We start from the raw sequence: 288,358 nt of genomic DNA, 5'->3' as shown, positions 1-288,358 counted from the left end.
CGATGTTTCCACCAAGTCGCTGTGTATGTCTTTGGTAGTCATTTTTTTCAAGCAGAGGTATTTGATGACAGCTCTGAGCTCGTTTTTTTCCATTTTGATGTTCACTCCTCGGCAGTTCATATTCAAATGAATGTAGCTCCCGGGAATCGTGGTCTATTTAAGTAATTTTTTTTTTCCTGGACTAGTGGGTACCTAAGAGAGAAGAAAACATTTTATTTTAATTTCTGTGTGCAATAGAAATAACCGATTATCATTACTTTTGGATCGCCCCTCGTATGCACCACTTCTGTATTTATCACCCACTCCTGGTTTTGGCTTACAAATACTGACGTAAAATACTGACCAAATACTGATAGTGTGACGGCAGCCTGAGTCTTAGGATATAGGTTTGCAATGCACACAGGATATATATATATATATGTATATATATATATATATATATACATACGGTATATATATATATATATATATATATATATATATATATATATATCGGTAAATACCAATCACGTGCAAAGGAATGATAATTGCATTTAAAAATAACAGTTGCGTGCTGCTACGCTGATTAACTATGGTGATTCCAGAGAAAAAAAAAAGACCTAGAGCAGCAAAATATTGATTGTCATAGAGCAGGCAAATTGGCACACATGGAGGTAAAATATAATAATAACTGAATTATTAAATTAAATATAAAATCAATTGTTTTTGTACTTCATCCCATTATGAAACATTGCATTTATTTTCAAAATCCAAAATGTCTCCGTTAGGCTATGTGCACACGTTGCGGTATAGGCTTAGGAATTTCTGGTGCGGATTCTGCCTCTCCTAGCAGAAAACGCACCTGCGGATTTGTTGCGTTTTTTGTGCGGTTCCGCAGCGTTTTTTTGTGCGCTTTTGCTGCGGTTTTCTTGCGGATTTGCTGCGTTTTTACCCCTGCAGTTTTCTATAATAGAATGGGTACAAAAACGCTGCAGATTCACAAAAAAGAAGTGACATGCTACTTCTTTTAAACCGCAGCGTTTCCGCAGCTGATTTTCCGCAGAGTGTGCACAGCATTTTTTTTTCTCATTGATTTACATTGTACTGTAAATCAATTGCGGATATGCAGAGTTTCTGCACCTCAAAAAACGCTGCGGATCAGCAGAGAATCCGCAACGTGTGCACATACCCAAAGTGCCAGATGTTTTTTTCCAATTACCCCAGATGGATGGACACAGAATCTTCTCTATACTATAGATTTTAAAATGTGATAAATGTAGATAAAATTCCCAGAGTGGTGTAATTACCAAAATGTGCTCTTCGGGCACTTAGGGGCACTGTATATGGAGTCCGCAAACTATTCTAAGAAAATCTGTTCTTCAAGAGACAAATAGCACTCCTTCCCCCCAGAGTCACGCCATGTGGCTAAGGCTACTTTCACACTAGTCCGTCGGTACGGGCCGTCGCAAAACGTCGGCCCGACGTACCGACGGACAGTGTGATTGATTAGCACAATATGGGCAGCGGATGCAGTTTTACAACACATCCGTTGCCCCATTGTAATGTCCGGGGAGGAGGGGGCGGAGTTCCGGCCGCACATGCGCGGTCTGAAATGGCGGACTCGACGCACAAAAAAAGTTACATGTAACTTTTTTTGTGCTGACGGTGCGCCAAAACACGACGCATCCGTCGCACGACAGATGCGACGTGTGGCCATACGTCGCTATGCGCCGGTAATACAAGTGTATGGAGAAAAACGCATCCTGTGAGCACATTTGCAGGATGCGTTTTTTCACCAAAATGACGCATTGCGACGTCCGTCACATGACGCTAGTGTGAAAGTAGCCTAAGTAGTACTGTACAGTCAGGCTATGTGCTCTATCTCCTCAGTGTCCGCCTTTGGCCCATGGCGCTGTTTCGTGCATGCGCGCTGGGCCACGGGCAGACATCTTGGGACAGGGGGACTTTACTTCATGGAACTTACTACGCAGGTGCCGGTGTGCTGGGCTTTGGTCTGGGCGTCTCCTGATGTGCTGGGCCCGCCTGGTCTGCACTGCGCGCGCGCCGGTTTGGCGCGTGCGCACTTGCGTCCGTGTGGGCGCATCGCTGTAGGAACCCCCGCACTGCGCAGCCGCCGGCGTCCTTGGCTACTTCCGGCCATTTGACATATGTGGATTCTCCGTACACCCCCTGTCTCCAGCTGACGCTACTCTGCTTATCATTATTAAGGTATTTAACCACGTGGCATGAACACTAGCGCTACTGCCCCTGAAGAAGCCAGTTTACTGGCGACACGCGTTGGGCGTTTGTGCCCGGTGCTACCCCCTATTATTGTTGTCTTCTATTTGTCCTGTCATTATTTCCAGGAGTGCTGCCTTGGAAGCCTGATTCACTCTATCAGGTAGTATAGGACGTTTTATCTTGTCCAGCCATCCTCTATAGGGGTCCTTGTTACTGGGGTATTGTTGTTTCTTCAGCAGACCCCTTGTATATGGACTCACCAGGTAGCTTACACATATATAGGGGGGCACTGTGGTTTGACCTTATTTTGGGTCTTGTACTCATTGTTTTGTACTTTATAGTGCAATTTTAATTGTTTTTAACTTTTTTTGTAGTGTTTGTGTGTGGTTTAATAAAATTGTTATATTTTGTTATAATTTTCATGGTGATCCCTTCTTTTTTGCATGCTACCCTTTTCTCTTGTTCGTTGTACTATGTTTCTGTAGCATGCTTTAGGTGATCCCTGGCGGTGGTGCCTGCCTACACTTTGTTGTTTATACTCTATGGGAGGTGGAGCCGCATATTCATCACTGTAATGAGCGGTACCACGTGACCGCTCACACAGGACAGGCTGCCGGCGCTGAGAGGAAGCATAGCGGGAGCTGGGTGAGTATTTCTCTGCAAGTGGGCAGGCGCACGGGGGGTGGGAGGCGGGAGGTGACCCCAAACTTTATTTTTAACAAAAAAAAAATAAAAAAAACTTAATTTTTCATTCCTTCTCTCCAGCGAACGCTGCTGGGAAGAAGGAGTGAATGCCGGCTTCAGCACCAAAAGCAGGGGACAGCGCTTAACTGTAGCGCTGTTTCTCCTGCGGCGGTACGTGCACACGGAGGAGAGTGCACACTGTTCTCCGTGTGCACGTGTGCGGGATGTTTTGCGGACTGTGCTGCCGGAGAAACACGGACATGTCTCCGAGTTTTGCACACGGACACACGGTCCGTGAAAACACGCTGACATGTGCAGAGACACATTTATTTTGATGTGTCTACGTGAGTCAGTGTCTCCGGTACGTGAGGAAACTGTCACCACACGTACCAGAGCGACTGACGTGTGAAACTGGCCTAAGGGCTCCTTTCCACTTGCGAGATAAACGTCCGTGTCTCGCATGTGAAATCCAAGCTGTGGCGCCGACACTCCAGAGCGGAGAGTGCGGCTGCATAGCAACACATGGAGCCGCACGCTCCGCTCCCAAGTGCCGGCGCTAGAGCTTGGTTTTCACATGCGAGACTCGGACGTTTATCTCGCAAGTGGAAAGGAGCCCTTAGATGAATTAATTGAGAGGTACCATATAATGTGTAAAATTGTGTCACTTTGGGAAGGTTATGCTGTTTTGGCACCTCAGGGGCTCTTCCACTGGGCCATGACACCGACATACCATAACTGCAAAACCTGCACTACAATATGGCGCTCCTTCGATTATGAGCTTTCCACTGTGCCTGAAAAGTATTTCCAAAAGTAGTTACTGATTACATGTAGGGTATAGGCACACTCAGGAGAAATTGCACAACAAAATGTGAGGTCCATTTCTTTTTATTAACCCTTTGAAATTGAAAACTTGGGGTTAAAACACCATTTTAGTTGTAAAAATATAATATTTATTTCTTCAATGAAAGCAGTATAAAATTATGTGAGGCACATATGAGGTAAACATGCTTACTGCACCCCTAAGTGAATTTATTGGGGGGGGTGTAGTTTTTAAAATGGGGTAACTTATGGAAAGGAACTTCTGGCACCTTAGGGGCACTGCCATCGTGACATGGAATCCTCAAACCACTGCAGCAAAATCTGAACACCAATATAGCGCTTCTTCCCTTCTGAGCTTTGCACTGAAACTCAAAAGTAGTTTTCAACCACATATGGGGTGTTGGCATACTCAGGAGAAATTCCATAACAAATTGTACTGTTCATTTTCTCCTATTATGCCCTTTTGAAAATTAAAAACTCGTGAACAAAGCAACATTATAGTGGAAACAATGATAGTTTTCCATTTACTTAGTTCAATGTTATAACATTCTGTGAATCACATGAGGGTTAAAAATGCTCTCTACACCCTAGATAAATTCCTTGAGAGGTGTGGTTTCCAAAATAGGGTCACTTGTGGGGGTTTCTCCTGTTTTGGCATGTCAGGGGCTCTTGAAATGCGACATGGCATCTGCAATCTTTTATAGCCAAAATTGCACTCCAGAATTCAATTGCCTTAAAACATGCTCTCATTATTCTGGCATTTGGCAAATATTAATAATAATGGTAATCCTAACTGACCTAAAATGTCAAAGGTTTATTCTGATTTCATGTCAGATATTGAGAAAAACATGCATATTTGTCTTTTTCTATAGTGTATATAAACTTCTGGTTTCAACTAATACAAACAAGATACAGCTGACCGCACCTCCAGGACGCCAGCTAGCAGGCACACCGGACCCGACAAGCAAGGATTGCAGCCGAACAGACAAGACTTCGGGTGCTGATGCCGAGAAAGTCCAACATACAGGAATCCAAGGGAAAAAGAACCGGCAGCACTCACCAGTCTTGATGGCAGTTAATACTTTATTGGTGCATATTCTTCACGGCTCGGGGGTGTATATATACAAAGAAGTGTGCAGGTAAAACGATGGCCGCTTCGCGCTACTCGAGCGCTTCAACAGGTCTGTGAGGGAACGGACATGACGCTGGGGAGAAATACCTGCCGAGGCAGGTCCTCACCCTGCCCCGTGCCGCCCACTCACGGCGTGAACAAATATATAGCACATATAAACAATTTAAAAACAAATGAAGGAAAGACCTTAGTGCTTATTATAACAAGATGAACTATAATTAACATTATAAATATAATAGCAGTAATAATGATACTACTAGATCCAAGTCCTCACAATCCTAGTGGACCTGAATGCATAATGAATGTCATCAGGTCTCTACCACTTCTGAAGCACTACAAACAAACAAATGTTGTACATGAAGCAGGCTGCGAGGTATCAGCAAACTTGTAATAATAAGAGTACTAGAACTATCATAAGGGCAATAGAGAACGTTTTTTCATATATCACCAAAATTTCAAAACCTACTAAGCATATTTCCAACCCAAAATAGACTTGCAAAACATAATATGAACTTATTGAATGCTCTGGCTCAATATAATGGATATGTCTACGGGAACAAATAAGGGTCATAACACGGAGAAATATACGTGGCTATCAAACTGTACTTCTGAAGGCACCGCAGCTTACTCCTTTATATATGTTGTTAGATTAAATCTACAAAATAAATAATCTATAGGAAAATGGACATGTCTAATTTCTCATTTAGACCTAAAGGACCCATTGCTCCCGTCTTCATTATCCACCTGGCCTCCTTTCTTAAAAGTTGGTTATGGAGATCCCCCCTCTCTCAGGTTTTGACACCCTTTCTATGCCAGCAAAGGACAAAACACTAGGGTTGCCTTCATGGGCTTCCCGGATGTGATTTATGAGTCTAGTTTTATGACCTGGTGGTTAGGAGCACCCGGAATGACCTGATAGTTAAACCACATACAGGACAAACTCTGGGATGTGGGAACTCTGCTGACCGCAAGCCCTAATCCTATCACACACACTAGAAATAGCCGTGGAGCGCTCCTGACCAGACCTAGGTGCCTCGTCACAGCCTAAGGGCTATCTAGCCCTAGAGAAGGAAAATAAAGCCTACCTTGCCTCAGAGAAATTCCCCAAAGGTAAAGGAAGCCCCCCACATATATTGACTGTGAGTAAAGATGAAAGTCACAAACGCAGAAATGAAACAGGTTACAGCAAAGGGAGGCCAGACTAACTAAATAGACAGAGGATAGGAAAGGTAACTTTGCGATCAGCACAAAAACCTACAACAGACCACGCAGAGTGTGCAAAAAAGACCTCCGCACCGACTCACGGTGCGGAAGGGGCCACTCTGCATCCCAGAGCTTCCAGCTAACAAGACAAAATCATGATAACCAGCTGGACAAGAAAACAGTGAACAAATAATGACTATCAGGAACTTAGCTTCTGCAGGAGAAGGCAGGTCACCAGAGAGATCCAGGAGAGAACTGAACAAATGCAAAAACAATGACAGCTGGCATGGAGTAACGATCTGAGAGGAGTTAAATAGAACAGCCAACCAAAGGATAAACCACGTCACCTGTGTAAGGAACCTCAGAAGCCGCAGCTTCACTCATAGCCACCAGAGGGAGCCCATAGACGGAACTCGCCGAAGTACCATTCACGACCACAGGAGGGAGCTTGACAACAGAATTCACAACAGTACCCCCCCTTGAGGAGGGGTCACCGAACCCTCACCAGAGCCCCCAGGCCGACCAGGATGAACCAAATGAAAGGCACGAACAAGATCGGCAGCATGAACATCAGAGGCAAAAACCCAGGAATTATCTTCCTGACCATAACCCTTCCACTTGACCAGGTACTGGAGTTTCCGTCTCGAAACACGAGAATACAAAATCTTCTCCACCACATACTCCAACTCCCCCTCGACCAACACCGGGGCAGGAGGATCAACGGAGGTAACCATAGGCGCCACGTATCTCCACAACAACGACCTATGGAACACATTATGGATGGCAAAAGAAGCTGGAAGGTCCAAACGAAATGACACAGGATTAAGAACTTCAGAAATCTTATATGGCCCAATGAAACGAGGCTTAAACTTAGGAGAGGAAACCTTCATAGGAACGTGACGAGATGACAACCAAACCAAATCCCCAACACGAAGTCGGGGACCAACACAACGCCGGCGGTTAGCGAAACGTTGAGCCTTCTCCTGGGACAATGTCAAATTGTCCACCACATGAATCCAAATCTGCTGCAACCTGTCCACCACCGCATCCACACCAGGACAGTCCGAAGGCTCAACCTGCCCTGAAGAGAAACGAGGATGGAAACCAGAATTACAGAAAAAAGGAGAAACTAAAGTAGCCGAGCTGCCCCGATTATTAAGTGCGAACTCAGCTAAAGGCAAGAAGGACACCCAATCATCCTGATCAGCAGAAACAAAGCATCTCAGATATGTCTCCAAAGTCTGATTAGTTCGTTCGGTTTGGCCATTAGTCTGAGGATGGAAAGCCGAAGAAAAAGACAAATCAATGCCCATCTTAGCGCAAAAGGACCGCCAAAACCTCGAAACAAACTGGGAACCCCTCTCCGAGACGATGTTCTCTGGAATGCCATGCAAACGAACCACATGCTGGAAAAACAATGGCACCAAATCAGAGGAGGAAGGCAATTTAGGTAAGGGAACCAAATGGACCATCTTAGAGAAGCGATCACAAACCACCCAAATGACCGACATCCTTTGAGAAACAGGGAGATCAGAAATAAAATCCATGGAAATATGCGTCCAGGGCCTCTTCGGGATCGGCAAGGGCAAAAGCAACCCACTGGCACGAGAACAGCAGGGCTTAGCCCGAGCACAAGTCCCACAGGACTGCACAAAAGAACGCACATCCCGTGACAAAGAAGGCCACCAAAAGGATCTATCCCCCAATCTCTGGTACCAAAGATTCCAGGATGACCAGCCAACACTGAACAATGAATCTCAGAGATAACTCTACTAGTCCATCTATCAGGGACAAACAGTTTCTCCGTAGGACAACGGTCAGGTCTATCAGCCTGAAACTTTTGCAGCACACGCCGCAAATCAGGGGAAATGGCAGACAAAATTACCCCTTCTTTAAGAATACCCGCCGGCTCCGGAACACCCGGAGAGTCAGGCACAAAACTCCTTGACAGGGCGTCAGCCTTCACATTCTTAGATCCCGGAAGGTATGAAACCACAAAATCAAAACGGGAGAAAAAGAGCGACCATCGAGCCTGTCTAGGATTCAACCGTTTGGCAGACTCGAGATAAGTTAAATTCTTGTGATCAGTCAAGACCACCACGCGATGTTTAGCTCCTTCAAGCCAATGTCGCCACTCCTCGAATGCCCACTTCATGGCCAACAACTCCCGATTGCCCACATCATAATTGCGCTCAGCAGGCGAGAATTTTCTAGAAAAGAAGGCACAGGGTTTCATCACCGAGCCATCAGAACTTCTTTGCGACAACACAGCCCCTGCTCCAATTTCAGAAGCATCAACCTCAACCTGAAAAGGGAGCGAAACATCTGGCTGGCACAACACAGGGGCAGAAGCAAAACGTCGCTTCAACTCCTGAAAAGCCTCTACAGCCGCAGAGGACCAATTGACCACATCAGCACCTTTCTTGGTCAAATCAGTCAACGGTTTAGCAATACTGGAAAAATTAGCGATGAAGCGACGATAAAAATTAGCAACGCCCAGAAACTTCTGCAAGCTCTTCACAGATGTCGACTGAGTCCAATCGTAAATGGCCTGAACTTTAACAGGGTCCATCTCGATAGTAGAAGGGGAAAAAAATGAAACCCAAAAATGAAACCTTCTGAACTCCAAAGAGACACTTTGACCCCTTCACAAACAAGGAATTCGTACGAAGGACCTGGAACACCATTATGACCTGCTTCACATGAGACTCCCAATCATCCGAAAAGACCAAAATGTCATCCAAATATACAATCATGAATCTATCCAGGTACTCTCTGAACATGTCATGCATAAAGGACTGAAACACAGATGGAGCATTAGAAAGCCCGAATGGCATAACCAGGTACTCAAAATGGCCCTCGGGCGTATTAAATGCCGTTTTCCATTCATCACCCTGTTTAATTCGCACAAGATTATACGCAGCACGCAGATCTATCTTGGTGAACCAACTAGCCCCCTTAATCCGAGCAAATAAATCAGACAGCAGCGGCAAAGGATACTGAAATTTGACTGTGATCTTATTAAGAAGGCGGTAATCAATACAAGGTCTCAAAGAACCATCCTTCTTGGCCACAAAAAAGAACCCTGCTCCCAATGGTGACGACGACGGACGAATATGACCCTTCTCCAAGGATTCCTTTATATAACTCCGCATAGCGGCGTGCTCTGGCACAGATAAATTAAACAGACGGCCCTTAGGAAACTTACTACCAGGAATCAAATTAATAGCACAGTCGCAATCCCTATGAGGAGGTAGGGCACCGGATTTGGGCTCTTCAAATACATCCCGGTAATCTGATAAAAACTCAGGGACTTCAGAAGGAGTGGAAGGCGAAATTGACAGCAATGGAACATCACCATGTACCCCCTGACAACCCCAGCTGGACACAGACATAGATTTCCAATCCAACACTGGATTATGGATCTGTAGCCATGGCAACCCCAAAACGACCACATCATGCAGATTATGCAAGACCAAAAAGCGAATATCCTCCTGATGTGCAGGAGCCGTGCACATGGTCAATTGAGTCCAGTACTGAGGCTTATTCTTGGCCAAAGGCGTAGCATCAATTCCTCTCAATGGAATAGGATACTGCAAGGGCTCCAAGAAAAAACCACAGCGCCTGGCAAACTCCAAGTCCATCAAATTCAGGGCAGCGCCTGAATCCACAAATGCCATTACAGAAAAGGACGACAGAGAGCAAATCAGAGTAACGGACAAAAGAAATTTAGACTGTACCGTACCAATGGTGGCAGACCTAGCGAACCGCTTAGTGCACTTAGGACAATCGGAGATAGCATGAGTGGATTCACCACAGTAAAAACACAGCCCATTCCGACGTCTGTGTTCCTGCCGTTCAGCTCTGGTCAAAGTCCTATCACACTGCATAGGCTCAGGCCTATGCTCAGAGAACACCGCCAGATGGTGCACAGCTTTGCGCTCACGCATGCGCCGATCGATCTGAATGGCCAAAGACATAGACTCATTCAGACCAGCAGGTGTGGGAAATCCCACCATGACATCCTTAAGGGCTTCAGAAAGACCCTTTCTGAAAATTGCCGCCAGGGCACATTCATTCCACTGAGTAAGCACAGACCACTTTCTAAACCTCTGACAGTACACCTCCGCTTCATCCTGACCCTGACACAAAGCCAGCAAGATTTTCTCTGCCTGATCCACTGAATTTGGTTCATCACAAAGCAATCCAAGCGCCAGAAAAAACGCATCAACATCACGCAATGCCGGATCTCCTGGCGCAAGGGAAAATGTCCAGTCTTGAGGGTCACCACATAACAAAGAAATAATGATTTTTACTTGTTGAGCGGGGTCACCAGAGGAGCGGGGTTTCAAAGCTAGAAACAGTTTACAATTATTTTTGAAATTCAAGAACCTAGATCTATCCCCAGAAAATAAGTCAGGAATAGGAATTCTAGGCTCTAACATAGGATTCTGAACCACAAAATCTTGAATGTTTTGTACTCTTGCAGTGAGATGATCCACACAAGAGGACAAACCTTGAATGTCTATAACTACACCTGTGTCCTGAACCACCCAAAGGTCTAGGGGAAAAGAAAGACAAAACACAGTGAAAAGAAAAAAAAATGGTCTCAGAAGTTCTCTTATCCCTCTATTGAGATGCATTAATACTTTGGGCCAGCTGTACTGTTATGACCTGGTGGTTAGGAGCACCCAGAATGACCTGATAGTTAAACCACATACAGGACGAACTCTGGGATGTGGGAACTCTGCTGACCGCAAGCCCTAATCCTATCACACACACTAGAAATAGCCGTGGAGCGCTCCTGACCAGACCTAGGCGCCTCGTCACAGCCTAAGGGCTATCTAGCCCTAGAGAAGGAAAATAAAGCCTACCTTGCCTCAGAGAAATTCCCCAAAGGTAAAGGAAGCCCCCCACATATATTGACTGTGAGTAAAGATGAAAGTCACAAACGCAGAAATGAAACAGGTTACAGCAAAGGGAGGCCAGACTAACTAAATAGACAGAGGATAGGAAAGGTAACTTTGCGATCAGCACAAAAACCTACAAAAGACCACGCAGAGTGTGCAAAAAAGACCTCCGCACCGACTCACGGTGCGGAAGGGGCCACTCTGCATCCCAGAGCTTCCAGCTAGCAAGACAAAATCATGATAACCAGCTGGACAAGAAAACAGTGAACAAATAATGACTATCAGGAACTTAGCTTCTGCAGGAGAAGGCAGGTCACCAGAGAGATCCAGGAGCGAACTGAACAAATGCAAAAACATTGACAGCTGGCATGGAGTAACGATCTGATAGGAGCTAAATAGAACAGCCAACCAAAGGATAAACCACGTCACCTGTGTAAGGAACCTCAGAAGCCGCAGCTTCACTCATAGCCACCAGAGGGAGCCCATAGACGGAACTCGCTGAAGTACCATTCACGACCACAGGAGGGAGCTTGACAACAGAATTCACAACAGTCTAGGGACTCCTTTCCCTGATGTAATAGATTTAAAATGTTCCCTAAAACATATATAGAGAGACCGGATGGTTTTGCCGATGTAAAAACATCCACATGGACAAAAAAGCACGTATACGACATAATCTGTTTTGCAAGATATAAACTGAGTGACCTGGTGGGTAATCGGGCCCATCTTTAGGGTCTGTTGCGTTATATGATATTTACAATATGGACAATGTCCGCAGCGGTAATTGCCTTTTGGGATACTTTTTTGTAGCCAGTTGTCCGTTCTCTCTTGTGTGATTCGATTACGTACTAGTAAGTCTCTAATCGTTGTGCTCCGCCTATTAGAGATTAGGGGGCTCTTGGCTACTATGCTAGCTGGATCCTTGCCTTTTTCTAGCACATGCCAGTTCTTCCTAATGGCCGCTCGAATGTGTTGGTCCATGGGGCCGTACTGGAAACAGAATGTAAATTTTTTGTCTGTTTTGTCTCGTACTGCGTGACAATTTGTACTGCCTCTTTCATTTAATCTACAAACCGCATCTTGCCAGACTTTATAAGGGTAACCTCTGTTTATGAGTCTCTGGCCTAATTCACCTGCTTGTACCTCAAAACCCTTCTGGGTATTATTGGCTCTTCGAGTTCTTAAGAGTTGGCTGTATGGGAGTGAATGTTTTGTATGGACGGGATGGTAGCTGTCATAATGCAACACTGCGTTCGTAGCCACTGGTTTGCGATATAAAGAGGTGCATATTTCCCCTTCCTCTATATTCAAAGACACGTCTAGAAAATTGAGTTGGGATCCCCCAAAAGATGAGGTAAAAGACATACCCATGGTGTTTTGATTGAGATGGCTGATAAAATCTGCAAAGTTTTTTTCCGATCCATCCCAAACAAAGAACAGGTCATCAACATATCTGAGATATAGTTTGATGTGTTTTAGGAACGGATTTTTAGCCGAATAAATGTACTTTTCCTCAAAGTGCCCCAAGTAAAGGTTAGCGAATGTACATGCTGCCGGAGTCCCCATCGCTGTACCTGCAATCTGGATATACGAGGAATCTAGAAAAGTAAACGTGTTATGTGTGAGGATAAATTTTAAACTGTCACAAACAAAGTTGATGAAATCGGGATCCCTATCGGTGGTACTCAAAATTTGCCTAACGGAACCTACTCCTTGCTCCTGTGGAATTCGTGTATACAGATTTACCACGTCTGCCGAAGCCAATTTGAATTCTGGTTGCCAACTAAATTGATTTATGTAAGCAAGAAATGAGTTGGTATCTTTGACATATGAAGGAATGCTGGGTAGTAAAGGCCGTAACAATCAATCAATATATTTGGATAATGGTAAGATTAGATGGGGCTTGTTTGTATATGAGTGCTTCTATGTCTTTGATTACTAATGTCTCAAAGAGATCAATGGCATTACCTGGAGAAGTGGGGGCATATATTTAGATGGTACACCTCCCATAAAAGGAATTGAGGGTTGCGATGAATGTGTGTTTATACTACATTCTTCTTCTGTGATGTCTAATAATGACATAGCCTCCTCCCGCCAATCAGCCAATGTATCTAAATCTGCTCCCGCCATAAAGCCTAAGGGACCTACAGTACAGGGTTGATCCCCTTCTAATACATGTTGTGTAGTTTGATTATTGCAAAACGATTTATATAAATTAATTTTCCTTATGGACTTAACCCCTTCATGACCCAGCCTATTTTGACCTTAAAAACCTTGCCGTTTTTTGCAATTCTGACCAGTGTCCCTTTATGAGGTAATAACTCAGGAACGCTTCAATGGATCCTAGCGGTTCTGAGATTGTTTTTTCGTGACATATTGGGCTTCATGTTAGTGGTAAATTTAGGTCAATAAATTCTGCGTTTATTTGTGATAAAAACGGAAATTTGGTGAAAATTTTGAAAATTTCGCAATTTTCATATTTTGAATTTTTATTCTGTTAAACCAGAGAGTTATGTGACACAAAATAGTTAATAAATAACATTTCCCACATGTCTACTTTACATCAGCACAATTTTGGAAACAAAATTTTTTTTTGCTAGGAAGTTATAAGGGTTAAAATTTGACCAGCGATTTCTCATTTTTACAACAAAATTTACAAAACCATTTTTTTGAGGGACCACCTCACATTTGAAGTCAGTTTGAGGGGTCTATATGGCTGAAATACCCAAAAGTGACACCATTCTAAAAACTGCACCCCTCAAGATGCACAAAACCACATTCAAGAAGTTTATTAACTCTTCAGGTGCTTCACAGCAGCAGAAGCAACATGGAGGGAAAAAATGAACATTTAACCTTTTAGTCACAAAAATGAAATTGAAATTTTTTTATTTTCCCAATGGTAAAAGGAGAAACTGAACAACGAAAGTTGTTGTCCAATTTGTCCTGAGTACACAGATACCTCATATGTGGGGGTAAACCACTGTTTGGGCGCACGGCAGGGCTTGGAAGGGAAGGAGCGCCATTTGACTTTTTGAATGAAAAATTGGCTGCACTCTTTAGCGGACACCATGTCACGTTTGGAGAGACCCTGTGTGCCTAAACATTGGAGCTCCCCCACAAGTGACCCCATTTTGGAAACTAGACGCCCTAAGGAACTTATCTAGATGCATAGTGAGCCCTTTAAACCCCCAGGTGCTTCACAAATTGATCCGTAAAAATGAAAAAGTACTTTTTTTTCACAAAAAAATTATTTTAGCCTCAATTTTATCATTTTCACATGGACAACAGGATAAAATGGATCCTAAAATTTGTTGGGCAATTTCTCCTGAGTACATCGATACCTCACATGTGGGGGTAAACCACTGTTTGAGCACATGGTAAGGCTCGGAAGGGAAGGAGCGCCATTTGACTTTTTGAATGAAAAATTATCTCCATCGTTAGCGGACACCATGTCGCGTTTGGAGAGACCCTGTGTGCCTAAACATTGAAGCTCCCCCACAAGTGACCCCATTTTGGAAACAGGACCCCCCAAGGAACTTATCTAGATGCCTAGTGAGCCCTTTAAACCCCCAGGTGCTTCACAAATTGATCCGTAAAAATGAAAAAGTACTTTTTTTTCACAAAAAATTTCTTTTCGCCTCAATTTTTTCATTTTCACATGGGCAATAGGATAAAATGGATCCTAAAATTTGTTGAGCAATTTCTCCCGAGTACGCCGATACCTCATATGTGGGGGTAAACCACTGTTTGGGCACACGGCAGGGCTCGGAAGGGAAGGCGCGCCTTTTGACTTTTTGAATGGAAAATTAGCTCCAAATGTTAGCGGACACCATGTCGCGTTTGGAGAGCCCCTGTGTGCCTAAACATTGGAGCTCCCCCACAAGTGACCCCATTTTGGAAACTAGACCCCCCAAAGAACTTATCTAGATGCATACTGAGCACTTTAAACCCCTAGGTGCTTCACAGAAGTTTATAATGCAGAGCCATGAAAATCAAAAAATTTTTTCTTTTCTCAAAAATGATTTTTTAGCCTGGAATTTCCTATTTTGCCAATGGTAATAGGAGAAATAGGACCACAAATGTTGTTGTCCAGTTTGTCCTGAGTACGCAGATACCCCATATGTGGGGGTAAACCACTGTTTGGGCGCACGGCAGGGCTCAGAAGGGAAGGCACGCCATTTGGCTTTTTAAATGGAAAATTAGCTCCAATCATTAGCGGACACCATGTCGCGTTTAGAGAGCTCCTGTGTGCCTAAACATTGGAGATCCCCCACAAATGACCCCATTTTGGAAACTAGACCCCCAAACGAACTAATCTAGATGTGTGGTGAGCACTTTGAACCCTCAAGTGCTTCACAGAAGTTTATAACGCAGAGCCATGAAAATAAAAAAAAAAAATTATTTTCTCAAAAATGATTTTTTAGCCCGCAATTTTTTATTTTCCCAAGGGTAACAGGAGAAATTTGACCGCAAAAGTTGTTGTCCAGTTTCTCCTGAGTACGCTGATACCCCATATGTGGGGGTAAACCACTGTTTAGGCACATGCTGGGGCTCGGAAGTGAAGTAGTGACGTTTTGAAATGCAGACTTTGATGGAATGCTCTGCTGGCGTCACGTTGCGTTTGCAGAGCCCCTGATGTGGCTACACAGTAGAAACCCCCCACAAGTGACCCCATTTTGGAAACTAGACCCCCCAAGGAACTTATCTAGATGTGAGGTGAGCACTTTGAACCCCCAAGTGCTTCACAGAAGTTTATAACGCAGAGCCGTGAAAATAATAAATACGTTTTCTTTCCTCAAAAATAATATTTTAACCCAGAATTTTTTATTTTCCCAAGGGTTACAGGAGATATTGGACCACAAAAGTTGTTGTCCAGTTTCTCCTGAGTAAGCTGATACCCCATGTGTGGGGGTAAACCACTGTTTGGGCACACGTCGGGGCTCAGAAGGGAAGTAGTGACTTTTTAAATGCAGACTTTGATGGAATGGTCTGCGGGCGCCACGTTGCGTTTGCAGAGCCCCTGGTGTGCCTAAACAGTAGAAACCCCCCACAAGTGACCCCATTTTGGAAACTAGACCACCCAAGGAACTTATCTAGATATGAGGTGAGCACTTTGAACCCCCAAGTGCTTCACAGACGTTTACAACGCAGAGCCGTGAAAATAAAAAATCATTTTTCTTTCCTCAAAAATGATGTTTTAGCAAGCAATTTTTTATTTTCTCAAGGGTAACAGGAGAAATTGGACCCCAATAATTGTTGCACAGTTTGTCCTGAGTATGCTGGTAACCCATATGTGGAGGTAAACCACTGTTTGGGCGCACGTCGGGGCTTGGAAGTGAGGGAGCACCATTTGACCTTTTGAATACAAGATTGGCTGGAATCAATGGTGGCGCCATGTTGCGTTTGGAGACCCCCTGATGTGCCTAAACAGTGGAAACCCCTCAATTCTAACTCCAACACACCCCTAACCCTTATCCCAACTGTAGCCGTAACCCTAATCACAACCCTAACCCCAACACACCCCTAACCACAACCCTAACCCCAACACACCCCTAACCCTAACCACAACCCTAATTCCAACCCTAACCCTAAGGCTATGTGCCAACGTTGCAGATTCGTATGAGATTTTTCAGCACCATTTTTGAAAAATCCGCGGGTAAAAGGCACTGCGTTTTACCTGCGGATTTACCGCGGATTGCCAGTGTTTTTTGTGCGGATTTCACCTGCGGATTCCTATTGAGGAACAGGTGTAAAACGCTGCGGAATCCGCACAAAGAATTGACATGCTGCGGAAAATACAACGCAGCGTTTCCGCGTGGTATTTTCCGCACCATGGGCACAGCGGATTTGGTTTTCCATATGTTTACATGGTACTGTAAACCTGATGGAACTCTGCCGCGGATCCGCAGCGGCCAATCCGCTGCGGATCCGCAGCCAAATCCGCACCGTGTGCACATAGCCTAATTCTAAAGGTATGTGCACACGCTGCGGAAAACGCTGCGGATCCGCATTAGTTTCCCATGAGTTTACAGTTCAATGTAAACCTATGGGAAACAAAAATCGCTGTACACATGCTGCAGAAAAACTGCACGGAAACGCAGCAGTTTACATTCCGCAGCATGTCACTTCTTTGTGCGGATTCCGCAGCGGTTTTACAACTGCTCCAATAGAAAATCGCAGTTGTAAAACCGCAGTGAAATGCGCAGAAAAGCCGCGGTAAATCTGCGATAAATCCACAGCGGTTTAGCACTGCGGATTTATCAAATCCTCTGCGGAAAAATCCGCAGAGGACCAGAATACATGTGCACATTCCTAACCCTAACCCTACCCCTAACCCTAACCCTACCCCTAACCCTACCCCTAACCCTACCCCTAACCCTAACCCTACCCCTAACCCTACCCCTAACCCTAACCCTACCCCTAACCCTACCCCTAACCCTAACCCTACCCCTAACCCTAGTTCTTACCCCAACATTAGTGGAACATGTTAACCCTTTCACCCGATCTGCAGGGACGCGATCTTTCTGTGACACAGCATATGCGTCACAGGTCGGATTGGCACCGACTTTCATGACGCATACGCTGTGTCACAGGTCGGGAAGGGGTTAAACATATCGATCTTAAACTCTGTAAGATCAAAGTCAGCAGGAACACAGAAATTTAAACCTTTTGCTAGCAATGATAAATGTGCGGTATTTAATGATCATTCACGACCACAGGAGGGAGTTCGACAACAGAATTCACAACAGACAACGGCCTCAGGGGGTTCGGTGGAGAGACTAACAAATGACGCCACCGCAGAAACAGCATTCCCTTTAGAAGAAGGATACGCAGAGAAGGGAAGAGACAACAATTTCGGACGAAGTCGCAAAAGGAAAAGCATTTGGTGGAGACAGGGCCGTTAGAGGAACTATCAGACGACCATGTCATTAATCTAACTAACCATTCATTAAATACCGCACATTTATCATTGCTAGCAAAGGGTTTAAATTTCTGTGTTCCTGCTGACTTTGATCTTACAGAGTTTAAGATCGATATGTTTAAGTCCATAAGGAAAATTCATTTATATAAATCGTTTTGCAATAATCAAACTACACAACATGTATTAGAAGGGGATCAACCCTGTACTGTAGGTCCCTTAGGCTTTATGGCGAGAGCAGATTTAGATACATTGGCTGATTGGCGGGAGGAGGCTATGTCATTATTAGACATCACAGAAGAAGAATGTAGTATAAACACACATTCATCGCAACCCTCAATTCCTTTTATGGGAGGTGTGCCATCTAAATATATGCCCCCCACTTCTCCAGGTAATGCCATTGATCTCTTTGAGACATTAGTAATCAAAGACATAGAAGCACTCATATACAAACAAGCCCCATCTAATCTTACATCTATAGAAAAGAAAGCACTTGGAGAATTAGTGGGGTGGAAAGACACAATAATACGCCCCGCAGACAAAGGAGGTAAAGTTGTACTTCTACCAAGAGAAATGTATATCCGTGAGGCTGTCCAACAGCTAGCAGATACTAGCACATACCTAAAACTGCAGAGTGACCCCACTAATAAACATAAGGGCGAATTGAGAACATTATTAAGACGAGCCGTCGAAATGAAGGTTATTACACAAAAGAAGGCGGAAAAATTACTGCCGGAGTTCCCCATCAAACCGCACTGGTACCATGTCCCGAAGGTACATAAGGATAGAGAAAATCCAACGGGACGCCCCATTGTGTCGGGGGTAAGATCCCTCACTGAACCATTATCCAAATATATTGATTGATTGTTACAGCCTTTACTACCCAGCATTCCTTCATATGTCAAAGATACCAACTCATTTCTTACTTACATAAATCAATTTAGTTGGCAACCAGAATTCAAATTGGCTTCGGCAGACGTGGTAAATCTGTATACACGAATTCCACAGGAGCAAGGAGTAGGGTCAGTTAGGCAAATTTTGAGTACCACCGATAGGGATCCCGATTTCATCAACTTTGTTTGTGACAGTTTAAAATTTATCCTCACACATAACACGTTTACTTTTCTAGATTCCTGGTATATCCAGATTGCAGGTACAGCGATGGGGACTCCGGCAGCATGTACATTCGCTAACCTTTACTTGGGGCACTTTGAGGAAAGGTACATTTATTCGGCTAAAAATCCGTTCCTAAAACACATCAAACTATATCTCAGATATGTTGATGACCTGTTCTTTGTTTGGGATGGATCGGAAAAAAACTTTGCAGATTTTATCAGCCATCTCAATCAAAACACCATGGGTATGTCTTTTACCTCATCTTTTGGGGGATCCCAACTCAATTTTCTAGACGTGTCTTTGAATATAGAGGAAGGGGAAATATGCACCTCTTTATATCGCAAACCAGTGGCTACGAACGCAGTGTTGCATTATGACAGCTACCATCCCGTCCATACAAAACATTCACTCCCATACAGCCAACTCTTAAGAACTCGAAGAGCCAATAATACCCAGAAGGGTTTTGAGGTACAAGCAGGTGAATTAGGCCAGAGACTCATAAACAGAGGTTACCCTTATAAAGTCTGGCAAGATGCGGTTTGTAGATTAAATGAAAGAGGCAGTACAAATTGTCACGCAGTACGAGACAAAACAGACAAAAAATTTACATTCTGTTTCCAGTACGGCCCCATGGACCAACACATTCGAGCGGCCATTAGGAAGAACTGGCATGTGCTAGAGAAAGACAAGGATCTAGCTAGCATAGTAGCCAAGGGCCCCCTAATCTCTAATAGGCAGAGCACAATGATTAGAGACTTACTAGTACGTAATCGAATCACATAAGAGAGAACGGACAACTGGCTACAAAAAAGTATCCCAAAAGGCAATTACCGCTACGGACATTGTCCATATTGTAAATCTCATATAACGCAACAGACCCTAAAGATGGGCCCGATTACCCACCAGGTCACTCAGTTTATATCTTGCAAAACAGATTATGTCGTGTACGTGCTTTTTTGTCCATGTGGATGTTTTTACATCGGCAAAACCATCCGGTCCCTCTATATACGTTTTAGGGAACATTTTAAATCTATTACATCAGGGAAAGGAGTCCCTAGACTCATAAATCACATCCGGGAAGCCCATGAAGGCAGCCCTAGTGTTTTGTCCTTTGCTGGCATAGAAAGGGTGTCAAAACATGAGAGTGGGGGGGATCTCCATAACCAACTTTTAAGAAAGGAGGCCAGGTGGATAATGAAGACGGGAGCAATGGGTCCTTTAGGTCTAAATGAGAAATTAGACATGTCCATTTTCCTGTAGATTATTTATTTTGTAGATTTAATCTAACAACATATATAAAGGAGTAAGCTGCGGTGCCTTCAGAAGTACAGTTTGATAGGCACGTATATTTCTCCGTGTTATGACCCTTATTTGTTCCCGTAGACATATCCATTAATAAGCCAGAGCATTCAATAAGTTCATATTATGTTTTGCAAGTCTATTTTGGGTTGGAAATATGCTTAGTAGGTTTTGAAATTTTGGTGATATATGAAAAAACGTTCTCTATTGCCCTTATGATAGTTCTAGTACCCTTATTATTACAAGTTTGCTGATACCTCGCAGCCTGCTTCATGTACAACATTTGTTCGTTTGTAGTGCTTCAGAAGTGGTAGAGACCTGATGACATTCATTATGCATTCAGGTCCACTAGGATTGTGAGGACTTGGATCTAGTAGTATAATTATTACTGCTATTATATTTATAATGTTAATTATAGTTCATCTTGTTATAATAAGCACTAAGGTCTTTCCTTCATTTGTTTTTAAATTGTTTTTATGTGTTATATATTTGTTCACGCCGTGAGTGGGCGGCACGGGGCGGGGTGAGGACCTGCCTCGGCAGGTATTTCTCCCCAGCGTCATGTCCGTTCCCTCACAGACCTGTTGAAGCGCTCTAGTAGCGCGAAACGGCCGTCGTTTTACCTGCACACTTCTTTGTATATATGCACCCCCGAGCCGTGAAGAATATGCACCAATAAAGTATTACCTGCCATCAAGACTGGTGAGTGCTACCGGTTCTTTTTCCCTTGGATTTCTGGTTTCAACTGCATATCATAATAATAATACATTTTACTGTATATATATAGAGCCAACATGCAGTGCCGGTTTTAGACAAAGTGGGGCCCTGGGCAAAAGTTTAAAGTGGAGCCCCAAATGCTCACATATTGCACCATAACATAGAAACATTTCTGTTGTATTTACATGCGCTGAGTTCAGGCTATTAAACGAGCGTGATCGACACTATTGGAGTCGTTCAACGCTTGTTTTCCGGCCTCTTTACTCCAGCTGAGGAAGAATGATGTGCACAGATAGTCTTCGATACAGTATAATGCAGGTCCCATATAGTACATATAGTATAATGCACTGACCATGGTCTTTGATAGAGTATACTGCAGCCCCCCATAGAGTATAATGCAGCCCTACTCACAGACTATAATGCTGTCGCACACTCACATAATGTAGACCCCTCACAGAGCATAATGCAGACCCCCTCAGAGTATAATGTAGCCCCCTCAGGGTATTATGCAGCCCATTCAGAGTATAATGCAGCCCCCTCAGAGTATAATACAGCCCCCTAATAAAGTGTAATGCAACCCCCCTCAGAGTATAATGCAGTCCCCCTCAGAGTATAATGCAGCCCTACTCACAGAGTATAATGCAGCCCCACACACACAGTATAATGTAGCCCCCTCATAGAGCATAATTCTGACCTCCTCAGAGTATAGTGCAGCCCCCTCAGAGTATAATGCAGCTTGTTCAGAGTATAATGCAGCCCCCTCAGAGCATAATGCAACCCTCTCATACAGCATAATGCAACCCCCCTCATAGAGTATAATGCAGCCCCTCTCAGAGTATAATGCAGCCCCCCTCAGAGTATAGTGCAGCCCACAACACACACAGTATAATGCACCCCCCATAGTATAATGTAGCCCCCTCAGAATAAAATGCAGCTCCCCCACACACAGTATTATTCACCCCCCCACAAACACACACATACAGTATAGTGCAGCTCCCACTCACACTATAGTGCAGCCTTCTCACACACATTTTAATGCAGCCCCCCACACACACTATAGTGCAGCCTCCCCACACACACAGTATAATGCAGCCCCATACACACAGTATAATGCAGTCCCCCACACACAGTATAATGCAGTCCCCCATAAAACAGTATAGTGCAGCCCCCACACACAGTATAATGCAGCCCCCACAAACACAGTCCCCCACTTACAGTATAGTGTGCACACACACATGATTTAATGTAGACACACACAATACTTACCTCTCCTCCTTGTTCACCTAAGGCTCTGGCTTCTGCAGAGTTTTTCATCAGCTCCACTGCTGGCACATGCTGAGTCAGAGGCAGAGGGGGAGTGATGGGAGAGGGAGTGTCATCTGATGCTTTCTACTCATCACTTTTTTCAACTGTATCGGCATCTAAGATGCCGATAAATTGAATGCGTGATGTGGGGGTGAGTGGTCCTATTACTCACGGGTCCTATAGCAGGCACATGTTATGCCACTATTAGCGGCATGCCACTGGCTGGGAGCCCCTGGAGGAGTCGGAGCCCTAGGCAGCTGCCTGGTCTGCCTGCCCCTAACGCCGGCCCTGCCAACATGTACTGTAGCATTTTAGAATTTATCAGGGACATGTACAGACAATAAAGACATTACAAAGTAACACATAGTTCAACAGCTACAGAAGGACTGGGGTCCCTGCTCATATGGTTACAATCTATAAGGAAATAGTGTCACGCACAGTGTGGGAAGACTACGTGCAACACGATGGGATGAGGGGAAGGGAGCCCAACACTAGAGAGGGGGGGAGTGGGGACCTTAGGCAGATCTAAAGTTACCCTGTCTGCCCTAAACATCCCTATATAGGTTCTGCACCTATCGCTGAGCAGGAACCTAATTCCTGCTTGACTCTGCCAATAAGCCCTGTTAGGGAAGGATGCAGTGCACAGTAGTCAGTCCCTACTACAACTAAAGGCAGCTGTGATAGACAAACAAGGGGAACACTTATCTTCAGTAGACTCAGAGGTAACACAGACGTCCTCCAACACTACCAAAGAGGAAGATATCCGACTGCTATAGCTCCAAGCCTCAAAAGAGGAAAATGGAAATATCACCAGCGATTCCCAGAAGCAGACAGGAAGTATATAAATACCCAGTCCAGGAGTGTCAATTAGAGCCGGGGGGAGGTTGCCACTGGGTCCTAGAGTGAGAAGGACTAGGAAGGCATCTGCAAAGCCCTTCTGCAGTCAGGTGCTGTGCGACTGTCTGCAGCCTCTGACACAACCGTGAGAAATAGGGAGACACAATAGGTAAAAAGTGTCATTTATGGTTCGGCCGTCATTATAATAAATAGATAACAAAAGACTGACTGGCACTTCCAAGCTAATGTCAACAGGTGCAAATGTGGCACCTCAGGAGTTCAGGTACCACAGAGGTGCTGCCTTCGTCTCGGGGAGGGTAGAGCCATGCCTGGAGACAAGTGGGATCCCTTTGGCAGGTAATCTTACACACATTGGATCATTCTGAGATCCACAATGAACTTCTGGAGTGAGTTTGCTGCACTGAAATTAAAGGGGCCGAATAATATTGCACGTCCCACTTTTCAGTTTTGGAATTTCCACAAAAATTTAAAATAACCAATAAATTTCATTCAACTTCACAATTGTGTTCCACTTGTTGTTGATTCTTCACTAAAAATTACATTTTGTATCTTTATGTTTGAAGCATGATATTTGGGAAAAGGTTGAAAAGTTCCAGGGAGCCGAAAACTTTCGCAAGGCACTGTATAAGAAGCGAACCATGAATACAGGCTCGGACTGGCCCACCGGAGAACCGGAGGATTCTCCGGTGGGCCCAGGCACTGACACCTGCTGTGTGGGCCCCCACTGCTCCAGGGCCCCCCCCCCCCGCCTCCCTCCCACCCTCCCTCCTTGAAGACGATACTCACCCTGCTCCAGCGATGGATGGTCTCGGCGTCTGCAGCTCAGCTCCTCCTGAATTAGCGGTAACGTGGTACCACTCATTAAGGTCATGAATATGCGCATATTCATGACCTTAATTAGCGGTATCACATGACCGCTCAAGCAGGAAGAAGGTGCTGCGCCGGAAATCGGGACAGAGCCTGGAGCCATGTCGATGCGGCCGCGTGGTGTATGGGGCCAGGACAGGTGAGTCTGAGGGATGGGTCAGGTCAGGCGAATATGAGGGACGGGGCGGGGCATCCTCCAGTGCAGCGCTGATAGCAGCAGGAGACCTCCTGTGCTGTGGAGAGAGGCTGAGGAGCGGCGCAATGGTGGGGGCTCTGTACACAGGAGTACTCCATGGGGCTGATCTGAGGGTTGTGGGGGCACAGATAAGCGACGTTCCTACATGGGGGCTGTACAGAGAGCAGGGTGACTTTTGAATGTGGGGGAGGGGGTGCTGTCACATGGGGGTCTGTGGGGAAGGAGGGGGTGCTGTCACATCGGGATCTTTGGGGAAGGAGGGGGTGCTGTCACGTGGGGGTCTGTGGGGAAGGAGGGGGTGCTGTCACGTGGGGGTCTGTGGGGAAGGAGGGGGTGCTGTCACATGGGGGTCTGTGGGGAAGGAGGGGGTGCTGTCACGTGGGGGTCTGCGGGGAAGGAGGGGGTGCTGTCACACACATGGGGGGTCTGTGGGGAAGGAGGGGGTGCTGTCACACACATGGGGGGTCTATGGGGAAGGAAAGGAAGCTGTCACACACATGGGGGGTCTGAAGGAGGACATAAGCCGGCGCGCCATGCAAGATGGGAGCGGGGGGTGGAGAGATAAGCCATGCATACAGGGGGGATAAGATCCATGCATACACGGGGGGAAATACGAGCCATGCATTCAGGGGGGGAATATGAGCCAAGCATAGAGGGGGGAATATGAGCCAAGCATAGAGGGGGGAATATGAGCCATGCATTCAGGGGGGGGGGGGGGGAATATGAGCCATGCATACAGGAGGGGGAATATGAGCCATGCATACAGGAGGGGGGGTGTCATTATACAGTAATGAGCATCATGTGGGATCATTATACAGTATGGAGAACTGTGTGTGGCCATTATACAGTATTGAGCATCATGTGTGGCCATTATACAGTATTGAGCATCATGTGTGGCCATTATACAGTATTGAGCATCATGTGTGGCCATTATACTGTATTGAGCATCATGTGTGGCCATTATACAGTATTGAGCATCATGTGTGGCCATTATACAGTATTGAGCATCATGTGGGGCCATTATACAGTATTGAGCATCATGTGGGGCCATTATACAGTATTGAGCATCATGTGTGGCCAATGGACATTATACATTATGGAGCATGATGTGTGGCCATTATACAGTATGAGCATCATGTGTGGCCATTATACAGTATGGAGCATCATGTGTGTGGCAATTATACAGTATTGAGCATCATGTGTGGCTATTATGTGTGGCCATATTTTTTTTTGTTTATAATTATTGTATATAAAACAGTGTGATCAGCAGTGCTAAATGGCTGTGGTTGGGATGTGGATATGGGTGTGACTAGTGAAATGGGTGTGGTCAGAGGCGTGGCCTAAAATTTGCCACGGCACACTACGTGCGCCGCAAACTTTATACCTCCTTCCCTTCTTCAAAAGTTGGGACGTATGGTACCGCATTTGCCAGATCACAGCAAGTGCCGCAAACCCATAGGGAATGAATGAGGCCGAATGCAGTGTTGCTGTAAGTGATCCGGTACGCGGCAGATGCAGAAAAACTGCCGGATCTGCTGCAAAAGGCGACTTTCACATCAGCGATTCTTGCCAAAGTCTATGCCGATAGTGTCATACTCACCAAAGGGGGAGGCAGCACTAAAAGTTCCTAGGGCAGCAGAAACTCTAAATACGGCCCTTAGGGGCTACATTATATTCTGTGGGGGGACTGCATTATACTCAGGGTACTACATTATATTATGGGGGGCTACATCATACTATATGAGGGGCTACAGTATACTCTATGGGGGGGGCTGCATTATATTCTGTGGTGGAACTGCATTCTCTCAGGGGACTACATTACATTCTGTGGTGGGTTGCATTATACTATATGAGGGGAGCTGCATTATAACCTATGGGGGTGCTACATTATATTCTATGGTGGGGACTGTGTCATACCTGAAGGGGTTGCATTATATTTTGTGGGGTGCTGCATTATATTCTATGAGAGGGGACCGCATTATATTTTATGAGGGGGCTACATTATATTCTGTGAGGGGGCTACCACAACCCTTGCTACATTATTAAGACGTGAACTACCTTATATTATACCCTGATATTAGCGCTTTTTACCGCACAATTGGTGGTCTTGTATCTATTTCTATGTAGCTACATAGTGGGCCCCAAGAATGATTTTCTCTGGTGGGCCCAAGGTGCTCCAGTCCGACGCTGCATGAATACATTAAAAATTTGTATTTATTAGAAAAATAAAACAAATACATAAAAGGCTACTTATCCATAATTGATGTAAACATACCCCAAGGGGAGCAACAACAGACCACAATAAGCAAAATAATGTTAGAGCAAATTCAAACAGCACCTATAATATCTGCTCTTTAGAAGTCACATATATAGTGTGGTATAATTGTACAATTTGATTCTCAAGAAAAATTACCAGTAAACACAATGTACCTTATGTGCTCAAAGCATCAATAACAGTCCAACTAGTACACCTATATCTATCTCAAATCAATTTACATGTGACTTCTTGTTACTGATATGCGTCAGGTTATACAGGCCTCATAGCCTATTACACAGTGACAACATACATCACAAATATAAATGCTGTTACTTACATTAAAGTGAGTAAAAATAGTGCTCGTGGTTTGGTGGTGACCCCCTACGACCCGACGCACGTTTCGCCCTTCTGCTTCTTCCAGGGGCATAGTGGATCTTAACTTAATAATTAACAAACTACCGTATATTGATTCAAAGATTTAAATAAATTACAGCTTCCCCCACACACAGTATAGTGCAGCTCCCCCGACACACAGCATAGTGCAGCTCCCCCCACACACAGTATAGTGCTGCTCCCCCCCACACACAGTATACTGCAGCTCCCCCCACACAGTATAGTGCATTTCCCCACACACACAATATAGAGCAGCTCCCCAACACACAATATAGTGCAGATCCCCCACAAACAGTATAGTGCATTTCCCCACACACAGTATAGTGCAGCTCCCCCCAACACACAGTATAGTGCAGCTCCCCCCCACACACAGTATGGTGCAGCTCCCCCAACACCCATTATAGTGCAGCTCTCTCAATACACAGTATAGTGCAGGCGCAGCTCCAGGCTCTGCTCATCGGCTCATCTGCTCCACTGCTGGTACAGCAGCGTGGCGCACGATGAAGTGACGTCTTCGCACGCCCGCTGAATCACAAGCACAGGGGGAGTGATGGGAGAGGGAGCATCTGACGCTCTCTCCTCCATCACTGCTTTCAACTGTATCATCGTCTATGATGCCGATAAGTTGAATGAACGATGGGGGGCTGGCGTCAGGCCACAAAGCATAGATTGCACACAGGATAAAAGGAAATGAGCGGCACATCCGTCCAACAATATGTAAAAATTATTTCATGTTTTATTCAAAATTCAAGAAAAACATGGAATCCAAAAATTATGTATGAAACCTGACACGTTTCTGATTGTAATAAGAGGTGGGTCTGCTGGCTCTTTCTGTAGCTTTCAATGGTACAGTAGGTGTCAGTATGATGTGTTGTGGTATTGGTTTACACAGTAGGGGTGATACACTATATGAATCTTGTATCCCATTGTTGGAAGAGGAGATTTCGGGGGAGTATAGAATGAGATCTTGTGAGTATCGGAGGTTGTGTGTAGATAATTTTCTTTAGATGAGGTCACAGATGTGTCCTAAAATAATGTTTGGAAATTAGTCAAATCTTAATGTTTTTTGTCAATCTTGATTGTTTACTAACAGAACACAGTCCAACCTCACAGAGAGGGAGACCACCGGGTCTGAATCCGAAGCTGTCATCGATCCTGTGGGTCTTGAAGAAAATGTTGCAGGACCATCTTCGCAATCTTCAACCTCCATCATTCCGGGAACATCAGCTTCTGCATCACAAGGCAGAGCAGCCAGTGTAGAAGATGATGCCCCACCTCCATCATCAGCACCACATGATCCTGGAATCCAGGATGACCAAGCACAGAGCAGCTGTCCGACTGGCCCACAGGTGTCCTCCCCACAGCCAGTTGTCCCTTTATTACAGAAAGGGCGCCGAAGGAGAGAGGTGCAAGCTACAAGGAGGGATGTGGATGCTGGCGTCCTCAATTATTTGGCCAGGGCAGCCACGGATGATGGAGAGGAGGTATTTGCACGCAGCCTTGCCTGTTACATTCGTCCCCTTCCCCATGAGGTGAGGCTACGTGTGAGAGGGTGCTTTCAAATCCTGATTGATCTATGCACCCCTCCAAATAACCCCTATGAGGTTTTTGAATTTCTGGAGAGAAGGCAGCTTTCACAAAATAATCTCTTGCGCCTTCAATTTCCTCAACAGGTGCAGAATCAATCAGGATTTGAAACACCTACTCCACGTATGCCTACACCTCAACCCCTCCCACCCCAAAATGTGCAAATGCCAGCACTGCGCCAAATGGCAGCCTACAACCCCCATTCCCAATATGGCCACTTTTCCAGACCCAGTGATGTAGGCTGGTCCCAACCTGGGTTTGGACAACATGGCCATTTTGGGGTGGGGTATGACTACAGGCAATATCTCCGTCAGCAGGATGGGCAGAGGCAATTAAATTCTGGCCAACAATCAAATGACCAATATGGGCAAGGCATGTATTCGGCTCTGCAAGCCACATCATCGTCACAGGGTGAATGCCAATTGGCCCAACAAAGGCCCCTGAACACGACCCTAAGCTGCCGCCATCTCCCCCGCTAACTTACAGGGATCTTTAATGGTTTATTAAATTTTGGGATTGTGAATATATGTTCCGCTAAACAATGTATTTGGGTATTTTGTAGTTTATGTACACTTTGTTATGTGTTGCTTTTATAACAAAAACCCAAAAAGAAAACAAAAATGTTTGTAAGTTTGCAAAAAGCAAAATACCGTATATACTTGAGTATAAGCTGACCCGAGTATAAGCCGACCCCCCTAATTTTGCCACAAAAAACTGGGAAAACTTATTGACTCGAGTATAAGCCTAGGGTAGGAAATGCAGCAGCTACCGGTGAATTTCAAAAATAAAAATAGATACCAATAAAAGTAAAATTATATATATAATGCTCTGCACCATACATTATTGCCCCATAGATGTGCCATAGAAAGCTGTGCCCCATATAGAATGCTCTGCACCGTTCATTATTGCCCCATAGATGTGCCATAGAAAGCTGTGCCCCATATAGAATGCTCTGCACCGTTCATTATTGCCCCATAGATGTGCCATAGATAGCTGTGCCCCACATAGATTGCTCTGCACCGTTCATTATTGCCCCATAGATGTGCCATAGATAGCTGTGCCCCATATAGATTGCTCTGCACCGTTCATTATTGCCCCATAGATGTGCCATAGAAAGCTGTGCCATTGCTGCTGCTGCAATAAAAAAAAAATTACATACTCACCTCTTGCTGCCTGCAGCTCCTCAGCGTCCCATCTCTGTTGTGAATTCTGTGGCTGAATTCACTCCTGTGGTCACAAGTGGTACTGCAGCTTCTGAGCTTCCTCCCTCAGGTGTTCTGGTGAGCTCGTTAACTGCTTCATTACTTAACTCCGCCTGATGCTGCTATCCTTGCTCCTTGTCAATGTTTCAGTGTTGGATCTGAGCTTCTCCTGATTGTTCCTGTGACCTGCTGCTCTGTATAGCTAGTGCCTTTTGCTTTTTGTTGCTTTTTTTCTGTCCAGCTTGTCTTTTGTTTTGCTGGAAGCTCTGAGACGCAAAGTGTGTACCGCCGTGCCGTTAGTTCGGCACGGTGGGGTTTTTTTTGCCCCCTTTGCGTGGTTTTGCTTTAGGGTTTTTTGTAGACTGCAAAGTTCGCTTTACTGTCCTCGCTCTGTCCTAGAATATCGGGCCCCACTTTGCTGAATCTATTTCATCCCTACGTTTTGTCTTTTCATCTTACTCACAGTCATTATATGTGGGGGGCTGCCTTTTCCTTTGGGGAACTTCTCTGGGGCAAGTCAGGCCTATTTTTCTATCTTCAGGCTAGCTAGTTTCTTAGGCTGTGCCGAGTTGCCTAGGTAGTTGTTAGGCGCAATCCACAGCCGCTTTTAGTTGTGTTTAGGATAGGATCAGGTGTGCAGTCTACAGAGTTTCCACGTCTCAGAGCTCGTTCTTGTATTTTTGGGTATTTGTCAGATCACTGTGTGCGCTCTGATCGCTAAGCACACTGTGTTTCTGGATTGCCTTCATAACACCTGTCATTAGCAAACATAACAGTACAAGGAGCCCAACTAATGATTCTCAATAGAGGGAAAGAAAAAGTTCTGACATCATTTTTTTTTTTTTTTTTTTTTCTGCTCTGTGTACACTTTTTTTTTTCCCCTAGACATTTGGGTGATTCTGGACACAGGTGTGGACATGGATATTCAGGGTCTGTGCTCTTCAATGGATAATCTCGTTATAAATGTACAAAAAATTCAAGATACTATTGATCAGAAATCTATGTTAGAACCAAGAATTCCTATTCCTGATTTGTTTTTTGGAGATAGAACTAAGTTTCTAAGTTTCAAAAATAATTGTAAGCTATGTCTGGCCTTGAAAGCTCATTCTTCTGGTAATCCTATTCAACAGGTTTTGATTATTATTTCTTTTTTGCGCGGCGACCCTCAAGACTGGGCATTTTCTCTTGCGCCAGGAGACCCTGCATTGAGTAGTGTCGATGCGTTTTTCCTGGCGCTCGGATTGCTGTACGATGAGCCTAATTCAGTGGATCAGGCTGAGAAAAATTTGCTGGCTTTGTGCCAGGGTCAGGATGATATAGAAGTATATTGTCAGAAATTTAGGAAATGGTCAGTACTCACTCAGTGGAATGAATCTGCGCTGGCAGCTTTGTTCAGAAAGGGTCTCTCTGAGGCTCTTAAGGATGTCATGGTGGGATTTCCTATGCCTGCTGGTTTGAATGAGTCTTTGTCTTTGGCCATTCAGATCGGTCGACGCTTGCGCGAGCGTAAATCTGTGCACCATTTGGCGGTACTGCCTGAGGTTAAACCTGAGCCTATGCAGTGCGATAGGACTATGACTAGAGTTGAACGGCAGGAATACAGACGTCTGAATGGTCTGTGTTTCTACTGTGGTGATTCCACTCATGCTATTTCTGATTGTCCTAAGCGCACTAAGCGGTCCGCTATGTCTGCCGTCATTGGTACTGTACAGTCCAAATTCCTTCTGTCCATTACCTTGATATGCTCTTTGTCGTCGTTTTCTGTCATGGCGTTTGTGGATTCGGGCGCTGCCCTGAATCTGATGGATTTGGATTATGCTAAACGTTGTGGGTTTTTCTTGGAGCCTTTGCGGTGTCCTATTCCATTGAGAGGAATTGATGCTACACCTTTGGCCAAGAATAAACCTCAATACTGGGCCCAGCTGACCATGTGCATGGCTCCTGCACATCAGGAAGTTATTCGCTTTCTGGTGTTGCATAATCTGCATGATGTGGTCGTGTTGGGGTTGCCATGGCTACAAACCCATAATCCAGTATTGGATTGGAATTCCATGTCGGTATCCAGCTGGGGTTGTCAGGGGGTACATGGTGATGTTCCATTTTTGTCGATTTCGTCATCCACCCCTTCTGAGGTCCCAGAGTTCTTGTCTGATTATCAGGATGCATTTGAAGAGCCCAAGTCCGATGCTCTACCTCCGCATAGGGATTGTGATAGTGCTATCAATTTGATTCCTGGTAGTAAATTCCCTAAAGGTCGATTATTTAATTTATCCGTGCCCGAACACGCCGCTATGCGCAGTTATGTGAAGGAATCCCTGGAGAAGGGACATATTCGCCCATTGTCATCACCACTGGGAGCAGGGTTCTTCTTTGTAGCCAAGAAGGATGGTTCGCTGAGACCGTGTATTGATTACCGCCTTCTTAATAAGATCACTGTTAAATTTCAGTATCCCTTGCCATTGTTATCTGACTTGTTTGCTCGGATTAAGGGGGCTAGTTGGTTCACTAAGATAGATCTTCGTGGTGCGTATAATCTGGTGAGAATCAGGCAAGGAGATGAATGGAAAACTGCATTCAATACGCCCGAGGGTCATTTTGAGTATCTAGTGATGCCGTTCGGACTTGCCAATGCTCCATCTGTGTTTCAGTCTTTTATGCATGACATTTTCCGTGAGTATCTGGATAAATTCCTGATTGTTTACTTGGATGACATTTTGATCTTCTCAGATGATTGGGAGTCTCATGTGAAGCAGGTCAGAATGGTTTTTCAGGTCCTGCGTGCTAACTCTTTGTTTGTGAAGGGATCAAAGTGTCTCTTCGGTGTGCAGAAAGTTTCATTTTTAGGGTTCATCTTTACCCCTTCTACTATCGAGATGGATCCAGTTAAGGTCCAAGCCATCCAGGATTGGATTCAGCCGACATCTCTGAAAAGTCTGCAAAAGTTCCTGGGCTTTGCTAATTTTTATCGTCGCTTCATCTGTAATTTTTCTAGCATTGCCAAACCATTGACCGATTTGACCAAGAAGGGTGCTGATTTGGTTAATTGGTCTTCTGCTGCTGTGGAAGCTTTTCAGGAGTTGAAGCGTCGTTTTTGTTCTGCCCCTGTGTTGTGTCAGCCAGATGTTTCTCTTCCGTTCCAGGTCGAGGTTGATGCTTCTGAGATTGGAGCAGGGGCGGTTTTGTCACAGAGAGGTTCTGATTGCTCAGTGATGAAACCATGTGCTTTCTTTTCCAGGAAGTTTTCGCCCGCTGAGCGTAATTATGATGTGGGCAATCGAGAGTTGCTGGCCATGAAGTGGGCATTCGAGGAGTGGCATCATTGGCTTGAAGGAGCTAAGCATCGCGTGGTGGTATTGACTGATCATAAGAACTTGACTTATCTCGAGTCTGCCAAGCGCTTGAATCCTAGACAGGCCCGTTGGTCGTTATTTTTTGCCCGCTTCGACTTTGTGATTTCGTACCTTCCGGGCTCTAAAAATGTGAAGGCGGATGCTCTGTCTAGGAGTTTTGTGCCCGACTCTCCGGGTTTATCTGAGACAGCGGGTATCCTCAAGGAAGGAGTCATTGTGTCTGCCATCTCCCCTGATTTGCGGCGGGTGCTGCAAAAATTTCAGGCGAATAAACCTGATCGTTGTCCAGCAGAGAAACTGTTCGTCCCTGATAGGTGGACTAATAAACTTATCTCTGAACTTCATTGTTCGGTGTTGGCTGGTCATCCTGGAATCTTTGGTACCAGAGAGTTAGTGGCTAGATCCTTCTGGTGGCCATCTCTGTCACGGGATGTACGTACTTTTGTGCAGTCCTGTGGGATTTGTGCTAGGGCTAAGCCCTGCTGTTCTCGTGCCAGTGGGTTGCTTTTGCCCTTGCCGGTCCCAAAGAGGCCTTGGACACATATTTCGATGGATTTCATTTCTGACCTTCCCGTTTCTCAAAAGATGTCAGTCATTTGGGTGGTCTGTGATCGCTTTTCTAAAATGGTCCATCTGGTGCCCTTGGCTAAATTGCCTTCCTCCTCTGATTTGGTACCTTTGTTCTTTCAGCATGTGGTTCGGTTGCATGGCATTCCTGAGAATATTGTTTCTGACAGAGGTTCCCAGTTTGTTTCAAGGTTTTGGCGAGCCTTTTGTGGTAGGATGGGCATTGACCTATCCTTTTCCTCGGCTTTCCATCCTCAGACTAATGGCCAGACCGAACGAACCAATCAGACCTTGGAAACATATCTGAGATGTTTTGTTTCTGCAGACCAGGATGATTGGGTGTCCTTTTTGCCGTTGGCTGAGTTCGCCCTTAATAATCGGGCCAGCTCGGCTACCTTGGTTTCTCCATTTTTTTGCAATTCTGGGTTCCATCCTCGTTTCTCTTCAGGACAGGTTGAGTCTTCGGACTGTCCTGGTGTGGATTCTGTGGTGGATAGGTTGCAGCAGATCTGGACTCAGGTAGTGGACAATTTGATCTTGTCCCAGGAGAAAGCTCAACTTTTCGCTAATCGCAGACGCCGTGTGGGTCCCCGACTTCGTGTTGGGGATCTGGTTTGGTTATCTTCTCGTCATATTCCTATGAAGGTTTCCTCTCCTAAATTTAAACCTCGTTTTATTGGTCCGTATAGGATTTCTGAGGTTCTCAATCCTGTGTCTTTTCGTTTGACCCTCCCAGACTCCTTTTCCATACATAATGTATTCCATAGGTCGTTGTTGCGGAGATACGTGGCACCTATGGTTCCATCTGTTGAGCCTCCTGCCCCGGTTTTGGTGGAGGGGGAATTGGAGTATATTGTGGAGAAGATTTTGGATTCTCGTGTTTCTAGACGGAAACTCCAGTATCTGGTTAAATGGAAGGGTTATGCTCAGGAAGATATTTCCTGGGTTTTTGCCTCTGATGTTCATGCTTCCGATCTTGTTCGTGCCTTTCATGCGGCTCATCCTGGTCGGCCTGGGGGCTCTGGTGAGGGTTCGGTGACCCCTCCTCAAGGGGGGGGGTACTGTTGTGAATTCTGTGGCTGAATCCAACAGATGCAAAACCAAAAAATGGCCATATGGGAGTGAGCCACCTGTTGTAGAGGCCTTAAATAGGATTGATGATGGTGATTTAAATCAATTGCAGCCTCCAAAACCGTTAAATGTCCATTTTGTCAGGTTGCGTAAAAAATACTCATTACGGTGGGCATACGGATTACATACGCAACATTACATGTGGATCGCCCCCAGACACAGGGCCACGCGTTCTCGGTACCGGGCCTCTCTGCTTCGGTTCTGAGGCTGTCACGGTGGCTAGACCTGGTTCGCGACCCTGCTAAGGGGCGTCCAATAAAGGTGGTGCAGTCTGTCAGGGGTTCGTGACGCCACCTGTGGTGTTCAGTCAGGGTGACCGACGCTGCTGTGGGGTCCGCTGGGGTGATGGAATGGCAGCTGGATGGTATACCTTCCCACAGGTGAAGTATGTCCCCAGGGCTTCCCAGTAAGGTAGATGGTGATGGTGTGAGGTGCAGGCAATAACGAGGACACAGGGTTGCAGTCTCTTTACCTCTTTACTGTAGACTTCAGGATCCTCAATCCAGAGCACGTTTAACAGGGCTATCAGAGACCGGCCGGTCCGCTGGGCACTTCCAGAGTCTCCTTCGCAGACGGAAATCGTTGCCTACCACTAGCGCCTGTGTGTTGTAGTCCTACCCTGCTGAGCATTCGGAATTTTCCTCACAACTGCTGATCTCGTTCGTCGTTCTCTACAGCTCTCTCTCTTTCTTTAGTTCCAGATGTTGCTAGTTTCTCGTCCCCCAGTATGTTTTGGCTAGGACGCACCCATATGACGGGAAGGCCTGGAGGTCTTCCGGGACCCTAGAGACGCCCCTCTCCCACTGTTGCCCCATATGTCTTCTTAGGAAATTTAAGGTAGACAGCCAACCTATAATTAACTGTCCTGCGGAGTTTGAAGTAAGGCCTAGAGGCAGTTACTCCCGCGGTGTTCCGGCCACCGGCTACACGCCTCAGTAGGATGTTGCCTTAGTCTCACGGCACAACTCCTACTGGTTCTCCTTTGTGCTTGATCTCGTTTACACTGTTCCACAATATCCTTCCCTTCGTGTCTCTTTCTTAGGATACCGCCGCAAGGTAGTGCAGGCGCGGTTCCGTTACATTCTGTTCTGTTCGCTAGGCACCTGCCAGGTTCCCACGCCTGACAGGGACCCCCCTGTGTCTTCTCCCTGCAACACCCCCTGCCCTGGGATGTTGCCCGAATCCAACCCAGTCAGCTTCTGACTAACTTCCTCCCCAACCCCTAGTTTTACCAGTGTGAGGAGTGGCCCAATAAATAAAGCCTTTTTCTCCCTCTAGTGGCCGGAGTGTGAAGTGTAATGTGTTCTGGTGATACCTGGTCAGGAGAATTCCTTCAGTGCCATCAGACGTACCATCACTCCCCTTAGTGGCAGAGCGTCATACTGCAACGACCAGATCTCTGGGGCGCTGCACTCCCCCCCAGTTAAATCCAGTACTCCTGGACTGGGAAGAACAACAATACATAGCAGCAAAAGACATACAAAATTTTTGAAATGCTAAAACAAGTAAATAAAACAATGCTTCCCTTTATGGGAGGTGAGGACACTTGAACGTTACAAACAAAATTAAATATTTTTAAATAACAGGTTGACTATAAATAACTCTCAGTACCCAGCCAGGCATTCTACCAAGTGCAAACTTTGAACAATAATTTAACTTTTTCCTTTAAGGGCGTATAAGCTGAACCCACTAAAGGCCTACTATAAAATACTATATAAATAACTCAACTTTTCTTTCCGTTCTAACTTCCCCAATGCAGGACCGCCTAGCTCCTTGCCTGGGCCTACTGTCATTGTGCCGACCATCTTTCAACAGTTCTCAGGAGGACTCTCTCTCTAACCCCTACGGGTTCACTTTCAAGCTTTCCTGTCCTCAGTCTCTATCAACATTATCAAACTTTCTAAATTTCAACATTATTAACGTTTCAACTTTTATTAAAGCAATCATGTAACCATTCCCTTTAAGAGGGACCCAAGTCTCTAGGAGATCTCTCTCTGCAAGTCCACTGAAAGCAAGACCTTCTGCGTCATGTCCAGAAGCATTATCTTCGCAAAGTCTTCTTTCGCTTGTAAAACCAGTAGGGAGCACCTTTAAGAAGGTGCAAACTATATACACAAACAGTTTTGAATCATTCACTGTTCATGATCCGGCAGTCTTTGGAAACAATGATGAACTTGTGCAAAAATAGAAAAAGAACTATAAACAATAGGGATCCCGTGTAAACAAAGGGACCCCTTTAAGAAATAACCCTGGTCGGGTTTAAAACAGCAGCAAAAAGCAGGAAACAATTAACTATATACATCTTCGGGCCTTCGAGGTTTAGTTCTATAATAGGTTGCAAGGCATCCATTGGTAACGAACACTCCCCGACCATGGAAGCCCTGGTTCCGTGTTCTCGCCTGATGCGGTGTCGGTGTTGTGGGTTCGTCTCTCAGGTGCGGCCAGGTCACCCGGTGTCTGGATCCGAATGTCAGTTTTGGTGGCAAGTTCAGTAGCGGCGATAATGCACACTGTAGTGATAGGGGTGGAGTTCGTCAAATCAGGGTTAGTTGTAGTCAGGACAGCAAGCGGCGCCATTACCAGCTCGCATCGGTAGACATTTCGAGCGCACCACCCTTGCGCACTCCGATGGCGGGTGTACGTCACCTGGTCCCCTCTGTGTAGCAGCTGTCCGTTGCCTCTATCGCGGCGCAGGGCCTTCACATTGTAGCTAGCAAAGAAGATTTCCGTCGGTAGCCCCGGTTCCTGTATATAGCCCCAACCTCGCTTCGGGTGAAAGGCCAGCACAGTTCCCCGCTTTACCGGACTCCCTTTACTGCGTTCTGTCTTTGGTCCTTGTACTTTCGATGGGTCACTTTGTTCTGTCTCTTTTCGGTCTTTCCAGTGTAAAATTAGACATTGCTTATATTGTTCCCAAGTAAGCGCAGCGATGCTGAGGCCCTCCTGTCTATTCCTGTCTGGCCCCATCCTTGGGGTGTCCCATTGGAAGATCACCCCCTCTGAGCTGACATCCAGCGGTATCCCCATAGTCGTCGGTAGCGGAGGCACCAGCTTCTCCATGGTGCCGGGGGCTATAACCACCAGCTCAGGAGCAGGGAGTCGGTCGCTGTCAGGACGGGGAACAGTCACGGGAGCCGGATCGATCAGGAGGGCAGGGGCATTTTCCATACCTCCGTCTGATGTGGTTCCACCGATGCCGATCGGTTCCATTGATGAGGATGCTGGAGTCGGCTGCAGGTCGGACCGCGGTTCTCCCGGTGCGACCCTCAGTGACGGCTCCGATCTCCATTGCTTCACATCGGCTGGCTCCACGCTCGGGATAGGCGGACCCGGCTCCTCTGCCCGTGGCTCCAAGAAGCCCGAGTCCTCCAGCCGCGGCAGACTCGAGTCCGGATCCTCCTCCGGCTGACGGGGACAGGCCAGGATCACTCCTTCGTCATTCGGGCACCCGCTGGTCGTCATCCCCACTCCGGGATCTGCGATGGCACTCACACGCTGCTCCTCCATTTTCTGGGGGTGGAGCTCCTTCTTGTCTTGGTTCCCGCCGTCTCAAATCAGGGGGCGGTTCTCCTCTGCTTAGGGGTAGATCGTCCTCCCGCAACAATAATCGGAGGGGGCGGTGTTATGACCTGGTGGTAAGGACAATAATGGACCTAGTGGGTAAGAGCACACGGAATGACCTGATAGTTACTAATAATATAGGACGAGCTCTGAGACGTGGGAACTCTGCTGACCGCAATCCCTAATCCTATCACACACACTAGAAATAGCCGTGGATTGCTCCTAACGCTCCCTATGCAACTCGACACAGCCTAAAAAACTAGCTAGCCCTAGAGATAGAAAAATAAAGCCTACCTTGCCTCAGAGAAATTCCCCAAAGGAAAAGGCAGCCCCCCACATATAATGACTGTGAGTAAAGATGAAAATTACAAACACAGAGATGAAATAGATTTAGCACAGTGATGCCCGACTTACTGAACAGACAGAGGATAGGAAAGGTAACTTTGCGGTCAGCACAAAAACCTACAAAAAGACCACGCAGAGGGCGCAAAAAGACCCTCCGCACCGACTCACGGTGCGGAGGCGCTCCCTCTGCGTCCCAGAGCTTCCAGCAAGCAAGACAAAAATCAAAATAGCAAGCTGGACAGAAAAATAGCAAACCAGAGAAAAACAAGCAGTAACTTAGCTTCAGCTGGGAAGACAGGTCACAAGAACGATCCAGGAGAGAGCTAGACCAATACTGGAACATTGACAGGTGGCATAGAGCAATGATCTAAGTGGAGTTAAATAGAGCAGCCAGCTAACGAATTAACCTCGTCACCTGTAGAAGGAAACTCAGAAGCCGCAGCTCCACTCACAACCACCAGAGGAAGCCCATGGACAGAACCAGCCGAAGTACCATTCATGACCACAGGAGGGAGCTTGACAACAGAATTCACAACAGGGCGGTCAGCACTTCTGGTGCCACTTTGGTAGTCTCCTCCCATGGCACACCCTCCTTCTTCCCCTGCACTCCTCGTGGCACGGCAATGGTGGCAGTTTTGGCGGGAATCTCGCGGCAGATAGCAATACACAGTCTTTCCAATAAATCACAGTCCAACACGTTTCAATCACAGTTCCAAGGCACACATGACCTGCTTCTCAGGCTTTAGTAGGATCCTGTTCGTGACGCCAAGTTGGATCGCTCCCAGACACAGGGCCACGCGTTCTCGGTACCAGGCCTCTCTGCTTCGGTTCTGAGGCTGTCACAGTGGCTAGACCCGGTCCGCGACCCTGCTAAGGGGCATCCAATAAAGGTGGTGCAGTCTGTCAGGGGTTCATGACGCCACCTGTGGTGTTCAGTCATGGTGACCGACGCTGCTGTGGGGTCCGCTGGGGTGATGGAATGGCAGCTGGATGGTATACCTTCCCACAGGTGAAGTATGTCCCCAGGGCTTCCCAGTAAGGTAGATGGTGATGGTGTGAGGTGCAGGCAATAACGAGGACACAAGGTTGCAGTCTCTTTACCTCTTTACTGTAGACTTCAGGATCCTCAATCCAGAGCACGTTTAACAGGGCTATCAGAGACCGGCCGGTCCGATGGGCACTTCCAGAGTCTCCTTCGCAGATGGAAATCGTTGCCTACCACTGGCGCCGGTGTGTTGTAGTCCTACCCGGCTGAGCATTCGGAATAGTCTACACAACTGCTGTTCTCGTTCGTCGTTCTCTACAGCTCTCTCTCTTTCTTTAGTTCCAGATGTTGCTAGTTTCTCGTCCCCCAGTATGTTTTGGCTAGGATGCACCCGTATGACGGGAAGGCCTGGAGGTCTTCCAGGACCCTAGAGACGCCCCTCTCCCACTGTTGCCCCCTATGTCTTCTTAGGAAATTTAAGGTAGACAGCCAACCTATAATTAACTGTCCTGCAGAGTTTGAAGTAAGGCCTAGAGTCAGTTACTCCCACGGTGTTCCGGCCACCGGCTACGCGCCTCAGTAGGATGTTGCCTCGGTCTCACGGCACGACTCCTACTGGCTCTCCTTTGTGCTTGATCTTGTTTACACTGTTCCACAATATCCTTCCCTTCGTGTCTCTTTCTTAGGATACCGCCGCAAGGTAGTGCAGGCGCGGTTCCGTTACATTCTGTTCTGTTCGCTAGGCACCTGCCAGGTTCCCACGCCTGACAGGGACCCCCCTGTCTTCTCCCTGCAACACCCCCTGCCACGGGATGTTGCCGAATCCAACCCAGTCAGCTTCTGACTAACTACCTCCCCAACCCCTAGTTTTACCAGTGTGAGGAGTGGCCCAATAAATAAAGCCTTTTTCTCCCCCTAGTGGCCGGAGTGTGAAGTGTAATGTGTTCTGGTGATACCTGGTCAGGAGAATTCCTTAAGTGCCATCAGACGTACCATCACTCCCCTTAGTGGCAGAGCGTCATACTGCAACGACCAGATCTCTGGGGCGCTGCACTTGCGCAAAATACGCGACCACACCTTACCTACGGATCACATACGGATAACCATTTTTGGAATTTTGTGGCATATTACGACCGTAAAATACGGACCGTATTTTTATACGCTGAGTGTGACGCCGGCCTAATAGACACAGATACTGTACAAAAATTTATTATATACAGTACAGTTGCTTATAAAGATACTGCAATATTCTGATGAATCCCCCCAAAATTGTAACTATCATAGACTAAGCTGCATCTTGTAAACTGAAATAGATATATCATTTTCTGAAAAAAATATTAAAAAAATACAGAGATATGTAATATATATCACATTTTTTAAGGTTTTCTGCCAAATGTGTGCTGTAAAAATGCCACAAAAATGCAACTTTAAGGCTATGTGCACACACTGCGGATTTTGACGCGGATCCACAGTGTATTTGGACAAGCATTGTTAGTCAATGGGAAATTGAGAATTGTTGTGCACATACTGCAGAAAAAACGCACGGATTTGCAGTGTTTCACTTTCCGCAGCATGTCAATTCTTTTTGTGGATCTGCAGCGTTTCTGAAACCATTGACTTCCATTGTGCCAGGCAAATCCGCAGCAAAACCACAGGTTTAAAAAAGATCTGCGGAGTTGCCTGCGAGAAGCACTGCAGAACGGGAGGAAGAAGAGTGTGTGGGCGGAGACTGTGTGTGTGCGGAGAAGATGTGCGTGTCTGTGTGCGGGTGTTTGTGTCTGTGGGGCTGTGTGTGTGTGCAGGGCTATGTGTGTGTGCAGGGATGTGTGTGTGTGTCTGTCTGCAGGCAGGCATCATCTGATGAGACTACTAGTCCCATCCGGCTATGCCTGCTACAGTGACGGCTAGCCGGATTATGGGAAAGTAGTAGTCCCATCGTTCGGCTACTGTGTTCAAGTGTAAAAAAAAAAAATCACATGTACACATATAAACATACAGTACATACAACATACAGTACATACGCACCAATCACTTAGTCCCCGAAGCCCTCGATCACCTGTAAAAATAAATAAAAATAATACATCAACAGTATACTCCCTGGTCCGATGTAAACCATTTAATAACGAGTGTCCCACGACGATCTCCCATGGAGAGCTGTCACATGCGACCGCTCTCCTGGTGATCCAGTGATACACTGACAGGAGGCAATCTGCTGTGAATTCTGCTCCTGGGCTCCCTCCGGTGGTTGTAAGTGGCACTTTTGTGAGTTCTGCTCTTGGACTCCCTCTTGTGGTTTCAAGTGGTATGGCTGCTCCTTGGAGTTAGCTGTATTCAGCTGCCTCCACTTATCGTCTCCTCTCTTGCCTATTTAAGCCTGGCTGTTCCTTCAGCTAGTGCCACTTGTAAATGGTTCCTGGTTGGATTCACATCTCTTTGGAGTTCCCTGTTATCCTGACCAGTTCAGCAAAGCTAAGTTTTTGCTTACTTTTTCTGTCCATAGTTTGTGGACTTATCCATTCTGTGCTTTCTTTGTTTGTCCAGCATTTTCAGTTTGAATTATTTTCTGTCTTGCTGGAAGCTCTGGGAAGCAGAGTTACCCTCCACACCTTTAGTCAGGTGTGGAGATTTTTTGTTTACTCTGCGTGGATTTTTGTAGTGTTTTATACTGACCGCACAGTGTTCCATCCTGTCCTATCTATCAAGCTAGACTGGCCTCCTGTGCTCATCCTGATTTCATTCTGTGTATGTCTTTTTCCTCTCCACTCACAGTCATTATTTGTGGGGGGCTAATCTATCCTTTGGGGATTTTCTCTGAGGCAAGATAGTTTTCCTGCTTCTGTCTTCAGGGGTAGTTAGCTCTTAGGCTGTGACGAGATGCCTAGGGAGAGTTAGGAGCATTCCACGGCTACTTCTAGTGTTGTGTTGAGCTTAGGGTCTGCGGTCAGTACAGTTACCACTTCCCTCAGAGCTCGTTCCATGTTGCTCCTAGACCACCGCATCATAACAGTACAAGTGGCCAAAAATGAATTAATTGCATCTCAAAAGAAGGAAAAGAAAGTTCTGAACCATTTTTTTTTCTGTGCTCTAGTTTGTCTTTTTTTTTTTCCTCTTGATATCTGGGTGGTTCAGGATATATGCTTTGGCATGGATGTTCAAGGTTTGTTTTCTCGTGTGGATCAACTTGCTGCAAGAGTACAGAGCATCAGGACTATGTTGTCCAGACTCCGGCTTTAGAGCCTAGAATTCCTACTCCTGATTTGTTTTTTGGGGACAGATCCAAGTTTTTGAACTTTAAAAATAACTGCAGATTGTTTATTGCTTTGAAACCCCGTTCTTCTGGTGATCCCATTCAACAGGTAAAAATCATCATATCCTTGCTGCGGGGTGATCCTCAAGACTGGGCTTTTTCTCTTGAAGCAGGGAATCCGGCATTATTGAATGTTGATGCATTTTTTTCAAGCGCTCGGATTATTGTACGACGAACCTAATTCTGTGGATCATGCAGAAAAAACCCTGTTAGCCCTGTATCAAGGTCAGGAAGAGGCAGAGTTATACTGCCAGAAATTTAGAAAATGGTCTGTGCTCACTAAATGGAATGAAGAGGCTCTGGCTGCTATTTTCAGAAAGGGTCTTTCTGAAGCCCTTAAAGATGTTATGGTGGGCTTTCCTACGCCTGCCGGTTTGAGCAAATCTATGTCTCTAGCCATTCAGATCGATCGGCGTCTGCGCGAGCGCAAAGCTGTGCACCATATGGCAGTATCCTCTGAGCAAAGTCCTGAGCCTATGCAATGTGATAGGATTTTGACTAGAATAGAACGGCAGGAATTCAGACGTCAGAATAGGCTGTGTTTCTACTGTGGTGATTCTGCTCATGTTATCTCTGATTGCCCTAAGCGTACTAAGAGAGTCGCTAGGTCTGTTACCATTAGTACTATACAGCCTAAATTTCTCTTATCTGTAACCCTGATTTGCTCATTGTCGTCCTTTTCTGTCATGGCATTTGTGGATTCAGGCGCTGCCCTGAACTTAATGGACTTAGAATTCGCCAGGCGCTGTGGTTTTTCCTTACAGCCTTTGCAAAGCCCTATTCCCTTGAGGGGTATTGATGCTACACCCCTGGCCAAGAATAAACCTCAGTACTGGACACAGATGACTATGTACATGGCTCCAGCACATCAGGAAGATTGCCGTTTTCTGGTGTTGCATAACCTGCATGATGTTGTTGTACTAGGTTTCCCATGGTTACAGGAACATAATCCGGTGCTGGATTGGAAAACTATGTCGGTGACTAGTTGGGGTTGTCAAGGGGTACATAGTGACGTTCCTTTGATGTCAATTTCCTCTTCCCCCTCTCCTGAGGTTCCTGAGTTTTTGTCAGATTTCCTGGATGTATTTGATGAGCCCAAGTCCAGTTCCCTTCCTCCACACAGGGACTGTGATTGTGCTATTAACTTGATTCCTGGTTGCAAGTTCCCTAAGGGCCGACTTTTCAATCTGTCTGTGCCGGAGCATGCCGCCATGCGGAGTTATGTTAAGGAGTCTTTGGAGAAGGGGCATATTCGGCCCTCTTCGTCACCATTGGGAGCGGGATTCTTTTTTGTTGCTAAGAAGGATGGCTCCTTGAGACCCTGTATTGATTATCGTCTTCTTAATAAAATCACGGTCAAATTCCAATACCCCTTGCCCTTGCTTACGGATTTGTTTGCTCAGATTAAGGGAGCTAGGTGGTTTACTAAGATTGACCTCCGAGGGGCATATAATCTTGTTCGTATTAAACAGGGTGACGAATGGAAAACTGCATTTAATACGCCTGAAAGCCATTTTGAATATCTTGTGATGCCATTTGGGCTTTCTAATGCTCCATCTGTGTTCCAGTCTTTCATGCATGATATTTTCCGCAATTATCTTGATAAATTCATGGTCGTATATTTGGATGATATTTTGATTTTTTCCGATGATTGGGAGTCTCATGTGAAGCAGGTCAGGATGGTGTTCCAGATCCTTCGTGATAATGCTTTATTTGTGAAGGGGTCTAAGTGCCTATTCGGAGTTCAGAAGGTCTCTTTTTTGGGTTTTATTTTTTCTCCCTCGTCTATAGAAATGGATCCTGTTAAGGTCCAAGCTATTCATGACTGGATCAAACCCACATCTGTGAAGGGCCTTCAAAAATTTTGGGGCTTTGCTAATTTTTATCGCCGTTTCATTGCCAACTTTTCCAGTGTGGTTAAGCCCCTTACTGATTTGACGAAGAAAGGTGCTGATGTAACAAATTGGTCCTCAGAGGCTGTTGAGGCCTTTCAGGAGCTTAAACGCCGATTTACTTCTGCCCCTGTGTTGCATCAGCCGGATGTTTCTCTTCCTTTTCAGGTTGAGGTCGATGCTTCTGAGATTGGGGCAGGGGCTGTTTTGTCTCAGAGGGAATCTGATGGTTCTTTGATGAAACCGTGTGCTTTTTTTTCCAGAAAGTTTTCACCTGCGGAACGCAATTATGATGTCGGCAATCGGGAGTTGTTGGCTATGAAGTGGGCGTTTGAGGAGTGGTGACATTGGCTTGAGGGTGCTAAACACCGCGTTGTAGGTCCTGACCGATCATAAGAATCTGATTTACCTCGAGTCGGCCAAGCGGCTGAATCCTAGACAGGCTCGATGGTCCCTGTTTTTCTCCCGTTTTGATTTTGTGGTCTCGTATCTTCCGGGATCTAAGAATGTTAAGTGTTATGGCTGGCAATCAGGCAACACAGCGTGCAGTAATCAGCGCACATACAGAGATCTGGCAATAACCCAAAACAATAGGACGAGCTCTGAGACGTGGAATCTCTGTAGACTGCAGTACCTGATCTATCCTCACACAACTGGAAGCAGCAGTGGTTTCGCCTATCAACTACCTATGCAACTCGGCACTGCCTGAGGAGCTGACTAGCCTGAAGATAGAAATACAAGCCTGACTTACCTCAGAGAAATACCCCAAAGGAATAGGCAGCCCCCCACATATAATGACTGTTAGCAAGATGAAAAGACAAACGTAGGAATGAAATAGATTCAGCAAAGTGAGGCCCGATATTCTAGACAGAGCGAGGATAGCAAAGAGAACTATGCAGTCTACAAAAAACCCTAAAACGAAAACCACGCAAAGGGGCAAAAAGACCCACCGTGCCGAACTAACAGCACGGCGGTGCACCCCTATGCTTCTCAGAGCTTCCAGCAAAAGATAATAACAAGCTGGACAGAAAAAACAGAAAACAAACTAGAAGCACTTATCTAGCAGAGCAGCAGGCCCAAGGAAAGATGCAGTAGCTCAGATCCAACACTGGAACATTGACAAGGAGCAAGGAAGACAGACTCAGGTGGAGCTAAATAGCAAGGCAGCCAACGAGCTCACCAAAACACCTGAGGGAGGAAGCCCAGAGACTGCAATACCACTTGTGACCACAGAAGTGAACTCAGCCACAGAATTCACAACAGTACCCCCCCCTTGAGGAGGGGTCACCGAACCCTCACCAGAACCCCCAGGCCGACCAGGATGAGCCACATGAAAGGCACGAACAAGATCTGGGGCATGGACATCAGAGGCAAAAACCCAGGAATTATCTTCCTGCGCATAACCCTTCCATTTGACCAGATACTGGAGTTTCCGTCTAGAGACACGAGAATCCAAAATCTTCTCCACAATATACTCCAATTCCCCCTCCACCAAAACAGGGGCAGGAGGCTCCACAGATGGAACCATAGGTGCCACGTATCTCCTCAACAACGACCTATGGAATACATTATGTATGGAAAAGGAGTCTGGGAGGGTCAGACGAAAAGACACCGGATTGAGAATCTCAGAAATCCTATACGGACCAATAAAACGAGGTTTAAATTTAGGAGAGGAAACCTTCATAGGTATATGACGAGAAGATAACCAAACCAGATCCCCAACACGAAGTCGGGGTCCCACACGGCGTCTGCGATTAGCGAAAAGCTGAGCCTTCTCCTGGGACAAGGTCAAATTGTCCACTACCTGAGTCCAGATCTGCTGCAACCTGTCCACCACATAATCCACACCAGGACAGTCCGAAGACTCAACCTGTCCTGAAGAGAAACGAGGATGGAACCCAGAATTGCAGAAAAATGGAGAGACCAAGGTAGCCGAGCTGGCCCGATTATTAAGGGCGAACTCAGCCAACGGCAAAAATGACACCCAATCATCCTGGTCAGCGGAAACAAAACATCTCAGATATGTTTCCAAGGTCTGATTGGTTCGTTCGGTCTGGCCATTAGTCTGAGGATGGAAGGCCGAGGAAAAAGATAGGTCAATGCCCATCCTACCACAAAAGGCTCGCCAGAACCTCGAGACAAACTGGGAACCTCTGTCAGAAACAATATTCTCAGGAATGCCATGTAAACGAACCACATGCTGGAAGAACAAAGGCACCAAATCAGAGGAGGAAGGCAATTTAACCAAGGGCACCAGATGGACCATTTTAGAAAAGCGATCACAGACCACCCAAATGACAGACATCTTTTGAGAAACGGGAAGGTCAGAAATGAAATCCATCGAAATATGTGTCCAAGGCCTCTTCGGGACCGGCAAGGGCAAAAGCAACCCACTGGCACGTGAACAGCAGGGCTTAGCCCTAGCACAAATTCCACAGGACTGCACAAAAGCACGCACATCCCGTGACAGAGATGGCCACCAGAAGGATCTAGCAACCAACTCCCTGGTACCAAAGATTCCTGGATGACCGGCCAGCACCGAACAATGAAGTTCAGAGATAACTTTACTAGTCCACCTATCAGGGACGAACAGTTTCTCGGCCGGACAACGATCAGGTTTATTAGCCTGAAATTTCTGCATCACTCTCCGCAAATCAGGGGAGATGGCAGACACAATGACTCCTTCCTTGAGGATACTCGCCGGCTCAGATAACCCCGGAGAGTCGGGCACAAAACTCCTAGACAGAGCATCCGCCTTCACATTTTTAGAGCCCGGAAGGTATGAAATCACAAAATCAAAACGAGCAAAAAATAACGACCAACGGGCCTGTCTAGGATTCAAGCGCTTGGCAGACTCAAGATAAGTAAGGTTCTTATGATCAGTCAAAACCACCACGCGATGCTTAGCACCCTCAAGCCAATGACGCCACTCTTCGAATGCCCACTTCATGGCCAGCAACTCTCGGTTGCCCACATCATAATTACGCTCAGCAGCAGAAAATTTCCTGGAAAAGAAAGCACATGGTTTGAACACTGAGCAACCAGAACCTCTCTGTGACAAAACCGCCCCTGCACCAATCTCAGAAGCATCAACCTCGACCTGGAACGGAAGAGAAACATCAGGTTGACACAACACAGGGGCACAGCAAAAACGACGCTTCAACTCCTGAAAAGCTTCCACGGCAGCAGAAGACCAATTAACCAAATCAGCACCCTTCTTGGTCAAATCGGTCAATGGTCTGGCAATGCTAGAAAAATTACAGATGAAGCGACGATAAAAATTAGCAAAGCCCAGGAATTTCTGCAAACTTTTTAGAGATGTCGGCTGAGTCCAATCCTGGATGGCCTGAACCTTAACCGGATCCATCTCAATGGTAGAAGGGGAAAAGATGAACCCCAAAAATGAAACTTTCTGCACACCGAAGAGACACTTTGATCCCTTCACAAACAAGGAATTAGCACGCAGTACCTGGAAAACCATTCTGACTTGCTTCACATGAGACTCCCAATCATCTGAGAAGATCAAAATGTCATCCAAGTAAACAATCAAGAATTTATCCAGATACTCACGGAAAATGTCATGCATAAAAGACTGAAAAACAGATGGAGCATTGGCAAGTCCGAACGGCATCACCAGATACTCAAAATGACCCTCGGGCGTATTAAATGCCGTTTTCCATTCATCTCCCTGCCTGATTCTCACCAGATTATACGCACCACGAAGATCAATCTTAGTAAACCAACTAGCCCCCTTAATCCGAGCAAACAAGTCAGAAATCAATGGCAAGGGATACTGAAACTTAACAGTGATCTTATTAAGAAGGCGGTAATCAATACACGGTCTTAGCGAACCATCCTTCTTGGCTACAAAAAAGAACCCTGCTCCCAATGGTGACGACGATGGGCGAATATGTCCCTTCTCCAGGGACTCCTTCACATAACTGCGCATAGCGGTGTGTTCAGGTACGGACAAATTAAATAAACGACCCTTAGGGAATTTACTACCAGGAATCAAATCGATAGCACAATCACAATTCCTATGCGGAGGAAGGGCATCAGACTTGGACTCTTCAAATACATCCTGAAAGTCCGACAAGAACTCTGGGATGTCAGAAGGAATGGATGACGAAATAGACAAAAATGGAACATCACCATGTACTCCCTGACAACCCCAGCTGGTTACCGACATAGAGTTCCAATCCAATACTGGATTATGGGTTTGTAGCCATGGCAACCCCAACACGACCACATCATGCAAATTATGCAGTACCAAAAAGCGAATAACTTCCTGATGTGCAGGAGCCATGCACATGGTCAGCTGGGCCCAGTACTGAGGCTTATTCTTGGCCAGAGGTGTAGCATCAATTCCTCTCAACGGAATAGGACACCGCAAAGGCTCCAAGAAAAATCCACAACGTTTAGCATAATCCAAATCCATCAGATTCAGGGCAGCGCCTGAATCCACAAACGCCATGACAGAATATGATGACAAAGAGCACATTAAGGTAATGGACAAAAGGAATTTGGACTGTACAGTACCAATAACGGCAGAGCTATCGAACCGCCTAGTGCGTTTAGGACAATTAGAAATAGCATGAGTAGAATCACCACAATAGAAACACAGTCTGTTCAGACGTCTGTGTTCGTGCCGTTCTACTTTAGTCATAGTCCTGTCGCACTGCATAGGCTCAGGCTTACTCTCAGACAATACCGCCAGATGGTGCACAGATTTACGCTCGCGCAAGCGACGACCGATCTGAATGGCCAAGGACATAGACTCATTCAAACCAGCAGGCATAGGAAATCCCACCATTACATCCTTAAGAGCTTCAGAGAGACCCTTTCTGAACAAAGCCGCTAGTGCAGATTCATTCCACAGAGTGAGTACTGACCATTTTCTAAATTTCTGACAATATACTTCTACATCATCCTGACCCTGGCATAAAGCCAGCAGATTTTTCTCAGCTTGATCCACTGAATTAGGCTCATCGTAAAGCAATCCCAGCGCCTGGAAAAATGCATCAACATTACTCAATGCAGAATCTCCTGGTGCAAGAGAAAACGCCCAGTCCTGTGGGTCGCCGCGCAAAAAAGAAATAATAATCAAAACCTGTTGAATAGGATTACCAGAAGAATGAGGTTTCAAGGCCAAAAATAGCTTACAATTATTTCTGAAGCTCAGGAACTTAGTTCTGTCACCAAAAAACAAATCAGGAATCGGAATTCTTGGTTCTAGCATCGATTTCTGTTCAATAGTATCTTGAATCTTTTGTACATTTACAACGAGATTATCCATTGAGGAGCACAGAGCCTGAATATCCATGTCCACAGCTGTGTCCTGAAGCACTCTAATGTCTAGGGGAAAAAAAAGACTGAAGACAGAGCTAAGAAAAAAAAATGATGTCAGGATTTCTTTTTTCCCTCTATTGGGAATCATTGGTGTGTCTCCTTGTACTGTTATGGCTGGCAATCAGGCAACACAGCGTGCAGTAATCAGCGCACATACAGAGATCTGGCAATAACCCAAAACAATAGGACGAGCTCTGAGACGTGGAATCTCTGTAGAGTGCAGTACCTGATCTATCCTCACACAACTGGAAGCAGCAGTGGATTGCGCCTATCAACTACCTATGCAACTCGGCACTGCCTGAGGAGCTGACTAGCCTGAAGATAGAAATACAAGCCTGACTTACCTCAGAGAAATACCCCAAAGGAATAGGCAGCCCCCCACATATAATGACTGTTAGCAAGATGAAAAGACAAACGTAGGAATGAAATAGATTCAGCAAAGTGAGGCCCGATATTCTAGACAGAGCGAGGATAGCAAAGAGAACTATGCAGTCTACAAAAAACCCTAAAACGAAAACCACGCAAAGGGGCAAAAAGACCCACCGTGCCGAACTAACAGCACGGCGGTGCACCCCTTTGCTTCTCAGAGCTTCCAGCAAAAGATAATAACAAGCTGGACAGAAAAAACAGAAAACAAACTAGAAGCACTTATCTAGCAGAGCAGCAGGCCCAAGGAAAGATGCAGTAGCTCAGATCCAACACTGGAACATTGACAAGGAGCAAGGAAGACAGACTCAGGTGGAGCTAAATAGCAAGGCAGCCAACGAGCTCACCAAAACACCTGAGGGAGGAAGCCCAGAGACTGCAATACCACTTGTGACCACAGAAGTGAACTCAGCCACAGAATTCACAACAGTTAAGGCTGCAGCAGATTTGGACTCATGTGGTGGACAATTTGACGTTTTCTCAGGAAAGGGCTCAATGTTTTGCTAACCGCCATCGGTGTGTTGGTCCCCGGCTTTGTGTGTGGGATTTGGTTTGGTTGTCTTCTCGTCATGTTCCTATGAAGGTTTCCTCCCCTAAGTTTAAGCCTCGGTTTATTGGTCCTTATAAAATTTCTGAAATTATCAATCTGGTGTCTTTTCGTTTGGCTCTTCCAGCCTCTTTTGCCATTCATAATGTTTTCCATAGATCTTTGTTACGGAGATATGTGGTGCCCGTTGTTCCCTCGGTTGACCCTCCTGCCCCGGTGTTGGTTGAGGGGGAGTTGGAATATGAGGTTGAGAAGATTTTGGATTCTCGTTTTTCGAGGCGGAGGCTTCAGTATCTTGTCAAGTGGAAGGGGTATGGCCAGGAGGATAATTCTTGGGTTGTTGCCTCCGATGTCCATGCCACCGATTTGGTTTGTGCTTTTCATTTGGCTCGTCCTGATCGGCCTGGGGGCTCTGGTGAGGGTTCGGTGACCCCGCCTCAAGGGGGGGGTACTGTTGTGAATTCTGCTCCTGGGCTCCCTCCGGTGGTTGTAAGTGGCACTTTTGTGAGTTCTGCTCTTGGGCTCCCTCTTGTGGTTTCAAGTGGTATGGCTGCTCCTTGGAGTTAGCTGTATTCAGCTGCCTCCACTTATCGTCTCCTCTCTCGCCTATTTAAGCCTGGCTGTTCCTTCAGCTAGTGCCACTTGTAAATGGTTCCTGGTTGGATTCACATCTCTTTGGAGTTCCCTGTTATCCTGACCAGTTCAGCAAAGCTAAGTTTTTGCTTACTTTTTCTGTCCATAGTTTGTGGACTTATCCATTCTGTGCTTTCTTTGTTTGTCCAGCATTTTCAGTTTGAATTATTTTCTGTCTTGCTGGAAGCTCTGGGAAGCAGAGTTACCCTCCACACCTTTAGTGAGGTGTGGAGATTTTTTGTTTACTCTGCGTGGATTTTTGTAGTGTTTTATACTGACCGCACAGTGTTCCATCCTGTCCTATCTATCAAGCTAGACTGGCCTCCTGTGCTCATCCTGATTTCATTCTGTGTATGTCTTTTTCCTCTCCACTCACAGTCATTATTTGTGGGGGGCTAATCTATCCTTTGGGGATTTTCTCTGAGGCAAGATAGTTTTCCTACTTCTGTCTTCAGGGGTAGTTAGCTCTTAGGCTGTGACGAGATGCCTAGGGAGAGTTAGGAGCATTCCACGGCTGCTTCTAGTGTTGTGTTGAGCTTAGGGTCTGCGGTCAGTACAGTTATCACTTCCCTCAGAGCTCGTTCCATGTTGCTCCTAGACCACCACATCATAACAGCAATCCTCCGTACTGTATCCCTCCGCCGCTGTGAATGCAGAGTTCATACTGTCACTTCCGGCACCATTGCATGGAAAAATTCTCATGCAGCAGTGCCGTAAATTGAGAGCCCATTGAACCCTCAGTGATAACACTGCAGGAGCCATTGTCTCCTTTCAGTGTGTCACTGGAGGCCTACAGAGCTGTCACATCGCCTGATGTGACTGCTCTATAGGGGAGATCATCATGGGACACTCATTATTAAGTGGACTGCGTCGGACCAGAGAGTATTTGTGTTGGTTTATAATTTTTTCTTTTTTTTGCAGGAGATTGAGGGCGTCGCATGGATTGGCAGAGCAATAAAGATGACAATACTTGGTTTTGTTTTATTTCATTAAAATACTTTATTCTGGCTGTGTCTTTATTTAACCCTTTCACAACTATAAGATTAGTAATGGATAGGTATCTTATTGACGCCTCTCCATTACTAAGCCAGCATGATGTCACCTTACTATTCAAAGGTAGCATCAACCCCCAACTATTATCCCATATGCCACCACTACAGTGGGAAGAGAGAGGCTAAGTGCCAGAATTGGCCCATCTTAGAGATGCGCCTTTCTGGGGTGGCTGTGACCTGGTGTTTGTAGCTGGGGGGTGCAATATCCATGGCCCCTTCCTAGGCTATGAATATCAGCCCGCAGCTGTCTGCATAGCCTTTTTTGGCTATTAATTATAGGGGGACCCCACGTCATTTTTTGGGGGAGGATTCCCCTATTTTAATAGCCAGTAAAGGTTAAATATACAGCTGCTGGCTGAGATTCATAGCCTGGGAAGATCCATGTGTATTAACCCCTTCCCAGGCAATAAACATCGGCCCCCAGTCGCTGGCTTTCCCTCTTTTTTTCAATTTTTTTAAATTGAACAGATATTGCGTTTAAGGCTGGGGTCACACTTGCGAGAAACTCGCACGAGCCTCGCACCTCAATACCCGGCATTGGCGCCGGCATTTGGGACCGGAGTGTAAGGCTGCATGTATTTCTATGCAGCTGTCCCGAGTGCCGGCGGCAGTGCCAGGTATTGAGGTGCGAGACTCGTGTGACTTTTTCGCAAGTGTGATCCCGGCCTAACGCAGATTTTGTGTGTGTGTGTTTATTTAACTCTTTATGTACCATTTTATTATGTTTATTACTAAACATCGGGCTTGGTATTATCTATCCATCTATTTATATATAGGTAGATATATCTATAGATAGATAGATGATAGATCTATAGATAGATAAATAGATCTATAGATAGATCGATCTATCTATCTATAGATCGATCTATCTATAGATCTATAATCTATCTATAGATTTATCTATCTATCTATAGATCTATCATCTATCTATCCCATATCTATCTATCTATCTATCTATCTATCTATCTATCTATAGATCTATCATCTATCTATCGATCAATCTATTTATCGATCATCTATCTATCTTCTCCCGAATATCACCCATCCTCTAGAATTCAGTGCCCCAACACATCCGGTTATCCACTACTTTTGGATCCCTCAAAAGAAACCTGAAAACCCACCTCTTCAAGGACGCTTACAGCCTGTAAAGACCACACGGCCACCTCAATACCATTGGAGCTACTGCAACCCTCGACCTACTGTCTCCTTCGCCATAATCCTGTAGAATGTAAGCCCGCAAGGGCAGGGTCCTCTTCCCTCTCTACCAGTCTGTCATTGTTAGTTTTGTTTACTGTAAGTGATATTTGTATTTTGATGTAACCCCTTCTCATGTAAATAAATAATAATAATAATAATAATCTATCATCTATCTATTTATCTATCTATCCATCTATCATCTATCTATCTGTGTGTAAACATTTTTGCTCAATGGAGTATGTAAATGAAGAGGTTGGACAAGAAATTACATCACAATTTTTTTTTTAGTTGTTGTTAAATAAGAGATCTTTATTTAGCTTGCAAAAAAACGCATACAAATCCGCATGAAAAAACCGCATCAAAAACACGAGGATTTTTACCTGCGTTTTCTGCACCAAGAGGTGCAGAATCTGCGCAGAAAATTCCACAGGCAAGTCTGCAAATCTGCAATGTGTGCATATACCTGAATAGTTGTAACTTTTTATTTTTTTGTTGAAGGATCTATGTAAGAGCCTTTTTTATACCATTTTTTGTATGTGATTTTTTAAACACTTTTTATTCTATGTTTTTTTTGTGTCAGAACAGCAAATTATAGCAGAATGTCAGGCTCAATCATTTATCATTAGTACTTGCTCTTTGACAATCTACAATCTGGTTTCAGCCCCCATCACTCAAGTGAGACAGCCCTGACCAAAATCACTAATGAGCTACTTACAGCCAAAGCTAACGGAGAATACTCTGTACTCCTCCTTCTAGACCTGTCCTCTGCTTTTGACACAGTTGACCACTGCCTCCTACTACAGATCCTCTCCTCCTTTGGCATCAAAGACCTCACCCTATCCTGGATCTCCTCATACCTTTCCAACCGCACATTCAGCGTCTCCCACTCCCACACTACCTCATCCCACCCTCTCTCTGTTGGAGTCCCCCAAGGCTCTGTTCTAGGACCCCTACTCTTCTCAATCTAAACACTTGCCCTGGGACAACTCATAAAGTCCCATGGATTCCAGTACCACCTTTATGCTGATGACACTCAGATCTACCTTTCTGGCCCAGACGTCACCTTTCTGCTGTCCAGAACCCCGGAGTGTCTATCAGCCATATCCTCCTTCTTCTCCTCTCGCTTCCTCAAACTCAATGCGGACAAATCTGAACTCATCATCTTACTCTATCTCATAGATCTTCCATACCTGACCTATCTATCGCAATTAACAACATCACTCTTCTGCCTCGGAGTAACCCTTGACTCTGCCCTGTCCTTCAAACTGCACATCCAAGCTCTTTCCACCTCCTGTCGCCTCCAGCTCAAAAATATCTCCAGAATGAATCCTTTCCTCAACCGTCAATCTACTAAAATGCTTTTGCATGCCCTCATCATCTCCCGCCTTGACTACTGCAACATCCTTTTCTGTTGCCTACCTGCTAACACCCTTGCACCTCTCCAGTCCATTCTTAACTCTGCTGCTCGACTAAGGGTATGTTTCCACATTCAACATTGCATCAGGATTTGATCAGGATTTGATGCAGGTAAAATCTGCACCAAATCTGCACCTGAGGTCACTGGCAGGTCACCTGCATTTTCCTGCGTTTTTTGACCCATTATTGACACTTTTTCATGCGTTTTTGATGTGTTTATCATGCTTTTTTTCATGCGGATTTGTGTGTGTGTTTGTAAGCTCAATAAAGATATACAAAAAAAGGGTGATGTCATTTCTTGTCCAACCTCTTCATTTACATACTCCATTGAAGAATAATATTTACACACACAGACAGATAGATGATAGATAACAGATAGATCGATAGATAGATGATAGATATGGGATAGATAGATAATAGATAGATAATAGATAGATCTATCTATCGTATCTATCTATCGTATCTATCGTATCTATCGTATCTATTATCTATCTATAAATATATCTATCGATAGATATATCTATAGATAGCTAGATAGATATATCAATAGATAAATAATAGAAAGATAAATAGAAAGATGATAGATAGATAATAATAGATAGATACGATAGATAGATAATACCAAGCCCAATGTTTAGTATATCTATGTATTTATAGATATATCTATCTATAAATATATCTATAGATCGATTATCAATCTATCTATATAATCATCTAAGGGGTACTTCTGTCTGTTTGTCTGTCTGTCTTTCTGTCTGTAACGGAAATACCGGCCGCGAGCAATCAGCGACAGGCTAAGACTGGCCGCGAATTGGCCCCTCCCTACTCTCCCCCAGTCAGTGCCCCCTCCCTACTCCCTTCCAGTCAGCGCCAGTGTGTCGCCCCATCCCGGACCAACTTTTTACTATTGATGCTGGCTATGCAGCATCAATAGTAAAAAGATATAATGTTAAAAATAATTAAAAAAATAAAAAATCATGCTATTCTGACCTTCCGTTGCCTCCGCAGCTTTCTCGCTCCTCCCGATGCTCTTGGCAGCTTCCGTTCCCAGAGATGCATTGTGAAATTACCCAGAAGACTTAGCGGTCTCGCAAGGCTGCTAAGTCATCTGGGTAATTTCGCAATGCATCTCTGGGAACGGAAGCTGCCGGCCGCATCGCGAGGAGCGGTACAGCTTCGGTGGACGACGGAAGGTGAGTACCGTATTTTCCGGCGTATAAGACGACTGGGCGTATAAGACGACCCCCCAACTTTTCCAGTTAAAATATAAAATCTTAAAAATCGGGGGTCTTCTTATACGCCGTATGTCATCTTATACGGCCGGTGACTAATGTGCCTTTTTTTTGGGGGGGAGTGGTCCCGATGACGGAGGGGGCGTCTCACAGGGAAGTGTGAGTATGCCCCATTACCTCATATTGTAGCTGCAGCGTCAGCGTGGGGTGCTGGGGAGCGGCGGCGGCTGCTCCTTTGTGCCGCGTGGGTGCTGTGGGGCGGCGGTTCCTTTTGGTACAGCGCCGGGGCTCTGTGCTGTGGGGCGGCAGCAGCGGCGTATCTTCAGGGAGAGTCAGTCGGGGCTCCTCCGGCATCTCCCGAAATCCCGGAGGCGCCGGCAGCTCCATTGCTGCGATGCGGTGGCCTCCGGGAAAATGGCCGCTGGGGGCGGCGCAGGCTCAGATTCAGATCTCGTCTCCCGAGATCTCGGGACAAGATCTGAATCTGAGCCTGCGCCGCCCCCAGCGGCCATTTTCCCGGAGGCCACCGCATCACAGCAAAGGAGCTGCCGGCGCCTCCGGGATTTCGGGAGATGCCGGAGGAGCCCCGACTGACTCTCCCTGAAGATACGCCGCCGCTGCCGCCCCCGCTGCCGCCCCACAGCACAGAGCCCCGGCGCTGTACCAAAAGGAACCGCCGCCCCACAGCACCCACGCGGCACAAAGGAGCAGCCGCCGCCGCTCCCCAGCACCCCACGCTGACGCTGCAGCTACAATATGAGGTAATGGGGCATACTCACACTTCCCTGTGAGACGCCCCCTCCGTCATCGGGACCACTCACCCCCCACCCACCATAGATACCCGGCGTATAAGACGACCCCCGACTTTTAAGAAGATTTTCAGGGGTTAAAAAGTCGTCTTATACGCCGGAAAATACGGTATATAACTATTTTTTATTTTAATTATTTTTTTTCACACGGATATGGTGCCCACACTACTGTATACTATGTGGGCTGTGTTATATACTACGTGGGCTGTGCTATACACTACGTGGGCTGTGTTATATACTACGTGGGCTGTGTTATATACTACGTGGCTGCTATATATTACGTGGCTGCTATATACTACGTGGCTGTGCTATGTACTGTGTGGGCTGTGTTATATACTATGTGGGCTGTGTTATATACTACATTGCTGTGCTATATACTACGTGGCTGTGCTATGTACTACGTGGCTGCTATATACTACGTGGCTGTGCTATCTACTGCGTGGGCTGTGCTATATACTATGTGGCTGTGTTATATACTATGTGGGCTGTGCTATATACTATATCACTGTGCTATATACTATGTGGCTGTGCTATATACTACGTGGCTGCTATATACTATGTGGCTGTGCTATCTACTGCGTGGGCTGTGCTATCTACTGCGTGGGCTGTGCTATATACTACGTGGGCTGTGCTCTATACTACATCGCTGTGCTATATACTACGTGGCTGTGCTGTATACTGTGTGGGCTGTGCTATATACTGCGTGGGCTGTTATATACATCGCTGTGCTATATACTACGTGGCTGTGCTATATACTACGTGGGCTGTGTTATATACTGCATCGCTGTGCTATATACTACGCGGCCGGCCGCGACCAATCAGCGATATTGATGCGGAATTTAATCCCCACTCACAACACGACATACATACATACATATTCTAGAATACCCGATACATTAGAATCGGGCCACCGTCTAGTAGATATGTAATAGCAAGGCCGATGTTTATTAATGAACGTTTAATTTAAAAAAAGGGGAAAAAATGGTGTGGGCTCCCGCGCAATTTTCTGCACCAGAGGGGGAAAGCCGACGGCCGGGGGCCAATATTTGTAGCCTGGGAAGGGGGTAATACCCATGGCCCCTCTCTAGGCTATGAATATCAGCCCGCAGCTGTCTGCGTAGCCTTTACTGGCTATTAAATTAAGGGGACCCCCCAAAAACTTACATGGGGTCCCCTTATAATTTATAGCTAGATAGGCTACGCAGACAGCTGCGCGCTGATATTCATAGCCTAGAGAGGGGCCATGGTTATTGCCCCCCCCAGCTACAAATACCAGCCCCCAGCCACCCCAGAAATGGCGCATCTGTAAGATGTAGGAATACATTGCTGAAGGATACCTTCTGTCATTGTATTCCCGGAGCCCCTGGAGAGCAGTTGCATCAGCTGATGTGGCTGCTCTCCACGGGAGATCATCGTGGGACACTCGTTTTAATTGGATATCTGCGGACTCAGGGAGTATAGTGTTTGTTTATTATTTTAATATTTTTTGCAGGTGACAATGGCTTCAGGGATCAAGGTGACAAGGTGATGGTGAGTATGTACTCTATACTTAATGTACTGTATGTCTATATGTATGTAGTGTATGTATGTGTTGTATGGTGCATGTTGTATGGTGCATGTTGTATGGTGCATGTCGCATGGTGCATGTCATATGTTGTATCTCGCATGTTGCATGTCGCATGGTGCATGTTGTATGTCGCATGGTGCATGCTGTATGTTGCATGTCGCATGGTGCATGCTGTATGTCGCATGGTATATGTTGTATGTCGCATGGTGCTTGACACATGGTGCATGTTGTATGTCGTATGTCGCATGGTGCATGTCGTATGTCGCATGGTGCAGGTTGTATGTCGCATGGTGCAGGTCGTATGTCGCATGGTGCAGGTCGTCTGTCGCATGTATGTATGGTGTATGTTGTATGGTTGTCACGCTCACGCCCTGACTGGTGGGCGTGAGCTCGGGGGGTTTGTGGCCCCACTGTGCCACAAACCAGACTACCCTGGAAGGGGCATGACTATGACAGCTGCCTGGGTTTTCACTGGAGCCTCTGATGGTGAGGTCAGGCTTGTGCAGCAGGCAGCTGCCAGGTGCTATTCCAGGGTGGTGTCTGGCTGTGGCTGCTGATCCCACTTGGAGAACAGGAACACTAGGACAGGTGCGGGCATCAGGCAGGACTGGCAGAAGAGCACGGCTGAAACTCAGACGAGTAGGCTGGCACGGCTGAGACACAGGACTGGCAGAGACACGGCAGAGAACACAGGGCTGGCAGGCACGACAGAACACAGGGCTGGCAGGAACACAGGTCTGGCAGGGACGGCAGGAACACAGAACTGGTTGGTGTGGTGTATGAAGGAACAGGTAGGGACCTGTTCACATAGGAGGTGCAGGTATGGATATGTAGTATGAAGAAACAGGTAGGGACCTGTTAACACTGGAGATGCAGGTACAGAAACAAGCCAGAAGGAAAGGAGAATGAAGGAACAGGTTGGGACCTGTTCACACAGGAGATGCAGGTACAGAAACAAGCCAGAAGGAAAGGAGAATGAAGCAACAGGTTGGGACCTGTTCACACAGGAAGAGAAGTGCAAGGCTGCAGATAGGAGTGGAAGAGCAGCAGGAGATAGCGTAGCAAGAAAAGCTAAGCAGAGCAGAACCACAAGGAATATGGAGAGGAGCTACAGCAAGAGATTTCTGCAGCGGCAAAGCAGAGCAGAACCGCAAGGAATGCGGAGAGGAGCTGAAGCAAGAGATTACTGCAGCAGCAAACCAGAGCAAAGTAGAACGGAGCAGAACCGCAGATGTGCGTAGCAGAGGCAAAGCTACAAAGGTACAGAGCAGGCAGAGCCGCAAGAGTGTGGAGCATAAGCAGACTGAGAACACAAGGAAAAACACAGCAGGGAAGAAAGCCACAGACAAAGAGACATAGATAAGAATAAGTTAAGACAAGGTAAAGGAACAAGACAAGGGACAAGAACAAAGACACAGGGACCAGGATATTCTGCCTCCCGGAGGGCGTACAACAAGATCAAGGCAAGAACACAGCAAAAGACCACTAGAGAGGGAGTAACACAGAGCAAGGCCTGACAAACTTAGAAGCTAAACACAAACTGAGCTAACACATTGCACAGGCCCAGTCCACTGAGTGGAGCAGCACTAAATACTGGAGGCCTCTTGGTAATTGGTCAGGGACAGATTAGACAGGTGCACCTGATTCCTATAAGAACCAGAGAGTTCAGGCGCCGCCCCCCTATACACACAGCCAGGAAGCATGCAGAGGGCAGAGGCACAGAATATGGAGCTGGCAAGAAATAGAAACCGCATCATGACCTGGAGCAGTGGGTAAGATAATGTGAGATGAGAGGCCATGCCGTGGTGCCAGCAGAGTTGCTACAATGGTGTATGTTGTGTGTATGTTGTGTGCACACAGTCTAGATGAGTCCAGCTGTGCTACATCTGGATGCCTGACACCCAGTTGTAGCAGAGCCTGTAGATGATCGCCGGAGATAATTCTCCAGCGATCACCTACACTACAGCGTTCTCACAATCAGCTGATCAACTGTTTGTGAGAACCAGACTAGTGACCGGAGATAACTCCCGGTCACGTGCACGGCAGTTCTCGAGATAAGATAAGTTATCGCGAGAACTGCAGTGGACAAGGGACTTCCGGTGGCGTGACAGGTGAGCTGGCAGACATGTGTAGCAAGCTGCATTTACGCAGTTACTACGCATTTGACCAATCATTAGATGCGGTTTTACCGCATCTAATGATTGTCTATGGTAAATTTACGGCACGGCAACGGAGCGTCGCCGCATTGTAAACAGACATGCTGCGTTCTGAAAAGACGCGCCGCATGTCCGTTTACGTGGGTCTGCCACCTGCATATTTTACCGCACTATTATTATTATTTATTGTTATAGCGCCATTTATTTCATGGCGCTTTACGTGTGAGGAGGGGTATACATAATAAAAACAAGTACAATAATCTTAAACAATACAATTTTCATGAAATCCCCTCCACTATTCTGTAACATCTGGACGCTGCGTGTTTGACGCTGCGGCTCTACACAGCGTTTCCTGAATGTGGAAACATACCCTAATTCATCTCTCTCCTCGCTACTCCTCCACTTACCCTCTCTGCAAATCTCTTCACTGGCTCCCATTCCCTCAGCGTATCCAGCTCAAATTACTAATACTGACCTACAAAGCCATCCGTAACCAGTCTTCTCCATATATCTCTGAACTAATCTCCCGATATAGTAACATAGTAACATAGTTAGTAAGGCCGAAAAAAGACATTAGTCCATCCACTAACATTTGGACATCTTCCCTCATGTAATGTCCGGTCCTCCCAAGACCTCCTTCTCTCCTCCACACTTATTCGCTCCTCACCAAACCGCCTCCAAGACTTCTCCAGAATATCCCCCATCCTCTGGAATTCTTTGCCCCCACACATCCGACTATCAACCACATTCGGATCCTTCAGATGGAACCTGAAAACCCACCTCTTCAAGAAAGCCTATAGCCTGCACTGACCCTGCTGCCTCCTCACCCCTACTGAAGCTACCGCCTCACCAACACCGGAGCTCCTGCAACCCTCAACCTATTGTCTCCATCCCCACGATCTTGTAGAATGTAAGCCCGCAAGGGCAGGGTCGTCACCCCTCCGTAGCAGTGTGTAATTGTTAGTTTGCTTACTGTAAGTGATATCTGTAATTTTTATTTAAACCATAAATTTTTATTGAAGTTTGCATATATGATACAGGAAAAGAAGAAACTTTAGTATTATCATATAGTACATTGCATCATGTAACCCCTTCTCATGTACAGCACCATGGAATCAATGGTGCTATATCTAATATATAAAGCTGAATGTGTGTGTATGTATGTATGTGTGTATGTCCGGGATTGGCATCGGCACCGTCGCAGCTACAGCCACAAAATTTTGCACCTTCACACGTCTGGACCCCGAGAGCGTCATAGGCTATGTTGTGAGGCGAAATTTTAACCCCGCGTGTTCCTATTCCCCAAACAATTTTGCCCCTATCTACATAATGGGGAAAAAGTGAAAGGAAAAGTGTTGGAGGCAAATTGACAGCTGCCAGATGTGAACAAGGGGGACTTAAAGAATGAGAGCGATGGTGCCAAAGAGTATATACCGTACAGTTGCTAAGGTGTGGCCCCAACATGGGATACTCACCATACATGGGGATATGAACACACACACAAAATGCGCCACACACTACCACGTGCTTGAACACATATACCACCCTCAGCACACATTTCACCACACATACACCAACCTCGCCACATAAAAGTCGAAACACAAAAGTCGCCACTCAAAACTCGCCATGTGCAAACTTCGTCACATGCAAAACTCGCCACATGCAAAACTAGGCTCACGCAAAACTCGACACACGTGCAAAACTCACCTCATGGAAAACTCGCCACATGCAAAATTTGCACACGTGGAAAAATTGCCACATGCACAAAAGTTGCAACACATGCAAAAGTTGCCTCACACAAAACTTGCACATACTCAAAACACACCACACATAAAACTCGCCACGCGCAAAACTCGCCATGCCCAAAACTTGCTGCACACAACTTGCTACACTAACCTGTCACATGCAACTCGACACACAAAAAGTTGCTACACGCATGTCGCCACACAAAACTCATCTCACAAAAGTCGCTACATGCATGTCGCCACACGCAACTCAACACACACAACTTGACACATGAAACTCGCCCTAAAAACAAACAAGTCTGGTATTATCCTCCAAAAATAAAAATCTGATTAATAAGCAGACAAACTACAAGAGCAACAAATGTACCATATAGGAAATATGGCAGCTGTCAGTCACATTACCTGTCTATTATGTGTATGTGTGAGCTAATATATACTGCCGGGGGGGGGAGCTTCCTGTTGGCTGGAGATTTATCAGGCTGCCAATAGCAACCAATCACAGCTCAGCTTCTATTTTGCTACAGTTAATTAATCTGAGCTCTGATTGGTTAATATAGGCACCAAAGGACATTCTCAGTATAACATAGCTTGTACTATATACAGGAGGAGATGACATACAGGTACATACTATATATAGGGGAGATGACACACAGGTATATACTATATACAGGGGAGATGACATACAGGTATATAGCATATACAGGGGAGATGACATAGAGGTATATACTATATACAGGGGAGATGACACACAGGTATATACTATATACAGGGGAGATGACATAGAGGTATATATTATATACAGGGGAGATGACATACAGGTATATACTATATACACGGGAGATGACATACAGGTATATACTATATACAGGGGAGATGACATACAGGTATATACTATATACAGGAGATTATATACAGGTATATACTATATACAGGGGAGATGACATACAGGTATATACTATATACAGGGGAAATGACAGGTATATACTATATACACGGGAGATGACATACAGGTATATACTATATACAGGAGAGATGACATACAGGTATATACTATATACACGGGAGATGACATACAGGTATATATATATACAGGGGAGATGACATACAGGTTTTTACTATATACAGGGGAGATGACATACAGGTATAATATGAGGGGAAAATGTGAGGTGTGAGGTGAAAATGAAGAGGTGTGAGATGAAAATGAGAGGAGTGAGGGGAAATAATGGAGTGATTGGAAAATGACAGGGGTTAGGGGGAAAATGAGAGGCATGAGGGGGAAAATGAGAGGAGTGAGGGGACAATGAGAGGTGTGAGGGGAAAATGAGAGGTGTGAGGGGGGACAATAAGAAAAGTGAGGGGGAAATGAGGTGTGAGGGGAAAATGAGACATGTGAGGGGGAAAATGAGAGAAGTGAGGTTTTATAACTAACTACAGTTAGTTACTATGCCCGGGCAACGTTGGGCTCTTCAGCTACTAAATAAATAATAATAATAATTAGTATAGCAAATATGTGAGAATTTTATAAACACAAATTTTATTGGTAACACTGGTCTACAACAAAAAAAAATTTCTGGCATGGAATTTAAGAACAGTTTTAGACTAATTTGAGGGTGCCGAATTCAAATCTGATCTTATAATTTCTCTATCACATCACGTTTTTGCGCTTCAGGTATATAGCCGATTTTCAAGAATTCCATGATAAATATAAGTAATGTATGAAAAATGCCGGTTTATACGGTTCACTAAGGTAAATTTAGTTTTCATTTAGACTCCCAATAAATGTGAGAATATCTTTGTTTTCGTTGAACATGCATAATTCCCACTTGTTATGATAATACCCTTGTTTTCTGTGCTTCTGGACAGTAGAGCTACAGCAGAGCATTGGATGAAAACTGAATGGCCTCAGCGACAGAGTTTGGCATCTGGCGATAAGAATGTCATCCATGATCCTCTATGGATAGGAAGAATATTGTCTTTCCTTCCTTACACATAAAACTTGGATTGATGAAGCAGTTCATCAAAGCTCTCAATCACAGTGGAGAATGCTTTAACTATATATGTTCAACTTTTCCTGGTCTTAGTGAAGAGAAGAAAAAGGCTGGAATATTTTATGGACCTCAAATAAGAACACTTATGAGAGACCCAAATTTTATCATATCAATGAATGAGACAGAAGAAAGAGCTTGGAATGCATTTTGTAATGTGGTGCTGAATTTTCTAGGGAATAAGAAAGCAGACAACTATGAAGAGATTGTGGAAGAGCTACTAATGAGTCTGTGAAATCTTGGATATAGAATGAGTATCAAGATTCACTATTTACACAGCCACTTGGTCTTTTTCCAGAGAACCTTGGGGATGTGAGCGAGGAACAAGGGGAGAGTTTTCATCAGGACATTAAAACAATGGAAGAACGGTATCAAGGCCGGTGGGACTCACATATGATGGCTGACTATTGCTGGAGCTTGATGAGAGACAACCCAAAAGCTGTACATCACAGATCAGCCAAGAAAAGAAAGTTCAAATAACTGCCATTTGTCATTCATGTGTGCAATATACAGTATATGTGTTTTTATATTTTGTAGTTTAATTCTGTAAGTATATTTGATTTGCTGTACATAGACTTTGTAATCTTTGTTATTCCTTGATTAAAAATATACAATGTAGTATCAAAAATCATGTGTTTTTATCATAAAACATTAGATAGGAGTAATTTTCATAAAAAAAATTGAAAATCTCGAAATCCTGATGTGATAGCCAAAAGCGGAGTTCATATTCGTAATCAGCAGCCAAAATTGACTCAAAATATGTTTTAAAACCCTTTTTCCAGAAAAATTGCGTTGACCAGTGTAAAGCAGTCATCAAAGCAAAAGGTGGCTACTTTGAAGAACCTAGAATATTAGACATATTTTTAGTTGTTTCACACTTTTTTGTTAAGTATATAATTCCACATGTGTTAATTCATAGTTTTGATGCCTTCAGTGTGAATTTACAATTTTCATAGTCACGAAAATACTGAAAAATATTTAAATGAGAAGGTGTGTCCAAACTTTTGGTCTGTACTGTACCTTCGTGGGCGGAGCCGGCCAAAAAGAGCACAAAGAAGGATAAACGGGTGCCGCGCTGCCAGAAGAATGCCGGAAGTGAAGGCGCCGTACAGCAGGGCCGGAAGTGAGGACTCCGCAAAGTGCTGGACGGAGGACCAGGAACCGCTGCAGACTGCGCACCGGAGGAACCACTACAGACTCCAGAGGAGAGACGCCGGCTTCTACCAGGTTAGCAAGGGGGAAAAGCCATGTCTGACCCGGGAGGAGGATTGGCGGCGGTTGCAGCCGCAGGGCCCATAGTACACCCAGGCCCCGCAGCGGACGCGCACACAGGCCCAGTGATGCCCCAGGCCCCGCGGGGATGCAGCCGCAGGCCCCATACCGCTACCATGTTCTGCAATGCCCACAGCTCCAACAAGCCACTGGACCCTGCCGCAGCTACGGCGCCCATCATGCCTCTGTCCATGCCATATATTTCTGGAGCAGCTTGGCTTCCACAGTATTCTGGAGAGTTCCATACATTAAGTGACTTTAAGGAATGGCTCTGCAGCCAATTTGAAGTCTATCCCCTGACAGAGCATCAAAAAGTTAACATCTTAACTGGCCAACTGATTGGCGCGGCCCTAAGAGAGGTAAAATCCTGGCCAGATGTGGAAAAAAGGACTGTGCAGCAGATCTTTGCTAAACTCAAAATCACCTTTGACACCCGCACCGCTGCAGAGATAAAAATGAAGTTCTTCGGGTGTAAGCAAAGAACACAGGATAGCATACGGGACTATGTCCTTAATCTGCGAGAGGCACTACAGGCCATAAAACAGGTTGATCTTAACAGCGTACAGGACGGGGATAAACTTTTAAAGGAGCAATTCATTGAGGGACTCCTGTCCAGCACCTACAGGACTCAGCTACGCATCCTGGTCTTGCAAAACCCTGACCTGGACTTTGCGCAATTTGAAGAAAGGGCCATCCGAGTGCTGCACGAACCTCAGCCCAGCCGTACAGTGGCCATTAAGTGTCCAGCCGTCACATACCACCAGGAGGTGGCATCATATCCTCAGGTCCCCGTTGAGGCCGACGCACAGACCCTGGATGATGATCCTTCCACAGGGCTTTGTCAACAGGTGCAGGAGCTGACTAAACGCGTAGCTGGACTAGCCAGGACCGTGCAGTCCTTACAGGAAATCACAAAGGTGAAGATCAAGCTGGCTTCCAGACCGGAGGACGTCCCCTGGCGATGACAGAAGAGGATCCCGCCAACTAGAGGAAGAGACGACGACTGCTATCATCCAGATGGACGACCCATCTGCCGCCGCTGCAACCAGGCAGGACATATTGCAAGGTACTGTCATTTAAACGAGTGACCCCTGGGGCAGAAGGCCAACCTCAAGGAGTAGGACAACCAGGCCCACAAAACTGGTGAGCAAAGTACATTGGAGGACGACCTGTCCTTCTCATTGTGATCGACGGCATCCCGATGAACGCTTTGTTGGACACATGCTCTCAGGTTACAACTATGCCTTACATTCTTTATAAACGTTATTGGTCTGACACAGACATATCCCATGGCCCAGATAGTGATTTAACCCCTTCCCGACCTTTGACGCCACGTAGGCATCATGAAAGTCGGTGCCAATCCGACCTGTGACGCATATGTGGCGTCATGGAAAGATCGCGTCCCTGCAGATCGGGTGAAAGGGTTAACTCCAATTTCACCCGATCTGCAGGGACAGGGGGAGTGTTACTTTAGTCCAGGGGGGGTGGCTTCACCCCCCGTGGCTACGATCGCTCTGATTGGCTGTTGAAAGTGAAACTGCCAATCAGAGCGATTTGTAATATTTCACCTAAAAAACTGGTGAAATATTACAATCCAGCCATGGCCGATGCTGCAATATCATCGGCCATGGCTGGAAACACTGACCTGCCCCCCCCCCCCCCCCACTGATCTCTCCCCCAGTCCTCAGTCCGGTATTCCGCTCCCCTCCGTCGCCCTGTCTGCTCCCCTGTCCTCCTGCCGCCCCCCTGTGCTCCGAAGCCACCCCCCGTCCTCCAATCCACCACCCATGCTAATATCTCCCCCCCTTATACTTACCGGGCCTCCCGGTGTCTGTCCGTCTTCTCCCTTAGGGTTAGGGTTGGAATTAGAGTTAGGGTTGGAATTAGGGCTAGGGTTGGAAATAGGGTTAAGATTAGGCTTGTGGTTAGGGTTATGGATAGGGTTAGGGGTGTGTTGGGGTTAAAGTTGTGGTTAGGGTTGGGATTAGGGTTAGGGTTGGGATTAGGGTTAGGATTAGGGTTAGGGTTGGGATTAGGGTTACGGGTGTGTTGGGGTTAGGGTTGTGGTTAGGGGTGTGTTGGGGTTAGGGTTGTGATTAGGGTTATGGCTACAGTTGGGATAAGGGTTAGGGGTGTGTTGGGGTTAGTGTTGAAGTTAGAATTGAGGGGTTTCCACTGTTTAGGCACATCAGGGGTCTCCAAACGCAACATGGCGCCACCATTGATTCCAGCCAATCTTGCGTTCAAATGGTGCTCCCTCCCTTCCGAGCCCCGCCGTACGCCCAAACAGTGGTTTACCCCCACATATGGGGTACCAGCGTACTCAGGACAAACTGGGCAACAACTATTGGGGTCCAATTTCTCCTGTTACCCTTGCAAAAATAAAAAAATTGCTTGCTAAAACATCTTTTTTGATGAAAGAAAAACGATTTTTTATTTTCACGGCTCTGCGTTGTAAACGTCTGTGAAGCACTTGGGGGTTCAAAGTGCTCACCACATATCTAGATAAGTTCCTTGGGGGGGTCTAGTTTCCAAAATGGGGTCACTTGTGGGGGGTTCTACTGTTTAGGCACATCAGGGGCTCTGCAAATACAACGTGACGCCCGCAGACCATTCCATCAAAGTCTGCATTTCAAAACGTCACTACTTCCCTTCCGAGCCCTGACGTGCGCCCAAACAGTGGTTTACCCCCACATATGGGGTATCAGCGTACTCATGACAAACTGGGCAACAAATATTGGGGTCCAACTTCTCTTGTTACCCTTTTGAAAATAAAAAATTGCTTGCTAAAACATCTTTTTTGAGGAAAGAAAAATGATTTTTTATTTTCACGGCTCTGCGTTGTAAACTTCTGTGAAGCACTTGGGGGTTCAAAGTGCTCACCTCATATCTAGATAAGTTCCTTGGGGGGTCTAGTTTCCAAAATGTGGTCACTTGTGGGGGTTTCTACTGTTTAGGCACATCAGGGGCTCTGCAAACGCAACGTGACGCCCGCAGACCATTCCATCAAAGTCTGCATTTCAAAAGTCACTACTTCCCTTCTGAGCCTTGACGTGTGTCCAAACAGTGGTCCCCCCCCACATATGGGGCATCAGCATACTCAGGACAAACTGGACAACAACTTTTGGGGTCCAATTTCTCCTGTTACTCTTGTGAAAATAAAAAATTGCAAGCTAAAAAATAATTTTTGAGGAAAGAAAAATGATTTTTTATTTTCACGGCTCTGCGTTATAAACTTCTGTGAAGCACTTGGGGGTTTAAAGTGGTCACCGCACATCTAGATTAGTTCCATTCGAGGTCTAGTTTCCAAAATGGGGTCACATGTGGGGGAGCTCCAATGTTTAGGCACATAGGGCCTCTCCAAACGCGACATGGTGTCTGCTAACGATTGGAGCTAATTTTTCATTCAAAAAGTCAAATGGCACTCCTTCCCTTCCGAGCCCTGCCGTGTGCCCAAACAGTGGTTTACCCCCACATGTGAGGTATCAGTGTACTCGTGAGAAATTGCCCAATAAATTTTAGGATCCATTTTATCCTGTTGCCCATGTGGAAATGAACAAATTGAGGCTATATTAAATTTTTTGTGAAAATAAAGTACTTTTTCATTTTTTCGGATCAATTTGTGAAGCACCTGGGGGTTCAAAGTGCTCACTATGCATCTAGATAAGCTCCTTGGGGGGGTCTAGTTTCCAAAATGGGGTCACTTGTGGGGAAGCTCCAATGTTTAGGCACACAGGGGCTCTCCAAACGCAGCATGGTGTCCCCTAAAGATTGGAGCCAATTTTTCATTGAAAAAGTCAAATGGCGCTCCTTTCCTTCAGAGCCCTGTCGTGCGCCCAGACAGTGGTTCCCCCCAAATATGAGGTATCGGCGTACTCAGGACAAATTGTACAATAACGTTTGGGGTCCAGTTTCTCTTTTTACCCTTGGGAAAATAAAAAAATTGTTGCTAAAACATCATTTTTGTGACTAAAAAGTTAAATGTTAATTTTTTCTTTCCATGATGCTTCTGCTGCTGTGAAGTACCTGAAGGGTTAATAAACTTCTTGAATGTGGTTTTGAGTACCTTGAAGGGTGCAGTTTTTAGAATGGTGTCACTTTTGGGTATTTTCAGCCATACAGACCCCTCACACTGACTTCAAATGTGAGGTTGTCCCTAAAAAAAATGGTTTTGTAAATTTCGTTGTAAAAACGAGAAATCGCTGGTCAAATTTTAACCCTTATAACTTCCTAGCAAAAAAAAAAAATTTTTTCCAAAATTGTGCTGATGTAAATTAGACATGTGGGAAATGTTATTTATTAACTATTTTGTGTCACATAACTCTCTGGTTTAACAGAATAAAAATTCAAAATTTGAAAATTGCGAAATTTTCAAAATTTTAGCCAAATTTCGATTTTTTTCACAAATAAACGCAAAAATTATTGACCTAAATTTACCACTATCATGAAGCCCAATATGTCACGAAAAAACAGTCTCAGAACAGTTAGGATCCGTTGAAGCGTTCCCGAATTATTACCTCATAAAGGGACACTGGTCAGAATTGCAAAAAACGGCCAGGTCATTAAGGTCAAAATAGGCTGGGTCATGAAGGGGTTAACAATAGTAGCCAGTTATGGTCAGCCTTTGCCACAGGTGGGGTACAAGGAAGTCACCATTAAGGTGGGGCGGGTAGAATTAAAGGCCCAAGGAATGGTGATTGTTGATATTGACCGACGTGAATGTAACCCTATGATGACCATTGGTACTAATGTTATTAAAAATTGTCTTGCCGAGGTTATTGTCTTGTTACAACAGGTAGCTGAAACTGCTGGTTCCAGTGAGCATAGAGTCCTGCAAAAAGAAATCAGAGCCCTGTGCAGAGACAACAGGTAGAACTGTCTGGTGGAGAAATTGGACATGTCACAGTGAGTGATCCAATCCCCATTGCAATACCCCCCTGGAGTGAAATGTTAATATGGTGTCGGGCAGCAATAGGCCTTAGAGGTAAACCTGTGTATTCAGATAGTAGGCCCACGATCCTGACAGCCAGAGGGGTGGTTGAAGTCCGCAAGGGGAGGGTACCAGTACGTATACTTGACTGTGGAGACAAAGAGGTTCACTTAACCAGATATGCCACACTTGCCAAACTGTTTACTGTTGATAATAATTCAATACAGGCTACAGAACCCTTGGTCCCGTCCAACCAGGCGGATGACAATGGTGTCAGAAATTACACGTGGGCACTGACTCTACCCCATCACACCAAAAACAAGGGGCTTACCGGATGGTCCATGAGTATGAGCGGGTATTCAGCAAACACCCACTAGATTTTGGGCAGGTAAAAGGGGTTCAACATCATATCCCCACGGGAAGTCATCCACCCATTAAGGAGAGGTACTGGCCTGTACCTCCAGCTCATTACCAGTGTGTCAAAAGTATGTTGCAAGACATGAAGGAGGCTGGGGTAATCCGAGATAGTTGTAGCCCCTGGGCAGCTCCATTAGTCCTCGTCAGGAAAAAGGACGGCACCATAAGAATGTGTGTTGATTATAAACAGATAAACCGCATCACACATAAGGATGCATACCCGTTGCCCAGAATAGAAGAGTCATTAGCTGCTTTAAAATCTACTTTTCCACCATGGATCTCACCAGTGAGTACTGGCAAGTTCCCGAAGCAGAGGCGGATAAGGAGAAGAAGGCCTTCACAACACCAGTGGGCCTCTCTGAATTCAATTACTTGCCGTTTGGACTGTGCAATGCCCCAGGAACGTTCCAGAGGATGATGGAGTGCTGTCTCGGGTTCAAGAATTGTAAACCGTCTTGTTGTACCTGGACGATGTCATCATATTCTCCAAGACTTATGAGGACCACCTGAAGCACCTGGCCAAAGTGGTTGAAGCTGTGTCTAACTTTGGCCTGAAGGTGAAACCATCTAAATGTCACCCGTTGAAACCCAAAGTGCAGTAACTGGGCCATGTGTTAATCTCTAAAGGAGTGGCACCAGACCCTGACAAGGTCACTGTGATCAGAGACTGGCAGAAGCCCAGTAACATCCATTAAGTCCGACAGTTCCTCGGGTTGGTAGGCTACTACAGAAGATTTGTTAAAGACTTCACAAGATAGCTGCACCACTGCAAGACCTGTTAGTGGGCCAATCTAAGAAAACCAAGGGTAAGAATGCCCCATTTGACTGGAACGAGAGGCTGGAGGGATCCTTCACTCGGTTGAAGTTGGCTCTCACAGGAGATGAGGTACTGGCCTACCCAGAATATGACCGTTTGTGCTGTACACGGATGCCAGCAACGTGGGATTGGGAGCAGTACTGTCCCAGATACAGAAAGGCAAAGAAAGGGTAATTGCTTACGCCAGCAGGAAGCTTCGTCCCACGGAAATGAACCCCGAAAATTACAGTTCCTTTAAGCTGGAGTTCTTCCCCATCATCTGGGCGGTAACAGAGAGGTTCAAGCACTACCTGGCCTCAGCAAGATTCACAGTTTACACGGACAACAATCCGCTGACTCACCTGGAGACGGCAAAACTAGGTGCCTTGGAGCAGCGATGGATGGCCAGGTTGTTCAACTATGAATTCATCATCAAGTACCGTGGAGGGCACAAGAATGCCAATGCCGATGCGCTGTCCAGGATGCCCAACTTACCAGAGGTGGGAGAAAGAGGAAGAAGCTTCGCCCCTGCAGGAGAGAGTAGGTACCAGACAGAGAAGCAGGAAGGAATATGGAGGACGAGATGGCGTGTGGCCTGGACTCAGAGCGTGGGGTGGAAGCCAAGAACTCCCCTAGCCACCAGGATGGGCGCTGCAGCAAGCCGTCACCAGAAGTCCCCAAGTTCCTACAAGCGGAGGTGGAAGAGTTGAGCGACCAACTCCTGTGGATGCAGCTGAGTGCTGAGACCAAATAGAAGGCGGCGCTGGGAGTGAAACTGCAGGAGCAGCGTCCTATCCGGCAGCCCCTGATGTCAGCGGAGGAGACCTGCACCGGAGACACCGCAGCGGCAGGTAAGAAGACCTACCCTGCCCCAGTTGCCGAGGAACTCCTAGTGGGCCCACTAGCTGCACCACCACGTTATGGATCCGGATGGATTCAGATGCTAGGGGAATAGGACCAGGCCACGAGTATGGAAAGCCATATGAGAGCCCCGATCCAGCCCAACAGTATGCTAGGCGAAATATACGCCAAAAAGACTGTATACCGCTGGGTGAACACTGGGAAAGATCTGATTGGGTTCCCCGGGACAGAAAGGAAAGAAGGAGAGGTTATGAAGTTCCTTTGCTGGGAGGAGTATCAGCAGCAGCTTGCTTATAAATGGAAGAAGAAAGACAAGGAATACCAGGCTGGGCTCATAGCGTTTGATAAAAGGGATCTGTGCGCTAAGGCTCAGGCCCGTAAGGACAAACAAACATACCAGGCCCCGCTGAGGCAGGGCACTGTAGTGGCCTTCAAGCTGAAAAGAGGCTGGGGATTCATCAAATAGCCAGGCCTGTATGCTGACGTGTTCATTAACAGGAGAGATATGAAGTCTCACTTCAGAGAAGAACACCTAGACAGGGACCTGTATCCAGGGGACACTGTAACATTCACACGGCATTTTGGTGATAAGGGATGGTATGCCTTAAGTGTGAGAAAACTCAAAGACTCTACTTCTAATTTAAAAGGTACCAGATCTAAAACACCAGCAGCGCCACCTAGTGCCAAAATGGTCACCACTACTACTCCTACTGTGACACCAGCTCCTAAAGCCATTACCAAGACAACAGTGTGTACCATAACAACGATTGAAACTGCAGTGGCAACAGCACCTGTAATTACAAACCCCTATTGCAGGACATGACTGTATACGAATACAAGACACATGATGTCTACCTGTCACCAGGCGTAACCTTGACTTATGATCCTCCCAGTCCAGAAGTACTGGATATAATGGGGGGGGAATGTGGCACCGCAGGAGTTTGGGTACCACAGTAGTGCTGTCTTCCTCTCCGGAGGGTAGTGCTATGCCTGGAAAAAAGAGGGATCTCTTTGGCAGGTAAGTCACACACACAACACCTTCTGAATCCAGGCCAGGAGAGGGGGCTCAAAACCCAGATTTAGGGCAGCTTCCCTGGATAAAGATCCTGGTTTGGAGGAGGAGCTGGATCAGTTCGGTCTGGATCAGACAGTCTGGAGAGAAGACAGGAAAGGAGCAGAGGAGAGATTTCAGGGCTCAAGGAGGCTACAAGTGGGCCTCTGAGGAGCCAAAGTGCAGAGACCGAGTACCGAGAGCCCAAGGCTAGAGTGGAACTGTAGGACACCTAGCAGAACCGGAGGGCACAGAACTACTTGTGTACTGCCCAAATTAAGCCTGTGATGTAGCAGCACCCTGGAGCCTGGAGTCACCGTGCAGAGACCCCAAAAGGAATGGCTCAAGCTGCCTACCATACAGGTACCTGTCCCAGGACAGGGGAAGGAACCAGGACCTTGTTAGGACATTACAGACAGCAAGGGACTATAGCAGGCACATAATGGAAGGCTTCCAACCTGACCTGCCAAGGGGATTCCATTTGTTTCGGGGCTGCCTGGACTCCTAATAAACCTGTTACCAATAACCTGGACTGTGGCCTGCCTACTACAGTAAACGAGGTAAAGACTTTACAACTTGTGTCCTTTACTCATTGACTGGCAAACACCATCATCACCATACACTCTAGGACCCCTGGGGACCCCACTTCACCTGTGGGAAGCATCACCATTATTGCTGCAACAATATCCCCCAGAGGACACCTTTAAAGCAGCGTCGGTCCCCCTATTGACCGAACACCACAGGTGGCGTCACAACAGACTTATTCACAATTCCCCTTTAAAAGACTGTTCCCCTTTTACAGTGAGTCCCAGGGCCACGGACCAGGTCACAGCCACCGTGACATCCCCTTTAAAGCGACCAGACCCAGTGCTGATTACCCTGCTCTGGTGGGCGACTCACTACCACCATCATATTTTATTGTTGGTATAATGCTCTTTCTTTGAAATGCTGTGTTACTTCTACTCCAGAAATAATGGGACATACACCTTCCAAAAAGTTCAACTTTTGTCTCGTCAGTCCAGAGAGTATTCTCCCAATAGTCTTGGGGATCATCATGTTTTCTGGCATAACTGAGATGAGCTTTTATGTTCTTATTGCTCAGTAGCGGTTTTAGTCTTGGAACTCTGCCATGCAGGCCCTTTTTTGCCCAGTCTCTTTCTTGTGGTGGAGTAATGAACATTGACCTTAACTGAGGCAAGTGAGGCCTGCAGTTCTTCAGATGTTGTTGTGGGGTCTTTCGTGAGCTCTTGGATAGGTCATCGCTGTGCTTTTGGGGTAATTTCAGTTGGCCCGCCACCCCTGGGAAGGATCACCACTGTTCCCTGTTTTCACCATTTGTGGATAATGGCTCTCACTGTGGTTTGCTACAGTCACAAAGCTTGAGAAATGGATTTATAACCTTTTCCAGACTCATACATGTCAATTATTTTGTTTCTCATTTGTTCCTGAATTTCTTTGGATTGCGTCTTGATGTCAAGTTTATGTGGAGTTTTGGTCTACTTGACTTTGTTAGGCAGGTACTATTTATGTGATTTCTTGATTGAGAACAGGTATGGCAGTAATCAGACCTGGGTGTGGGTAGGGAAACTGAAATCAGCTTCTCAAAGATGAGATATGCCACAGTTAATTTATGTTTTAATGGGGGTTGGGGGGACAATAACTTTTTCACACACAGCCCTATAAGTTTTGATTTCTTTTTTCCTTCATAATAAAGACCGTCATTTAAAAACTGCATTTTGTGTTTACTTCTGTTATCTTTATCTAATATTTAACCCCTTTCTGACATCAGACGTACTATTCCGTCCATGTGACCCAGGCCAATCTGACCATGGACGGAATAGTACGTCTCAGCGATCGGCCACGATCACGTGGGGGATCGCGGCCAATCGCCGCCGGGTGACAGCTGATTCTGACAGCTGGCAACTGGTACTAGGTGCCAGGAGCATTCACAGACCACTCCCGGCAATTTAACCCCTGAGATGCTGCGATCGAACAGGGGCTGACAGCCCCTCTGCCTTTACATCGGAGACCCCGTGGCGTGATGCGGGGTCCCGATCGCTGCCATGGTAACCCGATGTCGTCATGATGACATCCGGGTTACCAGAGCTAAGAAACTTCCTGGTCATGTGCAGTGCATTATCTGGATGTCTCTCAGTGTCAGTGCACTGAGTGCAGCGCTGACAGCTTTATAGTAACATAGTAACATAGTTATTATTAAAGTTGAAGGAAGACTTTAAGTCCATCTAGTTCAACCCATAGCCTAACCTAACATGCCCTAACATGTTGATCCAGAGGAAGGCAAAAAAAAACCATGTGGCAAATAGTAAGCTCCACTTTGGGGAAAAAAATTCCTTCCCGACTCCACATACGGCAATCAGACTAGTTCCCTGGATCAACGCCCTATCAAGGAATCTAGTATATATACCCTGCAACATTATACTTTTCAAGAAAGGTATACAAGCCCTTCTTAAATTTAAGTAATGAATCACTCATTACAACATCATACGGCAGAGAGTTCCATAGTCTCACTGCTCTTACAGTAAAGAACTCGCGTCTGTTATTATGCTTAAACCTTCTTTCCTCCAGACGTTGAGGATGCCCCCTTGTCCTTGTCTCAGGTCTATGATTAAAAAGATCATCAGAAAGGTCTTTGTACTGTCCCCTCATATATTTATACATCAACATAAGATCACCCCCTAGCCTTCATTTTTCCAAACTAAATAGCCCCAAGTGTAATAACCTATCTTGGTATTGCAGACCCCCCAGTCCTCTAATAACCTTTGTCGCTTTTCTCTGCACCCGCTCCAGTTCAGTTGTGTCTTTTTTATACACCGAAGACCAGAACTGTACACAGTATTCTAAGTGTGGTCGAACTAGTGACTTGTATAGAGGTAAAATTATGTTTTCCTTATGAGCATCTATGCCTCTTTTAATGCATTCCATTATTTTATTTGCCTTTGTAGCAGCTGCCTGACACTGGCCACTAAATGCGAGTTTGTCATCCACCCATACTCCCAGGTCTTTTTCATTGACGGTTTTGCCCAGAGTTTTAGAATTAAGCAGATAGTTATACATCTTATTACTTCTACCCAAGTGCATGACCTTACATTTATCCCCATTAAAGCTCATTTGCCATTTATCAGCCCAAGCTTCTAGTTTACATAAATCATCCTGTAATATAAAATTGTCCTCCTCTGTATTGATTACCCTGCAGAGTTTAGTGTCATCTGCAAATATTGAAATTCCACTCTGTATGCCCCCTACAAGATCATTAATAAATATGTTAAAAAGAAGAGGGCCCAATATTGACCCCTGTGGTACCCCACTGCTAACCGTGACCCAGTCTGAGTGTGCTCCATTAATAACCACCCTTTGTTTCCTATCCCTGAGCCATCTCTTAACCCACTTACACATATTTTCCCCTGTCCCCATTATTCTCATTTTATGTATCAACCTTTTGTGTGGCACTGTATCAAAAGCTTTTGAAAAGTCCATATACACTACGTCCACTGGGTTCCCTTGGTCCAGTCCGGAACTTACCTCTTCATAGAAATTGATCAGATTTATCTGCTTCATCTGCATGCTATAGAAGCGATCAGCCTGCAAAAAATGATTGTCCTGTAGTGGGACAAAGTGTAAAAGAAAGAATGAAGTAAAACATTTTTTTTTAAATAATTGTAAAAATATATTTTTTAAAATAAAAAATATTAATAAAAAAATCAATATTTATTCTATCACTAAATAAATATTTGAATGAAAAAAAAATCTAAACAATAAAAGTCCACATATTTGGCATCTGTAATGACCCGACTTATAAAACCGTCCCACTAGTTAACCCCTTTAGGGAACACCGTAAAACAAACAAAAAAAAAGCAAGGCAAAAAACAATGCTTTATCATCATACCGCCGTCGTTCTGTCCCATGCCGTAATCCATATCTGGGAGATACTCAGTTTTCAACCCGGACGGTGCTAAGATGCGACCGTTCCGTCTGAAAACCACTGGTGAATGAGCTGTTTACTGAATACTTATGACCATGTGATATTTCAGTTTTTCTTTTTTAGTAAATTAACAAAGAAAAATTTAAAGGGGTCTGAATACTTTCCATACCCACTGTATGTATTTTTTTCCATTTACGTTTGTCTTGACATTTTTACTTGCAAAACATTTTTTCATTCTTTTCTCATACTTTAACTTTTATTTTTACACATTTTTAGGAACTTTATTTTACCTTTTTTTTTAACTTAGTCCCAAAATTGGACATCAACTTTTCCTTGTCTGATCGCTAATCTAACACTCTGCAATGCTTTTACATTGCTAGGCATTAGAGCTCTAAATACGACACAGACAGGAGGCGTGGTAGGTCCTGTTCAAGGTATGACCTTACAGGCCGCTATACCTGGGTGACTAGGCGGCCATTTTTCAGCCTGATATCACAATGGAGACCGTTGGCATGACATGATAGCCATCGTGTTGTGACAATCGGAGCAGAGAGGAAGACCACTCTCTCTACTAGGAAGATCAATGTCACTATTCACAAAGGCATCAGAGGGGTTAAAAGGGGCAGCTATGATATATAGCCCACACCCTTTGATAATTTAGCCAGCGTGACCGTCGCACCATACAATGACAGCGGTTTGTGGGAATACACTTGAATTTCAGCAAGGGGTTAAATACTTATAAATGTTGTTCATGAGAATTCAAAATGACCATTTGTTTTATAGTTTTGCTATGTTTATATGAATATTCTTGGAATTGCAGTGTAGGGCATGGATATCTTGTTGTGGCTACATCAAATAACCAGAGATTCTGTTTTCACCCATTTTAGCAAGTTATCAATCTCGTAGCTTTAGTTACATGTGTTCTTTCCCTATGCTATATTTCCCTTTGTGAAAAAAGAGAACAGGCGTATACATATTGGAAAAAAGCTTCCATATTTATTATGTACTCATATACTGTCAGTTGTTACAGCACTCCTTCCTTTCACATCATTGCATAGTTACAGTTTAGCATTGGTTAACAAAAAAGCAAGAAGAAAATACTGTTTTTGTTTCATTTAATTACTAAAATAGTTATATAAACAGATGTATATAAACTAATCGCTATGTAAGATTTTATTAATTTTGAGGACAATTATTTAATACACATCAATATAAAATATTTGAAAGAATACTTGGAATGACCCAGTAAGGGTCAATATAAGGCATAACGTTGGAATAACAGTACAGCATAAGTCACATCTCAGCAAAACATACAGAGTGCAAGGGATAGTAAATAAGGCTATTACAACTTACACCTAAAATCTATAATCATAGCGCTTTGGAAATATAGCAAGTAAATAAACATCATGTTAAAGGGATACTGTCAGCAGTATTTCACCGCCAAATTATTTATTTGTGTATGTAGCTCTTTCTCAGTCAAGTCCAGCAACACCTTTACATAAGTAGTCTGAGTCCCTTCCTCCGCTACAGAGTAATCCGCATTTGAATTCATATGTAAAAGAGGCTAAAGAGTTATTTGTAGATTTAAAGCCTCTGTCACTCCAAATCTATTCTCTGCCCACAGCCGCCTCCTCCTGCTTGACTTCAGCCTCTATGTTGTGTGACTTCAGGCAAAAAAAGCCATCAGTCAAGTGAGAGGAGGCAGCACTGGGGGCAAATAGAGCTGGAGTGACAGGGGCTACAGATCTAGTATAGCTCTTTATACTCATTTGCATATCACTTTGAATGCCGATTTATCAGTAAAAAAAAGGACTGCCCACGTAAAGGTTATTGCTGGACTTGTTTTTAAGTCATTTACGGTTGAGTAATCATTTAGAATTGCCCGAAGCTGTTGGTTTCTAGTAGAACCAGTCAACAATTTAGCGAGAAACACACCCTAACAGCTTACTCAAGATCTCCTAATACAATGCTCACTGCACTGTTTTCTGGGAGAGTTGTTACATTCACTTATTATACCTGCTGTAAACATAACACCTTATAGAATGCAAATCAAATTAAATAAATTTTGGGGGATGTCAGGTCAACATCCTACAAAATTGTATATGCAGCTCTGGATGAGAATGTACAAAGCCAGTATAATGAAAGTAGTATAATGTATTTACAAAATTACTTACAAGTTGAATTAAGAAGCATAATGTAGAATATTATCGAAAAAAATATATACCTTTTAGGGAATAAAATTAAGATTTCCTTTTATATTATTTTAGAGAAATATAAACCACCAATGTTCCAAATGAAATTTTTCATATTATGTAAAATCTGTTGTTTTTTTAAATTTTATTTTACCTGCATTCCCTACTAGTTGAACGTAGTAATTATTCCAGCATTGTAATAGAGGCCTCGTAATTGACCAATCCAAAAGTAATTCAAACTTTAATTTTATTATCATCACTATGGCAATTTATTTTGTTGAGATATTACAATATGAATACAACATAACTCCCTCATAAGTACTTAAAAATCTATTAAAGGTCTTTTAGCAGCAATCAGTAAATTTAATTTTCTGTTAGTAAAATCACAGAATAAAAATACAATATAGTTTACAGAAAAAATATATAGTTTGGCAAAAAAGTAGGCCTATGTTTCCAGAGAACTTTTTAGAACTTTGTGGAGCTTCAGCCAGAAAAATGTTACAATGAATATCCACTCTTGAACAACATTTTAGTTATTTTAATCTAGTTATCCAGTGAAAACAAGTTATTACATAAGTGAAAATTTATTGATCAGTGGGAGGCCAATCATTGGGATCTACACTGATTGGCAGAACAAGTATTTTTTGTCTGCAATGGGGCACTTCAATAATCGTTAGAATGGAGCAACATTGTGCACGCCCAACCGCCTCTCCATTCATTCTCTATAGGCATGTCAGATAAAAGAGGCCATCTTTGTGCTCAACTTTAATTTCTACAATTGTTTTGATAAATTAATCTGAATTCAAAATCCCTTGAAAAGACAGAATACTGGGCTATAAGATGACATGGTGTTAATGTGCGGGCTTTTATTTGCAATTTGTGAAGGTATTCTCTTGAAACATAGACCTGTTTTTTTGCCAAATGAAATATTATGTTCTATAAGTGAAATTGTGATATAAGTGATATTGACTATACCAGATGGTTTTGATATTAAAAAAAAAGCAGAACAATAATATAAGCCAAATTCACACAGTCTATCTTGACTTGATTACAGATTGATATTGCTTTATTTAGATTTAATAGAAAATGTCAACTTTGTATAGGTGGGCTAACATGGAAGACATCAAACGTTATACAGCTCTGGCAAAAATTAAGAGACCACCACATCAAAACCCTGTCATGGGCAGCCCAATCTCCAGACTTGAACACCAGTGAAAACATCTGGAATATAATCAAGAGGATGATGGATAGTCACAATCCATCAAACAAAGAACTGCTTAAATTTTTGCACCAGGAGCAGTGTGAAAGACTGGTGGAAAGCATGCCAAGATGCATGAAAGCTGTGATTAAAAATCATGGTTATTCCACAAAGTATTGATTTCTGAACTCTTCCCGAGTTAAAACATTAGTATTGGTGTTTCTAAATGATTATGAACTTGTTTTCTTTGTATTATTTGAGGTCTGAAAGCACTGGGGTTTTTTTTTTTTTTTTATTTTGACTTCTCCTTTTCAGAAATAATAATACAAAATTTATTGCTTGGAACTTCGGAGACATGTTGTTAGAAGTTTATAGAATAAATGAACAATTTACATTGTACTAAAAAATATACCTATAAAGAGAAAAATCAGACAAACTGAACATTTTGCCGTTGTCTCTTAATTTTTGCCAGAGCTTAATAGACTATATCAGTTTAGTTTCACCCAAAATTAATAAAGAGTAGTCAATTTATAAAACCTTTAAAAACAGCTGGTGTATTGTAAAATAACAAGATTAGTCCTTCTCATTTCTCCTCTCCCCAGAGAGCAAGAGCTGACCAACCTGGCACAATGACAGTCTTTGTCTACATGAGGATGACACATGTCTGAAGATGACATGTGACGCCAGAATTGGCCTCAGAGGTTCTGTGTTGTACTACTGGCCATGGTGACAACGGAAATTTCCAAATACATTCTTAGAATTAAAATTGCTCCCTTTAGATATACAATAAATTGCAATGCAGCAATCAAAGCTGCTAAATATCACACATCTCACCATTCAAAGGCACAATATGAAGGAGAGTTATCAAAATAAATAGAAGGATAAAGAAGAGCTGTTGCCCATGCCAAACAATCACATCTTATTTTCACAAGTTTTTAGAAAATTAAATTAAAAATCTGATTAGTCAATATTGGGAAACCCCGTTCTTCTTTCTGATAAAGCTTCTTAAATATGGCTACACATATTGCCAACTAAAATAAACTGGGATATCCAGAACTAATCTGGATAGAATCCCAAACTAAGCTGAGTACTTTGAAACAAAGTCCTGGTCCAGCTGTAAAAGACTTACACAATTGTTTCAAAGATACATGGCAGTAATAGTCACTTGTTACCATATACTCAACTGCATCTATTTATGTCTTTGGAAGGCTCATGATAAGTAAGACTGGTTTCACACTTCCTACACTTACAGTCCAAGCATGGATCGTGAAGAATCGACCGGTAGGGGGTCTCCTGACCTGGTGACTGGTCCAAACATTGTCAAACTTTGACTGTGAATGTTGCAAGTGTGAAACCAGTATAAATATGTAAAATGTCTGGACTAATTTTGCACATATACTATGACAACACTGAAGGCACTGTATGTCAAGAATGCATGCCCCCACAGGGTTACCTGGATTGTTTTGGAACAATTTCGTTACTAGTAATTTGTAACTTGAGAGCATATAATATATATGAATTCCTTTTACTGATTTATTCTCCACTCCAGCTACAATCCTGCTGTTACGCATGTAATACAGTATTTGATGAAATATGACACTTTTCTTTCCTCTTGGATCCAATTTGAATTTGAGAAAAAAAACAACATAGACATTTACAGGTTCCTTCCATGTTACAGCTCTGTATAACAGAACTGGTATTAAGGGTACGCTCACACTTGCGTAGAAATTGGAAGAGTGCAATAGAATGAAAAAAAACGGATTGCACTTTGACCAATGTTATTCAATGAGGCAGTGCAGATGTGTGTATTTTTTCTAGGCAAAAATCACAGCATGCTGCGATTTCACTCTAAAATCGTATAGCGTGAGAACAAAATCACTTGCCATACAAACCATCAGCATGGCATCCGATTTTTACAGATACATTGCAATGTTGTGGCATAGGAAACTCGAATGGTCCTGTAAAAGATTAATAGCTGCCGAGTTAAAAACGGATTGCATACAGACGGCACACAGATGACAAGTAAGAAAAAAAAGTCTCACTCTCCTGGATGAGAATGGGACCGAATACTTATACGCAAGTGTGAGCGAGCCCTAAGCTGCAATATCGCCATAAGCAATCACTAGTAATCTGAAATGTATTTGTATGTCCATTTCTTATTCTACCAGAATGAGCTGCGCAAGTAATGAAAAACTGTTTTCCCTACCTGTATGAAATTGTGCATGAAACTCATAAGTTGCTGTGTACAAAGCCAGCCGTGTTTACGGAAAGGACTATAGACAAGACAACTTGGTGATGTACATCCCTTCCACTAGATTAGGGAAATAATTGTATTTTTACTATTATTTTGGGTCTTCTACCCAGTCTAAAAAACTATTGAAATTCAAGGTCTGATTCAATAATGAAGCTGCCTGCACAGAAGTCATCATGACTCCCCTTGGTTCCAGTGCTTCAAGGGCTCTGCTAGGTGTCTGAAGGCATTGGATTACCTCTAATACTGACCATTAAGCCCCCATACACATTAGACGGCTGATGGTTCATTCGATTGTTTGGCCGGCAGCGATGTCTACTGTCTCACTCATAACACAGTAGTGCTCACTCAGTCGATCACTCGTGTTCTCTATGGAAGAGCAACAGTCAGACATGACTGGCAGCGGCTTATTTCAGGGAGAACAAAAGAATTGGCACTCTGAAATAGGACATGCCAGATCCTTAACTCCTCTGACAGTCATCAGTCCAAGAATTTCAAAGGCACATCCTTTTGGCCAGGGTAGAGATAGAAGACTCTAGCAGAATCTCTCTCATAGAGAGCATAATAATGCGCGGCCGAGGCTAATGTTACTGTATATAGGGGAGACCAGGGCCAGCTTAACAGTCAGTGTCCCTGTATACTTACCACCACACGACATGGACAGACTGGCATCATCTTCTCGAAAAAAGGCATCAAATATGAAGTTCTTTCAATGTATGTAAATAATTAGAAATTAAACAAATTGATACACCAAGTATCTTAAGAAATTATAAAACTTTTCTTTATGCAATTAATGTACTGTACTTTATCAACTACTACTGAAATACCCCTTTAGCTTTGCATACACTTCGTATTCACGAGCAACAGCTCATTTAGTAACCAGGAGCAGACAGCTAGTCAATGGAGGTTTTGTAAGCCAGTTATTAAAAGTACTGGTGGCGCTGGATGACATTTAGGGAGTTATATATTTATTCACACTCTATTTATATCTGGTACTTGGCTGCAAATTATATCTACCATCAGGGAGGGGTGTACATTGATTTTATGCTACATGCTTAGTAATACCTGTAATAATGATCCTGTTTTACATATAATGTTGATGAGCTGTTGTAAACCTCTTTAAAGGGACTCTGTCACCTGAATTTGGAGGGAACAATCTTCAGCCATAGGGGCGGGGTTTTCGGGTGTTTGATTCACCCTTTGCTTACCCGCTGGCTGCATGCTGGCTGCAATATTGGATTGAAGTTCATTCTCTGTCCTCCGTAGTACATGCCTGCGCAAGGCAAGATGCAAAGGGTGAATCAAACACCCGAAAACCCCGCCCCTATGGCTGAAGATTGTTCCCTCCAAATTCAAGTGACAGAGTCCCTTTAAAACCAAATATATGATTCTTGATAATACAGAGAAACGTTCATAATGCACTTCTGCATAATAATAGTAACAAATATATACTGAAATCAATCTAAACTCAAGTGTATCTAAATTTGTTACAAGTGGAGATAAGGCAAACATGGATTGGTATAGTTTATTAGCTATGTTACCCTGTGGCACACTTCTTCCAGCTATTATTTCTGATTTATATTCCCTGTATTATGTAATTGTATAACATCAAATAAGCTAAAGATAATGAAATATAAAAAGATAAGCTGATCAAGTTGTTACCTATAATAAATCTTTGGCATATATATTCCTTTCAAGTTACCACTAAAGGAATACTGCAAGCAAATCATGTTAAAGAGTCTATTTTATTTATTTTTTACTGTGGGGCTAAGAACTAACAAACTAAATTCTACCCACTGACAGCTCCTGCTGGTGATTCTGCTGCTTCACATAAACAGAGCAGCTCTTCTCTTCCGGGCTGCTCTTTAAACAAAAAACATGACTGTCGGCGTCATGCTAATTGACAGCTGGCTTCCCGCAGTTAGGCAGCGGGGACCTAGCTGCCAATGAGTATGACATTGTCAGTCATGCACGGGCAACAGAGCAGAGCGAAAGAAAAGTGACGTGGCATCAGCGCAAACCGCAGAATCGCTGGCAAGAGTTGTTTGTGATCGCTCTGAGCTGGCAGAGAACGGCGGCAGGCAGCACAGGCTGATAGTTAGCAACTACTTCTGTCTGTTAATTCTTAGGTCCATAGTAAAAAATAAAATAGTCCCAGATAATCCATTTAAGACAAGTGCATGGCCTGAGGTAGTGTTCAGGACACAGGTATTCAATAACTGCCAAAGAGAGAAATACGCTTATTTTCAGCCACCGCAGGCCCTACATTCGGCATACTAAAATGTATAAGTTTGGTCTGCATTGTATCTTTATCTTAATCCAGCCTTTGCATTATGATATATTGCATTCCTGAAGTAAACAGCAATGGTTCAAACATTGTTATCAAAACAGATGCCATACTCATAAGGCATGAAGCATCCTTATACCTGGACAGCATGGACATCTGCAAAATCTTTGGTTCATTCAAGGAGTTACTAACGGGTGGTTACCAGTAAAGAATGACATAATAAAGTGCATAAAGTGTATGCGTAAAGTGCAAACACCGAGTTGCACATTGGTAACACAGAATATATATATATATATATATATATATACACTGTTATATGAAAAAGTTTGGGCACTCCTATTAATCTTAAGCTTAATGTTTTATAGAAATTGTTTTTTTTTTTGCAACAGCTATTTCAGTATCATATATCTAATAACTGTTGGACACAGTAATGTTTCTGCCTTGAAATGAGGTTTATTGCACTAACAGAAAATGTGCAATCTGCATTCAAACAAAATTTGACAGGTGCATAAGTATGGGCACCTCACCAGAAAAGTGACATTAATATTTAGTAGATCCTCCTTTTGCAAAAATAACAGCCTCTAGTCGCTTCCTGTAGCTTTTAATGAGTTCCTGAATCCAGGATGAAGGTATTTTTACAAAACAATTCCAGTTCAGTTAAGTTTGATGGTCGCCGAGCATGGACAGTCCTCTTCAAATGATCCCACAGATGTTCAATGATATTGAGGTCAGGGGAGTGGGATGGCCATTGCAGAACAGTGTAATTGTTCCTCTGCATGAATGCTTGAGTAGATTTGGAGTGGTGTTTTGGATCAGTGTCTTGCTGAAAGATCCATCCCCTGCGTAACTTCAACTTTGTCACTGATTCATGAACATTATTGTCAAGAATCTGCTGATACTGAGAGGAATCCATGCGTCCCTCAACTTTAACAAGATTCCTGGTGCCGGCATTGGCCACACAGCCCCAAAGCATGATGGAACCTCCACCAAATTTTACTGTGGGTAGCAAGTGTTTTTCTTGGAATGCTGTGTTTTTTGGCCGCCATGCATAACGCCTTTTTGTATGACCAAACAACTCAATCTTGGTTTCATCAGTCCACAGGACCTTCTTCCAAAAAAGAAATTGGCTTCTCCAAATGTGCTTTTGCATACCTCAGCCGACTCTGTTTGTGGCGTGCTTGCAGAAACGGCTTCTTTCGCATCACTCTCCCATACAGCTTCTCCTTGTGCAAAGTGCGTTGTATAGTTGACCGATGCACAGTGACACCATCTGCAGCAAGTTGATGCTGCAGCTCTCTGGAGGTGGTCTGAGGATTGTCCTTGACTGATCTCACCATTCTTCTTCTCTGCCTTTCTGATGTTTTTCTTGGCCTGCCACTTCTGGCCTTAACAAGAACTGTACCTGTGTTCTACCATTTCCTTACTATGTTCCTCACAGTGGAAATTGACAGGTTAAATCTCTGAGACAGCTTTTTGTTTCCTTCCCCTGAACAACTCTGTTGAATAATAATCTTTGTTTTCAGATCATTAGACAGTTGTTTTGAGGAGCCCATGATGCCACTCTTCAGAGGAGATTCAAACAGGAGAACAACTTGCAAGTGGCCACTTTAAGTAGCTTTTCTCATGATTGCATACACCTGGATATGAAATTCAAAGCTCAATGAGGTTAGAAAACCAAAAAAAGTGCTTTAGTAAGTCAGTAAAAAGTAGGTAGGAGTATTTAAAACAAGAAAATGATAAGGGTGCCAATACTTACCGTATTTTTCGCTTTGTAAGACGCTCCGGATTATAAGACGCACCCCAAATTTTGAGGAGAAAAATAGGAAAAAACTTTTTTAAATAAATTGGGGGGCTTCTTATAATCCATGCGTCTTATTGCTTACCAGGGGTTGTGGCTGGGTCCCAGGGTCGTTGCTGGAGGCAGGAGTGGAGCATTGCTGCAGGCTGGGATGAGGGGGTCTGCAGGGGGGATCCTGTGCTGCAGGGGGGCTCCTGTGCTGCAGGGGGCTCCTGTGCTGCAGGGGGGCTCCTGTGCTGTAGGCTGGGATGAGGGGGTCTGCAGGGGGGCTCCGGTGCTGCAGGGGGGCTCCGGTGCTACAGGGGGGCTCCAGTGCTGGAGGACTGTCTCCGATGCTGCAGGGCTGTCTCCGGTGTTGTGGGGGGCTCTGCCGACATTTTGTGAAAGGCCAGAGCCCCTGGCAGTTCGTCCATGCTTTCCTGTGCGGTGGACTTCGTAAAAATGGACGCCGGGAGACGGCGCATGCACAGATGGAGATCTTGGGACCAAGATCTCGAGAGATGAGATCTCAGCCCTGAAATCTCATCTCCTGAAATTCCGGCGGCCATGTTCCCGGAGTCAGTCATACAGGAAAGCGAGGACGAACTGCCGTGGGGCTCTGGTCTTTCACAAAATGTCGCCAGACCCCCCCGCAGCTCCGGAGCCTCCAGCATCACCCGGGGCAGCAGCGGACAACCACGGCAGTGGTGGTGGAGAACCGTGGCAGCGGTGGCGGGCGGCAGCGGACAACTGCGGCGGCGGACACCCCCTCATTCCAGCCTGTAACGGTAAGCGGTATATCCGCTTTGTTAGGCATGTCCCACACGTCCAGATAATTCCGGTACCGGAAAAATCAGTACCGGAATTATCCGTGTCCGTGTGTCCGTGTGCTCACGTGGCACATCAATGTGGCACACTTGCGGCATCCGTGTGCCGACTGGGTACCACACGCACCGTGCAGGAGACAGCGCTACAGTTAAGTGCTGTCCCCTGCATCTGGTGCTGAAGCCGCCATTCATTTCTTCTCTCCAGCAGCGTTCGCTGGAGAAAAGATATGAAAAATCTTTTTTTTTTTTGTTTAAAAGAAAGATCCCTGTCCCCAACCCCCTTCCACCCCCTGTGCGCCCCCTCCCCCCCCCCGCTGTTAATAAAATACTTACCCGTCTCCCTCGCTGCTTCCTCTCCTCACCGCAGCTTCTCCTGTATGAGCGGTCACGTGGTACCGCTCATTACAGTGATGAATATGCGGCTCCACCCCTATGGGAGGTGGAGCCGCATATTCATCACTGTAATGGGTGGCACCACGTCACCGCTCATACAGGAGAAGCTGCGGCGAGGAGAGGAAGCAGCGAGGGAGCCGGGTAAGTATTTTATTAACAGCGGGGGGGCGCACGGGGGTGGGAGGGGGTTGGGGACAGGGATCTTTTTTTAAACACCAAAAAAAAAAAAAAAGATTTTTCATATCTTCTCTCTAGCGAACGCTGCTGGAGAGAAAAAATGAATGGCGGCTTCAGCACCACGCTGGGGGGACAGCGCTTACTGTAGCGCTGTCTCCTGCACGGCACACGGACTGCACACGGACAGCATCTGTGTGCGGTACGTGTTTTACACGGACCCATTGACTTTAATGGGTCCGTGTAATACGTGCGCTCTCACGAACACTGACATGTCTCCGTGTTTTTCAAACGGACACACGGTCCGTGAAAACACGCTGACATGTGCAGAGACACATTGATTTTAATGTGTCTACGTGAGTCAGTGTCTCCGGTACGTGAGGAAACTGTCACCTCACGTACCGGAGCCACTGACGTGTGAAACCGGCCTAAGACGCACCCCCATTTCCCCCACAAATTTGGGGGAAATAAAGTGCGTCTTACAAAGCAGAAAATACGGTATGCACCTGTCAAATTTTGTTTGAATGCAGATTGCACATTTTCTGTTAGTACAATAAACCTCATTTCAAGGAAGAAACATTACTGTGTCCAACAGTTATTAGATATATGAAACTGAAATAGCTGTTGCAAAAAAAACAATTTTTATAAAACATTAAGCTTAAGATTAATAGGGGTGTCCAAACTTTTTCATATAACTGTATATATATGTAAAAATGGACAAAAATACTACAAATGCAATGGTCATCCTACAAGTCATCACAAATATTATGCATCATTCAAGAATGAGAGACATTTTCAAGCACAAAGATGCGTCAGACTCTTGCTACTTACCGGAATGTATAGTTAAAGGAGTAGTCAGAATAAAACAAGCAACCATCTATCTGCAGGATAGTGATACCTTGTTGATAGGTGGGGGTCCGACCACTGGAACCCCAAAAGATCAGAAGAACAGAGACCTCTTATCCTTATTACAATTGAAGCTGCAGTGTGCATGCTTAACTGCTGTTCAATTCAATTTCCATGGGACTGCCGAGTGCTGTGCTTGGGTTTTTCCAGCAGCCCCATATAGAGAATGTATGGCGTGGCATTTGAGCGTCTGTCTTGCTGAACCTATTTGTAACAGCCAAAAAAAGTTCCCCATCGGGGATAAAAAGTCCCCATTCTGCCAGTCGGTGCACATCCCAGCAATGGGACTCCCAATGATCAGCAAGTTATCATGTATACTGCGGATAGGTGATGACTTATTTTAACATGGACAACCACCTTTAAAATATGCAATTCATCTTGTATAATTACTGGTCTTTTGGGGTGAAGAATGCAATTTGCTAATTTCTTCCTGTGCATCTCTTGGAGGTACCAATGTAGTTGGTGTTAGGAGTTTCCTGTTCCAGACCCTCCTTCCCGGGAAATAATAAGCAAGTGGGGTTTCCTCCAGAAGAATGAAAACTGTCTCTCTAACGCTACATATACAGGTCCTTCTCAAAAAATTAGCATATAGTGTTAAATTTCATTATTTACCATAATGTAATGATTACAATTAAACTTTCATATATTATAGATTCATTATCCACCAACTGAAATTTGTCAGGTCTTTTATTGTTTTAATACTGATGATTTTGGCATACAACTCCTGATAACCCAAAAAACCTGTCTCAATAAATTAGCATATTTCATCCATCCAATCAAATAAAAGTGTTTTTTAATAACAAACAAAAAAAACAACAAATAATAATGTTCAGTTATGCACTCAATACTTGGTCGGGAATCCTTTGGCAGAAATGACTGCTTCAATGCGGCGTGGCATGGAGGCAATCAGCCTGTGACACTGCTGAGATGTTATGGAGGCCCAGGATGCTTCAATAGCGGCCTTAAGCTCATCCAGAGTGTTGGGTCTTGCGTCTCTCAACTTTCTCTTCACAATATCCCACAGATTCTCTATGGGGTTCAGGTCAGGAGAGTTGGCAGGCCAATTGAGCACAGTAATACCATGGTCAGTAAACCATTTACCAGTGGTTTTGGCACTGTGAGCAGGTGCCAGGTCGTGCTGAAAATTGAAATCTTCATCTCCATAAAGCATTTCAGCCGATGGAAGCATGAAGTGCTCCAAAATCTCCTGATAGCTAGCTGCATTGACCCTGCCCTTGATGAAACACAGTGGACCAACACCAGCAGCTGACATGGCACCCCACACCATCACTGACTGTGGGTACTTGACACTGGACTTCAGGCATTTTGGCATTTCCTTCTCCCCAGTCTTCCTCCAGACTCTGGCACCTTGATTTCCGAATGACATGCAAAATTTGCTTTCATCAGAAAAAAGTACTTGGGACCACTTAGCAACAGTCCAGTGCTGCTTCTCTGTAGCTCAAAAGTGGCTTTACCTGGGGAATGCGGCACCTGTAGCCCATTTCCTGCACACGCCTGTGCACGGTGGCTCTGGATGTTTCCACACCAGACTCAGTCCACTGCTTCCTCAGGTTCCCCAAGGTCTGGAATCGGTCCTTCTCCACAATCTTCCTCAGGGTCCGGTCTCCTCTTCTCGTTGTACAGCGTTTTCTGCCACATTGTTTCCTTCCAACAGACTTACCATTGAGGTGCCTTGATACAGCACTCTGGGAACAGCCTATTTGTTGAGAAATTTCTTTCTGGGTCTTACCCTCTTTCTTGAGGGTGTCAATGATGGCCTTCTTGACATCTGTCAGGTCGCTAGTCTTACTCATGATGGGGGTTATGAGTAATGAACCAGGCAGGGAGTTTATAAAAGCCTCAGGTATCTTTTGCATGTGTTTAGAGTTAATTAGTTGATTCAGAAGATTAGGGTAATAGGTCGTTTAGAGAACCTTTTCTTGATATGCTAATTTATTGAGACAGGTTTTTTGGGTTATCAGGAGTTGTATGCCAAAATCATCAGTATTAAAACAATAAAAGACCTGACAAATTTCAGTTGGTGGATAATGAATCTATAATATATGAAAGTTTAATTGTAATCATTACATTATGGTAAATAATGAAATTTAACACTATATGCTAATTTTTTGAGAAGGACCTGTATACAACTAACCTTTCAGTCATTCAACAACTCTAAAGAACCTAGAAACACTGCACACTGACTCATAGGGTACCTACAAGACGTGGACCCTGTGAAACTTTTTGCTCAACTCTGGTCCCTACACTGACAAGAAGTAAGAACTCTGTAGCCACTGTCTAGGGGTTGGTGTATCTGGTTTGGCAGATATCTTGAGTCTTGTTGCAAGGTTCTTACCAATTCAGACACTGTCTAGTACACAGTAGCTACCTATAGGTGGCACTAGAGAGGCATTTGTCTTCTGGAGTAGATCAAAACAAAGTTGAGATAGCCAATCTGTAGAAATACATTTTTCTGTTTGTCTGAACAACATAAAAGCAAAAAGATTCACTATTCCTATGCACAAAAAATGTGTGTAGTATATTGCAAACTTAAAAATAAAAACTAATTTCAAGGAAAATTACGACCCCTTAACAAGAAGAATTGTCACAGTAAAAAAAAATATGTGAACACAGCTCAGTTCAGTATACTGATTGGGGACATGTTTGCTTGCATGTTTATCAGTGATAATTTTAGGATATTTCTAAATCCTGAACAATTATGACCCTGCAGCAGAAATGTATGAATACCCAGTAATGATTGGAAAAAAAACTAACTCTAGTAGGTCGTAAAATAAAATGCATTGAAATTGATACTGTGAAGGCTTCAAGTGCTATCACTCCAGATCAGGACACTTTTGTGAATAGGATTCTAGTAAATAAAGTCACTAAAGACTGAATGTCAGTAAAGCAGGCGCTAGAGAACAAAACCCTGCATTGCTGTAAAGCTAGATCTGGAGATGTATTACTATTTTTCTGTCATTCATAATTCTTCTCAATAGTCCTAGCATGATACCCACGCATGGGCACTGATTTTCAATAGGTAAGAATAAAGAATTCTGACATGGAAGGCTTAGTCAAATATGCAAGTGACCACCCTTGTATGGTCATACAACTTTGGTTTTGTAGCACCAGTTACAAAATTCAGTCACTATTATTCAAAAGTCCTGTAAAACTTGTTTTTGTAAAATAATGGAAATTATATAACAGAGACATCTTCCTTTTTATAATCCTCAGCTGTGCCGAGTGTCAAGGCACTGGTGACGTCATCCATAATTTTCTCCCCAGACTCTTTAGCCAATGCTTTTTCCTTCTTCTTTAAAGTCCTTTCATGAACCCAAGGGATAAGACATAGGATAACTCCACCAAGGATAGGGGGGACACCCGCCAAATAAAATGCTACATCATAAGACCCAAGACTGTCGCGCAAAAAACCTGCAGAAGACAGTAAATTGTCAGTCAACCAACATCAAATGTAGCTTCATAAATGTCTATAACCATACAGCTATAAATGGGATGAGGAATTTTTGGTAACAGCAGACAAGTGATAGCACCTTCCTCTAAAAATCCCTAACTATAGGTTTATATTTACCGTATATACTCGAGTATAAGCCGACCCGAGTATAAGCCGACCCCCTAATTTTGCAACAAAAAACTGGGAAAACTAACTGACTCGAGTATAAGCCTAGGGTGGAAAATGAAGCAGCTACGGGTAAATGTTAACAATAAAAATAGATACCAATAAAAGTAAAAATCAATTGAGGCATCAGTAGGTTAAGTGTTTTTGAATATCCATATTGGATCAAGAGCCCCATATAATGTTCCATACAGTTCATTATGGCCCCATAAGATGCTCCATATACAAATATGCCCCATATAATGCTCCATGCAGTTCTGTATGGCCCCATAAAATGCCCCATATAATGCTACATTCAGTTCTTTATAGCCCCATAAGATGCTCCATACAAAATATGCCCCATATAATGCTCCATGCAGTTCTTTATGGCCCCATAGATGCCCCATATAATGCTCCATGCAGTTCTTTATGGCCCCATAGATGCTCCATATAATTCTCCATGCAGTTATGGCCCCATAAGGATAGGGGGGACACCCGCCAAATAAAATGCTACATCATAAGACCCAAGACTGTCGCGCAAAAAACCTGCAGAAGACAGTAAATTGTCAGTCAACCAACATCAAATGTAGCTTCATAAACGTCTATAACCATACAGCCGTTATACTGTATGTCAACCGTTGCATAGACGTTCTTCTACGGAGATGTTTATTGACATACTTGGGCAACATTAACAGTGTACATACAACCACTATCATTAAGTTTACTCAAAAATTAACTCAATGCAAAGCAATTATTTAGTAGTAGAGTAATATATGACAAAACATTCACATTTACCTGCAATAGGAGGCCCAACGGTCATAGGAATGGACATAAATCCTAGCAAAAATCCAATGGCTTGAGATACATTCTCCGGACCAACAAGCTCAAATGCAATGGGAGCCATAATGCATATGAAGCAGCCATCAAACAGGCCCATGAAAAGACAGACAGCAATCAATCCTCCAAAATTGTAGCACAGCGGAATCATCATAGACATCAATCCAATGCAAAAAAAAGATACCGCCTGCAGGAAAAAAATCCAAATAAGTTACTGCTGGACATTAATGACTCTATTCACAGCATCCGACATAAAGACGATTGGTAAATGTGCAAAACCTGACATTTTGTGTTTCAGGATGTTCTAAAACTATAACTGCATAAAATTATTTTTTTCTCCCCACTAGATATTTTGAGATTAGAATTAACATATTTTGCTGAATTTTCCCCCAAAATTTTATTTCAGTTGAAGAAATTTGGAGAGAGAGACCAAATCAGGACTGAGGGTTTTAATATTGCACTCATTCAGTCACAAATGGAATGAGCAGGGCAATCTGACCTTCTATCCCTACACTTTAAACGCATAAAATGGCACTTCTTGGTCAGCCTGCATCTTCTATACAGGATGTGAAGGCCCCTCTAAGTGGCAGCACTGGACCATGTGATATGATATATTGTAGCCATCAAAGGGGCAAAATGTGGACTCTGCTTTCTAGGGCATTTGCACAAAGAATTAATATTTTTAGTGGGAGATTTCGCTATCTAGAGGGCAATAAGGAGGCATTATTATTATGTAAAGGGCACAGTTGTGGGTATTACTATGTGGGGCAGTAAGAGGAGCACTGTTTTTGTATCTCACAGCAGGTGCAGTAATATGGACACACACATCAGCAGTGGCTCAGTACTGGGGTATCAGTAGGATGAGGCATTAGTGCAGGCTGGAAATAGATCGGGATAGGGATGGAAATGTGAGAAGTTAAATATGGCTTTGTTGTAATCTCTCCAGATGAGTTGTGGCTGGAACAAGTTGTCGTGTAGGTCTGGGCCATATGGAAAAGATGGGAAAAAATGAATGATTCCATCAGAAAAAATGTCAGCTGTATGTTACTATACATAACTGTATTGTAATCACTTGTATGTTCTGCATGACTGGTATCTAGCACTATATGTCACCATATGGCGACATTCTATCAGTGTAGAGATTTATTTTCAGTAACAGCATAGTCATGTGCTGAGGTTCCCCTATACCCACGATTAGGGTGCATCATCATAGCTTCTTAAAGTCGGTGGTTGTGCAAGTCAACCTGAGCCATTCTTGGAAATGGCCAGATCTATGAACTCTATGGAATCATCAGAATCAGTGAAAGTGAACCCCAATCCCCATGGGTTCTTATTCAACTTGTCCACAAACACTTGGGCTTCATCCTTTGCCCCCATCCAACTGAAAAAAGATCATCTGTAAATCTCTTGTAAAACAGGATGTGGCCCATGGGCAGGAAGGACTGCCCAATGAATAAGGACTTAAATTGCTCCATGACTAGATTGGTATAAAAAAAATTAGAATACATATTGGGCAAATCCCTAGATCAGTTTCAGAGATTGATAAACAGGGAGTCCTTTTGGATTTTTAAACTCGCAACACTAACCCCTGAGGGTCTTAATGAAACTATTGAATATACACTGTAGAGTTAGGGTTAATCTGTAAAAATATAACCTCTGTTTTGGATTACGGGGTTAATTGGAGTATTGTCAATGGGATTCTACTATATACTCCTCCTTAATCCCCCCATTCTAAGGTAAGGATCAATATGAATAATCCATCCCTGTACATACAGTACTGATGTAATTCTACATATGTACATATAAGTAGAGATGTGGGTTTATTTAGGTGTAATTTTTTAGTTGTAATTTTTGGCTATAAATGGGATGAGGAATTTTTGGTAACAGCAGACAAGTGATAGCACCTTCCTCTAAAAATCCCTAACTATAGGTTTATATTTACCGTATATACTCGAGTATAAGCCGACCCGAGTATAAGCCGACCCCCCTAATTTTGCAACAAAAAACTGGGAAAACTAACTGACTCGAGTATAAGCCTAGGGTGGAAAATGAAGCAGCTACGGGTAAATGTTAACAATAAAAATAGATACCAATAAAAGTAAAAATCAATTGAGGCATCAGTAGGTTAAGTGTTTTTGAATATCCATATTGGATCAAGAGCCCCATATAATGTTCCATACAGTTCATTATGGCCCCATAAGATGCTCCATATACAAATATGCCCCATATAATGCTCCATGCAGTTCTTTATGGCCCCATAAAATGCCCCATATAATGCTACATTCAGTTCTTTATGGCCCCATAAGATGCTCCATACAAAATATGCCCCATATAATGCTCCATGCAGTTCTTTATGGCCCCATAAAATGCCCCATTTTATGCTACATTCAGTTCTTTATGGCCCCATAGATGCCCCATATAATGCTCCATGCAGTTCTTTATGGCCCCATAGATGCTCCATATAATTCTCCATGCAGTTATGGCCCCATATAATGCTCCATGCAGTTATGGCCCTATAGATACCCCATATAATGCTCCATGCAGTTATGGCCCCATATAATGCTCCATGCAGTTATGGCCCCATAGATGCCCCATATAATGCTCTATGCAGTTATGGCCCCATATAATGCTCCATGCAGTTATGGCCCCATATAATGCTCCATGCAGTTATGGCCCCATAGATGCCCCATATAATGCTCTATGCAGTTATGGCCCCATATAATGCTCCATGCAGTTATGGCCCCATATAATGCTCCATGCAGTTATGGCCCTATAGATACCCCATACAATGCTCCATGCAGTTATGGCCCCATATAATGCTCCATGCAGTTATGGCCCCATATAATGCTCCATGCAGTTATGGCCCCATACAATGCTCCATGCAGTTATGGCCCCATATAATGCTCCATGCAGTTATGGCCCCATATAATGCTCTATGCAGTTATGGCCCCATATAATGCTCCATGCAGTTATGGCCCCATATAATGTTCCATGCAGTTATGGCCCTATAGATACCCCATACAATGCTCCATGCAGTTATGGCCCCATATAATGCTCCATGCAGTCATGGCCCCATATAATGCTCCATGCAGTTATGGCCCCATATAATGCTCCATGCAGTTATGGCCCCATAGATGCCCCATAGACGCTCCATGCAGTTCTTGCCATGCATTGTGCCACATGTAATGCTGCTGCTGCACTAAAAAAAAAAAAAAATGACATACTCACCTCTCGTCGCTGCTCCTCAGCGTCCCGTCTCTCTGCAGTGACTGTTCAGGCAGAGGGCAGCGCGCACACTAATACGTCATCGCGCCCTCTGACCTGAACAGTCATAGCAAGAGGACGGGAAGACGGAGCGGCGCCCGGCGGGTGGAACACGGACAGGTGAATATGACATACTTACCTGCTCCCGGCGCTCCTGACGCAGACCCTGCATGTCCCACGGTCTTCGGGAGCGACAGCTTCTTCCTGTAGTGAGCGGTCACATGGTACCGCTCATTACAGTAATGAATATGCGGCTCCACCCTTATGGGAGTGGAGTCCATATTCATAACTTTAATGAGCGGTACCAGTGACCGCTGAACAGGGGAAGAAGCTGCAGGCGCCCGAAGACCGTGGGACATGCAGGGACCGTGTCAGGAGCGCTGGGAGCAGGTGAGTATTTGACAGGCGTCACTCCCCCTCACCCGCTGACCCCCCCGCCTTCCATGAATCGAGCATAAGCCGAGAGGGGCAATTTCAGCCCATTTTTTTGGGCTGAAAATCTCGGCTTATACTCGAGTATATACGGTAATTTAATTATGAGGTATTTTGAATGTCATTCAACAAGTGAGTTGTACTCATAGCTACTTATGAGCTTGGGGTGCAATGTTGTTAGCGATTTTTATGGTATAATTTTGTTTTGTTTGTAAATAAATGAACATTAGATGAATTATATATTATATATTTTTGTACATGAATTTTGCATGCTTTTTAATATGTATGTAATTGTGACGTCATTACCGGACGGCATAAAGGTCATATGCATTTTAGTGTATGTATGTGCCCGAGGAAGAGGACAGACGGTTCTTTTTACGTGTAGCCAGTAAGCAGCTTTCAGTACCTGAATCTGGTTTGCCGTTGTGTTCTTCCTGTGCAGGGCATGGATGATACCGCTTTTTGTTCCAATTTTGAAATAGTTAGGACACCTCATCTAAAGATTTTTACAATGTAGACATACACTAAGGGTATGCTAACACTGCCGTATAAGGACGATTATACTAATGACACTCGGATCAAACTCTGTCAGAGTTTGATCCGAGTGTCAACTGAGTGTGCTCTGATTGTCTCACCTGAGAGAATCGTGTCACAGGTGTGGAGAAGATGGAGAACTAAATTTCTCCATCTTCTCCATTGACTGTATGCAAGTAGATCGGACATAGACCTGTATGTGTGCATGTGATCAGAATATTGGAGCCACATGCAGCATGCTGCGATTGTTTTCTCATACAGTACCGAGATCTGCTCTGCCCCATAGTATAACATTGGGCCGAGTGCTATCTGATAAAACATCGGCGAGCACTCAGTCATGTTACACGGCAGTGTGAGCTAGGCCTAAGACAGAGTTTATGCCAGAATACTAGTGTAAAGTACCTTAACAAGTTGCAGTAATAATTCCAGAAATTTATTCCTGATGCAACAGATGCTCCTATTTCTTTAAGTGGCGTATGTCTCTTAATGTATTAGGTGCATTGCACCTTCATTAACCTCTTCACCCCAAAACCTTCCTGACCAGGACAATTTTTTCAATTCTGACCAGAGTCACTTTATGATGTAGTAACTCAACATATCCCAGTGAGATTGCTTTTCCTTATCATGTTGTACTTAATTGAAAGTGGTAAATTTTGGTCAATATGATTTGCTCTTATTTATGAAAATATCAAAAATTTGAAGAAAAATTGTAAATTTATAAATTTTCAACCTTTTTATGCCCAGATAGTTATAACAAATAGTTAATAAATAACATTTCCCACATGTCTACTTTACTTCAGCATCATTTTTTAAACTATTTTTGTTGTTGAATTTATATAGAGGTAACATAGTAACATAGTAACATAGTTAGTAAGGCCGAAAAAAGACATTTGTCCATCCAGTTCAGCCTATATTCCATCATAATAAATCCCCAGATTTACGTCCTTTTACAGAACCTAATAATTGTATGATACAATATTGTTCTGCTCCAGGTAGACATCCAGGCCTCTCTTGAACCCCTCGACTGAGTTCGCCATCACCACCTCCTCAGGCAAACAATTCCAGATTCTCACTGCTCTAACAGTAAAGAATCCTCTTCTATGTTGGTGGAAAAACCTTCTCTCCTCCAGACGCAAAGAATGCCCCCTTGTGCCCGTCACCTTCCTTGGTATAAACAAATCCTCAGCGAGATATTTGTATTGTCCCCTTATATACTTATACATGGTTATTAGATCGCCCCTCAGTCGTCTATTTTCTAGACTAAATAATCCTAATTTTGCTAATCTATCTAGGTATTGTAGTTCTCCCATCCCCTTTATTAATTTTGTTGGCCTCCTTTGTACTCTCTCTAGTTCCATTATATCCTTCCTGAGCACCGGTGCCCAAAACTGGACACAGTACTCCATGTGCGGTCTAACTAGGGATTTGTACAGAGGCAGTATAATGCTCTCATCATGTGTATCCAGACCTCTTTTAATGCACCCCATGATCCTGTTTGCCTTGGCAGCTGCTGCCTGGCACTGGCTGCTCCAGGTAAGTTTATCATTAACTAGGATCCCCAAGTCCTTCTCCCTGTCAGATTTACCCAGTGGTTTCCCGTTAAGTGTGTAATGGTGATACTGATTCCTTCTTCCCATGTGTATAACCTTACATTTATCATTGTTAAACCTCATCTGCCACCTTTCAGCCCAAGTTTCCAACCTATCCAGATCCATCTGTAGCAGAATACTATCTTCTCTTGTATTAACTGCTTTACATAGTTTTATATCATCTGCAAATATCGATATTTTACTGTGTAAACCTTCTACCAGATCATTAATGAATATGTTGAAGAGAATAGGTCCCAATACTGACCCCTGCGGTACCCCACTGGTCACAGCAACCCAGTTAGAGACTATACCATTTATAACCACCCTCTGCTTTCTATCACTAAGCCAGTTACTAACCCATTTACACACATTTTCCCCCAGACCAAGCATTCTCATTTTGTGTACCAACCTCTTGTGCGGCACGGTATCAAACGCTTTGGAAAAATCGAGATATACCACGTCCAATGACTCACCGTTGTCCAGCCTATAGCTTACCTCTTCATAAAAACTGATTAGATTGGTTTGACAGGAGCGATTTCTCATAAACCCATGCTGATATGGAGTTACACAGTTATTCTCATTGAGATAATCCAGAATAACATCCTTCAGAAACCCTTCAAATATTTTACCAACAATAGAGGTTAGACTTACTGGCCTATAATTTCCAGGTTCACTTTTAGAGCCCTTTTTGAATATTGGCACCACATTTGCTATGCGCCAGTCCTGCGGAACAGACCCCGTCGCTATAGAGTCCCTAAAAATAAGAAATAATGGTTTATCTATTACATTACTTAGTTCTCTTAGTACTCGTGGGTGTATGCCATCCGGACCCGGAGATTTATCCATTTTGATCTTATTTAGCCGGTTTTGCACCTCTTCTTGGGTTAGATTGGTGACCCTTAATATAGGGTTTTCATTTTTTCTTGGGATTTCACCTAGCATTTCATTTTCCACCGTGAATACCGTGGAGAAGAAGGTGTTTAATATGTTAGCTTTTTCCTCGTCATCTACAACCATTCTTTCCTCACTATTTTTTAAGGGGCCTACATTTTCAGTTTTTATTCTTTTACTATTGATATAGTTGAAGAACAGTTTGGGATTAGTTTTACTCTCCTTAGCAATGTGCTTCTCTGTTTCCTTTTTGGCAGCTTTAATTAGTTTTTTAGATAAAGTATTTTTCTCCCTATAGTTTTTTAGAGCTTCAATGGTGACATCCTGCTTTAGTAGTGCAAATGCTTTCTTTTTACTGTTAATTGCCTGTCTTACTTCTTTGTTTAGCCATATTGGGTTTTTGCTATTTCTAGTCCTTTTATTCCCACAAGGTATAAACCGCTTACAGTGCCTATTTAGGATGTTCTTAAACATTTTCCATTTAATATCTGTATTCTTATTTCTGAGGATATTGTCCCAGTCTACCAGATTAAGGGCATCTCTAAGCTGGTCAAACTTTGCTTTCCTAAAGTTCAGTGTTTTTGTGACTCCCTGACAAGTCCCCCTAGTGAAAGACAGGTGAAACTGTACAATATTGTGGTCGCTATTTCCTAGATGCCCGACCACCTGCAGATTTGTTATTCTGTCAGGTCTATTAGATAGTATTAGGTCTAAAAGTGCTGCTCCTCTGGTTGGATTCTGCACCAATTGTGAAAGATAATTTTTCTTGGTTATTAGCAGAAACCTGTTGCCTTTATGGGTTTCACAGGTTTCTGTTTCCCAGTTAATATCCGGGTAGTTAAAGTCCCCCATAACCAGGACCTCATTATGGGTTGCAGCTTCATCTATCTGCTTTAGAAGTAGACTTTCCATGATTTCTGTTATATTTGGGGGTTTGTAACAGACCCCAATGAGAATTTTGTTACCATTTTTCCCTCCATGAATTTCGACCCATATGGACTCGACATCCTCATTCCCTTCGCTAATATCCTCCCTTAAAGTGGACTTTAGACAAGACTTTACATAGAGACAAACCCCTCCTCTTCTCCGATTTTTACGATCCTTTCTAAACAGACTGTAACCCTGTAAGTTAACTGCCCAGTCATAGCTTTCATCTAACCATGTCTCGGTTATTCCCACTATGTCAAAGTTACCTGTAGATATTTCTGCTTCTAGTTCTTCCATCTTGTTTGTCAGACTTCTGGCGTTTGCGAGCATGCAGTTTAGAGGATTTTGTTTTGTTTCAATCTCCTCGCTGTGGATTGTTTTAGAAATGTTCTTACCTCCCTTCTGAGTATGTTTTCCTGGGTCTTCTTTGTTCGAGTCTAATGTTTTTCTTCCCGTCCCCTCTTCTTCTAGTTTAACGCCCTCCTGATGAGTGTAGCAAGTCTTCTGGCGAATGTGTGTTTCCCAGGTTTGTTGAGGTGTAGTCAGTCTCTGGCGAGGAGTCCATCGTACAAGTAATTCACACCGTGGTCCAGGAATCCGAATCCTTGTTGTCTGCACCATCGTCTTAGCCAGTTGTTCGCATCAAGGATCCTGTTCCATCTCCTGGTGCCATGCCCGTCTACTGGAAGGATAGAAGAAAAAACTACCTGTGCATCCAGTTCCTTTACTTTCTTCCCCAACTCTTCAAAGTCCTTGCAGATTGTCGGTAGGTCCTTCCTTGCCGTGTCATTGGTGCCAACATGTATCAGAAGAAATGGGTGGACGTCCTTGGAGCTGAAGAGCTTTGGTATCCTATCGGTCACATCCTTGATCATCGCACCTGGAAGGCAGCATACTTCTCTTGCGGTTATGTCCGGTCTGCAGATGGCTGCTTCTGTGCCTCTCAGTAGTGAGTCTCCCACCACCACCACTCTTCGTTGCTTCTTGGCTGTACTTTTTGCTGTCACTTGTTGCTGTGTGCCCTTTACTTTTTTGCTTGCTGGTATTGATTCATCCTTAGGTGTGCCATCTTCATCCTCTACAAAGATTTGATATCGGTTCTTCAGTTGTGTGGTTGGTGATTTCTCCATGGTCTTCTTGCTTCTTTTGGTCACATGCTTCCACTCATCTGCTTTTGGAGGTTCTCTGACACTTTTTTCACCTTCTGTGACCAGTAGAGATGCTTCTGTTCTGTCTAGGAAGTCTTCATTCTCTTTGATGAGTTTCAATGTTGCTATTCTTTCTTCCAGACCCCGCACCTTTTCTTCTAAAAGGGCCACTAGTCTACACTTCTGACAGGTGAAATTGGATTCTTCTTCTGGTCGATCTGTGAACATGTAGCACATGCTGCAGCTCACCATGTAGGTTGTCACATCTGCCATGTTGCTCCTAGATCCTGCTGACTTGCTGTGTGTTTTCCTTCTTGTGTAATCTACTCAGCCAAGCTTTCTTGCAATAATGTCCTACAGGCAAAAATTCGTACGCGAGTACGGCGCGCGGTTTAGAGGTGTGTTGAGCATCTTGAACCCTCAGGTGCTTCAAAGAATTTTATAACATTGAGTTGTGAAAATGAACAAATACATTTTTACAACAAAAATGTTGCTGTCAGGTGCTACGTCTAAATCACATTAATCAGACATTTACATGTAAACCCTGGTGTAATGCTCCGCATAGAGCGCAGGATAAATGTGAGCCATGCCTTACTGCGATCTTTGGAAGACAAAATGAACAAATCAACAAATGCCGTTCAATCGAGTGGAATAAGGGTGGTTTCACACTTGCGTTTTTGTCTGCAGCGTTTTTTGCACACAAAAACGCATGCTTTTTTTTCCCTATATTTAACATTGAAAACGCATGCGTTTTTTGTTGTACGCGTTTGGTCGCGTTTTGACACGCATGCGTTTTTTTGCTGCATGCGTTCTTTTTCAGAAATGCAACTTGTAGTATTTTTAAGAGGCGTTTTTTGGACACATAAAAACGCATGCGTTTTCATGCGGTTTTTTTTGTGTCAAAAAATACATTGGAGTCAATGGAAACGCATGCGTTTTTAAGCACATGCGTTTGTTTGCTTTAAAAACGCATGCGTTTTTATTAAAAACAACAGAAAACACACTGATATGCCACCCCCCACCATAAAGGTGATAAAGGGACCCTATCCCTAACCCTAACCCTAAAGGGATCCTAACCCTAACCCTAAAGGGATCCTAACCCTAACCCTAAAGGGATCCTAACCCTAACCCTACCCCTAACCCTAAAGGGATCCTAACCCTAACCCTACCCCTAACCCTAAAGGGATCCTAACCCTAACCCTACCCCTAACCCTACCCCTTACCCTAAAGGGATCTTAACCCTACCCCTAACCCTAATCCCTTTAGGGTTAGGATCCCTTTAGGCTTAGGGTTAGGGGTAGGGTTAGGATCCCTTTAGGGTTAGGGTTAGGGTTATGATCCCTACCCCTAACCCTAACTATTTCTGTTTATAGTGGGTTTTTTACTTTATTTTGATGATTGGCAGCTGTCACACATTTCTCAGCATGCGTTTAAAAAACGCAAACGCATGAAAAAACGCATGTAAACGCGTCAAAACGCTGCGTTTTTTTCACCACATGCAAAAACGCATGCGTAAAAAAACCGCAGCGTTTGCACGCGTTTACATGCGTTTTTTCACCATGCGTTTTTTTTTAAATGCATGCTTTTTGAAACGCAAGTGTGAAACCAGCCTAAATGATACGCAATATTATTTTATTATTATATTATTTTTTGGGTTGGTGCGGTTACAGCTATACCAGATTTATATTGTTTTCTTGTGTTTGGCTACTATCACACACTAACAAACGCTTATTTTCCTAAAAAAAAGTCTTGACATTGCCATGTATTGCCGACAGTCATTTGATGGCTTGTTTTTTGCGGGACAAGGTGACGTTTTTATTGGTACCATTTTCGGACACATAAAATTGTTGATCATTTTCTATGACAATTTTTGGGAGGCAGGATGAACAAAAAACAGTTATTTTTTATGCCATTTTATGCCATTCGCCGTGTGGTAAAAGTGTTGACAGCTTTTCTTCGGGTCAGTACGATTACAGAGATATCACATTTATATCTTTTTTTTTATGTTTTGCTGCTTTTACACGATAAAAACGATTTTATACAACAAATAATTGTTTTTGAATCGCTATATTCTGAGAGATATAGCTTTTTTATTTCTCTGCTGATGGATCTGTATGGCAGCTTGTTTTTTGCAGGACAAGATGATGTTTTCTGTGATACCACTTTTATTTCCATTCAACGTTTTGATTGCGTTTTACTCCTCTGTTTGTTTGGCCTTATGATGAAAAAGCATCGTTTTTGCCACATTTCTATTTAATGTTTTTACAGTGTTCACTGAAGGGATTAACTAATCTGACAGTTTTATAGATCAGATTGTTCTGGAAGCAACAATAACACATATGTGTACTTTTTTTGTTTATTTTTACACAAATATTAAAATATAAATATAAAAATTGTTTGTGTTTTGTTTTACAATGGTGGTGGATATATTTTTGTTTTGACTGGACAACGTTATCCCTTATACGGGTTGTCCAGGATATTTATTGTATTCACCCTGACTTCTATCATGCACAATCCTAACATTGTGTTATGTACTGTTTTGACTGTTCTCAGTCTCCGTGCTCGTCATATGACCACACCATATGCAATTTGTATGGAATTGATTACATGCTAATTGCTTTCTCATCTGCTTCCCTAAATAGTTTTAATCGCAATGATTAAGAATCGCAAGGTTTGAAACGTGTATACTACTATATACCTACCCATAGGTGGCTTGTGACATTTATGCCGATTGTATCAAAAATGTTTTTTTTTAATGAATTATGAATAAAAAATAATTTTCATGGATATCATGGAGCTGGAAATTCCTTTATGATCGATTGGTTTTCCCATCTCATTTCTAACCCTGTATCTATGTAGTTAACTTGGTTTTGTGCTCGTATTTGTGTACACAGCCTGGTTCTGTTCTTATATCTATGTGGTAAGCTTGGTTCAGCTCCCGTATCTATATAGTAAACTTAGTTCTGTTCCCGTGTCAATATATTAAGCTTTGCACTGTTCCCATATCTATGCATTAACCTGGTTCTATTCCTGTATCTAGTGTAAGGATTTCGTACTCACTTTGGTGCGGAATGAGGAAAACAGGAGGTGTGCTTCTTTATAAAAGTCGGTGTGGGTTAATTTCCTTCATAAACCCAGCAGTAATAACAAACTGTAAACGGCCCCTTCAGAGCAGGCAAAACACAAAACTGTCTTTAGCCGGGGCTCTCTGCTCCCTCAGGCCTGTGGACACACAGGCTGGGCAATGTCCAGCATACAGGCTTGGTCTGGAGCCACACACACAGGAGGCCTTCTAAATCCCAAGACACAGACCATGTGCCAAACAATAACCTCCATTATGTAGGCTGTAACCACAACCAGAGGTGAGGTATATGGGTACCAGACCAGCTCATCTCTCATAGCTACCCGCAACCAAGACTCAGGTGCACCAAACAACATCCTAGTGCTTACGTGCACTCTAGTGCACTAGAGAAAAATACTCCCTGTGACACATACCTCCCATTGATTATGCGGCCATTACCCTCCTTACACTATGCACCAGCCTTTGCTAAGTGTTGATGCCTATTACCTCTGGTGCAGTGGCCAGCGATAAGTAGGCTAAAGTTGGACTGTCGCAAGATGTGGGTTAGGGCATTGTGATTACGGATAGGCTAAGCTAAAATTTTCCAACCCAGCCCCTCAGCTTACACATATCAACAAATCCAATATAGAATTACAGGAAATAAACTTATTTATGGCACTTTAATGATCAAGTCAAATCCTGGGTCAAAATCCCATCAAGATGCCTTGGGAGAATATTAGAAGGGAAATTTGAGACAATTTATTGGTGTTTAAAAACATTTTTTTTACATGGGTTGTCTTTGCTTCTCTAGATGACTGTATAGTTGCAAATACATCTCCAACAGCTGTAGTAAAAACATGATGTACGATCATAGGGCCTTATTCCTGTCACTGTCTTGCAATGGGATCAGCCACAGACGGCTGCAGATTTGGTGCAGCAGACACAACTTGTTGTAAAACATGTTAACAAGGCAGTTCCATGGAATATTGATTCTGTCATGCTACCATACTATATAGGAAAGCTACCACTTGTACATGGAGGTAAAATAAGTAGATATTGAGATATTATTTGTGTAGTTCTACAGTATTAGTTTTGTATTACCTGTAAATAGACTTTCTTGACACCTGGAATGTAATCAGCAACTCTGCCACAAATAAGCCTTCCAACCCCAGATGTAACACCAATACATAGCAACAAAACCTCTTCCCGAACGTCAGCTCCCAGACGCTCCTTAACATGATTCATCTGGTGATTGAAAAGAGTAATAAATGTAAAATTCTAAAAATGCTTAAACGTTCTTTATGTCCTGTGCAACCAAAATGTTTACTACAGTTAAAAAAACAAGCAATCATTTGATTACCATAAAATCATGCATTTCCAAATTTTATTTGTTACATAAAATCATGTCTTTCTAAATTGTGTTTGTTACTTGGGAAGACCTGGAGAACTTAGTGAAGGAATATGGGATCAGCCAGGCTGGGACACATCCATCTGGTATTGCAGCTGGAAAAGCTCCCTTATATAGTCCACAGAGGGTAGCGCTGGGTGCAGTGGTCACAGCGAAACACATTGATCTGTGTGGCCCTGTACTGGGTAGATGGAGGTCCTCAGCTTAACCTCTTGGACTGCAGTAATGTTGCTCACAAATGATGTGCCGCCGTCCGCAACTGGAATATTTGTGTCTCTGCCATGTAATGCAGATGAAGATTTCAAGTGTTTTACCTACTACCTATTGTACATAGGTGCAAGAGCAAGAAAACAACAGTTTATTTTTTATACTAATGACTGGCTCGTTCTTCACGACAACAAAGGGTCCCATCTTGCTCCAAGTTGCGGCAGCATGCAGTCTCAGAGTAAGGCCGGGGTCACACTTGCGAGTGTGATGCGAGAAACTTGCATCAATACCCGGCACTCGGACTGGAACGTAAATAGAAATACATGCAACCGCAGACTCCGATTCGAGTGCCGGCGGCAGTGCCGAGTATTGTTGCGCGAGACTCGCATCACACTCGCAAGTGTGACCCCAGCCTAAAAGCAATTCAGGCAAATACATGTGCACACACCCGGGGACACGTGTATAGGGTGTATTAGATGTTTAGGGACACAGAAGTAACCATAGGCCAGTGTCATCCTTACAAAATTCCCTTTAAGATCCCAGTCATGAGTCACCTTGTAATCAGTTTATTGTTTTTAAACCCTTCTAAGAAAACCTATATGTCCAAAATGTACAATGTAAATGTCCTAAGACCACCACCTGTGAAGACTGGTCAGAAGTGCACAGCTGAGGAGGCAGAAATTCTATTGAATCCGTGGTATGTATGCAATCTGGCAGGAGATGTGACCTTCTGCCTCCTGAACTGTGAACTACTGACTAAGAGATATACAAAAATTACCAAATTTTAGTTACCTTATAATTGTACCATGATCATGTATATTTGGTCCAGAGAAGAGTAAAAACGAATCCCTGATTTAATTGCCAATTGTCTTTAATTGTCCCTGGCTTTAATGTGTTCCATACAAGTGGTTAAACATAAAGCTATTTTATAAGCCATCACTTACCAAATGAACATAAGGCACAAAATAGCCGAAAAGTGCTGCTGGAATCCCAAATGCCCATATGCAATAACTCTTGATTTTGAAGATGGAGAAGTTAAAGGCCTTTTTACCCCTCTTGCTGTTCCTAGGCAATAGTGGCTTATAGGTGAATCCAGCCAAAAATAGTATAAACAGGAAGACACATAAGACACGCAGGGTATTGTAAAGTCGTATGGCATTAAGCAAATATTTGAGAAGAAAAGGCAGTGACACAGTAAATAAGCTGCTGCCTGCGGTGACAATACCATTAACTAGGCCCAAGCGTTTCTTAAAGTAGTGTCCCAAGATTACCAGGGAAGGTTGGTAAGCAAATGAGCAGCCACAGGCAAATAAAATTCCATATGTAAAATAAAGAGGCTCCAAGCTCCTACAGAAAAATAAAAACAAGTACGATTAATAAAAACCTAGGGAGAAAATATTTAACATATCATTTTACATAGACAATAAAAAATGAGCCATTAGTGGTCTTTTAGGAAGCCAAGCCTCAACAAAATTTGGTTACCTAATTCACCCAGATGGATGAAAATACAAAAGCAGCAGGCGCTATTTAAATGTCAATTGCTATCAGCGGCATGTAAATGGTTAAAAAGCAGCAATTGTTGCTAGCTCCGGGTGCTGCTGTGAGTGGCTGGTGCTGGCAATATAACACAGCCGGCACCTGTCTGGTATGGTGCAGGCTCCGTTCCTCAGGCCGTTCCATACATCTACACTTGATATAGGAGGTATAGTACATCCTATGTCAGGAAGGGGTAAACCCAGGGGTCTAAGTATAGTGGCTGCAGGGGTTGTAATTGAACCTGGGCCCTGGAGTAAAGAGGGGCCAAAAGGTCCTTAAGGCTCAAATGAGAGATTAATGCTTTTAAAGACCCATGGTAAACGGGTCCTCTGTTGTAGATTTTACTCTGAGGCCCACAAGCTGCAAGTTATGCCACCATGTGTGAAGGTGTCCTTTATATGTAAATTATAGGACCTCAATTGTAGTATCACTGGGTCTTCTGGCCCAACAGAATGAATTACAGCTAGACAGTTAAGTGCTTTTATATTTTTAAGGCTTGTAAAGACCAATGTAGCATTACAATTGTCAATATGTCATTGCGCGACCTTTGCTATTGCATTTACGCTAGATTTTAATCTTAAATTGTTGCAAAATTTAGAGCGCAAAATTTAGAGGACAAAATTTGGGCAACTTTTAAAACAGAAATGCATTAAAATAAGTGGTTAAATTTTACAAGATTTGACTCCTTTAATTTTTTTTACTTAAATGCACGTGTTGTAAGTTTTTGACACATCTTCATAAAAAGACAATTAAAATCTGGCTCTTAAATATTGGTGCAAAATAACCTAGTTAAAATTGGTGCATAGATAACTTTCTAAAAAATGCAAATGAAGGCCCCAATTCATCAAACATTTTTTTGCTACAATCCTGATGTAAAACTGTTTGAAATGTTATGACATTTTTACATAACTCGCAGCTCCAGAAAGTAGGTAGAGCTTAATTGAGAGGGGATTGGCCACACAAGAATTCATCATACTTCATCATAATCATAATTATTACAGCAGAACTGTACTCCAGTCTCTATCTGGAGCACATTTCTTTAGGTGGTGAACAACAGCTGAAAGAAGCACTAGATTCATTAGATGGCTCACTTCTGAATTTGGCACATCGTATTCCAGCAGACCCTTCATTTATTCTTGCTACATATGGTTCTTTTTTTTCCATTTTAGAAAAAAACTTTAGAAATGTTTCACTTTCATATTATAGTACTGAGATGGTAGTGACAAAGGTCTTCAGATGGGAACCCATTGGTGCCCCACAATTGTGGCTTTGTGCATGATGGGAGCTGGTGCATGTGAGCACTGGAGTGCATTCCATTTACAAGCTGCTGTCGGAGATTGACAGCAGCATTCAATGCGTGAGCCCTATTTTATTATGTTACAACCTGGGTTTAAATATTTTGTATAATTTGTGTGTGATGTATCAGCACTAAATAGTCTAAGTTGGTGAAGCAAATTGAGAAAAATAAAGGCATAATTTAAATTGATGCAACCAAATAATAAAAAATTTAATTGTGTATATGTATTCACCTCCTTTGCTATGAAGCCCCTAAAATGTCCTAGTGCAAGCAATTATCTTCATAAGTCACATGCTTAGTAAAAGAAAGTCCACCTGTGTGGAATCTAAGTGTCACATGTTTCAGTATATACACATTTTTTCTGAAAAGCCACAGAGGCTGCAACACCATTAAGCAAGAGGCACCACTAACCAAACAACACCATGAAGACTAATGAGATCTCCAAAAATGTCAGGGACAAAGCTGTTGAGAAGTACAAGTCAGGGTTGGGTTATAAAAAAGTTTCCAGGCTCTGATGATTCCCCCAGAGCACAGTTCGTTATCATCAAATGGAAAGAACATGGTATCACTACAAACCTGCCAAGAGAGGGCCACCCACGAAAACTCCCAGCTTGGTCAAGGAGGGCATTAATCCGAGAGGTAGCACAGAGACCAAAGGACTGAAAGAGCTGCAGAGTTCTCAAGCAGAGACTGGAGTATCTGTCCATACAACCACAATAAGCTGTACACTAAATAAGGGTGGCCTTTACAGAAAAGTGGCTAGAAAAAAGCTTTTTACTTACACAAAAAAATTGTAAGACTTGTTTTGAGCTTATCAAAAGACATGGGGGAGACACCATAAATGTATGGAGGAAGGTACTGTGATCAGTTGAGAGCAAAACTTTACTTTTTGGTGACCAAGGTAAACCCTATATCTGGGGTCAAACCAACACAGCTCATCACCTCAAGAACACTATCCCCAAAGTGAAATATGGTGGTGGCAGCATCATGCTGTGGGGATGTTTTTCAGCAGCAGGGACAAGGAAAATGGTCCAAGTCGATGGGAAGATGGATGGTGCAAAATACAGGGATATACTTGAGCAAAACCTGTTTTCAGTTTATCAGTGATTTGAGATTGGGACAGAGGTTCACCTTCCAACAAGACAATGACCCAAAGCATACTGCTAAAGTAACTTTTGAGTGTGTATAATGGGAAACATGCAAATGTTTTGTAGTGGCTTAAGTCAAAGCCCAGACCTTAATCCAATTGAGAATCTGTGGTCAGACTTGAACATTGCACTTCACCAGAGGAAACCATCTAACTTGAAGGACCTGGAGCAGTTTTGCCTTGAGGAATGGGCAAAAATCCCAGTGGCAAGATGTGTAATCACAGAGACTTATCCAAAGTGACTTGCAGCTGTAATTGTAACACCCCAGGTAACCGGCTGTTACAGTGATGTTGCCTTCCTTTCGGGGAGGGTAATGTCATGCATGGAGGCAAGGTAAGCACCTACATGCAACACATTCTGAATCCAGGCCAGAAGGGGAAGCTCTGAACCCAAATTCAGGGGAGCTTCACCCAGATATATGTGTTCTGGTCTGGAGGAGGAGTCAGACAGTTGTTCAGAGACAGTGGAAGAGAGAGGAGAGAGAGCAGAGAGTGGGGCCATGCAGCCATGTGTGAGCTGCAGCTTCAGGAAAGGAAGATAACCTGAAGGGTTGGAATGTAGTGAGCATCTGAGGAAAAGAGCACAGGCGAAGGAAAGGGCTTTGAGGGGAACTGTGACCGGGCACCCTCTGAGCCGAAGCACAGAAACCGGGCACTGGGAGCCTGAGGTTGTATTGAATTCTAGGTCGCACTGCAGAACCGGAGGGCAAAGGACTTTATGTCATTTGCCCGCATCCACACCTGAAGGTGCAGCAGTACACGAAGAGCCTGGGTCATGATAAAGACCCTATAAAAAGGCACATTCAAGCACAAGCAGGAAGGCTTACAGACCTCACTTGGGAGAGGGAGCCACCATTGCTTCCAGGCCGGTCGGACCATATCACCACCTGTTGCTGGTACCCTGGACTGTGGCCTGATTCAACCAGTAAGCCAGGTAAGGACGTTACAACCTTGTGTCCTCCATTTATTTGCTGGCATCCACCACACCATCATGTCCAGCACACCGGGAGCCCTAGGGACCCAGCTTCACCTGTGGGAAGTGATACCATCTTGCTACCGTACCATCACCCTCAGAGGACCCCTTTAAGTAGCGTCGGTCACTCCTGACCGAGTACCACATGTGCCATCATGAACTTTTATTGCTTTACAATTCCCTTTAAAAAATATCCCTTTTACTTGGGCGCCCAGGGCTACGGACTGGGTCGCCGCCACCGTGACCACCCCTTTATCAACAACCGGAACCGGTACCAAGTACCCCTAGGCCCTGGTGGCATAATTGCAGCAAAAGGAGGCTCTACAATGTACTGACTTTAGGGGGTAAAAGTCGGTAAATAGTTATGCACACTGAAGTTTTTGGTTATTTTGTCCTATTTGCTGTTTGCTTCACACACAAAAATAAAACTAAATGTTCATATTTATGGGCATGTTCTTTACATGAACTGATGCAGATCCTCAAAAAAGCAGTGAAATTCCAGGTTATGAGGTAGCAAAACATGAAAAATTCCAAGGGGGTGAATACTTTGGTAAGCAACTGTATGGTATGTGATTTTGCATTCTAGGGTTCATAAGGATTAACATTAAAGGAGTTGTTATCTACTACTCGGACAACCCTTTCTCAAGCTATATGTTTACCACAAGTAAAATATTGACAGAGTGCCAACGCTGGCTCTCACAGGGCTCACGTGACATTGTTATGTGGCAAATCACTTCACTGTCCCCTTTTTTGCACATAACTGAATTCTGGAGGAAGTCAGAGCTGCGGATGCTCCCTCACTTCCTGTGGATGTCTGACTAATCCGGAGGAGGGGATAGTGCAGTGGTCGCTTGTTGGCTGAAGAGATCGCGTGACATAACAATGTCACTTAAGCCCCAGGAGAGCCAAAACCAATACAGTTGGAATGGCACCGGAGTGGAGTATAGTGTAGGTGATATTATTTTACTTGGGGCAAACATAGTGATTGAGAAGGGGTTGTCTGAGTAGTGGACAACCCCTTTAATTTATTTTAATTTTGATCAGACTTGTTTTCTTTTCGGAATAATTAAGTACATTTATATTTTAACCACCTCTTCAGCATGAGATATGTATGGGTTCGTTCAGTTGCATACTGTAATATGTACTGGCATATACCAAAATATGTATAAATACCAATATATACCTGTTAAAAAGAATACAGTTTAGGTTTACAGGGTACAAAAATTCTTACATCCTGTACATTGTATTGAAGGCTGTGGCTCACTGTTGAGGTATTGATCCTTCACAACCTAGGTTAAAGGTACCTTCACACATAACGATATCGTTAACGATATCGTTGCTTTTTGTGACGTAGCAACGATATCGTTAAGGAAATCGTTCTATGTGACAGCGACCAACGATCAGGCCCCTGCTGGGAGATCGTTGGTCGCTGAACAAAGTCCAGAACTTTATTTCGTCGCTGGATCTCCCGTGGACATCGCTTGATCGGCGTGTGTGACACCGATCCAGCGATGTCTTCACTGGTAACCAGGGTAAACATTGGGTTACTAAGCGCAGGGCCGCGCTTAGTAACCCGATGTTTACCCTGGTTACCAGCGTAAAAGTAAAAAAAAAACAAACACTACTACTTACCTACCGCTGTCTGTCCCCGGCGCTGTGCTTCTCTGCACTCCTCCTGTACTGGCTGTGAGCGTCGGTCAGCCGGAAAGCAGAGCGGTGACGTCACCGCTCTGCTTTCCGGCCGCTGTGCTCACAGCCAGTGCAGGAGGAGTGCAGAGAAGCACAGCGCCGGGGACAGACAGCGGTAGGTAAGTATGTAGTGTTTGTTTTTTTTACTTTTACGCTGGTAACCAGGGTAAACATCGGGTTACTAAGCGCGGCCCTGCACTTAGTAACCCGATGTTTACCCTGGTTACCGGCATCGTTGGTCGCTGGAGAGCGGTCTGTGTGACAGCTCTCCAGCGACCAAACAGCGACGCTGCAGCGATCCGGATCGTTGTCGGTATCGCTGCAGCGTCGCTTAATGTGAAGGGGCCTTAAGAGTTTGAGTTCCAGTGGTAACATGCTTAGTCTGAGAAGTAATTACATTATTTTTTTGTATCTTTAGTTTCAACGCTTGTGTGTTATGCCCTGCCTAACACATATCATTGCTACATTTCTCAACTCCTCTACCAATACTTACATATCCTTCTTGTGAAATTGAAACCACAATTGAATTTTGTAACATAGTAACATAGTTATTAAGGTTGAAGGAAGACTTTAAGTCCATCTAGTTCAGGGGTGTCAAACTGCATTCCTCGAGGGCCGCAAACAGGTCGTTTTCAGGATTTCCTTGTATTGTGCAGGTGATAATTTAATCACCTGCACAGAATTATTCCAGCACCTTGTGTAATGCAAAGGAAATCTTGAAAACACGCATGGTCTGAGGCCCTCGAGGAATGCAGTTTGACACCCCTGATCTAGTTCAACCCAGACGTAGAGGATGCCCACTTGTCCCTGTCACAGGTCTATGATTAAAAAGATCATCAGAAAGGTCTTTGTACTGTCCCCTCATATATTTATACATTAAAATAAGATCACCCCTTAGCCTTCGTTTTTCCAAACTAAATAGCCCCAAGTGTAATAATAACCTATCTTGGTATTGCAGACCCCCCAGTCCACTAATAACCTTGGTCGCTCTTCTCTGCACCCGCTCTAGTTCAGCTATGTCTTTCTTATACACCGGAGACCAGAACTGTGCACACAGGGCCGGCTCCAGGTTTTCGAGGGCCCGGGCGAAAGAGTCTCAGTGGGCCCCCCCCTTTAACACATACCCCGATTTATGATGCACAGATACGGCAGAGAAATGTATAGTACAATGCCAGATTTCACTTCTTACATGAGTGACAGCTATTGTAAATTCTGCAGTGTATATATACAGGACAGGAGGAGTGGTACTGTGCGGTGTATATATACAGGAGGAAAGGTGCTGTGCAGTGTATATATACAGGAGAGGTGCTGAGCAGTGTATATATACAGGAGGAAAGGTGCTGTACAGTGTATATATACAGGGGGAGAGGTGATGTGCAGTGTATATATACAGGGGGAGAGGTGCTGTGCAGTGTATATATACAGGAGAGCTGCTGTGCAGTGTATATATACAGGGGGAGAGCTGCTGTGCAGTGTATATATACAGAAGGAGAGCTGCTGTGCAGTGTATATATACAGGGGGAGAGGTGCTGTGCAGTGTATATATACAGGGGGAGAGGTGCTGTGCAGTGTATATATACAGGGGGAGAGGTGCTGTGCAGTGTATATATACAGGAGAGGTGCTGTGCAGTGTATATATACAGGGGGAGAGGTGCTGTGCAGTGTATATATACAGGGGAGAGGTGCTGTGCAGTGTATATATACAGGGGGAGAGGTGCTGTGCAGTGTATATATACAGGGGGAGAGGTGCTGTGCAGTGTATATATACAGGGGGAGAGCAGCTGTGCAGTGTATATATACAGGGGGAGAGGTGCTGTGCAGTGTATATATACAGCGGGAGAGGTGCTGTGCAGTGTATATATACAGGAGAGGTGCTGTGCAGTGTATATATACAGGGGGAGAGCTGCTGTGCAGTGTATATATACAGGAGAGGTGCTGTGCAGTGTATATATACAGGTGGAGAGCTGCTGTGCAGTGTATATATACAGGGGGAGAGGTGCTGTGCAGTGTATTTATACAGGGGGAGAGGTGCTGTGCAGTGTATATATACAGGAGGAGTGGTACTGTGCAGTGTATATATACAGGAGGAGTGGTACTGTGCAGTGTATATATACAGGAGGAGCGGTACTGTGCAGTGTATATATACAGGAGGAGTGGTACTGTGCAGTGTATATATACAGGGGGAGAGGTGCTGTGCAGTGTATATATACAGGAGAGGTGCTGTGCAGTGTCGTGAGCAGGGCGTTGTTGTATCAGAAAATCTTTTCTGTTTTGAGTTTTTCTATGAAACAAAGGCTTTTCTACATAAACAACGTTGTTTGGTTTTGCGGCCCCAACAGATCTGTGCTACAAAGTAACAGGCGGCTCGGGCATTAATGAGGGACCTGATGCTGAATCCTTTCCACAAACCCTAATGACCCAATTAGTGCCCCGTCATTAGAAGCTCATTAAACGCCTCCCTGTCCCGAGCAGTCATGTACAGTATGGGGGGATCCTGCAGCCCACCCCCTGACTGCTCCATACCATACACTGCCCTCTGTCGCGCTCACTATTATCCTGTGCCTTTCTCCTTCATCGTTACCCCATGTTACACTTGTCACCCACCACTACAGAGTAGCAGGGCAGCCAATGTCACCCCGTCCCGGATCCTAATGGCAGCAGGAAATGTCTGCTCCTCTATTGGGTTGGAACCTGATTTAATCAAGGAATAATGTGGATTTGTTGCCGGTGGCTGCAGGGGAAGGGTTAAGTGATGCCATGTCCGTGGTGGGAGCAGTGGCAGCTGCTGGGACCTGGACAGACACAACCAATGTTGCTGTGACTGCACAGTGTGATGTGGAGGAGAGAAGCTGAGACTCTGGAGCAGAAATCACCCACATGCCAGCACTGGGCAGAGTCCCTCCAGTCTCCAGCCTGGGGCCACGGGGCCCCAACATACAGCCCACAGCTCAGTTTTATCCATGGCAGCAGCTCCCCTTCCTCCTGGCATCTGGTTAACCCCATTTATGTGGGTCGGATTGTTATCTTTAAGGTTTAGCAATAACCTTCATACAGATGGGAAGGGGTTAAGCTTCTTCCTACCCCACTGGTGCAGGTTCAGTGTGGCATGCATGTATTCTGGGGTTCTGGGTGAGCTGGGCAGCTGCAGGTTGCAGGCTGCACCCCACCAGCTGCTCCTCCAGACATCACCCACATTTTTAGGCAGCGGAGACAGACAGCAGCAGACTGAGCCACAAGTCCATCTGCAACCACTGCTGGATACCTTTGCACTCACTCAGGCACTGGTAGGAATCTGCCTGATAAGTTCAGCTCAGCACTTCAGCCAGCCAGGGGCGGAGATCAGGAGAACGTGCTCTCTCCGCCCACAAACAATGTCACACTGGCTGCCTTCTCTTAACCCCTATGTGTGCCTGCCTGGCTGCACTGACTGAGTGAGAACATGTTTGTGTCAGAGCTGGCACATAGGGGTTAAGAGAACGCAGCCAGCAGTGACTTTGTGGGCGGAGAGAGCATGTTCTCCTGCTCCGCTCTCCCAGCTGTATCTATGACAGCGTGAGTGGGCCCCCCTCTCTCCCCAGGGCCCCGGCATTTGCCCAGGTGCGCCGGGTGCTGACGCCGGCCCTGTGTGCACAGTATTCTAAGTGTGGTCGAACTAGTGACTTGTATAGAGGTAAAATTATGTTCTCCTCATGAGCATCTATGCTTCTTTTAATGCATCCCATTATTTTATTTGCCTTTGTAGCAGCTGCCTGACACTGGCCACTGAACATGAGTTTGTCATCCACCCATACACCCAGGTCTTTTTCATTTGACGGTTTTGCCCAGAGTTTTAGAATTAAACGCATAGTTATACATCTTATTACTTCTACCCAATTGCATGACCTTACATTTATCCCCATTAAAGCTCATTTGCCATTCATCAGCCCATTTTGGATGCTTTAGAGGTAACAGTAGTGTTTACAAAGCTGCTTGAGTCATTAGATTAAAATAATGTAAAAGCCCTGTTCCTCTTGCTCTGTAAATTGCACCCCTGAAGCCATATGCTACCTGTAACGGGTGTCCAATCGGCCTGTATAAATGATTGGTGGTAGCAGCTGGTTCCTTTTTTTTGTTATTGTGGAGTTGGCAGTGACTTACCAGGGTATATATATTCCATGAGCTGGAATTGGAGGTGTATATACCATACGCTCACTGTGAGTTTCCAATAACTGGCCTAGTAGTGGAAGCAGCCTCGTCCATCCCTCGTCAGTCAATTGCGTAATTGATCTGACGATTGGATTCAGTGGAGTTGTGTCCCCTGACAAACTGGCAGCAGCTATGAGATCTTTGTGATTTCTCTGGTCTCTGACAAAGTGGTAACAGTGACCCCCCAGTTGCTATCTTTGACACTATATGAATACCCGCCAACAAACAATTTATCCTGAAAGACACATTAACAAATTATGCAAATAATCTTTTGACTAGTTGATGGGGCGATTGTTTCATAGTTACATAGTTACATACTTACGTAGGTTGAATTAAGACCTAGGTCCATCAGGTTCAACCTTTCTTCACCAATTGTACATTTCGTCACTATTTTAACTTTACCCGCAATGTTATCTAAATCAAGGAAATCATTCAGCCCTTTTTTAAAAACTGTTATAGTGTCTGCCATTACTACCTCCTGTGGTAGGGCATTCCACTGTCTGACTGCTCTAACTGTAAAGAACCCTTTACTATTTAGCTGTCGGAATCGCATTTCTTCCACCCGCATTGAGTGCCCCCTAGTTTTCAGTACAGTCTTTGCAAGGAATAAGTCATGCTCCAGTCCTTTGTACTAGTCACACATATATTTATACATATAAATGAGATCTCTTCTGAGACGTCTTTTTTCAACGCTAAACAAGCCTATCTTTTCAAACCTCTCCTCATGAGAGGCCTTCCATCTCTTGTAATAATCTAGTTGCCGCCTTTGAACTGACACCAATTTCTGAATGTCCTTATTAAAATGTGGAGCCCAAAACTGGATCCCATATTCTAGATGTGACCTCACCAGTGATTTATAAATGGGTAATAATACGGTGGGAAAGATTGGGAGAGATTTTATCTCTCTTTATACATCCTAAAATCTTGTTTGCTTTCGCGGCTGCTGCTTGACATTGAGTACTGCTGCTCAGCTTACTTGTAACCAGAATACCCAAGTACTTTTCCTTTTCTGTAGACCCAAGTATGGTTCCATTTAATGTATATGCAGCAATATGATTACTCCTTCCTAGGTACATTACTTTACTTTTATCTACATTAAATCTCATTTGCCAAGTGTTTACCCATTCTGTCATCTTATTCAGATTGTTTTGCAATATTGTAATGTCAAGGTCAGATTTTAATATCCTACATAGTTTGGTGTCATCAGCAAAGACAGGCACTTTGCTCTCAATCCCATCCACGAGGTCATTAATAAAGAGGTTAAAAGACTAGTCGTCGAATTCAGCATGTTATCATGCCTTTGTGGGCATATAATATGAATTGCAAGCACCAGCATCTTGTGAATTCACCAGACTTTCATTCCTACACGTCATTGTGCCTCTGAAGTTCGGGTGTACGCTTCCCAGCTTCAGAGGCGCACTGTGTACAAATGGTGGTGGGCTGGAGGACACAGAGGACCTGTCAGGTTCCATTTAACCCCTTCATGACCCAGCCTATTTTGACCTTAAAGACCTTGCCGTTTTTTGCAATTCTGACCAGTGTCCCTTTATGAGGTAATAACTCAGGAACGCTTCAACGGATCCTAGCGGTTCTGAGATTGTTTTTTCGTGACATATTGGGCTTCATGTTAGTGGTAAATTTAGGTCAATAAATTCTGCGTTTATTTGTGATAAAAACGGAAATTTGGCGAAAATTTTGAAAATTTCGCAATTTTCACATTTTTAATTTTTATTCTGTTAAACCAGAGAGATATGTGACACAAAATAGTTAATAAATAACATTTCCCACATGTTTACTTTACATCAGCACAATTTTGGAAACAAAATTTTTTTTTGTTAGGAAGTTATAAGGGTTAAAATTTGACCAGCGATTTGTCATTTTTACAACGAAATTTACAAAACCATTTTTTTTAGGGACCACCTCACATTTGAAGTCAGTTTGAGGGGTCTATATGGCTGAAAATACCCAAAAGTGACACCATTCTAAAAACTGCACCCCTCAAGGTACTCAAAACCACATTCAAGAAGTTTATTAACCCTTCAGGTGCTTCACAGCAGCAGAAGCAACATGGAAGGAAAAAATGAACATTTAACTTTTTAGTCACAAAAATTATCTTTTAGCAACAATTTTTTTATTTTCCCAATGGTAAAAGGAGAAACTGAACCACGAAAGTTGTTGTCCAATTTGTCCTGAGTACGCTGATACCTCATATGTGGGGGTAAACCACTGTTTGGGCGCACGGCAGGGCTTGGAAGGGAAGGAGCGCCATTTGACTTTTTGAATAAAAAATTGGCTCCACTCTTTAGCGGACACCATGTCACGTTTGGAGAGCCCCCGTGTGCCTAAAAATTGGAGCTCCCCCACAAGTGACCCCATTTTGGAAACTAGACGCCCCAAGGAATTTATCTAGATGCATAGTGAGCACTTTGAACCCCCAGGTGCTTCACAAATTAATCCGTAAAAATGAAAAAGTACTTTTTTTTCACAAAAGAATTCTTTTAGCCTCAATTTTTTCATTTTCACATGGGCAACAGGATAAAATGGATCCTAAAATGTGTTGGGCAATTTCTCCTGAGTACACCAATACCTCACATGTGGGGGTAAACCACTGTTTGGGCACATGGTAAGGCTCGGAAGGGAAGGAGCGCCATTTGACTTTTTGAATGAAAAATTATTTCCATCGTTAGCGGACACCATGTCGCGTTTGGAGAGCTCCTGTGTGCCTAAACATTGGCGCTCCCCCACAAGTGACCCCATTTTGGAAACTAGACCCCCCAAGGAACTTATTTAGATGCCTAGTGAGCACTTTAAACCCTCAGGTGCTTCACAAATTGATCTGTAAAAATGAAAAAGTACTTTTTTTTCACAAAAAAATTCTTTTCGCCTCAATTTTTTCATTTTCACATGGGCAGTAGGGTAAAATGGATCATAAAATTTGTTGGGCAATTTCTCCCGAGTACGTCGATACCTCATATGTGGGGGTAAACCACTGTTTGGGCACTCGGCAGGGCTCGGAAGGGAAGGCGCGCCATTTGACTTTTTGAATGGAAAATTAGCTCCAATTGTTAGCGGACACCATGTCGCGTTTGGAGAGCCCCTGTGTGCCTAAACATTGGAGCTCCCCCACAAGTGACCCCATTTTGGAAACTAGACCCCCCAAGGAACTTATCTAGATGCATATTGAGCACTTTAAACCCCCAGGTGCTTCACAGAAGTTTATAACGCAGAGCCATGAAAATAAAAAATAATTTTTCTTTCCTCAAAAATGATTTTTTAGCCTGGAATTTCCTATTTTGCCAAGGATAATAGGAGAAATTGGACCCCAAATATTGTTGTCCTGTTTGTCCTGAGTACGCAGATACCCAATATGTGGGGGTAAACCACTGTTTGGGCGCACGGCAGGGCTCGGAAGGGATGGCACGCCATTTGGCTTTTTAAATGGAAAATTAGCTCCAATCATTAGCGGACACCATGTCACGTTTGGAGAGCCCCTGTGTGCCTAAACATTGGAGATCCCCCAGAAATGACACCATTTTGGAAACTAGACCCCCAAAGGAACTAATCTAGATGTGTGGTGAGGACTTTGAACCCCCAAGTGCTTCACAGAAGTTTATAACGCAGAGCCATGAAAAAAAAAAAAAAAATTATTTTCTCAAAAATGATCTTTTAGCCTGCAATTTTTTATTTTCCCAAGGGTAACAGGAGAAATTTGACCCCAAAAGTTGTTGTCCAGTTTCTCCTGAGTATGATGATACCCCATATGTGGGGGTAAATCACTGTTTGGGCACATGCCGGGGCTCGGAAGTGAAGTAGTGACGTTTTGAAATGCAGACTTTGATGGAATGCTCTGTGGGCGTCACGTTGCGTTTGCAGAGCCCCTGATGTGGCTTAACAGTAGAAACCCCTCACAAGTGACCCCATTTTGGAAACTAGACCCCCAAAGGAACTTATCTAGATGTGTGGTGAGCACTTTGAACCCCCAAGTGCTTCATAGAAGTTTATAATGCAGAGCCGTGAAAATAATAAATACGTTTTCTTTCCTCAAAAATAATTATTTAGCCCAGAATTTTTTATTTTCCCAAGGGTTACAGAAGAAATTGGACCCCAAAAGTTGTTGTCCAGTTTCTCCTGAGTACGCTGATACCCCATATGTGGGGGTAAACCACTGTTTGGGCACATGCCGAGGCTCGGAAGTGAAGTAGTGACGTTTTGAAATGCAGACTTTGATGGAATGCTCTGTGGGCGTCACGTTGCGTTTGCAGAGCCCCTGATGTGGCTTAACAGTAGAAACCCCCCACAAGTGACCCCATTTTGGAAACTAGACCCCCAAAGGAACTTATCTAGATGTGTGGTGAGCACTTTGAACCCCCAAGTGCTTCATAGAAGTTTATAATGCAGAGCCGTGAAAATAATAAATACGTTTTCTTTCCTCAAAAATAATTATTTAGCCCAGAATTTTTTATTTTCCCAAGGGTTACAGGAGAAATTGGACCCCAAAAGTTGTTGTCCAGTTTCTCCTGAGTAAGCTGATACCCCATGAGTGGGGGTAAACCACTGTTTGGGCACACGTCGGGGCTCAGAAGGGAAGTAGTGACTTTTGAAATGCAGACTTTGATGGAATGGTCTGCGGGTGTCACGTTGCGTTTGCAGAGCCCCTGGTGTGCCTAAACAGTAGAAACCCCCACAAGTGACCCCATTTTAGAAATTAGACCCCCCAAGGAACTTATCTAGATATGTGGTGAGCACTTTGAACCCCCAAGTGCTTCACAGACGTTTACAACGCAGAGCCGTGAAAATAAAAAATCATTTTTCTTTCCTCAAAAATTATGTTTTAGCAAGCATTTTTTTTGATTCACAAGGGTAACAGGAGAAATTGGACCCCAGTAATTGTTGCGCAGTTTGTCCTGAGTATGCTGGTACCCCATATGTGGGGGTAAACCACTGTTTGGGCACACGTCAGGGCTCGGAAGTGAGGGAGCACCATTTGACTTTTTGAATACGAGATTGGCTGGAATCAATGGTGGCGCCATGTTGCGTTTGGAGACCCCTGATGTGCCTAAACAGTGGTAACCCCTCAATTCTACCTCCAACACTAACCCCAACACACCCCTAACCCTAATCCCAACTGTAGCCATAACCCTAAACACAACCCTAACCGCAACACACCCCTAACCACAACCCTAACCCCAACACACCCCTAACCATAACCACAACCCTAATTCCAACCCTAACCCTAAGGCTATGTGCCCACGTTGCGGATTCGTGTGAGATATTTTCGCACCATTTTTGAAAAATCCGCGGGTAAAAGGCACTGTGTTTTACCTGCGGATTTTCCGCGGATTTCCAGTGTTTTTTGTGCGGATTTCACCTGCGGATTCCTATTGAGGAACAGGTGTAAAACGCTGCGGAATCCGCACAAAGAATTGACATGCTGCGGAAAATACAACGCAGCGTTTCCGCGCGGTATTTTCCGCACCATGGGCACAGCGGATTTGGTTTTTCATATGTTTACATGGTACTGTAAACCTGATTGAACACTGCTGCGGATCCGCAGCCAAATCCGCACCGTGTGCACATAGCCTAATTCTAAAGGTATGTGCACACGCTGCGGAAAACGCTGCGGATCCGCAGCAGTTTCCCATGAGTTTACAGTTCAATGCAAACCTACGGGAAACAAAAATCGCTGTGCCCATGCTGCGGAAAAACTGCACGGAAACGCAGCGGTTTACATTCCGCAGCATGTCACTTCTTTGTGTGGATTCCGCAGCGGTTTTACAACTGCTCAAATAGAAAATCGCAGTTGTAAAACCGCAGTGAAATGCGCAGAAAAACCGCGGTAAATCCGCCATAAATCCGCAGCGGTTTAGCACTGCGGATTTATCAAATCCGCAGCGGAAAAATCCGCAGAGGACCAGAATACGTGTGCACATACCGAAACCCTAACCCTAGCCCTAACCCTAACCCTACCCCTAACCCTAACCCTAACCCTACCCCTAACCCTACCCCTACCCCTAGCCCTAACCCTAACCCTACCCCTAACCCTACCCCTAACCCTAACCCTATTCTAACATTAGTGGAAAAAAAAAATTTCTTTATTTTTTTATTGTCCCTACCTCTGGGGGTGACAAAGGGGGGGGGTCATTTATTATTTTTTTTATTTTGATCACTGAGATATAATCTATCTCAGTGATCAAAATGCACTTTGGAACGAATCTGCCGGCCGGCAGATTCGGCGGGCGCACTGCGCATGCGCCCGCCATTTTGGAAGATGGCGGCGCCCAGGGAGAAGACGGACGGGACCCCGGCTGGATCGGTAAGTATGATGGGGTGGGGGGGACCACGGGGGGGGGATCGGAGCACGGGGGGGGGAATCGGAGTGCGGGAGGGGTGGAACGGAGCACGGGGGGGCTGGAATGGAGCACGGGGGGGTGGAACGGAGCACCGGGGGGGGTGGATCGGAGTGCAGGGGGGGTGATTGGAGCACGGGGGGGTGATTGGAGCACGGGGGGAGCGGACAAGAGCACGGGGGGGAGCGGAGCACTGGACGGAGGGGAGCCGGAGCAGTGTACCGGCCAGATCGGAGGGCTGGGGGGGTGATCGGTGGGGTGGGGTGGGGGCACACTAGTATTTCCAGCCATGGCCGATGATATTTCAGCATCGGCCATGGCTGGATTGTAATATTTCACCCGTTAAAATAGGTGAAATATTACAAATCGCTCTGATTGGCAGTTTCACTTTCAACAGCCAATCAGAGCGATCGTAGCCACGAGGGGGTGAAGCCACCCCCCCTGGGCTAAACTACCACTCCCCCTGTCCCTGCAGATCGGGTGAAATGGGAGTTAACCCTTTCACCCGATCTGCAGGGACGCGATCTTTCCATGACGCCGCATAGGCGTCATGGGTCGGAATGGCACCGACTTTCATGACGCCTACGTGGCGTCATGGGTCGGGAAGGGGTTAAGGAAATTGTGATCTGAATAATTCTACTAGCAGACAAATTTATATTAATTGAATGGTCTCCTGTCACTACACCTTGATGTCCTATGTTCTCTTTCTGTTGCCCATATAATCTGCATATTCATAAAATTAGACAATTGATGCAAAATGTGGGCGCAAACTTACACCAGACAGTCTAAAAATGTAAAAATATATCAACAGCATGAGACAGTTTGATAGATTTGGCACAATTTAAGACTGTCTACACTCTAAATTTGAAAAATCTAAAAATTTGACAATTTTAATCAATCTCTTTCAATAAATATTGAACGTCTGTAAATATCATGGTAATTATGTAACTTTCAAGTGGGTAAATTAGGAGTCTGTTGAAGCGGATATGATTGTCTCTGCTTCTCTATTTTTTTTCTACATCTTATTAATTATGTCACTTTGCAGCAAGCGCAATAACTCATTCTTTTTCATAAAAAAACATTGTAAATCAAATATTGATGTTTTGACAATCAATCAAGTTACTGATTTTCTTGTGTAATGTACACTACAACATGACAACTGTAATGTGATTGGCTAATAATTAATAGAGATCTTACTTGACAAAAGAACTTGAAAAAAGGCCAATAGTTCCCACTGCGGCACCAATAACTGCAGTCTTTCGACATCCAAACATGTCTGTAAATATGCTGACCACAGGAGAGCAGAAGAATATCATGCCCATTGACAAGGAGCTCACCCATGCTGTAGAAAAAAAAAACAATTATAAACAAATGAGATATGCAAATTCTGTTTAGCATTAATAGTGATGTACATTTATTACTATTATAGGCAAATGTGTGTCTCTGTTTAGGAACTATACCTCTATACCAGCTTCTGAATAAGAGCCAGTAAGACGTCTGGGATTATATCAGCTAAAAATGATCACATAAAATTGGCTTTTCTGCTGTTTCTACTGTATATTTTACTACATAGAATTTAATCTTTTGTGGTTAAGGCAACTATCTGGCATCTAATCTCCAGTTCTATTAGGGGTGGACATACCATTGGTGCATCCTGTGCAGCTGCACAGGAACCCAACAGGTAAGGCGGCCCATTTACACCTCCAAAATAGGTGGAATTGTGTATTATAATGAGATATTAGACTAAAGAGGACCCATAGACTGTTCTTGCACAAGGGCCTTCTTCAGTCTGTGTCCGCCAGTGGGTTACATGCAATAATTTTCCCAAGCATGCTGACTTATTGAAATAAAGATGTTTAGCCTGAAGGACATCCTCCAGGGTTCCAACTTTGGTAAATCAAGATCTTGGTAATCAAGAAAATGTAGGCCCCTTAAAAAATAGTGAGGAAAGAATGGTTGTAGATGACGAGGAAAAAGCTAACATATTAAACACCTTCTTCTCCACGGTATTCACGGTGGAAAATGAAATGCTAGATGAAATCCCAAGAAACAATGAAAACCCTATATTAAGGGTCACCAATCTAACCCAAGAAGAGGTGCGAAACCGGGTAAATAAGATTAAAATAGATAAATCTCCGGGTCCGGATGGCATACACCCACGAGTACTAAGAGAACTAAGTAATGTAATAGATAAACCATTATTTCTTATTTTTAGGGACTCTATAGCGACGGGGTCTGTTCCGCAGGACTGGCGCATAGCAAATGTGGTGCCAATATTCAAAAAGGGCTCTAAAAGTGAACCTGGAAATTATAGGCCAGTAAGTCTAACCTCTATTGTTGGTAAAATATTTGAAGGGTTTCTGAAGGATGTTATTCTGGATTATCTCAATGAGAATAACTGTTTAACTCCATATCAGCATGGGTTTATGAGAAATCGCTCCTGTCAAACCAATCTAATCAGTTTTTATGAAGAGGTAAGCTGTAGGCTGGACCACGGTGAGTCATTGGATGTGGTATATCTCGATTTTTCCAAAGCGTTTGATACCGTGCCGCACAAGAGGTTGGTACACAAAATGAGAATGCTTGGTCTGGGGGAAAATGTGTGTAAATGGGTTAGTAACTGGCTTAGTGATAGAAAGCAGAGGGTGGTTATAAATGGTATAGTCTCTAACTGGGTCGCTGTGACCAGTGGGGTACCGCAGGGGTCAGTATTGGGACCTGTTCTCTTCAACATATTCATTAATGATCTGGTAGAATGTTTACACAGTAAAATATCGATATTTGCAGATGATACAAAACTATGTAAAGCAGTTAATACAAGAGAAGATAGTATTCTGCTACAGATGGATCTGGATAAGTTGGAAACTTGGGCTGAAAGGTGGCAGATGAGGTTTAACAATGATAAATGTAAGGTTATACACATGGGAAGAAGGAATCAATATCACCATTACACACTGAACGGGAAACCACTGGGTAAATCTGACAGGGAGAAGGACTTGGGGATCCTAGTTAATGATAAACTTACCTGGAGCAGCCAGTGCCAGGCAGCAGCTGCCAAGGCAAACAGGATCATGGGGTGCATTAAAAGAGGTCTGGATACACATGATGAGAGCATTATACTGCCTCTGTACAAATCCCTAGTTAAACCGCACATGGAGTACTGTGTCCAGTTTTGGGCACCGGTGCTCAGGAAGGATATAATGGAACAAGAGAGAGTACAAAGGAGGGCAACAAAATTAATAAAGGGGATGGGAGAACTACAATACCCAGATAGATTAGCAAAATTAGGATTATTTAGTCTAGAAAAAAGACGACTGAGGGGCGATCTAATAACCATGTATAAGTATATAAGGGGACAATACAAATATCTCGCTGAGGATCTGTTTATTCCAAGGAAGGTGACGGGCACAAGGGGGCATTCTTTGCGTCTGGAGGAGAGAAGGTTTTTCCACCAACATAGAAGAGGATTCTTTACTGTTAGGGCAGTGAGAATCTGGAATTGCTTGCCTGAGGAGGTGGTGATGGCGAACTCAGTCGAGGGGTTCAAGAGAGGCCTGGATGTCTTCCTGGAGCAGAACAATATTGTATCATACAATTATTAGGTTCTGTAGAAGGACGTAGATCTGGGGATTTATTATGATGGAATATAGGCTGAACTGGATGGACAAATGTCTTTTTTAGGCCTTACTAACTATGTTACTATGTTACTATGTTACTAAGATCAAAAGAGAATATTAAACTCGTGATCACAACAGAAGTTCAAAATGAATTGTGACTGAAGCTAGACATTCTTTAAAGTAAAGCATTACACAAAATGAAATATAGACCCACAATTCTCCAGCATATTCCTCAAAAGAGTTTTCCGGTTTTAGAAAATCTCTGCCCGGGGTGCTGTTTTTAAAAAAAAAACAAAAAAAAAAACCTAACTATGGTTTACTCACCTTCCCTGTGTCCAGCACTAAAGGTACCGTCACACTCAGCGACGCTGCAGCGATACAGACGAGCCGATCACTGCAGCGTCGCTGTTTAGGTCGCTAGGAGACGTCAAACACGGCAACACCAGAACGATGCAGGAGCGATCCAGTGACGTACTTATCGTTCTCGCTGGTTGTTAGCTCCATGTAAAAACATTGCTGGCATCGTTGCTTTTGCTGTCAAACATGACGAATCACACCGACCTGACGACCAAATAAAGTTCCGGACTTCTAGCTACGACCAGCGATGTCACAGCAGGATCCAGATCGCTGCTGCGTGTCAAACACAACGAGATCGCTATCCAGGACGCTGCAACGTCACGGATCGTTGTCGTTCTCGTTGCAAAGTTGCTGAGTGTGAAGGTACCTTAAGTCTCCGACTCTGCTCCTGGTGTCTCTTATTGTTTTAACCCTGCTGTTCTGTTCGGTCTGGGGAGACCTATTTTGAACTTTGGTATTTTTTGGGGTGTTCAAGATGCAGTTCTGAAACTTGTGGTTGATTGACTTAAATGAGGATGGGTCGGTCGGCCACGGGTTTCAGAGCCGCATCTTGAATATTTTAAAGAATATTGAAGTTCAAAGTCGGTCATTTTTGACCAACAGAACAGCAGGGTTAAGGGCTGTTGTTGTGTCAATAATAACTGAGATAAGAGGCCATGACTTAAGGCCCCGTCACACATAGCGACGCTTAAGCGATCCCGACAACGATACGACCTGTCCGGGATCGTTGCTGCGTCGCTATGAGATCGCTGGTGAGATGTCAAACAGAGCGATCTTCCCAACGACGCAGCAGCGATGCGGCGACCTGTACAACGATGTCGTTGGTCGTTGTGACCCTGTCACATGGCTGCTATGATAACGATACAGACCTCGATGAGGGACGTCTTGTGTGACGTTGTAGTCACACAGGCGTGCCTTTGTGTTGCCTTTTCCGCCCCCATTCAGTTAATTGGTGGTCGCTACTGCGTTCTGATTGGTCGGCGGCCTAGCCATATGAGGCGACACGATAGCTCTTCCGTCCTTTGTTCCTGAGCGTGTGGTGGTGGATTGCAGATCGTTGTAGAGTTCTCCGGCCTGTGACTTCTATTCGTTTCTATTCTTCAACGGTTCTTCGGATATCTATACTTTGTGCACGGTAGGTATCATTTGGGGTCTCAAATGCGTTTCCATTCCCTTTCCATTCCCTTGGCACCTATTAATCTTATATTATTGCTCTGGAAGGAGGGTGGGAGTGCTTTGTTGGTATCTGTGTATATATACTTTAGCACATGTAGCCATTTTAGGTAGTCTCGTGGGCACAGAGTGACCGCAGACAGGGTTACTAGGCCTTATTTTTTAAATAATAAATTTGGCTCTATGCCGGTTCCATTTGCATGGCAGGGGTACACAGGCAGCATTGGTGTGGTCAGTGGAGAACTATGGGAAGGAGGGACTGCAGACTGGCAGAGATTATTAGCAGTCCAGGCGCATTGTTCTCTATTTTACCTTCACAGTAGTGTGGCTCATACATAACTATTTTCAAAATGTTATTTAAAATTTTCCATATATGCTCACTGTATGCTATTCTTTCTTTCAGATGTCTTTCAATACCGAGGAATTTGTACGGGAATTGATTGAGATGTATCGATCCCTGCCCTGCCTTTGGCAGATTAAATCCGCTGACTACAGCAACAGAAACAAGAAGAGGGAGGCTTTTGCCAAACTTGTTGCTCTGTTTAAGCAGCATAACCCCAGCGAGAAGGTGGATGAGAGTGTAGTCCGGAAAAAGATCCAGGGTCTACGAACAGTTTATAAAAAGGAGCTCAACAAGGTGGTGAGGTCAAAGAAGTCTGGTGCCGCCACAGACGAGGTTTATGTGCCATCGTTATGGTACTTTGACTTGCTTGGCTTCACCCGTGACCAGGAGCTCCCGCGTACAAAGGCATCTTCAATGCGGCAGACCCTGGATGAAGACCCTGTGATCCCGACTGACACCCCTGTTGGAGATGTAAGTACCTTCTTTGCTTGCTTCCCTGTAAAAAGCTTTAAAACTTGGTCTCTCATGCCATAGTCGAGTAGAAAATAGTAACTAAGTTTTTACCTCTTTTATTATGCTGCATTTTATCCAAGTTATCCCTTCCACTTCAGATAAGTACAATCCTTAACTTTTTGGCCCCACTCAGTGCTCATACCGTTGAATGAAAAAAATCCCATCCTGTACGACTAGTTCCTCCACTTAATTCTAAATTTTCTGTTCCTGCAGCAAGATCGGCATGATGATCTGTCCACCCCGACCAGTGAGGACCTGCTGGGAGATGAACCAAGCCGGGCGGAGGCTACTGAGGGGTCTAGTGAAGACCCTGCACCCTCAACCCCCAACACAGCTTATTTACCACGGCGGATTAACAATGGTCGTAAAAGAAAGGACACCGTGTCGCCATCAACAGAGTTGGTCACTTTGGCCAAGCAAATGTTAAGCCAGCAGAGCCACAGTACCGTGGACAGCTTTGCCAACTTTGCCGTTGATCGGCTAGGGAAGCTGCAAGACACACAAAGGATCCACGCCGAGAGGGTGATTTTTGAAACTTTGAGCAAAGCGGCAGCTGGACAGCTAGATGAAAGTTCAAGTGTGCACAGTTTTATGGACCGTGATCCGTGTTCATGGCAGCCAATGAATGAAACGCCTCAGGCAATGCGTGGCACACCAGCACACCGTCAATTTAGATCTCATCTGAACATGCCGCTTGCCCCTCCACCACAATATCCCAGGTTTTCCCATTCTTTTCTTGGGCAATTATCATCTCCGCCCAGCCAAGGATTTTTGAATGGTGAAAACCATTATGAAGAATTATAGTTCCATTAAATATTTCGGGTTATAAGTATAATTGTTATATAGTTAAGTTATTTTATATTAAAGAGTTAAATTTAAATGTTACTTTATGTTAAAAATTGTTATAAATAAAATTGTTTTGATAATTCAAAACTTGCAGCCTGCTTTACTGAATTCAGCATATAGTTATTTGCAGGTCTAGTAGGCGGGGTAATGGGCTGGGTGCATGTATACAGATGCATACATATAATGAGTGTGTGTGATGAAACATGTTTGTTTTTTTTAACAAAGCGTACACATCAGGGGATATAAACTGTTATTTTGTTTTATAAACAATATTAACATACCAACAACATAATAAACTTTGAACAAAACCATCAACATAAAAAAAAAAAAAAAAATTAATGGCTGCCGCTCTGCTGTTGTGCAGCCACAAAACGATCCAGCATCACTCCGTGCTGTTTGACTTGCTCAGCCAGTGTCCCCTGTGTCGCCATCATCCTCCTGTGTGATGCCTGGAGGTCCTCTAATGTTGGGATTTCTATGGAGGGAATGGTAAAACTTAGTTTGTACATGCATCAAACTATCATGTACGTGTTTGTTATTTAACACTTACGGTTTTCGGGTAAATCGGGTGAGGAAGAACTAAGGGACCACCCGGATCCTCTGGCATCACCGCCTAGGGAAAGATACAACACTTCATAGTACACGACAGTCCTATCCTTTACGAGTTGTATGGACCTTTTTTTTAGTGCAATAATTACCGGGGGACATGACTTCACCCATGTCACGGAGTGATGCTGGCGAGCCAGTTGTTGGTGAGCCTGTTGTTGACTCCTGCTGGGGCTCCGGGTCTGCTGTTGCTGGAGAAAAAAAAAAAATTATTACATTATTACATACCTGAGGTGCTGCACTGTAATTACTGTTGTAACAAATGTGCCGCAATATACTGGGCCGGATTTTTGGTCATATGATCAGGGGCCTCATTTGTATGCAGGACTGTGCAGTGCCGGGTGTGCACGAGGAGCACAGGGCTTAGCCGGGTGTGTCCGAGGCGTGCGGAGCCGAGCCTGGTGTGTGTACGAGGCGTGCGGAGCAGACCCTGGTGTGTACGAGGCGTGCAGAGCAGACCCTGGTGTGTACGAGGCGTGCGGAGCCGAGCCTGGTGTGTGTACGAGGCGCGTGGAGCCGAGCCGGGTGTGTACGAGGCGTGCGGAGCCGAGCCTGGTGTGTGTACGAGGCGTGCGGAGCCGAGCCTGGTGTGTATAATAGGCGTGCGGAGCCGAGCCTGGTGTGTGTAATAGGCGTGCGGAGCCGAGCCTGGTGTGTGTACGAGGCGTGCGGAGCAGACCCTGGTGTGTACGAGGCGTGCGGAGCCGAGCCGGGTGTGTACGAGGCGTGCGGAGCCGAGCCTGGTGTGTGTACGAGGCGTGCGGAGCCGAGCCTGGTGTGTGTAATAGGCGTGCGGAGCCGAGCCTGGTGTGTGTACGAGGCGTGCGGAGCAGACCCTGGTGTGTACGAGGCGTGCGGAGCCGAGCCTGGTGTGTACGAGGCGTGCGGAGCCGAGCCTGGTGTGTGTACGAGGCGTGCGGAGCCGAGCCTGGTGTGTGTAATAGGCGTGCGGAGCCGAGCCTGGTGTGTGTACGAGGCGTGCGGAGCAGACCCTGGTGTGTACGAGGCGTGTGGAGCCGAGCCTGGTGTGTACGAGGCGTGCGTAGCCGAGCCTGGTGTGTGTACGAGGCGTGCGGAGCCGAGCCTGGTGTGTGTAATAGGCGTGCGGAGCCGAGCCTGGTGTGTGTACGAGGCGTGCGGAGCAGACCCTGGTGTCTACGAGGCGTGCGGAGCCGAGCCGGGTGTGTACGAGGCGTGCGGAGCAGAGCCGGGTGTGTACGAGGGCAGCAGAAACACTAAAAACGGTCGTGGCCATATACTATGCTAACCTATCTTAACAACACTCACCACGATGTGGAAGGCTCTGTGACCGGATGCTGGCTAGGCGCTCACTGGACCTGTACTGCAGATCCGCCAGCTTCTTCCGGATCTGGGTACTGGAGCGCTGCACCCCAAATCTCTGGGCTAGGCCCCGAATGATCCTCCGCAGCACAGCCTGCTTATGGAGGACGGGATGCTCTTGGTGATTATGACACCCATAATCACGGGCATCTAATTCAGTTATTAGGTAACGCACTTCTGCGTCACCTCAAGGCGTTGCACGACGCCTGGCCGCCATTTTGCCGCCACTAGTGAAAAGCAAGGCCGCAGCACTGTCCTTTAACCCGCCCACAACGCATCAGCGCCGTTAACCACGCCCACGACGCATCAACGTCACCGCGGTTATTAAACGACGCTGCTGCGTTCGCGAAGGAAGCGCCCAGTATTGTAATCTCCAGGTCACACCGAAGACGCTACTGCGTTCTGAATGTGACGCATTCTCAATACAGCGTCTCCGGTTGCACTGGAAGACTGGAGTGTTGGTGGTTTCATGTATGGATATGTATTAATGTTTAGATAGGTATTTATATTTGTATGTCTGTGAGTATGTATGTGTATATGTAGGTATCTGTGTAGATTTCAATGTTGATGTATATGGATGTATCAGTATACATAGGAATACATGTATGTATATATGGGCCCTTACTGCAGAAAGAATGAGAAACAAAGCTTTTTCAAAGAAAAACAAACAGTTTATTAGACAAATCAGTGCAATAACTAAAACAGTGTATAAATGTCAGTAGTAGCCCACTATAAGTTCTGATGCTGCCAAGTAACAGCACCAGGACCGTTAAAATATTGGCAGTAGTTGTCTCGGCAGGTCTTCGCATCGTGGGTGTTTCTGCCAGGTAACAATGGTTGAAGGCCTGCAATTGCGGGATCATTTGCGCGCCATTCACCGAGCTGCACTTCCCCATTTACTAGGCCCACAGAGTCCATGAATCCAGGAGGACTATACGCCAAAGCATCGCGACGGCGAAGGAAGTTGTGAAGCACGCAACAAGCCAAAACTACGGAGTCTATCGATTCAAGCTTCATGTTATTAGGCGTGTGGAAAACTCTGAAGCGATTGGCCATGATACCGAAGGCATTTTCTACAACCCGACGTGCCCTTGACAAACGGTAATTGAAAATTCTTCTTTCCTCTGTTAGACTTTTTTGGGGGAACGGTTTCATAAGATTGGGATGAAGCGGGAAGGCCTCATCACCGACAAAAACAAAATTAAGGTTGCCTCTAGTCTCAGAGTTGGGAGGCAAGTGAAGTTCACAGTTGTTCAAACGCTCTCCAAAGAGTGTGTGCTCTAAAACGCCACCATCGGAAACCCTTCCATTCATGCCAACATCTACATTTATAAATTCATAATTCGCGTTAACAAGGGCCATCAGGATGATGCTGAAATAGCCCTTATAATTAAATAAGTAGGATCCGCTGTTCGGTGGTTGAGTGATCCGGACATGTTTCCCGTCCAAAGCCCCACCACAGTTTGGGAACTGCCAAAGCTGTTCAAAATCGGAGGCAATCTTTTTCCATTCCTCCTCCGTGTTGGGAAACTGCATGTAGCTACGTAGACTGTGGAAAATCGCATCACATGTCTCTGGAATTAGAACGCTGAGCAGGGTCCTTGAAATGGCTGAAGAAAAATGCAAGTCTTGCAGCGAGCGCCCGGTGGCCAGGAATCGCAGCGTGACTGCCAATCTTTCATCGGCCGGGATGGCAGCACACATCACTGTATCCTTCCGTTGAATCAGTGGAGTAATTCTTTCCAGTAAATGTTGGAAGGTTTCCTCAGACATCCGCAGATAGTTGCGGAAATCATGAGGATTCTTCTCCTGAAGCTCTCTTACAAGTTGCATGTGGGACAAATCAGACCTCTTCTGCAGCCATTCTCTGGTCCACATGCGACGCTTTCGTTTAGAACGCCTCTCTTGCATCCGTGCCTCATCTTGCCGCCGAGCTTCCTCAACCAGCAATGCAGCAAACACAACAGCACACTGCGCATTGTTCATAATGCTGCACACTGAAACACATAAAAGAAAAAGAAGATAAAGTTAATAAAAAAAAAAAAAAATCAATTCCGTTACCATGCATGACAGAAAACATGCTGTATGGGTGTGCAAGTACAAGACCCCCTAAAATATCAGCCCGTGTAAAAGTATATGTACACAGATAGCAGACAAGCCCTCACTCCATCCCTCCACAGCAATGATATCAGGAAATTATTTTTAGTTGCCCTATATAAAAATTTAGGGGAAAATGAAAACGCACTTGCGACCCCAAACAATACCTACCATACACAATGTATAGTTGTCAGAAGAATCCTTGCAGAACAGATTATCGAAATGGAAGAGGAGTCGCAGGCCGGAGAACTCTACAACGTTCTGCAATCCACCACGCGCTCAGGAACAAAGGACGGAAGGGCTATTATGTGTCGCCTCATAGCATGGCCGCAAACAAATCAGAACGCAGTAGCGACCACCAATCGGAATAGAATGGGCGCGGAAAAGGCAACGCAAATGCACGCCTATATGTCGGTGTCTGAGTCGTCAATGAGGTCGTTGGTTAGGTGTCAAACAAAGCGATGTGTGTTCCCCAGCGGGACCTCAACGATCAAAAAATGGCCCAGGCCATTCCGACACGACCAGCGATCTCACAGCAGGGGCCTGATCGCTGCTACGTGTCACACATAGCGAGATCGCTAGCGAGATCGCTGTTGCGTCACAAAACTTGTGACTCAGCAGCGATCTCGCTAGCGATCTCGCTATGTGTGACGGGGCCTTTAGTAGACGGCACGAGCCACTGAGATCCCTGATTGGCTGCAGTGCTGGAGACAATAAGATATACCAGGAGCAGTGGCAGAGATTCAGCGCTGAACCTGAAGACGGTGAGTTAGGGAAAGGGCTTTTTTTTGTCTATTCTTTAAAAACAAGCTATAGCTGGGGACAGGGATTTTCTGAAATCGGAAAACTCCTTTAAAGGACCATTTAGTCGAGCGGATAATCGAATTGTGTAAACATGATGGCAAAAAAAGTCGTTTGTTGGCATTACAATCATTGTTATAGCAAAAATAAAATGCGGAATACTCAGTAACCAGTTGTGACTGCTTGTGAGGGGTTAAATAAATCCAATCAATGCGAATAACCTTCTGTAAAAAAGGGGGAAAAAAAGCAATGCATTCTCTTTATGAGTCAACCCCTTTACTGCTAAACTAACATTTGTGTTATTTTTAGTTTTTACATTAGAAACATAACTATCCAATAACATTAGATATGGCAATAAATAAAATAAGAAGAATCATGACTGATTGTTTGAAGGTTCACATTAATCCTAATCAGTTTACATCAGCTCAGTCATCTGTTTATTTTAGCTGTAGAACAAGAAAAAAAGAATTATAAGTGTGAACAAATCCTGATTAGTGTACAGTGTTAAACCTGGGTGATTCTCAACATCCACAATTCACAGTGCTGTAAGTATGCCCGGTCTGTGCTTCTCCTGGCCAGAAGGTGGCGCACTAACTGCAGAGCCGCTCATACCATAACAATAGGCAACCTCCATTACCTCAATGAGTCCAGATATCGGGATATTATGCACAATTATTGCACCCTGCAAAATCACAGCTTATTGCTGCTGTAAATGTGGGAAAAGAAAATTGCATGTTTCATGTGTTAGTGCCTTAGGGCTTATTCACACATCAGAATTTGGTCAGTATTTTGCAGCAGTGTTTGTATGCCAAATCCAGAAGTGGAACTTACAGAGAAAAACTATAATTAAAAATTGATACCTGTTCTGTGTTTTGGAGACAAACAAATACTGATGAAATACTGATCAAAATACTAAAGTGTGAATAAAGCCTTCCATGGGGTTGTATAGCATTAAAGGGAACCCGTCAGCAGGCTTGTGCACAGTAACCTACAGACAGTGTCAGGTCGGCGCCGTTATACTGATTACAATGACACCTTGGTTGATGAAATCTGTCTTGTGGTTGTTGTGGTTTTCAAGTAATAATATACTCGTGCTCTGGTGCGGCCTGTGGGGGGTCTGCATGTGGTGCTCTGCTTACATATTCATCTGTGTGGCTTATGACAGGTCACTGATCCCTCACTGACCTGCCCTATTATACATACTGTATATCTTATTATTTGGGGAAAAATTGCATTCATGATGTAGGCGGCAGCACCTGCACTGTAGCATGTATAACAAAGCATGAGTGGAAAAAATAAAACATAACTTTTATTATTAAAGCCACACAAAAACAAAACCAAACACCCAAGTGAATAAAAACTGGGGCATAGTCTCAACCAAATGGTATGGTGACCATAGAAACTGATTAACCCCTAACAGGATTAAATGATTTCAACTCTGAGATGTTAGTGAAATCAAATTAAACTAGGATATAACCTGTAAAGAAGCTGCAGGGGTAGCTGTTGACTGCCCTGTTGACTGCCCTTGTAAGGGCAGGAGCTTTGGGGATAGCTTACTGTTAGCCCCAAAGGGATTGACATAGGGACTGTCATCTCTTCTTTTCCGGATCATCCCCTGACCAGAGGTTATCCGGTGCTCCTTTGCCTACACCCTGGAACTGGTGACATTGTTCCTTTTTTACTATGTATACAGCCACCAGTAGCACTGGCTATATCATATGCTTTCATTGCTGGTAATTAATTGTTTTTACATGTAACTAGGTATATGATGCTGAGTGTTATATATGGTTTTCTGACTTCAGCTTCTTTACAGGTTATATCCTAGTTTAATTTGATTTCACTAACATCTCAGAGTTGAAATCATTTAATCCTGTTAGGGGTTAATCAGTTTCTATGGTCACCATACCATTTGGTTGAGACTATGCCCCAGTTTTTATTCACTTGGGTGTTTGGTTTTGTTTTTGTGTGGCTTTAATAATAAAAGTTACGTTTATTTTTTCCACTTATGCTTTGCTATATATAATTTACAGTGGTATTGTCTATGTGACTTACAGTCAACATATAGATTTTGCTTTCTTCTACTCTGCACTGTAGCATGATCAGATCTATAATATCCATATATTCATTTTATTTAGTGATATTATTTTCCTGAGGAAAAAAAAATTCTTCCTCAAAATAGCGCCGGCCGCACCTGCACAGTAGCATAATTCGGAACGCGATAGATGCTACTACACAGGAGCCACCGCGGACCCCATTTTGCAAGAGGAAAAAAAAATTGTCTCCACCAAAATGGCACATGCGCAGTAGCATTTATCGGATAGCCGTCGGCACCATATTGGTGGAGACAATTATTTTTCCTTCTAACTGTGCCAGCGGTGGCACCTGCGAAATAGCATTGGGCTTTGTGGGGACTTACTGAGTAGTGGAGCTGTGTGGGGACTTACTGAGTAGGGGAGCTGTGTGGGGGGCTCAGTGGTGACATTGTACTGCTTGGGGGCTCTATGTGAAGGCACATTATACAGTGTGAGAAAGTTTGTGAAGACATCATACTGTTTGCGGGGCTGTGTGGGGGTGTCCAACTATGTGGGGAGCTGTGTGAGGACCTCATGCCGTGTGTTGGGGACTGTGGGGGCATCATATTGTGTTCCGAGGTGTTGATTAAGGTACAAAGACTGAATAACAGGATCAGAATAATTTTCTGTGTCATATAAATGTGGCACCCCTAGGGGTATTTGCCACAAAAATAGTTACTGACAGTAAATACAAATACTAAAATAGCAAGACTGCACTACCACCTCCGGCCAGAAGGGGGAGCTCCAGAGACTCCCCTTGATCCATTCTGGTCTGAGAGAAGAAATGGCAGTTGGGCTAAGGAGCTGAAAGTGAGAGGTCATACAGCTGAATTTCTAACAGCCCTATGACGGTTTCCAGGCCCAAATCACCGGCCTGAGGAGAAAAGGGACAGAGAAAAAGGACATTGTGAGAATCGGGTAGCATTAATCCCTACCCAGAACAGGCGCAAAGACGGATACCGGATCCGTGGCTGTATTCATTATATATAATACAGCAACCGGAAAAACGTGAGGTGATATCAGCTTCACTAGGGCCGGACGCAGCAACAGACACAGAGTTCAGCGGTACTCCCGGAGGGGGTAAGCCGATAAAAGGACTCGGGTTGCCCGTCGAACCAGGACCCGGAGGGGACAGATTGGGCCGGCAGCCAGTTCACATACAGCAGCAGGGCCACATGGAAACTGCGTACAATAAGAGGCGAAGACCCCGGCAGGGTCAAAGTAACTCAGAGTTCCCATAGAGACTCCGGTGACAGGACTGGTTGTAAATCCCTTTATGTTGAAGTAAACTGGTTAAACGTTTCAGTGCCTCAGTCTTTCATTTGGACAATAGCCATCTATCCAGGATCGGGATCATCACCGCTGGGAGAACCTGCTGCTGATCAAGTAAGTGCCTGTTCCCTCACGATACCCCTTACACTGTGCATTGCCTGAGACCACAGCACCGGGTCAAGCCACCCGTGACATCCCCCTCAAGAGACAGACCCCATTGGTCCGGTGCTGGGTACCCCGGTCTCCTGGGCGTCACATAATCTTTAGAAAAAGCAGTAAATGATTCAGTGCTAAAAATGTTATAAAACAACGATAATGAGCAGTTTGGCCAGTTGGATCAGACCTCCACAACAGTCAGAGTTTGATATCACCCTGGGAACATTAATTGCCCACCCCTGGTATAAACCATTCCTATAGTACTGCAGGGACAATCTGGGAGCATTTGAGGACTTCCTCTCATCATATGACTGACATGAAGGGTGATAATCTTTTTTTCATGAAACATTGTGCTACAGAAAATAAAGAATGCAATACATTCTATGGGTCAATGTTAGAATTTGTCTTGAAGTTTTATGAACGCAATACCATAAATACACTTTATTGTAAGGCACTATGTCTCGTGCTTGAATGAATGGTTACAGTATCTTTCATGTCTTTTCCCCTAAGGCTACTTGGCTGAAAATTGAATTTTACTAAGCTATGGCGTATATTGCAAGATCCTGACCCCTACACATATCACAGAGCAAAAATGTGAATGAAAACAACCGATGGGATTAATGAGGGTGTGGTGAAAATATAAAAGAGGTGTTGCTCTGATAACCCGCTGGTTAATGTGGTTTGCCCATTTAGAACTGCTGTTAATGTACATTGGAGGTATAACATATTTACTTTGCAAAGGTCATTATCATAGTAAAGAAAAAATATTTTTTGTTCTGAGAGATTAAAGCCCAATGTTTATTCTGGCAGGTCAAGTACTCATGCTGTGAGATATAGAAGCAGGTGAGATAAAGTACAAAAAAATACTACCATGTGAAAGTGGCCAAATTCAGGTTATCCTATTTTTCCTGAGAAGAGACGATTGCCTACCAGATCTCATAGACCCCATAGATATTAGATTATTGGTAGATCCCATTAAAATCTGTTGGATTTGCCTACTCAAATCTAATTTCTATATCCAATTGAAGATAGATGCGTGTGAAAGAATAAACATAGTAATAAGAAATGTGAAGTATGTAAAAGCTGAGTATTACACTAGCTATACTTGTATAAATAATTGCATTCCTTCCTGCACTGGGAGCAAGCAATATTAACACTGTATACGCTGATGATCTTGCATTTTGTATAGAAATGTACAAGAACAGCATTCTTGTATTTCAATAACAGTCTATTTGCATCCCACTGAGCATTTGACGCCCAGATGTCTTTAAGGGGCTTGTTTCTCTGTTCCTTTTCTCCTGCTGAGCTCATAGCATTTCACGCGGTGAAAAGTCATTCCTGCCAGATGCAATAGCTCAAGCTCAGTTCAAGAGTAATTACTCATATGGGATGCCGGGCTCTCAAACTTTGATGTTACCAACAGTGGTGAAGAAATTTGTTCACAATATAATCACAGTAGACAAAACTATATTACAGATCAGTTTTCTTTTACAGTATATAAAGTACTGTACAAAACTTTGTTTGCTGAAGAAGAGTACAATAATGACTGTCTGTAGGCAACAGTAAAGCATGATGGAAGCTCCTTGCAATTTTGGGACTAAATTTCAGCAACTGGAGTTGGGGATTTGCTCAGCATTAAAGGGAACCTGTCACCCCCAAAATCGAGGGTGAGCTAAGCCCACCAGCATCCAGGGCTTATCTACAGCATTCTGTAATGTTGTAGATAAGCCCCCGATGTATCCTAAAAGATAAGAAAAAGAGGTTAGATTATACTCACCCAGGGGCGGTCCCGGTCCAATGGGTGTCGTGGTCCGGTCCGGCGCCTCCCATCTTCATCAGTTGACGTCCTCTTCTGATCTTCACGCTGAGACTCCGGCACAGGCGTACTTTGTCTGCCCTGCTGAGGGAGGATTGGACCTCCTGCCCCTGGGTGAGTATAATCTAACCTCTTTTTCTCATCCTTTAGGATACATCAGGGGTTTATCTACAGCATTACAGAATGCTGTAGATAAGCCCCTGATGCCGGTGGGCTTAGCTCACCCTCGATTTTGGGGGTGACAGGTTCCCTTTAAGGGTGTTCTCAATGCTAGGAAATACAGGCAGATATTTATCCATCATGCAATACCATTAGGGAGGCATCTGATTGGCTCCAAATTTATTCTGTAGCAGGACAATGACCCCAAACATACAGCCAATGTCATTAAAAACTATCTTCAGTGTAAAGAAGAACAAGGAGTCCTAGAAGTGATTATATGGTCTCCACTGATTCATTATCTCCACATCATTGAGTATGACTGGTACTACATGAAGAAACAGAAAGATTTTGAGAAGCTTACATCCACAGAAGATCTGTGGTTAGTTTCCTCAAAATGTTTGGAACAACCTCCCTGACGAGTTCATTCCAAAAAATTGTATGAAAGACAAACTAGAATAATTGAAGCTGTTTTGAAGGCACTGACACCAAATATTGGTTTAATTTAGATTCCTATTTTGTTCATTCACTTTACATTTTGTTAATCGACAAAAATAAACTATTAACATGTCTATTTTTTACAGTATTTTCCCAAACCTGTATAAAACTGTTGCATAGTACTGTAGTTTCTAAAGAAGAAAACCATTAGATTATCATGTCATCAAGATGTAGGCTACATGACACATGAACATCAAGCTACTTCTCTGAGTATAATTCCTACAGTGCTGTCTTGGCCATGATACTGTGGCCATTATATTGCTAGTCTCACTATGGCATAGCTAATTAAGATTTGTTCAAGTACTCATAATGCTGGGACAATTTCATACAAAAAGAAGCACCTCACCATTCTTCATTGTAAATGTTGAACCTATGTGAACTGCAGATTTTGCTGCAGATCCGCAGCGGATTGACCGTTGCGGATTCGCAGCAGTTTTCCCTGAGTTTACTGTACCATGTAAATCTACGGAAAACAAAATCTGCAGTGCACATGCTGCAGAGAAAACGTGCGGAAACGCAGCGTTGTATTTTCCGCAGCATGTCAATTCTTTGTGCGGATTCCGCAGCGGTTTACACCTGCTCCTGTATAGGAATCTGCATGTGTAAAACTGCAGGTGGAATCCGCACAAAAACCGCGGAGTTTCAATAACAATATTTTGTTGAAGTAAACGATGAAGTAAGTAAGTCCATTCACATGAAGAATAGCAAAATTAATAGGTCATGCATATGACAGAGCCAGTCCTGTACAAGGATCATATATGATGGCACACTAAAGTCCTAACACGTCAGTATTTCTGAGTCGTAGGTGTTCAATATCTTGAATTATGGTGCTTTTATGAAACGATTTATTCTCCCCAGTGCATGCACAAGGGTAAACCATAGGCCAACATATAGGTGCTGTATTACAGACCCATACAATATGCAAGCTTAACCCCTTCACGCCATATGACGTATATTTATGTCATATGTTGTATCCCTGACTTTGATGAAAGGGTTAAACAGTAGATGAGCTAATCAGTTCAAAGTGCCATACGCTTTTTGAAAAGCTATTTTACAAATTGTACATGATTGCATCAGCCAAAGAATAATCACATGACCAGGCTGCCCCATAAGCACAGTAATTTAGGTGGCACTATCATAGCTTGTATAAAAGCAATGGCAGGGAATGCAGCAGTCATTTTGGAGAAAATCTCAATAGTGTGAGGACATCCCAGCTCACAGCTTAGCCATAGAGATAGGTATTAAAAACCATAAAACTCTAAAAAACCTGTCTAATTAGTGTGTGACAGGCAGCACTGCAGAGAAGAAGCTGAAAAGAGAATAGCGTCATACACTTGTTTTTTCACGACAATTGGAGGCTTTGAAGTTTTTTTGATTTGTGGTGAATGCTTTCATCACAAAGTGAATTTTCTCTATATGACATAAATGAAATAATAAACAAGCTTATTCTTAAATATTTTATTATTATATAAAGTTTATAATAAAGTTTATTCCACTGATGTTTATCTCACAAGTATATTTCCACTTAAGAAAGCAGTTGTTAAAAGCACTGCACACGCTCCTAAAAACACTCTGCGACCCAACAAGATGCAACAGATGGCATATTTCACCAGTAACTGAAGGCTGGTGGCAGTGATAATGACTAGTCTGACTTGCTTTCTGTTATCTAAAACGCTCATGAGTATGGCACAAACAGTATTAACTATTAATGCATGTCTTTTTAGCTTATTAGAGCATATAGTATCTTAATTATTAACCTTGAAATATCCACAAAGTAGACAAATCCAGATCGACCTTTGGTAGTTCATAAGACCTGTGAACACAGGGCAGTGCAGGGGGACTAAATGATAACCAACCGTACCTATTCACAACACTTGAAGACTGCTTAGTTGCATATACTATGAGGTTCACACTATGCTTAGATCAGCACTACATAAGCCCACATGCCTACTCAGCTAGTATTTTGTTTAGAACAGAGGTTATAAAATTGGGAACATAAATAATGATCATAAAAGTTTCTCAACACTAGGGTGTTTTACTTCAGTAGGCTGTATCTCACACCCGCTGATCATTTCGTGAAATAGACTTATAATCCGGACTCCATTTTTAAGGAGTTTCCCGACTCCCTGCAGATGTAGAAGGACATTGAAGGAGTTGGGCATATTGGATCACTGTAGGATATAGGCCATCGCCATTGTTTTTGTTTCTCCTCATTGGAATAAATATGCACTTGTTTCTTTATGGTAGATTCTAGAGAATAATATAGTTTTATTCTTGAATTCCTTGTAAAAGGAGTGTGCAGTAAACTCCACCATAAAAGGGCCATGAAGGTAGTTTCAAGACAGTCTCAGTTTCTTGACAGTCTAAGCTCTCCTTCTAAGAAATATCCATAGCCTGTGAAATGCTCTGCCTACATGCAAAGTCATATTTTTCTCAGAAACCAGATATTGCAATGTGCTGATACATTTTTTAGACCCTCAAAGTTTAGCTTTCTAAGAAATAGAAGGCAAATGTAAATTGCGCTGTTTATCACTTGATTCGCTTCCTGACAAGCTCAATCATTTCTGTCGTTCTCTACCTAGAACTATAGTAAATGTAATTCTTGCACTGAACAGAAACTGTAACCAGCAGTGTTTGTATTTCCATATTTGTGCATGGATTAAGTGTTTGTTCCAAAGGAGAACCGAGTCATATTCCTGTACTGATTATCTGCAGATTTCATTTATCTTTCGCAATCAATTTTCCAGTCTTGCATCTATATCCTCTGGTAGACGTCAGTTTCCACTGATGTAAGGGTGACTATTCCGTTAATGCAATCAGCACTCGAGTCTTTTGTTCTTCTAATGACTGATTTTCTGACGCTGACCTCAAATACACTGAGTGCTAACCTCCCTGCCTGACTCAGATATTAATTAAGAAATGTAAAATATGTATTTAATTTTGCCATCGTTTTTATGTCCCATTGTATTAAAGCAAGATTAATACTTGCAAATTCCATCCAGTTCATTAGAAGAAAAAGCTCAATGGGGCAGATCTTAAGCGTTTGTGTCTATCATGTTTCGGACCCATTTCCTTCATTAGTTCCGTTTTTCAGTTCCTATAATAGAATGGGACTCCCAACACAAGTGTGAACGCACCCTAACAAAATGTAAATACTTTTGCAAATAATCCTGGAAGAAAATCTCCAATTTTGTGTATAGAGCATCAATCCAGACCAATACTTCACCATGGTTACAGACTCCATGTGTGTAGTCTGATATTGCAGTCATGTCTGAAAGGGAATCTGTAAGCAGGTTTTTGCTACCTCACCTGAGAGCAGCGTTATGTAGGCAAAGAGAAGTTGAGTTCAAGGATGTATCATTTAGATTACAAAGTGCAGCCATTCTGACACAATCTGAGCTTTTAGATTTAACAATGCAGCAGAGCTGAGGAAGCTAGCCCCGGCCACACCAGGCTCTGTGTGTACAAAGTCCATAGACAGTGAGCTGCTCATCATAGAAGGGGGCATTGTTGACCCAGAGGCACGAGCTGCTGTGTCCAAGCAATGATAAACTAATGGTGCTAAAACAACCATAATTTGCTCACCCACACCCATTTAATTAATTATATTAAAAACAACAATATATAGACCTATATAGTGTCTTTTAGTTTTTTTGACGTGGTTGTTTTATTGTCTATTATATTTATACATTGTTTTCTCTGGTATTAGACAGGTGGGATCTTACTTAATAACAACCCCTGCCTATGCCGCGGAGGTCAGCACCCTAAGGTCACCACCCCCGCTTGTCGTCAGCACTCCCTAGTATTGGTGACTCTAGGGTGCTAACCTCTGTGGCTTATGCACACATATTAGGACCATCACTCTGATTTAATTCCCAGTTTTGGGAATGGGACTTATCGCATTTTAATTCACTGGATTATTTGTTGTGTGTTCAATAAGGGTATTTTTAAGATCTATTTAATAAAGAATGCTTCTTATAGGAAATTTATGTCTTTAGTTACTTCTTAATAACTGAAAAATGCCTTGCATTTTTACTGCTATTTTTTGCATACTTCGGGCAAACTGCTGTGGTTCTGCCATGACACTGTGAAGATTGCAATAGAAAACTCAAAATTCAACATTTTGAAATAGCTTAGCTAAAGATCAGACTACAGACAAGGTTTATTGGTTGACTATTACCATGTATACACAACAGAGCAATGACTGATTATAAGAGTAGTAGTAGCAGGAAGCAGCAGAAAGAGTTTCATGTTCACGGAAGAGTGAACTATTTTTAAAATATTGTTAAAACAAAAAGTCCAAATCTGTATGGACAATAGAAAAGCAAATTATGTTTCTTCCAAGAGGAGGAAAGTTGCCTCACTAGTGCTGTCTGTTGAAAGTAGCCACAATGCTACTTTGCAGTACCCAGTGCATCGGCCGATGTGGTAGCTGGAAGGCAGCTCTGAGAACCGCCTTTTACCTGTCGCCATCTGTGGTTCTTCCTCTGATTAGCAGACATAGTCATCCTATGATTTAATGTCAACACCTTAGTGAGTCTTTCACATGCTATAGACTTGTAAACCTAGCTAGTCTTCTGCAGAAGAAAAAACTCTTATCAGCAGACAGCTGTTTTTTTCCATGTTTTTTTTTAAGTCAGAGATTGCAACCTTCAAAAAAGTTCCAAACTGCAAAAAAAAGCAGTGTGCCACAAGTTGATAAGAATGCAGCCTATCGTGCTCTCCAAGAGAAGAAGGCGCCACAACAAACCTATCCCCTTCCCACAGCAAGGGTCGGAGATAAGCAGCCTCTCCACTCATAAGAGAGAGAAAGATCACATCTTACTCCCAGCTTTCACTTGGGCTGCTACCGCAGTGTTGGTAGAGAACCACAATCTACTTCTGTTAACTCTTCCAGTGAGACAAGCAAAGGGCTGCAATGGTGTGCGGATCCTTATGGCCATACACCATACATGGCCAAGACCAAAGAGCTGTCTAAGGACAAAAGAGACAAAACTGTAGACCTTTACAAGGCTGGGATAGGCTACAGGACAATAGGCAAGCAGCTTGGTGAGAAGGCAACAACTGTTGGTACAATTAAGATGGAAGAAACACAAGATAACAGTCAATCTTCCTAGGTCCGGGACTCCATGGAAGATCTCGCCTCATGTGGTAAGGATGATTCCGAGAAAGGTCAGGAATCAGCCCAAAACAACATGAATGATCTGAAGAGATCTGGGACCACACTCTGAAACATTACCATTATTAACACACTACGTTGTCATGGATTGAAATCCTGCAGGGCACGCAAGGTCCCCCTGCTCATGCCAGCACATATCTAGGCCCATTTGAATTTCACCCATGAACATCTGGATGATCCAGAGGAGGCATGGGAGGAGGTCATGTGGTCAGATGAGACCGAAATATAATTTTTTTGTATCAACTCCACTCGCCGTGTTTGCCGGAAGAAGGATGAGCACAACCCCAAGAACTCCATCCCAACCGTGAAGCATGGTGAGGGAAACATCATACTTTTGGGGTGCTTTTCTGCAAAGGGGACAAGACAACAGCACAGTATTGATGGGAGGATGGGGTCATGTTTCTTTAGATTTTGGCCAACAACTTCCTTCCCTCAGTAAGAGCATTGAAGATGGGCCATTGCTGGGTTTTCCAGCATGACAATCACCCAAAACACACTGCCAGGGAAACTAAGGAGTGGCTCCGTAAGAAACATTTCAAGATCTGGTGTGGCCTAGCCAGTTTCCGGACCTGAACCCAATCGAAAATCTTTGTAGGGAGTTAAAACTCAATGTTGCCCAGTGTTAGCCCCGAAACATGAAAGATGAGTAAGATATGTATGGGGGAGTGGGACAAAATCTCTGTTGCAGTGTGTGCAAACTTGTTCAAGAACTACAAGAAACGTTTGACCTAAGTTCTGTTTTTCTATTTTATCAAATACTTATTTCATGCAAATTAATTATGGAAAAATCTTACAATGTGATTTTGTGGATTTAAGATTCTGTCTAAAAGTTACAGACCTCTCCATTCTTTGTAGGTGGGAAAACTTGCAAAATCGGCAGTGTACCAAATACTCATTTTCCCCACTGTATGTTTCAACCTGCAAACACTGGGAAGTTTCCATCTGCAGATAACTGTTTTGTTATCAGTGCAGAGAAAAATATTGGTTGTCTTAAGTTAAATGCCTTTCATGGATGTCTGGGGGTTACTGTTTCACCTTGTGGAAACGGACAAGGTGGCATAAGGAGACTCAGCAATTTAGTAATGCTCTCTAGGAAAAGGGTATGCAAATTAACTCTTTCTAAAAGGAAGAAAGTTGGCTTTGGATGTAGTCACAGTACAAGCCTCTGTCAGCCTACAATAAACAAGCAATAGGTTCTCCACCATATCTATAAATGTGGAAGAGATTGTTGTAAAAAAAAGTATTTTTAGAGCCAATTTTCATTGGACATGTATATTTGACAACATTCATTACTATCACTACTTTGGTATTTTCCTTGATACGATAATAAAAGTAGATTTTGCAACAAAGTAACACATCTTCTAAAAACTTGAAGTGAACAAGAGTGTATCAGCCATAACCAGACCTACATAAATAGATACATACATTATCTTAAATGCTTAACAAAGTGAGCTACAATTTCTGGGTGTCAAGGTTAGGACATGGTTAATGTCCTGTTCCCTCAGGGTTAATGTTGTTGTCCTCTCCTTCAAGATGGGAGGGGTATTTATACTCGCTCTTAACCTGGTTTCTTTGTCAGCTATATGTTCTGCTTCAGTCTGTATGCTTGACCTTTGGAGTGTGTGCCGGCATGCATAGTGTTTATCTTGCTTTCCGTGCTTTACTCTGTTCTTTTTCCCGGATTACTGAACTCTGGCTTTGCTTCTGACTATCCCCTGTCTCTCCCTTCTGGTATCTCGTGATCTCCTGGCTACAACCTCTGCTTGTTTGAATATTCTTTAGTGCTTGTCCCTTCTCTGTTTCCCAGCATATAGCTTCGCCCCCTGACCTCATCCCACTCTGTCACATGTCTAAGGTCCTGTTATTGATCAGGTTAGTTACTCGGCATCCTGCTCAGCTCCTTTGCTGCTGTGTGCAGCTTCCCCTACAGCATTAATACCCGGGCGCCGCAACACTGGGCACTCAAGAGGGAGTTGAAAAATAGGCGAGCCAGATGTTACAGTGGAATATTTCCGATAGCGCAGATATGTAAACGAACAGCCGTCCTTCAGTAACCAATTATTCAAGTCAAGAATATTTATAAGTAAGGCATTAGTGGCTACCTGCTGCCTATGTCAAATACAGTATTAACTGCTTATTATGGGAACATGAAAGCCTGGTCCACCTGCTGAGTTAGGCATCTCTGGTTAACTGGTAACTCACCCGTGAGTGTTTGAAGCCATCAATTACAACAGTAAATTAGGGTAAACTAATACAATTACAGAATGTAAATTCTACTGCCATCCATTGCACTCCCTGAACTGAGCTCCTTAAATAACCTTTGTCAAATGACAGTTGTGCTTGAAAAAAACTGTGTTCTACAACATTTTTAATTAATAAATGTCATCATTCCTACTAAAACTAGCAGTTTTCTAAAGGTCCATGTACACAGGATTGGCACCACATGGTGCAGTTTCCACACGGACTCTACATGTTACCATATGGTGCCTTTGTAAGGCACCTTATACCGTAAGTACCGAGAAGCAATGTTTCTGGGGAAAATAGCATGTTCTGGAGAAATGGCACAAAAATCTACAATAGAATACTGTATTGTCCCACAGCAGGATATGGGCATGGTATTACAGAAATATACAACACACATACAGTACATAATACATAGTACATAATTTAACAATAACTGACATATAGGATACACATATACAGTATCTGTATATAAATCCCAGCAGGGAAAAGATGAACAATGTTCAGAAAAATGGCAAGTCCCTAATTAACAGGATCCTAAAAAACAGCAGAGCAAAATGCCCTAGAGCATAAAGTGAGATGAGACACAGTTAGATTAGTAACATAGAAAATGTTATTAATTGCTCACTCACATAAAAAATGGGAGTATAAATAACCCATAAATAACAAGTAAAAAGATGAGTGTAATTGGGAAAGACCAGGCACCACGTACCATCATGCTAAACTCATATCAAAATAACAGCACAGTGTATTGAGGGTTACAAAGTATGTTACAGTTCACAAATATCCCTTGAGAAATGGCATTGGAAAATAATTATTAACTTTGTAAATTGTAAAGCCAAATAGGGGATAGAGAATACCAGAAACTGTCTTGAACCCATATCACAGAAATAAAGTGCCACTAATAGTGCTATTGCAAAAAATGCTTACCCATTTGGGAGACAGAGAGTGATGGACCGGGTATGCCACAGCCCCGACGCGCGTTTAGCGTGGTGGGCTTCCTCAGGGAACTGTGTGGACACATACATAATACAGTTGTGTGTATGAAGTTTAAAGGAGTATTTCCATACCACTTTTAGGTATCCATTAGAGATGAGCGGTGTTCGAGTAGAACTGTTTGCCAATTTCAAATTCGAGCTGTTTTGGGCGGTGTTCGAGTCGCTCAATGAACCCGAACAATTTGCTTAAAATTTGGCTGTTCAAGTTTCTGTTCGATAACTGTTCGTTCACCAAAAGCCTCGCTTGATTTGCACATTAAAACTGTTTATCATTGTTAATAGACTGTTTCAGTGTATAGTGGGCCATTTTTTTCTTCTTTCCCGCATTTACAATGGGGCGGTGCAGTCTCTCAGCCTATCAGCAGTGCGCACACACACAGCAATGTGCATGTGATGCACACAAGCAAGGGCATGTGTCATTGGCTGTGTATGTCACATGTCCTTGCCCTATAAGAACCAGCCATTTGCCCCGTCGCCACCATTTCCTCACTGCTGCAGCTTAGTGTTAGACGGCACCGCTGCTGCTATGGGCGCTATACAGTCAAAGAGTCTTTTTTTTACAAGTAAATTTTCTGACAGATAGGTTTAGGGAGTCGGGAGGAGTCGGGACTAGTTGTAATATCAGCCCTTTTCAGGGTAGGTTCAAGCAGTTCATAGCACTGTTTGCCAGGCAGGTCTGTGCCAGTGCTGTGCAAGTGTTTGTCACAGCATTTGGTGTAATCTAGCTCAGCCAATCCTTTTGGGCTAGTAGCACTGTCTGATAATCATCTGAGTAGCCCACCTGTGAAGCTAGCTACACCACCTGTATATCTCTATTTTCACTGCATCTAATCCAGTTAATTACTTAGGGCCTAGGAGGAGTGTCTGCACGTCAGCAGAGTAGCCCGCCTGTGAAACAAACTATACCGCCTGTGTATCTCTATTTTCACAGCATCTAATCCAGTTATTAGTTTTGGGCCTAGGAGCAGTGTCTGTACGTCAGCAGAGTAGCCCGCCTGTGAATCAAACTATACCGCTTGTGTATCTCAATATTCACTGCATCTAATCCAGTTAATAATTTTGGGCCTAGGAGCAGTGTCTGCACGTCAGCAGAATAGCCCGCCTGTGAAACAAACTATACCGCCTGTGTATCTCTATTTTCATTGCATCTAATTCAGTTAATAGTTTTGGGCCTAGGAGCAGTGTCTGCACGTCAGCAGAGTAGCCCGCCTGTGAAAAACTATACCGCCTGTGTATCTCTATTTTCACAGCAGCTAATCCAGTTAATAGTTTTGGGCCTAGGAGCAGTGTCTGCACGTCAGCAGAGTAGCCCACCTGTGAAACAAACTATACCCCCTGTGTATCTCTATTTTCACTGCATTTAATCCAGTTAATAGTTTTGGGCCTAGGAGCAGTGTCTGCATGTCAGACGAGTAGCCCACCTGTGAAACAAACTATACCGCCTGTGTATCTCTATTTTCACTGCATCTAATCCAGTTAATAGTTTTGGGCCTAGGAGCAGTGTCTGCACGTCAGCAGAGTAGCCCGCCTGTAAAACAAACTATACCGCCTGTATATTTCTATTTTCACAGCATCTAATACAGTTATTAGTTTTGGGCCTAGGACCAGTGTCTGCACGTCAGCAGAATAGCCCGCCTGTGAAACAAACTATACCGCCTGTGTATCTCTATTTTCACTGTATCTAATCCAGTTAATAGATTTGGGCCTAGTACCACAGTTTGGCCACTCAGTTCTGCTCGGTTTTCATCCATCGGATGTTGTGCCAACAACTACAGATACAGAGTTGCCAATTAGTTAAGCACTAAAATGAGTGGCAAAACGCCTGCTGATGGTGGAAAGGGGAATAAGCGTGTTGGAAAGGGAAAAAAAGGTTGTGTCCGTGGGGTAGGTGGTAAAGCAACAGTAACATCTGCAGAAGAAAGACCATCTTCCAGCCAAAGTAAGATGTCTACTTCTTTTCATGGACAATCGGATATGATCCCTTTCTTACGACCATTGCTACAAGCATCGCCAAAAATTCCAGAAGAGGCACAAAAACAGCAGGTGCTTGAACGGATATCAAGTGCTCTTTCAAGTGGGCTCTCCTCCATGTCAACTTCAACATCACAACTACTCCAGTCCTCAGAGTTGTCACCCCAATCGCACTTGCTTCCTCACAGCTCCCAAGTCTCCAGCTGCCCGTCTGAGCATGGGGTAACACACATGGTTGAGTCTGTAGAGCTATTTACGCATACTATAGCCTGGGAATCAGAGGTCTGCTCCAGAGCTTCTGTGAATCCAGACGAGGAAATGATCTGCACTGATGCCCAGAATCTTTGTGAGTCAGATCCAGGCCCAGATGAAGAAGGTTCTGAGCATAACACCAATGAGGAAGATGATGATGAGACTGAGATACCTGATTGGAGCGAAAACTTGACTTTTCGGTCGGGGCAGGAAGAGGTTGGCTCTGAAGACGATGGGTGTGAGAACACACAGGATGATGATGACGAGGTTGTAGACCCCACTTACTGTCAGCCCCAAGTCCGCCAGTCCATGAGGTCAGCAGAGGAGGTGGAGGAGGATGCTAGTGACGAGTTTGATGACGATGTAACGGTGCACCTTCCTGGACAGAGACGTAGTACTGGAAGCACGTCAACAACTGCATCCTCAACCCCAACTGTGCCTCAGACCAGAAGTCGTGGTGGCTCCTCAGGTTGCACGGGCTTTAAGCCTTGCATAGCCTGGGCATTTTTTGACATCGCAAAGGATGACCCAACTCATGTTGTCTGTAAGATTTGTCAACAAAATTTCAGTAGAGGCTAAAAAAATCACTAGCTTGAGTACTTCATGCATGAACCCAAAAAGAGGGAAAAAGGAAAAAAATGGGAAGAAAATAAGTCAGCTCACCAATCCCTCAACAGTGCAATGATGTCCATTTTTTCTTTTTCATTTCATGCATGAACCGTCACATGCATATGAGGCATAAGTTGCAGTGGGAAGTGTTGTGAATTCTGTTATCGAACTCCCTCCTGTGGTCATGAATCGTACTTCGGCGAGTTCTGTCCATGGACTCCCTCTGGTGGCTGTGAGTGGAGTTGCTGGTTCTGAGGTTCCTTCCACAGGTGACCTAGGTTTTTCTTAGGCTGGCTTCTCTATTTAACTCCACTCAGATCGTTACTCCATGCCAGCTGTCAATGTTCCTGTACTGGTTCAGTTCGCTCTTGGATCTTTCTGGTGACCTGTCTCTTCCTGCAAGAAGCTAAGTCCCCGATTGTTATTTTCTGTTCATAGTTTTCTTGTCCAGCTTGCTTTCATGATTTTGCTTTGCTAGCTGGAAGCTCTGGGATGCAGAGTGGCACCTCCGCACCGTGAGTCGGTGCGGGGGTCTTTTTGCACACTCTGCGTGGTCTTTTGTAGTTTTTTTGTGCTGACCGCACAGATACCTTTCCTATCCTCTGTCTATTTAGTTAGTCTGGCCTCCCTTTGCTAAAACCTGTTTCATTTCTGTGTTTGAGACTTTCATCTTTACTCACAGTTAATATTTGTGGGGGGCTGCCTTTTCCTTTGGGGAAATTTCTCTGAGGCAAGGTAGGCTTTATTTTCTTTCTCTAGGGCTAACTAGTTCTTAGGCTGTGTCGAGGCGTCTAGGCCATGTCAGGTACGCTCCACGGCTATTTCTAGTGTGTGTGATAGGATTAGGGATTGCGGTCAGCAGAGTTCCCACTTCCCAGAGCTTGTCCTGTATCGGTTTAACCATCAGGTCATTTCGGGTGCTCCTAACCACCAGGTCCATAACAGTACAGCTGGCCCGAAAGTGTTAATGCATCTCAATAGAGGGATAAGAGAAGTTCTGAGACCATTTTTTTTTCTTTGCAGTGTGTTTTGTCTTTCTTTTCCCCTTAATCTCTGGGTGGTTCAGGACACAGGTGTAGATATGGACATTCAAGGTCTGTCCTCTTGTGTGGATCATCTCACTGCAAGGGTACAAAGCATTCAAGATTTTGTAGTTCAGAATCCGATGTTAGAACCTAGAATTCCAATTCCTGATTTGTTTTCTGGGGATAGATCTAAGTTTTTGAATTTCAAAAATAATTGTAAACTGTTTCTTGCTTTGAAACCCCGCTCCTCTGGTGATCCTGTTCAACAAGTGAAAATTATTATTTCTTTCTTGCGTGGCGACCCTCAAGACTGGGCATTTTCCCTTGCGCCAGGAGATCCTGCATTGCGTGATGTTGATGCGTTTTTTCTGGCGCTTGGATTGCTTTATGATGAACCAAATTCAGTGGATCAGGCAGAGAAAATCTTGCTGGCTTTGTGTCAGGGTCAGGATGAAGCGGAGGTATATTGTCAGAAATTTAGAAAGTGGTCTGTGCTTACTCAGTGGAATGAGTGTGCCCTGGCGGCAATTTTCAGAAAGGGTCTTTCGGAAACCCTTAAGGAAATTATGGTGGGATTTCCCACGCCTGCTGGTCTGAATGAGTCTTTGTACTTGGCCATTCAGATCGATCCGTGTTTGCGTGAGCGCAAAGCTGTGCACCATTTGGCGGTACTCTCTGAGCATAGGCCTGAGCCCATGCAATGCGATAGGACTTTGACCAGAGCTGAACGGCAGGAACACAGACGTCAGAATGGACTGTGTTTTCACTGTGGTGACTCCACTCATGTTATTTCCAATTGTCCTAAGCGCACTAAGCGGTTCGCTAGGTCTGCCACCATTGGTACTGTACAGTCTAAATTTCTTTTGTCCGTTACTCTGATTTGCTCTTTGTCGTCCTATTCTGTTATGGCATTTGTGGATTCAGGCGCTGCCCTGAATTTGATGGACTTAGAGTTTGCCAGGCGCTGTGGTTTTTTCTTGGAGCCCTTGCAGTATCCTATTCCATTGAGAGGAATTGATGCTACGCCTTTGGCCAAGAATAAGCCTCAGTACTGGACTCATTTGATCATGTGCATGGCTCCTGCACATCAGGAGGATATTCGCTTTTTGGTGTTGCATAATCTGCATGATGTGGTCGTTTTGGGGTTGCCATGGCTACAGGTTCACAACCCAGTATTGGATTGGAAATCAATGTCTGTGTCCAGCTGGGGTTGTCAGGGGGTACATGGTGATGTTCCATTGCTGTCAATTTCGTCTTCCACTCCTTCTGAAGTCCCTGAGTTTTTGTCGGATTACCGGGATGTATTTGATGAGCCCAAATCCGGTGCCCTACCTCCTCATAGGGATTGTGATTGTGCTATTAATTTGATTCCTGGTAGTAAGTTTCCTAAGGGCCGACTGTTCAATTTATCTGTGCCAGAACACGCCGCTATGCGGAGTTATATAAAGGAGTCCTTGGAGAAAGGGCATATTCGCCCGTCGTCATCACCGTTGGGAGCAGGGTTCTTTTTTGTGGCCAAGAAGGATGGTTCTTTGAGACCTTGTATTGATTACCGCCTTCTTAATAAGATCACGGTCAAATTTCAGTACCCTTTGCCGCTACTGTCTGATTTGTTTGCTCGGATTAAGGGGGCTAGTTGGTTCACCAAGATAGATCTCCGAGGGGCGTATAATCTTGTGCGTATTAAACAGGGCGATGAATGGAAAACAGCATTTAATACGCCTGAGGGCCATTTTGAGTACCTGGTGATGCCATTCGGGCTTTCTAATGCTCCATCTGTGTTTCAGTCCTTTATGCATGACATCTTCCAAAGGTACCTGGATAGATTCATGATTGTATATTTGGATGATATTTTGGTCTTTTCGGATGATTGGGAGTCTCATGTGAAGCAGGTCAGAATGGTGTTCCAGGTCCTTCGTGCGAATACCTTGTTTGTGAAGGGGTTTAAATGTCTCTTTGGGGTTCAGAAGGTTTCATTTTTGGGTTTCATTTTTTCCCCTTCTACTATCGAGATGGACCCTGTTAAAGTTCAGGCCATTTATGATTGGACTCAGCCTATATCTGTGAAGAGCCTGCAAAAGGTCCTGGGCTTTGCTAATTTTTACCGTCGCTTCATCGCTAATTTTTCTAGTGTTGTTAAACCGTTGACTGATTTGACCAAGAAAGGTGCTGATGTGGTCAATTGGTCCTCTGCGGCCGTTGAGGCTTTTCAGGAGTTGAAGCGTCGTTTTTCTACTGCCCCTGAGTTGTGTCAGCCAGATGTTTCGCTCCCGTTTCAGGTCGAGGTTGATGCTTCTGAGATTGGAGCAGGGGCTGTTTTGTCTCAAAGAAGTTCGGATGACTCGGTGATGAAACCATGTGCTTTCTTTTCTAGAAAGTTCTCGCCTGCTGAGCGCAATTATGATGTTGGCAATCGAGAGTTGTTGGCTATGAAGTGGGCATTCGAGGAGTGGCGACATTGGCTTGAATGAGCCAAGCATCGCGTGGTGGTCTTGACGGATCACAAGAATTTGACTTATCTCGAGTCTGCCAAACGGTTGAATCCTAGACAGGCTCGATGGTCGCTGTTTTTCTCCCGTTTCAATTTTGTGGTTTCATACCTTCCGGGCTCTAAGAATGTGAAGGCTGATGCCCTTTCAAGGAGCTTTGTGCCTGACTCTCCGGATGTTCCTGAGCCGGCGGGAATTCTCAAAGAGGGGGTAATTTTGTCTGCCATCTCCCCTGATTTGCGGCGGGTGCTGCAGAAGTTTCAGGCTGATAGACCTGACCGTTGTCCAGCGGAGAAACTGTTTGTCCCTGATAGATGGACTAGTAGAGTTATCTCTGAGGTTCATTGTTCGGTGTTAGCTGGTCATCCTGGAATCTTTGGTACCAGAGATTTGGTGGCTAGATCCTTTTGGTGGCCTTCCTTGTCACGGGATGTGCGTTCTTTTGTGCAGTCCTGTGGCATTTGTGCTCGGGCTAAGCCCTGCTGTTCTCGTGCCAGTGGGTTGCTTTTGCCCTTGCCGGTCCCGAAGAGGCCCTGGATGCATATTTCCATGGATTTTATTTCAGATCTCCCTGTCTCTCAAAGGATGTCGGTCATCTGGGTGGTTTGTGATCGCTTCTCTAAGATGGTCCATTTGGTACCCTTGTCTAAATTGCCTTCCTCCTCCGATTTGGTGCCATTGTTTTTCCAGCATGTGGTTCGTTTGCATGGCATTCCGGAGAACATCGTCTCGGACAGAGGTTCCCAGTTTGTTTCAAGGTTTTGGCGGTCCTTTTGTGCTAAGATGGGCATTGATTTGTCTTTTTCTTCGGCTTTCCATCCTCAGACAAATAGCCAAACCGAACGAACCAATCAGACTTTGGAAACATATCTGAGATGTTTTGTTTCTGCTGATCAGGATGATTGGGTGTCCTTCTTGCCTTTGGATGAGTTCGCCCTTAATAATCGGGCCAGCTCGGCTACTTTGGTTTCGCCGTTTTTCTGTAATTCTGGTTTCCATCCTCGTTTTTCTTCAGGGCAGGTTGAGCCTTCGGACTGTCCTGGTGTAGATTCTGTGGTGGACAGGTTGCAGCAAATTTGGACTCACGTAGTGGACAATTTGACATTGTCCCAGGAGAAGGCTCAACGTTTCGCTAACCGCCGGCGCTGTGTTGGTCCCCGACTTCATGTTGGGGATTTGGTTTGGTTGTCGTCTCGTTATGTTCCTATGAAGGTTTCCTCTCCTAAATTTAAGCCTCGTTTCATTGGCCCTTATAAGATTTCTGAGGTTCTCAATCCTGTGTCATTTCGTTTGGCCCTTCCAGCTTCTTTTGCAATCCATAATGTGTTCCATAGGTCATTGTTGAGGAGATATGTGGCGCCTATGGTTCCCTCCGTCGACCCCCCTGCCCCGGTGTTGGTCGAGGGGGAGTAGGAGTATGTGGTGGAGAAGATTTTAGATTCTCGTATTTCGAGACGGAAACTCCAGTACCTGGTCAAGTGGAAGGGTTATGGTCAGGAAGATAATTCCTGGGTTGTTGCCTCTGATGTTCATGCTGCCGATCTGGTTCGTGCCTTTCATTTGGCTCATCCTGATCGGCCTGGGGGTTCTGGTGAGGGTTCGGTGACCCCTCCTCAAGGGGGGGTACTGTTGTGAATTCTGTTATCGAACTCCCTCCTGTGGTCATGAATGGTACTTCGGCGAGTTCTGTCCATGGACTCCCTCTGGTGGCTGTGAGTGGAGTTGCTGGTTCTGAGGTTCCTTCCACAGGTGACCTAGGTTATTCTTAGGCTGGCTTCTCTATTTAACTCCACTCAGATCGTTACTCCATGCCAGCTGTCAATGTTCCTGTACTGGTTCAGTTCGCTCTTGGATCTTTCTGGTGACCTGTCTCTTCCTGCAAGAAGCTAAGTCCCCGATTGTTATTTTTTGTTCATAGTTTTCTTGTCCAGCTTGCTTTCATGATTTTGCTTTGCTAGCTGGAAGCTCTGGCATGCAGAGTGGCACCTCCGCACCGTGAGTCGGTGCGGGGGTCTTTTTGCACACTCTGCGTGGTCTTTTGTAGTTTTTTTGTGCTGACCGCACAGATACCTTTCCTATCCTCTGTCTATTTAGTTAGTCTGGCCTCCCTTTGCTAAAACCTGTTTCATTTCTGTGTTTGTGACTTTCATCTCTACTCACAGTTAATATTTGTGGGGGGCTGCCTTTTCCTTTGGGGAAATTTCTCTGAGGCAAGGTAGGCTTTATTTTCTTTCTCTAGGGCTAGCTAGTTCTTAGGCTGTGTCGAGGCATCTAGGCCATGTCAGGTACGCTCCACGGCTATTTCTAGTGTGTGTGATAGGATTAGGGATTGCGGTCAGCAGAGTTCCCACTTCCCAGAGCTTGTCCTGTATCGGTTTAACCATCAGGTCATTTCGGGTGCTCCTAACCACCAGGTCCATAACAGGGAAGCTCACTGTGCTACAATGCAGCCTAGTGGGCCGGGTCAACCACCGAAGCAAGCTACACCGCCTGTTTACCTAAGTACTATTTTTTAACGGCATCTAGCCCAAAAAATCCTTTTGGGCCTAGTAGAATTTGGTGCTACTCAGCAGCGTGCTTCACCCATGAAGCAAGCTACACCGCCTGTTTACCGAAGTACTATTTTTTATAGGCATCTAGCCCAGGAAATCCTTTTGGGCCTAGTAGAATTTGGTGCTACTCAGCAGAGTACTTCACCCATGAAGCAAGCTACACCGCCTGCTGATTTAATTACTAATTTTTAACTGCATCTAGCCCAGGAAATCGTTTTGTACCTAATAGCATTTTGTGCTACTCAGCACAGTACCCCACCCATGAAGCAAGCTACACCACCTGTTTACCTAAGTACTATTTTTTAACTGCATCTAGCCCAGGAAATCCTTTTGGGCCTAGTAGAATTTAGTGCTACTCAGCAGCGTAACCCACCCATGAAGCAAGCTACACCTCTTGTTTACCTAAGTACTATTTTTTAACTGCATCTAGCCCAGGAAATCCTTTTGGGCCTAGTAGAATTTAGTGCTACTCAGCAGCGTAACCCACCCATGAAGCAAGCTACACCTCTTGTTTACCTAAGTACTATTTTTTAACGGCCTTTGGCCCAGGAAATCCTTTTGGGCCCAGTAGCAATTTCTGCTACTCATCTGAGTAACCCACACATGAAGCAAGCTACACCGCCTTCTTTCTTTCTCAATCTAACCCCTCGGCTCTGGGGTGTCCACTCTCCCTCCTGCTCTCTCCTTCTCACAGGTGGACTACCGCGTGTTTTCACACTGTGGCGAATCTTTTGGGCCCAGGCATAAGAAGTCGTCGAGGTAATGGATAATATGTGCCGCCTTACAAACGTCCATGACAACACATTCGAGGAAGCAACTAAACGCCTCAAATAGTGAACAGGATATGGAGCACCCCATGGGCAAACAGCGATCTATGTAGTATGCTCCTTCACAGAAGCAGCCCAATGGGAGGACACTATTCGGAGGCACAGGTAGTAACCAGAACTCCCCCTCAATGTCTGTTTTGGCCATTAAGGTGCCCCTTACCAACTTCTTGACCCACCTGATTGCCTCGTCAAAGGAGGTACTGTACTTGATTCCGTGACGATGTTGTCATTTACTGACCTGCCGCTTGGATATGACAAATGGTGGATTAGTCTGAATGTATTGGGTTCATTTTTTGGCACAACTCTCAACGGGGGTACCACTACGTCTTCTAAGGAAAGTGTTCTGAATGGACCCGCCGCCATTCTACCTAAAGATATTTATTTTATTATTTTTTTTTGTCAAGACGTCTGGGTGTTGGTAGAGTGAGTTTAGATTTTTACTCCAGCCTTTCTTGATTTTAGAAGGGCACGACATGCCTATATCAGTGTCTCCTCCTTTTACTCCTCCACCTCTTTTCTTTTCGCATGACTATATGTAGTTGTGACTTTTCCATGTGTTTGTTGTGTCTTCTGAGCAATTTGTCAGCTTTTGGACACCTTTTAAGGTGTTTTCTATGTGTTTTCCATGTGTTTGTATGTGTTTGTGTTTGCCTGCCATTGGTTTCAATGGGGTTTGACGGTGTTCGTCGAACGTTCGATGAACAGTTCGTCGCACACGTCCCTGTTCGACGAACCGAACCGAACCCAAACACTAGGGAGGTGGCTCAACACTAGTATCCATGGTTACTAACAACTAACCATCATTTTATGGGTGGTTATAACCATGGAAACCTAAGCTGCCACAATGCCCTGCACAAGAGGTAAGTGGCATAGCAAATCAGATTCAAAACCCAAAATGACAGAATTAATTTTTTGGGGGGTGAAGCAACATTGCAATAAAATGCAAAATATTGTATCTACTCCAAAATGGCATTAGTGAAAACATCGGCTCAGGGCACAAAATAATAAGCCCTCACACTGCACCAGATCCCGAAAAATTACAGCTTTATGGGTCTCAGGTCACCATTTAAATAAAAAAAAACAAAAAACTTTACATGCTTTATATCTGCGTACTCATACTAACCTAGAGAATCATATTGCCAGAGCAGTTTTACCATACATTGAACATGTCTAATAAAAAAAACAAAAAAACTCATTGTGGAATTACACTTTTCTTGTAGTTTCACCGCACTTGGAATTTATTTTCCATTTTTCAGTACGCTATATGGCAGAATAAATGGTATTATTCAAAAGTACAACTCATCCCACAAAAAACAAGCCCTCGTGCGGCTAATAACATAAAAAAGTTATGGCTCTTGGAAGAAGGGGAGGAGAAAACAGAAAATCGCCCCGGCGTGAAGAGGTTAATTAAACCATGCCTAATATATATATATATATATATATATATATATATTTATATATATATATATATATATATATATATATATTTATTTTTATTTTTTTTTTTACTTTCAAACAACCCCTTTAAATAAAAAAATAAAACACATATTTGGAATTGTGTAATATTAACCTGACGTATCATATTTCTGAGTAATTTTTACTGGACAATAAACACACTAATCAAAATACCGTAATTCCTTTTTTGCCATTTTACAACTCTTGGATTTTTTTTTTCCGTTTTACAGTATGTTATATGATATAATGAATTTTGTCATTCAAAATTACAACTTATCACACAAAAATCAAAAGCTCATACAGCTGTCATTGGAAAAACAAAAACGTTATGGCTCTTGGAAGAAGAGAAGAGAGAAATGAATGCACAAAATGGAAAATCGCCCAGCCATAGGGCTTGTGCAGACGACTGTATTATTGGTCCAGGTGTGGTTAGTCTATGGAGCCGCTGACATGTGCAATTTTTTTCCTCAAGCAGAGTATGTCCGAGGAAAAAAATTGCTGCAAGTCCAAGTTTGGTCCAATATCTGGATCGCTCTTGACTATGCAAGACAATGAGTGTGTGGAAACATCCGACTGCACTCGAATTACAACTGACTGCAGTTCGATCTCCACACACTGTCATATTAGAGAAGATAGAAAAATGTTATTCACCCGTTCTACTCTCAGTGTGCTCTGATTCTCTTATCACACTATGCGGACATTCGGATCAGAGAGTAATTTCAGATGAGAGAATTTACTGCCATCTACAAAAGCCCATATGGTATATACTATAAGTGTTCCATGTATCCATACATGGTAATGTTAATATAGCACCAAATGATACATCTAAAAAAGCAAAGAATATGTTAAGGTCATCTTTTTAGCAGCAATTTTTTCTCTTAACTTAAACCAGTAACTTACTCTCTTCCCCCAAATTTTCATGATCATTAACAGCTTTTAAACGAAGTCCCTACTATTAGAATTTGGTGAGATTTTGATGTTGCAGACATTCTCCATGTATCAGATAAATTAGGTTACACTGCAGTTTCTATCCCTTTTTGGTATGTCATGTTTTATGTAAAAAATTACAGCCAGGGGAGTCATGCTGAACCAACCCACTGTTACCTTTTGACGCTAACAGCCCTCTGCTGCTCCATATCGTCAGGACAATTTACATGATAGGCTAACGATTAAGCATGAAGCTGTGGCTGTTACCACTAATAGGCCAGTTGTTGGAGAACTAACAGTGAGCATGTGGTATATACACCTAAGATTCTTACATATTGAAATAAATATATACTGTTGTGAATTCTGCTCTTGGGTTCCCTCCAGTGGTTGTAGGTGGGAATGCAGTTGTCTCTGAGTCACAGTCCTGGCCAGGTGTATCTGCTAATTGCTGTTCTGACTGGGATATTTAAGTGTGCAGGATTCATTAGCCCTTTCTAGTTGTCAATGTTTCTTTGGAAGTATTGGATCTCTGCCTGGCCTCACCTGCTTAGCTGCCAGTTCAGCAAAGATAAGTGTCTGTTTCTTTTTCTGAAGCACACTTGATGTGTGCTTATTTTCAGTGCTGATCTTTTGTTTCTATTTGTCCAGCTTAGACTGTGTCAGTTGTTTTTCTCAGTCTGGTTGGATTCTCTGGAGTTGCAGTTATACTCTCCACATCTTTAGTTAGGTGGTGGAGTTTTGTTTTTTCTGCTGTGGATATTTTTTGTAGTATTTTTATGCTGACCGCTTAGTATCCTGTCCTGTCCTTTTCTATTTAGCTAGAAGTGGCCTCCTTTGCTAAGCCTGTTTTTTGCCTGCGTGTGTCTTTTCCTCTCCAACTCACAGTCAATATTTGTGGGGGGCTGCCTATCCTTTGGGGGTCTACTCTGAGGCAAGATAGTTTTCCTATTTCCATCTTTAGGGGTATTTAGTCCTCCGGCTGTGTTGAGGTGTCTAGGTTTTGTTAGGCACACCCCACGGCTACTTCTAGTTGCGGTGATAAGATCAGGGTTTGCGGTCAGTATAAGTTACCACCTACTCCAGTGAAGGTTTTCATGCTGCTCCAAGGCCACCTGATCATAACAGTACAACTGGAAAACAATGAGTTAAATGCATCTCAGAAGAAGGGAGGAAAGGTCTTGAGCCATTTTTTTTCTTCAGTCTGTTTTGTCTTCTCCTCCCTCTTTATCTCTGGGTGGCTGAAGAGCCTTGTGCTAGCATGAATGTTCAGGAATTAGCTTCTCATGTATACCAGCTTGCTGCTAGGATACAGGGTATTTCTGATTATATTGTTCAAACTCCTGCTTTAGAACCGAAGATTCCTACTCCTGATTTGTTTTTTGGTGACAGGTCCAAATTTTTGAGTTTTAAAAACAACTGTAAACTGTTTTTTGCATTGAAACCTCGATCCTCTGGTGATTCCATTCAACAAGTTAAAATCATCATCTCCCTGCTGCGTGGTGATCCACAGGATTGGGCATTTTCCCTGGAATCTGGGGATCCTGCTTTGCTTAATGTAGACTCCTTTTTTCAGGCATTAGGAGTACTGTATGATGAACTTAATTCGGTGGATCAAGCTGAGAAGACCTTGTTGGCCCTGTCTCAGGGGCAAGAGGCGGCTGAATTGTATTGTCAGAAATTCAGAAAATGGTCTGTGTTGACTACATGGAATGATGATGCTTTGGCGGCAATTTTCAGAAAGGGTCTTTCTGAATCCGTTAAAGATGTTATGGTGGGGTTTCCCACACCCTCCAATCTGAGTGATTCTGTGTCTCTGGCCATTCAGATTGACCGGCGCATGCGGGAGCGCAGAACTGTGCGTGCTATGGCGTTATCCTCAGAGCAAATTCCTGAGCCTATGCAGTGTGATAGGATTCTGTCTAAAACAGAACAAGGTTTCAGACGTCTCAATAGGTTGTGTTATTATTGTGGCGACGCTTCCCATGTCATTTCTGTCTGCCCTAAGCGGACAAAGAGGATCGCCAGTTCATTTACTATCAGTACTGTACAACCTAAATTTCTGTTATCTGTGTCTTTGATCTGTTCATTGTCATCATTTTCCGTCATGGCGTTTGTGGATTCAGGCGCTGCCTTGAACTTAATGGACTTTGACTTTGCTAGGCATTGTGGTTTTCCCTTGAACCGTATTCCTTTAAGGGGCATTGATGCTACACCCTTGGCTAAAAATAAGCCCCAGTTTTGGACACAGGTGACCATGCGCATGGCGCCAGCCCATCAGGAAGATTGTCGATTTCTGGTGTTGCATAATTTGCATGATGCTATCGCGCTGGGTTTTCCCTGGTTACAGGTACATAATCCTGTTTTGGATTGGAAGTCCATGTCTGTGACTAGTTGGGGTTGTCAGGGGGTTCATAATGATGTTCCTCTGATGACTATCGCCCCTTCTTCCTCTTCTGAAATTCCGGAGTTTTTGTCTGATTTTCAGGATGTATTCGATGAGCCCAAGTCCAGTTTCCTTCCACCGCACAGGGACTGCGATTGTGCTATTGACTTGAGTCCAGGCTGTAAGTTTCCTAAGGGCCGACTTTTCAACCTGTCTGTACCTGAACATGCCGCCATGCGGAGCCATATTAAGGAGTCTTTGGAGAAGGGGCATATTCGGCCATCTTCTTCACCGTTGGGAGCGGGGTTCTTTTTTGTTGCTAAAAAAGATGGTTCCTTAAGACCCTGTATTGATTATCGCCTCTTGAATAAGATCACGGTCAAGTTTCAATATCCTTTACCTTTGCTTTCCGATTTGTTTGCTAGGATTAAGGGAGCTAGTTGGTTTACTAAGATTGACCTTCGGGGGGCTTATAATCTTGTTCGTATTAAACAGGGTGATGAATGGAAAACTGCGTTTAACACGCCCGAAGGCCATTTTGAATACCTTGTGATGCCATTCGGACTCTCTAATGCTCCATCTGTTTTTCAGTCTTTCATGCATGATATCTTCCGGGATTATCTTGATAAATTCTTGATTGTATATTTGGACAATATTTTGATTTTTTCCGATGATTGGGAGTCTCATGTGCAGCAGGTCAGGATGGTATTTCAGATCCTTCGTGACAATGCCTTGTTTGTGAAAGGGTCTAAGTGTCTTTTTGGGGTGCAGAAGGTTTCCTTTTTGGGCTTTATTTTTTCTCTCTCGTCTATAGAGATGGATCCGGTTAAGGCTCAGGCCATTCATGATTGGATTCAGCCCACATCCGTGAAGAGCCTTCAGAAATTTTTGGGTTTTGCTAATTTTTATCGCCGTTTCATTGCTAATTTTTCCAGCGTGGTTAAACCCTTGACTGATTTGACGAAGAAGGGCGCTGATGTGGCGAATTGGTCTCCTGCGGCTGTCTCTGCCTTTCAGGAACTTAAACGTCGTTTTACTTCTGCTCCAGTGTTGCGTCAACCGGATGTTTCTCTTCCGTTTCAGGTTGAGATTGACGCTTCTGAGATTGGGGCAGGGGCTGTTTTGTCTCAGAGGGATCCTGTTGGTTCCTTAATGAAACCGTGTGACTTCTTTTCCCGTAAGTTTTCGCCTGCTGAACGCAATTATGATGTCGGCAATTGGGAGTTGTTGGCTATGAAGTGGGCGTTTGAGGAGTGGCGACATTGGCTTGAGGGAGCTAAGCACCGCGTTGTGGTCCTGACCGATCATAAGAATCTGATTTACCTCGAGTCGGCCAAGCGGCTGAATCCCAGACAGGCTCGATGGTCCCTGTTTTTTTCTCGTTTTGATTTCGTGGTCTCGTATCTTCCGGGATCTAAGAATGTTAAGGCTGATGCCCTCTCTAGGAGTTTTTCGCCTGATTCTCCTGGAGTCCTTGAGCCGGTTGGCATTCTTAAGGAAGGGGTGATTCTTTCTGCCATCTCCCCTGATTTGCGGCGGGTGCTTCCAGAATTTCAGGCTGATAGGCCTGACCGCTGTCCTGTGGGGAAGCTGTTTGTTCCTGATAGATGGACAAGTAAGGTGATTTCTGAGGTTCATTGTTCCGTGTTGGCTGGTCATCCTGGCATTTTTAGTACCAGAGATTTGGTTGGTAGGTCCTTTTGGTGGCCTTCATTGTCGCGTGACGTGCGTTCTTTTGTGCAGTCCTGTGGGACTTGTGCGCGGGCCAAGCCTTGTTGCTCCCATGCTAGTGGGTTGCTTTTGCCATTGCCGGTCCCTGAGAGGCCCTGGACGCATATTTCTATGGATTTTATTTCCGATCTTCCTGTTTCCCAGAGGATGTCGGTTATCTGGGTTGTTTGTGACCGATTCTCTAAGATGGTTCATTTGGTGCCTTTGCCTAAATTGCCTTCTTCTTCTGATTTGGTTCCGTTGTTCTTTCAGCATGTGGTCCGTTTGCATGGTATTCCGGAGAATATTGTGTCCGACAGAGGTTCCCAGTTAGTTTCTAGGTTTTGGCGGGCCTTTTGTGCCAAGCTGGGCATTGATTTGTCTTTTTCCTCTGCATTTCATCCTCAGACAAACCGCCAGACCGAGCGAACTAATCAGACTTTGGAGACTTATTTGAGATGCTTTTTGTCTGCTGATCAGGATGATTGGGTGGCTTTTTTGCCATTGGCCGAGTTTGCCCTCAATAATCGGGCTAGTTTGGCTACTTTGGTTTCGCCTTTCTTTTGTAATTTTGGTTTACATCCTCGTTTTTTTTCTGGGCAGGTTGAGCCTTCTGACTGTCCTGGTGTTGATTCTGTGGTGGACAGGCTGCAGCAGATTTGGACTCATGTGGTGGACAATTTGACATTGTCTTAGGAAAGGGCTCAACGTTTTGCTAACCGCCGTCGGTGTGTTGGTCCCCGGCTTCGTGTGGGGGATTTGGTTTGGTTGTCTTCTCGTCATGTTCCTATGAAGGTTTCATCCCCTAAGTTTAAGCCTCGGTTTATTGGTCCTTATAAAATTTCTGAAATTATTAATCCGGTGTCTTTTCGTTTGGCTCTTCCAGCCTCTTTTGCCATTCATAATGTTTTCCATAGATCTTTGTTGCGGAGATATGTGGTGCCCGTTGTTCCCTCGGTTGACCCTCCTGCTCCGGTGTTGGTTGAGGGAGAGTTGGAATATGAGGTTGAGAAGATTTTGGATTCTCGTTTTTCGAGGCGGAGGCTTCAGTATCTTGTCAAGTGGAAGGGTTATGGCCAGGAGGATAATTCTTGGGTTGTTGCCTCCGATGTCCATGCCACCGATTTGGTTCGTGCTTTTCACTTGGCTCGTCCTGATCGGCCTGGGGGCTCTGGTGAGGGTTCAGTGACCCCTCCTCAAGGGGGGGTACTGTTGTGAATTCCGCTTTTGGGCTCCCTCCGGTGGTTGTAAGTGGCACTTTTGTGAGTTCTGCTCTTGGGCTCCCTCTTGTGGTTTCAAGTGGTATGGCTGCTCCTTGGAGTTAGCTGTCTCCAGCTGCCTCCACTGATCGTCTTTTCTGCTCGGCTATTTATGCCTGGCTCTTTCCTTCAGCCAGGGCCACTTGTAAATGGCTCCTGGTTGGATTCACATCTCTTTGGATTTCCCTGTTATCCTGAACAGTTCAGCAAAGCTAAGTTCTTGCTTGCTTTTTTCTGTTCACAGATTGTGGACTTATCCGTTCTGTGCTTTCTATGTTTGTCCAGCTTATCAGTATGAATTAATTCTGTCTTGCTGGAAGCTCTGGGAAGCAGATTTACCCTCCACACCTTTAGTCAGGTGTGGAGATTTTTTGTAAACTTTGCGTGGATTTTTGTAGTGTTTTATACTGACCGCACAGTATTCCATCCTGTCCTATCTATCAAGCTAGACTGGCCTCCTGTGCTCATCCTGGTTTAATTCTGTGTATGTCTTTTCCCTCTCCACTCACAGTCATTATTTGTGGGGGGCTAATCTATCCTTTGGGGATTTTCTCTGAGGCAAGATAGTTTTCCTGCTTCTATCTTTAGGGGTTGTTAGCTCTTAGGCTGTGACGAGGTGCCTAGGGAGAGTTAGGAGCATCCCACGGCTACTTCTAGTGTTGTGTTGAGCTTAGGGACTGCGGTCAGTACAGTTACCACTTCCTTCAGAGCTCATTCCATGTTGCTCCTAAACCACCGCATCATAACAGGGAGGCACTCCAGGAAAACAGACAGCAACCACAGTGAACTGTGCCTCCAAGTACTGGCAATATCCAAAATTTGGCATTTGCCTTTTACTAGGTCCTAGCTTACACCCACACACCTCACCTTGATGATACATAGCAGGGCTGGTCATGGGATATGGCTTCAGTTTCAGAAAATTATGAGATTCCCTAAATACACACTATTGTTGCTTCTGAGGGTTGCAGGTGCTAAATATTGCCATCATGTTTTTTTATCATGACCTGATCTTCTATATACTGTTTATACTCGACTATAAGCTGAGAATTTCAGCCCATTTTTTTAGGCTGAAATTGCCCCTCTCGAGTCATTCCCAGGGGTCAGCAGGGGAGGGGGAGCAGCAGCTGTCTAATAATACTCATCTGCTCCTGGGGCAGTCCCTGCATGTCCCTGGTTCTCTGGGCGCTGACAGCTTCTTCCTGTATTGAGCAGTCACATGGTACCGCTCATTACAGTAATGAATATGGACCCGACTCCGCTCCCATAGGGGTGGAGCCACATATTAATTACTGTAATGAGCGGTACCATGTGATCTCTCAATACAGGATAAAGCTGTCAGTGCCCGGAACCAGTGAGATTATACTCACCCAGGGGCGTTCTCGCTGCGGTCCGGTCTGATGGGTGTCGCGGTCCGGTTCAGGGCCTCCCATCTTCATAGGATGATGTCCTCTTCTTGTCTTCACGCTGCGGCTCCGGGGCAGGCATAATTTGTCTGCCCTGTTGAGGGCAGAGCAAAGTACTGCAGTGCGCAGGCACTGGGCCTCTCTGACCTTTCCCGACCCCTGCGCACTGCAGTACTTTGCTCTGCCCTCAACAGGGCAGACAAAGTACGCCTGCGCCGGAGCCGCAGCATGAAGACAAGAAGAGGACGTCATCGTAAGAAGATGGGATGCCCCGGTCCAGACCACGATGCCCATCAGATCTGACCGCCCCCCAGGTGAGTATAATCTAACCTCTTTTTCTCATCTTTCAGGTTACATCGGGGGCTTATCTACAGCATTCCAGAATGCTGTAAATAAGCCCCTGATGGCGGTGGGCTTAGCTCAACTTCCATTTTGGGGGTGACAGGTTCCCTTTAATAGTTAATTGAGATAGGAATAGCCCCAGTTTGGTAGTGGCACTGGTAAATATTAGGTGAAGCATTTCCTGGTCTTGAGGAGAGTTAGAGATAGTGTTGATGACATCAGATAATAGTTTGGAGCAGAAGTTTGAGGTCACTGGGCTGAAGAGCACGTTAGATATGGACTGTGAGGGCAGCATGAGAATTTCGGTGGTCCATTCAGTAATGTCAAAGGCCAATAGGTATGGAGGAGCCTGCTTTGCTTTCTTCCCCTGAGGGGAAGTCAGACAGGGATCCACAAACGGAAATCTGGTTGGGATTCTGGGAAGCTGCGAAACCGGGCAGAACATCCCAGGGGCAAGAAGTGCCAGTAAAGAGAGGTATAGCGCAGGCAGAAGAAACTGTTACCACCTTAACATATTGTGCTGTATCCATGACTAAAACTGAACTTGATCTGCTGAGCAAAATTGATCTGTCTAAAAATGACAAAGTGCTTGCTGTTGACTGTGCGCGTGTATCCGGACAAGGAATCACAGAGCAAGTGGAGTCCTCTGGACAAAAAGTGAGCATTATCCAATTTACACAGAGCACATGACAGATGGGACACTATCTACTTGTGGGGTGCCAGGGTGTTGGAACACAGCAGCATCTCGCCCATGACTGTGCACCTTACAACCTTACAACTCCATCAATGCTTGCAGATTACTGTTGGACAGTTGTAAGAGATGATCCAATGCAGGAGTACAAAAGACAAGCAAAAGAAGTGCTGTCACTGAATGAGGACCAAATTTTGTAGTGCAATTTCTGTAACTGTGATTCACAATTATAGTGTATAAACATGTTTTAGTTATTTGAATTGTTGCTAATTTTCCTCTAAATAAATATAAATTAATTGGTATGACAAAATATTCTGCATCTTTATATTTGCAAAAATAATGTTTCAAAGTACTGAAACTTTTATGCATTAATATGTAACAGTGAAAGGAAAACTCTCTGATATTATAGAAACAGGAGTCAACTAAATATTTTCATTGTCTCATTTGAATTCAGGAGGTCAAAATCATTACGAAATGGCTCATTTCATAACTGAACCTGACAACTTTTGAAAATATGTGGAACAGTGAAATCAGATTGCACTCGGACCAATGTTATTCACCGATGCAGTGCAGATCTGCATATTTTCTCAGCTGTATTTGGTAATGAGAAAAAATTTCAGCGTGTTGTGATTTCACTCTAAAATCGCTACAGTGCAAGAAAAAAAATTGCATGTCATACGGACCATCAGTATGGCATCCAATTTTTATGGATACATTACAATTCTGTAACATAGGAAGCTGTAAATGTTCCTGTAAAAGATTAATAGTTGCTGAGTAAAATAATTACTGTATACGGACAGAACACGGATGACAAGTGAGAAAAAAATCATACCACCCTCCTGCATGAGAACGGGACCGATTTTTTTATATGCTAAGAAACAGACACCAAACCAACCCAAATAATCAATGAGGCCCCTCTGCTTCTTAATGCAATGGATCACTTATTCCGAGCGGACATGTGAACACAGCCTTACAAAAAACCTGGTAGCTAAATGAAAGGGAGCGCACGTCTTATTGACTTATTATCAGCGTATAGGTTCTCAGTACTAGATGTTATTTGCTTTGAAAGACAATCTATGAGGCGGCACTGCCAGTCATGATCGCAGCTCTGTTCCACCCACCTCTCCACCAATGAACTTTCACACTGGTTGATGTTCTGCTGATAAACCACATGTGAAAACGAACTACAAACAGCTGAAAGCTGAGTCTGTGGAAGTTTTATGTAATATCACTACAAGCTATGTATGCTTAAACAGCTGATCAAAATAATTTGGTGATTATTCAAATGCATATTACATATTTATGCTGTTTTAAAAGTTGAAAAGTACCTGTCAAGAAGTTGTCACATTATTGATTGTTTCTACATTTTAAATACAGCACCTCCATAGAGCCATGGACCGCAACTGTCGTTTTCAGGACATCATTAGTATGTAGAGTGAATTGGAGAAAAGTATTAAAGGGAACCTGTCACTAGCAAAAAACACTATTAACCTGCAAATATGGGGTTAACCTGCCCGACACCAGCACTTAGCTGAACAATGGGGGCAGAAAATTAACTTTATTCTCCCCAGAAGCATTCAACTTCAGTCACGGGGCTGTGCCGCTGCTGGTTCAGTCATCGCTTGAGTATTTGTAACCGTGCCCACTGTACTGACTGATAGCCGACCCCAATGCAGAGCCAATGCAATACAATTGCAGCATGCTGCGAATAGCTCCGGAATTAGGGTCATGCACACTCATACAAGTCTATGGGTGCGTGTGAAACATCAGACTGCACTCGGATGTTATCCGAGTGCTGTCTGACATCCACAGACTCAGACAATGGCAAAGATGGAAAAAATTAAGTTTTACATCTTCTCCATACCACATGCAAGAAAATTGGAGAACACTAAAATGTCACTCGGCACAAACTCTGACATGGTGTCATTAGCATAATCAAACCGAATGTCTCACATTACCCCGGCCTGATGCTCAACTTGTCTATTCAGAATTCCCTATAGGTGTTTGATTGGATTTAGATCTGGAGACATACTTGTCTTAGCCTCTGAATCACATTTATACTGCTATTCTTCAGAAACTCAGCAGTGACGTTAGATGTGTGTTTTGGACCAAAAGTGCACATCTTCCAAGGGCAGTGAGTGTAGCGTCTTCTGTTTCATTATAGAGCAGAACATCTGTGAATTTATGATGCCATCAATGAATTATAGCTCTCCGACACTAGGAAAACTCATGCAGTCCCACATAAGGATACTGCACCCACCATGTTTTATTGTAGGCACCATGCATTTTTCTTTGTATGCTTCAACTTTACGACATATTATGTTTTAAAGCCATCAGTTCCAAAAATATTTATCTTGGTCTAATCACTTCTAAGTATAGAGTCCCAGTAGTCCAGTTCTATCTTGATTAACACTTTGATCACTTTTGCTACAGTATTCTAACTAATAAGTCAAGCTTTGCTAATTTTCTCATAGCCTTTACTTTCTCATGTAAAGAAATTATTTTCTTTCTCAGGTCTTGTGACATTTCTCTTCCATATGGTGCCATTACTGACAGCTTGAAATGAGAAGGGTTTTTCATTTTTTTAATTAATGCCGTTTTATAGTCAAATACCTGCTGGACACCTGTTTATTGAATAATTAGATTTACCTGCTGTTGAATTCTTGTTTATTAGAATTTTGTACTCTAAACTTTACTTTTGCTCTTAAGACTTTCATTGGGGTGTACTAAATTTTGTGACATAGTCTCGCTAATGAATTTGTTAGAGAAATTACTTTTTTGGGTGTGCAGAATAACAAATCTACTTTGAAGTCAATGGTTCACATTTGTGGTAGCATTTTCTAGCATGGTAGTAATGCTGATTCTGAAAGGAAACTAAAGGTTTTCTGACAAATGTATTGGGGTGTACTCATTTATGCTGAGCACTATATAGGTCTGTCTGTCATCAAATTAAATGAAAAATTAGCAAATAACAAAGGTCATTGCAATCTGCTGATCTTAATCTAGCAATTATCTGGCCAATAACTGTAACATCTTCAAAACCATGTAATGATTCAGAAATGTGCCAAGTATATTCTCTAGTCCTGTGATGCTGACTCTGAAGTTTAAAAAATATAAAGTCAGCTTTCCTGTCAAAGGGACATCTGACCAAAAAACATGCAGTGTTAAGAACTGTCGCTGTTATGCAATGATAAAAGAGGAAACAAAGTACAAGCGGAAACTTGCTACAAAGTACTAAATGCATAGAATCTTAGTTCTCATTCTACTAAAATGAATGCACTTGCCAAACAAACTGCCAACTTGTAACATGGAAAGGAGAGATCAATCGCCAAATTACTCATAGACGCCTGAGGGTAGGATCAGATGAACCAATCAGTGCACAACTATCGTGCAACCAATGTGCGGCACCTTCTGGGCAGTCACCGTGGCTGCCAAACATAGGGGAATGCGAGTACATTGATTATATCTTGTCTACCTGGTTTTTGAAAAAGTGCGTGTTCATTAGGAAAAAAGAATACATTTCCATGCATTTCCACAAAATTTGGCAGCTGTGGTGTGGTGACTACTATAAAGAGACACACCTTGGTCATGGGCTTCGTGTGACTCTTGTGAGTACACTGAGTTATATGTGTGGATTTTCACCGTAGAACTGCACGCGGAAAATTGCATAGAATAGATGCCGAATAAAAAAAAAACGCAGGTAAAAAAAACATGCATTTTTACTGTGTTTACACTGTGGAAACTCCCTCAAGATGCAAAAGCTAAAAGCTAAATGCCAGGAAGTTTCAAAAACAAAGCAGGTTTATGTAAAACATGGCATGCCAAAAAGAGTAAAAAAAAAACAGTTAAAAACACATGTAAAAACGCAATGAAAAACGCAAGTGACCTAATTTACCTAAAAGATGCAGAAATGCTACAGAAAATCTGCGACATCGATAACTCACCAAATACTCATTGTGGGAACATAGCCTAAGCATGTGTTCACACACTGGATATTTGTTACCAAATTTCCAAGCAGATTTGCATTGCAATGTAATACCGGCTGTCGACATTTTAATATGTTGCTAAAAATATATCTGCACTATGTCAATTCTATATCCCTAATTCTTCAGAACAATTTCACCAGAATTCTGGTGTAAATTGTTTTTTGAAAAGTTGCAAAATTCAGGCACAACTATGAGTCACAAACATTTTGTGACTTTTGGCATTTTCATGTCAGTTTGTGACCAATCCGCCAAAATGGGAGAGACAGGGTGCGACCAAGGCGTGACACCACAGTTCGTCTAATTCACGACAAGCGGTGGTGTTCCTTATGCCAGAAATCGTATTCCAGTCAGGACCTGAAATGAGATTTCTGGCATAGATTATGGAGGCACATGCCAATTGCCAAACACTCCAGATTCACGAAGAGGCATACACCTGTTCATGAATCAGAAACGTCTGATTCCGCCATGCCCCCTCATCAAAATCAAAGAGAAAACCGCCCTTCTTGATGAATACAGGGTCCTTGTGTGTAATTAAAAAATCTGAGGCCAATTTTGTACAAAAACTGGAGGTAGCCGATTCAGATTTTCATAGGTTGAAAATATATTGCAGAATAATCCACAACAAATGTGTTACATGTGACTATATTCTAAGGCAGGGGTGGGCAATTACCTTTTCCCAAGGGGCCACATCGAAGATCGCAACTGTCGTGAAGGGATGATCCGACAAGTCAAACTGAATTCTGCTCCTTTTATTATTGTTTTATATCAATTGTTATCACTTAATCTTGAGGAGAATTAAGTCTGGTGACTCACTGCTACTGATAATACATGTAAAGGGTTCCTCCCTGTAGCAGCAAATGAAGACATATCACTTACTGCTTTTTATAAAGTTTGTATAATGCAACAAATTATTCTGCTCCTGTTATTCAGCCTTTGTAGCTTAATCAACAGCTTGCAACACAAGCACAGTATGATGTCCCTACACACTCCCCACAAAGTATGATGTCCCCTCAAACCCTCTCACAATGTATACTGTACCCTCACACAGTATGATGTCCCCACAAAGCCCCCCACACTGTATGATGTCTCCACAAACTATAATGTCTCCACTGAGTCCCCATGCAGTATGATGTCCTCACAGAGCCCCCTCACAGTATTATATCCTCACACAGTCCACCTACACAGTATATATGCAGGATGATGTTCCATTACACAGTATGTCACCACAGAGCTCCCCCCACTCGATGTCCACAGACACTATGATGTCCCTCACACACGTACCACAAAGCCCTCACCTCACACATTATGATGTCCTCACACATCTCCCTTACATAGTATAATACCCCATACAGCTCACCACGTAGAATAATGTCCCAACGCATGCTCCTTAGGGCACAGCATGATGTCCCTAAATATGTCCCATAAGACACAGCAGAATGTCCTTAAACATGATCCTTAGGGCTCAGCATGATATCTCTGCACATGTTCCTTAAGGCACAGCATGATTTCCTTAAACATGCCCCATAGGGCACAGCATGATTTTCTTAAACATGCCCCATAGGGCACAGCATGATGTCCCTAAACATGCACCATAGGGCAAAAAATATATATATCTACACATGTCATGCCCTTTAGGGCAAGCATGATGTCCCTAAACATGCCCCATAGGTCACAGCGATGTCCCTTACGTCACAGCATGATGTTTTTAAAAATGCCCTACAGGGCTCAGCATGATGTCCCTACAATTTTCCACAATGTACTGTGAATTAGACGAAAAATACAGCTACTCACTTCACATCGTTCTCCCACTGCTCCGGTCTACACTGTTTACTGAAGTACAACTGTTAAGATGTAATGATGTCATTGACGTCAAAGACTGGAATACATCTCGGGCATAATTTACATCACTTAAAGTAGAGTAAATTTTTATTACATTTTTTGGGTGAGCCTCATCTAACCCCATCCTACCTTAGCTGCGCTCATTAAAGTAAAGCAATCAGGAACTGGGGTAAGAACACAAAAAAATTCAAAAAGTTGTATTATGCCCGAATACTTTCGAAAACACATGGTTGACTTTTGTATGAATGGTTCACAAGTTTTTTTTCATATACAGTTTTTATCCTCAACATGGGCTGAGCTGAGCACTCCTAACATCTGCCTCAACAGTTTTATTTAGAACTAGATCCTACCTGCCCAAGGCACAGGAAAAGTGATTGTTAGTGTACTAGAAGTTGCTGCAACATGGGTTCACACAATTTGATCAGACTGTGTACTAGGTACCTCAAGGTATTATAAAGGTTCAAGGAGCTATAAAATTACTATTAAAAAAACAGCGATGAACCACAGAAAATCTTAGCTCGATTTACTGAACGTTGTGTGATTTCTTAAAGCGATAGGATACACCATAAATGCACATGGTCTTAAGGGAGTTACAGAAACAGACAAGGATGGTGTAGACGTTGCACTCGCATTTATCACTCTTTTATGTCTTACCCCTTTAGAATACTGAATCTAAAGATTGTACACACCTATAGAATTCATTGCTTCTCAACAACAGAAAAGCATTAAACTACTGGCGGCAGCGGACCCCACTATGGTTATATGTCTGAGTCCAATTGTCATAGCTGGAGGCCATTGGGGACCGAGAAAGCGTGGAAGAAGAATAGCAATGGTAAGGTGAATACTATCCATCCAGTTATGCACAGGCATTCTGTCACACCCGGTTCGGTATCTGTACCTTTGCGGGGTCCCCGTCGGGACTCCCGCTCTGTGCTGGCCCCACGCTGTCAGGATGCGGCTTCCCCTCCTCCTCCCCCTCCTGCTTCCTGGCGTGCTGCCAGCAGGTTCTCGGGCAGAATGCTTAGGGCACGCGCGCGCTCGTTCCCAGTCTCTTAAAGAGACAGCGCGCATTTTTAAAATATGCTTATAGCCAATGGCGTGTTATTCATTGCTATTTCTAGCTCCTCCACCATAGGGAGGGCGCCAGAGCAACAAGTATCCACTGTTGCTTACTTCCAGTTCCTGTCTGCATGTGCTCCTGTTTCTGAAGTGCTTTCGCTTGTACTCCGCTTATACTGTCTGTTTCCACAGATCATCTGCTGCCAGTTACCCGGCTATCCTGGACGATGACTGTTCTATCTACGCAATCCCGTCTCGTCCCGCCAATCTGCCATCATCATCTCCGGACAACGCCAGTACCATTGGAATCAGCTTCTACCCGTACACCCGGTATCACCTGGTTAGCTCTACGTCTCCCGCTAACCCTGCTTGTCCGATTGTCCCGCTGGGACAATCCACGAGTTCGGGGTCTAACTGGAGGTAGCACCCGTGTCCCCCAGGCTTCCCTCTGTTTGAGGGGACTTACCACGGGTGTCTGGGGCTCACGTAGTAATGCCCCGAGGTTCCACATTAAACTAAAATAAAACCTAAATAAAAACGAATGTGAACTTCAACTTCTGTGCCTCCGTTTCCATTCGTTACTCCTTCTAAGCTAATGGTAAAATTTCATGGGGGTGGACAACTGCTTTAATGCATTTATTATGTTGAATAAATCCATGACCCATCCAGTAACATTATGCCAAAACTATAACGAAGCCAAAAAATTCAAAAATATATTACTACCCGTTTCTTCCATGAAATAGTTTAGAGCTAACCATTAAATACAGGAGGCAGAACTAAATTCTATTAGGTACATCTGGAAAGCATTTTGCCAAATACAGGAATTCACCTTCCCCAGAGCAGCTACTAATAGGATATAAAAGAAACAGCTAAAAAAGAACATGTGGAAATAATCTTGTTTCTTTTAGGTATGTTTGGCAAAGCCTCTGAGCTTTCTGTGACCACCCCGACCCCCACCAATGTAAAGGAACAATACAATTCCAGGGGAAATATATATGGAAATAATTGCACAGACCCAAAGTTTCATATGTGCAGCTGTGATCGTATTTACATCATTAGAGGTTGATCGGAAACTTAACTGATCCTAAGAAAGCTGGATAACACCCAACATGGCAGCCGCTGCATCTCCCACAGGGAAAATGTGCATAGTTATGTGAGTCAACAATTCAGAAGTAAGATCATCTATGGGAGCTGTTCATGCTCACAAGCGGCTGTTACTTAGCCTCCTCAGAATTTGGATGGAAGCATATAAAATTAGGCTGTGATATGTACTCTGGATATGGCAGATATCATTGGCAGTCAGTCTTCTGCTTTTCTACATAGAAGAATACGCCCACAAATGGCTCTCTATGCACTATGATGCCTCCAATGTGTCCCATACACACAGTATGATGCCTCTACTGTGCTTTCCACATAATAATACCCCATAGAGCCTTAACACTGATACCCCCCACACAGTATGATGCATCCACAGTGCCCCCACACATTCTGCACTGCCCTCACAGTTCCCCACATATACACTCTGATGTCCCCACAGTGTCCCCCAAACACTATAAGGGTATGTGCACACGTCCGGAATGCATGCAGAATTTTCCTGAGATAAACCTGTGGTTTTCGCGAATTTTGCGCGTTTCTTGTGTGTTTTTTTGCGGATTTTATGCTTTTTTTCCCCAGACACTCCAAAACAATGGGAAATCTGCAAAAATAATGAACATGTTGCTTCTTTTTCCGGAATGTGTTTTTTTTGCGGAAAAAAAACGCAACATGTGCACAAAAAATGCGGAATGCATTCTAAATGATAGGATGCATAATGTATGCGTTTTTTATGCTTTTTTTATAGCGTTTTTATCACGAAAAAACGCAAAAATTCCTGAACGTGTGCACATACACTAATACCCCCACATTGCCTGCTTCCTAGTTTGGTGGCCATCCCCCCTATTTCAGTATTGCACTGGGTAGAAAAAATATTCACCTAGCCATTTCTCGCAATGAGCAGCTTTGGGTTGTGCTGTGTGTGACTCAGTCTGCTCAGGCTTAATGGTGCAGCAGGGAGCTCAGGGCTCTCTACTCCACCACTTTACTTAACTGTATACTTTAGGATGCCTGTACATTTGAAGTTGCGAGATACTGCGACCTACCTGTATAGCAATACAGCTTACCAACCCAGGATCTGGGACTTTTAGAAGATACAGGATTAAAAAAATTGTTTTTTCCATAGGTTTTTTAGACAAAAGCAAAAATGGATGAGAAATGCAATTTCTTCATTTTTCTTTTTCATTCCATTATATTTCCCACTATGCATGAAAAATCTCCACAAAAACTGCGGAACTTAAAGAAATCCTGCAAGTGAAGACACCGAGGCTCAAAACATAGTGGATTTAAAAAAACAAAAAAAACAACACTGCTCATGGAATTTTTTTATGCAGTAATTAACAATTTTGATGACATGTTTATGGTCAGTGGTGTCTTTTTTTCTAAATATAACATTTCTAGGTGTGCTGGGTCTTTTTTTTTTTCCCTAGGCCAGGTTCCGACGGCTATACTTCATAGTCCACATCTGGATCACAATGTGCAGACTTATTTTGGGTTTCCCAACCCAGATTTACAGCCCCATTTGTGCCTTAGTTTGAGCTTTACGGTCCATGTACGAGCTGAGAAATACAATCAGAACATAGGTATTTTCTAAAGAATTCCACTACAAACGCTTGTAAAAATCATATAAAAAAATAAAAAATATGTGATCTTTTAATAGAAGCAAATCTAAAAAAAAAAAAAACACACAAAATGTGTGTGAAAGAGTACATTATGATCCTACATCACACGCACATGTTCACAGACAAGAGTGAATAAGAAGCTACAGTAAACGACATAGTTAATCATTTTGTAGCAATGCCTAACATTTGGGAACCATGACATACAACCGCCAAGGCAGATAAATGCAGGGATAGATAGCGCTCTAAACCCTTATCTCTTCACACTGACCCTGCACTTTACTTACAGCCAAAACACAATGTTTAACCCCTTTCTGCCATTAGACGTACTATTGCGTCCATGTGGGGTGGGCTTTACTTCCCAAGGACGCAATAGTACGTCATATGCGATCGGCAGCGCTCACGGGGGGAGCGCCGCCGATCGCGGCCGGGTGTCAGCTGTTTATCGCAGCTGACATCCGGCACTATGTGCCAGGAGCGGTCACGGACCGCCCCCGGCACATTAACCCCCGGCACACCGCGATCAAAGATGATCGCGATGTGCCGGCGGTACAGGGAAGCACCGCGCAGGGAGGGGGCTCCCTGCGGGCTTCCCTGAGCCCCCCGCAGCAACGCGATGTGATCGCGTTGCTGCGAGGGTCTCACCTCCCTCCCTGCTCCCTCCAGCCCCGGATCCAAGATGGCCGCGGATCCGGGTCCTGCAGGGAGGGAGGTGGCTTCACAGAGCCTGCTCAGAGCAGGCACTGTGAAGCAGCCTGCACTCCTATCAGATCAGTGATCTGACAGAGTGCTGTGCAAACTGTCAGATCACTGATCTGTGATGTCCCCCCCTGGGACAAAGTAAAAAAGTAAAAAAAAAAAATTTCAAATGTGTAAAAAAAAATAAAAAAAAATATTCCAAAATAATGAAAAAAAAAATAAAAATATTATTCCCATAAATACATTTCTTTATCTAAATAAAAAAAAAAAAACAATAAAAGTACACATATTTAGTATCGCCGTGTCCGTAACGGCCCGACCTATAAAACTGGCCCACTAGTTAACCCCTTCAGTAAACACCGTAAGAAAAAAAAAAAAAAACGAGGCAAAAAACAACGCTTGATAATCATACCGCCGAACAAAAAGTGGAATAACACGCGATCAAAAAGACAGATATAAATAACCATGGTAACGCTGAAAACGGCATCTTGTCCCGCAAAAAACGAGCCGCCATACAGCATCATCAGCAAAAAAATAAAAAAGTTATAGTCCTGAGAATAAAGCGATGCAAAAATAATTATTTTTTCTATAAAATAGTTTTTATCGTATAAAAGCGCCAAAACATAAAAAAATGATATAAATGAGGTGTCGCTGTAATCGTACTGACCCGAAGAATAAAACTGCTTCATCAATTTTACCAAACGCGGAACGGTATAAACGCCTCCCCCAAAAGAAATTCATGAATAGCTGGTTTTTGGTCATTCTGCCTCACAAAAATCGGAATAAAAAGCGATCAAAAAATGTCACGTGCCCGAAAATGTTACCAATAAAAACATCAACTCGTCCCGCAAAAACCAAGACCTCACATGACTCTGTGGACCAGAATATAGAAAAATTATAGCTCTCAAAATGTGGTAACGCAAAAAATATTTTTTGCAATAAAAAGCGTCTTTCAGTGTGTGACGGCTGCCAATCATAAAAATCCGCTAAAAAACCCGCTATAAAAGTAAATCAAACCCCCCTTCATCACCCCCTTAGTTAGGGAAAAATTAAAAAAATGTATTTATTTCCATTTTCCCATTAGGGCTAGGGTTAGAGTTAGGGCTAGGGTTAGGGCTAGGGTTAGGGCTAGGGTTAGGGCTAGGGTTAGGGTTAGGGCTAGGGTTAGGGCTAGGGTTAGGGCTAAGGTTAGGGCTAGGGTTAGGGCTAGGGTTAGGGTTAGGGTTAGGGCTAGGGTTAGGGCTAGGGTTAGGGTTAGGGCTAGGGTTAGGGCTAGGGTTAGGGTTAGGGCTAGGGTTAGGGCTAGGGTTAGGGCTAGGGCTACAGTTTGGGTTGGGGCTAAAGTTACAGTTAGGGTTTAGATTACATTTACGGTTGGGAATAGGGTTGGGATTAGGGTTAGGGGTGTGTCAGGGTTAGAGGTGTGGTTAGGGTTACTGTTGGGATTAGGGTTAGGGATGTGTTTGGATTAGGGTTTCAGTTATAATTGGGGGGTTTCCACTGTTTAGGCACATCAGGGGCTCTCCAAACGCGACATGGCGTCCGATCTCAATTCCAGCCAATTCTGCGTTGAAAAAGTAAAACAGTGCTTCTTCCCTTCCGAGCTCTCCCGTGTGCCCAAACAGGGGTTTACCCCAACATATGGGGTATCAGCGTACTCAGGACAAATAGGACAACAACTTTTGGGGTCCAATTTCTCCTGCTACCCTTGGGAAAATACAAAACTCGGGGCTAAAACATATTTTTTGTGGGAAAAAAAAAGATTTTTTATTTTCACGGCTCTGCGTTATAAACTGTAGTGAAACACTTGGGGGTTCAAAGTTCTCACAACACATCTAGATTAGTTCCCTGGGGGGTCTAGTTTCCAATATGGGGTCACTTGTGGGGGGTTTCTACTGTTTAGGTACATTAGGGGTTCTGCAAACGCAATGTGACGTCTGCAGACCATTCCATCTAAGTCTGCATTCCAAATGGCGCTCCTTCCCTTCCGAGCTCTGCCATGCGCTCAAACGTTGGTTTCCCCCAACATACGGGGTATCAGCGTACTCAGGACAAATTGGACAACAACTTTTGGGGTCGAATTTCTCCTCTTACCCTCGGGAAAATACAAAACTGGGGGCTAAAAATTAATTTTGGGGGGAAAGATTTTTTTTTTTAATTTTCAAGGCTCTGCGTTACAAACTGTAGTGAAACACTTGGGGGTTCAAAGCTATCACAACACATCTAGATGAGTTCCTTAGGGGGTCTAGTTTCCAAAATGGTGTCACTTGTGGGAGGTTTCTACTGTTTAGGTACATTAGGGGCTCTGCAAATGCAATGTGACACCTGCAGACCATTCCATCTAAGTCCTCATTCCAAATGGAGCTCCTTCCCTTCCGAGCCCTCCCATGCGCCCAAACAGTGGTTCCCCCCCACATATGGGGTATCAGCGCACTCAGGACAAATTGGACAACAAATTGTGTGGTCGAATTTCTCCTTTTACCCTCGGAAAAATACAAAACTGGGGGCTAAAAAATAATTTTTGTGGGAAAAAATTTTTGTTTTATTTTTACGGCTCTCCATTATAAACTTCTGTGAAGCCCTTGGTGGGTCAAAGCGCTCAGCACACATCTAGATAAGTTCCTAAGGGGGTCTACTTTCCAAAATGGTGTCACTTGTGGGGGGTTTCTACTGTTTAGGTACATTAGGGGCTCTGCAAACGCAATGTGACACCTGCAGACCATTCCATCTAAGTCTGCATTCAAATGGCACTCCTTCCCTTCTGAGCCCTCCCATGTGCCCAAACAGTGGTTCCCCCCACATATGGTGTATCATCGCACTCAGGACAAATTGGGCAACAAATTTTGGGGTCCAATTTCTCCTGTTACCCTCAGGAAAATACAAAACTGGGGGCTAAAAAAATAATTTTTGTGGGAAAAAAATTTTGTTTTATTTTTACGGCTCTGCATTATAAACTTCTGTGAAGCACTTGGTGGGTCAAAGTGCTCACCACACCTCTAGATAAGTTCCTTAGGGGGTCTACTTTCCAAAATGGTGTCATTTGTGGGGGGTTTCAATGTTTAGGCACATCAGTGGCTCTTCAAACGCAACATGGCGTCCCATCTCAATTCCTGTCAATTTTGCTTTGAAAAGTCAAACGGCGCTCCTTCCCTTCCGAGCTCTCCCATCCACCCAAACAGTGGTTTACCCCCACATATGGGGTATCCGCGTACTCAGGACAAATTGTACAACAACTTTTGGGGTCCAATTTCTTCTCTTACCCTTGGGAAAATAAAAAATTGGGGGCAAAAAGATAATTTTTGTGAAAAAATATGATTTTTTATTTTTACGGTTCTACATTATAAACTTCTGTGAAGCACTTGGTGGGTCAAAGTGCTCACCACACCTCTAGATAAGTTCCTTAGGGGGTCTACTTTCCAAAATGGTGTCACTTGTGGGGGGTTTCAATGTTTAGGCACATCAGTGGCTCTTCAAACGCAACATGACGTCCCATCTCAATTCCTGTCAATTTTGCATTGAAAAGTCAAACGGCGCTCCTTCCCTTCCGAGCTCTCCCATCCGCCCAAACAGTGGTTTACCCCCACATATGGGCTATCAGCGTACTCAGGACAAATTGTACAACAACTTTTGGGGTCCAATTTCTTCTCTTACCCTTGGGAAAATAAAAAATTGGGGGCGAAAAGATAATTTTTGTGAAAAAATATGATTTTTTATTTTTACGGTTCTACATTATAAACTTCTGTGAAGCACTTGTTGGGTCAAAGTGCTCACCACACCTCTAGATAAGTTCCTTAGGGGGTCTACTTTCCAAAATGGTGTCACTTGTGGGGGGTTTCAATGTTTAGCCACATCAGGGGCTCTCCAAACGAAACATGGCGTCCCATCTCAATTCCAGTCAATTTTGCATTGAAAAGTCAAATGGCACTCCTTCGCTTCCGAGCTCTGCCATGCGCCCAAACAGTGGTTTACCCCCACATGTGGGGTATTGGCATACTCAGGACAAATTGTACAACAATGTTTGGGGTCCATTTTCTCCTGTTACCCTTGGTAAAATAAAACAAATTGGAGCTGAATTACATTTTTTGTGAAAAAAAGTTAAATGTTCATTTTTATTTAAACATTCAAAAAATTCCTGTGAAGCACCAGAAGGGTTAATAAACTTCTTGAATATGGTTTTGAGCACCTTGAGGGGTGTAGTTTTTAGAATGGTGTCACACTTGGGTATTTTCTATCATATAGACCCCTCAAAATGACTTCAAATGAGATGTGGTCCCTAAAATAAAATGGTGTTGTAGAAATGAGAAATTGCTGGTCAACTTTTAACCCTTATAACTCCCTAACAAAAAAAAATTTTGGTTCCAAAATTGTGCTGATGTAAAGTAGACATGTGGTAAATGTTACTTATTAAGTATTTTGTGTGACATATCTCTGTGATTTAATTGCATAAAAATTCAAAGTTGGAAAATTGCGAAATTTTCATAATTTTCGCCAAATTTCCGTTTTTTTCACAAATAAACGCAGGTACTGTCAAATAATTTTTACCATTGTCATGAAGTACAATATGTCACGAGAAAACAATGTCAGAATCACCAGGATCCATTGAAGCGTTCCAGAGTTATAACCTCATAAAGGGACAGTGGTCAGAATTATAAAAATTGGCCCGGTCATTAACGTGCAAACCACCCTTGGGGGTAAAGGGGTTAAAAACTGAGAAAATGTTATCAGTTTGATTCTGTACAGAAGGCAACAGAAAAATATAGTTCAATGATTTGCAAATCAGCTTTTAACCAGTGGCGTAGGAAGGGGGGTGCGGGGGGGGCGGTCCGCCCCGGGCGGCACAATGCGGGGGGCGGCCGGCGCTGCAGGAGGAGAAAAAAAAAAAAAAAGACGCCCCTTTAAATCTTCGGGCGGCGCCGTCCGCCGCCACGACCAGGCTCCCCCCACCCCCGGGCCCCCGCTCTAATACTCACCTCTCCTGGTTCCTGCGGCAGCTGCAGCGTCCTCTGACTCTGCGACGTCTCAGAGCAGAGGGCGCGATGACGTCACTACTGTGCGCGCCGCTCAGCCTCTCTGTCCTGAGCGTCGCAGAGCCGGAGAGACGCTGACTGGCTGCACCGGACCTGCGCTAGGAACGGGAGAGGTGAGGATTTTACTTTTTTTTTTTCTTTATGTCTGACTCTGTCTGGGGGCTGGGGCAATGCTGGACACACTGGGGCAATACTGGAGACCATGGGGCAGATTGCTGGACACACTGGGGCAATACTGGAGACCATGGGGCAGAATGCTGGACACACTGGGGCAATACTGGAGACCATGGGGCAGATTGCTGGACACACTGGGGCAATACTGGAGACCATGGGGCAGATTGCTGGACACACTGGGGCAATACTGGAGACCATGGGGCAGAATGCTGGACACACTGGGGCAATACTGGAGACCATGGGGCAGATTGCTGGACACACTGGGGCAATACTGGAGACCATGGGGCAGAATGCTGGACACACTGGGGCAATACAGGAGACTATGGGGCAGATTGCTGGACACACTGGGGCAATACTGGAGACCATGGGCCAGAATGCTGGACACACTGGGGCAATACTGGAGACCATGGGGCAGAATGCTGGACACACTGGGGCAATACTGGAGACCATGGGGCAGAATGCTGGACACACTGGGGCAATACTGGAGACCATGGGGCAGAATGCTGGACACACTGGGGCAATACAGGAGACCATGGGGCAGAATGCTGGACACACTGGGGCAATACAGGAGACCATGGGGCAGATTGCTGGACACACTGGGGCAATACTGGAGACCCTGGGGCAGACTTCTGGACACACTGGGGCAATGCTGGACACTGGGGCAGATTGCTGGACACACTGGGGGTAATATGCTGGACATACTTGGGCAATGCTGGACACTGGGGGTAATATGCTGGACACACTGGGGCAGACTGCTGGACACACTGGGGCAATGCTGGACACTGGGGCAGATTGCTGGACACACTGGGGGCAGTGCTGGACATACTGGGGCAGATTGCTGGACACACTGGGGCAGATTGCTGGACAACATGGGGGTAATATGCTGGACACACTGGGGCAGATTGCTGGACACACTGGGGGCAGGACTTGAGGCATGGGCAGAATGTAGATACGGGGCATGATTGGAGACACAGGGCAGGATTGGATCATGGGGCAGGACGGATACGATGGAGGCTGGTGGGGCAGGATGGGGAGATCATATGGGGTAGAATGGATACTCATGAGGGCAGGATGCGAGAACATATGGCTGGAGCCAGGAATGAGATAAACGGGGCCAGAGTGGGGAATAGTGTTACCATAGGGGCTAATTAAGGGATATTATTACTGCAGTGATGTATTTATTTTATTTTTTGAGTATACTGTTTTAAATGGGGGGGGCGGTCCTGGTACTGTGCAGAGTGACACTATATCACCTTTTTTTCTTCATGTGATGTAATGTAGAAGTTGTGAAAAATTAAGTAATGTGTTCTGCAAGCGGAGCTCGAGATAACTGTGTTATTTCCTGCAGAAACGAGTCCTGGCTGGAAGGAATGATGGCGGTCTGTGCTGGATGAAAGATGAAGGACTTCACCTAGAGACGTCACTGGTGAGTCAGTGTTACCTATACACTGACACTATACACTGTATACTATATAGAGGTCCTGTGTATAATGTCACCAGTGATCTCTGTATTACCTCTACACAGACACTGCATACTAAGTACAGATCTCCTGTGAATACTGGCACTTATGGTGATAGTATTGTGTTTTTGTTTTTTTTATTACTGATCAGTATTGTAGTATTCAGTCACTATGTGGTGGTAATATGTGGTCTGGAAATGGTGTTGTGGTATTTGTCCCTTGTATGTAGTATTATTCGGTCACTATGTGGCCTGGTCATGGTGTGGTGGTATTAAGTCACAGGTTTGGCATGTGGGGGTGACACCATTAGGCCCAGTTTAAGTTCTACAAAACAGGAAAACCATTTTTGGTAACCTTTGTGTGTATTGAGCCGGGGGAGGGGGGGGGCGCCAAACTCGGGAACAGCCCCGGGCGGCAAAAGCTCTAGCTACGCCTCTGCTTTTAACTGTAATATAGGGTGCAATTTGGTGAAGTGGCCCCTATTAGAACGTCACAATATACAGAGTTATGGATGACCATGGATGATACAATTTTTCAGCATATTAAGACTTTATTTATGTCCTAATTCGTTGTTGCAGATTTTCTCTGTTACTCTTTTACATTTTGTTTCCATATTACAAATAGAGTATTTCACAATAAACAAATTCTGCTTGATGATTTTGGAGAATATTGACTTCTGAAACTGTATAACGGTAAATGCTACCCCACAAACCTTCATTTTTTCCAAATTGAATATCTCCATCCTACTCAGAAACTTGGAGTAGAGTAGAAAGTGGAATGGGAAAACAGTGTCAAATATCTATTGTTCAGACAGCTGGACATCACCATTCTGATCCTGACGTCTGGAGTTGTCCACTTTTATACTACTCCAGCTTCTAGTCTAAGATTGCTCTCACTAAGTGTATTGGGGGACACTCGCTTGGCACGGGATTAACGTAGTCAGGCACGATTTTTCGCTTAAACACAGTCTATACGGTTTATTAAAGTGTCATAAACCGGGTTGTGCACAGTTCACATTATACATTTCATCAAACACAATAGGCACCAACTGGTGCTATTAACTTGCAGCTTTTTTTCCCTGTGTAAGTCTGCATCCCTGTACAGGATCTAAAGGGTGAAGGCCATGTCTTGTCAAAGTAACCAGAAGGAAGCCTGTCCCTGGCAGCCCTTTTTAAAGCTACCAGGGGACCACTGGCAGAAGCTTATAATAACAGGCTGCCAATCTCCCAATGAATGAGCAAAACGCTTATTCTTCAAATTAAATCATTTTTTGCCAAGCACAAAAAATCATTGCTCTCGGCGGCACATTTTCCTGTGTAAAGATGATGTGCTGCTGAACAAAGGCAGCCAATGTGCACAGAATAATGTATCACTAATTGCTCCGTGCTGTCTGCCTGTGTAAACCAACCGCTGATAGGTAATATACACTGATCAGCAGTCATTTAGTGATGCCGGTTGGTCTGTGAACACAGACGTTAAAGCGCTATACACACTGCTCTGTGTCACAGGCTTTTGTGTTACATACAGTGCCTACAAGTAGTATTCAACCCCCTGCAGATTTAGCAGGTTTCATAAGATGCAAATAAGTTAGAGCCTTCAAACTTCAAACAAGAGCAGGATTTATTAACAGATGCATAAATCTTACAAACCAAAAAGTTTTGTTGCTCAGTTAAATTTTTATAAATTTTAAACATAAAAGTGTGGGTCAATTATTATTCAACCCCTAGGTTTAATATTTTGTGGAATAACCTTTGTTTGCAATTACAGCTAATAATCGTCTTTTATAAGACCTGATCAGGCCGGCACAGGTCTCTGGAGTTATCTTGGCCCACTCCTCCATGCAGATCTTCTCCAAGTTATCTAGGTTCTTTGGGTGTCTCATGTGGACTTTAATCTTGAGCTCCTTCCACAAGTTTTCAATTGGGTTAAGGTCAGGAGACTGACTAGGCCACTGCAACACCTTGATTTTTTGCCTCTTGAACCAGGCCTTGGTTTTCTTGGCTGTGTGCTTTGGGTCGTTGTCTTGTTCGAAGATGAAATGACGACCCATCTTAAGATCCTTGATGGAGGAGCGGAGGTTCTTGGCCAAAATCTCCAGGTAGGCCGTGCTATCCATCTTCCCATGGATGCGGACCAGATGGCCAGGCCCCTTGGCTGAGAAACAGCCCCACAGCATGATGCTGCCACCACCATGCTTGACTGTAGGGATGGTATTCTTGGGGTCGTATGCAGTGCCATCCAGTCTCCAAACATCACGTGTGTGGTTGGCACCAAAGATCTCGATCTTGGTCTCATCAGACCAGAGAACCTTGAACCAGTCAGTCGCAGAGTCCTCCAAGTGATCAGGAGCAAACTGTAGACGAGCCTTGACATGACGCTTTGAAAGTAAAGGTACCTTACGGGCTCGTCTGGAACGGAGACCATTGCGGTGGAGTACGTTACTTATGGTATTAACTGAAACCAATGTCCCCACTGCCATGAGATCTTCCCGGAGCTCCTTCCATGTTGTCCTTGGGTTAGCCTTGACTCTTCGGACAAGCCTGGCCTCGGCACGAGAGGAAACTTTCAAAGGCTGTCCAGGCCGTGGAAGGCTAACAGTAGTTCCATAAGCCTTCCACTTCCGGATGATGCTCCCAACAGTGGAGACAGGTAGGCCCAACTCCTTGGAAAGGGTTTTGTACCCCTTGCCAGCCTTGTGACCCTCCACGATCTTGTCTCTGATGGCCTTGGAATGCTCCTTTGTCTTTCCCATGTTGACCATGTATGAGTGCTGTTCACAAGTTTGGGGAGGGTCTTAAATAGTCAGAAAAGGCTGGAAAAAGAGATAATTAATCCAAACATGTGAAGCTCATTGTTCTTTGTGCCTGAACTACTTCTTAATACTTTAGGGGAACCAAACAGAATTCTGGTGGGTTGAGGGGTTGAATAATAAATGAGGGCGTTAAACTAGAAGAAGAGGGGACGGGAAGAAAAACATTAGACTTGAACAAAGAAGACCCAGGAAAACATACTCAGAAGGGAGGTAAGAACATTTCTAAAACAATCCACAGCGAGGAGATTGGAACAAAACAAAATCCTCTAAACTGCATGCTCGCAAACGCCAGAAGCCTGACAAACAAGATGGAAGAACTAGAAGCAGAAATATCTACAGGTAACTTTGACATAGTGAGAATAACCGAGACATGGTTAGATGAAAGCTATGACTGGGCAGTTAACTTACAGGGTTACAGTCTGTTTAGAAAGGATCGTAAAAATCGGAGAGGAGGAGGGGTTTGTCTCTATGTAAAGTCTTGTCTAAAGTCCACTTTAAGGGAGGATATTAGCGAAGGAAATGAGGATGTCGAGTCCATATGGGTCGAAATTCATGGAGGGAAAAATGGTAACAAAATTCTCATTGGGGTCTGTTACAAACCCCCAAATATAACAGAAACCATGGAAAGTCTACTTCTAAAGCAGATAGATGAAGCTGCAACCCATAATGAGGTCCTGGTTATGGGGGACTTTAACTACCCGGATATTAACTGGGAAACAGAAACCTGTGAAACCCATAAAGGCAATAGGTTTCTGCTAATAACCAAGAAAAATTATCTTTCACAATTGGTGCAGAATCCAACCAGAGGAGGAGCACTTTTAGACCTAATACTATCTAATAGACCTGACAGAATAACAAATCTGCAGGTGGTTAGGCATCTAGGAAATAGCGACCACAATATTGTACAGTTTCACCTGTCTTTCACTAGGGGGACTTGTCAGGGAGTCACAAAAACACTGAACTTTAGGAAGGCAAAGTTTGACCAGCTTAGAGATGCCCTTAATCTGGTAGACTGGGACAATATCCTCAGAAATAAGAATACAGATAATAAATGGGAAATGTTTAAGAACATCCTAAATAGGCAGTGTAAGCGGTTTATACCTTGTGGGAATAAAAGGACTAGAAATAGGAAAAACCCAATGTGGCTAAACAAAGAAGTAAGACAGGCAATTAACAGTAAAAAGAAAACATTTGCACTACTAAAGCAGGATGGCACCATTGAAGCTCTAAAAAACTATAGGGAGAAAAATACTTTATCTAAAAAACTAATTAAAGCTGCCAAAAAGGAAACAGAGAAGCACATTGCTAAGGAGAGTAAAACTAATCCCAAACTGTTCTTCAACTATATCAATAGTAAAAGAATAAAAACTGAAAATGTAGGCCCCTTAAAAAATAGTGAGGAAAGAATGGTTGTAGATGACGAGGAAAATGCTAACATATTAAACACCTTCTTCTCCACGGTATTCACGGTGGAAAATGTAATGCTAGGTGAAATCCCAAGAAACAATGAAAACCCTATATTAAGGGTCACCAATCTTACCCAAGAAGAGGTGCGAAACCGGCTAAATAAGATTAAAATAGATAAATCTCCGGGTCCGGATGGCATACACCCACGAGTACTAAGAGAACTAAGTAATGTAATAGATAAACCATTATTTCTTATTTTTAGGGACTCTATAGCGACAGGGTCTGTTCCGCAGGACTGGCACATAGCAAATATGGTGCCAATATTCAAAAAGGGCTCTAAAAGTGAACCTGGAAATTATAGGCCAGTAAGTCTAACCTCTATTGTTGGTAAAATATTTGAAGGGTTTCTGAGGGATGTTATTCTGGATTATCTCAATGAGAATAACTGTTTAACTCCATATCAGCATGGGTTTATGAGAAATCGCTCCTGTCAAACCAATCTAATCAGTTTTTATGAAGAGGTAAGCTATAGGCTGGACCACGGTGAGTCATTGGACGTGGTATATCTCGATTTTTCCAAAGCGTTTGATACCGTGCCGCACAAGAGGTTGGTACACAAAATGAGAATGCTTGGTCTGGGGGAAAATGTGTGTAAATGGGTTAGTAACTGGCTAAGTGATAGAAAGCAGAGGGTGGTTATAAATGGTATAGTCTCTAACTGGGTCGCTGTGACCAGTGGGGTACCGCAGGGGTCAGTATTGGGACCTGTTCTCTTCAACATATTCATTAATGATCTGGTAGAAGATTTACACAGTAAAATATCGATATTTGCAGATGATACAAAACTAAGTAAAGCAGTTAATACAAGAGAAGATAGTATTCTGCTACAGATGGATCTGGATAAGTTGGAAACTTGGGCTGAAAGGTGGCAGATGAGGTTTAACAATGATAAATGTAAGGTTATACACATGGGAAGAAGGAATCAATATCACCATTACACACTGAATGGGAAACCACTGGGTAAATCTGACAGGGAGAAGGACTTGGGGATCCTAGTTAATGATAAACTTACCTGGAGCAGCCAGTGCCAGGCAGCAGCTGCCAAGGCAAACAGGATCATGGGGTGCATTAAAAGAGGTCTGGATACACATGATGAGAGCATTATACTGCCTCTGTACAAATCCCTAGTTAGACCGCACATGGAGTACTGTGTCCAGTTTTGGGCACCGGTGCTCAGGAAGGATATAATGGAACTAGAGAGAGTACAAAGGAGGGCAACAAAATTAATAAAGGGGATGGGAGAACTACAATACCCAGATAGATTAGCGAAATTAGGATTATTTAGTCTAGAAAAAAGACGACTGAGGGGCGATCTAATAACCATGTATAAGTATATAAGGGGACAATACAAATATCTCGCTGAGGATCTGTTTATACCAAGGAAGGTGACGGGCACAAGGGGGCATTCTTTGCGTCTGGAGGAGAGAAGGTTTTTCCACCAACATAGAAGAGGATTCTTTACTGTTAGGGCAGTGAGAATCTGGAATTGCTTGCCTGAGGAGGTGGTGATGGCGAACTCAGTCGAGGGGTTCAAGAGAGGCCTGGATGTCTTCCTGGAGCAGAACAATATTGTATCATACAATTATTAGGTTCTGTAGAAGGACGTAGATCTGGGGATTTATTATGATGGAATATAGGCTGAACTGGATGGACAAATGTCTTTTTTCGGCCTTACTAACTATGTTACTATGTTACTATGTTACCCTCTGAAAAGACTTTTCACAATTTAAAAAAAAAATAAACAGAGAAATAACATTCTTTTTTGCTGCAGTGCATTTCACACTTCCAGGCTGATCTACAGTCCAAATGTCACAATGCCAAGTTAATTCCAAATGTGTAAACCTGCTAAATCTGCAGGGGGTTGAATACTACTTGTAGGCACTGTACATGTTAGACTCTAATAGATTTTTAAGAACATGCAGTATGTTTTTCTTTATTTTTATTTTTATAGTGGGTCAGGCTTATATCAGGCATCTTTTTTTCTGCATGTAATACTACAGGCTGTTATACAATTCTGTGTCAAAACAAAGAAAATAAGCATCACCAGGGGTTGACTACTACTAATATTTATCCTTAGGTTAGGTCCTCAATACCAGATCGGTATGGGCTGACAACCCGCACCCTCACAATTCAACTGTTATACAGGTCCTTCTCAAAAAATTAGCATATAGTGTTAAATTTAATTATTTACCATAATGTAATGATTACAATTAAACTTTCATATATTATAGATTCATTATCCACCAACTGAAATTTGTCAGGTCTTTTATTGTTTTAATACTGATGATTTTGGCATACAACTCCTGATAACCCAAAAAACCTGTCTCAATAAATTAGCATATTTCACCCATCCATTCAAATAAAAGTGTTTTTTAATAACAAACAAAAAAACCATCAAATAATAATGTTCAGTTATGCACTCAATACTTGGTCGGGAATCCTTTGGCAGAAATGACTGCTTCAATGCGGCGTGGCATGGAGGCAATCAGCCTGTGACACTGCTGAGATGTTATGGAGGCCCAGGATGCTTCAATAGCCGCCTTAAGCTCATCCAGAATGTTGGGTCTTGCGTCTCTCAACTTTCTCTTCACAATATCCCACAGATTCTCTATGGGGTTCAGGTCAGGAGAGTTGGCAGGCCAATTGAGCACAGTAATACCATGGTCAGTAAACCATTTACCAGTGGTTTTGGCACTGTGAGCAGGTGCCAGGTCGTGCTGAAAAATGAAATCTTCATCTCCATAAAGCATTTCAGCCGATGGAAGCATGAAGTGCTCCAAAATCTCCTGATAGCTAGCTGCATTGACCCTGCCCTTGATGAAACACAGTGGACCAACACCAGCAGCTGACATGGCACCCCACACCATCACTGACTGTGGGTACTTGACACTGGACTTCAGGCATTTTGGCATTTCCTTCTCCCCAGTCTTCCTCCAGACTCTGGCACCTTGATTTCCGAATGACATGCAAAATTTGCTTTCATCAGAAAAAAGTACTTGGGACCACTTAGCAACAGTCCAGTGCTGCTTCTCTGTAGCCCAGGTCAGGCGCCTCTGCCGCTGTTTATGGTTCAAAAGTGGCTTTACCTGGGGAATGCGGCACCTGTAGCCCATTTTCTGCACACCAGACTCAGTCCACTGCTTCCTCAGGTTCCCCAAGGTCTGGAATCGGTCCTTCTCCACAATCTTCCTCAGGGTCCGGTCTCCTCTTCTCGTTGTACAGCGTTTTCTGCCACATTGTTTCCTTCCAACAGACTTACCATTGAGGTGCCTTGATACAGCACTCTGGGAACAGCCTATTTGTTGAGAAATCTCTTTCTGGGTCTTACCCTCTTGCTTGAGGGTGTCAATGATGGCCTTCTTGACATCTGTCAGGTCGCTAGTCTTACCCATGATGGGGGTTTTGAGTAATGAACCAGGCAGGGAGTTTATAAAAGCCTCAGGTATCTTTTGCATGTGTTTAGAGTTAATTAGTTGATTCAGAAGATTAGGGTAATAGGTCGTTTAGAGAACCTTTTCTTGATATGCTAATTTATTGAGACAGGTTTTTTGGGTTATCAGGAGTTGTATGCCAAAATCATCAGTATTAAAACAATAAAAGACCTGACAAATTTCAGTTGGTGGATAATGAATCTATAATATATGAAAGTTTAATTGTAATCATTACATTATGGTAAATAATTAAATTTAACACTATATGCTAATTTTTTGAGAAGGACCTGTATATACTGTTACATTATTCCGGGTTCCTGCCAATAAGCCTCTGTTCTTTTTAAGAGTATAAAGGAAAAGTGCTGCATTCCTCCTAATGAAGCAACACATATTTAATTATCCATACTTGTGTATTTTATGGGTCTATTCCACATACTGTAAGAAATCTATTCTAACCTTTTCCAAGCACTTGTACAACTGCCAAGACTATAAAGCTGCTGCTATTAACCCGAATATGAAAACGGCAAACGACCTGTTTTTCTTGAACGATTGCTACTGAAAGTTGTGGTTATGAGGCCTAACATAAGGTTGTGATTCCATTTATGTCATGGTGAAACTTTCTTTTATCCAAAATGCTCAGTTTACAATATTCCCTGATGCATCATAATATGAAATAATGTTTGTTTATAAACTTCAGTTGCTTTCTTTTAATTATTTCAAATGATTTCATATATTTATTCATATATTTGGTATCTGGATTTTATTCCTTACAGCTTGGGTCCCCGACCTGTGGCTGAGGAGTCACATGTATCTCACGGGTTTGTGGCAGGTCTCCAGGTGACTTTTGTAAGCAGCCCTGCACAGCAGAGCAAATCTGGATGCGCATATACCGGCCTTATGTTTGCAGAGGCAAATTAAGTATGGTAAGGTGGAGATTTTTTTTTCTTTTTACATTTTGGAAAAGTTGGTCAATTTCAACTATGATATTGTGTTATTGTGTGTGTGTATATATATATATATATATATGTATATATATATATATATATATATATACCAATCTGCCAATGTGTATGGGGGCCTGTAGGATAGATCATCAATATCAGATTGTTTGGGGTATGACACCTAGCAATGTGCAGGCCATGCACATTGCCACTTTTCCCCATACCTGGCTCTTGCTAAGACACAGGTGTCCTTGACAAAGACCTCTTTGGGTCAAAACGTTGGACCACACCTTTCCGGATCAAAATAAATTACACTTGCAGCAAAACCAACAGTTTTTAGCTATTTCTGTGGTGCTGAGGTTTCCTTTATTATTAGTCAGGACCACCATTCCTTTTCGTGAGCACACTATACTTAACAGCAGTGCTGCCAGTCTTCTTCTTTCTTACAGGCCCTATACACATGTGTGTTGGGGTTAGGGTTGTGATTAGGGTTATGGCTACAGTTGGGATAAGGGTTAGGGGTGTGTTGGGGTTAGTGCTGAAGTTAGAATTGAGGGGTTTCCACTGTTTAGCCACATCAGGCGTCTCCAAATGCAACATGGCGCCACCATTGATTCCAGCCAATCTTGCGTCCAAAAAGTCAAACAATGCTCCCTCCCTTCCGAGCCCCGACATACGCCCAAACAGTGGTTTACCCCCACATATGGGGTACCAGCGTACTCAGGACAAACTGGGCAACAACTATTGGGGTCCAATTTCTCCTGGTACCCTTGCGGGAAAAAAATTGCTTGCTAAAACATAATTTTTGAGGAAAGAAAAAATATTTTTTATTTTCACGGCTCTGCGTTATAAACTTCTGTGAAGCACTTGGGGGTTGAAAGTGCTCACCACACATCTAGATAAGTTCTTTGGGGGGTCTAGTTTCCAAAATGGGGTCAATTGTGGGGGGTTTCTACTGTTTAGGCACATCATGGGCTCTGCAAATGCAACGTGACTCCCGCAGACCATTCCATCAAGGTCTGCATTTCAAAACGTCACTACTTCCCTTCCGTGCCCTGACGTGCGCCCAAACAGTGGTTTACCCCCACATATGGGGTATCAGCGTACTCACGACAAACTGGGCAACAAATAATGGGGTCCAATTTCTCCTGTTACCCTTGTGAAAATAAAAAATTGCTTGCTAAAACATCTTTTTTGAGGAAAGAAAAATGATTTTTTATTTTCACGGCTCTGCGCTGTAAACTTCTGTGAAGCATTTGGGGGTTCAAAGTGCTCACCACATATCTAGATAAGTTCCATGGGGGATCTAGTTTCCAAAATGTGGTCACTTGTGGGGGGTTTCTACTGTTTAGGCACATCAGGGGCTCTGCAAACGCAACGTGACGCCCGCAGAGCATTCCAAAGTCTGCATTTCAAAAGTCACTACTTCCCTTCTGAGCCCCAACGTGTGCCCAAACAGTGGTCCCCCCCACATATTGGGCATCAGCATACTCAGGACAAACTGGACAACAACTTTTGGGGTCCAATTTCTCCTGTTACTCTTGTGAAAATAAAAAATTGCAGGCTAAAAAATAATTTTTGAGGAAAGAAAAATGATTTTTTATTTTCACGGCTCTGCGTTATAAACTTCTATGAAGCACTTGGGGGTTTAAAGTGGTCACCGCACATCAACATTAGTTCCATGGGAGGTCTAGTTTCCAAAATTGGGTCACATGTGGGGGAGCTCCAATGTTTAGGCACACAGGGCCTCTCCAAACGCGACATGGTGTCCGTTAATGATTGGAGCTAATTTTTCATTCAAAAAGTCAAATGGCGCTCCTTCCCTTCCAACCCCTGCCGCGTGCCCAAACAGTGGTTTACCCCCACATGTGAGGTATCAGTGTACTCAGGAGAAATTGCCCAATAAATTTTAGGATCCATTTTATCCTGTTGCCCATGTGGAAATGACCAAATTGAGGCTAAATGAAATTTTTTGTGAAAAAAAAAGTACTTTTTCATTTTTTCGGATCAATTTGTGAAGCACCTGGGGGTACAAAGTGTTCACTATGCATCTAGATAAGTTCCATGGGGGGTCTAGTTTCGAAAATGGGGTCACATGTAGGGGAGCTCCAATGTTTAGGCACACAGGGGCTCTCCAAACGCGACGTGGTGTCCGCTAACGATTGGAGCTAATTTTTCATTCAAAAGTCAAATGGCACTCCTTCCCTTCCGAGCCTTGCCGTGTGCACAAACAGTGGTTTGTGACCACATATGAGGTATCGGTGTACTCAGGAGAAATTGTCCAACACATTTTAGGATCCATTTTATCCTGTTGCCCTTGTGAAAATGAAAAAATTGAGGCTAAAATAATTTTTTTGTGAAAAAAAAGTACTTTTTCATTTTTACGGATCAATTTGTGAAGCACCTGGGGGTTCAAAGTGCTCACTATGCATCTAGATAAGCTCATTGGGGGGTCTAGTTTCCAAAATGGGGTCACTTGTGGGGGAGCTCCAATCTTTAGGCACACAGGGGCTCTCCAAATGCGAAATGGTGTCCGCTAAAGATTGGAGCCAATTTTTCATTGAAAAAGTCAAATGGTGCTCCTTCCCTTCAGAGCCCTGTCGTGCGCCCAGACAGTGGTTCCCCCCCACATATGAGGTATCAGCGTACTCAGGACAAATTGTACAATAAGGTTTGGGGTCCAGTTTCTCTTTTTACCCTTGGGAAAATAAAAAAATTGTTGCTAAAACATCATTTTTGTGACTAAAAAGTTAAATGTTCATTTTTTCCTTCCACGTTGCTTCTGCTGCTGTGAAGTACCTGAAGGGTTAATAAACTTCTTGAATGTGGTTTTGAGTACCTTGAGGGGTGCAGTTTTTAGAATGGTGTCACTTTTGGGAATTTTCAGCCATACAGACCCCTCAAACTGACTTCAAATGTGAGGTGGTCCCTAAAAAAAATGGTTTTGTAAATTTCATTGTAAAAATGAGAAATAGCTGGTCAAATTTTAACCCTTATAACTTCCTAGCAAAAAAATTTTTGTTTCCAAAATTGTGCTGATGTAAAGTAGACATGTGGGAAATGTTATTTATTAACTATTTTGTGTCACATAACTCTCTGGTTTAACAGAATAAAAATTAAAAATTTGAAAATTGCGAAATGTTCAAAATTTTAGCCTAATTTCCATTTTTTTCACAAATAAACGCAAATATTATTGACCTAAATTTACCACTAACATGAAGCCCAATATGTCACAAAAAAACAATCTCAGAACCGTTAGGATCCGTTGAAGCGTTCCCGAGTTATTACCCCATAAAGGGACACTGGTCAGAATTGCAAAAAACGGCCAGGTTATTAAGGTCAAAATAGGCTGGGTCATGAAGGGGTTAAGAACTGAAATAAATTAACTTTTTGATGATATTCTAATTTTGTGAGAAACACCTTTACATATTTTGCCTAAAATACAAATGTGTTACTGTGTAATATTTAACTTTAGGCCTTTTAGAGATAATTTCTTAAACTTGCTTAACTGTTCACAATAACAGTAATTTTGAACAGGGTGTCCCCAAACTTTTACAAGCCATGGTGTCTGTGTATATGTATATGTATATGTATATATATATATATATATATATATATATATATATATATATATACGGTATATATATAGCCTTTTTTTAACTTTTTATAAATTACAAAAAGGAAAATGGACCAATGCAAAAGTTTGGGCACCCTTGGTGATTTGTGCTCTCACATAGCTTTGACCATGGTTTCACTATCATCGTTACGAAAGGCCAGGTGATGCAAATTTCCCAACTTTATAAAAACCCAGCCTCGTCTAACCTTGTGCCAAGAAAACAGCAGCAGTGAGTTCTTCTAAACAGCTGCCTAGCATTCTGAAAATGAAAATGGTGGTGAACCACAAATGTCGGGACAAACTCTACTGTAAAAAAAATGTTCATTGTGTTGTGCCAGTGGCCATTCATGTGGCACCGAAAAGTCTATCTCTTGTGGACCACATGTTGAAGGCCACAGATACAATTCACTCCATAAATAAAAAAATTGAATTACATGATAGATTTTGCTTTAGCTCAAAAAATACATCACTGTTGTAGAACTTTATCCCTTTTGCATTTATTTGTAATAGTCGGACACATATATCCGCCCATTAACAAATTAGCATAACTTGGTGCAACCCAGGTCCCCATTGCAGTATTATAATGCTGACAATACACCACATCCTGCAAAAAAAAAAAAGTTCAAACACGAACTCTAAACCATCCACCAGGATAATACTCTGTATGCTGCACTCCATCTCCAGAAATAAAATCAGCATTCAGCTCTAATTCATGGCTGATGTCTGAATACAAAGAAGAAATATTAAAGGTCATGATATAAAAAGTCTTTTCCCATTGAATGTTCCTGAGATCCCTAATCAAACTCATCGAGTCTTTGAAGTATAGGGGTAATCTAACCATAATCATATGCAAAAATAAATTGATAGAATAGGACATCTGAGTTGTTAAAGAACCATTGTCTGATATAATTGGTAATCTCGGAAGCCTCCTCTTGTAATTATTTATTTTCAGCAAGTGATGAAAAAGCTACAAATTTGGTGGTACTGTAAGGAATTGTCTTTATCGTTTAATTTTATTTTTTTTTGCATCTTCAATTATTTTTATATATAATTTCATGTTCTATTGTAGAATCTTTTGCTATTATTTTATAATATGTTTGATCAGACAAAACATTAAATGCTTCCACTAGATAATTAGTTCTGTTTTGTATCACAATACGACCTACTTTGCCGGCTTGCCTTATTACAATGTCTGTTTAAACTGTCAATAGATTTAGGGATTTTTTTGTTTACCGTAATTTGAACATCCTCCAAATTCTTGTGCAAATGATGAATAAAAAAATCTCCAAACAATGACCCGGATCTATGAGCTCAATATTGGACCTTGATCTAACCTTTTGATGTAAAAAATTAATTGGTCCATTGTCTATAGATTTTACAGGCCCTCTATTACTAGCAATAACAATATATCTTTGAAGTTGTAATTTCCTTACAAGAAAATTAAAAATCAAGGAACAAATTAAAATCATTATAACACTGGGAAGGTCAACAATTCAGTTTATCTTCAATCTTAATAAATAGTCAGATAACTTGAAGATTTTCACTGTTTCAAATGCTTTTTTAGTGAGCATGTATTCCCATTTAGTTCTTTCTCCACATCCCCTCTTTTACCTCCACAGACTAAATCGGTACCAGTGGTTGTCCCGTCTTCTATCCAGATGCTGCATAGTCTGTACCAGTCACAAGTGGATGTCCTGTGTGCCATCTAGAACAGGGGTCCCCAACTCCAGTCCTCAAGGCCCACCAACATGTCATGTTTTCAGGATTTCCTTAGTCTTGCCCAGGTAATAATTGCATCACCTGTGCAATGCAAAGGAAATCCTGAAAACATGACCTGTTGGTGGGCCTTGAGGACTGGAGTTGGGGACCCCTGATCTAGAAGCTGCACAGTCTGAACTAGTACCAGTGGGCACACAATCCTAACCAGCGTCTCTGACCCCTGGAGTCAGCTGCTACTGCTCCAGACTGCCCTGGTATGGTACTTGGCAGCTACCTGCCGCTGAAGCCTGACCTCACTATCGGAGACTCCAGTGAATACCAGGTAGCTGCTTAGTTATGCCCCTCCAGGGAAATCCCGGCCGTATCACAAAGGGTCCACAGGCGTTACAACAGTGTACTATTTGTTGAAGTGTAATTCAACGTGCAGAGCTAATATGGGGCAATTGCACATGCCTTGTGTGGTGTTTGCCTTATCAACGAAATTGATTATGGGTTGAATTCAATGGACTTGTTTCTTCTTGCAACTTTAAAGTTATTAAACTATGAAATGGATGCAACTAGCTGCTTCTATTTTTTTGGAATCCTACAAACGAATCAGTCAAAAACAGGTTTGATTTAGCTAAATTTAAAACATCCATTTTTTTTCAGTGAAGGTTTTTCCTGTTACGAGAACCAAGCATATGAAGACCAAATCTATACCTAAACCTTAAAGGTTTGATCCCACGAACAAAGTTCATTTTAATTAATATTTTATTCAATAGGTCATGGAATAATAATAAATTCCACTATTGGATGTTTAAAAATAATGTTCCTGTGCTGAAATAATCTTATAAATGTGCCCCTGCTGTGTACTGTGTAATGTCTGTGTCTGACCGTACAGGAACATGGTCTGATCATATCACAGTGCCTGGGCAGGGGAGGAAATAAAAGAGTACAGAATACTGACAGAGCAGCATGGGATCATAGCTGATTATTTCTGTGAGGTAAAACATTGCTTAAAAACAAGCAGTGAAATGTTTTGCCTCACAAAAAGAACAGCTGTGATCCCCTGCTGTCCGGTCTGTATCCTCTTTTGCTTCCTCCCCTGCCCAGGAGATGTGATATGATCACACCATGTCCCTGCACTGTCAGACACGGCCAGTACACAGTACACACCAGGGGCACATGTATAAGATTATCTTAGCACAGTAACATTTTTTTAACATATCCAATTACGGTAATTAAAATGTACTTTGTTCATGGGAAAACCCTTTAATATTGACCAATGGCTTCCCTTATAAAATGTATACAAATATTTTCCCATAGTAATCATACTACCCTGACCCTAGACCTCAAAGGGGAAGAAGCGACACCGAAACGTGTGTAGGGGTCCGGAGGTTCAGCTAGTCATTTGGCAGTGGAATTGTGTGCGGGACTTTATGCCAGGTAATATGAGGAGGATCTGATCGCATGCACTTTATATTCTGTTAGTGGTAGAAGGGAACAGGCAGTATCTGACGGATGAGGGCTGTCTGTTTGCTTTAGGTTAATTATAACCTCAGCACCTGCTATAAATTTGCTTGTGTGTTTCCCTTCTTACAAGATGGCATTATGTCAGGTGGTAGAATTATAATGCATATGTCCCCACAAATTCTATGATTTGTAAATATATTTAAGTCACCTATATTCTACTTTGCCTTCCTAGCCTCTGGTTTTGTTTGGTTTGAGGCACCTGATTTAATGTTGTTCTATTTTATATTGAAATAAAGAAATTATTATTTTGTAACTATGTGTGATGGCACTTCTTTATCCTGCAATAAAGATAGTTATGATTTATAAATATTTTCCCATAACCCATATTTCTGTTTCTTAAGCCTTGCACTCATGTCTATGATGTAAGCCTCATTCACACATCAGTATTGGTCAGCATTTTGCATCAGTGTTAGTATGACAAAGCTAGCAGTGGAACTTACAGAGAAAAACTATAATTGAAAGATTGACACATGTTCTATGTTTTGGAAACACTCCTGCTTTCGGTATACAAATACTGATTAATTAGTTACAATTAATTAAATGTAACATCCGTGTGCTTCCAGTTTTTTCTTTTTAGTGTGGAGCCATTCATTATATTGTGTGAGCTTGAGTAGACTAAAATAAAACATTTGTTTTTTTGCTTACATTGGCATAGAATAAAACAGGCATATGAAAAGACATAAAGATTATGTTCTTGTGTGCCGTTTAACAACATCGATAGCATATGCACAACAAATATTGAGGTGTGAATGAGGCATAATAGCATAAAAGTCAACACTTTACACTACTGTGCAAAAATGTATCAAACACATGTCAAAATGACCCCTTTCTAGCATACTTGTGCCTAATAGAGACATATAGGCACTCAGTACAAGTTTGGATACTTGTCTGTGATTTTTTATTTTCAGGTATACAGTATGACATAGGTCCCAAAAGTGGTGAGATAAGAGATATGTTTACACATGACAATAATGAGCTTAATTTTGTAGGAGTATTTTATAAAGCCACCGAGTGTCTTATTTCTAATAATTCTTTTCCCTGTTGTCTCATAATATAAATTTAAAAGCTGGACGATTAGGTACCGTACATGTTATTGTGGTGCCTTTAACATGAGTTAGCAGGCAGAGTATAAAGTGTGCGTTGTCAATATATTATGGATACATTTAGTTCATTAAGCATCTTGATTGCTCTTTAGCTATGTGTCTACCTTTGAAAACTGCTTTTATTGTGTTATTGGTTTATAAATGTGATACTTTGCTTGCAAGATATAGTATATTCAACGTGCCGTACAGAGTACAGTAAAGAACACGTAAAAGCAGATTATTAACCCAATAGGTAAATATATAACTAAATGAATGCAACACAAATAAACCCAATCCTTAGAAGGCAAAACGCTTCAATAGGACAGTAATCGGACAGTGTCTGATAAGAATACGGTGTAGGAATTTCAGAAGAGGGAAATGCAACAATGCCTCGTAATGCTCTATAGTACTATAGTACAAAGTAAAGGTCAATGTTCTCCCAGATCCAGATAAGGATGGAATTCTGCGTTTTCTCGCTTACCCTGTCACAAGTTTACATAACACGTCCGGAAGTGGAATATAAAAACATCCCTTATAATGTATAAATAGACTATATGGACAGATGTCTGCATTGGTTTTACGACATGTATGGAATATAACATTACTGCATTTACATTTATACATAAGCCAATTAAAATCATTTTGGAATACTGAAAATGTTAATTATTGCAATCTCCTAGACTTACACTTACATAAAGAAGTCATTTATTTCTGGGATTCCTTTCCATGTTTTTTTTTAATCCATAAAATGTTAAGCATTTTGGTAGATGTGTGAATGCACAATAGTCGTCTGTAATATTTTAACTCCTTCAAGTAAATACCGTGCGTTCTGAGACCAGCCCTCAACTGATCAAACCTAGAGCAAGGGGGAAAGTCTCAGGCTAGGCTTTGTACAGAATTTACTTTGGAGAGTCTCGTTTGGCTTCTTATCCATTGTCATGCGGCAAGGCTCGTTATGCAGTTAACATCTAGGTTGTTTCATCAAGACTGGCGTAACATACGCTCATGCTATGCCAGTCGTGACAGAGTGCACAGCAACTAATTCATTAAGAGGTGTAAAGAATTTGGTGCCTCTGGCAAGTGTTGTGCGCCTCCATACACTGTGCCAAAAATGCTTCTCCAGTCACGGAATGGTATAGAAAACATCAGCAGATTTGATTAATTTGATAGGGGTGTAGCCATGCCCCTGCCCCAGCTCCTCACCAGTTCTGTCCATTTTGGCGAAGCGGATCCAAAGTGGCATGAAAAGTTGCTCAACTCCACATTGCCCAATAAAGTTGTGACTCTTCAAAGCTTTTACACCACAAGGTGGCGTATAAAATTTGATAAGTACGCCCCATTGACTTTTATGATTGCTATATCTAATAGGTGGTGCTAGAATTCAAGTCCTCTTCCTCCATATTGGTAGCCTGAGACACTGCCCCCTTTTCTCGATTGAAACTGCCGAGAAAAGGGGGAGTATCCCGGACCACCAATGTACATTGTGTTTAAAGTAGTCTGAGTAGCTGACGGCCATTTTATATTAATAAAGAAACAATTGACAATTAGAAGAAAGGCACCAAAAAGATTAAACAGGTCAGTATCTGGCTTTATAATTATGCATCTATCCTGATTTTTTTTCCATTTAGAGCCTGGGTATTGTATTACCATAAATTTGACTAAAACACTTGTACGGTTTCACAGATGTGCCCTGATTTTTGCGCACCGCAAGGGAACATGTGATGGCACCTAAAGTATGGGTACTTAATAAAATAACATAACATAATAGCTGAGATACCACAGCATCACTCAAAACACATTTTTATGACTATATTTATCATCATTTTACAGTTTACAGTAAATTCAGCTAAAAATCTTAATGATTTATTAAGTTTTCCAATGTGCTTAAAAAAAAGTTTGTCTGTGATTTTTTGAGACTCTGTCCAGAAAAAATGGAAAATAAAGTTGCCAACCCTGCGCAGCTTATAGAAGAAATTTGGTAAAATCTGATACACTTTTTCTGCCCACAAATTGTGATGGAAAATCTGCAGTGCATATCATATGAACATACCCTATAATTCTTGGAAACATGTAAAGGCCCCTTCACATTAAGCGACGCTGCAGCGATACCGACAACGATCCGGATCGCTGCAGCATCGCTGTTTGGTCGCTGGAGAGCTGTCACACAGACAGCTCTCCAGCGACCAACGATCCCGAGGTCCCCGGGTAACCAGGGTAAACATCGGGTAACTAAGCGCAGGGCCGCGCTTAGTAACCCGATGTTTACCCTGGTTACCAGCGTAAAAGTAAAAAAAAACAAACACTACATACTTACCTACCGCTGTCTGTCCCCGGCGCTCTGCTTCTCTGCACTCCTCCTGTACTGGCTGTGAGCACAGCGGCCGGAAAGCAGAGCGGTGACATCACCGCTCTGCTTTCCGGCTGACCGACGCTCACAGCCAGTACAGGAGGAGTGCAGAGTACAGCGCCGGGGACAGACAGCGGTAGGTAAGTATATAGTGTTTGTTTTTTTTTACTTTTACGCTGGTAACCAGGGTAAACATCGGGTTACTAAGCGCGGCCCTGCGCTTAGTTACCCGATGTTTACCCTGGTTACCAGTGAAGACATCGCTGGATCGGTGTCACACACGCCGATCCAGCGATGTCCACGGGAGATCCAGCGACGAAATAAAGTTCTGGACTTTGTTCAGTGACCAACGATCTCCCAGCAGGGGCCTGATCGTTGGTCGCTGTCACACATAACGATTTCCTTAACGATATCGTTGCTACGTCACAAAAAGCAACGATATCGTTAACGATATCGTTATGTGTGAAGGTACCTTAACACTGTACTCATATCAATATAAACCTGCCATAGTATATCAGAGACATTGTTTGCCATTGTGTGACCTATACAATTTTATTAGTACAGTACAGTACGTGACTGGAGTCCAGATACTTTTTTTTGTCTATAGTAAAATACGATATGAACCCCTTGGCGGCAATGCGAATGGCTGTAGAGGAGCAGTCACAACTATATAGTATCACATTATACTGATGGGGGTCTTTGTTTAACTAGAGTAAAGGAAACTGACGGTTGAAAAACTTTTCAGATGTCTTTATTCAGCCTGGTTTACTTTTGGATTTGTGTGCTTTTGGGTGAAATGACATGCGGCAAAGATGGAGGCTTATTGTATTATCTCATGCTCAATTAGCTTCTTCACAATAAGCCCTGCTTCTGACAGCTTGACAAATCTCAAGGAACTATCCACTGGGCAAACTAATCTTCCATGGCAAATTCAAGCAATTACCTATAGATTAGTCCACAATGATTCCTTTATCCTCATCACTGATCTAACATAATAGAGATTAGCTACAGCCATTTTATTTCTGTGTTCACACTTCATGTCCGACACACACCATTCCTGTAGCAGTCACAAAGCCGGAATACATGTCATGTTCAATGTGGTCATTAAAATCATCATTTAAAATTCTTCAAAATCTAAGAGTAAACTGTGTAAAGAAATATACGGTATATACAATTCATAAAAAGTCACTGTAGTTTGGAAACTCAATTACATAGACTGTACATACTAGGTGAAAAATGTAACAATATTATATGCACATCACACCTCCTTACAGTGGCATAGCGTGGCTTGCCAGCTCCTGGCACAAAGCACATATTATGCCCCCTATCCCAGTAATAATACCCAATGAGTGCCCTCTAGTGATGAGTGAACGTGCTTGGATAAAACGTGCTGGTATATTATGTCCCTGAGTCCCCGCAGCTGCTTGAGTTTCCCCAACAAATGTGGGGATTCCCTAACAAACAGGCAATAATAATTATAATAATAATAATTTTTATTTATATAGCGCCAACATATTCCGCAGCGCTTTACAAATTATAGAGGGGACTTGTACATACAATAGACATTACAGCATAACAGAAATACAGTTCAAAACAGATACCAAGAGGAGTGAGGGCCCTGCTCGTAAGCTTACAAACTATGAGGAAAAGGGGAGACACGAGAGGTGGATGGTAACAATTGCTATAGTTATTCGGACCAGCCATAGTGTAAGGCTTGGGTGTTCATGTAAAGCTGCATGAACCAGTTAATTAATTTTTTTTTTTTTTTTTTTTAATATAGGCCACACAGGGATCGTTAGGTTAATGCATTGAGGCGGTAGGCCAGTCTGAACAAATGAGTTTTTAGGGCACGCTTAAAACTGTGGGGATTGGGGATTAATCGTATTATCCTAGGTAGTGCATTCCAAAGAATCGGCGCAGCACGTGTAAAGTCTTGGAGACGGGAGTGGGAGGTTCTGATTATTGAGGATGCTAACCTGAGGTCATCAGCGGAGCGGAGGGCACGGGTAGGGTGGTAGACTGAGACCAGAGAGGAGATGTAGGGTGGTGCTGAGCCATGGAGTGCTTTGTGGATGAGGGTAGTAGTTTTGTACTGGATTCTTGAGTGGATGGGTAACCAGTGTAATGACTGGCACAAGGTAGAGGCATCGGTGTAACGGTTGGTGAGGAATATGATCCTGGCAGCAGCATTCAGGACAGATTGGAGCGGGGAGAGTTTGGTAAGAGGGAGGCCGATTAGTAGAGAGTTACAATAGTCCAGACGAGAATGAATAAGTGAAACAGTAAGAGTTTTTGCAGAGTCGAAAGTAAGAAAAGGGCGAATTCTAGAAATGTTTTTGAGATGCAGGTAAGAAGAGCCCCACGTGTGTCCAGGCTGTCTAACAACCACAAATCATGCAGCAATGGGGACTCAGGGACATAATATACAAGCACGCCCAAGATACTCAGTTAACACCCGAGCATGCTCAGATAAGACGTTATCCGAGCAAGTTCGCTCATCACTAGTGCCCTCTTAAAACAAATAATGCCCCCTAAGTGCTCCTTTAGAAAGTATTTATGCCCTTCGTTAAATGTAATGATGCCTCCTCAGTGTTCCTACAAAAGTCATAATTTTGTTTTTGTTCAATGGCCTACAAAAATATATGGTTTATACTGCCAAAATCCAAGTCCTATTCTACTTTGCACACAGAAAGAGAAGACTCAGGCTGGCGCAGGCAGGGCAATGGAGTGACACAATTGTGCCACCTTCGATGGGACACCCACATTTTGTAGACTGAAGATCTACAGCATCCTGCTGCCACAAAGATGGAGACTGGTGGGGTAGGGAGCTTATGGCTCACTGCTCTACCACAATGAGTGGTGATCTGTGTTATGCTGATATTGGTACAATTCAAAGGGGCACTTGGAGAATCAGGTCACCTGGCCAACAGTTTGGGACACTGCCCCGCAAATAATCACATTGCTATTTTATTTTCAAATTTTCCGCCTCTAAGAATATCGCCCCTGTAGTCTTTTTAACACTATGGCTGTGCCTCCTTAATCAATCACATTTTGAAAATGGAAACTTAAAGAGTATTATGTGTATTACTACTGTACTTGATAAGACAAAGGTGACTGTCAATTTACAAAAACAGCATTTATGTATATTCCCACCATTTTGGTGGTGCAGAGAGCTGTAATACTCACCACTCACTACACAATGAGCATGTTATAATCACTCCTCGGCTCTTGGATTGACAGCCTGTTCTGTACAAATATTCTACATCACAACCTGACAATCAAAGTACTAGGGAGCTATTACAGCCGCTCTTACTATATAATGAGCGGTGACTGTAACTGTCTCCATGGCTGGAAAGAAGGGGCTACAGGGGGGATATAACTTTATTTTCTCCCTGTAGTTGCTGCTCCAGTATGTTGGCTAGACAGGATATAAATGCCATTTACCTGCAGATTACTCCTGTAGCACTTTTGGATGAGACAAGTTCCCATTATGCATAGATGAGAAGATTAAGCTTTTTGAAGAACCATTTGGGGCTAAGCTAAAATATTCTGTTTCATCCCACTAGCTTGGTCATAGGGTAATACTCACGCTTTAGATGATAGTTTTGCAAAACTAAGGCTACGTTCACATTTGCGTTGTTGTGCGTTGCATCGGCGACGCAACGCACAACGCATGCAAAACGCATGCAAAAACGCATGGTTTTGTGACGCATGCGTCCATTTTTGGCTTGCTTTTGGACGCAAAAAAAATGCAACTTGCTGCGTCCTCTGCGCCCTGACGCTTGCGCCAAAAAAGATGCATGCATCACAAAACGCAAGACAACGCATGTCCATGCGCCCCCATGTTAAATATAGGGGCGCATGACGCATGTGTCGCCGCGGCTGCGCCCCAAAACAACGCTAATGTGAACGTAGCTTTAGTACACTGGTCTCTGAAATTATCTTGATGTCTTGCTAAAAAAAAATACATGTCTGCAAATAAAATAAACTTTTGGACCACATTGTTTCAAATTGTAGTAATCTTTCTTAGTTATGAACTTCTGAGTGCGACCAAATATGTCTGCCATTATATCCCAGGATGTCTTACATTTTGCAGTTTTTAATTCAACTTTACAGACACGTGTCACCACACTCGATACAGAGGATTTTGTGCAATAAAAGTCACCAATTACTCAGTCACTGCAGAGCCATCTTCTTATAGTACATGACATAAGGCTATTGGGAAATAAAATTCTTTGCATTGCTTTACAGAAACAGACCAAAACAGTAACTGTAATGGTTCACTGTGTCCTGAAATGTTAACTTAAATGAACTGAAAACACATTGTGCAACTCTAAGATATAAAAAGTATACGGATGAGAATATTTTCTGTGGCCTGAGGAATTTCTGCAGCAGCTCACAGACTGTGAAGTCATCTCAAAGAATAGCAGATGCCAGACAACCCAGGAATTAAAGTACAGTACAATATGCACAATGCAACGTATCACTGCCCTGACTGTTTCAGGGAACTTTTCAGAAGAAAGCTATCATGTGTGCGCACATATGGAATAACACTTCTCTGGTCATTATATGGCTTGAGTTCTGTATTTCTCACCAGTTCCCCCCTTCGCAGGCTATGTCTTTAATTTTCAGTCCTCCCTTAGCTAGTGGATGGAGATTAGCAGGTATAATGTATCCAGGGGCTGGCTGGCAAATTTTGGCCTGCGGGGCAAGCACACAGCAGTGGCCCATGAATAGTGGCCTATCCTTAAAGGGGTTGTCGGATCTTAAGCTACATGTCTACAGTCACTATGTGTGAATGAATTCTCATATCGTGCGCACTGAGCGCTGTGAAGATTCTCTGGTGCCGAGAACAGGTGGTCTTGTGACCGCAAGCATGCAATACATATATTCCCAGCCACATTTCGACTAGACTGTTTTTGGCCTTGTTCAATACAGTTGCATTAGGCCACGCAAGTCTAGTCAGCACGTGACCGCATGTATGCAAGTCACAAACTTGCAATCACACATCCACTGAATAAGCACAGCACTGCGAGCAATGTGAGGATTCACAAGTCTGCAGTCCCATAGAATGAAACAGAGTGAATGCACCAATGACTGACACACACACAACCCCACTGTATGGCACACACATGCACAGCCCCACTGTATAATGACACGCACAGCCCCACTGTACAATGACACACACACAGCCCCACTGTATAATGACATGCACAGCCCCACTGTACAATGACACACACGCACAGCCCCACTGTACAATGACACACACAGCCCCACTGTACAATGACACACACACAGCCCCACTGTATAGTGACACACAGCCCCACTGTATACCCACTGTATAATGACACACACACATACACACAGCCTCACTGTATAATGACACATACACACAGCCCCACTGTATAATGACATGCACAGCCCCACTGTACAATGACACACACGCACAGCCCCACTGTACAATGACACACACAGCCCCACTGTACAATGACACACACACAGCCCCACTGTATAATGACATGCACAGCCCCACTGTATAATGACACACACACAACCCCACTGTATGGCACACACATGCACAGCCCCACTGTATAATGACACGCACAGCCCCACTGTACAATGACACACACGCACAGCCCCACTGTATAATGACACGCACAGCCCCACTGTACAATGACACACACGCACAGCCCCACTGTACAATGACACGCACAGCCCCACTGTACAATGACACACACGCACAGCCCCACTGTACAATGACACACACGCACAGCCCCACTGTACAATGACACGCACAGCCCCACTGTACAATGACACACACGCACAGCCCCACTGTACAATGACACACACGCACAGCCCCACTGTACAATGACACACACGCACAGCCCCACTGTACAATGACACACACGCACAGCCCCACTGTACAATGACACACACGCACAGCCCCACTGTACAATGACACACACGCACAGCCCCACTGTACAATGACACACACGCACAGCCCCACTGTATAATGACACGCACAGCCCCACTGTACAATGACACACACGCACAGCCCCACTGTATAATGACACGCACAGCCCCACTGTACAATGACACACACGCACAGCCCCACTGTATAATGACACGCACAGCCCCACTGTACAATGACACACACGCACAGCCCCACTGTATAATGACACGCACAGCCCCACTGTACAATGACACACACACAGCCCCACTGTATAGTGACACACAGCCCCACTGTATACCCACTGTATAATGACACACACACATACACACAGCCTCACTGTATAATGACACATACACACAGCCCCACTGTACAATGACACACACACAGCCCCACTGTATAGTGACACACAGCCCCACTGTATACCCACTGTATAATGACACACACACATACACACAGCCTCACTGTATAATGACACACACGCACAGCCCCACTGTATAATGACACGCACAGCCCCACTGTACAATGACACACACACAGCCCCACTGTATAATGACATGCACAGCCCCACTGTACAATGACACACACGCACAGCCCCACTGTACAATGACACACACAGCCCCACTGTACAATGACACACACACAGCCCCACTGTATAATGACATGCACAGCCCCACTGTATAATGACACACACACAACCCCACTGTATGGCACACACATGCACAGCCCCACTGTATAATGACACGCACAGCCCCACTGTACAATGACACACACGCACAGCCCCACTGTATAATGACACGCACAGCCCCACTGTACAATGACACACACGCACAGCCCCACTGTACAATGACACGCACAGCCCCACTGTACAATGACACACACGCACAGCCCCACTGTACAATGACACACACGCACAGCCCCACTGTACAATGACACGCACAGCCCCACTGTACAATGACACACACGCACAGCCCCACTGTACAATGACACACACGCACAGCCCCACTGTACAATGACACACACGCACAGCCCCACTGTACAATGACACACACGCACAGCCCCACTGTACAATGACACACACGCACAGCCCCACTGTACAATGACACACACGCACAGCCCCACTGTACAATGACACACACGCACAGCCCCACTGTATAATGACACGCACAGCCCCACTGTACAATGACACACACGCACAGCCCCACTGTATAATGACACGCACAGCCCCACTGTACAATGACACACACGCACAGCCCCACTGTATAATGACACGCACAGCCCCACTGTACAATGACACACACGCACAGCCCCACTGTATAATGACACGCACAGCCCCACTGTACAATGACACACACACAGCCCCACTGTATAGTGACACACAGCCCCACTGTATACCCACTGTATAATGACACACACACATACACACAGCCTCACTGTATAATGACACATACACACAGCCCCACTGTACAATGACACACACACAGCCCCACTGTATAGTGACACACAGCCCCACTGTATACCCACTGTATAATGACACACACACATACACACAGCCTCACTGTATAATGACACACACGCACAGCCCCACTGTATAATGACACGCACAGCCCCACTGTACAATGACACACACACAGCCCCACTGTACAATGACACACACACAGCCCCACTGTATAGTGACACACAGCCCCACTGTATAATGACACACACACATACACACAGCCTCACTGTATAATGACACATACACACAGCCTCACTGTATAATGACACATACACACAGCCTCACTGTATAATGACACATACACACAGCCCCACTGTATAATGACACGTACAGCCTCAATGTATAATGACATGCACAGCCTCACTGTATAATGACACACACATGCACAGCCCCACTGTATAATGACACGCAAACATACACACAGCCTCACTGTATAATGACACACACACACACGCAGAGCCTCACTGTATAATGACACACACACACAGCCCCACTGTATAATGACATGCACAGCCCCACTGTATAATGACACACGCACACGCACAGCCTCACTGTATGACACACACAGCCCCACTGTATAATGACACACAAACATACGCACAGCCTCACTGTATAATGACACACGCGCCCAGCCTCACTGTATAATGACACACACAGCCCCACTGTATAATGACACACACAGCCCCACTGTATAATGACACACACACACGCACAGCCCCACTGTATAATGACACACACACGCACAGCCCCACTGTATAATGACACACACACAGCCCCACTGTATAATGACATGCACAGCCCCACTGTATAATGACACACGCACACGCACAGCCTCACTGTATGACACACACAGCCCCACTGTATAATGACACACAAACATACGCACAGCCTCACTGTATAATGACACACACGCCCAGCCTCACTGTATAATGACACACACAGCCCCACTGTATAATGACACACACAGCCCCACTGTATAATGACACACACACACGCACAGCCCCACTGTATAATGACACACACATGCACAGCCCCACTGTATAATGACACACACAGCCCCACTGTGTAATGACACACACAGACCCACTGTATGATGACACACACCCACACGCACAGCCCCACTGTATAATGACACACATACACACACAGCCCCACTGTATAATGACACATACACACAGCCCCACTGTATAATGACACGTTCAGCCCCACTGTATAATGACACGCACAGCCTCACTGTATAATAACACACGCGCACAGCCCCACTGTATAATGACACGCACAGTCCCACTGCATAATGACACACACAGCCCCACTGTATGACACACAGATACGCACAGCCTCACTGTATAATGACGCACACACAGCCCCACTGTATAATGACACATACACACAGCCCCACTGTATAATGACATGCACAGCCCCACTGTATAATGACACACACACAGCCTCACTGTATAATGACACACACATGCACAGCCCCACTGTATAATGACACACACAGCACCACTGTATAATGACACACACAGCCCCACTGTTTAATGACACACAGCCCCACTGTATAATGACACACAAACATATGCACAGCCTCACTGTATAATGATACACACACAGCCCCACTGTATAATGACACACACAGCCCCACTGTTTAATGACACACACATCCCCACTGAATAATGACACACAAACATACACACAGCCTCACTGTATAACGGCACACACACAGCCCCACTGTATAATGACACGCACAGCCCCACTGTATAATGACACACACGCACAGCCCCACTGTATAATGACACACACGCACAGCCTCACAGTATAATGACACACACAGCCCCACTGTATAATGACACGCACAGCCCCACTGTATAATGACACACACACAGCCCCACTGTATAATGACACACACGCACAGCCCCACTGTATGACACACACGCACAGCCTCACAGTATAATGACACACACAGCCCCACTGTATAATGACACGCACAGCCTCACTGTATAATGACACCCACAGCCTCACTGTATAATGACACACACACACACACCCTCACTGTATGACACACACATGTACAGCCCCACTGTATAAAGACACACACAAACGCACAGCCCCACTGTATAATGACACACACACACAGCCCCACTGTATAATGACACACACAAATGCACAGCCCCAATGTATAATGACACACACAGCCCCACTGTATAATGACACACACAGCCCCACTGTATAATGACACACACACACACAAGCACAGCCCCACTGTATAATGACACACATACACACAGCCCCACTGTATAATGACACACAAATGCACAGCCCCACTGTATAAAGACACACACACATGCACAGCCCCACTGTATAATGACACATACACACACAGCCCCACTGTATAATGACATACATACGCACAACTGTTATGATACGGTGGTCTAGGAGCAACATGGAACGAGCTCTGAAGGAAGTGGTAACTGTACTGACCGCAGTCCCTAAGCTCAACACAACACTAGAAGTAGCCGTGGAATGCTCCTAACTCTCCCTAGGCATCTCGTCACAGCCTAAGAGCTAACTACCCCTAAAGATAGAAGCAGGAAAGCTATCTTGCCTCAGAGAAAATCCTCAAAGGATAGATTAGCCCCCCACAAATAATGACTGTGAGTGGAGAGGGAAAAGACATACACAGAATGAAACCAGGATGAGCACAGGAGGCCAGTCTAACTAAATAGATAGGACAGGATGGAATACTGTACGGTCAGTATAAAACACTACAAAAATCCACACAGAGTTTACAAAAAATCTCCACACCTGACTAAAGGTGTGGAGGGCAAATCTGCCTCCCAGAGCTTCCAGCAAGACAGAATTAATTCACACTGATAAGCTGGACAAACATAGAAAGCACAGAATGGATAAGTCCACAATCTATGGACAGAAAAGGGCAAGCAAAAACTTAGCTTAGCTGAACTGGTCAGGATAACAGGGAACTCCAAAGAGATGTGAATCCAACCAGTAACCATTTACAAGTGGCACTGGCTGAAGATAGAGCCAGACTTAAATAGCCGAGCAGAAGAGACGATAAGTGGAGGCAGCTGATGACAGCTAACTCCAAGGAGCAGCCATACCACTAGAAACCACAAGAGGGAGCCCAAGAGCAGAACTCACAAAAGTGCCACTTACAACCACCGGAGGGAGCCCAAGAGCGGAATTCACAACACACAACCCCACTGTATGACACACACGCACAGCTCCACTGTATAATGACACATATATGCACAGCCCCACTGTGTAATGATACACACAGCCCCACTGTATAATGACACATATACGCACAGCCCCACTGTATGATGACACACACAGCCCCACTGTATAATGACACACACAGCCCCACTGTATAATGACACACAGCCCCACTGTATAATGACACACACAGCCCCACTGTATAATGACACACATACACGCACAGCCTCACTGTATAATGACACACACACAGTCCCACTGTATGACACACAAACATACGCACAGCCTCACTGTATAATGACACACACACGCACATCCTCACTGTATAATGACACACACACACCCACAGCCTCACTGTATGACACACACAGCCCCACTGTGTAATGACACACACACAGCCCCACTGTATAATGACACACAAACATACACACAGCCTCACTGTATAATGACACACACATACGCACAGCCCCACTGTATAATGACACACACAGCCCCACTGTATAATGACACATATACGCACAGCCCCACTGTATAATGACACACACACAACCCCACTGTATAATGACACAAACGTAGCTCACACACACACACACACGCAGTTCAAACACACGCATCACACACACACACATGCTGCTCACACACACATCACACACACACGCAGCTCACACACACACGCAGCTTACACACACGCATCACACACACACACATCACACACACGCAGCATCACACACAAACAGCTCTCACACACACGCATCACACACACATGCAGCTCTCACACACGCAACTCACACACACGCAGCTCACACAAATCTTACACGCGCAGCATCACATACACGCATCACACACACACAGCTCTCACACACACACACGCATCACACACGCAGCATGACACACACGCATCACATGCGCAACATCACACGTGCAGCATCACACACACAGATCTCACACACGCAGCTCACACACACGCAGCTCTAACACACGCAGCTCTCACAGGCGCGCAGCATCACACACACAAGCATCACACACCTGCAGCATCACACACACAAGCATCACACACAAGCATCACACACACAGCATTACACACGCAGCTCTCACACACGCAGCATCACACAAGCATCACTCATGTGCAGCATCACAGACACGCAGCTCACACACACGCATCACAAACGCGCAGCTCACACACGCGCAGCTCACACACGCGCACAGCCCCACTGTATAATGACACACACATGCACAGCCCCACTGTATAATGACACACAGCCCCACTGTATAATGACACACACACACGCACAGCCCCACTGTATAATAACACACACAGCCCCACTGTATGACACACACAGCCCCACTGTATAATGACACACACACACACACACACACACACACATGCACAGCCCCACTGTATAATGACACACTTACACACACATAGCCCCACTGTATAATGACACACACATACGCACAGCTCCACTGTATAATGACACACACACACAGCCCTACTGTATGACACACACACACACACACACACAGCCCCACTGTATAATTACACACACATACGCACAGCCCCACTGTATAATGACACATACACGCACAGCCCCACTGTATAATGACACACACAGCCCCATTGTATAATGACTCACACAGCCCCATTGCATAATGACACACATGCAGCTCACACACACGCAGCTCACATGCAGCTCACACACACATGCAGTTAACACACACGCAGCTAACACACACACATCAAACACACGCAGCTCACTCACACGCAGCTCTCACACACATTACACACACACAGCTCTCACATACGCAGCTCACACATGCATCACACACGCATAACACACGCAGCTCTCACACAAGCAGCTGTTCCACACACGCAGCTCTCACATAAATCTCACCGGCCTTGGAGGATGTTCATTCAGTTGTTTAATTTTGTAGAAACAAAGCAGATCTCAGACATAGCACAAAACTGAAGTCATTTCAAATGGCAACTTTCTGGCTTTAAGAAACACTAAAGAAAATCAAGAACAAAAAATGTGGTAGTCAGTAACGGTTACTTTTTTTAACCAAGCATAGGGGAAAAATTATGGAATCACTCAATTCTGAGGAAAAAACTATGGAATCACTATGTAAATTTTCAGACCCAAAAATAACATCTGCATCAAATTAGATCTGCACGTTAGTCTGCATCTAAAAAGGAGAGATCACACCTTGGAGAGTTGTTGCACCAAGTGGACTGACATGAATCATGGCTCCAACAAGAGATATGTCAATTGAAACAAAGTAGAGGATTATCAAACTCTTAAAAGAGGGTAAATCATCACGCATTGTTGCAAAAGATGTTGGTTGTTCACAGTCAGCTGTGTCTAAAATCTGGACCAAATACAAACAACATGGGAAGGTTGTTAAAGGCAAACATACTGGTAGACCAAGGAAGACATCAAAGCGCCAAGACTGGAAACTTAAAGCAATATGTCTCCAAAACAGGAACGAAAGGATGGAACCTGGAGTCAACGTCTGTGACCGAACTGTAAGAAACTGCCTAAAGGAAATGGGATTTACATACAGAAAAGCTAAACGAAAGCCATCATTAACACCTAAACAGAAAAAACTAAGGTTACAGTGGGCTAAGGAAAAGCTATCGTGGACTGTGGATGACTGGATTAAAGTCATATTCAGTGATGAATCGCGAATCTGCATTGGGCAAGGTGATGATGCTGGCACTTTTGTTTGGTTCCGTTCCAATGAGATTTTTTAAAGATGACTGCCTGAAGAGAACATGCAAATTTCCACAGTCATTGATGATATGGGACTGCATGTCATGTAAAGGCACTGGGGAGATGGCTGTCATTACATCTTCGATAAATGCACAAGTTTATGTTGATATTTTGGGCACTTTTCTTATCCAATCAATTGAAAGGATGTTTGGGATGATGAACTAATTTTTCAAGATGATAATGCATCATGCCATAGAGCAAAAACTGTGAAAACGTTCCTTGAAAAAAGACGCATAAGGTCAATGTCATGGCCTGCAAATAGTCCGACTCTCAATCCAATTGAAAATCTTTGGTGGAAGTTGAAGAAAATGGTCCAGGACAAGGCTCCAAGCTGCAAAGCTGATCTGGCAACAGCTATCAGAGAAAGTTGGAACCAGATTGATGAAGAGTACTGTTTGTCACTCAATCAGTCCGTGCCTCAGAGACTGCAAGCTGTTATAAAAGCCAGGGGTGGTGCAACAAAATACTAGTGATGTTTTGGAGTGATTTTTTTATTTGTTTGTTTTTCACGATTCCATAATTTTTTCCTCAGAATTTAGTGATTCCATATTTTTTTCCTTATACATGATTAAAAAAAGTAACCATTACTGACTACCACATTTTTTCTTGATTTCTTTTAGTGTTTCTTAACCCCTTTACCCCCAAGGGTGGTTTGCACGTTAATGACCGGGCCAATTTTTACAATTCTGACCATTGTCCCTTTATGAGGTTATAACTCTGGAACGCTTCAACGGATCCCAGTGAATCTGACATTGTTTTCTCGTGACATATTGTACTTCATGACAATGGTAAAAATTCTTTGATAGTACCTGCGTTTATTTGTGAAAAAAACAAAATTTGGCGAAAATTATGAAAATTTCGCAATTTTCCAACTTTGAATTTTTATGCAATTAAATCACAGAGATATGTCACACAAAATACTTAATAAGTAACATTTCCCACATGTCTACTTTACATCAGCACAATTTTGGAACCAAAATTTTTTTTTGTTAGGGAGTTATAAGGGTGAAAAGTTGACCAGCAATTTCTCATTTTTACAACACCATTTTATTTTAGGGACCACATCTCATTTGAAGTCATTTTGAGGGGTCTATATGATAGAAAATACCCAAGTGTGACACCATTCTAAAAACTACACCCCTCAAGGTGCTCAAAACCACATTCAAGAAGTTTATTAACCCTTCTGGTGCTTCACAGGAATTTTTTGAATGTTTAAATAAAAATGAACATTTAACTTTTTTTCACAAAAAATTTAATTCAGCTCCAATTTGTTTTATTTTACCAAGGGTAACAGGAGAAAATCGACCCCAAACATTGTTGTACAATTTGTCCTGAGTACGCCAATACCCCACATGTGGGGGTAAACCACTGTTTGGGCGCATGGCACAGCTCGGAAGCGAAGGAGCGCCATTTGACTTTTCAATGCAAAATTGACTGGAATTGAGATGGGACGCCATGTTTCGTTTGGAGAGCCCCTGATGTGCCTAAACATTGAAACCCCCCACAAGTGACACCATTTTGGAAAGTAGACCCCCTAAGGAACTTATCTAGAGGTGTGGTGAGCACTTTGACCCACCAAGTGCTTCACAGAAGTTTATAATGTAGAACCGTAAAAATAAAAAATCATATTTTTTCACAAAAATTATCTTTTCGCCCCCAATTTTTTATTTTTCCAAGGGTAAGAGAAGAAATTGGACCGCAAAAGTTGTTGTACAATTTGTCCTGAGTATGCTGATACCCCATATGTGGGGGTAAACCACTGTTTGGGCGGATGGGAGAGCTCGGAAGGGAAGGAGCGCTGTTTGACTTTTCAATGCAAAATTGACAGGAATTGAGATGGGACGCCATGTTGCGTTTGGAGAGCCACTGATGTGCCTAAACATTGAAACCCCCCACAAGTGACACCATTTTGGAAAGTAGACCCCTAAGGAACTTATCTAGAGGTTGGTGAGCACTTTGACCCACCAAGTGCTTCACAGAAGTTTATAATGCAGAGCCGTAAAAATAAAACAAAATTTTTTTCCCACAAAATTTTTTTTTTAGCCCCCAGTTTTGTATTTTCCCGAGGTTAACAGGAGAAATTGGACCCCAAAATTTGTTGTCCAATTTGTCCTGAGTGCGCTGATACCCCATATGTGGGGGGGAACCACTGTTTGGGCGCATGGGAGGGCTCGGAAGGGAAGGAGCTCCATTTGGAATGCAGACTTAGATGGAATGGTCTGCAGGTGTCACATTGCATTTGCAGAGCCCCTAATTTACCTAAACAGTAGAAACCCCCCACATGTGACCCCATATTGGAAACTAGACCCCCCAGGGAACTTATCTAGATGTGTTGTGAGAACTTTGAACCCCCAAGTGTTTCACTACAGTTTGTAACGCAGAGCCGTGAAAATTAAAAAAAAAATCTTTCCCCCCAAAATTATTTTTTAGCCCCCAGTTTTGTATTTTCCCGAGGGTAAGAGGAGAAATTCGACACCTAAAGTTGTTGTCCAATTTGTCCTGAGTACGCTGATACCCCATATGTTGGGGGAACCACCGTTTGGGCGCATGGGAGGGCTCGGAAGGGAAGGAGTGCCATTTGGAATGCAGACTTAGATGGAATGGTCTGCAGGCGTCACATTGCATTTGCAGAACCCCTAATGTACCTAAACAGTAGAAACCCCCCACATGTGACCCCATATTGGAAACTAGACCCCCCAGGGAACTTATCTAGATGTGTTGTGAGAACTTTGAACCCCCAAGTGTTTCACTACAGTTTATAACGCAGAGCCGTAAAAATAAAAAAATCTTTTTTTTTTCCCACAAAAATTATTTTTTAGCCCCCAGTTTTGTATTTTCCCAAGGGTAACAGGAGAAATTGGACCCCAACAGTTGTCCTATTTGTCCTGAGTACGCTGATACCCCATATGTTGGGGTAAACCCCTGTTTGGGCACACGGGAGAGCTCGGAAGGGAAGAAGCACTGTTTTACTTTATCAACGCAGAATTGGCTGGAATTGAGATCGGACGCCATGTCGCGTTTGGAGAGCCCCTGATGTGCCTAAACAGTGGAAACCCCCCAATTATAACTGAAACCCTAATCCAAACACACCCCTAACCCTAATTCCAACGGTAACCCTAACCTCACCTCTAACCCTGACACACCCCTAACCCTAATCCCAACCCTATTCCCAACTGTAAATGTAATCTAAACCCTAACTGTAACTTTAGCCCCAACCCAAACTGTAGCCCTAGCCCTAACCCTAGCCCTAACCCTAGCCCTAACCCTAACCCTAACCCTAGCCCTAACCCTAGCCCTAACCCTAGCCCTAGCCCTAACCCTAGCCCTAATGGGAAAATGGAAATAAATACATTTTTTTAATTTTTCCCTAACTAAGGGGGTGATGAAGGGGGGTTTGATTTACTTTTATAGCGGGTTTTTTAGCGGATTTTTATGATTGGCAGCCGTCACACACTGAAAGACGCTTTTTATTGCAAAAAATATTTTTTGCGTTACCACATTTTGAGAGCTATAATTTTTCCATATTTTGGTCCACAGAGTCATGTGAGGTCTTGTTTTTTGCGGGACGAGTTGACGTTTTTACTGGTAACATTTTCAGGCACGTGACATTTTTTGATCGCTTTTTATTCCGATTTTTGTGAGACAGAATGACCAAAAACTAGCTATTCATGAATTTCTTTTGGGGGAGGCATTTATACCGTTCCGCGTTTGGTAAAATTGATAAAGCATTTTTATTCTTCGGGTCAGTACGATTACAGCGACACCTCATTTATATCATTTTTTATGTTTTGGCGCTTTTATACGATAAAAACTATATTATAGAAAAAATAATTATTTTTGCATCGCTTTATTCTCAGGACTATAACTTTTTTTTTTTTTGCTGATGATGCTGTATGGCAGCTCGTTTTTTGTGGGACAAGATGACGTTTTCAGCGGTACCATGGTTATTTATATCTGTCTTTTTGATCGCGTGTTATTCCACTTTTTGTTCGGCGATATGATAATAAAGCGTTGTTTTTTGCCTCGTTTTTTTTTTTTTTTTCTTACGGTGTTTACTGAAGGGGTTAACTAGTGGGACAGTTTTATAGGTTTGGTCTTTCCGGACTCGGCGATACTAAATATGTGCACTTTTATTGTTTTTTTTTATTTATTTAGCTAAAGAAATGTATTTATGGGAATAATATTTTTTTTTCATTATTTAGGAATATTTTTTTTTATTTTTTTTTACACATTTGGAAATTTTTTTTTTTACTTTTTTACTTTGTCCCAGGGGGGGACATCACAGATCGGTGATCTGACAGTGTGCACAGCACTCTGTCAGATCACTGATCTGACTTAGAGCGCTGCAGGCTTCACAGTGCCTGCTCTGTGCAGGCTCTGTGAAGCCACCTCCCTCCCTGCAGGACCCGGATCCGCGGCCATCTTGGATCCGGGTCTGGAGCAGGCAGGGAGGGAGGTAAGACCCTCGCAGCAACGCGATCACATCGCGTTGCTGCGGGGGGCTCAGGGAAGCCCGCAGGGAGCCCCCTCCCTGCGCGATGCTTCCCTGCACCGCCGGCACATCGCGATCATCTTTGATCGCGGTGTGCCAGGGGTTAATGTGCCGGGGCGGTCCGTGACCTCTCCTGGCACATAGTGCCAGATGTCAGCTGCGATAGGCAGCTGACACCCGGCCGCGATCGGCCGCGCTCCCCCCGTGAGCGCCGCCGATCGCGCTGGACGTACTATCCCGTCCGTGGTCATAGGGGCCCACCCCACCTCGACGGGATAGTACGTCCGATGTCAGAAAGTGGTTAAAGCCAGAAAGTTGCCATTTGAAATGACTTTAGTTTTGTGCCATGTATGTGATCTGCATTTTTTCTACAAAATTAAACAACTGAATGAACATCCTCCAAGGCCGGTGATTCCATAATTTTTGCCAGGGGTTGTATTACAAAATTAGTTATATTCACCTGTTCTAATGATTTACGGTATATAATGCTTCATGAAACAACCGTGACCATTTAAATAGGGAGGGACAAATGTCTAAAAAATATTAGAACAGATTTCATCAATATTTTTAATCCGATGCAAGATATAAAAAGTAAGTAACTTGATTGGATGTACGTAGTTTCTTACTAGACTGACCCAGGACAGAAACACACTGTCACTTTTACTGATGCTATTTGCACTTCTGCCAAATTCAGATTTTGTAATATTCAGACATCAACAAAACCAAACGTAAAGGGATATTGCTCTTTTACAAAACTCGACGTGCTATGTCAACAAGTCGAAAGCTTTTATCAGTCCAGGTGCTGAAACCCCCACCAATTGTGAAAATGGAAAGTCTGAAGTGCTCTGTGCTTTCCTTGGAAACTGAAATAGAGTACCGGTAATTAAAAAATACATGAGTCAGTGGTGGAAAAGAGCATAGGGTTTAGCAATTGGTGGGGGTGCAGCACCTGGGTCCCACTGAATAAAATGACTCGCGTGTCTTTATGACATGTCAAAGGTTTTGTGAAAGGCCAGTACTTTTTAAGCTGTCTTTGGGTCTTAAGGTGATCTATGTTCACTTCAGCTGAGCTTTCAATTTATATAACTTTTATATGCTGCAATCAGCTGCCTAGCATAATAGCAAAAGAGCAAGGTTCATGTCAAGAGTTCCACATAACCCCAGAATTTATTATACGTGCCTGATGGGATTATTAAAGGAAATTAAATTAGTACTGTAATAATTAGAAAGCAAGCTTTGGAGAATGAAGGTTAATTGAAGTATTAAGACACAGAGGATACATAGATTAAAACATTAATGCTCATTGCTGTTTCCTTCCTGCCCTTTATTAAGTTTATTTATCCTTTGGTGGAAGTCTGAAAACCTTAATATAGAATATACTTTTCTACAAGTAATATCTGCAGCTATGTAGAATATCTATGGGTGCAGGCAATCAGTAAATGCTGCGGGTTGGGTAGCATCCCACCAGCAGTGTCCAGATGTTACAGCATAGTGGATGGGATTTCTAGAAATCCAATCTCCACTATGTGTTCAGAGACGCCCGTGGATTATCCCCAGATACTGACATGTGGCGCATCTTTCCAGACCGCAGCATGTCTACTTCTCTTGCGGAGACGCGAGCCTCCACAAGATAAATGTCACCGGTACAATGTATTGGACATGGTGAATCTTCACGGTTCAGTGAACACATGCGGAATTACTTGCATTCAATAGTCGGCAGCACTTTGGACGCAGCGGACATGTGCGGCGTCCAAAGTGCTGCCAATTCCTGAACGTGTGCACATACCCCATACCATTAAAAAAAAAAAAAACAACATAAAATGTCAAACTACAGCTGGGTGGACATCATCTGGAAAATTCCATCAGTCTAGTATAACTTGAAATAACTGAAAAAAGTTACTAGGCAATAATATAATTTTAGAGCACAGCGTATAAGTCCGGACCTGGTCTAATGTTAAAAGGAAACTGAAAAGTGATACATACTGCCCGATTCATGGACAGCATGTATCAGACACCGGCTGTGTGATCCCAGCCATTTATGTTTAATTCTGAGATGCTATGGTGTTTCAGAGAAAAACATAGTTTAACCCCTTCATGACCCAGCCTATTTTGACCTTAAAGACCTTGCCGTTTTTTGCAATTCTGACCAGTGTCCCTTCATGAGGTAATAACTCAGGAACGCTTCAATGGATCCTAGCGGTTCTGAGATTGTTTTTTCGTGACATATTGGGCTTCATGTTAGTGGTAAATTTAGGTCAATAAATTCTGTGTTTATTTGTAATAAAAACGGAAATTTGGCGAAAATTTTGAAAATTTCGCAATTTTCACATTTTGAATTTTTATTCTGTTAAACCAGAGAGTTATGTGACACAAAATAGTTAATAAATAACATTTCCCACACGTCTACTTTACATCAGCACAATTTTGGAAACAAAATTTTTTTTTGCTAGGAAGTTATAAGGGTTAAAATTTGACCAGCGATTTCTCATTTTTACAACGAAATTTACAAAACCATTTTTTTTAGGGACCACCTCACATTTGAAGTCAGTTTGAGGGGTCTATATGGCTGAAAATACCCAAAAGTGACACCATTCTAAAAACTGCACCCCTCAAGGTGCACAAAACCACATTCAAGAAGTTTATTAACCCTTCAGGTGCTTCACAGCAGCAGAAGCAACATGGAAGGAAAAAATGAACATTTAACTTTTTAGTCACAAAAATGATTTTTCAGCAACAATTTTTTTATTTTCCCAATGGTAAAAGGAGAAACTGAACCACGTAAGTTGTTGTCCAATTTGTCCTGAGTACGCTGATACCTCATATGTGGGGGTAAACCACTGTTTGGGCGCACGGCAGGGCTTGGAAGGGAAGGAGCGCCATTTGACTTTTTGAATGAAAAATTGGCTGCACTCTTTAGCGGACACCATGTCACATTTGGAGAGCCCCCGTGTGCCTAAAAATTGGAGCTCCCCCACAAGTGACCCCATTTTGGAAACTAGACGCCCCAAGGAACTTATCTAGATGCATAGTGAGCCCTTTAAACCCCCAGATTCTTCACAAATTGATCCGTAAAAATGAAAAAGTACTTTTTTTCACAAAAAAAGTTTTTTAGCCTCAATTTTTTCATTTTCACATGGACAACAGGATAAAATGGATCCTAAAATTTGTTTGGCAATTTCTCCTGAGTACACCGATACTTCACATGTGGGGGTAAAGCACTGTTTGGGCACATGGTAAGGCTCGGAAGGGAAGGAGCGCCATTTGACTTTTTGAATGAAAAATTATCTCCATCGTTAGCGGACACCATGTCGCGCTTGGAGAGACCCTGTGTGCTTAAACATTGGAGCTCCCCCACAAGTGACCCCATTTTGGAAACTGGACCCCCCAAGGAACTTATCTAGATGCCTAGTGAGCACTTTAAACCCTCAGGTGCTTCACAAATTGATCCGTAAAAATGAAAAAGTACTTTTTTTTCACAAAAAATTTATTTTCGCCTCAATTTTTTCATTTTCACATGGGCAACAGGATAAAATGGATCCTAAAATTTGTTGAGCAATTTCTCCCGAGTACGCCGATACCTCATGTGGGGGTAAACCACTGTTTGGGCACACGGCAGGGCTCGGAAGGGAAGGCGCGCCTTTTAACTTTTTGAATGGAAAATTAGCTCCAATTGTTAGCGGACACCATGTCGCATTTGGAGAGCCCCTGTGTGCCTATGCAATGGAGCTCCCCCACAAGTGACCCCATTTTGGAAACTAGACCCCCCAAGGAACTTACCTAGATGCATACTGAGCACTTTAAACCCCCAGGTGCTTCACAGAAGTTTATAATGCAGAGCCATGAAAATAAAAAATAATTTTTCTTTTCTCAAAAATGATTTTTTAGCCTGGAATTTCCTATTTTGCCAATGGTAATAGGAGAAATTGGACCACAAATGTTGTTGTCCAGTTTGTCCTGAGTATGCAGATACCCCATATGTGGGGGTAAACCACTGTTTGGGCGCACGGCAGGGCTCAGAAGGGAAGGCACGCCATTTGGCTTTTTAAATGGAAAATTATCTCCAATCATTAGCGGACACCATGTCGCGTTTGGAGAGCCCCTGTGTGCCTAAACATTGGAGATCCCCCACAAATTACCCCATTTTGGAAACTAGACCCCCAAAGGAACTAATCTAGATGTGTGGTGAGGACTTTGAACCCCCAAGTGCTTCACAGAAGTTTATAACGCAGAGCCATGAAAATAAAAAAAAAAAAATTATTTTCTCAAAAATGATCTTTTAGCCTGCAATTTTTTATTTTCCCAAGGGTAACAGGAGAAATTTGACCCCAAAAGTTGTTGTCCAGTTTCACCTGAGTACGCTGATACCCCATGTGTGGGGGTAAACCACTGTTTGGGCACACGTGGGGGCTCAGAAGGGAAGTAGTGACTTTTGAAATGCAGACTTTGATGGAATGGTCTGCGGGCGTCACGTTGCGTTTGCAGAGCCCCTGGTGTGCCTAAACAGTAGAAACCCCCCACAAGTGACCCCATTTTGGAAACTAGACCCCCAAAGGAACTTATCTAGATGTGTGGTGAGCACTTTCAACCCCCAAGTGCTTTACAGAAGTTTATAACGCAGAGCCGTGAAAATAATAAATACGTTTTCTTTCCTCAAAAATAATTTTTTAGCCCAGAATTTTTTATTTTCCCAAGGGTTACAGGAGAAATTGGACCACAAAAGTTGTTGTCCAGTTTCTCCTGAGTACGCTGATACCCCATGTGTGGGGGTAAACCACTGTTTGGGCACACGTGGGGGCTCAGAAGGGAAGTAGTGACTTTTGAAATGCAGACTTTGATGGAATGGTCTGCGGGCGTCACGTTGCGTTTGCAGAGCCCCTGGTGTGCCTAAACAGTAGAAACCCCCCACAAGTGACCCCATTTTGGAAACTAGACCCCCAAAGGAACTTATCTAGATGTGTGGTGAGCACTTTCAACCCCCAAGTGCTTTACAGAAGTTTATAACGCAGAGCCGTGAAAATAATAAATACGTTTTCTTTCCTCAAAAATAATTTTTTAGCCCAGAATTTTTTATTTTCCCAAGGGTTACAGGAGAAATTGGACCACAAAAGTTGTTGTCCAGTTTCTCCTGAGTACGCTGATACCCCATGTGTGGGGGTAAACCACTGTTTGGGCACACGTGGGGGCTCAGAAGGGAAGTAGTGACTTTTGAAATGCAGACTTTGATGGAATGGTCTGCGGGTGTCACGTTGCGTTTGCAGAGCCCCTGGTGTGCCTAAACAGTAGAAACCCCCCACAAGTGACCCCATTTTGGAAACTAGACCCCCCAAGGAACTTATCTAGATATGTGGTGAGCACTTTGAACCCCCAAGTGCTTCACAGACGTTTACAACGCAGAGCCGTGAAAATAAAAAATCATTTTTCTTTCCTCAAAAATGATGTTTTAGCAAGCAATTTTTTATTTTCTCAAGGGTAACAGGAGAAATTGGACCCCAGTAATTGTTGAGCAGTTTGTCCTGAGTATGCTGGTACCCCATATGTGGGGTAAACCACTGTTTGGGCACACGTCGGGGTTCGGAAGTGAGGGAGCACCATTTGAATTTTTGAATACAAGATTGGCTGGAATCAATGGTGGCGCCATGTTGCGTTTGGAGACCCCCTGAAGTGCCTAAACAGTGGAAACCCCTCAATTCTACCTCCAACACTAACCCCAACACACCCCTAACCCTAATCCCAACTGTAGCCATAACCCTAATCACAACCCTAACCCCAACACACCCCTAACCACAACCCTAACCCCAACACACCCCTAACCCTAACCACAACCCTAATTCCAACCCAACCCTAAGGCTATGTGCCAACGTTGCGGATTCGTATGAGATTTTTCAGCACCATTTTTGAAAAATCCGCGGGTAAAAGGCACTACGTTTTACCTGCGGATTTTCCGCGGATTTCCAGTGTTTTTTGTGCGGATTTCACCTGCGGATTCCTATTGAGGAACAGGTGTAAAACGCCGCGGAATCCGCACAAAGAATTGGCATGCTGCGGAAAATACAACGCAGCGTTCCCGCGCGGTATTTTCCGCACCATGGGCACAGCGGATTTGGTTTTCCATATGTTTACATGGTACTGTAAACCTGATGGAACACTGCTGCGAATCCGCAGCCAAATCTGCACCGTGTGCACATAGCCTAATTCTAAAGGTATGTGCACACGCTGCAGAAAATGCTGCGGATCCGCAGCAGTTTCCCATGAGTTTACAGTTCAATGTGAACCTATGGGAACCAAAAATCGCTGTACACATGCTGCGGAAAAACTGCACGGAAACGCAGCGGTTTACATTCCGCAGCATGTCACTTCTTTCTGCGGATTCCGCAGCGGTTTTACAACTGCTCCAATAGAAAATCGCAGTTGTAAAACCGCAGTGAAATGCGCAGAAAAACCGCGGTAAATCCACCATAAATCCGCAGCGGTTTAGCACTGTGGATTTTTCAAATCCGCTGCGGAAAAATCCGCATAGGACCAGAATATGTGTGCACATACCGAAACCCTAACCCTAGCCCTAACCCTACCCCTAACCCTAACCCTACCCCTAACCCTACCCCTAACCCTAACCCTACCCCTAACCCTAACCCTACCCCTAACCCTACCCCTAACCCTAACCCTACCCCTAACCCTAACCCTAGTTCTTACCCCAACCTTAGTGAAAAAAAAAAAATTCTTTATTTTTTTATTGTCCCTATCTATGGGGGTGACAAAGGGGGGGGTCATTTACTATTTTTTTTATTTTGATCACTGAGATATAACCTATCTCAGTGATCAAAATTCACTCTGGAACGAATCTGCCGGCCGGCAGATTCGGCGGGCGCACTGCACATGCGCCCGCCATTTTGGAAGATGGCGGCGCCCAGGAAAGAAGACGGACGGACCTCGGGCGGCCAGGTAAGTATAAGGGGGGGGAGATCAGGGCACGGGGGGGGCGTCGGAGCACGGGGGGGTGGATCGGAGCATGGGGGGGTGGATCAGAACACGGGAGGGAGGATTGGAGCACGGGGGAGGATTGGAGCACGGGGTGAGGGATCGCTGTGCGGGGGGGTGGATCGGAGCACGGGGGGGGGGGTCGCTGTGTGCGGGGGGGGGGACCGGAGTGCGGGGGGGTTTGATTGGAGCGCGGGGGGTGTGATTGGTGCACGGGGGAAGCGGACAGGAGGACGGGGGAGCGGAGCACAGGACCGAGGGGAGCGGACCACAGATCGGGGGGCTGGGGGGGCGATCGGAGGGGTGGGGTGGGTGCACATAAGTGTTTCCAGCCATGGCCGATGATATTGCAGCATCGGCCATGGCTGGATTGTAATATTTCACCAGTTTTTTAGGTGAAATATTACAAATCGCTCTGATTGGCAGTTTCACTTTCAACAGCCAATCAGAGCGATCGTAGCCACGAGGGGGTGAAGCCACCCCCCTTGGGCAAAACTACCACTCCCCCTGTCCCTGCAGATCGGGTGAAATGGGAGTTAACCCTTTCACCCGGCCTGCAGGGACGCGATCTTTCCATGACGCATATGCTGCGTCATGGGTCGGAATGGCACCGACTTTCATGACGCAGCGTATGCGTCAAAGGTCGGGAAGGGGTTAATAGTCTCGGGAACTGAGCCACACAGGAGACTAGTCCAGCAGGTGGGTCCCCGACCGCTTCTCCCGTTGCTCTGGATTGACAGTTATCAGAGTGCATGTATCACTGTCAGCGGGTGCGGAGATGCCACCGGGGACTCACCTGTCCTACTAGTCTCCCGTGCGGCTCCATCCCCGATGCCTATTAAAGTATGTTTTTCTTTGAAACACCACAGAACTTCAGATTCAAACATACCTGGCTGAAATCATACAGCCAGTGCCTGATAGAGGTATTTCTCACAAAATTAGAATATCATCAAAAAGTTAATTTATTTCAGTTTTTCAATACAAAAAGTGAAACTCATATATTATATAGAGTCATTACAAACAGAGTGATCTATTTCAAGTCTTTATTTCTGTTTATGTTGATGATTAGTATATTAGATCTAATATATATATATATGTATATATATAATGTAGTAATATGTAGAAAACTCATCTCTTCAGGAAAGCCTACAGCCTGCACTGACACCGCTGCTGCCTCATCACTATCGAAGCAACCGCCTCACCAACACCGGAGCTACCGCCTCACCAACACCGGAGCTACCCCCTCACCAACACCGGAGCTCCTGCAACCCTCAACCTACTGTCTCCTTCCCCATAATCCTGTAGAATGTAAGTCCGCAAGGGCAGGGTCCTCGCCCCTCTGTATCAGTCCGTCATTGTTAGTTTGTTTACTGTATGTGATATTTGTAACATAGTAACATAGTAACATAGTTAGTAAGGCCGAAAAAAGACATTTGTCCATCCAGTTCAGCCTATATTCCATCATAATAAATACCCAGATCTACGTCCTTCTACAGAACCTAATAATTGTATGATACAATATTGTTCTGCTCCAGGAAGACATCCAGGCCTCTCTTGAACCCCTCGACTGAGTTCGCCATCACCACCTCCTCAGGCAAGCAATTCCAGATTCTCACTGCCCTAACAGTAAAGAATCCTCTTCTATGTTGGTGGAAAAACCTTCTCTCCTCCAGACGCAAAGAATGCCCCCTTGTGCCCGTCACCTTCCTTGGTATAAACAGATCCTCAGCGAGATATTTGTATTGTCCCCTTATATACTTATACATGGTTATTAGATCGCCCCTCAGTCGTCTTTTTTCTAGACTAAATAATCCTAATTTCGCTAATCTATCTGGGTATTGTAGTTCTCCCATCCCCTTTATTAATTTTGTTGCCCTCCTTTGTACTCTCTCTAGTTCCATTATATCCTTCCTGAGCACCGGTGCCCAAAACTGGACACAGTACTCCATGTGCGGTCTAACTAGGGATTTGTACAGAGGCAGTATAATGCTCTCATCATGTGTATCCAGACCTCTTTTAATGCACCCCATGATCCTGTTTGCCTTGGCAGCTGCTGCCTGGCACTGGCTGCTCCAGGTAAGTTTATCATTAACTAGGATCCCCAAGTCCTTCTCCCTGTCAGATTTACCCAGTGGTTTCCCGTTCAGTGTGTAATGGTGATATTGATTCCCTCTTCCCATGTGTATAACCTTACATTTATCATTGTTAAACCTCATCTGCCACCTTTCAGCCCATTTGTAACTTGTATGTAACCCCTTCTCATGTACAGCACCATGGAATCAATGGTGCTATATAAATAAATAATAATAATATATACTGTAAAAATAAATATATATATGTGAACATAGATGAATAATCTGTGAGTCTGTGTGTTCTGTACAAGTTCAGGGTCCATACAATATTTACCCCTGACTCATGTACTCTCTCCTAAAATCATTGCCTCTTCCACAGAATATTTCCACAGAATGCCATGGGTTAAAATATACCTATTTTTTACTGTTTTATTCCTTATGAATTCATCTGTAAGGATCGCTGTGTGTCTCTGTATAAAATAGAAGGCACACCTAGAGATAGTATATGCCTTAAGCAGGGGTGTGTCTAGGGGGCAGGCAGGGCGCAGAGGCCAGGGTAGCGCTTCCATGGCTGCTTTTGCTGTAGGATTATGGGGAGAGACAGTATAAGAACGGGGCTCCATAATTGGGGGCATCAGCAAGGAGAAGCTCTGCAGTACTGCACGGTGCACTGATGAGCTGTCAGCCGAACAGTGCAGTTATTGACTCTGCACCACAGAGCAGGACTGCTCACTGCCCTGCCCGTATGTAAGAATGCATCCTAGCGCTGGTTGGCCGAGCATCAGCCAGACCTAGGCTTACTTTCTTCAGACACTGCTGCTTCCATCCGGCAAATGACTTTCTCCATCTTCTCCGCACCTGTGCTGTGAGTCTCTGATGCGAAAAGATTGGAGCACAGTTTACTGACACTCGGCTCCTGCTCGCAGCAGAGTTTGAGCCAAGTATCATTAGCTTCTCACATCCAATGATCTTACTTCGGATGCCATATGAAGGTGTGATTCCAGCCTTAGTGTGCAAATCTCATATGAGAGGTCACATGACTACTAGTGATGAACGAGTATACTCGTTGCTCTGGTTTTCCCCGAGCACACTCGGGTGACCTCTGAGTATTTGTTAGTGTTCAGAGATTTAGTTTTCATCACGGCAGCTGAATGATTTACAGCTATTAGCCAGGCTGTAATCTCCGAGCAGTCATAAATACTCGGTGACCACCCGAGCGTGCTCGGGAAAACCCGAGCAACGAGTACACTCGCTCATCACTAATGACTACCACTCAAACCTCTTAGGCTGCCTATAGGAGCAGGTTGCCAAACTGAATTCTTGCCCCTGGTGCAGGAAAACCTAGATGCACCTCTGCCTTAAGCAGACTACAGGCTCCAGTTTAGGCAAACTTTAAACATAAATCTGTAATACTATTATGTGCTTGGTCCATTTTTGTGCTTTCAGTTCTTGGAATTTTTTTGGTGTATCGGCCTATAAAAAGTTATATAACGGAAAAAAAAGGAAAAAATCCCATGTAGTAATATGTAGAAAACAAAAACAAAGTTGTGTACATAAATGCTTTCAACATCGCTGGTGAGGGGATCAGTTAGAAGACAGTACTTTCGCACATGCTCACTATATCTCCCCACCTAGTCCTTAGTTCCTTCCTACTTGATAGGCTTTTTGCTTTTTATTCACCATCAACTTCATGTAGTTAACGATTCTGTATCTGTAGTAAAACTAGGGAGTTTTCATTCTAATTGCTCAAATTAGGGAGTATCCAGGTTCTTCCTCTCTTCTACCAGGCACCACTTGGTTCCTTAAACGCTACCAAGAAAAATCTATACTGAGCCCTTGATATTATACTTATTCCTGCATAACAAGGATAAAAAGACTATCACAGCACAACAATATAAAAGTCTATCAAAGGTAAAAGAAAAAAGTGAATCACCATAGAACGAACGCATAAAAACAAGAGCCAGATCCCTGTCGAATGGAATGTCTCATGCGCAAAATGGTGATCCCTACGGGAGGGAAATAAAGCCTTTTGTGGCCTCCACACATCATTCCTCGAAATATCTTTCGTAACTTTCATGCATTGAACATTGCCCCTTTAAAATCCACAGCTGAACAACATAATCCGAGAGACAGGAACTGTAAGATATACGATAAGGTAATAAACTCAATTCAACACACTTGACTGAATTAAAAAAAAGGGTTTTCTGTGCAAAGATTTCTACTTCTGCAGCTGTTCGGTTATAGAGAAGACAAAAACATCTGTCGGACAATTCACAGTGAAGAAAAATAGATTGCACAATGGGTTTTTAGGGCTGTGTATGACATCAATGTTACCTTAGGGCTCGTGCACACAACCGAATTTTCGGTGCAAATGCTATCCAATAATAAAACAAACAGCACTCGGACCAATGGCATTCAATGGGGCAGTGCAAATGAACAATTTTTTTCACTGATCAAATCTGCATTTGAAAAAAATTTCAGAATGCACTAGTTTCATCCGTAAATCGGACACTAACTCATTCAAGTCTATGTCTGTGCAAAAATAATCAAATGCCATACATAGCCAAAGTATAGCGTCTGATAGTTATGGGGACTTTGCATTTCTGCAACACAGGAAACCGAAAATGGTTGTGTAAATGATTAATATAAAAACACAGATGGCATACGGACTGTACACGGATGGAAAAGCGAGAGTGAGAAAAAAAAAATCGTCCCACTTTTCTGGATGCAACTCTGAATGATTTTTTATACTGTCATGTGAATGAGTATTGCATACAGTACCATTGTTGAAAGAAGGACTTACAGGGTTTTTCAGCTATTTATTAAAAGTTACTGATAAAAGAATAATAGAAGCCATACTTACCCCAGAAAACTGCAAGATATGACATCATGACAACAAGTGAATGGCCAATAAGGTCACTGATTGGTCTAAGGTCAGGTTATGACTTCCATTTCGGCAAAGACCATTGGAGTGGCAGTACTGAAGTAGTGGCCGGTTTACGGTGACAGCATCCTATTGGTTACTTAATAAAAAGCGGAAATTGCCTTTCATCCTTTCACGACATTGGATGTATGGATATGTTCAGGCGATTTTGTGCGCACAGAAGCCACTGGGTGTTCAGCGATTCTAATAGCTGACACCCAGCACTCACTGCCAGGAGCACTCCAATCTGGTGCTTCTTACCTTCTGAGCTTTGCACTGTGTTTTAAAAGTTGTTTTTGACCACATATGGGGTATCGGTGTACTCACGAGAAATTGCACAACAAATTTTGGGGTCCGTTTTCTCCTGTTATCCTTGTGAAAATGAAAAAAGGGCTAACACAACCTTTTTTTTTTTTAAAAAAAATATATACCGTACATATATATATATACTAAATTGTGGCCCGATTCTAACGCATCGGGTATTCTAGAATATGCATGTCCCCGTAGTATATGGACAATGATGATTCCAGAATTCGCGGCAGACTGTGCCCGTCGCTGATTGGTCGAGGCAACCTTTATGACATCATCGTCGCCATGGCAACCATTATGACATCATCGTCGCTGTGCCCGTTCCAATCAGAGATGCGGGATGTCTACGTCCTTTATGACATCATCGTCGCTGTGCCCGTCGCTGATTGGTCGAGGCCTTGCGGCCTCGACCAATCAGAGACGCGGGATTTCCTGGACAGACAGACAGACAGGCAGAAAGACAGACAGACAGAATGACAGACAGACGGAAAAACCCTTAGACAATTATATATATAGATTGTGGCCCGATTCTAACGCATCGGGTATTCTAGAATATGCATGTCCCCGTAGTATATGGACAATGATGATTCCAGAATTCGCGGCAGACTGTGCCCGTCGCTGATTGGTCGAAGCAACCTTTATGACATCATCGTCGCCATGGCAACCATTATGACATCTACGTCGATACTGTGCCCGTCACTGATTGGTCGAGGCCTGGCGGCCTCGACCAATCAGAGACGCGGATGTCTACGTCCTTTATGACATCATCGTCGCTGTGTCCGTCGCTGATTGGTCAAGGCCTGGCGGCCTCGACCAATCAGACGCGGGATTTCTACGTCGATACTGTGCCCGTCTCTGATTGGTCGAGGCCTGGTGGCCTCGACCAATCAGAGACGCGGGATTTCCTGGACAGACAGACGGAAAAACCCTTAGACAATTATATATATAGATACAGTGGCTTGCGAAAGTATTTGGCTCCCTAGAATTTTTCAACCTTTTCCCACATATCATGCTTCCACTTCCAATTGTGTTCCACTTGTTGTTGATTCTTCACCAAAAATTTACATTTGGTATCTTTATATTTGAAGCATGATATGTGGGAAAAGGTTGAAAAGTTCCAGAGAGCCGAATACTTTCACAAGGCACTGTATATATTTTTTTCCCTTCATTTTCACAGATCAACGTTGTAAAATTCTGTGAAGCACCTGGAAGTTCAAGGTGCTCACCACATGTCTAGATACATTCCTTGAGGGGTCTAGTTTCCAAAATATCGGCTCTCCAAGTGTGACATGGCACTTGATGATGATACCAGTCAATTTTCCATTCAAAAAGTCAAATGGTGCTCCTTTCCTTCTGAGCCCTGCCGTGCGTCCAAACAGTAGTTTTCCCCCACACAAGGGGTATTGGTGTGCTCAGAAGAATTGACAATATCTGTAAAGAACAGTGCATATGATGACACTTTTTAAGTAAAAGCTTAATAATAAATAGTTAACCAAGGTGTGGGGATAACATATAAGAAACGCTATATACCAACACATTGATGGCAGATGTAGGCTAAGACATCTGCTGCGTCCAGCTGCTTTGATTTACATATCAGCCGCCTAAATTATTTGCATGGGATTACATATCAGCATTTCTTATCTGCCTCCTCCCAAGTATAATATTCCGTGTGCCCTTTTGATCATACTCAATAAAAAAAGAAAAACCTAAATACTTAGACTGAGGAATAGTGACTAGATGAGTCACAATGTACTCTGAACTCTGCAGAAATGAACTGCAAAGATAGAATTTCTAACCACAGTATTTGTGCTGCGCTCAGGAGTCAGGACATAAAGACAGATGTGCAGAAAATCCTTGTGCATGTGATAAAGCCTGTGCATTTTATTTCCGATAATGACATCAGATGGGAACAAAGCCAATGTCTACAATCCTGCAATCCCAAGATTCCAGATCAGAATCGCCTTTTTTTCTAATGTTTCTTGTTTCAGTAATTAAAACATGCTGTTTTAGCTTTGCACACATTGCAAATTCGTATGGAAAAGTACAAAGCATTGGACCCCAATCCAGACAGGTGAAGCCCTAGTTTTAATTCTGTACATCTGGATGAACTACCTTCCAGCAGCGCAGAACAATGATTCTACAATGTATTCTCCCCATTCGTCTGGAAAAGAAGAGTGAAGGTAAAGATAGTAAAATCTATAGATATACAAAGGGAAAACCTCAAAACAAATCACATATAAGAACAACCTAAAGCCACTTAGGTTGTGGTCAAATATAGTTTGGCAAAGTGAAGTCTTATTTTGACAATCTAACAGACAAGTAAGTAGACTGATACTCAACCACAATTCTTATTTGGGTCATGAACAGCCTTATTTCCAAAAAATCAAAATGTCATACGAAGCATTTGTGTGTTGTAGTATGATAACTGTCCTCATCAGGTCAATTTGGCCAATTTGTTTTAGCTAATTATTTTTTTCATATGCTCTTCTAGGAGAAGACAAGAGCCAAAGCAGAGAGCTACAGTACAAATCCTTTTATTCTGAAAGACTCTGGTCAACTTTTCAATTCACAAATGCCTATTCAATCACCACCATATCATTCTTCATTAGTCCTACAGCAGTGCAGCCAATGGAGGAAGCAGAGCAATCACCTTCCACCCTCTACTCTAATGTAAAATAAAAATGTCAGATACTCAACTCTTGCACTGGATCTCACAGGGCTCACGTATCATTGTCATGCCATTAATTGCAGCCAATCGACTAATGAGCTGCATTTCTTACAGTTCTTTCGCATTTCTGAAGGAAGTGTGAGCAAAGCAGCCAATTACTGGGCCCATTACTGATTGACTGCAGTACTCATGAGGCAAAACAATCTTATGCCAACTCCGGGAGACCCTACCACCAGAGGTGCAGGGCTTCATTCTAAGCCCTGGGAAACCCACCGACATAGCTAGAACGGCACCGGTGCGGGAAGTGAGTATATGGTATTTTTATTTATTTTCATTTTACACTGGGGAATATAGTGTTCAAGAAGGGTTGCCCAGGTAGTAAACAATCTTTTAAATAAATAAAAGTGTAACGTTTTGTGGCAAGTCATTACATTTAGATGAATTTATATACAGTACTTTTTATAACACCCATTTTTGTCGTTTTAATTTGACGGCTATATTACACAACAGACTAATAAGCGATACACTACTTTTGCAAAGTCCATTTTAAGAAAAAATTCAAAGATTGAAATTCAAGATTGAGGCTATGTGCACACGTTCAGGTTTTTTAGCGTTTTTTCACGCTAAAAACGCTATAAAAACTCATTAAAACGCATGTTCTACATGTTTTGTGCGCATGGATGCGTTTTTTTTCCGCAAAAAAAGCATCGCGGTAAAAAAATGAGCATGCTCACTATTTTTGCGCACTGTCTGCGTTTTTCCCGCAATTCTATGCATTTGGGAAAAACGCACCAAAAACGCACCAAAAACGCAGTAAAATCGCGGTAAAAACGCATGCGGATTTCTGGCAGAAATGTCCGGTTTTTGTCCAGAAAATTTCTGCAAGAAATCCTGACGTGTGCACATACCCTAACAGTTCAGACCCGTGGCATGATAATCCCAAGCTGCAAGCAGTGGCAGCGATGCCTCTACAGCATTGGAGAAGTGGAAGCTGGGTGGATCCAGTGACCCTGCCTGCTTCAGAGCATTGCAAGCAGTTTGTGAAGCACATAGCATGCTAGACAAAGAATTGTACACTATAAAATTCAAATTCCCTCCGTTCTTGAGAACGAGGAGGATTTTTAATCAGGGGTAAATTGTAAAGTTGCTTGTTTTTACTTGCTTGTTTGCAATTGTATGCATTTATGAACTTAAAGGCTTCTTCTAGTCTAGCAGATTGGAAAAATCGATTTTTTGTTCATTTTTTATGTATTTAGAGTTTGGAGAACATATCCGCAAAACGATTTAGCTCAATTCGCAATATTAAAAAACTGATAGCACCTTATAGGGAAGGATCTCCGACGCGCGGCACGCAATGAAGCATTCCATCAGCCTTGGGTGTGTATGCTTTTTTAGCTTTTGGATTAACTTTCCCAATAGATGGTCATTTCTTGGGTGGCATTTTAAAAAACAAACCTTAGTATTATGACTCTTAGTAATCACCTCACACTTATTAGAGATCTAATAGGATGATGATTTGCTGGAACGTTGTGTTGGAGCAGAAACACAAAATATCAAAGAGTCGCTCAACTCACTCATTATAACTTCTGCTCCAAAACATCTTCATTTGAGTGCAAAGATTGTGAACACAGCTACGTTTTTGGCAATAATTATCTTTAACGAGGGCTTTATGCTGATTCTTAAAGGGAATCGGTCACCCCTTTTTTTATATGAGGTAAAAATATTGTTCAATTCAGTGTCAGCTCTGCAATATAGCAGTACCTTTCATACCACCTGATTCCCCACCTTTGATGACTAAATACCTTTGTAATCTCTCTGGCGTTGTATGTAAATTTCCTGCAGAGCTGATGCTGAATTGAATGATATTTTTACCTCAAATCAAAAAACGGGGTTCCCTTTAAGTAATGGATGTTATGGGAAAGAATATTGGACAACAAGGGGAGATGTATATGCACACTCAGGACCAGGCTTGTTTTAGTCGATCGAAGCGGCGTTCTGACTCCGTTCAAGATGAAAGATCTCATCGCAGAAAAGAGAGCAGCACTGCAGCACTGCAGGAAGTTTATGAGCACGAAAAGGATCACTCTATGGTCTTGGAATAGATGATTGATCATAAGTAAACGTGTCTCTGTGTAGTCAGTATGAAAAACTTTAACGAGTTTTTCTCAAAGCCACTTTTTTTCAAATCTGTGGCCACGATATCTTCAGAACCAATTGGTCAATTGAGTTGGGCTTGTGCACATATTTTCTGTGAATATGTCCTGTAACAGAATTAAGTCAAAATCTTTTTTTTGTATTTTTTACAGGTCTCCAATTGTGCCAAAAATCAATAGTCAATTTTCAGCATGACACCTTTTTTTAGTTTTCACATTTTTTACTTAATTCTGCTACCAGGGATAGGGACAATCATAGTAATTATGAATCTCTTTGTTTATTCGTTTCAGACAAAAACAACAGCTGGGATCATGGCCACTCTTTTTACAGTGCTTATTTATACTCTTTCTTGATATAAAAAATTGTAAGCATACTTCAAACGTGAAAAAAAAACCCTATCTCAAAAATCCTAATACTTAAATTGCAAAAGTAGCATAAAAATCAGGCGTCTAGACTAGAAGACCCCCTAAAGACAATTCTTTTAAGCTCCCTTTACAAATGTTCTGGGGGCTCAGTTCAATGCCTCCTTTGCAGATCCAGCAAAAAAAAAACGTACAAAATTTTCAGTAACATTTTTAACACCCTAAGAAAAACCAGATAGACCCCAATACTGTCAATGCGGTCAGTCGGACATGTTTGGTGTTTGTCACTTTGGGTCATTTTGTTGTTCTGAACAGAATAACAGAAAAAGGAAACACGGGTGTTTACCGATCCTAGAGAGTAATATTCATTTATTTATGTACTTCTGCATTTATACTCCTTTTTTTAAAAAAATGTGGATTTTATCAGTGCAGAATTAACCTTAAATGAACTAACGCAGCTCCCACAAGACTTCCTATTCGCTGCATACATCCACAACAAAGTACAGTAAATCAGTTTACAAATAATAACACGGTCAATTTAAATAAACCTCCATAAATGAGTACTTAACTCAATGACTAACCATGGCATACACTGAAGCATGTGGTTTCCTTTATTTTGTGGATGATGTAATATCCATATGGAACATTCTTTCTAAACAATGAATGTATGGGAGTCATGGGACATTTCATCTGCTTTCTTTACAAACGCCATTGCTTTCAGTCTACAATGCTGCAGCTACTTTTATAAATCTAGTATAGGACTCTTCGTCCTTGTACTTAAAGAGAACCTGTCACCTTATATATGCTTCCGGGAGGTTTCCTCGAATCCCAGCAAGTGTTTAAGTCAAAATTGGGGGACAAGCAAATAATAACAAAAAAACAATAACGAGTGTCAAAAAAGTCAACACACACTATGTTTCGAATGAATGGCATCACATCACAAGGCTCTCTAAGGTTAAGATAATTCATGCAAAAACCAATGTCTCTGAAGGTATGACTTGAACGCAAGTAGTGAAATTTACTGCATTCAAAACGATTGAATAGAAAAGTGTATACTCAAGTTAACCAAAAATATTGGCACCTTGATCCAGTGGCCTTGTTGGTATTCCATGACTGCTCAACCAGAGCCATGTGAACCTCCTCCTACTCTCCAGCATCCAAGGCACCTCTTCTCATTAGCATGTCCGATGCTATGCGTTGAGTGCATGACTTCGTAACGATGATGGCCTACTGATCAGCAGGCAGGAGGAGGTTCACATGGCTGTGGTCCAGCAGACACGAGCCAGCAATGTGGTCGCTGTACCAGAGTTCTGTTCTGTTCTCCATTTCGTTTTTGCAGAACTGTAGTTTAATATTTTATGTATATGCAGTGGGTACGGAAAGTATTCAGACCCCTTTAAATTTTTCACTCTTTGTTTCATTGCAGCCATTTGGTAAATTCAAAAAAGTTCATTTTTTTCTCATTAATGTACACTCTGCACCCCATCTTGACTGAACCCCCCACCCCCCAGAAATGTAAAGATTTTTGCATATTAAAAAAGAAAAACTGAAATATCACATGATCATAATTATTCAAACTCTTTCCTCAGGCACTCATATTTAAGTTACATGCTGTCCATTTCCTTGTGATCCTCCTTAAGATGGTTCTACTCCTTCATTGGAATCCAGCTGTGTTTAATTAAACTGATAGGACTTGATTTCCAAAGGCACACACCTGTCTATATAAGATCTCACAGCTCACAGTGCATGTCAGACCAAATGAGAATCATGAGGACAAAGGAACTGGCCAAGGAGCTCAGAGACAGAATTGTGGCAAGGCACAGATCTGGCCAAGGTTACAAAAGAATTTCTGCAGTACTCAGGGTTCTTAAGAGCACAGTGGCCTCCACAATCCTTAAATGGAAGAAGTTTGGGACCACCAGAAGTCTTTTTAGACCTGGCCATCCAGCCAAACTGAGCAATCGTGGGAGAAGAGCCTTGGTGAGAAAGGTAAAGAAGAACCCCAAGATCACTGTGGCTGAGCTCCAGAGATGCAGTAGGGAGATGGGAGAAAGTTCTACAAAGTCAACTGTCACTGCAGCCCTCCACCAGTTGGGCCTTTATGGCAGAGTGGCCCGACGGAAGCCTCTCCTCAGTGCAAGACATATGAAAGCCCACATAGAGTTTGCTAAAAAACACATGAAGGACTCCTGTTGTGAATTCTGTGGCTGAGTTCACTTCTGTGGTCACAAGTGGTATTGCAGTCTCTGGGCTTCCTCCCTCAGGTGTTTTGGTGAGCTCGTTGGCTGCCTTGCTATTTAGCTCCACCTGAGTCTGTCTTCCTTGCTCCTTGTCAATGTTCCAGTGTTGGATCTGAGCTACTGCATCTTTCCTTGGGCCTGCTGCTCTGCTAGATAAGTGCTTCTAGTTTGTTTTCTGTTTTTTCTGTCCAGCTTGCTATTAACTTTTGCTGGAAGCTCTGAGAAGCAAAGGGGTGCACCGCCGTGCTGTTAGTTCGGCACGGTGGGTCTTTTTGCCCCTTTGCGTGGTTTTCGTTTTAGGGTTTTTTGTGGGCAGCACGGTGGCGCAGTGGTTAGCACAGCAGCCTTGCAGCGCTGGGGTCCTGGGTTCTAATCCCACCCAGGACAACATCTGCAAAGAGTTTGTATGTTCTCTCCGTGTTTGCGTGGGTTTCCTCCGGGCACTCCGGTTTCCTCCCACATTCCAAAGACATACTGATAGGGATTCTAGATTGTGAGTCCCATCGGGAACAGTGCTGATGCAAAAAAACTGTAAAGCGCTGCGGAATATGTTAGCGCTATATAAAAATAAAGATTATTATTATTATTATTATAGACTGCATAGTTCTCTTTGCTATCCTCGCTCTGTCTAGAATATCGGGCCTCACTTTGCTGAATCTATTTCATTCCTACGTTTGTCTTTTCATCTTGCTAACAGTCATTATATGTGGGGGGCTGCCTATTCCTTTGGGGTATTTCTCTGAGGTAAGTCAGGCTTGTATTTCTATCTTCAGGCTAGTCAGCTCCTCAGGCAGTGCCGAGTTGCATAGTGTGGAGATCAGACTGAACTAAAGGAATCCATCTTGTCTTCTTCCTGAGAAATCTCGCTTACAACAAGATACATTTCTGCTGACTTGACATTTCCTTTTATGGAAGTAATCATGTGTGCATTCCTTCTTTCAATAGCAGCCTTTCATTCACCTTCCAGATGATGTAACTTTCTACTGATAAAGACTGGTATAGATTGTTTATGTAAGAGATAGTGAAATATGAGCGCTTGTGCGCATGTCTGTAAAAGAATAATTCTTTTCTATATAAAGGAAGGGCAAAGCCCAGAGAGAGAGATGTGCTCCTGGGCTTCCCCTGTATATGATCACACAATACCTTGTTTGCGTGTCATTTACTCAGGATCCCTACCTCTAGTAAGCCAGGGACTGAGAAGGACTTAACATTTCTTTGGCGCACCGAACAGGGACCCGAGATGAGAGTATTTGCTCGAGATTCACCTGCAGATACGGACAATGGAGATCTGGGATAATGGACGGCAAATGAACTGAAAAACCTGGCCAGGTAAGAGACATTATTAGTTCTCTTTTATCTGCCTTGTATTATCCGAAAGATCTCTATGAGCCGTGTCACGCTGGGTTAGTCTAGTAGTGAGTAGATACCTATAAAACTCGGGTTACTATATTGTATAGATTTATGAGTCCTGTCCCTGGCAGTGTGTGAACAGTGTGAAGGTTGTGGTATGTTGTGAAAGAAGAGCAAAAGTGCGTAGAAAAATAAGCCGAAATAGTTGGGGTATAAGCCTTATACACGGAAGTCAGCCTAACTGGGTCATGTGGTTGCGTCCTTTCGGGGAGACCTCCGCCCATGCTTGACTCTCATTTAAGTGCTTAACCTCCTTCATTTCTGGATAAGGTTTGATAGAATGAGCCCAGGACGCGGGTCCATGAGCCTGGGACAAGTATGCTAACTGACACAGAAAGTTTTGTGATCTGTATGGTGTTGCTGGGTCTGTTTGCGTGCATAATAGCACTTAAGTACATTCTGCACATTAGAAAGAATGGAGCAGATCAGCCCTTCAATATTTTAGCTCCCTAGGAGAGAAGGCAACGAGACATCACCTAGGATAAGTGATTGTCCAAACGTCACCTGGGGTAGAAATAGCTAATATTGAAAAAAAAAGAAAAAAAAAAAAAGAAGAAAAATGGGAAATAAACAGACAAAAACCGTCTTAGGACAAGTGGAAGCAGCAGATATCATACAGGAAAGATGTGGGAAGACAGTCAGAAGTCAGATTAGAAGGGTAAGAGAAAAATTGGGAATTTCAGAAGCACTTATCTTCAGTACAGAATGGGAAAAACTGAGTAAAGAACGAGGTGGAATTATCAAAGACAATGGGTGGGAAGAAATCATACACTGTATGATAGAGGTCTCAAAAACAGCTAAAGAGGAGAATTGGAAGTATGATCCAGACACTTCCAAATGGATTATGGGGAAGGGAAAAAGTTGTGACATATTCCCACCACCTTACCTAGATCCAAAAGCCCAATCATTTGTACCATCTGGAGGAGCAGAAGGAGGAAAACAATTTCCAGCCTTGTATCCCAATCTTGGTGGGGTAGGAGGATGGGTATGTTCACACTGTGGACAACAAAATCCAGATTGGAGAAATGATTGCCTAGTCTGTGGTACACCTAGACATGGCGCTGTACTTGCCCCTGTTAGGGTAGTACCAAGACCCTATAGGGAACCTGGTGCTGACGGGGTAATGGGAACTAGATATCACCAGACCCGACAGTATTTTCCTTGGTCCCCTGCTGAAGGTATGTCCCTCCTGCATAATGCGCCTGATCCCACTCAATATCCCATCCGATTTGCACAATACATACAACAAATCATGCAGACTCATGCTGGGGTCTGGGCGGACGGGGAAGAATTATGTAGAATGAAAATGTCCCCCGGACTTTTTCAGGAATTATTGACACACCTACAGCCCAATAGACCAGTGGCAGAAGGGGGTGCCTTACAGACAGAAGCATCAGGTACCCAGTTCACAGAGGCATTAATAATTTTCATGAGAGAAAAACAGAGGGAAAGGGGATCTACGGGTGTGATTATGCAGAAATTTGGGCAAAGTATTGAAGAATATAGTCAAGAATTAGAAAATAGCTTTAGGGATGAAGGATTGGATTTGACTGATGCTTCAGTAAGGAGACTTTTTACAAAACAATTAATAGAGGGGCTAGATCCGAAAATCAGAGAAAAATTTAAATCCTCTACTCCAGATTGGAGAACAATTGAACAACCAAATATTGTGAAACAACGATGTTTAGGAATAGTCATGGATATGAGAGAGAATCGTAAGCCTGTTAGAATAGCACAAGCTAATACAGGAGGAAGAGTGAGACACAACTTTCCTTGCCACTACTGTAAAAAGCCAGGTCATTTCCAAAGAGAGTGCAGGAAGAAGTTGGCAGATATAAAGTCAGGCAAATTTGTTCCCAGAAATAACCCTCCCCAAACGGACAACCAGCAGAAATCTACCATCATAGATGGTCCCATACCAGATTCAGATTGACTCGATGTGTTACAAACTTCCCTACCAGCTAGAAGACCTATGATACAGGTGAATGTGGGGGGGGAGAGAGATTCCATTTTTGATAGATACAGGTGCAACTTCCTCAATTTTGAATCAAGATTTTCTTCCGAATCCGGAAGATATTTCAGAACAAACAACTTTTGCTGAGGGTTATGATGGGGTAATTCGAACACTGCCATATACTGTGCCCCTAGAGGTCTCATTAGGACCTAAATGTTTTGCATCCAGATTTTTGTATGCCAGAGGTGCCCCAACATGTTTGTTAGGAACTGATGTCCTAAAGAAATTAGAAGCTAACATCAATTTTAGGGAAGATGGCACAGTTATACTGACTATCCCTGATGATGCAGAAACATTAGAACAATATGTCAGAATTCAGGCTTTTGAGGATTATGCTGAAGAAAAAGAGTACACCACAGATCTAGACCTCTCAATGGTCCCAGAAACACTGTGGGCACAGGGTGACACCGATGTGGGACTATTGCATATCTCTCCTGTAAAACTATCTGTGCAACCAGGAACTGTTCTCCCACAGCTCAGACAATACCCTGTGAGTGCCCAGCAGGAACTAGCGATTACAAAACAGATAGAGGGATATAAAGAGAAAGGGGTTTTGGTAGAGATACAATCACCTGCTAACACTCCTCTGTATCCAGTCAAAAAGAGAACTCTTGATAAGAGTTCTATGCCCAAATATCGTATGGTACATGATTTAAGAGAAATAAACAAAGTTCTAGATCCAATCACCCCAGTTGTACCCAATCCTCATACGTTACTATCACAGATACCAGCCAGTTCTCAAGTATTTACTGTAATAGATCTTTCAAATGCATTTTTCTCGGTTCCTTTACACCAAGATAGTTGGCATTTGTTTGCATTTACATTTAAGGGCAAACAGTTGGCGTGGACACGCCTTCCACAGGGAATGATACACTCCCCTACTCTTTATTCAAATGCCCTACAAACAGTCCTTCAGAGGTTTGAACCCGAACCACAGGTAGTAATTTTGCAGTATGTGGATGACCTACTACTTTGCTGCCCAGATCTAGAAACTGCAGAAAGGTCCACTGTGAGTTTACTATGTTTTTTAGAAAAAGAAGGGTGTAAAGTGAATAGACAAAAGCTACAAGTTTGTCAGACCAAAGTGGTCTTTCTAGGTCATTGCATTTCTCAAGGTAAAAAGCATCTTACACCACAAAGAACTGAAGCAATAAGACAGATGAATGAGCCTAGAAATCATAAACAGCTACGAGCATTTTTAGGAATAGTGTCTCATTGTAGACAATGGATTATACATGCCAGTCAACTAATGCAACCACTGTATGACTGTGTAAAAAGTGAACCTTATTTGTTGACAAAAGAAGGTCAGATTTCGTTCCAACAATTAAAAGATGCCCTTGTTTCAGCTCCAGCGTTAGGGCTACCAGACTACACCAAACCGTTTCAGCTTATGGCTGCAGAAGTTGATTCCCATGCTACAGGAGTTCTTACCCAGAAGCATGCAGGGAAACAAAGACCAATTGCATATCTTTCAGCAAGGTTAGATCCCGTAGCTAGAGCAGCGCCAACCTGTGTACGTGTAGTTGTTGCTGTCTCACTATTGTTGGACAAAGCATCAGAAATTGTCCTAGAGTATCCACTCACAGTTCAAACTACACATGATGTTTATGGGATATTAAACCAGGTCCAACCAAAACACATTTCCATGGCCAGACATTTGCGGCTACAGTGTTCTTTGTTGCTCCCCTCTACTATCACATTTGCTAGGCTTCAGACTCTCAATATAGCTACACTGCTACCTCTCGAGTCTGAAGGGGGGAATAAGGACACTGATCCACACGCAAATTTTTTCCCTACAGACACACATGATTGTACAGAGCTCATTTTACAAGAAACGGTAGGCTTACCCAATGTATCCGAAACACCACTTCAAAATCCAGATTTAGAGCTGTTTATAGATGGTAGTAGGTTTGCAGATGACACAGGTAACTTCCATACAGGGTATGCAGTTGTGTCAGAATCTGAAACTCTCAAAGCAGAACCACTTCCACCGAAACAGTCTGCACAAGAAGCAGAACTAACAGCATTGATTGAAGCTCTTAAAATAGCTGAGAACCAGACAGCTAATATATACACTGATTCTAGGTATGCACATGGTATTGTGTTTGATTTTGGAGTAATCTGGAGAGCTAGAGGTTACATGACAGCGTCAGGACAACCTGTAAAACATGCTTCTCTGATCAAACAGATCTTAGAGGCTGCACAAGAAACAAAAGAAGTAGCAGTAATCAAGGTAGCTGCACATGTGAGACTCGACACTAGGGAATCTAGGGGAAATGATAGGGCTGATAAAGCAGCCAAAGCAGCAGCTGTCAAACCCTTACAACAGGTTCATACTGTAAACCCCACAGAAAATACTGAAGATAGACTGAGACAAGCACAGGAAGATGCAGGAGAAGAGGAGAGGGACAGGTGGAAAAAGGAAGGGGCAGAAGAACAAGCGGGAATTTGGAAGAAAGATGGACTAATATGTCTACCTAGAGCCTGGTATCCGATTGTAGTTGGTGGACTGCACCACCCTACTCATGTGTCTGCAAATGCAATGACACTACTGGCAAAGCAAGTCTGGTTGGCTCCAGGTTTTGGCAACTATGCAAGAGACTATTGTGCTGCATGCGCTATATGCCTGGCACATAATCCCGGACAGACAACAAAGACCCCTATGAAGCACCACGTCCGACCTCTCTACCCGTTTCAGCGATTACAAATAGACTTTATCCAGCTGCCAAAAAGTAATGGGTATGAGTATGTGTTGGTATGTGTGGACATGTTCTCGGGGTGGCCAGAGGCCTATCCAGTTCGGAAGGCTTCAGCTAAAAACACTGCTGTAAAGCTAGTTGCCGAACTGATACCCCGTTACGGTCTCCCTGAAGTGATCGAGTCAGATAGGGGTACTCATTTCACTGGAGAAATATTTCAAAATGTACTGAAAATGTTGGGTGTTGAAAGTCAGTTACACACTCCGTACCATCCTCAAAGTTCTGGTAAGGTGGAACGCATGAATGGAACTTTAAAATTAAAAATACAGAAAGCCATGGCTGAAACAGGAAAGCCTTGGACAGAATGCCTTCCACTGGCCCTTTACTCAATACGCAATACCCCAAGGGGTAAGACTAAACTGTCTCCATATGAAATTTTGTTTGGCAGGACTGCCAATTTAGGATGTTATTTTCCACAGCAACTTGTGTTAAATATTGAGTCATTGACTTCTTATGTGCAAAATCTTCAGAAACAATTAACTAAGGTGCATGCACAAGTTTTTGCTTCCCTTCCAGATCCTGACAACACAGAAGGAAGTCACAAGTTGGAACCAGGTGATCAAGTCTATGTAAAAAGACACACCAGAAAGGCTCTAGAACCAAGGTTTGACGGACCCTTCCAAGTCCTGTTGACAACACCTACATCAGTCAAGCTTGAAGGAAAGGCATCATGGATACATGCAAGCCATTGCAAGAAAAGCAGTATAAACTCATGATATTGATGTTAATAATGATAACCTCAACGGAGGCGTGGGATAGACTGAATTCTCTAGCCCCTTTGAACAATAGATTCGTACAACATCATAGAAAATTAGTGCATGACTTGTTAAACAATACACAAACCCTGACAGATTGTTGGATCTGTACCCATTCGCCGGTATCAGCCACAAGTATACCTTTTCTAGCAGTTCCCGTATTAGCAGAAGAAATATTCGCTTGGCCTAATTGTTCAGATAACCTGGCCAACAACCAAATTGGTAATGCTAGGCTGTGGAATACTACAATCGCCATACCAATTGTGGGATGGGTAGAATTTCCTTGGTGGCAGGGTAATCTCTCAGGGAGTAACACACATCTACAATATTTAGCATTTAGGGGAGGAAAATGGGTACCTAGAAATAAGACTGGATTAACTAATTTAGGACAGGTCCCCACAGAAAATCTACAGCTTAGTTTCAGTACAACCGTCCCCCCCTCTGATGCTTTCAAACCTGTAGTATTGGAAAGATACATACATAATAGAAAATGGAAACATTCTAAATTGTTCCCCCAAGGTGATGCAAACAGTTGTACAAGTAAGCTGGGGAACCTGGTTTGTAATAAATCCGATGAGTATATCAAAGGAATGCCTGTATGTGGGAATCCCGCAGCCGGGTACTGTAGCCCCTTGGGACAAAAACCCTCTTGGTGTATGCTTCAGAATGTATCTAGATTTGTGGACTTGGCTCACAGATTGGTATTGCAGCACTCAGCTCTATGGGATCTGCCTGAAGGTACATTTTGGATATGCGGAGAAGGAGCATATAAATGGCTTCCCGTAGGTATAAAGGGTACTTGTACATTAGGACGCCTAACCCCGGCTACATTCATAATTTCAAATAAACAAGTGAATATGCAAGCCGTGCCCAAGCACACACTGTATAAAAGAGCTGCAGATAACTCACCACGTCCCTCGGGGAGGCCACATATAGTACAAATGGGAATTCCTAACAAAATTGCTAGTACCATTTTTATTTATCCTATGTTAACACAGATGTGGGATAAATTAGTTAGAGCCACGGATTATCTAGATGATCAGATCTGGGATATATTGGATATACTAAACACTAGTATAGCTGTACAGAATCAGCTTATAATAGTCACTAACCAACATACCCTGGTATTGGATTACCTAACTGCCTCACAAGGGGGTATGTGTCAAATCATCGGACCCACCTGCTGTCATTATATAGACCCGAATAGTACTATGAGTATGACATTTAAATTAAAGGACGTACAACGACTCAGAGATCAGTATGACAAAGACAATGACCAGAATAAGGATAGCTGGTGGTCAGATACCTTTTCTTTTCTTAACCCAGCCAACTGGTTCAGAGGAATCGGTGGGTGGGTTGCTGGGATTATGCAGAGCATAATACATATAGTTATGATTATTGTAGTCATATACGTACTATTCCAGATTGTGCTCAAGAGTATCTCAGTATGCACAGATAAACTTTGTGTAATAGATGCAAGAGTATAAAGTTTTTTTTCCTTCTTCTCTTATGTTATCCTTTGCTAATACTGATTATTGCGCTTATTTTGCTATCCCTTTGTAATATCTGTACTTATTGCAAAACAAAGAAAAGGTTGCGAGAGTTAAACGGAAGAATTAATACTAGATTTGATTCTCTTATTGAATACAAGCATGTACATGTGTAATACCAAATAAAGGCTTTGTCTTTGGCCCTGTGGTAATAAAATAAATAAAAGAAAATGTCAAAGGGGGGAATTGTGGAGATCAGACTGAACTAAAGGAATCCATCTTGTCTTCTTCCTGAGAAATCTCGCTTACAACAAGATACATTTCTGCTGACTTGACATTTCCTTTTATGGAAGTAATCATGTGTGCATTCCTTCTTTCAATAGCAGCCTTTCATTCACCTTCCAGATGATGTAACTTTCTACTGATAAAGACTGGTATAGATTGTTTATGTAAGAGATAGTGAAATATGAGCGCTTGTGCGCATGTCTGTAAAAGAATAATTCTTTTCTATATAAAGGAAGGGCAAAGCCCAGAGAGAGAGATGTGCTCCTGGGCTTCCCCTGTATATGATCACACAATACCTTGTTTGCGTGTCATTTACTCAGGATCCCTACCTCTAGTAAGCCAGGGACTGAGAAGGACTTAACAATAGGTAGTGATAGGCGCAATCCACTGCTGCTTATAGTTGTGTGAGGATAGATCAGGTACTGCAGTCTACAGAGATTCCACGTCTCAGAGCTCGTCCTATTGTTTTTGGTTATTGCCAGATCTCTGTATGTGCGCTGATTACTGCACGCTGTGTTGCCTGATTGCCAGCCATAACAGTACAAGGAGCCTCACCAATGATTCCCAATAGAGGGAAAAAAGAAATCCTGACATCATTTTTTTTTCTTAGCTCTGTCTTCAGTCTTTTTTTTCCCCTAGACATTAGAGTGCTTCAGGACACAGCTGTGGACATGGATATTCAGGCTCTGTGCTCCTCAATGGATAATCTCGTTGTAAATGTACAAAAGATTCAAGATACTATTGATCAGAAATCGATGCTAGAACCAAGAATTCCGATTCCTGATTTGTTTTTTGGTGACAGAACTAAGTTCCTGAGCTTCAGAAATAATTGTAAGCTATTTTTGGCCTTGAAACCTCATTCTTCTGGTAATCCTATTCAACAGGTTTTGATTATTATTTCTTTTTTGCGCGGCGACCCACAGGACTGGGCGTTTTCTCTTGCACCAGGAGATTCTGCATTGAGTAATGTTGATGCATTTTTCCAGGCGCTGGGATTGCTTTACGATGAGCCTAATTCAGTGGATCAGGCTGAGAAAAATCTGCTGGCTTTATGCCAGGGTCAGGATGATGTAGAAGTATATTGTCAGAAATTTAGGAAGTGGTCAGTACTCACTCTATGGAATGAATCTGCACTAGCGGCTTTGTTCAGAAAGGGTCTCTCTGAAGCTCTTAAGGATGTAATGGTGGGATTTCCTATGCCTGCTGGTTTGAATGAGTCTATGTCCTTGGCCATTCAGATCGGTCGTCGCTTGCGCGAGCGTAAATCTGTGCACCATCTGGCGGTATTGTCTGAGAGTAAACCTGAGCCTATGCAGTGCGACAGGACTATGACTAAAGTAGAACGACAAGAACACAGACGTCTGAACAGACTGTGTTTTTATTGTGGTGATTCTACTCATGCTATTTCTAATTGTCCTAAACGCACTAGGCGGTTCGATAGCTCTGCCGTTATTGGTACTGTACAGTCCAAATTCCTTTTGTCCATTACCTTAATGTGCTCTTTGTCATCGTATTCTGTCATGGCGTTTGTGGATTCAGGCGCTGCCCTGAATCTGATGGATTTGGATTATGCTAAACGTTGTGGATTTTTCTTGGAGCCTTTGCGGTGTCCTATTCCGTTGAGAGGAATTGATGCTACACCTTTGGCCAAGAATAAGCCTCAGTACTGGGCCCAGCTGACCATGTGCATGGCTCCTGCACATCAGGAAGTTATTCGCTTTCTGGTACTGCATAATTTGCATGATGTGGTCGTGTTGGGGTTGCCATGGCTACAAACCCATAATCCAGTATTAGATTGGAACTCTATGTCGGTAACCAGCTGGGGTTGTCAGGGAGTACATGGTGATGTTCCATTTTTGTCTATTTCGTCATCCATTCCTTCTGACATCCCAGAGTTCTTGTCGGACTTTCAGGATGTATTTGAAGAGTCCAAGTCTGATGCCCTACCTCCGCATAGGAATTGTGATTGTGCTATCGATTTGATTCCTGGTAGTAAATTCCCTAAGGGTCGTTTATTTAATTTGTCCGTACCTGAACACACCGCTATGCGCAGTTATGTGAAGGAGTCCCTGGAGAAGGGACATATTCGCCCATCGTCGTCACCATTGGGAGCAGGGTTCTTTTTTGTAGCCAAGAAGGATGGTTCGCTAAGACCGTGTATTGATTACCGCCTTCTTAATAAGATCACTGTTAAGTTTCAGTATCCCTTGCCATTGATTTCTGACTTGTTTGCTCGGATTAACGGGGCTAGTTGGTTTACTAAGATTGATCTTCGTGGTGCGTATAATCTGGTGAGAATCAGGCAGGGAGATGAATGGAAAACGGCATTTAATACGCCCGAGGGTCATTTTGAGTATCTGGTGATGCCGTTCGGACTTGCCAATGCTCCATCTGTTTTTCAGTCTTTTATGCATGACATTTTCCGTGAGTATCTGGATAAATTCTTGATTGTTTACTTGGATGACATTTTGATCTTCTCAGATGATTGGGAGTCTCATGTGAAGCAAGTCAGAATGGTTTTCCAGGTACTGCGTGCTAATTCCTTGTTCGTGAAGGGATCAAAGTGTCTCTTCGGTGTGCAGAAAGTTTCATTTTTGGGGTTCATCTTTTCCCCTTCTACTATCGAGATGGATCCGGTTAAGGTTCAGGCCATCCAGGATTGGACTCAGCCGACATCTCTAAAAAGTCTGCAGAAATTCCTGGGCTTTGCTAATTTTTATCGTCGCTTCATCTGTAATTTTTCTAGCATTGCCAGACCATTGACCGATTTGACCAAGAAGGGTGCTGATTTGGTTAATTGGTCTTCTGCTGCCGTGGAAGCTTTTCAGGAGTTGAAGCGTCGTTTTTGCTGTGCCCCTGTGTTGTGTCAACCTGATGTTTCTCTTCCGTTCCAGGTCGAGGTTGATGCTTCTGAGATTGGTGCAGGGGCGGTTTTGTCACAGAGAGGTTCTGGTTGCTCAGTGTTCAAACCATGTGCTTTCTTTTCCAGGAAATTTTCTGCTGCTGAGCGTAATTATGATGTGGGCAACCGAGAGTTGCTGGCCATGAAGTGGGCATTCGAGGAGTGGCGTCATTGGCTTGAGGGTGCTAAGCATCGCGTGGTGGTTTTGACTGATCATAAGAACCTTACTTATCTTGAGTCTGCCAAGCGCTTGAATCCTAGACAGGCCCGTTGGTCGTTATTTTTTGCTCGTTTTGATTTTGTGATTTCATACCTTCCGGGCTCTAAAAATGTGAAGGCGGATGCTCTGTCTAGGAGTTTTGTGCCCGACTCTCCGGGGTTATCTGAGCCGGCGAGTATCCTCAAGGAAGGAGTCATTGTGTCTGCCATCTCCCCTGATTTGCGGAGAGTGTTGCAGAAATTTCAGGCTAATAAACCTGATCGTTGTCCGGCCGAGAAACTGTTCGTCCCTGATAGGTGGACTAGTAAAGTTATCTCTGAACTTCATTGTTCGGTGCTGGCCGGTCATCCAGGAATCTTTGGTACCAGGGAGTTGGTTGCTAGATCCTTCTGGTGGCCATCTCTGTCACGGGATGTGCGTGCTTTTGTGCAGTCCTGTGGAATTTGTGCTAGGGCTAAGCCCTGCTGTTCACGTGCCAGTGGGTTGCTTTTGCCCTTGCCGGTCCCGAAGAGGCCTTGGACACATATTTCGATGGATTTCATTTCTGACCTTCCCGTTTCTCAAAAAATGTCGGTCATTTGGGTGGTCTGTGATCGCTTTTCTAAAATGGTCCATCTGGTGCCCTTGGATAAATTGCCTTCCTCCTCTGATTTGGTGCCTTTGTTCTTCCAGCATGTGGTTCGTTTACATGGCATTCCTGAGAATATTGTTTCTGACAGAGGTTCCCAGTTTGTCTCGAGGTTCTGGCGAGCCTTTTGTGGTAGGATGGGCATTGACCTATCTTTCTCCTCGGCCTTCCATCCTCAGACTAATGGCCAGACCGAACGAACCAATCAGACCTTGGAAACATATCTGAGATGTTTTGTTTCCGCTGACCAGGATGATTGGGTGTCATTTTTGCCGTTGGCTGAGTTCGCCCTTAATAATCGGGCCAGCTCGGCTACCTTGGTCTCTCCATTTTTCTGCAATTCTGGGTTCCATCCTCGTTTCTCTTCAGGACAGGTTGAGTCTTCGGACTGTCCTGGTGTGGATTCTGTGGTGGACAGGTTGCAGCAGATCTGGACTCAGGTAGTGGACAATTTGACCTTGTCCCAGGAGAAGGCTCAGCTTTTCGCTAATCGCAGACGCCGTGTGGGACCCCGACTTCGTGTTGGGAATCTGGTTTGGTTATCTTCTCGTCATATTCCTATGAAGGTTTCCTCTCCTAAATTTAAACCTCGTTTTATTGGTCCGTATAGGATTTCTGAGATTCTCAATCCGGTGTCTTTTCGTCTGATCCTCCCAGACTCCTTTTCCATACATAATGTATTCCATAGGTCGTTGTTGAGGAGATACGTGGCACCTATGGTTCCATCTGTGGAGCCTCCTGCCCCTGTTTTGGTGGAGGGGGAATTGGAGTATATTGTGGAGAAGATTTGGGATTCTCGTGTCTCTAGACGGAAACTCCAGTATCTGGTCAAATGGAAGGGTTATGCTCAGGAAGATAATTCCTGGGTTTTTGCCTCTGATGTCCATGCCCCAGATCTTGTTCGTGCCTTTCATGTGGCTCATCCTGGTCGGCCTGGGGGTTCTGGTGAGGGTTCGGTGACCCCTCCTCAAGGGGGGGGTACTGTTGTGAATTCTGTGGCTGAGTTCACTTCTGTGGTCACAAGTGGTATTGCAGTCTCTGGGCTTCCTCCCTCAGGTGTTTTGGTGAGCTCGTTGGCTGCCTTGCTATTTAGCTCCACCTGAGTCTGTCTTCCTTGCTCCTTGTCAATGTTCCAGTGTTGGATCTGAGCTACTGCATCTTTCCTTGGGCCTGCTGCTCTGCTAGATAAGTGCTTCTAGTTTGTTTTCTGTTTTTTCTGTCCAGCTTGCTATTAACTTTTGCTGGAAGCTCTGAGAAGCAAAGGGGTGCACCGCCGTGCTGTTAGTTCGGCACGGTGGGTCTTTTTGCCCCTTTGCGTGGTTTTCGTTTTAGGGTTTTTTGTAGACTGCATAGTTCTCTTTGCTATCCTCGCTCTGTCTAGAATATCGGGCCTCACTTTGCTGAATCTATTTCATTCCTACGTTTGTCTTTTCATCTTGCTAACAGTCATTATATGTGGGGGGCTGCCTATTCCTTTGGGGTATTTCTCTGAGGTAAGTCAGGCTTGTATTTCTATCTTCAGGCTAGTCAGCTCCTCAGGCAGTGCCGAGTTGCATAGGTAGTGATAGGCGCAATCCACTGCTGCTTATAGTTGTGTGAGGATAGATCAGGTACTGCAGTCTACAGAGATTCCACGTCTCAGAGCTCGTCCTATTGTTTTTGGTTATTGCCAGATCTCTGTATGTGCGCTGATTACTGCACGCTGTGTTGCCTGATTGCCAACCATAACAGACTCCCAGACTATGTGAAATAAGATTCTCTGGTCTGATGAGATGAAGATAGACCTTTTTGGTGATAATTCTAAGTGGTATGTGTGGAGAAAACCAGGCACTGCTCATCACTTGCCCAATACAATCCCAACAGTGAAACATGGTGGTGGAAGCATCATGCTATGGGCGTGTTTTTCAGCTGCAGGGACAGGACGACTGGTTGCTATTGAAGGAAACATGAATGTGGCCAAGTACAGAGATATCCTGGATGAAAACCTCTTCCAGAGTGCTCTGGACCTCAGGCTTGGCCGAAGATTCACCTTCCAACAAGACAATGACCCTAAGCACACAGCTAAAATAACAAAGGAGTGGCTTCAGATCAACTCTGTGACCATTCTTGACTGGCCCAGCCAGAGCCGTGACCTAAACCCAATTGAGCATCTCTGGAGAGACCTGAAAATGGCTGTCCACCAACGTTCACCATCCAACCTGACGGAACTGGAGAAGATCTGCAAGGAAGAATGGCAGAGGATTCCCAAATCCAGGTGTGAAAAACTTGTTGCATCATTCCCAAGAAGACTCATGGCTGTACTAGCTCAAAAGGGAGATTCTACTCAATACTGAGCAAAGGGTCTGAATACTTATGATCATGAGATATTTCAGTTTTTCTCTTTTAATAAATTTTCAACAATTACTACATTTCTGTTTTTTTTAGTCAAGATGGGGTGCAGAGTGTACATTAATGAGAAAAAAACGAACTTTTTTGAATTTAATAAATGGCTGCAATGAAACAAAGAGTGAAAAATGTAAAGGGGTCTGAATACTTTCCGTACCAACTGTATATGTGTCACTCATTAAATAAGTTACCAATACTGTAGTACGAGCTGTACATATTCTGTAATACCTTTCCTAAACATTTATGCATCATACAGAGATGTTGACTGCTTTCCATATTGTGTATCAGATTCAGAACTTTAGGCAGAAATGTCAAAACTGCTCCAGAAATGTGAAGATCACTATTAACCCCTTCATGACCCAGCCTATTTTGACCTTAAAGACCTTGCCGTTTTTTGCAATTCTGACCAGTGTCCCTTTATGAGGTAATAACTCAGGAACGCTTCAACGGATCCTAGCGGTTCTGAGATTGTTTTTTCGTGACATATTGGGCTTCATGTTAGTGGTAAATTTAGGTCAATAAATTCTGCATTTTTTTGTGATAAAAACGGAAATTTGGCGAAAATTTTGAAAATTTCGCAATTTTCACATTTTGAATTTTTATTCTGTTAAACCAGAGAGATATGTGACACAAAATAGTTAAAGGGACTCTGTCACCTGAATTTGGCGGGACTGGTTTTGGGTCATATGGGCGGAGTTTCCGGGTGTTTGATTCACCCTTTCCTTACCCGCTGGCTGCAATATTGGATTGAAGTTCATTCTCTGTCCTCCATAGTACATGCCTGCGCAAAGCAATCTTGCCTTGTGCAGGCGTGTACTATGGAGGACAGAGAATGAACTTCAATCCAATATTGCAGCCAGCATGCAGCCAGCGGGTAAGGAAAGGGTGAATCAAACACCCGAAAACTCCGCCCATATGACCCAAAACCAGTCCCGCCAAATTCAGGTGACAGGTTCCCTTTAATAAATAACATTTCCCACATGTTTACTTTACATCAGCACAATTTTGGAAACAAAATTTTTTTTTGTTAGGAAGTTATAAGGGTTAAAATTTGACCAGCGATTTGTCATTTTTACAACGAAATTTACAAAACCATTTTTTTTAGGGACCACCTCACATTTGAAGTCAGTTTGAGGGGTCTATATGGCTGAAAATACCAAAAAGTGACACCATTCTAAAAACTGCACCCCTCAAGGTGCACAAAACCACATTCAAGAAGTTTATTAACCCTTCAGGTGCTTCACAGCAGCAGAAGCAACATGGAAGGAAAAAATGAACATTTAACTTTTTAGTCACAAAAATGATTTTTCAGCAACAATTTTTTTATTTTCCCAATGGTAAAAGGAGAAACTGAACCACGTACGTTGTTGTCCAATTTGTCCTGAGTACGCTGATACCTCATATGTGGGGGTAAACCACTGTTTGGGCGCACGGCAGGGCTTGGAAGGGAAGGAGCGCCATTTGACTTTTTGAATGAAAAATTGGCTGCACTCTTTAGCGGACACCATGTCACATTTGGAGAGCCCCCGTGTGCCTAAACATTGGAGCTCCCCCACAAGTGACCCCATTTTGGAAACTAGACCCCCCAAGGAACTTATCTAGATGCATATTGAGCACTTTAAACCCCCAGGTGCTTCACAGAAGTTTATAACGCAGAGCCATGAAAATAAAAAATAATTTTTCTTTCCTCAAAAATGATTTTTTAGCCTGGAATTTCCTATTTTGCCAAGGATAATAGGAGAAATTGGACCCCAAATATTGTTGTCCAGTTTGTCCTGAGTACGCTGATACCCCATATGTGGGGGTAAACCACTGTTTGGGCGCACGGCAGGGCTCGGAAGGGATGGCACGCCATTTGGCTTTTTAAATGGAAAATTAGCTCCAATCATTAGCGGACACCATGTCACGTTTGGAGAGCCCCTGTGTGGCTAAACATTGGAGATCCCCCAGAAATGACACCATTTTGGAAACTAGACCCCCAAAGGAACTAATCTAGATGTGTGGTGAGGACTTTGAACCCCCAAGTGCTTCACAGAAGTTTATAACGCAGAGCCATGAAAATAAAAAAAAAAAAATTATTTTCTCAAAAATGATCTTTTAGCCTGCAATTTTTTATTTTCCCAAGGGTAACAGGAGAAACTTGACCCCAAAAGTTGTTGTCCAGTTTCTCCTGAGTACGCTGATACCCCATATGTGGGGGTAAATCACTGTTTGGGCACATGCCGGGGCTCGGAAGTGAAGTAGTGACGTTTTGAAATGCAGACTTTGATGGAATGCTCTGTGGGCGTCACGTTGCGTTTGCAGAGCCCCTGATGTGGCTTAACAGTAGAAACCCCCCACAAGTGACCCCATTTTGGAAACTAGACCCCCAAAGGAACTTATCTAGATGTGTGGTGAGCACTTTGAACCCCCAAGTGCTTCATAGAAGTTTATAATGCAGAGCCGTGAAAATAATAAATACGTTTTCTTTCCTCAAAAATAATTATTTAGCCCAGAATTTTTTATTTTCCCAAGGGTTACAGAAGAAATTGGACCCCAAAAGTTGTTGTCCAGTTTCTCCTGAGTACGCTGATACCCCATATGTGGGGGTAAACCACTGTTTGGGCACATGCCGAGGCTCGGAAGTGAAGTAGTGACGTTTTGAAATGCAGACTTTGATGGAATGCTCTGTGGGCGTCACGTTGCATTTGCAGAGCCCCTGATGTGGCTTAACAGTAGAAACCCCCCACAAGTGACCCCATTTTGGAAACTAGACCCCGAAAGGAACTTATCTAGATGTGTGGTGAGCACTTTGAACCCCCAAGCGCTTCATAGACGTTTATAATGCAGAGCCGTGAAAATAATAAATACGTTTTCTTTCCTCAAAAATAATTATTTAGCCCAGAATTTTTTAATTTTCCCAAGGGTAACAGGAGAAATTTTACCCCAATATTTGTTGTCCAGTTTCTCCTGAGTACGGTGATACCCCATATGTGGGGGTAAACTACTGTTTGGGCACATGCCGGGGCTTGGAATTGAAGTAGTGACGTTTTGAAATGCAGACTTTGATGGAATGCTCTGCGGGCGTCACGTTGCGTTTGCAGAGCCCCTGATGTGCCTAAACAGTAGAAACCCCCCACAAGTGACCCCATTTTGGAAACTAGACCCTGAAAGGAACTTATCTAGATGCGTGGTGAGCACTTTGAACCCCCAAGTGCTTCATAGAAGTTTATAATGCAGAGCCGTGAAAATAATAAATACGTTTTCTTTCCTCAAAAATATTTATTTAGCCCAGAATTTTTTATTTTCCCAAGGGTTACAGGAGAAATTGGACCCCAAAAGTTGTTGTCCAGTTTCTCCTGAGTACGCTGATACCCCATGAGTGGGGGTAAACCACTGTTTGAGCGCACGTCGGGGCTCAGAAGGGAAGTAGTGACTTTTGAAATGCAGACTTTGATGGAATGGTCTGCGGGTGTCACGTTGCATTTGCAGAGCCCCTGGTGTGCCTAAACAGTAGAAACCCCCACAAGTTACCCCATTTTAGAAACTAGACCCCCCAAGGAACTTATCTAGATATGTGGTGAGCACTTTGAACCCCCAAGTGCTTCACAGACGTTTACAACGCAGAGCCGTGAAAATAAAAAATCATTTTTCTTTCCTCAAAAATTATGTTTTAGCAAGCATTTGGTAACAGGAGAAATTGGACCCCAGTAATTGTTGCGCAGTTTGTCCTGAGTATGCTGGTACCCCATATGTGGGGGTACACCACTGTTTGGGCACACGTCAGGGCTCGGAAGTGAGGGAGCACCATTTGACTTTTTGAATACGAGATTGGCTGGAATCAATGGTGGCGCCATGTTGCGTTTGGAGACCCCTGATGTGCCTAAAAAGTGGTAACCCCTCAATTCTAACTCCAACACTAACCCCAACACACCCCTAACCCTAATCCCAACTGTAGCCATAACCCTAATCACAACCCTAACCACAACCCTAATTCCAACCCTAATTCCAACCCTAAGGCTATGTGCCCACGTTGCGGATTCGTGTGAGATATTTCCGCACTATTTTTGAAAAATCCGCGGGTAAAAGGCACTGCGTTTTACCTGCGGATTTTCCGCGGATTTCCAGTGATTTTTGTGCGGATTTCACCTGCGGATTCCTATTGAGGAACAGGTGTAAAACGCTGCGGAATCCGCACAAAGAATTGACATGCTGCGGAAAATACAACGCAGCGTTTCCGCGCGGTATTTTCCGCACCATGGGCACAGCGGATTTGGTTTTTCATATGTTTACATGGTACTGTAAACCTGATGGAACACTGCTGCGAATCCGCAGCCAAATCCGCACCGTGTGCACATAGACTAATTCTAAAGGTATGTGCACACGCTGCGGAAAACGCTGCGGATCCGCAGCAGTTTCCCATGAGTTTACAGTTCAATGTAAACCTACGGGAAACAAAAATCGCTATGCTGCGGAAAAACTGCACGGAAACGCAGCGGTTTACATTCCGCAGCATGTCACTTCTTTGTGCGGATTCCGCAGCGGTTTTACAACTGCTCCAATAGAAAATCGCAGTTGTAAAACCGCAGTGAAATGCGCAGAAAAAAACGCGGTAAATCCACCATAAATCCGCAGCGGTTTAGCACTGCGGATTTATCAAATCCGCAGCGGAAAAATCCGCAGAGGACCAGAATACGTGTGCACATACCGAAACCCTAACCCTACCCCTAACCCTAGCCCTAACCCTACCCCTAACCCTAACCCTACCCCTAACCCTACCCCTACCCCTAACCCTACCCCTAACCCTACCCCTACCCCTAACCCTAGCCCTAACCCTAACCCTACCCCTACCCCTAACCCTACCCCTACCCCTAACCCTACCCCTAGCCCTAACCCTACCCCTAACCCTAACCCTATTCTAACATTAGTGGAAAAAAAAAATTTCTTTATTTTTTTATTGTCCCTACCTATGGGGGTGACAAAGGGGGGGGATCATTTATTATTTTTTTTATTTTGATCACTGAGATATAATCTATCTCAGTGATCAAAATGCACTTTGGAACGAATCTGCCGGCCGGCAGATTCGGCGGGCGCACTGCGCATGCGCCCGCCATTTTGGAAGATGGCGGCGCCCAGGGAGAAGACGGACGGGACCCCGGCTGGATCGGTAAGTATGATGGGGTTGGGGGGGACCAGGGGGGGGGATCGGAGCACGGGGGGGGAATCGGAGCGCGGGAGGGGTGGAACGGAGCACGGGGGGCGTGGAACGGAGCACGGGGGGGCTTGAACGGAGCACGGGGGGGTGGAACGGAGCACCGGGGGGGGTGGATCGGAGTGCAGGGGGGGTGATTGGAGCACGGGGGGGTGATTGGAGCACGGGGGGAGCGGACAAGAGCACGGGGGGGAGCGGAGCACAGGACGGAGGGGAGCCGGAGCAGTGTACCGGCCAGATCGGGGGGCTGGGGGGGCGATCGGTGGGGTGGGGTGGGGGCACATTAGTATTTCCAGCCATGGCCGATGATATTTCAGCATCGGCCATGGCTGGATTGTAATATTTCACCCGTTATAATAGGTGAAATATTACAAATCGCTCTGATTGGAAATTTCACTTTCAACAGCCAATCAGAGCGATCGTAGCCACGAGGGGGTGAAGCCACCCCCCCTGGGCTAAACTACCACTCCCCCTGTCCCTGCAGATCGGGTGAAATGGGAGTTAACCCTTTCACCCGATCTGCAGGGACGCGATCTTTCCATGACGCCGCATAGGCGTCATGGGTCGGATTGGCACCGACTTTCATGACGCCTACGTGGCGTCATGGGTCGGGAAGGGGTTAAAGGGGAGGCCCACTACTATGACATAGATGATCAATTCTTAGGAAAGGTCATCAATATCAGATCGGTGGGCACTGACACCCAGCGCACCCATTGATCAGGTGTTACCAGCTCCAGTGGTGGCCAGATGTGAAAGGTGAACAGAGCTGGACAGCAAGGCTCTGCACAATGTTTATCTCTATTTACAGGTACTGCTACACAGCTCCTATTGTAATAGATAGGAGCAGAGTTGGAGTACACAGGGACGGGCATCACATAGTGTACAGGACTGTGCTGCTCCAGCGCTGTACACTATTTACATCCAGCCACTGCCAGAGCTAAAGATGGTGATCTGGGCACCGCTGCTGACACAGATAATCTGATTTTGATCCTAAAGATAAGTCATCGGTATCAATGTAGTTCAAACCTTGAAGAACTCATTTTCAAATGATTTTTCATTTTTTTCTTCCAAGAGCTATAACTTTTTTGTTTTTCCATCGACAAAGTCATATGAGGGCTTGTTTTCTCATATTCACGTATAGCACAGCTTATACCATCACTAGTCACTGCTTTACAACTAGGAGCAATCTGTGCTGTTCTATTTTGGCTTTCAGACCATTTGTGCTGAAAGTATTTTATGGCTGAAGAGCTGAACACATGCCTCAGAGGCCTGGGGCGAAGGAAGCAGATCAATACAGCAGAGGAATAGGAAGACACTACTGGCATTCCACAAAACCAAGGAGTCATGTAGGACAGCTATCTGCTCTTATCCCCTGATGGGGTCAATGCATCTCCCTCCTGCACCCTCAAGACTAATGCTGACAGATCCTAGGCATATGGTAATAGCCGCACTAATCCAAACACTGCCAGTATGGAAACATGACCGGAAAGAAAAGCAGCAAAAATCACTCTGCCCTCACTCCGGGAAACAGATAGATAGATAGATAGATAGATAGATAGATAGATAATAGATAGATAGATGATAGATAATAAATAGAGAGAGATAGATATATAGATAAATGATAGATAGATAGATAGATGATAGATGATAGATAGATGATAGATAATAGATAGATAGATGATAGATAATAGAGAGAGATAGATATATAGATAAATAATAGATAGATAGATAGATAGATAGATAGATAGATAGATAGATAGATAGATAGATAGATAGATGAAAAAAATGAAGGCAGCACTCCAAATTAGTTGCGGTGAAAAAAGTGGTAAGATTTATTCAGACCCACATGTCTGGGTCTGTTTAACTTGGGCAAGTATTGGATTTTTGCCTGGGAGGCCTGGCACCCTCCAGTAAGGAATGTGCTGTTCCAATTTTTGTGTAGATAGATAGATAAAAATCCAGAAAAAGATTTAGTATTTGCCTGGTGGGCTCTGCACCCAGACTCTTTCTTTGTGCTGCTCTAATTTTCTTTCAGATAGATAGATAGATAATAATAATCTTTATTTTTATATAGCGCTAACATATTCCGCAGTGCTTTACAGTTTGCACACATTATCTTCGCTGTCCCCGTTGGGGCTCACAATCTAAATAGATGATAGCTAGATTAGATAGATAGATAGATAGATAGATAGATAGATAGATAGATAGATAGATAGATAGATAGATAGATAGATAGATAAATAGATAGATACAGTTAGGGCCAGAAATATTTGGACAGTGACACAATTTTCGCGAGTTGGGCTCTGCATGCCACCACATTGGATTTGAAATGAAACCTCTACAACAGAATTCAAGTGCAGATTGTAACGTTTAATTTGAAGGGTTGAACAAAAATATCTGATAGAAAATGTAGGAATTGTACACATTTCTTTACAAACACTCCACATTTTAGGAGGTCAAAAGTAATTGGACAAATAAACATAACCCAAACAAAATATTTTTATTTTCAATATTTTGTTGCAAATCCTTTGGAGGCAATCACTGCCTTAAGTCTGGAACCCATGGACATCACCAAACGCTGGGTTTCCTCCTTCTTAATGCTTTGCCAGGCCTTTACAGCCGCAGCCTTCAGGTCTTGCTTGTTTGTGGGTCTTTCCGTCTTAAGTCTGGATTTGAGCAAGTGAAATGCATGCTCAATTGGGTTTAGATCTGGAGATTGACTTGGCCATTGCAGAATGTTCCACTTTTTGGCACTCATGAACTCCTGGGTAGCTTTGGATGTATGCTTGGGGTCATTGTCCATCTGTACTATGAAGCGCCGTCCAATCAACTTTGCAGCATTTGGCTGAATCTGGGCTGAAAGTATATCCCGGTACACTTCAGAATTCATCTGGCTACTCTTGTCTGCTCTTATGTCATCAATAAACACAAGTGACCCAGTGCCATTGAAAGCCATGCATGCCCATGCCATCACGTTGCCTCCACCATGTTTTACAGAGGATGTGGTGTGCCTTGGATCATGTGCCGTTCCCTTTCTTCTCCAAACTTTTTTCTTCCCATCATTCTGGTACAGGTTGATCTTTGTCTCATCTGTCCATAGAATACTTTTCCAGAACTGAGCTGGCTTCTTGAGGTGTTTTTCTGCAAATTTAACTCTGGCCTGTCTATTTTTGGTATTGATGAATGGTTTGCATCTAGATGTGAACCCTTTGTATTTACTGTCATGGAGTCTTCTCTTTACTGTTGACTTAGAGACAGATACACCTACTTCACTGAGAGTGTTCTGGACTTCAGTTGATGTTGTGAACGGGTTCTTCTTCACCAAATTAAGTATGCGGCGATCATCCACCACTGTTGTCATCCGTGGACGCCCAGGTCTTTTTGAGTTCCCAAGCTCACCAGTCAATTCCTTTTTTCTCAGAATGTACCCAACTGTTGATTTTGCTACTCCAAGCATGTCTGCTATCTCTCTGATGGATTTTTTCTTTTTTTTCAGCCTCAGGATGTTCTGCTTCACCTCAATTGAGAGTTCCTTTGACCGCATGTTGTCTGCTCACAGCAACAGCTTCCAAATGCAAAACCACACACCTGGAATCCACCCGACCTTTTAACTACTTCATTGATTACAGGTTAACGAGGGAGACGCCTTCAGAGTTAATTGCAGCCCTTAGAGTCCATTGTCCAATTACTTTTGGTCCCTTGAAAAAGAGGACGCTATGCATTACAGAGCTATGATTCCTAAACCCTTTCTCCGATTTGGATGTGGAAACTATCATATTGCAGCTGGGAGTGTGCACTTTCAGCCCATATTATATATATAATTGTATTTCTGAACATGTTTTTTGTAAACAGCTAAAATAACAAAACTTGTGTCACTGTCCAAATATTTCTGGCCCTAACTGTAGATAGATAGATAGATAGATAGATAGATAGATAGATAGATAGATAGATAGATAGATAGAGTCAAAAAAAGTTGAAGCAGCACTCCATGGCGCAGTGATAAGGTGCTCTTTATTGGCCCATGTGGTGATGTTTCGGTCCTGTGTGCAGACCTTCCTTGAGCAGTTACAAAGTGCATATGTAGAGTATTTAAGGCAACCAAATTAGCAACTGCTTGAGAAAGGTCTACTAACAGGACCGAAATGTTGCCCAATGGGCCAATAAAGAGCACCTTATCACTGAGTCATGGAGTGTTGCTTCAACTTTTTTTGACTGTATTCATAAGGTTTGGTATGTGCCTATGACGCTCTGCACCCTATCTTTACTGTGCTGTGCTAATTTTTTCTATTTAGATAGAGAACATAGGATAGATATGGGATAGATAGATAGATATGAGATAGATATGGGATAGATAGATAGATAGATAGATAGATAGATAGATAGATAGATAATGAGATAGATAGATATGGGATAGATAGATAGATATGAGATAGATAGATAGATAGATAGATAGATAGATAGATAGATAGATAGATAGATAGATAGATAGACCTGACCTATCTATCGCAGTCAATGACATCATGCTTTCCCCCGAACCCGAAGTCCGCTGCCTCGGAGTAACCTTCGACTCTGCCCTGTCCTTCAAACCGCACATCCAAGCTCTTTCCACCTCCTGTCGCCTCCAGCTCAAAAATATCTCCAGGATCCATCCTTTCCTCAACCCCAATCTACTAAAATTCTTGTGTATGCCCTCATCATCTCCCGCCTTGACTACTGCAACATCCTTTTCTGTGGCCTCCCTGCTAACACCCTTGCACCTCTCCAGTCCATCCTTAACTCTGCTGCCTGACTAATCCATCTCTCTCCTCGCTACTCCTCTGCTTCCCCCCTCTGCAAATCTCTTCACTGGCTCCCATTCCCTCAGCGTATCCAGTTCAAATTACTAATACTGACCTACAAAGCCATCCACAACCTGTCTCCTCCATATATCTCTGAACTAATCTCCCGATATCTTCCCTCACATAATCTCCGCTCCTTCTCTCCTCCACACTTATTCGCTCCTCATCCAATCGCCTCCAAGACTTCTCCCGAATATCCCCCATCCTCTGGAACTCTCTGCCCCAACACGTCCGACTATCAATCACAGTCGGATCCTTCAGACGGAACCTGAAAACTCATCTCTTCAGGAAAGCCTACAGCCTGCACTGACCCCGCTGCCGCCTCATCACTATCGAAGCTACCGCCTCACCAACACCGGAGCTAGCGCCTCACCAACACCGGAGCTACCGCCTCACCAACACCGGAGCTCCTGCAACCCTCAACCTACTGTCTCCTTCCCCATAATCCTGTAGAATGTAAGCCCGTAAGGGCAGGGTCCTCGCCCCTCTGTATCAGTCCGTCATTGTTAGTTTGTTTACTGTAAGTGATATCTGTAACTTGTATGTAACCCCTTCTCATGTACAGCACCATGGAATCAATGGTGCTATATAAATAAATAATAATAATAAATAGATAGATAGATATGAGATAGATAGATATGAGATAGATAGATAGATATGGGATAGATAGATATGGGATAGATAGATAGATAGATAGATAGATAGATAGATATGGGATAGATAGATAGATAGATAGATAGATAGATAGATAGATAGATAGATAGATAGATGATATAGATAAATATAGACATGAGATCGATAGATATAGATAGATAAGTAGATGAGACACATAGTTATCAGATATAAATACAAATAATACGCAGTATCACAGACAGAGAACACATTTATATGTCACAGCTATGAGGCACTGGGACACATAGCCCATAACATGCCAATACACGTGAGCTGTGCTCTTCTATGCGACACATGCTAAGTCCAGTATAGCTGTGATGAAGATGTCAGTGAGCCGAGTATATTTTGTGTTTTATCATTTTTCTAATGTTTTGTTATACCTACATGCTATTGATAACTAGCTGCTGTCCTATTAACCTGCAGTGTGTAGCAGTTATTTCTGCAGCACACAGTGGAGGTCTGTGTGAGGTAAACCTGCGCGATATAATAACTTATATATGATATCACCTATATATGAGAACTAAGGTCAGATGTGATTTCAGAACAAAGAGAACATAACTTCTGCCCTCCATCCTCCACCCCGCGTGTTCTGCCCCTAGCGGCCGCTCTAGTCACCTGTCTTGAACATGAGCTGCTGATCATCAACGCTGCCAAACTCTTCCACCAGGACCACGAAGAGGATTCCACACGCGTTTTGGATGCCAAACACGGAGCCATTGCACCACATGGCGGACAGCATGACAATCCAGCCCCAGCCTCCCTCCGGAGGGGTGAACTCCGCTTTCTCAGCTCCTGTGCTGATGATGATGGTGGTGGGGTCCTCAGGGGCTTCCAGCTTCTTGCCTCCGTCCCCTGGCCCTGAGCTCCACTCTCCATTCTCTCTCTTCTCTTCCACAGTGAGAGGGCAGCTCTCGTCCCCTGCCGAGCTCGGCTCTTCTGTCGTGACATGACTAGGCAACTCCTCAGTCCCGAGTTCTTCCTCGCCATGGGGTCTGTCGCCTGTCATCTCCGCAATAGACTGGGCGCAGGCAGCTGCCACAACAGGAAGCGGCTTCTCCAGGAAAGACTTCGGCCAATGTCACTTCTAGTCAGATAATGAGGGTTTGGTGCCGTGTTCGTATCTCCAAGATTCTTCTGTTGTTACTGAGAGCAATCAATGTCCTCACAGCACAGCAGGACTAGACGTGCGCCTCTGAGAACTTGGTGTCATGGGGCTGCAGGACTCCAGCAGGCACTAACAGTCCCAGCAGTAGCTGTGCATGTAGCCCTGGGCTTCTGTAGCTGCAGCTCCCCTGCTCTCGGGCAAGTCCTGGCTTCTGTCAGCTGGGACACAGCTCCTGCCTGTTCACTGGATCCAGGTCCCATGTTTTTTAAGGGTAAACCTCTGGAGAAGGCGTTTCTGCCGGCAGAGGTGTGCCCCCGAGAGTCCTTGCCCCTATTCACCACACAGGAGGGAGCTGATATGTGGCAGGAGCAGCTGTACATGTGTGCGGAGAGGAGGAAATGTCAGTCAGGCTTCAGTCAGGCTGTCACATAATACTGTTCCTTATTGTCTGCAGCCCGCGCGCTGGGCATAGTCTACCACCCTGGAAATGGCCAAAGAGCAATAAAACAAGTCAGAAATGGGAACTAAACTATTAACGCACAATCCCGTTTTTTTCTTCCTCTTCTCACTTGGCAGAAGAGTCTCTTTTTTTTTTCTTCACCTAATTTTTATTTTCTTCTTAGTTTTCATGTTCTGTTGGACATTTCCTAGTCAGGATTCCAGTCTCCCTTCACAGTGTTTTAGTGGTGTAAGGGTATGTGTCCACGTTCAGGATTGCATCAGGATTTGGTCAGGATTTTATGCAGGTAAAATCTGCACCAAATCTGCACGTGAAGTCACTGGCAGGTCACCTGCGCTGTCCTTGCGTTGTTTCAGCAATGTAAGGACATGCTGCATTCTTAAAAGACGCGCCACATGTGCGTTTTCGTGGGTCTGCCGCATGCGTCTTTTAATGTATAGTGGAGACTAGTGTTGAGCGATACCGTCCGATACTTGAAAGTATCGGTATCGGATAGTATCGGCCGATACCCGAAAAATATCGGATATCGCCGATACCGATATCCGATACCAATACAAGTCAATGGGACATCAAGTATCGGAAGGTATTCTCATGGTTCCCAGGGTCTGAAGGAGAGGAAACTCTCCTTCAGGCCCTGGGATCCATAGGGATGTGTAAAATAAAGAATTAAAATAAAAAATATTGATATATTTACCTCTCCGGCGGCCCCTGAACTCAGCGCGGGTAACCGGCAGGCTTCGTTGTTCAAAATCAGCGCTTTTAGGACCTGAGAATCACGTCCCGGCTTCTGATTGGTCGCGGGCCGCCCATGTGACCGCCACGCGACCAATCACAAGCCGCGACGTCACCGCAAGCTATTAACGCGCTCATTTGGCCGCGACCAATCACAAGCCGCTACGTCTTTGAAAGCCATTAACGCGCTCATTTTTAAAAATGAGCGCGTTAATAGCTTGCGGTGACGTCGCGGCTTGTGATTGGTCGCGTGGCCGCGACCAATCACAAGCCGCTACGTCTTTGAAAGCCATTAACGCGCTCATTTTTAAAAATGAGCGCGTTAATAGCTTGCGGTGACGTCGCGGCTTGTGATTGGTTGCGTGGCCGCGACCAATCACAAGCCGCTACGTCTTTGAAAGTCATTACCGCGCTCATTTTTAAAAATGAGCGCGTTAATAGCTTGCGGTGACGTCGCGGCTTGTGATTGGTCGCGTGGCCGCGACCAATCACAAGCCGCTACGTCTTTGAAAGTCATTACCGCGCTCATTTTTAAAAATGAGCGCGTTAATAGCTTGCGGTGACGTCGCGGCTTGTGATTGGTCGCGTGGCGGTCACATGGGCGGCCCGCGACCAATCAGAAGCCGGGACGTGATTCTCAGGTCCTAAAAGCGCTGATTTTGAACAACGAAGCCTGCCGGTTACCCGCGCTGAGTCCAGGGGCCGCCGGAGAGGTAAATATATCAATATTTTTTATTTTAATTCTTTATTTTACACATCTCTATGTATCCGATACCGATACCCGATACCACAAAAGTATCGGATCTCGGTATCGGAATTCCGATACCGCAAGTATCGGCCGATACCCGATACTTGCGGTATCGGAATGCTCAACACTAGTGGAGACAGGATTTCATGAAATCCCCTCCACTATGCTGTAACATCTGGATGCTGCATTTTTGACGCTGCGGCTCAACTCCAGTAGCTCTGCAGTCTGCCTGAAGTTTCTAGCAGCTCTGCAATCTGTCCGTGGTCTTCAGCAACTCTGCAATCTGCTTGCGGTTTCTAGTAACTCTATAATCTGTCTGTCTGCAGCTTCCAGTCCATGAGTTATCTGTCTGCAGCCATCAGTACTTCTGTTAATGGTCTGATGCCTGCTATCCGTGTAATGCCTGCCTTACCCACTCCCGTAGCAGCATCGACGCCCGTGCGCCAACCAGGACCTTGGACTTAGAGGATCCGCCTCACCCAGTGAACCCACATTATGTAACAAATACATAATCAGAACCATTATCAGAATATGAAAACAGCACCAGAAGCATCTTTAGTTTATAAATACAGCACCAAAACCATTACCAGTACAGGAATACTGCATCAGAACCACCATCAGTGCAGAAATACAACACCATGCTTAGTACAGCAATCAATTTCAGGTTAGCTCCCAGCATATACGATGTTATGGCATGAACCTTCAACTTAGGGCTCCTTTCCACTTGTGAGATAAACGCCTGTGTCTCGCTTGTGAAAACCAAACTATGGCGGGACAGTGAGTGTAGAGAGCACCGCGCGCCCAGTGACAGTTAATACCGCACACGTGCAGAGAAGCGAGGGTCAGCTACAGGACAGTAGGCGGCGGTCCTTCCAGCCAGACAGTGCACATCAGCCCATGTGGAACCCCGGGATTGCTGCAGCCCTGTTTGCTTTGGCTGTGCAGGCTCATGGACTAAAGGCTCAACGGGTAAAACCGGAGATCGCCCATTGCCGCCAGAAGACCGATCAACGTTTTAGGCACCCCATCTGAGGACACCTCCCCGGTCATTGCAGATACTACAAACCCCAATAGAACGTGCGGTGGAGGAACATAAGGACAGGATAAGTTGGATAATTGGACTTGCTGTTATCTTAAATTTTTTCTTCAATTTAACCGTTTATCTCCCTGCAAGGAGTTTCTCTTTTGTGTCAATTAAGTTGGTATATTGTTAACCCCTGCTCTGCCTCCCTTGCGTCACTGCATCCCGCAACCTGCTTACATTTGGCGTAGTTGGCAAGATGCAGTCTATGGGTGCAGAGACAGCAGACCAGGCTGTCATGGGTGCCCAAAGGGCCAGCTTGCCACAGGGGGCCATGCTCCGCAATCTCCCAAAGTTTACGGAGAGTAATTCACTGCTGTGGGACTGGACTGAGCGTGTGAAAGTAATACTGAAGATGCACCCTATGACCCCTGCTATGCAAGCAGAGATTTCTGCGATGGCCCTGGGTGGGGAAGTTAGATGTTTCATCATGTTTCGGCCCCCACAAGAGCGGAACACCTTCACCAAAGTGTTGCAAATTTTGGAGGAGATGCATTCACCAATGTTGGAGAACTGCGGATACAATTGTTTAGCCATGTCCAAAGGAAGGGAGAATCTGTGACCCAATATATGAACGCGCTGCAAGAGGTGCACACTGCGGTCGCTAAGCGGATTGATGCAGGCGTGGGATCTTAAGAGATCAACTTGTAGCAGACCTCAGGGATGCACCGCTTAAGCAAGCTTTGCAGGAGCGCCTGCGTACTAATCTGTACTTGACTTTCCTAGAGATCGGAGTAGAAGCGCGTGTGCGAGAGCAGGGGCGGGGGATGGCAGCCTCGGCAGGGATGGTGCGGAGAAGAGAGGTACCCGCCCCGCCTGTGGCTGAGCCAGGATGGGTCAGCGAGATCTGGAAGGAAATATAGGAAATGCGAGAAGAGTGGTCCGGCCTCAGAAGGACTTCCCCTGTGGCTCCGACTCCCTCCAGAGACAGGACCAACCCCGGGCCTCCCTTATCCCTTACACAGAGCCAGGAAATGGGGCCATCCCAAGAAGAGGGACAACTGACCTGCTACAAGTGTGGAGATGTTGGGCACTATGCAAGGCGAGGACGGCCACTTACCCGGCAGCCTTTAAACTAGTGGGCTCCGTGGCTGGGGGACATCACCCAGAGCCTGAGCAGCCAAGGGGGAGAGAAGGTAGTCCCACAAGTTTAATCTCCCTGAGTCCCCTCATGTGGGCCGAAATTGATGGGCGAGTCATTCGCTGTCTAGTTGATACCGGCTCCCAGGTGACCACCATGCCAGAAACATATTTCAGATGTAATTTTCCTGAGGCGACGCAGCCTGAGTGGGGCCCAGTGATCAAGTTGATGACAGCCGAGCAGTTGCCCATGCCGGTTGCAGGGGTGGTCTGGATGCTTTTCTGGATCGATGGAGTCCACGAACCCCCAGAGGAAGGTATTCCAACAATTGATTCAAGTTGCCCAGGCCCAAGAAATGTCGAGTGAAGGGAAAGTCTTTGGAAAAGTGATAGTCCTTACACTATGGCTGGTCTGAACAACGAAAGCAATTGTTACCATCCACCTCTCGTGTCTCCCCTTTTCCTCAAAGTTTGTAAGCTTGCGAGCTGGGCCCTCACTCTTCTTGGTATCTTTTTTTGAACTGTGATTATTGTTACGCTGTAATGTCTATTGTCTGTACAAATCCCCTCTATAATTTGTAAAGTGCTGCGGAATATGTTGGCGCTATATAAATAAAATTATTATTATTATTATAAAGTCCCTGCCGCTGCTAAACTCGTCCTACTGCCTGGGCAGACCGTGCCCACACTGCCTGTATGAGCCAGCACACCACTTGAAGGGGTGGAAGTCCAGATTGAGCCAACCGTGATGGACCAAATACCCTCGGGACTCCTCATTGCTCGGACATTGGCCATCGTCCGCGTCAATAACATAATGATGCAGTGTGTTAATCTGGGGGAGGACACTCTTACTCTTTCACCCAAGAGTGAAGTGGCCCAGGTGCTGGGCATGCCGGAAAAACTGATGCAACCGGAGGCCATCCAGTTGGCAGTGAAACAAGGAGACCCTTGGACTGTAGCCATTATCATGACTTTGGAGCCCCCAACTGGAAGTATGATGGAGGGGTGATGAATCTTGGAACAAATGAGGGCCGAATTGACAGGGCTCTCACCGCAACAGGTGCAACAAGTGAAAGCTGTACTGGATCATTACCGGGATGTCTTCACCAGTCATGAAGACGACTTTGGGTGCACCACAGCCATAACCCATGAGATACCCACAGGAAGTGCTGCACCGATCCAGGAGAGTTATCGGCAGATCCCGCTGCAGATGTACCAAGAAGTGAAAGAAATGTTGGCGCACATGCTGCAGAGTGGAGTCATATGGGAGAGCCAGAGGTCGTGGGCAGCTCCCATCGGTTAAGTGCAAAAGAAGGACGGGACCCTGCGTTTTTGTGTCGACTATAGGCAACTGAATGCCTCTATGGTGCAAGATTCCTACCCCCTACCTAGAATTGAAGAGTCGTTATCCGCCTTGAGGAAGGGACTATTTGAATTCAAAAGGATGCCCTTTGACTTCACCAATGCCCCGGGAACATTTCAGCGATTGATGAAAAGATGCTTGGGAGATCTGAACTTTGAAGCTACACTCATCTACCTGGATGATATCATCGTCTATGCTGCCACTTTTGAAGAACACCTTCGACGACTCGAACAGGTGTTGAGTCGATTACAGAAGCACGGCCTGAAAGTGAAGTCCCACCGAAACGCTTGCTCCCGCGGCTCCCGATTGTGATGAAGAAGAATCACTTATATCCCTCTCAGACTTGGATACTCCACCGCTCGCCAGCCCAAGGGAAATGTGTAGGCCTGAAGCTCCAGAAACTGCTGATTCATCGGACTTGGACGTGCTTCCGTCGTCTGCCGTTAAACCTGATTCCACTACTCCACCTAGCTCTACCACTCTATCTAAACCACATCGTAATGAGCGGGCAACAGCTGGAATACCTCCTACTCGGTATGAACAAGACCAGTTTATTTGGCAATGAATTGTCCTAGAGATGAAGGAGTGTCAATGTCTGATGAAAGAGCCCTCCCCCGTGGAATGGCGAGCTAAAGATGAGGGGGAGTGTAAGGAGGAAGACCGGGATGTGGGTACCTGTATTGAGCCGGGTTCGAAACTGTCGAGGCTGTGTCCCATGTTGCCCGGGGGAAGGAATACGGGACCAGACAGGGTGAACCAGAAGCTAAGGGGAAAGCGTGCAAAGTGGCAGAGCGTTTCCGCCGTCAGAGTGCAGAAGGGTGAGCAGCGCGCTCCGCACCCTGAGTGCTGGTGCTGCGACGAACTGCAGCTGACATCTTGCGGGACAGTGAGCGTAGAGAGCGCCACACACCCAGTGACAGGTAATACCGTGCACGTGCTGAAAAGCGAAGGTCGGCAACAGGACAGTAGGCTGCAGTCTTTTCAGTCGGATAGAGCACGTCAACCCACATGGAACCCTGCTGCAGCCCTGTTTGCTTTGGCTGTGCAGACTCATGGACTAGGGTAAAACCAGGGACCGCCCGTTGCCGCCAGAAGACAGATCATCGTTTGAGTCACCCCATCTGTGGACCTATCCCGGTTTTCGCCAGTACTACAACCTCCAATAGAACATCTGCGGTGGAGTAACATAAGGACAGGATAAGTTGGATAATTGGACTGCTGTTATCTTACATTTTTTTCTTCTATTTAACTGTTTATCTCCCAGCGAGGAGTTTCTCTTTTGTGTCAATTAAATTGTTATACTGTTATCCCCTGCTCTTCCTCCCTTGCATCACTGCATCCCGCAACCTGCTTACACTATCATGTCACCAATCATTCTGTATACATAGTGCAGATGGCCTGTCTAAACAGGCTATTAAACTAATAATGTTCAGCTTTATTTAGATGTGGTCGTTTACTGGCCACGATTGCCAAGTATAAATGCACCTTTAGATCTAGGTACCTTATAGTGAACACCTTCTCTGATTGTAGTTGTTCCCATCCCTTACTTCTTCATCTGATCCTAACGGCAAGGTGACATTTCACATCCAAGGCTCATTTCTGCATTCTTACCTCCTCTATGGTCTTCTGCAGCACATCCCAACATGGTGACCTTAAAAAAACAGTGTTATTATTATGCCCCCTGAATAAAAATATCCACACATGCTGTTCCCTAAATAAGCCATATGCTGTGCTCCTGAATAATTAATTGCTCCTTACTGTGCTCTGTGAAAAAAAAAAATGACTACCACTCTGTACCTTTTTAAGACGTGAATACAAATGATTGTAACCTTAAGTATCACAGCTCATGGTCTTTAGATGTGCTAAGTAAAGGTGGCCATAGATTTTGGAGAGAAGTTGGTTGATAATTGAGCAACCATTAAACAAAAGATGGTCTGGCGAATAATTTGTTTCACAGAAAGCCATGCACACATTAGTCATTATTGACTGTAATTGTTATTCAATCTAGCCATACAGATCGAATGACTACAAGGGTGAAGGAAAAACGATCTAAATCGTTTTCCATTCTTTTGAAAAATGGACTAATATCTTTTATCTGAGTACCAAATGAAAAGTGTAAACACAACCCGCTTCTTTCAGATTACGATAGTATGTCATCACTTGGCTAACATTATTGCTTTGTTGTTAAATTTCACCCAACAAACATTTCTAGTAGTTAAAATAGTAACAACCAAAAAAGACAAAAAAATGCCCCTAAAATATAACTTTTATTAGTTTAAGGTAAATAAGTAGGAAGATGCCTCCAACCGGTAATTTTGGTAACATTGATATCTTTTTGGATTTGGTTACCAAGGAGATTAATAAAATTGACCCAAGAAGGAATGCATTGACTTCCAACTTGTAAGAAACAGAAAGACAGGCACTTCTGTCCCTGGAGAAAAATCATAACATCATAATTAAACCCTCTGATAAAGGGGGCAATGTGGTGGTCCTCGATAAATCTCAATATCTTATGATGTGTAGGAGTATTCTATCTGACTCCAAAACCTATGAAGTTTTAAAAAGGGACCCCACATTGCCCTATCAAACTGAATTGAGAGCAATATTATCTGAGGCATTAGGGGATGGTCTCATATCCAGGAGCGAGTTTGATTATATGTTTCCGAAGTATCCTGTACTGGCAACTTTTTACTCCCTACCAAAAGTTCACAAAGGCTTTAACCCACTTAAAGGACATCGGATTGTGGCTGGCATAGATGCACTCTGCCAAAACTCAAGTGTCTATTTAGACCAGATCCTGCGTCCATTTGTATATTCTCTACCCTCGTATATTAGAGATACTTCAGATTTACTAACCAAAATTGAAGGGATCCAGATTTAGCCAGATACTATCTTGGCATCAATTGACGTAGAAACCCTTTATAGCAGCATACCACACGAGAAGGGCGTAGAGGTGGTAGAATACTATCTTAAAGCACGAGGAAACCATTGCCTCTCGCATAATTGCTTTTTGATCAAGTTACACCGATACGTATTGACCCATAATTTTTTCCTGTTTAACGGGGAATTCTTCCACCAGCTCAGGGGTACTGCGATGGGGACCCCCTGTGCCCCTATGTATGCAAACTTGCTCCTGGGCTGGTGGGAGGAGACACTGGTCTTCAGAGATGGAGACGTGACATGGTGCCCCCAGATTAGTTTCTGGGGGCGCTATATTGATGACGTCCTCGTCCTGTGGTCAGGAGGTGCTGCTTTGTTCAGGAGATTTGTGGACCACTTGAATACTAATAATTTAAACCTGAGGTTTACCTGTGAAGTGGGGGGGACAAGATCTCCTTTTTGGACGTCCTTCTTTGGAAGAACAGAGAGGGGACATTGAGTAGCTCCATTTACCGAAAAGAGACAGCGACGAACAGTCTGCTGAGATGGGAAAGCTATCACCCCACTAATTTAAAAAGAGGGATTCCAAAGGGGCAGTTCTTTAGACTACGTAGGAACTGCTCCTCCCTGTCAGACTTCGAACATCAAGCGGGTAAACTAAAACAACGCTTTAGAGATAGGGGGTATCCAGACCATGTTATTAATGCTGGATATGAGACGGCACGTGGAGCAAACAGGAATCACCTACTTATTGTCAAACCAAAAGAACAAAGTGATAATCTTCCTAGACTTATCGGTACTTTTGATGACCAGAATCATAAGGTGATGGGGATTCTGAGACGCTACTGGGGCATCTTGAGAGCCGACCCGGATTTGGTAGGCTGTATCACTAAATTTCCCTCTGTCACCTATAGAAGAGGGAAATCCATACGTGAACACGTGGTCCACAGTCACTTGGATCCCCAAAAGGCGGGAGGTACTTGGTTAGAACGTAGGAATGTTGGTACATTTAAATGTAGAGGCTGTAAAAACTGTAAATTGATTAATCAATCTAACACATTTTGCAGTGTAGCCACAGGACGAACCTTCAAGAATAGGGACTTTGCCAGTTGCAGAACCACGGGAGTAGTCTATCTCTGTACATGCAGCTGTCCGTTATGTCGGGAAAACAAAAAGACAGCTGAGAATCAGGATAGGCGAACATGTGGGGGATGTTAAACACAAACGTGACACTCCGTTAGCGTGTCATATGGTAGAAAAAAATGGGGGTGACCTTGACTCGTTCTCGTTCCAGGTTATAGAGACTATCCCCATGCCTGTCAGGATGGGGGACTGGGACAAAAAGATACTCCAGCGAGAGACAAGGTGGATTTACCTTTTGGATTCTACAGTATGTCTCCAGGTCTGAATGACCAGCTCAACTTTACAAGTTTTATTTAAGTATTTTTGGTGTATTCAAAAGGTATAGAGTGACAGTGAACTGAGAATGTATAGGTCTATGACCACATGAGTAGTTTTCGCCTAATTAGCGAAACAATATTATAAGGACCATTTAGAGTTGACCCCAGCCATCTAGTGGTGGTTAGGAAAATGCTTTTTTTGATATGACCGCCATAGAAGGGTTGCTAACCATACCTAAATCCTGTTCAAATCTATTGAGTAACATAGTAACATAGTAACTTAGTTAGTAAGGCCGAAAAAAAGACATTTGTCCATCCAGTTCAGCCTATATTCCATCATAATAAATCCCCAGATCTACGTCCTTCTACAGAACCTAATTGTATGATACAATATTGTTCTGCTCCAGGAAGACATCCAGGCCTCTCTTGAACCCCTCGACTGAGTTCGCCATCACCACCTCCTCAGGCAAGCAATTCCAGATTCTCACTGCCCTAACAGTAAAGAATCCTCTTCTATGTTGGTGGAAAAACCTTCTCTCCTCCAGACGCAAAGAATGCCCCCTTGTGCCCGTCACCTTCCTTGGTATAAACAGATCCTCAGCGAGATATTTGTATTGTCCCCTTATATACTTATACATGGTTATTAGATCGCCCCTCAGTCGTCTTTTTTCTAGACTAAATAATCCTAATTTCGCTAATCTATCTGGGTATTGTAGTTCTCCCATCCCCTTTATTAATTTTGTTGCCCTCCTTTGTACTCTCTCTAGTTCCATTATATCCTTCCTGAGCACCGGTGCCCAAAACTGGACACAGTACTCCATGTGCGGTCTAACTAGGGATTTGTACAGAGGCAGTATAATGCTCTCATCATGTGTATCCAGACCTCTTTTAATGCACCCCATGATCCTGTTTGCCTTGGCAGCTGCTGCCTGGCACTGGCTGCTCCAGGTAAGTTTATCATTAACTAGGATCCCCAAGTCCTTCTCCCTGTCAGATTTACCCAGTGGTTTCCCATTCAGTGTGTAATGGTGATATTGATTCCTTCTTCCCATGTGTATAACCTTACATTTATCATTGTTAAACCTCATCTGCCACCTTTCAGCCCAAGTTTCCAACTTATCCAGATCCATCTGTAGCAGAATACTATCTTCTCTTGTATTAACTGCTTTACATAGTTTTGTATCATCTGCAAATATCGATATTTTACTGTGTAAACCTTCTACCAGATCATTAATGAATATGTTGAAGAGAACAGGTCCCAATACTGACCCCTGCGGTACCCCACTGGTCACAGCGACCCAGTTAGAGACTATACCATTTATAACCACCCTCTGCTTTCTATCACTAAGCCAGTTACTAACCCATTTACACACATTTTCCCCCAGACCAAGCATTCTCATTTTGTGTACCAACCTCTTGTGCGGCACGGTATCAAACGCTTTGGAAAAATCGAGATATACCACGTCCAATGACTCACCGTGGTCCAGCCTATAGCTTACCTCTTCATAAAAACTGATTAGATTGGTTTGACAGGAGCGATTTCTCATAAACCCATGCTGATATGGAGTTAAACAGTTATTCTCATTGAGATAATCCAGAATAACATCCCTCAGAAACCCTTCAAATATTTTACCAACAATAGAGGTTAGACTTACTGGCCTATAATTTCCAGGTTCACTTTTAGAGCCCTTTTTGAATATTGGCACCACATTTGCTATGCGCCAGTCCTGCGGAACAGACCCCGTCGCTATAGAGTCCCTAAAAATAAGAAATAATGGTTTATCTATTACATTACTTAGTTCTCTTAGTACTCGTGGGTGTATGCCATCCGGACCCAGAGATTTATCTATTTTAATCTTATTTAGCCGGTTTCGCACCTCTTCTTGGGTTAGATTGGTGACCCTTAATATAGGGTTTTCATTGTTTCTTGGGATTTCACCTAGCATTTCATTTTCCACCGTGAATACCGTGGAGAAGAAGGTGTTTAATATGTTAGCTTTTTCCTCGTCATCTACAACCATACTTTCCTCACAATTTTTTAAGGGGCCTACATTTTCAGTTTTTATTCTTTTACTATTGATATAGTTGAAGAACAGTTTGGGATTAGTTTTACTCTCCTTAGCAATGTGCTTCTCTGTTTCCTTTTTGGCAGCTTTAATTAGTTTTTTAGATAAAGTATTTTTCTCCCTATAGTTTTTTAGAGCTTCAATGGTGCCATCCTGCTTTAGTAGTGCAAATGCTTTCTTTTTACTGTTAATTGCCTGTCTTATTTCTTTGTTTAGCCACATTGGGTTTTTCCTATTTCTAGTCCTTTTATTCCCACAAGGTATAAACCGCTTACACTGCCTATTTAGGATGTTCTTAAACATTTCCCATTTATTATCTGTATTCTTATTTCTGAGGATATTGTCCCAGTCTACCAGATTAAGGGCATCTCTAAGCTGGTCAAACTTCGCCTTCCTAAAGTTCAGTGTTTTTGTGACTCCCTGACAAGTCCCCCTAGTGAAAGACAGGTGAAACTGTACAATATTGTGGTCGCTATTTCCTAGATGCCCGACCACCTGCAGATTTGTTATTCTGTCAGGTCTATTAGATAGTATTAGGTCTAAAAGTGCTGCTCCTCTGGTTGGATTCTGCACCAATTGTGAAAGATAATTTTTCTTGGTTATTAGCAGAAACCTGTTGCCTTTATGGGTTTCACAGGTTTCTGTTTCCCAGTTAATATCCGGGCAGTTAAAGTCCCCCATAACCAGGACCTCATTATGGGTTGCAGCTTCATCTATCTGCTTTAGAAGTAGACTTTCCATGGTTTCTGTTATATTTGGGGGTTTGTAACAGACCCCAATGAGAATTTTGTTACCATTTTTCCCTCCATGAATTTCGACCCATATGGACTTGACATCCTCATTTCCTTCGCTAATATCCTCCCTTAAAGTGGACTTTAATAGTAGACTATTTTTGGATCGTAGGTCTACTAAATGTTAATAGAAGTCATGTTTGCCCCCTGTCTTATTGCATCATTGCATGACGTTTTTCTGCTAAGGAACTTCCTGGCAGCTTTAATGGTATCATATGTCATGCATGGAAATGCGCAGGATGGGGCGCAAAAGCGTTCCACTCTTATGGGCTACATTTTGTGTTTCCCTCACGGCGGTTACGTGTTATTATTCCCTACCCGATGGCGGGCGGTGGTGATACGTCATATCCGGCAGGAGATAACATTGTGTTTAGTGGTGGACGCCATGTAGTGGTAATACACCATACAGGTCTAATGCGCTTGCGTTAGGTGGTGCGCATTGCGTTCCACCATGGTGTGTTACATGGAATGGTTTCCCCATGGCAGGCACTTTTTGGTTCCACTGCAGAACCTGACAGTAGGAATACGTCACGTCCGGGCGGAGGGAACACCGATCATGGTGGCGGATGTTATTTAAACAGGATGGCGAGGGACAGGTAACCCTTCACAGCGAGCGGTCAGAACGAGGTGCTGCTCATTGTAGCGGTCACCGGTTTGGGGAACAAGCCCCCCCCCTTTGTTGGTCCCCTGATGAACCCCGGTCCACCATCCGGGGGGGAAACACGTTGGGACAGGCAGCAAAACGATGAGTACCATTTGTACTGCTTTTTTTCTCTGACCATGTCTTAACTATGGATCATCCAAATCCTGCAATGTGCTATATAACTGGGCTTGTATTGTTTTTCTTCACTGAGCAGTTGTGAGCAGTTTTTCACTATTGTGACTATTGATGCCTATGATTTGGGGAGTTTGAATGTATCTCATTAATACTTTTGAACGGAATAGTCCCCTTATATCCTGGTGTGAACATATTGGCATCTATAAATGTGTACGTGAATATCACATGCCATGCACCTGGCAACAATAGTATCATCCTGCATAGTGTATAAGACTTTTCAATATCTATATGATAAGACATATCAGTCCCGATGTATACAAATATGTTTGACATAGAGTAATTTTATCGGTATCTCTGCTCACAGTTCGCACCCCAGTTATCAGATATCAGGATTCATATTAAGAGAATCCTGGATAATTAATTGGTACATGACAAACACTGAATATATCTTGCAGGTGTTATCCAAGCACTTTAGCACATTAGCACTTTAATCATTTTTATTATAATTTTTTGGTGTTGGTGGTGGTGTTTTCTTTAAGTAGTCCCCATCAGGGTCTTAAGGGAGAGCCGTCGTCGAGTGGGGGCGCCATGTCGACTTTAGGGTGCCAACCTCCGCGGTAAGGTAGGGTGAGTTAGGGAGAGAAAGCACCCCCTCACCCAGATACCTCTATCCTTTTTTAGTATTACGTTATATGGTTAAGTAATACTGTCTCCTGACTCTAGTAGGTCATTTTTACCTTAAACTAATAAAAGTTATATTTTAGGGGCATTTTTTTGTCTTTTTTGGTTGTTACTAGTTATATGCTCCGATCTATTTTCTGCTTGGTTGTTTTTTTAGTAGTTAAAATAGGCAATTTTCATCAACTTTGGTGTAATGTGTATGACCACCTTTAGTGTACTCTTTTCTTAAGGTACCGTCACATTAAGCGACGCTGCAGCGATCCAGACAACGATCCCGATCGCTGCAGCGTCGCTGTTTGGTCGCTGGAGAGCTGTCACACAGACAGCTCTCCAGCGACCAATGATGCCGGTCCCCTGGTAACCAGGGTAAACATCGGGTTACTAAGCGCAGGGCCACGCTTAGTAACCCGATGTTTACCCTGGTTACCAGCGTAAACGTAAAAAAAACACTACATACTTACCTTCCGCTGTCTGTCCTCCGGCGCTGTGCTTCTCTGCACTGACTGTGAGCGCCGGCCAGCCGGAAAGCACAGCGGTGACGTCACCGCTGTGCTCTGCTTTCCGGCTGGCCGGCGCTCACAGTGCAGAGAAGCACAGCGCCGGAGGACAGACAGCGGAAGGTAAGTATGAAGTGTTTGGGGTTTTTTTACGTTTACGCTGGTAACCAGGGTAAACATCGGGTTACTAAGTGCGGCCCTGCGCTTAGTAACCCGATGTTTACCCTGGTTACCAGTAAAGACATCGCTGAATCGGCGTCACACACCCGATTCAGCGATGTCTGCGGGAGGTCCAGTGACGAAATAAAGTTCTGGACTTTCTGCGCCGACCAACGATGTCACCGCAGGATCCTGATCGCTGCTGCCTGTCAAACTGAGCAATATCGCTAGCCAGGACGCTGCAACGTCATGGATCGCTAGCGATATTGTTCAGTGTGAAGGTACCTTTAAATACTACCTATTCACCTTAGATATTTGTTGAATGAACAAGCTTGTTGGACTGACAGCTATCATTACCAACTCTCCATACACATGAATGCTTGATTTATTATTAGCCTCTTATTATTTTGGCACAAAATGGTGATATACATCAGCCAGCATAAGGAAGAGAAACCTGTAATGTGTCAAGCAAAATACAACAAACGTATCATGCAGCATATGTCAGTGTGATAGATTTAGCACAGTTTCTATCTGTCTTGTTTAGCTTTCCTGTTTAACTTTAGGACAGCAATATGACATTTCTAACAGATTTTAAATGGGTTGTGTGATTTCCTTTTTCTCCTCGCTATAAAACATCTAATTATATACTACACTGTGTGCAGAATTATTAGGGAAGTTGTATTTTAGAGGATTATTTTTATTATTGATTAACAACTACAGTGGGGCAAAAAAGTATTTAGTCAGTCAGCAATAGTGCAAGTTCCACCACTTAAAAAGATGAGAGGCGTCTGTAATTTACATCATAGGTAGACCTCAACTATGGGAGACAAACTGAGAAAAAAATATCCAGAAAATCACATTGTCTGTTTTTTTAACATTTTATTTGCATATTATGGTGGAAAATAAGTATTTGGTCAGAAACAAACAATCAAGATTTCTGGCTCTCATAGACCTGTAACTTCTTCTTTAAGAGTCTCCTCTTTCCTCCACTCATTACCTGTAGTAATGGCGCCTGTTTAAACTTGTTATCAGTATAAAAAGACACCTGTGCACACCCTCAAACAGTCTGACTCCAAACTCCACTATGGTGAAGACCAAAGAGCTGTCAAAGGACACCAGAAACAAAATTGTAGCCCTGCACCAGGCTGGGAAGACTGAATCTGCAATAGCCAACCGGCTTGGAGTGAAGAAATCAACAGTGGGAGCAATAATTAGAAAATGGAAGACATACAAGACCACTGATAATCTCCCTTGATCTGGGGCTTCACGCAAAATCCCACCCCGTGGGGTCAGAATGATCACAAGAACGGTGAGCAAAAATCCCAGAACCACGCGGGGGGACCTAGTGAATGAACTGCAGAGAGCTGGGACCAATGTAACAAGGCCTACCATAAGTAAAACACTACGCCACCATGGACTCAGATCCTGCAGTGCCAGACGTGTCCCACTGCTTAAGCCAGTACATGTCCGGGCCCGTCTGAAGTTTGCTAGAGAGCATTTGGATGATCCAGAGGAGTTTTGGGAGAATGTCCTATGGTATAATGAAACCAAACTGGAACTGTTTGGTAGAAACACAACTTGTCGTGTTTGGAGGAAAAAGAATACTGAGTTGCATCCATCAAACACCATACCTACTGTAAAGCATGGTAGTGGAAACATCATGCTTTAGGGCTGTTTCTCTGCAAAGGGGCCAGGACGACTGATCCGGGTACATGAAAGAATGAATGGGGCCATGTATCGTGAGATTTTGAGTGCAAACCTCCTTCCATCAGCAAGGGCATTGAAGATGAAACGTGGCTGGGTCTTTCAACATGACAATGATACAAAGCACACCGCCAGGGCAACGAAGGAGTGGCTTCGTAAGAAGCATTTCAAGGTCCTGGAGTGGCCTAGCCAGTCTCCAGATCTCAACCCTATAGAAAACCTTTGGAGGGAGTTGAAAGTCCGTGTTGCCAAGCGAAAAGCCAAAAACATCACTGCTCTGGAGGAGATCTGCATGTAGGAATGGGCCAACATACCAACAACAGTGTGTGGCAACCTTGTGAAGACTTACAGAAAACGTTTGACCTCTGTCATTGCCAACAAAGGATATATTACAAAGTATTGAGATGAAATTTTGTTTCTGACTAAA

General features: G+C 43.8%; 1 protein-coding gene and 1 long non-coding RNA gene across 3 annotated transcripts; both read right to left on the bottom strand.

Annotated features, from left to right (window-relative positions):
* Positions 1 to 92,725: 92,725 nt before the first annotated feature.
* On the bottom strand, positions 92,726 to 271,778 carry SLC16A10 (solute carrier family 16 member 10). 2 transcript variants are annotated; one of them, XM_069726142.1, is made up of 6 exons: positions 271,022 to 271,778; positions 126,551 to 126,695; positions 109,124 to 109,526; positions 107,666 to 107,809; positions 94,677 to 94,905; positions 92,726 to 93,700 (listed from the first exon to the last, which is right to left on the bottom strand). In XM_069726142.1, the coding sequence occupies exons 1-6, from the start codon at positions 271,410 to 271,412 to the stop codon at positions 93,465 to 93,467; spliced, it is 1,548 nt and encodes a 515-aa protein (XP_069582243.1). In that variant the 5' UTR covers positions 271,413 to 271,778; the 3' UTR covers positions 92,726 to 93,464. The 2 variants fall into 2 exon arrangements, with proteins under 2 accessions (XP_069582243.1, XP_069582242.1); XM_069726141.1 differs by lacking the exons at positions 92,726 to 93,700; positions 94,677 to 94,905; positions 107,666 to 107,809; positions 109,124 to 109,526; positions 126,551 to 126,695 and adding an exon at positions 134,804 to 136,146 and having other exon boundaries at positions 271,022 to 271,753.
* LOC138680665 (uncharacterized) lies at positions 132,504 to 133,080 on the bottom strand. Its single transcript, XR_011321723.1, has 3 exons — positions 132,901 to 133,080; positions 132,753 to 132,815; positions 132,504 to 132,677 (listed from the first exon to the last, which is right to left on the bottom strand). It is a non-coding gene; the product is annotated as an uncharacterized lncRNA (long non-coding RNA).
* Positions 271,779 to 288,358: the final 16,580 nt, after the last annotated feature.

This window comes from Ranitomeya imitator, chromosome 5, assembly GCF_032444005.1.
Source record: "Ranitomeya imitator isolate aRanImi1 chromosome 5, aRanImi1.pri, whole genome shotgun sequence".
NCBI lineage: Eukaryota > Metazoa > Chordata > Amphibia > Anura > Dendrobatidae > Ranitomeya > Ranitomeya imitator.
The sequence above is the reverse complement of the archived record's forward strand: the minus strand, read 5'-3'. Positions and strand labels throughout refer to the sequence as shown.

Bases quoted from the DNA above. Each gene is read 5' to 3' on its own strand.
- SLC16A10 (XM_069726141.1), bottom strand. From the start codon at position 271,412: ATGACAGGCGACAGACCCCATGGCGAGGAAGAACTCGGGACTGAGGAG. The intron at 136,147-271,021 runs GTGACTAGAGCG...TATGTGTTTCAG, and splicing joins GCAGCTCATGTTCAAGACAG to TGTGCAGCATTATGAACAAT.